General features: G+C 36.3%; 5 protein-coding genes and 1 long non-coding RNA gene across 8 annotated transcripts; 1 reads left to right on the top strand and 5 right to left on the bottom strand.

Moving 5' to 3' along the window:
- Nucleotides 1-32785: 32785 nt before the first annotated feature.
- Nucleotides 32786-40539, bottom strand: LOC140167487 (extracellular matrix protein 3-like). Its single transcript, XM_072190794.1, has 8 exons — nucleotides 40536-40539; nucleotides 39600-39836; nucleotides 39282-39398; nucleotides 38442-38666; nucleotides 36431-36535; nucleotides 35805-36056; nucleotides 34634-34825; nucleotides 32786-33208 (listed from the first exon to the last, which is right to left on the bottom strand). The coding sequence occupies exons 1-8, from the start codon at nucleotides 40537-40539 to the stop codon at nucleotides 33189-33191; spliced, it is 1152 nt and encodes a 383-aa protein (XP_072046895.1). The 3' UTR covers nucleotides 32786-33188.
- Nucleotides 40540-55672: 15133 nt separating this feature from the next.
- LOC140167488 (uncharacterized) lies at nucleotides 55673-72845 on the bottom strand. The gene is made up of 7 exons (XM_072190795.1): nucleotides 72701-72845; nucleotides 68410-68742; nucleotides 67024-67155; nucleotides 57575-57717; nucleotides 56639-56767; nucleotides 55886-56068; nucleotides 55673-55708 (listed from the first exon to the last, which is right to left on the bottom strand). The coding sequence occupies exons 1-7, from the start codon at nucleotides 72753-72755 to the stop codon at nucleotides 55673-55675; spliced, it is 1011 nt and encodes a 336-aa protein (XP_072046896.1). The 5' UTR covers nucleotides 72756-72845.
- Nucleotides 72846-72965: 120 nt separating this feature from the next.
- LOC140167227 (lactadherin-like) lies at nucleotides 72966-85515 on the bottom strand. Its single transcript, XM_072190573.1, has 5 exons — nucleotides 85122-85515; nucleotides 77069-77208; nucleotides 76573-76596; nucleotides 75725-76047; nucleotides 72966-74900 (listed from the first exon to the last, which is right to left on the bottom strand). The coding sequence occupies exons 1-5, from the start codon at nucleotides 85361-85363 to the stop codon at nucleotides 74730-74732; spliced, it is 900 nt and encodes a 299-aa protein (XP_072046674.1). The 5' UTR covers nucleotides 85364-85515; the 3' UTR covers nucleotides 72966-74729.
- A 6065-nt stretch (nucleotides 85516-91580) lies between these two features.
- LOC140168117 (sodium-dependent dopamine transporter-like) lies at nucleotides 91581-189782 on the top strand. Of its 3 annotated transcripts, none has more exons than XM_072191423.1 (15): nucleotides 91581-91737; nucleotides 126441-126546; nucleotides 149322-149498; nucleotides 152537-152671; nucleotides 172398-172692; nucleotides 174569-174707; nucleotides 175557-175691; nucleotides 178869-178972; nucleotides 179530-179654; nucleotides 180504-180616; nucleotides 181977-182108; nucleotides 182925-183024; nucleotides 184084-184199; nucleotides 186503-186670; nucleotides 189350-189782. In XM_072191423.1, the coding sequence occupies exons 1-15, from the start codon at nucleotides 91663-91665 to the stop codon at nucleotides 189623-189625; spliced, it is 2196 nt and encodes a 731-aa protein (XP_072047524.1). In that variant the 5' UTR covers nucleotides 91581-91662; the 3' UTR covers nucleotides 189626-189782. The 3 variants fall into 3 exon arrangements, with proteins under 3 accessions (XP_072047524.1, XP_072047523.1, XP_072047525.1); XM_072191422.1 differs by lacking the exon at nucleotides 91581-91737 and adding an exon at nucleotides 97170-97365; XM_072191424.1 differs by lacking the exon at nucleotides 91581-91737 and adding an exon at nucleotides 97171-97360.
- A 20066-nt stretch (nucleotides 189783-209848) lies between these two features.
- LOC140168118 (solute carrier family 15 member 4-like) lies at nucleotides 209849-235474 on the bottom strand. The gene is given in 8 exon segments (XM_072191425.1): nucleotides 209849-211553; nucleotides 211555-211696; nucleotides 218158-218488; nucleotides 220053-220211; nucleotides 222209-222371; nucleotides 225160-225461; nucleotides 226704-227559; nucleotides 235382-235474. Coding segments are annotated over 7 exon segments (2016 nt in total). The 5' UTR covers nucleotides 227394-227559; nucleotides 235382-235474; the 3' UTR covers nucleotides 209849-211324.
- Nucleotides 213652-216504, bottom strand: LOC140168119 (uncharacterized). The gene is made up of 2 exons (XR_011861150.1): nucleotides 216292-216504; nucleotides 213652-215210 (listed from the first exon to the last, which is right to left on the bottom strand). It is a non-coding gene; the product is annotated as an uncharacterized lncRNA (long non-coding RNA).
- Nucleotides 235475-266372: the final 30898 nt, after the last annotated feature.

Below are 266372 nucleotides of genomic sequence, written 5' to 3' on the forward strand. Positions count from 1 at the left end.
CACTTATTAATTCATAACGCTCACATCTTTCTTCATCCAATGGACTTTGGAGAACTGCTGAGATAATAAGTGGATGTTACAATCTAATCGGCTACAATCGGCATAGTTGATGATATCTGATTCTGATAATTCACTAGTAGCAGCAAAATTACAGCGCTTTGTATCCTCTGGTGCGCTATATAAATCTTATATGGATTAATGTTATTTATTTATTTTATAAATATTTCTTTTAAACACAATCTAATGTGATGCTCACTACATGTAGAAGGCCTGGTCTGCAAACGTTCATTTCATAAATCTAGTAAAGATAAAGCTTCATGTTCAGTGTAATCAAATGAAATACCAAAGCTGGATATTATACAATCGTGATGCATTCCTTCTTGTTATGGACGACAAGTATTAACTTTGATATTATTATGGCAATATCCATTCCCTTCTCAATTGATTATGCTTTCTTTTCGAAAAATAAACCATGAGGCCTAGAGGCCATGATATAAACCTATATTCGGTATGCGGAAACCTTCCACGGTTAGGGCGGCGCTTGCACTCGCATATTCACTAAACTGCCGCCTCCTTCATTTGCCAACCTTTATCGAGGGGCGAGTTTGAGGTTTTATAGTCATACATGTAGGCCTACCATTTTTCACCCTTATGGCAGTCAACGTCAGCGCGTTGAAGCAGCTGTTTCGCTCGCGCATCTATGTGGCGTCGTGAGCGTGTGCATGTGTACACCAGCGCGCTGCAGCGCTTTGACCGAACGCTAGTAATTATTTGGCTGTGCCCAATTAAATGCTCACTGTACTGACATCACTACCACATCAGGATGAAAAATCGCATATCGCAAACCAGCCAAATTTGTCATAGGTTTGAATGCTAGTAGGAAAACCGTGAATATAGGGTCTCAAACTCTGAAACATCTGAGCAGAAACGTGTCCTTTTAACTGGTTTAAAGTGAGTCTGTAGCTGTCGCCATCTTTGGAATATAATACAACATTCTCTGGCCAAACATCGGGTTAAATGTAAGTAAATAGTTAAAATCGTCTAAATTCAATAATATCAAACAGCCACGGACATTAAGTCAAGGCTACATGAGAAGTTTGGTGTAGGTCACGCATTTCCTTGGTATATAAAACAGCCAAAAGGATGTCCAAAGTTCCCTCTTTTTATCACAACGCGATTTATTACGAAACAGCATTTTCATAGGGCCTACGCTGGTTCTGTCAATTCTAGTTTAAAATCTGTTCGTCACATGCAGTCTGATTTGGTATCTATGTTATCATCAAAGTCTTGGGAACTAATGTGGACAGTTGTTTTGTTTAAAAAACGGATACTGTTTAAAATATCAGTATTTACGCGAGCGACATTTTGAGTGTGTAAAATGCATTGAAAATTGTTGGCTAAAGAGTGCATAAATTAAAATCGCGAACAGTAAATAGCAACAATAACTATCTACATTCCAAGCGGAAACGCTTTTCATAAGCATACCCCACTTTTTTCAGCAATCGCTGAAACCTAAATATGCAATTCCAGGCGATTTGTAAAAAATAGCGTCAGCATATTTTACTATGAATTTGGGACACCGAAACAAATGCTTGCATTGGTGCCAGACCTATTATAATAATACGATAATTAGGCCCCCAATAATGGCTTTAATTTTAACCGTTATTTATTAAACTGAGATTTTTACTTTTTGAGAAATTAATGAATTTATCGAAAAACTTTACGGAGAACGCTACTTTAATGAACCCATGCCTTAAAAATGAGGTTGACCACCTTATCAATAAAAACACAACACTGCAAGAGCTAACACGAGCAATCCAACATGTATGGAACAACATGGACCAGCAACGGGTCCGGAATTTAATAAACAGCATGCGGCGGCGTTGCAATGCACTTGTCAACAGTGCAGGAGGACACATCCCCTACTAAACATCTAGACTTTAAGTTTCATTTCCATTACAAAAACATGGACAGGCCTAACACACTGTATTGTTTGACAATTGACTCCTATGGACTCAGGTGCAACTTTTAAAACTCCTCTTTTTTACATAATGAACCATTGTGACCAAACGCAATGATGTGGACACTGCAAATTGGCCCAGATTTGTAAAACAAATAAGGTTACTCATAACTTTTTACAATTTTACATTTCGTTAAATAATTTTCGATTTATTTCGAAAAGTATTAGGGGGAATTGTATATTGTTCAGTTGATAAATTTGAGAAAAATAAGGCCAATTCAAAGCTGTTGTGGAGACAACTAGACCCTTGGGTATCAGAAAAGTACTAAGGAATATAACGGTATTGTTTGAGATGCTGCTGCTTTAAATCTAGTTAATAAACTTCCTAAACAATCTACTTTTGCTTATACGAATTCGGATTCGATATATAGGAGAAACTTGGGATGATGATTAATTGGATATGGTGGCCTGATGTGCTGTATAGTTTTTTGTCGTATTATTTACATATTTTGTGTCCTGCTCCCACAAAATGAGGTAAAGAGTATGATCACCTCATGTGTTGTACAGTTTATGTCATGCTATTTGCATTTATGGCTATTAATGACTTTTAATTGAAATTAATCATTGCATATTATTTGTATTTACAAACCTTTGTTATTTAATATTTACACACCTTTGTTGTGCCACCTTAATTACGAACTGCGTAATTCTAGTTTAAATTTAAACAACAATAAAGGACATGGTAATGGTTTTAAAGAAGCACTAGGTAGTTTACTGTCAGCAGAAGAGACTCATTAAGAACGTGTAATACCGTAAAAATTCGCCTAATGGCGCACATGAGATCATTTGCTCTAGGGTAAATTTGACGTACAAATATAGAGCTCCTAGAGCTCCTTCCTCTGAAAATCGCAGCAAGGAATATATGGGTAAGTGTCCTTATATGCTGGTGCGGTATTTAGAAGGCACTTTGGTTTGTGACCAAAAAAAGTCCAATGATGTCAAGAGGATTCATATATGCGCCATTAGGCGAGTCTGTTACAACTGTGACAATAGTCAATATCTTCATGCAACCCACGTGAAAAATAGAAAATCACCAAAGTGCCCCAAGTCACTTGCTATCATTTTGATTTGCCAACAGTTTCTCTCCTGCCCTTCCCCTTGCTTGAACTCACTCCCTCTCCTTTAATATGCATGACTGACCTTGCTCATTCAATCAAAACGAGTTCATCAAAATTACTTTCTATATCAGTTTTGTTTTATGCACGAAAAGAAGTGAAAGTGACATCAATCTGCAATATTCTGTAGGACTGCTTTTGATCACGAACCCATTTATATAGCAATGAGGAAGTGAATATGAAACAACTGTAATATCAGGTGACTTCCCAGAAATAATCTTAAATGCATTATCAATGTGATATGTAATTGGTACACTTTGAGTGTGCTACCGTTTGTTTGTTGAGTAAGTCTCCATCAGGTAGGCCTACTGGTCGATTCATTTCAATAATTGAACACTTTCTATTTGCTATGCCTTTATTCGTTTGTTGGTTGTCTTCATCACCACCTATCTGCTGGTTGCTTCATTTGAAAGAGGTTATTTCGAGAAACACTATAGTCATGACCTATAAGAACAAACAGTGAACATGGTGAAGAAATTTGCATCTTAAAACATTCAGCGCTCATCAGTGGCGTACGCAATATGTGGCGTGCACCATGGGGCCACGCCCCCACTTTTGTCAGTCAGTCAGAGCGAAGCGAGCCAAACAAATTTGAGCAGTCAGGGAAATCGGAATCGAGACCTATGGCCCCTCCATTTTTGCAGACGTCACTATCTACTGGTTGCTTCATTTGAAAGAAGTTATATCGATAAACACTAGTCAAGACATACAAGAACATACAGTGAACATGGTGAAGAAAATTGCATGTTAAAACATTCAATTCAGTGCTCCTCACTTTTGTCCGAGAGCGGAGCGAGCCGAACAATCTTGAGCAGTCGGGGAAACGAGACCTATGGCCCATCCATTTTGACAACCTGCGGACGCCACTGGCGTTTATGCGGTTTGGACTTTATTTTTACCGATCATGCTGACAGTAAATTAATTCACCATGAAGTCCTCTCCGATCTTCATATTTGTGGTTTTTGCTTTCACTGTGGTAACATCATCCATTAAACTCATCTACCCAACATGCCCAAAGGGTTTGCCGTGTAAGGTATACAACAGCACTGAGTTAGACTGTAGCAATAGGAAACTAACAAGTATTCCACCTCTGGATGATCACAATGTCAAGAGTCATTATCAACTTGAAAATGTCAAAGGGAAGAGTTTCATTGATCTCGATTCACTTCATAGTTTAGATTTGAGTTATAATCAACTTAAAACTGTCAATAGGAAGAGTTTCATCCTTCTCTCTTCACTTCATAGTTTAGATGTGAGTTATAATCAACTTGAAACTGTCAATGGGAAGAGTTTCATCCATCTCACTTCACTTCAGAGTTTAGATTTGAGCCACAACAATATATCTAATATCAACAATGATACATTTACTGGATTAAATAAACTGGAAACACTAGATCTAAGCTGTCAAAACCATCTTAAACTGCATGGAAGTCCATTTCGCTCAACTGCATCATTGAAGAAGTTAGAATTTGCTTCAAGTGGTTTGACCAGTCTACCATCATCAGCATTTAGTGGATTACATGAGTTGCAAGAACTTGCCATATCCTCTAATGAAATACGGTCGTTGCCGGGTTCTATTTTCTATGGTTTGACTACTCTGACTCGCTTGGTTCTATCCGACAATGACATATCAGGTTTACCAGAGATACTATTTGTAGATCTCTTCAGTCTGGAATATTTAGATCTATCCTTAAATATCATATCAAGTTTACCAGAGACATTGTTTGTGAATGTTACTCATCTAAACTTTTTAGATTTGGCTTTTAACAGGTTGACCTCTACTCCATGTAAAACAATAGAAGGTCTCCAAATGTTATCAACACTACTAATTCAGACCAATGAATTTAACTATATAACTTGTTCTATTCGGAATGTGACTAGTCTCAAAGTGTATGAAGCATCATATGATTTGTATGGTCCAGATGATTATCCTGAATATTGGAATGAAACCAAATGGTCAGAACTAATCACAAAGTTACCTGTTTCACTATCTACTCTACGGCTATTTGTACCTTGTGGTGCCGTGTTTCAAGCAGCGATGGCAGAGTCATTGAAATCGTCTGTGTCATATTTGCTTATTGTAACAGCCCCGTCTTTATATCATCATCAAATGATAATTAAAGATGGTGCATTTGATATGTTTCCATACCTACAGCATTTGATTATAGGGACCCTAATTTTTCCTAATCCTGTTCTACTATCCAAATATACCTTTCGAGGCTTATCACACCTCAAGACATTGGACCTTAGTTATTCTGGTCAAACTGAATTTCCCTACGAAGTCCTGGGAGTGCTTGGCGACTCCATTGAACACTTGAATTTGAGCTATAATAACATGCTCACCATTGGCTTTAATAGGCGCTATACTGGTTTCAGATTGCAATCCCTGGATATCTCAGGTAATCCCATTTCTGGTATAAACCTTGGATCATTTGGCAATCTGACTCATGTGTATATGAATGATTTAAGATCAACATCGGATTATATATCATTTCACATTAATACCGCCATTGTGTCCTTCAGATACATCAGTATTTCAGCAGCTGAAAGAATCACTGAAATAAACACATTAGGTATTCCATTGTGTAGTTCATTTCCTGCACTTGAAAACATTACCTTCAGTAAACTTAGATTCAATGCTGATAAAAGTTCATTTATATGGGGTAACTGTGCACATCTCATATCACTTGTCATATCTGACTCAAGAGGAAACATATTTGATGTTGAAAAAGGAATTGGCAGTTTTCCTCACCTTGAAACGCTGACAGTAACCAACTGCAAATTGTCATCAATTGACCAATTTCTTCTTGAGAGTAGCAGTCTACAAAAGTTAGATATGAGTAGCAACAACATTGACGATATTGGTGGAAATTACTTTTCTTCACTGGTAAACCTCGAATACCTGGATCTCAGCCATAATGGAATAGTAAGCTTGCCAGATAATCAATATCATCACATGACAAATCTCACTTACCTTAATTTGGCTGGAAACAAACTTGCCAATTTGAATTCTTTGAAAAGTCTCTATGGTCTGCAAACACTCATTGTATCTGGTAATGCATTAACTACACTACCTGCCTTTCTGATGAAAAACCCATACTACTTGAAGCATGTTGAATTTGGAGACATCCCATTTGCTTGTACTTGTGATATCATACCCCTGCAACATTGGATACTGACAGATACAAAAACATACATAGATCCACACCCTCCATACCAGTGTAAGTCTCCTGCAATCAGACAGAACCGTGGTATCACCGAATTTAGTTTAGACTGTCGTCTGCATCTTGAAAACTACATTATCCCAAGCTTGTCATGTTTAATTGTTGTTAGTGTAATAGTTATTGTAACTTGTAAATGTCGATGGCGCCTACATTACAAGTGCTGGACTTTGTGTTGTCAGCGAAGATATCAGCGATATATAGATAATGATGATGATGCTGATATTAACAGCGATGATGAGGAGGATGTTGATGCCCCATATGAAGCACCAATCATGCGACGTCGATATCATGCTTATGTTGCCTACCACAAAGATAACGAAGCATGGATAAATGATCAACTTATTGAAAACATTGAAGATGGACCAGAACGGTTCCGGCTTTGTCTTAAAGAAAGAGGTGACATTCCAGCAGGACGTTATATTCTTGATGCCATATGTCATGGTATTAAGCAAAGCCGCAAAACTATCGCAGTTTTATCAGAGAATTTCATGGATGATGGATGGTGTCATTATCAGCTTCATTTTGCACGTATGCGAATGGTAATAGATAATGCTGATGTACTCATTCTTGTTCAGGTTGGGAAAATTCCGGATCATAAAAAGACATTGTTGCTTCGTCAGTTATTATGTTACAAGGAAGTGTTGAAGTGGCCTGAAGATCCGGATGGACAACGGTTGTTCTGGAATCAGTTGAAGATGAAATTACGTGAGCCAACTCGGGTCGATCGTAGATTTGACGCGGTTTGATACAGAATTAATAACAAGCATTTCATGTCCTGTGCATTGTGCATTGGATTCATCAACCTCATAATATTTTGATATTTATATTATGTTGCTATAAAGACTTGAAGAACTATATTATTCACATTAATATTTTTGTAAACAATGTAACATATCTAAATACCTATTTTGAATACTTGAAAAGTGTAGACATAAGAAATCGGAAGCTTGTTGACTGTAACGGTGACCGTCACACACATGACTATCATGACCTTGTATTGTATATATTTCTCCCTCTCCCTCCCTCGCCAAACCATAATAGTGAGGACATAGGACGTTCTGGGGACCAAATTTGTGCGAATTTGGTTCCAGCTACACACTAACCATAGGACTTGATTTTTACATTTACAATTTGAAGCAACATTACCAGTTAACACGACCAGTTAATTCAATAGTTAGTTAGTTGAATTGGACCTCTATGGGTACATAGCCTGGGCGATACATGGACATACGACGAGTAACTATTTTGTTTGCATGGCATCTGAAAAGACTGCATTAAAGTCGCTGAAATTGATCAAGTTATATAGCCAAAAAAGTACTTTTAAGGTTTGATGCTTCAAAATGGCATATTTTTTCTCATTATATGACATTTTGGTTGTAATAATTCCAAAATTCATACGCACGGCTTCGGTTTTTAGTAAATATTCGCCCCACCATATTGTAACTTTCAGCTTCGAGGGCGCACTGCCATTTTAAGGTGGTTAAGGTTCAGTGCGTTAAAACAAGAAAAGTCTCAGGTTAACCTATGCTGAGATTTTGATCATTTGGCATCTAAATCATATAGTTTCACCTGATATTAGTGGCATTTAACTGTGAGAGTTCTGAATATGAAAAAAATTCCACCCGAAATTAGCCATTTTCCCATTGAATACATTTAATACATAATTAGTGGCATTTAACCCTATGGTGAGCATTAATCATGACCGAGCTGTGATTATTCTGATTATTGTATATGGCAGCTATAAGCCATTGCACTTAAGACGTTATTTAGCATTCACAAAGCAACATTACCAGTTGAATTGGACCTCTATGATGAACATTAACCATGTCTAAGCTGTGATTATTGTATATATTTAACACATGGCAGCTGTATGCCATTGCACTTAAGACTAGATTTAGCATTCACAAAGCAACATTACCAGTTGAATTGGACCTCTATGATGAACATTAACCAAGTCTAAGCTGTGATTATTGTATATATTTAACACATGACAGCTATATGCCATTGTACTTAAGACTAGATTTAGCATTCACAAAGCAACATTACCAGTTGAATTGGACCTCTATGATGAACATTAACCAAGTCTAAGCTGTGATTATTGTATATATTTAACACATGGCAGCTATATGCCATTGTACTTAAGACTTGATTTAGCATTCACAAAGCAACATTACCAGTTGAATTGGACCTCTATGATGAACATTAACCAAGTCTAAGCTGTGATTATTGTATATATTTAACACATGACAGCTATATGCCATTGTACTTAAGACTAGATTTAGCATTCACAAAGAAACATTACCAGTTGAATTGGACCTCTATGATGAACATTAACCAAGTCTAAGCTGTGATTATTGTATATATTTAACACATGGCAGCTATATGCCATTGTACTTAAGACTAGATTTAGCATTCACAAAGCAACATTACCAGTTGAATTGGACCTCTATGATGAACATTAACCAAGTCTAAGCTGTGATTATTGTATATATTTAACACATGACAGCTATATGCCATTGTACTTAAGAGTTGATTTAGCATTCACAAATCAACATTACCAGTTGAATTGGACCTCTATGATGAACATTAACCAAGTCTAAGCTGTGATTATTGTATATATTTAACACATGACAGCTATATGCCATTGTACTTAAGACTAGATTTAGCATTCACAAAGCAACATTACCAGTTGAATTGGACCTCTATGATGAACATTAACCAAGTCTAAGCTGTGATTATTGTATATATTTAACACATGGCAGCTATATGTCATTGTACTTTAGACTAGATTTAGCATTCACAAAGCAACATTACCAGTTGAATTGGACCTCTATAATGAACATTAACCATGTCTAAGCTGTGATTATTGTATGTATTTAACACATGACAGCTATATGCCATTGTACTTAAGACTTGATTTAGCATTCACAAAGCAACATTACCAGTTGAATTGGACCTCTATGATGAACATTAACCAAGTCTAAGCTGTGATTATTGTATATATTTAACACATGGCAGCTATATGCCATTGTACTTAAGACTTGATTTAGCATTCACAAATCAACATTACCAGTTGAATTGGACCTCTATGATGAACATTAACCAAGTCTAAGCTGTGATTATTGTATATATTTAACACATGGCAGCTATATGCCATTGTACTTAAGACTTGATTTAGCATTCACAAATCAACATTACCAGTTGAATTGGACCTCTATGATGAACATTAACCAAGTCTAAGCTGTGATTATTGTATATATTTAACACATGACAGCTGTATGCCATTGCACTTAAGACTAGATTTAGCATTCACAAAGCAACATTACCAGTTGAATTGGACCTCTATGATGAACATTAACCAAGTCTAAGCTGTGATTATTGTATATATTTAACACATGGCAGCTATATGCCATTGTACTTAAGACTTGATTTAGCATTCACAAATCAACATTACCAGTTGAATTGGACCTCTATGATGAACATTAACCAAGTCTAAGCTGTGATTATTGTATATATTTAACACATGGCAGCTATATGCCATTGTACTTAAGACTAGATTTAGCATTCACAAAGCAACATTACCAGTTGAATTGGACCTCTATAATGAACATTAACCATGTCTAAGCTGTGATTATTGTATGTATTTAACACATGACAGCTGTATGCCATTGCACTTAAGACTTGATTTAGCATTCACAAAGCAACATTACCAGTTGAATTGGACCTCTATGATGAACATTAACCAAGTCTAAGCTGTGATTATTGTATGTATTTAACACATGGCAGCTATATGCCATTGTACTTAAGACTTGATTTAGCATTCACAAAGCAACATTACCAGTTGAATTGGACCTCTATAATGAACATTAACCATGTCTAAGCTGTGATTATTGTATGTATTTAACACATGGCAGCTATATGCCATTGTACTTAAGACTTGATTTAGCATTCACAAAGCAACGTTACCAGTTGAATTGGACCTCTATGATGAACATTAACCATGTCTAAGCTGTGATTATTGTATGTATTTAACACATGGCAGCTATATGCCATTGTACTTAAGACTTGATTTAGCATTCACAAAGCAACATTACCAGTTGAATTGGACCTCTATAATGAACATTAACCAAGTCTAAGCTGTGATTATTGTATATATTTAACACATGACAGCTTTAAGCCATGGTACTTAAGACTTGATTTAGCATTCACAAAGCAACATTACCAGTTGAATTGGACCTTTATGATGAACATTAACCAAGTCTAAGCTGTGATTATTGTATATATTTAACACATGACAGCTATATGCCATTGTACTTAAGACTAGATTTAGCATTCACAAAGCAACATTACCAGTTGAATTGGACCTCTATGATGAACATTAACCATGTCTAAACTGTGATTATTGTATATATTTAACACATGACAGCTATATGCCATTGTACTTAAGACTTGATTTAGCATTCACAAAGCAACATTACCAGTTGAATTGGACCTCTATAATGAACATTAACCATGTCTAAGCTGTGATTATTGTATATATTTAACACATGACAGCTGTATGCCATTGCACTTAAGACTTGATTTAGCATTCACAAAGCAACATTACCAGTTGAATTGGACCTCTATGATGAACATTAACCAAGTCTAAGCTGTGATTATTGTATATATTTAACACATGGCAGCTATATGCCATTGTACTTAAGACTTGATTTAGCATTCACAAATCAACATTACCAGTTGAATTGGACCTCTATAATGAACATTAACTATGTCTAAGCTGTGATTATTGTATGTATTTAACACACGGCAGCTATATGCCATTGTACTTAAGACTTGATTTAGCATTCACAAAGCAACATTACCAGTTGAATTGGACCTCTATGATGAACATTAACCATGTCTAAGCTGTGATTATTGTATATATTTAACACATGACAGCTGTATGCCATTGCACTTAAGACTTGATTTAGCATTCACAAAGCAACATTACCAGTTGAATTGGACCTCTATGATGAACATTAACCAAGTCTAAGCTGTGATTATTGTATATATTTAACACATGGCAGCTATATGCCATTGCACTTAAGACTTGATTTAGCATTCACAAAGCAACATTACCAGTTGAATTGGACCTCTATGATGAACATTAACCAAGTCTAAGCTGTGATTATTGTATATATTTAACACATGGCAGCTATATGCCATTGTACTTAAGACTTGATTTAGCATTCACAAAGCAACATTACCAGTTGAATTGGACCTCTATGATGAACATTAACCATGTCTAAGCTGTAATTATTGTATAAATATATTGAACACATGGCAGCTTTAAGCCATTGTACTTAAGACTTGATTTAGCATTCACAAAGCAACATTACCAGTTGAATTGGACCTCTATGATGAACATTAACCAAGTCTAAGCTGTGATTATTTTATATATTTAACACATGACAGCTATATGCCATTGTACTTAAGACATGATTTAGCATTCACAAAGCAACATTACCAGTTGAATTGGACCTCTATGATGAACATTAACCAAGTCTAAGCTGTGATTATTGTATATATTTAACACATGACAGCTATATGCCATTGTACTTAAGACTTGATTTAGCATTCACAAAGCAACATTACCAGTTGAATTGGACCTCTATGATGAACATTAACCAAGTCTAAGCTATGATTATTGTATGTATTTAACACATGGCAGCTATATGCCATTGTACTTTAGACTTGATTTAGCATTCACAAAGCAACATTACCAGTTGAATTGGACCTCTATAATGAACATTAACCATGTCTAAGCTGTGATTATTGTATATATTTAACACATGGCAGCTATATGCCATTGTACTTAAGACTTGATTTAGCATTCACAAAGCAACATTACCAGTTGAATTGGATCTCTATGATGAACATTAACCAAGTCTAAGCTGTGATTATTGTATATATTTAACACATGGCAGCTATATGTCATTGTACTTTAGACTTGATTTAGCATTCACAAAGCAACATTACCAGTTGAATTGGACCTCTATAATGAACATTAACCATGTCTAAGCTGTGATTATTGTATATATTTAACACATGACAGCTATATGCCATTGTACTTAAGACTTGATTTAGCATTCACAAAGCAACATTACCAGTTGAATTGGATCTCTATGATGAACATTAACCAAGTCTAAGCTGTGATTATTGTATATATTTAACACATGACAGCTATATGCCATTGTACTTAAGACTTGATTTAGCATTCACAAAGCAACATTACCAGTTGAATTGGACCTCTATGATGAACATTAACCAAGTCTAAGCTGTGATTATTGTATATATTTAACACATGACAGCTATATGCCATTGTACTTAAGACTTGATTTAGCATTCACAAAGCAACATTACCAGTTGAATTGGACCTCTATAATGAACATTAACCATGTCTAAGCTGTGATTATTGTATGTATTTAACACATGGCAGCTATATGCCATTGTACTTAATACATTATTTAGCATTCACAAAACAACATTACCAGTTGAATTGGACCTCTATAATGAACATTAACCAAGTCTAAGCTGTGATTATTGTATGTATTTAACACATGACAGCTATATGCCATTGTACTTAAGACTAGATTTAGCATTTACAAAGCAACATTACCAGTTGAATTGGACCTCTATAATGAACATTAACCAAGTCTAAGCTGTGATTATTGTATGTATTTAACAAATGGCAGCTATATGCCATTGTACTTAAGACTTGATTTAGCATTCACAAAGCAACATTACCAGTTGAATTGGACCTCTATAATGAACATTAACCAAGTCTAAGCTGTGATTATTGTATATATTTAACACATGACAGCTATATGCCATTGTACTTAAGACTTGATTTAGCATTCACAAAGCAACATTACCAGTTGAATTGGACCTCTATAATGAACATTAATTAACCATGTCTAAGCTGTGATTATTGTATGTATTTAACACATGACAGCTATATGCCATTGTACTTAAGACTTGATTTAGCATTCACAAAGCAACATTACCAGTTGAATTGGACCTCTATAATGAACATTAACCAAGTCTAAGCTGTGATTATTGTATATATTTAACACATGACAGCTATATGCCATTGTACTTAAGACTTGATTTAGCATTCACAAAGCAACATTACCAGTTGAATTGGACCTCTATGATGAACATTAACCATGTCTAAGCTGTGATTATTGTATGTATTTAACACACGGCAGCTATATGCCATTGTACTTAAGACTAGATTTAGCATTCACAAAGCAACATTACCAGTTGAATTGGACCTCTATGATGAACATTAACCATGTCTAAGCTGTGATTATTGTATATATTTAACACATGACAGCTATATGCCATTGTACTTAAGACTTGATTTAGCATTCACAAAGCAACATTACCAGTTGAATTGGACCTCTATAATGAACATTAACCAAGTCTAAGCTGTGATTATTGTATGTATTTAACACATGACAGCTATATGCCATTGTACTTAAGACTTGATTTAGCATTCACAAAGCAACATTACCAGTTGAATTGGACCTCTATGATGAACATTAACTATGTCTAAGCTGTGATTATTGTATGTATTTAACACATGGCAGCTATATGCCATTGTACTTAAGACTTGATTTAGTATTCACAAAGCAACATTACCAGTTGAATAAGACCTCTATGATGAACATTAACCAAGTCTAAGCTGTGATTATTGTATGTATTTAACACATGGCAGCTATATGCCATTGTACTTAAGACTTGATTTAGCATTCACAAAGCAACATTACCAGTTGAATTGGACCTCTATAATGAACATTAACCAAGTCTAAGCTGTGATTATTGTATGTATTTAACACATGACAGCTATATGCCATTGTACTTAAGACTAGATTTAGCATTTACAAAGCAACATTACCAGTTGAATTGGACCTCTATAATGAACATTAACCAAGTCTAAGCTGTGATTATTGTATGTATTTAACACATGACAGCTATATGCCATTGTACTTAAGACTTGATTTAGCATTCACAAAGCAACATTACCAGTTGAATTGGACCTCTATAATGAACATTAACCAAGTCTAAGCTGTGATTATTGTATATATTTAACACATGACAGCTATATGTCATTGCACTTAAGACGTTATTTAGCATTCACAAAGCAACATTACCAGTTGAATTGGACCTCTATAATGAACATTAACCATGTCTAAGCTGTGATTATTGTATGTATTTAACACATGGCAGCTATATGCCATTGTACTTAAGACTTGATTTAGCATTCACAAAGCAACATTACCAGTTGAATTGGACCTCTATAATGAACATTAACCAAGTCTAAGCTGTGATTATTGTATATATTTAACACATGACAGCTATATGCCATTGTACTTAAGACTTGATTTAGCATTCACAAAGCAACATTACCAGTTGAATTGGACCTCTATAATGAACATTAACCATGTCTAAGCTGTGATTATTGTATGTATTTAACACACGGCAGCTATATGCCATTGTACTTTAGACTTGATTTAGCATTCACAAAGCAACATTACCAGTTGAATTGGACCTCTATAATGAACATTAACCATGTCTAAGCTGTGATTATTGTATGTATTTAACACATGGCAGCTATATGCCATTGTACTTAAGACTTGATTTAGCATTCACAAAGCAACATTACCAGTTGAATTGGACCTCTATAATGAACATTAACCATGTCTAAGCTGTGATTATTGTATGTATTTAACACACGGCAGCTATATGCCATTGTACTTTAGACTTGATTTAGCATTCACAAAGCAACATTACCAGTTGAATTGGACCTCTATAATGAACATTAACCATGTCTAAGCTGTGATTATTGTATGTATTTAACACATGGCAGCTATATGCCATTGTACTTAAGACTTGATTTAGCATTCACAAAGCAACATTACCAGTTGAATTGGACCTCTATGATGAACATTAACCATGTCTAAGCTGTGATTATTGTATGTATTTAACACATGGCAGCTATATGCCATTGTACTTAAGACTTGATTTAGCATTCACAAAGCAACATTACCAGTTGAATTGGACCTCTATAATGAACATTAACCATGTCTAAGCTGTGATTATTGTATGTATTTAACACATGGCAGCTATATGCCATTGTACTTAAGACTTGATTTAGCATTCACAAAGCAACATTACCAGTTGAATTGGACCTCTATGATGAACATTAACCATGTCTAAGCTGTGATTATTGTATGTATTTAACACATGACAGCTATATGCCATTGTACTTAAGACTTGATTTAGCATTCACAAAGCAACATTACCAGTTGAATTGGACCTCTATGATGAACATTAACCATGTCTAAGCTGTGATTATTGTATGTATTTAACACATGGCAGCTATATGCCATTGTACTTAAGACTTGATTTAGCATTCACAAAGCAACATTACCAGTTGAATTGGACCTCTATGATGAACATTAACCATGTCTAAGCTGTGATTATTGTATGTATTTAACACATGACAGCTATATGCCATTGTACTTAAGACTTGATTTAGCATTCACAAAGCAACATTACCAGTTGAATTGGACCTCTATGATGAACATTAACCAAGTCTAAGCTGTGATTATTGTATGTATTTAACACCTGGCAGCTATATGCCATTGTACTTAAGACTAGATTTAGCATTCACAAAGCAACATTACCAGTTGAATTGGACCTCTATAATGAACATTAACCATGTCTAAGCTGTGATTATTGTATGTATTTAACACATGACAGCTATATGCCATTGTACTTAACGCGGCTGTGTACTCTAGCCATTGTTTCTTTCTCAAAATTGAGTTTTATGATATGTTTGTACCTTGTTATGTTTTTTATAAATACAAGGAATGAAAATCCAGATTTGTAAACTCCAACTGCAATATTTTAAGGATTTTATTTCACTATTCCACTCGTGTTTGAAATTGAAAAGGAAAGAAAATCTTTGTTGTACCAGCAAGGTACACGCGCGCAACAACTCATCGCGTTGCGTATCGCGCAATTTGTGAACGCACAAATACGCGACGCATACGCGACGCTTATCTGCATGCGCGGCGCATCTTATGGAAACACCACGGAAGCACTGATTTCACAAAAACCTAGTGGTCAAATGGCTCCGTTTTAGCTGATAAAATGTGGGTTTTTCAAGTTCTTTCCCCGATTTAAATATCAAGTTATGAATGGATTTCGCTCAAACTTCTCAAGGGGCTGTGGATTTACCCGATGTTCACGTAATATAAGTTACAAAAACGAAAACTGTCGCATTCCCCTGTGAGATTCGATGAAAGTGCAAAATGTGACCACTTTAAACTTCAACGGCCATTATTTCAATGTTCATTTTCTCGGTAAAATGACGATTTAGGTACACGATAACTCAATAAATACAGCATCTATAGGTAAGCAAATATGATCATCGTAAAAAGCATGATCGACTCAAGAAACGGTTTTCTCATTTTTTTATATTTTGGTCTATTTCCGATTTTAGGCATCATTTTGTGCAAATAGGCGTTTTTGAATTTTAAAAAGTTCATTTTGATGCCTTATATGGTCAATATCTCAAAAAATAAGGCCAATATCAAAAAAATAAAAAAATTGTTTTTGGAATGGAGCCTCAAGATTGAGCTAAAAACAAAATAAAATATTTTGGAAAGAGTGTTTTTTTGTTATGATGTACCTAACAAATATTGCCAAAAACTCACTTTTTTGTGATTTTCTTCAAAATTGTTGTTTTTACCCCAAATCTGTATTTATATTAAGATTTATTGATGTCTTGCCTTCATAAAAATGTATACTTTTATATGTTTTGCGCGAATAATTACAAAGTTATTGCACTTTTACTACATGCATGTCTGAGAGTACACAGCCACCTTAAGACTTGATTTAGCATTCACAAAGCAACATTACCAGTTGAATTGGACCTCTATAATGAACATTAACCAAGTCTAAGCTGTGATTATTGTATGTATTTAACACATGGCAGCTATATGCCATTGTACTTAAGACTTGATTTAGCATTCACAAAGCAACATTACCAGTTGAATTGGACCTCTATAATGAACATTAACCATGTCTAAGCTGTGATTATTGTATATATTTAACACATGACAGCTATATGCCATTGTACTTAAGACTTGATTTAGCATTCACAAAGCAACATTACCAGTTGAATTGGACCTCTATGATGAACATTAACCAAGTCTAACCTGTGATTATCGTATGTATTTAACACATGACAGCTATATGCCATTGTACTTAAGACTTGATTTAGCATTCACAAAGCAACATTACCAGTTGAATTGGACCTCTATAATGAACATTAACCAAGTCTAAGCTGTGATTATTGTATGTATTTAACACATGACAGCTATATGCCATTGTACTTAAGACTTGATTTAGCATTCACAAAGCAACATTAACAGTTGAATTGGACCTCTATGATGAACATTAACCAAGTCTAAGCTGTGATTATTGTATATATTTAACACATGACAGCTATATGCCATTGTACTTAAGACTTGATTTAGCATTCACAAAGCAACAGTACCAGTTGAATTGGACCTCTCTAATGAACATTAACTATGTCTAAGCTGTGATTATTGTATGTATTTAACACACGGCAGCTATATGCCATTGTACTTAAGACTTGATTTAGCATTCACAAAGCAACATTACCAGTTGAATTGGACCTCTATGATGAACATTAACCAAGTCTAAGCTGTGATTATTGTATATATTTAACACATGACAGCTATATGCCATTGTACTTAAGACTTGATTTAGCATTCACAAAGCAACAGTACCAGTTGAATTGGACCTCTATGATGAACATTAACCAAGTCTAAGCTGTGATTATTGTATATATTTAACACATGACAGCTATATGCCATTGTACTTAAGACTTGATTTAGCATTCACAAAGCAACATTACCGGTTGAATTGGACCTCTATAATGAACATTAACCATGTCTAAGCTGTGATTATTGTATGTATTTAACACATGGTAGCTATATGCCATTGTACTTAAGACTTGATTTAGCATTCACAAAGCAACATTACCAGTTGAATTGGACCTCTATGATGAACATTAACCAAGTCTAAGCTGTGATTATTGTATATATTTAACACATGACAGCTATATGCCATTGTACTTAAGACTAGATTTAGCATTTACAAAGCAACATTACCAGTTGAATTGGACCTCTCTAATGAACATTAACTATGTCTAAGCTGTGATTATTGTATGTATTTAACACACGGCAGCTATATGCCATTGTACTTAAGACTTGATTTAGCATTCACAAAGCAACATTACCAGTTGAATTGGACCTCTATAATGAACATTAACCAAGTCTAAGCTGTGATTATTGTATGTATTTAACACATGACAGCTATATGCCATTGTACTTAAGACTTGATTTAGCATTCACAAAGCAACATTACCAGTTGAATTGGACCTCTATAATGAACATTAATTAACCATGTCTAAGCTGTGATTATTGTATATATTTAACACATGGCAGCTATATGCCATTGTACTTAAGACTTGATTTAGCATTCACAAAGCAACATTACCAGTTGAATTGGACCTCTATAATGAACATTAACCAAGTCTAAGCTGTGATTATTGTATATATTTAACACATGGCAGCTATATGCCATTGTACTTAAGACTTGATTTAGCATTCACAAAGCAACATTACCAGTTGAATTGGACCTCTATGATGAACATTAACCAAGTCTAAGCTGTGATTATTGTATGTATTTAACACATGACAGCTATATGCCATTGTACTTAAGACTTGATTTAGCATTCACAAAGCAACATTACCAGTTGAATTGGACCTCTATGATGAACATTAACCATGTCTAAGCTGTGATTATCGTATGTATTTAACACATGACAGCTATATGCCATTGTACTTAAGACTAGATTTAGCATTCACAAAGCAACATTACCAGTTGAATTGGACCTCTATGATGAACATTAACCATGTCTAAGCTGTGATTATTGTATATATTTAACACATGGTAGCTATATGCCATTGTACTTAAGACTAGATTTAGCATTCACAAAGCAACATTACCAGTTGAATTGGACCTCTATAATGAACATTAACCATGTCTAAGCTGTGATTATTGTATATATTTAACACATGACAGCTATATGCCATTGTACTTAAGACTTGATTTAGCATTCACAAAGCAACATTACCAGTTGAATAAGACCTCTATGATGAACATTAACCAAGTCTAAGCTGTGATTATTGTATGTATTTAACACATGACAGCTATATGCCATTGTACTTAAGACATGATTTAGCATTCACAAAGCAACATTACCAGTTGAATTGGACCTCTGTGATGAACATTAACCAAGTCTAGGCTGTGATTATTGTATGTATTTAACACCTGGCAGCTATATGCCATTGTACTTAAGACTTGATTTAGCATTCACAAAGCAACATTAACAGTTGAATTGGACCTCTATAATGAACATTAACCAAGTCTAAGCTGTGATTATTGTATATATTTAACACATGGCAGCTATATGCCATTGTACTTAAGACTTGATTTAGCATTCACAAAGCAACATTACCAGTTGAATTGGACCTCTATGATGAACATTAACCAAGTCTAAGCTGTGATTATTTTATATATTTAACACATGACAGCTATATGCCATTGTACTTAAGACTTGATTTAGCATTCACAAAGCAACATTACCAGTTGAATTGGACCTCTATAATGAACATTAACCAAGTCTAAGCTGTGATTATTGTATATATTTAACACATGGCAGCTATATGCCATTGTACTTAAGACTTGATTTAGCATTCACAAAGCAACATTACCAGTTGAATTGGACCTCTATGATGAACATTAACCAAGTCTAAGCTGTGATTATTGTATGTATTTAACACATGACAGCTATATGCCATTGTACTTAAGACTTGATTTAGCATTCACAAAGCAACATTACCAGTTGAATTGGACCTCTCTAATGAACATTAACCATGTCTAAGCTGTGATTATTGTATGTATTTAACACACGGCAGCTATATGCCATTGTACTTAAGACTTGATTTAGCATTCACAAAGCAACATTACCAGTTGAATTGGACCTCTATAATGAACATTAACCAAGTCTAAGCTGTGATTATTGTATGTATTTAACACATGACAGCTATATGCCATTGTACTTAAGACTTGATTTAGCATTCACAAAGCAACATTACCAGTTGAATTGGACCTCTATAATGAACATTAACTATGTCTAAGCTGTGATTATTGTATGTATTTAACACACGGCAGCTATATGCCATTGTACTTAAGACTTGATTTAGCATTCACAAAGCAACATTACCAGTTGAATTGGACCTCTATAATGAACATTAACCATGTCTAAGCTGTGATTATTGTATATATTTAACACATGGCAGCTATATGCCATTGTACTTAAGACTTGATTTAGCATTCACAAAGCAACATTACCAGTTGAATTGGACCTCTATAATGAACATTAACCAAGTCTAAGCTGTGATTATTGTATGTATTTAACACATGACAGCTATATGCCATTGTACTTAAGACTTGATTTAGCATTCACAAAGCAACATTACCAGTTGAATTGGACCTCTATAATGAACATTAACCATGTCTAAGCTGTGATTATTGTATATATTTAACACATGGCAGCTATATGCCATTGTACTTAAGACTTGATTTAGCATTCACAAAGCAACATTACCAGTTGAATTGGACCTCTATAGGTTAAAGACCACTAATAGGCCTGGGCGATACATTGAAATACGCCGAGGAACTATTTGATTTCATGGCATTCGAAAAGACGGCATTAAAATCGCTGAAATTGATCAAGTTATATAGCCAAAAAAGTACTTTTTAGAGTTTGATGCTTCAAAATGGTACATTTTCTCTCATTATATGACATTTTTGATGTAATAGTACCAAAATTCATACGCACGGCTTCGGTTTTTAGTAAATAGTCGCCTTATCATATTGTAACTTTCAGCTTCGAGGGCGCACTGTCATTTTAAGGTGTTTACGGTTCAGTGCGTTAAAACAAGAAAAGTCTCAGGTCAACCTATGTTGAATTTTTGATCATTTGGCATCTAAATCATATAGTTTCACCTGATATTGGTGGCATTGAACTGTGAGAGTTCTGAATATGAGAAAATTCCACCCGAAATTAGGCATTTTCCCATTGAAACACGTGTAATACATAATTAGTGGTATTTAACCTATAGAAACACTGAATTCTATGGATCTGATATTCGTCATGGAGACTTTTCTAGCTATTTTTGCTTACATTTCTCAATATTTAACTGTATTTGCCCTGGCAAGAAAACGTGCATCTTCTTCGACTACTAAGGTATGTTTTTAGAACCCGTTGAGGTAGTAACGGGTTGAGGGGGGACTTGTGGCATTAGTATTGGGTTTACGGCTGGTTTCTGTGATTTCAGGGCTTCTAAATTCAACAACCTTCGCTTGCCTGCGTATACATATAGAAAGCTTAATGATGATGAAAAATCAATGTTGATGATCATATAGACATGCCACTTTGTTAATTAGACCCACGTGCACATTTTGTTGGTGATTTCCTTGCCCTAAATAACGTACATAGGCCTATACGTGTAAATACAGTATAGGCCTAGGCTAGGCATTTTATTTAAGCTTTAAGGCGCATGTAAGGCCTATAGTCACGTGTAAAATAAAACCCAGTCTTTGTGTACACGTTGTCTATGGGCCTGTACAGCATCCTGTGTGGCCTCACTCTATCCTAACTCAAGCCGAAACCCTAACTTGATCTATAACTCTATTTTAAACCCATATCTAATCCTCGGACCTAGCCGTATCTCTATCCCTATCCATGAGCCTAGGCCTAAAAAACCCTATTCCTAATGCGAACCTGACCCTAATCAACAATTCTAACACTAAACAGCAAGCCTATATCGGAACACTAACCCTAAATCAATCTTAATCTGATCTGATCGTGCTAGGACAGGCTACAGATACGAATCTCCAGATATGGTCTTAGGTTGAAGCAAAAACAGCGAAACAGTCATCATACAGGGTGTCCGAAAATCATTGATATTTTACTCGTCATGCTGTTTTCCAGACATTTTCTTGTTAAAACATGTATTGCAAATGTTAATGTTTACATTCATGGCATTTTACCCGAGATTGGAGCACCTTTGTGCTTATATAGGTTAAAGACCACTAATAGGCCTGGGCGATACATTGAAATACGCCGAGGAACTATTTGATTTCATGGCATTCGAAAAGACGGCATTAAAATCGCTGAAATTGATCAAGTTATATAGCCAAAAAAAGTACTTTTTAGAGTTTGATGCTTCAAAATGGTACATTTTCTCTCATTATATGACATTTTTGATGTAATAGTACCAAAATTCATATGCTTTGCTTCCGTGTTTACTATATATTCGCCTTATCATATTGTAACTTTCAGCTTCGAGGGCGCACTGTCATTTTAAGGTGTTTACGGTTCAGTGCGTTAAAACAAGAAAAGTCTCAGGTCAACCTATGTTGAATTTTTGATCATTTGGCATCTAAATCATATAGTTTCACCTGATATTGGTGGCATTGAACTGTGAGAGTTCTGAATATGAGAAAATTCCACCCGAAATTAGGCATTTTCCCATTGAAACACGTGTAATACATAATTAGTGGTATTTAACCTATAATGAACATTAACCAAGTCTAAGCTGTGATTATTGTATGTATTTAACACATGACAGCTATATGCCATTGTACTTAAGACTTGATTTAGCATTCACAAAGCAACATTACCAGTTGAATTGGACCTCTATGATGAACATTAACCATGTCTAAGCTGTGATTATTGTATATATTTAACACATGGCAGCTATATGCCATTGTACTTAAGACTTGATTTAGCATTCACAAAGCAACATTACCAGTTGAATTGGACCTCTATAATGAACATTAACCAAGTCTAAGCTGTGATTATTGTATATATTTAACACATGGCAGCTATATGCCATTGTACTTAAGACTTGATTTAGCATTCACAAAGCAACATTACCAGTTGAATTGGACCTCTATGATGAACATTAACCATGTCTAAGCTGTGATTATTGTATATATTTAACACATGGCAGCTATATGTCATTGTACTTAAGACTTGATTTAGAATTCACAAAGCAACATTACCAGTTGAATTGGACCTCTATGATGAACATTAACCAAGTCTAAGCTGTGATTATTGTATATATTTAACACATGACAGCTATATGCCATTGTACTTAAGACTTGATTTAGCATTCACAAAGCAACATTACCAGTTGAATTGGACCTCTATGATGAACATTAACCAAGTCTAGGCTGTGATTATTGTATGTATTTAACACATGACAGCTATATGCCATTGTACTTAAGACTTGATTTAGCATTCACAAAGCAACATTACCAGTTGAATTGGACCTCTATAATGAACATTAACCATGTCTAAGCTGTGATTATTGTGTGTATTTAACACATGGCAGCTATATGCCATTGTACTTAAGACTTGATTTAGCATTCACAAAGCAACATTACCAGTTGAATTGGACCTCTATGATGAACATTAACCAAGTCTAAGCTGTGATTATTGTATGTATTTAACACATGACAGCTATATGCCATTGTACTTAAGACTTGATTTAGCATTCACAAAGCAACATTACCAGTTGAATTGGACCTCTATGATGAACATTAACCAAGTCTAAGCTGTGATTATTGTATATATTTAACACATGACAGCTATATGCCATTGTACTTAAGACTTGATTTAGCATTCACAAAGCAACATTACCAGTTGAATTGGACCTCTATGATGAACATTAACCAAGTCTAGGCTGTGATTATTGTATGTATTTAACACATGACAGCTATATGCCATTGTACTTAAGACTTGATTTAGCATTCACAAAGCAACATTACCAGTTGAATTGGACCTCTATGATGAACATTAACCATGTGTAAGCTGTGATTATTGTATATATTTAACACATGACAGCTATATGCCATTGTACTTAAGACTTGATTTAGCATTCACAAAGCAACATTACCAGTTGAATTGGACCTCTATAATGAACATTAACCAAGTCTAAGCTGTGATTATTGTATATATTTAACACATGGCAGCTATATGCCATTGTACTTAAGACTTGATTTAGCATTCACAAAGCAACATTACCAGTTGAATTGGACCTCTATGATGAACATTAACCATGTGTAAGCTGTGATTATTGTATATATTTAACACATGACAGCTATATGCCATTGTACTTAAGACTTGATTTAGCATTCACAAAGCAACATTACCAGTTGAATTGGACCTCTATAATGAACATTAACCAAGTCTAAACTGTGATTATTGTATGTATTTAACACATGGCAGCTATATGCCATTGTACTTAAGACTTGATTTAGTATTCACAAAGCAACGTTACCAGTTGAATTGGACCTTTATGATGAACATTAACCATGTCTAAACTGTGATTATTGTATGTATTTAACACATGGCAGCTATATGCCATTGTACTTAAGACTAGATGTAGCATTCACAAAGCAACATTACCAGTTGAATTGGACCTCTATGATGAACATTAACCATGTCTAAGCTGTGATTATTGTATGTATTTAACACATGGCAGCTATATGCCATTGTACTTAAGACTTGATTTAGCATTCACAAAGCAACATTACCAGTTGAATTAGACCTCTATGATGAACATTAACCATGTCTAAACTGTGATTATTGTATGTATTTAACACATGGCAGCTATATGCCATTGTACTTAAGACTTGATTTAGCATTCACAAAGCAACATTACCAGTTGAATTGGACCTCTATGATGAACATTAACCATGTCTAAACCGTGATTATTGTATGTATTTAACACATGGCAGCTATATGCCATTGTACTTAAGACTTGATTTAGTATTCACAAAGCAACGTTACCAGTTGAATTGGACCTTTATGATGAACATTAACCATGTATAAGCTGTGATTATTGTATGTATTTACAACATGGCAGCTATATGCCATTGTACTTAAGACTTGATTTAGTATTCACAAAGCAACGTTACCAGTTGAATTGGACCTTTATGATGAACATTAACCATGTCTAAACTGTGATTATTGTATGTATTTAATACATGGCAGCTATATGCCATTGTACTTAAGACTAGATTTAGCATTCACAAAGCAACATTACCAGTTGAATTAGACGTCTATGATGAACATTAACCATGTCTAAGCTGTGATTATTGTATGTATTTAACACATGGCAGCTATATGCCATTGTACTTAAGACTTGATTTAGCATTCACAAAGCAACATTACCAGTTGAATTGGACCTCTGTGATGAACATTAACCATGTCTAAGCTGTGATTATTGTATGTATTTAACACATGGCAGCTATATGCCATTGTACTTAAGACTTGATTTAGCATTCACAAAGCAACATTACCAGTTGAATTGGACCTCTATGATGAACATTAACCATGTCTAAACTGTGATTATTGTATGTATTTAACACATGGCAGCTATATGCCATTGTACTTAAGACTTTATTTAGCATTTACAAAGCAACATTACCAGTTGAATTGGACCTCTGTGATGAACATTAACCATGTCTAAGCTGTGATTATTGTATATATTTAACACATGGCAGCTATATGCCATTGTACTTAAGACTTTATTTAGCATTTACAAAGCAACATTACCAGTTGAATTGGACCTTTGTGATGAACATTAACCCTGTCTAAGCTGTGATTATTGTATGTATTTAACACATGGCAGCTATATGCCATTGTACTTAAGACTTGATTTAGCATTCACAAAGCAACATTACCAGTTGCATTGGACCTCTATGATGAACATTAAGAGTAGACGCGGTATTGTTGGTTGAAGCAGCCAAAATATCGATTCATTATTGAACCATTACACGTTGAAGCTTTGCAAAAGTTCATTCTACAAATCATATATTTTGAAAACTTGCTTGATTTATTATTGTTGTTAATGAGTTACAAAAGTGGTGTTGTTTCAGCCCTCTTTACAATATAACTCAAGAACCACATGACCTACAATAGTATACTTGTGATATTTGAATCCTTCTACACACTCGCTATGAAATGATCAATGCAATTTTTGCGAAAGCTCATTACCATTCGCAAGATGCTGTGAACTACCAAATCGCAACAGTTTAAAATAGTTGCTAACCTCAACCATGTCTGCACTGTGATTATTGTATATTCTTATTCAATGGGTGCGTCTTGTAAAGAATTCACGTAATTTGATTGGATTTCTGATGTATATCTCACAATAGTTGATAGTGATATTAGTCAGGGCGCGCGCCGCCACGCAACGGCGGCACGCTTGTTGCGCCTCAATGATCGCGCGATAATGCGTTCGCGTAATACACGTGCGAGAACTAAGAACGCGTTTCGGCGGCTTAGATGTTCGTGATGGTTTCGTTCATTTAAAACAACGGGGATGGCCTCACAAAAGTAACTTTATTTTTTTCTGAAAAAAGGCAGTTTTTCTCGCACAAATTACATTAAAACTGAATAAGAATGAGAATAAACAATGCGCCGGCATCCACTACTCAAAATATTGGCCAGCCCATCCATTATGACACGATATTGGATAGGCAAAAGACAAAATCCTATCATTTATTCTCTACTTCTTATTCAATGGGTGCGTCTTGTAAAGAATTCACGTAATTTGATTGGTTTTCTGGTGTATAATATCTCCCAATATCTCCCAATGTTCGTGATGGTTTCGTTCATTTAAAACAACGGGGATGTCCTCACAAAAGTAACTTTATTTTTTCTGAAAAAAAGCAGTTTTTCTCGCAAAAATTACCGTAGTGGATACCGGCTGCACCGGCATCCACTACTCAAAATATTGGCCAGTCCATCCATTATGACACGATATTGGATAGGCAAAAGACAAAATCCTATCATTTATTCTCTAAATATTTAACACATGGCAGCTATATGTCATTGTACTTAAGACTAGATTTAGCATTCACAAAGCAACATTACCAGTTGAATTGGACCTCTATGATGAACATTAACCATGTCTAAACTGTGATTATTGTATATATTTAACAAATGGCAGCTATATGCCATTGTACTTAAGACTTTATTTAGCATTCACAAAGCAACATTACCAGTTGAATTGGACCTCTATGATGAACATTAACCATGTCTAAGCTGTGATTATTGTATATATTTAACACATGGCAGCTATATGCCATTGTACGTAAGACTTGATTTAGCATTCACAAAGCAACATTACCAGTTGAATTAGACCTCTATGATGAACATTAACCATGTCTAAGCTGTGATTATTGTATATATTTAACACATGGCAGCTATATGCCATTGTACTTAAGACTAGATTTAGCATTCACAAAGCAACATTACCAGTTGAATTGGACCTCTATGATGAACATTAACCATGTCTAAACTGTGATTATTGTATATATTTAACAAATGGCAGCTATATGCCATTGTACTTAAGACTTGATTTAGCATTCACAAAGCAACATTACCAGTTGAATTAGACGTCTATGATGAACATTAACCATGTCTAAGCTGTGATTATTGTATATATTTAACACATGGCAGCTATATGCCATTGTACGTAAGACTTGATTTAGCATTCACAAAGCAACATTACCAGTTGAATTAGACCTCTATGATGAACATTAACCATGTCTAAACTGTGATTATTGTATGTATTTAACACATGGCAGCTATATGCCATTGTACTTAAGACTTGATTTAGCATTCACAAAGCAACATTACCAGTTGAATTGGATCTCTATGATGAACATTAACCATGTCTAAGCTGTGATTATTGTGTGTATTTAACACATGGCAGCTATATGCCATTGTACTTAAGACTTGATTTAGCATTCACAAAGCAACATTACCAGTTGAATTGGACCTCTATGATGAACATTAACCAAGTCTAAGCTGTGATTATTGTATATATTTAACACATGGCAGCTATATGCCATTGTACTTAAGACTTGATTTAGCATTCACAAAGCAACATTACCAGTTGAATTAGACCTCTATGATGAACATTAACCATGTCTAAGCTGTGATTATTGTATATATTTAACACATGGCAGCTATATGCCATTGTACTTAAGACTAGATTTAGCATTCACAAAGCAACATTACCAGTTGAATTAGACGTCTATGATGAACATTAACCATGTCTAAGCTGTGATTATTGTATATATTTAACACATGGCAGCTATATGCCATTGTACTTAAGACTTGATTTAGCATTCACAAAGCAACATTCCCAGTTGAATTGGACCTCTATAATGAACATTAACCATGTCTAAGCTGTGATTATTGTATGTATTTAACACACGACAGCTATATGTCATTGCACTTAAGACGTTATTTAGCATTCACAAAGCAACATTACCAGTTAAACTGGACCTCTAGCATGTCTAGGATGAGCACTAACAATGTCTAAGCTGTGATTATTGTATAAATATATTGAACCCATGGCAGCATTAAGCCATTGTACTTAAGACTTGATTTAGAATTTACAAAGCAACATTACCAGTTGAATTGGACCTCTATGATGAACATTAACCAAGTCTAAGCTGTGATTATTGTATGTATTTAACACATGACAGCTTTAAGCCATGGTACTTAAGACTTGATTTAGCATTCACAAAGCAACATTACCAGTTGAATTGGACCTCTATGATGAACATTAACCAAGTCTAAGCTGTGATTATTGTATGTATTTAACACATGACAGCTTTAAGCCATGGTACTTAAGACTTGATTTAGCATTCACAAAGCAACATTACCAGTTGAATTGGACCTCTATGATGAACATTAACCAAGTCTAAGCTGTGATTATTGTATGTATTTAACACATGACAGCTTTAAGCCATGGTACTTAAGACTTGATTTAGCATTCACAAAGCAACATTACCAGTTGAATTGGACCTCTATGATGAACATTAACCAAGTCTAAGCTGTGATTATTGTATATATTTAACACATGGCAGCTATATGCCATTGTACTTAAGACTTGATTTAGCATTCACAAAGCAACATTACCAGTTGAATTAGACCTCTATGATGAACATTAACCATGTCTAAGCTGTGATTATTGTATATATTTAACACATGGCAGCTATATGCCATTGTACTTAAGACTTGATTTAGCATTCACAAAGCAACGTTACCAGTTGAATTGGACCTCTATGATGAACATTAACCAAGTCTAAGCTGTGATTATTGTATATATTTAACACATGGCAGCTATATGCCATTGTACTTAAGACTAGATTTAGCATTCACAAAGCAACATTACCAGTTGAATTGGACCTTTATGATGAACATTAACCATGTCTAAGCTGTGATTATTGTATGTATTTAACACATGACAGCTATATGCCATTGTACTTAAGACTAGATTTAGCATTCACAAAGCAACATTACCAGTTGAATTGGACCTCTATGATGAACATTAACCAAGTCTAAGCTGTGATTATTGTATATATTTAACACATGGCAGCTATATGCCATTGTACTTAAGACTTGATTTAGCATTCACAAAGCAACATTACCAGTTGAATTAGACCTCTATGATGAACATTAACCATGTCTAAGCTGTGATTATTGTATATATTTAACACATGGCAGCTATATGCCATTGTACTTAAGACTTGATTTAGCATTCACAAAGCAACATTACCAGTTGAATTGGACCTCTATAATGAACATTAACCAAGTCTAAGCTGTGATTATTGTATATATTTAACACATGGCAGCTATATGCCATTGTACTTAAGACTAGATTTAGCATTCACAAAGCAACATTACCAGTTGAATTGGACCTCTATGATGAACATTAACCAAGTCTAAGCTGTGATTATTGTATATATTTAACACATGGCAGCTATATGCCATTGTACTTAAGACTTGATTTAGCATTCACAAAGCAACATTACCAGTTGAATTAGACCTCTATGATGAACATTAACCAAGTCTAAGCTGTGATTATTGTATGTATTTAACACATGACAGCTATATGCCATTGTACTTAAGACTTGATTTAGCATTCACAAAGCAACATTACCAGTTGAATTGGACCTCTATGATGAACATTAACCATGTCTAAGCTGTGATTATTGTATATATTTAACACATGGCAGCTATATGCCATTGTACTTAAGACTTGATTTAGCATTCACAAAGCAACATTACCAGTTGAATTGGACCTCTATGATGAACATTAACCATGTCTAAGCTGTGATTATTGTATATATTTAACACATGGCAGCTATATGCCATTGTACTTAAGACTTGATTTAGCATTCACAAAGCAACATTACCAGTTGAATTGGACCTCTATAATGAACATTAACCAAGTCTAAGCTGTGATTATTGTATATATTTAACACATGGCAGCTATATGCCATTGTACTTAAGACTAGATTTAGCATTCACAAAGCAACATTACCAGTTGAATTGGACCTTTATGATGAACATTAACCATGTCTAAGCTGTGATTATTGTATATATTTAACACATGGCAGCTATATGCCATTGTACTTAAGACTTGATTTAGCATTCACAAAGCAACGTTACCAGTTGAATTGGACCTCTATGATGAACATTAACCATGTCTAAGCTGTGATTATTGTATGTATTTAACACATGGCAGCTATATGCCATTGTACTTAAGACTTGATTTAGCATTCACAAAGCAACATTACCAGTTGAATTGGACCTCTATGATGAACATTAACCATGTCTAAGCTGTGATTATTGTATGTATTTAACACATGACAGCTATATGTCATTGCACTTAAGACGTTATTTAGCATTCACAAAGCAACATTACCAGTTGAATTGGACCTCTAGCATAGCATGTCTAGGATGAGCACTAACAATGTCTAAGCTGTGATTATTGTATAAATATATTGAACCCATGGCAGCATTAAGCCATTGTACTTAAGACTTGATTTAGAATTTACAAAGCAACATTACCAGTTGAATTGGATCTCTATGATGAACATTAACCAAGTCTAAGCTGTGATTATTGTATGTATTTAACACATGACAGCTATATGCCATTGTACTTAAGACTTGATTTAGCATTCACAAAGCAACATTACCAGTTGAATTGGATCTCTATGATGAACATTAACCAAGTCTAAGCTGTGATTATTGTATGTATTTAACACATGACAGCTATATGCCATTGTACTTAAGACTTGATTTAGAATTTACAAAGCAACATTGCTAGTTGAATTGTACCTCTGATGGGCATTAACAATGTCTGAGCTATGATTATAATAGAATCATTAAAAGTTGAAACTAAAAGCGGAACTGAAATATTTCTACATTTTTCCTTTGAACTTCTCAAATGCAATCCTGTATGCTACAGTGCATGTATGAAGGGATCATTGCAGGAGGGCGTAAATTAAATTTTTGTTATTTTGCAGGAGAAGCATTTTGCCAATTTTCTAAATACTATATTTTAATTTTAACTGTATTAAAAATATACACCAGTACTAGTTCCCTTATAAACAAGACATTCTACAACAGTATATATCGTTATTAGTTTGGCAGACGGCCAAATCCCGATTCCTCTTTTTGTTAAATTCATATTACTCATGAATTATTTTGCATTAGAGAACATGGGAACCAGTGCTTTAACTCCAGAGGGCAGCATATCAATGTGTTACCGATAATCAGCACTGCACCGTTAGCTAACTCTGTATACCGCCCTCTTTCGCTCACTTATCACGCTGAACACCGTTAAAATTTGATATGCTGCCCTCTAACCTCTAAAGCGCTGATCCCTTGTTTTCTTATTCAAAATAATTCCCATGCGTAAACATGAATTTTACCAAAAGACGAATACGGATTCGGCTCTCTACCAAACTCAAAACGATATGTAGGAGACATTAGTACACTGGATTCAAGTGAACTTAGAGAACATTTTGGGGCTATTTTGTCACTACAAACTGCAACCCTATTGTATAATATTGTTCACCTTTTTGCCGTTTTTTTTGCAACCTTGGGCTGCTTACACTCTTACACAGACCAGAGACAGAATAATTTTAGACATGTTCTGTAAATGTCAGAAAGAACCATTTAGAACACTAACTGTCATTATGTATGTAGAACCTCTAGAACCCGTTTTTCTAAGAGTTACATGGGACTATTACCATATTGATTTCAATAATTCATGCACACTCCTGTGTCTATGCATTGGTTTGCTTCAAGTTCGGTAGTGACGCGATGCTTTTAAGCGATTGCGCCGCAATCGTGCCGACAAACCCAGACAAACATCCCTCGAATACGAGTACGCTCTGCGCGATAAACTTTATGCGCACGACTCGATATTGCGACCAGCAAAATACTCACGTATGTGTCGCTACCGCACTTGAGCTGAACCAAAGATAGGTCCCGGGTCTATATCTAAATCCAGTTCTTTGCAATCCAGTTTGAGATACACGCCTTCACTTTAAACATATTTGCTACTTATTTTAATTCTAAACACTGGAATTAGATCCTTAGAATTAGATCTATTTAAAATTCCAAGTCCTGGATAATAATTGTTTTTAAATCTATATAATACAGCTGCTGAGTCTTCGGCATTGGAATGCTGTCTGGATTTATTCCACAGCTTCGACAGAGTGATGTTAGTGATACACATTATAGCCTGCAGACAAGAAAGAGACCAATATACACTGTGTTAACATTTAAAATGTTTACCAGTGCCCAACCTGAGTTCAAACACTTAATAAATTTTTGAGTATCAGTGCAAAGCGTATATTTTTCTCATTAATCTTGAGAAATATAATGGGCTGAAAGGTGCTTTGGTCGGATTTTTAAAGTCGGTCAAAACGTGTCTGAAGTGGGTAATTTCCACGTAAGGGACGGCTTCAAAACTCAACCGTCGGTTGCCTGCCGGTTCTACACGGTTCTATCCGGTTGAAGTCTTTGAGTTGTAAAAATGGGACGCAGTTCAACCGCCGATCGAGTTTTGAAGCCGCCCTTAAATGCGCTTCAAATGCACATTTGACTCCCATATCAAGGAATGGGTTTAATGTCATTTAATTCAAGTGGAAACAGTATATGTAATGAAATCGGACCATTCTCCTTTAATAGTATGCTACAGATGCACATAGGCCTGCATCAGTACTTTGTATAGGCCCTATATAAGGACTATTAAGTAAAATATTATACAAATATTGACTGCTATGAGGGGCATGGTTAAAAATATAGGCCCAAGGTGATCTCAAAACCAAGTCATGGTTTTGAGATCACCGCGGGCCTATAATGTTAACCATGCCCCGAATAAAAAGCAGTCAATATTTGTTTTATATACCAAATCTTAAGATTCTTGTCATCTGTTTGGTTAAGCATCGATTTTGGGAAGAGAAATTAATAGTTTCAAAGCGAACGGCACACAGATTACAATCTGCGATTTATGCGTAATTATAGCGCGTGAAAACATTAACGCGTGCGTAATATCATTTTACGCTGGGAAAAACGCGCAGTTTGATCGTGACGCACGTGACCGGTCCATAGTTCATCTCCATGGACCGGTCCATAGTTCATTTTGCGGGCATAGTTAATTCAATGACTGCACTTTCAACCAATCAGATGACAGGAATCTATATAGGCCTATAAGGTATTTAATATACAAATATTGACTGCTATGAGGGGCATGGTTAAGATCATAGGCCCGCGGTGATCTCAAAACCATGCTATGACCCAAGGCGCACCGAATAAAGCAGTCAATATTTGTTTTATATACCGAATAGATACGTGGATGTTGCGATTGCGCAGTTTGATCGGGACGCACGTGACCGGTCCATAGTTCATTTCCAAGGACCGGTCCATAGTTCATTTTGCGGGCATGGTTAATTCAATGACTGCATATTCAACCAATCAGATAACAGGAATCTATATATGAGGTATATAAACAAGTTTATAAGATCATATTGCAGAGGATTAGAGTTTCAGCATTAAACATAAAATGAAAAATAAAAATAAAAATAAAAAAACTTTTTTTTGCTTCAAACAAACTTTAAAATTTGGTTTATTCATATATTTTGTAAAGTACAATTATATCAATTACCTCTAGGGCCACGGTAGCCCCTATAAGTAGCTCGAGGTGCACGTCTTTCCACCACCGGGAATGTTGCTTTGGATCTACCGACAGCCCGTGTGCAAATCCAACAAGCCGTTGCAATAGACGCAAGAACGGCTATAGCTGCTATAAACCCTGCTACGATGGCGACAATACTTAATGTTGTAAATGATGAATCATCTGAAAAGGGAGAGAGAGCGAGTTAACTATAATTTATGATTGCTAAGTTTGTAGCAAGATAATTAAAGAGCACAAAATAAAGGCAACATCCTAGTATTTACATGCTTATTTATTTTATTCCGATTTAATCTGGGTAAACCCTTCAATGTACTTCAATGGATTTTTCTAAGGTTCAAAGGATTAACCAAGAATTTTTTTTAAAACTTTAAACGGAAACTGAAGGCAAATGATAAATATTCACCTGCTAATATTTTCGGTGACTAACTGTTACCATCTTCAGGCAGTAATGACTGGCTGACTGCTGTCTTCTTCGCACTTGGACTATTCAGGCATTTCTAGAAGACAGTCATAAATTCTCAGAAGATCCCGGTCACGTCTCTGTTTAGCTTGACTTGTTTCTCCTGTCTGATGGCTATAGACTCTTTATCCAAGAATTTAGGACTGTTCTAAAATCAACGACTTTAATGTTGGCACACTTTGGCATAATAACTATAAATCGCTGCCCCTCTCCCCCAATTCAATGTTGATGAAAGTAATTTTGACATTGGGCTCTCAGTCCCCCAACATTGGTTGAGGGGGAATGGGGAAGGGAAAAGGGGAAGGTTTGTAGTTCTCATCAAACATAGTTATACTAATTTCATTGAACTCAGCGGCAGCAATGAAGAGCACCAACATATTGTCAAAGTGTGCCAACTAAATATTTCTTCGATTATAGAAACACCTTGATCATCCAAGTGCAAAAGAGACAGCAGTCAGCATGTCATTATTGCCTGAAGATGGTTACCGAAAATATTAGCAGGTAAATATTCATTATTTGCCTTCAGTTTCCGTTTAAAAGGTTTAAAATTGTCTTGTTATTTTAATTACCAGTCGATCTAAGGACATGAAGGAATATTGGGTATTAGGTGCATAGATACGTTGACTCTACATTAAATCTGTACATGGTCATTTAATCCTATAAATAATTTTGCACATATACCTCCACCTCCTGAACCATCACTAGAATCATCATCAATTATCAGTACATCAGCAGAATACGGATCACCAAGGACTCCATTCACAGGATTGAATAGCTTCACCATGAATACCTCGTCTTCTTCTGCGATCTCGTCATTTCTGATTTGAACATCAACACGAATGTTCTCTTGTCCTGCTGAAAAGGAGAGGGTTCTTGACACTGAGACAAAGTCGTCTGGACTTGATGAATTGGTAACGTACGATGTGACAAAATCTGAAATTGACCAATTATTTGTGAATATTATGGGTAAATGCAATATGCAAATGATTATTCAAATCAATTAAAACAATTAGGAGAGTTTCTTTCTGTATTAAGTTTAATCACTAAATTGAACAGAGTATGTGTGTTGATAAGCTTATAATAATGCAAAAACTGGTTAATTTTGCATGTACCTCCAGGTGCTGGTAAGACAACTCTACTACCAAAATTGTCTTTGAATACAATTATTTCACAATAACAAGATTAATGGGATTAGTTTTATAGTTACATAGCATAGATATATTTTTAACAATCATGATAGTATGATATTACAACCTGATATGATTACATCACACCATAATGTAAAATGAAACATGAAAGCATCTTACCAACGCTGGCAGTCCCATCGATGGAGCCTGTTCGTAATACCTGTAACATGAGAATCTCATCCTCTTCACTTACATCATAGGAATCGGCATCAAACAGAATTGTACCTAAAAGATACACATAGACAATTGCTGGTTATAATATTAATCTACTGAAACAACACAACTGCATTAAACGTGTAAAAGGATCATGTAAAAGAATGAAGACTGACTTTTTGGAGCATTTTGAAGATCTATTGCATTGAAGAATAAAACATTCAGCAACAATATACAGTCTATTACCTACTGAAACCACGCCAACAACACAGATACCTATTTGTAATCAGTAGCTTATCCCTCTCTACTGTCTATACGCTACATCACGAAAACTGTTATCAAGAAACGAGAACATTGATGTAGTTTTAATTATTCTCGGCGGTACCCTTAATTGATGCAACACTTTTGTTCACACAAACCGCATAGGTTTAATACCTTTTAAATACCAAGACACCACCACGCACACCCCGATAGCCCTACACACATATGCACGCCACCCCATCCCAACCTACACCCCGGACCAGCACCACATAGGCACCCTACATGCATATTTTCATTCACCCCACCCCCCACACACACCCCTACCATACCAATATACAGTTAGCACAATACAGAAGGTAGAATATACAAATATATACTGCCATGAGAGGTTCTGGTTAAAACTATGGGTTCGAGGTGAGATCAATAGGAAAATAGTACTATTGATCTCAGCGAGGGACCATAGTTTTAACAGAACCTCGAATGAAGGCAGTATATATTTGTTTTATATCCTTCATTCATAGATTTTTTGTTCATTGATTGGTTAAAAGATTATATGAAAACTCCACCATGCTTCAAGATAGGCCTAGGTAGGGCCTATGCAAGGCAGGCCGGTTTAGGCGGTTCAAAAACTCGCACTGTCATGTTCATGTGTTAGGTTTTTAAGCTTACTCACTGTCAGTGTTTATTTGTTCAAGTTTAGCCTACATGACATGTGTAAACTCGAAGGTCATCGTGCAATCGGGATAGACCTCCATACGCACGGTACTAGGCCAGCTACCTTCATGCATGCATGGCCTAGGCGGTCCGAGACTGGTCTCGCACTGTCAGTGTTTGTTTTTAAGCTTACCGTGTCAGTGTCGCTCTGAATCTGACTGTGTTGGTCTGTGGTATGAATTCAGTAAATATTCCTGCGCTAGAACTGGTAACAATTCAAATTAAACAGCTGAAGTTGTGATCTTCTTCAGCAGTAGCAGCCCACTCCAGCTTGATTTATATTTCGCCATTTTTGTGTTGTCGTTTCTAGGCAGTGACAAAATACTCTTATAGTCAATGTCGACGTTCAATGTTATTGTTATGCTTTATGGACTGCGACGTGGGTATGCTGCTATCCGTAAATAGTAAATATCCAAAATTACTATTTACGGCTTGAAGGTACTATTTACGGACGTAAATAGTACTTTTTCGCACTTCCTCACAGAATAGTGTGTTTATTTTTGATCACGTGACACACTTTTAACCAATCAATGAACAAGAATCTATGAATGAAGGATATAACAGTTCATAATTCATGACCTTATAGCCAAACTGAGGGTTGATTTTGAAAATCAAGGCGAGCATAATCACGGCAATGTTTTCTTTAATTTGAGATATCAGAGACAGCAAAAAATACAGAAATAACCAAGTTATGAAACTCAAACCGATAGAAGGTACAGATTCAAAAGTTGAACTCCTATTGGTCTGTGCACATTACAATAACTTTATTCAACATGGTCAATCATGGTGAGTACCGCGGGCAGCGGGGCTTGCTACGGAAACGTTGACCATGTTGATGGACAGTGAAAACTCATGACATGCATGTCTGTACAAACCAATAAGGTTGCAACTTTTGAATTTGTTCCTTCTATCGGTTTTAGTTTCATATCTTCGCGTTGGCTATAAGGCAATGTGTCATGAACTGCTAGCTTATCATGGCTGTATATGCTATTAGTTTTCTTACTATCATCATCATAGATGTTCACTATAGCTTCATCACCATCTACAAAAGAACCTGTAGATGGCTGCGATAGTTGGACCCGAAACCGTTCCAAAGGCTCTTGCACAGAATCATCTATGATTGGTATGTTTAATGTATAAGACGATACACCAGGCGCAAACTGAATAGTCCGTGAAGAGACTGATGTGTAATCTGAACCGGTGGCTTCTATTCCTTCTGTAGTAACAACTGATTAGTTCAAAAAAAAAGCATGGTTACACTCTGAGAAAAGAGGTTTAATTTAACATCATATGCTCATATCGCATTGTTTATGTTTTTTCTACCTTCTTGTTTAAGGGTGTTGTCAGATAAAATTTTTGTAACGAATTATCCAACAAACACACATCTTCTTTGAAGAAAACAATCGCATGCCCGAAAGGTTATAGAAAAGGTTGTCAGAATTTACATAAAGGGCATAGAAAGAGAATAAAATGCAAAAGCTTCTAACATAACAGTGTTGATAACAAATTTTGCAAACTATAAAAAAAAAAAAAAAATGACAATAATATGTTGGCAACATTTTGAAAACAATTTTGTAGTGTTTTTCAAACAAAATATTTTAAAATGTTTTCATGACCTTTAAACATAATCCGACATTTAAATGTTATTCAAACTTATTTAACAATACCAAAATTTGTGTTTGTTGGGAGGGTTCTTTGATCCATAAGAACCAATAACGTTCTTCCAGAGTTGATGAGCTTTGCTTGTTTTTTGAACAGATGAAGAGGCGTTGTAAATATGACAGAACAGAATTTTTCTTGTTTCAAAACACTTTTCTGTGAATGATGACAAAACAGAACTTACCCACAGACGTTGCTCGTAGCAAGTAATTATTCCGAATGATCTCAACGTCAACGTGTCCCATCGATTCTAAAACGTCTATGCTAGTCTTAGCAAAACTGTAATACGTGTTGGGAAACTCTGGAAACAAACACACCATAGCGCACATTTGAAATATTTTGGAAATATATTTCTCCTTCTTTGATAAGTGCTATTATCAAAAGACTAAATGTTAGCAAGTTCCATAATAATAATATAAGGTCTTTTCAAGGTCTTTTCAAAATGAGGGTTTATAGGAAAGGGGTCACATAGTAACGAGCATTGTCATCTGGAATTCTTTACCTGTTTCATCGTTATCATCATCTATAATAAATATATTAGCACTAGCAGGCCCACCAATCGAACCTCCAATAGGTTGGTATAATTCTACCATAAAAGATTCAATATTTTCCGACAGCCCGTCGTCCGATATGCCAACATCAATATAGCGGACATTTTGATTATGGTCAAATGCAACGTGTTGATCAAGATAGTTGAAGTCTTCATTTTCTTTAGCTGCTCCTTCTCTGGTCCGAATGTCTGTATTGGAATCGGGTTTATATAGTTTGGTTATAACATCATTGCAAAACGTGATCAACAATATTAGTGCTTTTAGTCTTAAGGTGGTACTACACCCCTTGATAAATTTACCGCTAGAATGTACCTCATTTCGTAACATTATATAATGAACCACTTGTCTTGAATCACTGAAATTTCAGTGAAGTAATTGGATTCCTTGCCCCTATAATATACATGACTGTTGTTACCGGTCTGTAGTTATTTTTTGAGAAAAATGCAAAATTAGTCACAGAATTTATCAGGGGGTGTAGTACCACCTTAAATAGGTAAATGGAATTCGCTCCAAGAGAATCTTTAAAAACATGTTTGACCAACACCACTGAAGTATTTACACCTGAGAAATGTTATCATTTCAAAACGTAATTACACGTCACTTCACCGTACTCAATTATAATTTTTAGATTTGTGCTCCATTATGTTTGGGCGAGGCTCAAATTATATATGGCATTATTGAGGCAGGCTCAAAGGAGGCCTTTATAAAATATAAATTCCTTTAAAAAAGGAATGGGGCGCACAATGTGAGCCTGGAGAATGTCGTGAAAGTTAACCCAAAAGATATAGGAAATTATTCTATCATTATGCTCTCTCTATGCGAATGTACTGAACAGATGGTATCTGCAAATGGATCATACAATGAACAATTCTTAATTCAAATCTTACTCATCAAGAAACTTACAGAGGGACCCAAGTGAGGTGGCATCACCATATCTAATGATAGGAATGCGAACTGTGCGTTGGTTTTCATTAACATCATAACGTGAAGCTCCAAAAACAAAAATGGCTGAGGAAAAATGAAAAGTCACAGACACAAAATCAAACAATATTATAATGTTAACATGTACCGATGCTATTCATTTCAATATGAAGAACAATTCTGGTATAAATATCGACCCTTCTGACAATTAAAGGAAAAGAGACGATCAGAGACAAAAAATGTCTTTCAGCAGTTCCGTTAATATTATTTTTATTTCATGTCTGTTTTACATTGTCATTGTTTGAAGCATTTGAGGTTCTATTGAACCCAACATTCCTTTTTCATGATAGGTATACTTTGAGTTTGAAATAAATACATGACTGGCTGCTTTCTCTACTGTATGTTAGATCAATAGTTACAACAATACAAACCCCATTTATATGCATTTTCAGCATATAACAAAACTCAAAGGTCAGACCTTTATTTTGTTTCCAAAAGGCACTAAATCCAATAGCTGCCTTGCGTCACATTTTTCTGATATATTTTAACATTTTAAAGTTTAAATGACATTTAACGATTGGATATGTTTGTAACTCTAGCTTATTTTCTAACTATTTTCAACATCATTTTGTCCCCTAAAAATGCAAAGTTTTAAAATGACTGCCATTGGATTTAGCTCCTTTTGGAACCAAAAATTAATTTTCTTTTGTATTTATTATTTTCTTCTTCCCACGTGAGCTTAAAGAGATTTGGAACTATTTTTATAAAGTTAACCAAAAAAGTTATAACTATTCTTCTGGTGCGCTGTTATTAGATTGGCACGGTTGCTGCTACTCTTAGGAATATCTTCAAATGAATTTTACACAATGCAGCCGTTGGAGTTAGCGCATTTTGGAACCAAACTCTTTATATACCTTTACTTACTTTGCTCTAAGTCATTGTCATATATCATTGCATTTGCACTCGATAAATCCTCATCCAGACTGCATCCAACTGGTTCACTGAGGACGATGTCAAAACTTTCCGGTACCTCTGGGATAGCATCATCACGCAGATCGATATCTATATCCGATCTTGTCACACCACTCGTAAGTTTGACGTTCATCTGTATAGGGATGTAATCACTTGTGGTACTTGCAATATTCCCGCCTCCTATTGGTGGTTGCGTGCTGAGGTCTATATAGGAGGGAAATTTAAATCAGTAAAGTAATTTCATGGTGATTTTGCATTCTTGTCGAATTTTGATCTTCACTATCTATGAGTTCTGCTACTTCTAGTTCGTTCTTAAGATTATGATACTTTTTGTTTTAGCACATCGGTTTTTTGCCAATATTATTGATTACAACCTTAGCTTATCTTCCTTACATTGCCACAAAATATTAACAATTTAACAGAGTCGGGTAAGGTTTTTTTAGAAGTAGTGTTTGCTGCTAATATTCAAACCACTGTGAAGATGTCATGTAACTCAAACATATCAAAGCTTGGAATCCGATTGTTTTGGTGGTTTCCAGGTTTCCGTGTAAGGTAAGGAAAAACCCAAGTGAAAATAATCGGCCATCAAACTTTAATGAACAAAGTCTGTAAGGTAATGTATGTTAATTGTGAACTTACTAACAGAGCAAGCCAAGTCACGTGGCCCATTTTTCAGTATAGTAATGGTCCCTTTGAGGTCTCCTTCAAATATCGGGTATGAGGCTGAATCGAGTTGGACAGTTCCTGTAAACGTAATCGAGTCATGTATTCTAAGTCAAGTCTAAGTTAAGACATATATTTTTTTATAAGTCATTTGCGATCAAATAATTATATTCCAAGACTTAATACACTTGAAGGATGAGAGTAAGACTACAGGAAGTGCAATGGCAAGATCGATGCATTACTGAAGACGTCTTTTACAGAGGACAAACGCCTGAATAAGTAAGTAAAATCAATGGCATCGTACACAATATCACAAATTAAGCGTACGAGCATCAAGAAAGATACATGTATAAATAGTTAAGTATTTAAATAGCAAACTTGGTGGACAATGTCTTTATGATTGGTAAATTGTGTGAGGCTCCCCAAGTGCATTATTTACATCTTTTGGATCTACATACATCATCAAATCAAATTGCTTCCGACATCTCATCCCTAGACCCCCACATCATTTTGCTCAAATCAAATCAAAACTTGTCATGTGCGACATCATCATCATTATTTCAATTCTAGCCATGTTGGCTCTCCTATTTCATTATCAATATCTTCTGAATGTAGATAAAGCAACACATCAAAAATCCTCCCCAAATATCCCTTTTGGGCACACTCATCAAATCAAAACTTACCATGTCCAACATCATCATCATATATTTCGATTCTAGCCATGTGAGGTTCTCCTAATCTATTATTTATATCTTCTGGGTGTAGATAAAGCATCACATCAAACTGCTCAAGCAGCTCCATAGCAACATCATCCTGGATTGGAACTTGAATTATTTTAGAAGCCTGGCCTGGTAGAAATGTGACTTGTGTATTGATGGATAGATAGTCACTGATTGGTTGGGCTTCCCAACGAAGTCTGCTCAGACTAGTTTTTATGTCTGTAAAACAGCAAAGCGGGAGTACAAGTATAAGTCTATAGTTTTTATTCAAACTGATGACTTTTAATAGCATGTCTCAGTATAATAGTTTTGTACTTTCTCAATGTCAATTCAGTTGTGAGGTGTGACAACCTCTCTAACTCTTTTGCGGTTTGGAACAGGATTCCATTTCTTCAAGGTAAATTTTAGACAACTACCGCATGTCAAAATTGTGTCACAGTCTCATTTTAATGTCTCGTGACCACTCCTTTGAGCTTACGACCTAAAATGGGGTCAGGGCTCGGGGGTCAGGACCTCACGGTGGGAACCTCTTTTCTTAGTGGCATAATAATCCCACCTCTGCCACCTTTTTTTCACGGACTGACCAGCCGATGTTAGTTTGACACCCAGCCACCATCCGTAGAATAGTGAAATAACTTGCGTCTTACGTGGTCAAGCTTCGCTATTATCTTCACCTTGTCCTGCCGAAACTCGAACCCACGATTTCATGGTTAAAAGGCAGGCACGCTATAGTACATAGGTCAAAAGAGGACTTAACTTCCTCGTCTGGATATGACACTAACGCACAATATAACTCAATGGCAATATAATATTATATGAATTATGTTGACATGCCAGATAATTAATTCTGTTTGATCTTAACAAATCTTATTTAAAATTGCACATACGTGTATCACCTACCTGCAACAATAGAACCATTTTATTTGATGTCATATATCTAGCATACTTACACACAGTCGCTTGTATACCAATATTTCCTGATCTCATAATTTCCACAAGGGCATTTCCAGCATCCTCTTCAACAGAGAACAGAGAAGATGTGAAGAAAAACAGACCTGAAAAGTACCCAAATAAAAATTTTAATGTAATGATTTTACTTTTAATTTTACAAAGTGACAAAGACTGCAAAAGCTTCAGACAATCATCAAAATGACAAACTTCAAGCATAGACCGTGAAGACATGGACGGTCATCTGCGGCATATCCTTTGAAGCTATGATCGTCTCGCCTAAACACAAAGGCAAGATAGTCTTCAAACCTGCCATCGAATCGATTTACCGTACAAAAGGTCAATAACACAACTCTCGTCCACTCAATTGCATTATCAGTCGCAAACCAATGGAATTTTGTGCTCGGAGCATCCGTGTAAGTGTGACGTTGAGACCAAGGCTTATATAACGCAAATTAAAACTCATTCAATGCCAGAGTAACAGGTAGCGTTAGATAAATCGAAACGGTGAATATATGTATTTATTTAATTAACTTGAAACTGCAGCAAATAAGGGTTTTTTTACCGTTTCATTTCTTGTAACTATAATTGTTTTGCTACAACAGAGTTTACTTTGCAGTCGTAACTGTGTCAGAGACAACATGTGTACTTCGATTGAATGCCGCTTCTTTCAAACACGCTAATCCAACAGGTGCGAGCGAGACGATCATGGTCTCAACATAATGTGAAATTTCTATAGACTTACGATCCAGACGACCGTCCATCTCTTCACGGTCTATGATTCAAGACACTTTGTATCTTTCAGTTCTTGACACCGTTTCGAGTCAACATTTGTGGGATCCAGACCCCTTAAGGCACCACATCTTATTGGTCCTATAGCACTATCAGTGCCCGATTAGGTTCTGATGACTCTTTCTATCATACCCTGAACATTTGCATAGTACTTTCATGACACTATACAAATGTTAACTAGGGCTTTATACTTATCTATTACATCAACAAGGTATGATAAGAGTCATCGATACGTAACCGGGCACCGATAGTGCTATAGGACCAAATAAGATGTGATGCCTAAACAATATGTCATATTTTACCAAAGCTTTGCTAAAATGGGGTGTTATTCATTTAGCCATACTCTGGCCAAATTTTGTTTCAGTACCATTCCAGTTACCAACTATCAACATTTTAATGCGAAGGTCACATTCTGAAAAGCTGGACCAAGCAAGGTCATAATGATGTACTTAACATCTGAGTCTGCCTCTGACTGTATATTGTAGGAGCCATTGTGGATCCTATTGCCATTTTATTAGTATACTAATAGTAGGTATGTCACAGTGGCTGCACAATAATTCTGCTACACTGTGCATGCAAGCATAACAGTGAATTGAAAAGGGCGCGCTTCAAATTTGGCCAATTTTAGAAAACATCCATGTCGATAAATGAATTTCTTCATATGCTTCATTTATCCAAATTGTTTAAATTTTTAATATATGGTGTGTGAAGCCTTTCCGAGGCTAACATCGAGGTCCTTAAATAAAAAAATAGTTTTGTTTAAGAGCTACTGCCTGTTTTTATGGATTTTTGAAGATCGCTCATAAATCAGTAAATATAGGCCTATTGAAGTAAAGGAACTACCACCATTTAGCTGAAATACTAATCTTTCTTAGCATGTAAATTAATTCCGTCGACAACGAATGAAACACTTCCCTAAAACTAGTTGAAGCAAAACATTAATCAATGATATTTTTAGGGAGTAATTTTCCAAACCACAATAGCTCTAAGCCATTGTGTGTGTCCAAGGCCATACTATTTTTGTATACGCGGTACAGTAAAATGGCTTTTGCTTTTACCAATTATCCTCCCATGTTAATCCAGATGACAAAATGTTAATTTAAAGTCTCATTGCAACTGAATTTTAATTTTTACTTTTCGGACTTGGCTTTGAGTAATGGTGACACATACCATGTTTACAGTAAAAATGAAAATTATATTCCAGACACCGTCAAAATGTCAAACTTTTTATTTTTTTGTATTGTTTTTAAATAATTAACTGCAGTTCATTTATTCAACCTCATAACAGGATCATACTTTAAAAATTTATGATGAACAGACGTTCATTAAATATTGAAAAAAAACCTAAAATTACTCATGCCTAATTTGCATAATAATATCATAAATACATAATTAGCTGTAATTACCTAATTTGCATAATTAATTACTTTTTGTGTATTTTTTGTTATCAATTGAAAGAACTTTGTATACATATGTGTGCAAAAAACCCGCACCTTTATATCATTAACGGTTTTCTATTGGCATCAATTTTGCATATTAATTAGCTGAACTTAGTCATTTTTTGAGATTTAATTTGTCTGCAGATTGGCCGAAATTGCTAAAATAGTATATTTGGTTAATTTATTATAATTATTCAATGATAGATTTTTTAATTTTGTTTTCTGTAACGAAGTCAGGAAAGATATGCATTTAACATGTGATATTTAAATTAACGCTGCTTTTTCAAGCAAGCGTCCAAATATACCTTCAAAATCTTAAAATGTGCCAATTTTGTCATTACAGCCATTTGTGGCAGGATTTCATTCCATCTACGAGCATCTTTAAATTGACACTACGTCACAATGCATTGACCGATTTCAATTCTGTTTTTGATTTTTGATGCTTTAATAAAGCTCAATAATGTAGGAACATTAAATAACATGTTTCTGCTGCGATTATTTTTGAGGTGATATGCCTACTAATAGGAAAGTTATATATCAAAATAAAAATTAGAATGTGAACTTTCACATTAACATACCTGGCATTTTTTTCTCTTCCATCTTGCATTTTTCAACACAAATATTTCAAGTCAAGATGTAAAAAACAAACAAATAAATAAAAAAATAAAAAATACCAGCCATGTCAGTGTGAAAAGTCACATTCTAAAATTTATTTTGATATATACGTTTCTTAAAACTAATAAAATGGCAAAAGGGTACTTAAGTATATTTTGGTGACACGTTGCCTTTAACTAGTACAACAAGGATTGCCCTTCACTAGTATGGCAAACTGTTGAACTGATCATGTTGGGAACAGATGAAGAATTCATTTGAGAAATAGAGCGGTCAAGAGAAGTGGATGAAAGTGAAAGGGCAATGTAACGTAATGAGCGTATCGGTATTACAAATCCAAAGGCATTGTGGGATGGTTGCTGCAGCTGAACTCTGACCTATCAGGAAAAGTGTTAAAGAGTTAAAAAAATATTGTTTCTATACGTTATTGTTGTTGTGCATGTGACGATCTTCTGTTTATTACTGATGCTGGTTGCTCAGCAAATTTCTTTTTCCAAGCAACCAGCATCAGTAAACAGAAGATCGTCACAACAACAATAGTGCGTCCGGTAGACTCAGAAACGGCCATACTGTTTCTTGGACTAGAAATAAGAACATGTATGTCTTCAATATGAAAGGTCAAATTTTTCCATTGATGGACGGCCCCCCCCAGCTTTATAAACTTTACTTAGGATTGCTAAATGTCAAAGATATCAATTTTTAATAATTTGGCATAAAATTGTTATGATATCGCAAATTTCAAAAAATCAAAATTATTTGAAATCAGAAGGACATTCCTCTTATGCAGAATGCAATTTGATGTATCTGATGTGCTTTCATGTCCCATTAAAAATACTGTGCAAACGTAGCTATCCGATCCCTTAAGTATTTATAGAATCTTACAGTCATCGTCAGTGATAGTAATAAGTGCAATACTGTATCCTGCTGGGTCCACAGTTCCTCGTGTTGGTGCAACAAGCTCAATAGTAAACGTTTCTTCTACTGGAGTCTCTACGATGTTATCGTTGATGAGGCGAACTTCATCCACTGCAAATGTTTCGCCAGGTGGGAAGTCGAAGATTACCACTTGACTTTGGAAGTCGTGGTACTCGAGTGCCGAACCATTGCGTACCCTCATTCCTAAACACAGTGAATTAAAAATAATTATATCAGTGTTTTGAGTTCACTTAGGCTTACTGCTATGTTTGACATAATGTTGAAATATATTCACACCAACTCCCCGATGCATCCCAGACACATACATTTATACGGACAGACTTTTAGACTCCCCAAATACCCTCCCCCATCCTATACACTACACACCCCTCCCAACCCACCCCCACACACCGCCAACACCTAGACACGTCCTTTTTATAAATACAAATGTGCTATACGAGGTGAAACCACTTCCAACGTTAAGTACAAGTATATGATACTAATAAAGTTAACTTACCGGTTGCAAGGGGTGCAAATGAAATATTCACTTTTGTTTAAATTAATTTAAGTAAAATATATTGAACACAGGGATCACAAGGCAAATGAATGCGGGCGCCCTCAACAACATTATAATTTGAACTTTCAGCAAATCAGTTACCGCTACAGGCGGCTGTACAAACATGTATTATTGTTAGACTAAACTACTGTATTGGCATACACTGTAAAAACAACGGATAACACTTAATAAACACTAAAACGCGTTTATATTTATATTTTACACGTAAAAGTATAGGAGGCATTGCATACGATTAACACTATAACACGTTTATAGAAGGATTTATAGATGGATTGTTTATATCAGTGATATAAACGTGTTGGAGTGTTTATATTTATAATTACCACTATAAACGTACGTGTTATGGTGTTGATCGTATGCAACGCCTCCTATACTTTAACGCGTAAAATATAAAAATGAATGTGTTTTAGGGTTTATTTTAACACTTAAAAGTGTTATCAGTTGTTTCTACAGTTTATAGGTTGCTTGATAGGACATGTTAACATGTCTTAATCAAGCTTGTTAAGGACATCCAACTTACGAATTTGCCCGGTCTGCCTCAAGTCACCATCACGAAATACTGTAACGTAGAGTGGTCCGGATTCCATCACATTGTACCTGTTATGTTGAATACTATATATACCTGAAACGGGTGAAATATTTTAACAAGTAAGGTATCCAACTTATATTCTTGCCTGTGAGCGCACAATGCAAAACGTTTAACACGAAAACGTATATAGGAGGCGTTACGAACTTATGATTAACACTATACCGGGCACTATACATGTATTTACTGCCATCATCCAGTATAGTGACAATGGACTCCTCTATATTCCCTACACTGCCTCCTATTGGGTCGTACAGTGTTATACTTACTGTCATCATCCAGTACAGTGACAATGGACTCCTCTATGTTCCCTACAGTGCCTCCTATTGGGTCGTACAGTGTTATACTTACTGTCATCATCCAGTACAGTGACAATGGACTCCTCTATGTTCCCTACAGTGCCTCCTATTGGGTCGTACAGTGTTATACTTACTGTCATCGTCCAGTACAGTGATGGACTCCTCTATGTTCCCTACACTACCTCATATTGGGTCGTACAGTGTTATACTTACTGTCATCATCCATTACAGTGACAATGGACTCCTCTATGTTCCCTACACTGCCTCCTATTGGGTCGTACTGTGTTATACTTACTGTCATCGTACAGTACAGTGACAATGGACTCCTCTATGTTCCCTACACTGCCTCCTATTGGGTCGTACTGTGTTATACTTACTGTCATCATCCAGTACAGTGACAATGGACTCCTCTATGTTCCCTACACTACCTCCTATTGGGTCGTACAGTGTTATACTTACTGTCATCGTCCAGTACAGTGATGGACTCCTCTATGTTCCCTACACTACCTCATATTGGGTCGTACAGTGTTATACTTACTGTCATCATCCATTACAGTGACAATGGACTCCTCTATGTTCCCTACAGTGCCTCCTATTGGGTCGTACTGTGTTATACTTACTGTCATCGTACAGTACAGTGACAATGGACTCCTCTATGTTCCCTACACTGCCTCATATTGGGTCGTACTGTGTTATACTTACTGTCATCATCCAGTACAGTGACAATGGACTCCTCTATGTTCCTTACACTACCTCCTATTGGGTCATACTGTTATATACTTACTGTCATCATCCAGTACAGTGACAATGGACTCCTCTATGTTCCCTACACTACCTCCTATTGGGTCGTACAGTGTTATACTTACTGTCATCATCCAGTACAGTGACAATGGACTCCTCTATGTTCCCTACACTACCTCCTATTGGGTCGTACAGTGTTATACTTACTGTCATCATCCAGTACAGTGACAATGGACTCCTCTATGTTCCCTTCAGTACCTCCTATTGTGTCGTACAGTGTTATATTTACTGTCATCATCTAGTACAGTGACAATGGACTCCTCTATGTTCCCTACACTACCTCGTACTGTGTTGTACAGTGTTATAATAACTGTCATCATCCAGTTCAGTGACAATTGACTCCTCTATGTTCCCTACAGTACCCCCTATTTGGTCGTACTGTGTTATACTTACTGTCATCATCCAGTACAGTGACAATGGACTCCTCTATGTTCCTTACACTACCTCCTATTGGGTTGTACAGTGTTATACTTAATGTCATCATCCAGTACAGTGACAATGGACTCCTCTATGTTCCATACAGTGCCTCCTATTGGGTTGTAAATTGTTATACTTACTGTCATCATCCAGTACAGTGACAATGGACTCCTCTATGTTCCCTACACTACCTCCTATTGGGTCGTACAGTGTTATACTTACTGTCATCATCCAGTACAGTGACAATGGACTCCTCTATGTTCCCTACAGTGCCTCCTATTGGGTCGTACTGTGTTATACTTACTGTCATCATCCAGTACAGTGACAATGGACTCCTCTATGTTCCCTACAGTGCCTCCTATTGGGTCGTACAGTGTTATACTTACTGTCATCATCCAGTACAGTGACAATGGACTCCTCTATGTTCCCTACACTACCTCCTATTGGGTCGTACAGTGTTATACTTACTGTCATCATCCAGTACAGTGACAATGGACTCATCTATGTTCCCTACACTACCTCCTATTGGGTCGTACAGTGTTATACTTACTGTCATCATCCAGTACAGTGACAATGGACTCCTCTATGTTCCCTACACTACCTCCTATTGGGTCGTACAGTGTTGCTACGAAAATGTCGTCATTTTCAGTTATCATATTATTCAAGATTTGAAAATCGTACACGAACTGAGTTTGACCGATTTCAAAATACACTCTAGATTCATAGACGATTCCAATAACATCTCCTGAAGCGTTTTGATGTGTTATTCGGAAACCTGTAGATAAAGAACGTAAGAGCGTGTTATCAGAACTTCAGCTGGAAAAGTATAATAGTTCAACATCATTGCATAAAGGTACTTATATTCCGTTCAAACATGTTGACGTTTTATACCTTTGAAAATTAGCTCTAAGAAAACACTTAGGGAGGAAATCAAAACTCGGCCGGCGGTTGGCCGGTAAAAAAATGCTATAAGGAAAAACGCTATATATTTTTTTATTTACAGTTGGCCAGTAAATCTACCTTCCTATAAAATAATGAAGTATCTTAAACCACCAATTCCTTCAAACTCACAGATGCATCTTCAAATTACTACAGCCGTTATCCTTATCCCAACCACAATAGTGACCCACACTATACCTCTTCAAACACAATATTTCATTAAATCTAGTAATACAAATTGGTGATTTTTGTATTTTTTACTACATCCATCCCATTATTTCTGTTAACTTTCTCATTGCAAAAAGAGATTCACCATAAAACAGTATGAGGAGTAAGAGCTGGAAACCTAAAATTGCAGAAGAAATCAAAACACGATCGCCGGTTGACCAGCGGTTGAACCGCGTTCAAATGTTAAGAACAATAAAACCCGGCTCCAACCGGACGGAACCGCACGGAACCTGCGGTCTACCGCCAGTCGAGTTTTGATTTCATCCCTTATAATACTCACCTACAGATCCTGTAGGTTCAGGTATGTCCACAGAGAAGACTTGTCTCAGTATCCTTATGTAGACCACATCAGTACTCTCATTGATCACTATGGATGACTGCTCTAGAGAGAATACATTTGCACCTGTGCATGGGGAAAACAAAATTTGGGGATTGTTTTATTAATGGGCCTACTATTATAATAGGCCTGCTGGATGTGTGGTTGGTAAGTAAGAACGATATTGTTGATTATAGAAGTAACAATCTTTGGGTTCATTTCCTTTTAGTATTCTGGAGACAAGAAAAATGTTTATCAGTTCTTTTCGTCAGTTATCATGCTTAGGGTAGTCCCATATCAAGACAATGAAGTTTGGTTGTACGAAAAAATGGCGGAACAGAAACTCGTTTTTAAGTATTCACCATTTTGGTAAATCCCATAAGCCTTTGCGAGTACACCTGAGATGTCGTCATTTGACGTCACACCGATCAGAGATCCTGCGCCGATGCGATCATCGTTTAGCAAACACCATTAATATTGCGCATTGCAATTTGTCTTGACCAGTGGCGTAGTTAGGGGTTTTGTCGCCCAGTACTAAGGATACATAATGGCGCCCCTCCCCAATTCTTGAAACAAGTGCGCGCGAAAATTTGCACAAATAGGGCCTATCACTCATTAATTTTGGTTATAATGAAGTTGAATATCGGTCTTAAATTGATCTTTCAAATGAATTGGTACTGAAATGCGCGGGAAGCTAGAAGGGCTAGGGGCCGCAGAATCGATGCTGAGTTGTCAATTCGGCGCCCCATAAGGGTGGCGCCCAGGGCACGTGCCCCCTCTGCCACCGTCGCTACGCTACTGGGCTTGACGTCAAATGACGACATCTCAACCTGGTATCTCAAGTGTACTCGGAAAGACTTATGGGATTGGCAGAAAAAGACAATTATCGTGCATGCGCTTAATTACAATTTCAGTACTTGCCTTCTTCATCTTTAATATAGATATACGCTGACGAAGGCTCAATAGTCTGTCCATATCCCATCGGATCAATGGATAAATACAGGAATTCTAATGGTTCACCATACTCATCATTAATAAGCGATACGTTCACCTTGGCAACAGACTTCCCAGCCTCAAATACTGCTGTGATAGATGCTGTCTGGTAGTCCGTTCCAATGGTTGCAGTCGAGCTTTCTGGAACTATCTGTATTACTGCGAGGAGGAGAAAATGATCAAAACATGAAGCACATGAAGAACAGGAAGCGTTGGTACAATGCAAATGACCAATTTCGGCCGCGACTTGTGGTCCAAAAGCATAATGGTAAAAACATAAATGTCGCAAGTCCAGCAGGGCTGAGGCCGCTGACTTCAATGGTAAAGACTTGACTATTAATGGAGTTCCAATAGCATTTTGATCCTGTACCACGTATCATTGTGGTCCTGAAAACACGAGTTGGGGACGGAATCAGATTTGTGTGCGGTACAATACATGCAATAATTTAGCGAAGGAAAAGTAAGAGAACAGGAAGAGGTATCGGAAGAGGAAAATAAGGAAGAGATGAAGATGCAAGATGAAAGTGCAGGTATAGTGATGACACTGACGACGACAATATTCAATGATCACGATAATGATGGATGACGATGATGATGTGGTGGTGATGGTGATGGTGACGATGATGCCGATGATGAGAACGACGATGACGATGACGATAACGACGATGATGACGATGACGATGATGATGATGACGACGATGATGGTGATGACGACGACTATGATGATGATGCCGATGCCGATGACGATGACGATGATGACGTAGACAGTGCTCACCTAAGCTATCAGATGATGCTGTGCATCGTCCTTCTCGAGTCACAGTAATTTCCACCAATTCTTCATACTCCCACATGGTGTAGTTAGCAGGGCTAAATGTGTAGTTTGACCCTGAAAAAATGCAAAATTAAATTGCAATCAAAACATATTACAAAAAAAAAACACATTACCGGTATTTGAAGTTGCTGGTAGTTGATTAACAACCAGTGAGATTTAGCATCAAACTATACATTTTTTTCTAACACTAAATGTGTGTCAAAGTACAGATCCTGGGGTCCAAATAGTAAAGCAACACAGGGTCGTAGTTAGTTTTCGGGGCAAAGACGAAAATGTTGGTATTATCGGTGGAATATAATACATGTGATGCGATCAAGCAAAATCAGTCGGAACTCGGCAATATTGATTTTGAGATATAGCCATACAAAGGAAATATTTTCCTTTGTTTCCTGTTGTTTTGGAAACTCTTTAATTGCTCATATCTTTGGAATTGGTCGTTCAATTTCAAAGGTGTTCTCTGCAAAATCCAGATTATTAAATGCTTTTTACTATCCTATTAAAAACTGAAAATTTAATATTTCCGAGTTCCGACTGATTTTGCTTGATCGCATAACATATACCGTTTTTAGAGATACATGTAAAGTCTTCGAGCTTGCAAAAAAAAGGCACTGGGTATTTTGGTATTTTTCACAATTTTGGTCCATGACCGGGGTGAATTTTGGTGGAAAAGAGGGTCCCTTGCCCCTTTTCTTTTCTGTGTCATTTTTGTGTCAGACGGGCACATTACACTTTCAGGTTTATTTTTGCTCATATCTGCAGTCTATTCAGTAAATTCAGTTTAATCTCCACGTCATAAAAGTACAAACCTTGTGGAATGCCTGCTTCAATCGTCGGTTGGTCAATCCTAAATACATGGCGTCCATTTATGCGTACATTACTTCTATCTTGTAAATTGATGATATCGTCACCATTATCAAACTCGGGTAGGTAAAATGAGTTGAAATTATCACCCTTGTTGAAGCCCACCTAAAGCAAAATAGATCAATAGACATTTAGGTAAAGCAATGTGTGTAATTTTCCTTGCAAATGGAAGATATTTATACCTTTTTAGGTTGTTTGAATTGCAGAATGCTATTTTCAGTTTCTCTTTTCCAGAGCCAGTTAGGCCTATATATTGCATTAATGTCACGATTTCATATTTTATGCCTTGAGCAAATGTATGCTTCTTGAATGCATTTTGTAGAAAAGTGCGCTTTCAAACTCTCCACATGTGCACACTGGAAAAAGTCCGCCCTGGAGCTCAAAACGCTGCTTTAATGCTTATGTAGCGCTAGTGCTAACGGTAGCACACTCCAAACTCCAAGGGGGCTTCCCGAAACAGGTACACATTGATTGTTGAATATGCATTATTCGAACGTTGGCAATGTATATTTTATCCTTTAAGACAGTGTTTCTAGTAGAGAATCATAATATTATGGAAAGTTCACGACCCTCGTCCCGGCTGCGAACTTTTTTTCCGTAGTTAACATTTGAATAGGGGGCAATTTTGAAGTCCCAAACTCCGGAGCACAGTCATTTATAGTGAGAAATATGTAAACCTTAGTATATACTGCTTTAACATGGATAAAATTGTATAGAAGACTCCCTATTCAAATGTTAACTACGGAAAAAAATATTGCGTCCCGGCTATGTTGGGAAACTTCTGACACAGATCCTTTTAGCGTCATTGGCAAGATCATTTGAGGATAATAATTATGATACTTACATGTGCAGGAGTGCCTTCAAGACCAGTACTAAGATCTCCACCACCTTGAACACCACTTGACCAAGATAATCCATCGTAATTGAAAATGGCAAAGGTTACTTCCGCATCACGGGCAATAACCAACTGAAACGTGTTCACCTATGACAAAGAAAAGTATTCCATATTGGTACGAAGTGTTGATCAAGGTCCCATAGAAGGATAGTACCTGGACTGGGCAGATAACATGTCCTATATTTTCATTCAAATATCACTGAATGACCTTGTTGTTGTTCTTTGTTTTTTGTTTGTTTTTTGTCAAAGCGACTGTTGTTGTCATTGTTGATAGGTCTTTTCTTATTTGTTTTATTTTGTTATACCATACCATCTAATGATCTCCCCTTTTCTTTCTTGTTTTAAATGGACAGACAGAAAGGGAGAGATTAAACGAGAGAGGGAGAAGTGGAGAGACGGGAGGAGGGGAGAAAGAGGGAGAGAAGGGAGGGAGGGAAGCTCTCGCCCAGATAATTGTAGGGGAGAGAGCGGGAGAGAGGGGGAGAGAGAGAGATAAAGAGAGACCATATTACCAGTTCACAGTATGCCGTAGACTCCTCAAAAGCAACATTTCTCCATGTAGCAATAAACAACCAATCTGCGGTAAAGCCTAATTCGGAATCCGTTTTGCATGCCATTTCATCAATGTCATCAAATATCTCTAGGTTATCAGACCGTGTGTTTGGCGTGCCAATTCCTATACTGCGATATGTTACCTAAGAAAGAAACAACAATTATGATTTAGTAACTTAAGTAACAACGATAGCAATTTCCCCTTAAGAAAGGTCGGTAGATGATACCTGCACGTAACTGCAAATAATACCGTAAAGGTTCGCCTAATGGCGCTATTAACTCCCTTGATATAAGTGGAATTCTAGGCACAACCTAAAAGTCCACTCCCGTAAAATTCCCACCAGCAAATAATGGCATGGATCGTATGGATTGTTGGGATTTCAGAAATTTACTTCAAGGCAAAGGAACCCAAGTACGCCATCTTTACGGTAATAGTTGACTGCTCTTTCCTACCAAATCGTCAGCTGACCTAGAGTCCTAACTAACAAGCAGGTGTTTTCGAGGTAATAGAGAGATTGCGAAGAAGCGTCTGAAGAGGCTTCTGTCCCACTTTTCCCAATTCAAATTAAGATATCGTAGAAATTACCACTTGTTAGGCCAAGTATGCCCAGTTTTAGGCACATTTTCAGATTTTCTACCTTTAAATCTTTTCAGGACTGGAGTTATAGGGACGCTCCCCATGTAATGTCACATCATTTGTTGCGGGATCTTACCTGACCAGATTTAGTTGTGTCAATATCGCTCCAAAATGGCGCTATTATCGGAACAGCAAAGATTGGGAATTCTTCTGCCACATAGGTAGAGACCCCGATTCCTACAGTAACCACTCCATTCTCACTTATCTATGGGATAAAATGAAAATCTGATGTCAAATAAGATCCAGACCATCAGCAGTGAACGGAAATATTTGTTGGTGATATCATTTCGTAACGGATATGTTTGGACTAGAAAACAAACTCAATGACCTTCCCACGGCTTGTTTAATTAACACGTATAATAGGCCAAACTATGATATTCTTTTAATAATTCTGATGTCGTAATAATCATGATAATAATATGTAGGATGTTTCATTACCTATGTACACGTCAAACATTTCAAGTTCAATGGGGTTTCTATGGTGATTGACCTATTTTGATGCGAAATCTAAGTTACAAAACATCAAACATATTGGTAACTAGCATTGTTTAAGATCATTTATCAAAACGAAGATTTTGACACAATTTTCATCAAAATCGGAGCAAGTCTATAATTTTGACCCTTTTGAGGTCAGCGCGTGACATTTGATATTTTTTGAAATTACTCAAGAACGGTAGATCCTAGATAGGTAAAACTATACATTTTTTGAATCCTTATGACCAGAGAAATACATTAGTAATGTTTTCGACCAATTTTATGAAATTTGAAATTTGAAACCATGTAAAGTTTAATGACGTCCTCCTCCCCCATGGGACAATATACGACACGATCTGATTCAAAGTTGGGAATTTCTCATGTATTTCACAGTTTATATAATTATATAATGGGAATTTTAGTGCATAATTTTCATGTATTTTACTGTTTTTGCTCCATATTTTTTTCAATTGCCGACTTTGGACTGTTTGGTGGATCAGATCACGTGATATAAGCAGTTGATCGAGAGAATACTTACGTGAAGTGCCTCTGATGGTCCATTATAAGATACGCCATAGTATTTAAATGGCTCCGGTAATGGAATGGAAACAGTTATATCATCTTCCCTCGGAAGAGTCACATCATCTACTGCATTGCCAAAGGGAAACAGTGGTTCTGGCGCTGAAAACAATATACGTGATTTGAATAGGTTAGTGTTAAGGTTTACCTTTGGACATTATGTGATGTGTCTAGTCAAAAAGAAACACAGAGGAAAACAAACTACAATCAATCAAGAGGTTCATGATGTAAACTATGAAATATATTATTGTGATACAATTGGGATACAAATGTTTATTATGTTCAAAATCAGTTACGGAATTAAAGACGGAGAGGGTGATCGACTACATTGTATTCATATCATTCCATTTTGTGTAGGCCTACCCATGTTTACAAATAGGATTCCCACATTTACATGACTAGTGACATGAACAAACACTTCTCAATAGCTTCCATGAATTGTCGAGGTTTAGCCAATGTAAAAAAACGTAGAGATGTACTTCACTTTTTAAGGAAGAAAAACCATTCTTTATATTGTCTACAGGACACTCATTTTGTAAAAGATGTTGAAAATATAATTCGTTCTGAATGGGGATTTGATTGCTATTTTAGTTCATATAAAAGCAACGCAAGGGGCGTGGCAATATTATTCAATAATAATTTTGAATATAAAGTTAATCAGTTTAAGTGCGATACAAAAGGAAATATGCTTGTAATTGATATTGTAATAAATAATTGCAATATAACATTGATTAATATATATGGTCCCAATAACGATGAACCAGAGTTCTATGATAATTTATACAATGTAATTAATGAGTTTGATAACGAACATATAATTATATGCGGCGATTGGAATTTGGTAATGAATGATACTTACAATTATGTTAGAGCTAACAATCCAAATGCAAAAAAGAGAGTGGTAGAACTTTGCAATTAATTGAATTTGACGGATGTATGGCGCATAAATAATCCAGATTTACGCAAATATACATGGCGGCAACATGATACTTTGAAACAAGCCCGTCTTGATTTCTTTTTAATATCGTCAGAATTAAATTCCAAACTATCTAAATGTGATATCAAACCAGGTTATCGTACGGACCATTCATTAGTCGATATACATCTAGATTTCAATGACATTGAGCGTGGCAAAGGCTACTGGAAGTTTAATAACTCTCTTTTAAAGGATACAGAATATGTTAATTTGGTGAAGAAAACTATAAAAGAAGTGGTAGAGAAGTATGCGGCACCTCCATATATTTTGTCAAATTTAAACACAATCCATCCCAGAGATATCCAGTTTATAATCAATGATCAACTGTTTTTTGAAATGATTTTATTAGAAATTCGTGCTAAAACTATTTCTTACTCAGCTTTCAAAAAGAAAGATTTGGGAAGATTGAGAGAGAACTTGAATCTGAGATAACAGAATTATTTACAAAGGTCGCCTCAGGTGACCACACTTTAAATGTACAATTGAATATGAAGCAAAACGATCTTGAGAATCTGCGTAAAGATAAAATGAAGGGGTCTTGATAAGATCTAAAACTCGCTGGTTTGAGCTTGGTGAAAAACCGTCTAAATATTTTAAAAAAATAAAAAAACGTAATTTAGTTAACAAAACAATAAATAGAATAGTTCGTACAGATGGTTCTGTTTTAACCAACTCAAAGGATATTCTTTCTGAGGCAAGAAATTTTTATAAAGATTTATATTCGGAATCTGAAACTGATGATAATGCTGATGTTGACTCTGTTTTTGCAAATATAAATACTCCAATCTTGTCAAACGCCCAGCGCGATAGTCTTGAGGGTCCTATAACATATAAGGAACTTTTAAATGCTCTTAAAACAGCAAGAATGATAAATCACCTGGATCTGATGGATTTAGTTCGGAATTTTATAAAGTATTTTTCAATGATCTTGTATGGTATTTGCTTCGTTCGTTAAATTATGCGTATGAAAATGGACAACTTTCTGTAACTCAAAAATATGGTATAATCACTTTATTACCCAAAGGAGATAAACCACGTCAATTTTTGAAGAACTGGCTGCCTATATCCCTCCTAAATGTATCTTATAAACTCGCCTCGTCGTGCATCGCAACCAGATTAAAATCCTGCTTGTCCGATATTATACACGAACACCAAAAAGGTTTTGTCACGGGTCGATATATTGGAGAAAACATACGTTTAATGTACGACCTGATGAGTTTGGCAGAGAATAAAAATATTCCTGGCCTTTTTCTCATGATTGATTTCGAAAAGGCCTTCGATTCGGTATCACATACATTTATAATGAAAATATTAGATAAATTCAATTTTGGCAATTCGATTAAAAATGGATTCGTGTTTTTATAATCAAGCTTCATCATCAGTACTAGTTAATGGATTTCTTTCGGAATCTTTTAAGGTGGGTAGAGGATGCAGACAAGGCGACGGACTAAGTCCCTATTTATTCATCCTTTGTGCGGAAGTCCTAGGTATGATGGTTCGAAAAATCAGAATATTAAAGGTATTAGAATAGGGGATGCAGAATATCGCATATCTCAATATGCTGATGATACTGTTCTTTTTCTTGATGGCACAGGGAAGTCAATGAATGAAGCTTTTAAAATCCTCGATTCGTTTGAAAACATGTGTGGTTTACGGGTAAATATAGACAAAACTAATGTTGTGTGGATTGGGTCAAAAAGTGGTAGCAATGAAACAATTTGTGATCATTTGAACGTTAAATGGATTCATAATAATAACTGTTTTAGAGCACTAGGTATTGACTTCACTGTGTCACTTGAAAGAATGGTGCAGATTAATTATGTAAAAACAATGGAGTCAATTCATGAATTAATTCACCAATGGTCAAGACGTAATCTTACAGTTCTGGGCCGTGTAACAATAGTTAAATCACTTATTTTATCTAAGCTTACCTTTCTGATTTTAACTTTGCCTAATCCACAATACGAGTTAATAAAAGATTTAAACCAAATAATATATAAATTTATATGGAAAGGTATTGATAAGGTTACAAGAAATCAAATGATCCAAGATTATGGTCAAGGAGGTGTGAGAATGGTTGATGTCCAGTCATATATACATGCACTAAAAATAACCTGGATTCGTAGAATCATTAAAAATGCGGAGACAGAGTGGGTAAAGCTTTGTCTTCAGACAACAGGTATAAACCGTATCCAGGACATTGAGGGTGGATCTACTAATATTATGAATTTCATGAATAATAACAATGATAAACCGAATCAATTTTGGAAAGATGTTTTTTGGGCATGGTTTAGTTTTTCTAACTGTCATCAACCAACTACCAGACAGGAGGTACTGAAAAGTTCACTTTGGTACAATGAAAACATTAAAGTGGGTAAACAAAGTTTGTATTACCAGCATTGGGTTCGTAATGGTGTTGATCTTGTAAATGATCTATTAAATGAGAGAGGGGAATTCCTCTTGCTGGAGGATTTTATGCGTATACCGTAAACGTTCGCCTAATGGCGCTTTTGGATTCTTAGAAATGTGAGAGCGCCATCCTTGTAAAATCTCAACAGCATTAAGGATACGTGTATGTTAAATTGAGCAACCTGGACATAATGCCGCAGAAAAAATATCGTGACATGACCCAATACTTTAGGTCACTAGGTTAGTTGCTAGAGCAGCAAATGTTTTGGGGTTTCTTCAGGTATTCTTTCTCAAAGTGCCATTGGACTTAATTTATAAATCGATTCATACGTTATACCTAACTCATTTTGGTAAATCTTTTTATAACATTGTAATTTCTTCATATTTTTTTAATATTCTTCAGTTCAAAATTACACCCTTCTATTGTCTGACCCGTTAGCTCAGTCGGTAGAGGGTGCGCCTTGAATGGCGAATGGTACTTGTTCGAATCTTGATTTCTGCCCCCACTTTTATGTGAAGAAGGGTCAAGAAATGTTTTTGGATTTTGTCCCCATTTTACGATCGAATATTGTGATTTTTTTTTAATTTTTTTTAATTTTCTTATTTTTTTGGAGATAAATAGGCACTGCGAACAAACGGCAACAAAAACCTCTAACAAAATTTGCTCCACCTGCTACCTATCAATGCGTGATATATTCCACTACATTTAACATTTAATGACCTTTGAAAAATAGAACGGCCTCAATGTTTCAAATTGTGTAACTACATTACTTTATTCATTTATGCATTATAAATGATCAGCTATTTTTCTTTTCTTAAAAGGATCGAACCCAAGTAGATCAGACCATTGATCATATAACTATCAGACCACGAAGTAGTTACGTAACTCCGTGATGGTATCGGAACCAAGCACTGTTTGTATGGCGATCATTACGATCACGCTATTTTTGGTGTGCCTTTTTGTGTACTGATTGTTTCGATCGTGGTTCATTACTTAAGCGCGTGATCCCGTTGACATAGTAACATTACGTAACTTCGATACTGGGCTTCGATAGTGAATAGTTGTTGAGTGCACATAATATGGAGAGCCATTGGGGTATTGTGTGCCTTCCAAAGCGCCTTATAACATGTTCTCATTGTGTTGTGGAATCCTAGCCAGTATTCAATGATAGCTATAGAGGCCTTGCGTTTATCGATTGGCTCCAAACAAAGGATTTGAACCGGTTTCTTCCCCGTAATCATGGCGCAGTGCAGTCCATTCAATCAAATGTTGTCATCAACCTATTTGATCGTAGTGCATTTTGTTATGTGTGTGAGACGAACTGTCGCGGTAGATGCAATCATGCTTTTGTTGAATGCATTTGAGTAGTCCGCCATATTTACGGGATGATACGTCATATGCACAGCTATTCAGTTGGTCGTTGTATGATTTTGTTTATTCACTCATTCAAATTTTATTTATATCATTTGAAGACTGAGCCTATTATGATACATCCTCCGTGGAACAGTTTCAAACAAATATAGCTAGGGATTATTGGGGCAGAGGTTATCTTTTGAATCCTCTTAGAGGGCTATCATTTTTTTTCGGAAGGGGGTCCCAAATTTACAAAAAGTATGCGTCAATAAAATTGCGCACCCCTATTTCGGCAACAAAAATTTTATGATCCCAAACCCCAAAATTGTATTGAAATCAATCTTTTTGAATAAAATAACACACTTTCTGTGGTCATCGTGTGACTCCCTACATTTTGGTCATAAAACATTGTATGACCGCCTCACACCGTCATCATCCCTATATCTTCGTGTTAAAATTGCCGTGATAGTACGATGAATCCTCACGTTTTCAACAACTACGCATGGTGATTTTATTCGAGATAGGCCGTGCAACTCAGGCTAAGCATACAATTTGAGATTTTGAGCGCCTGCCACACTGTTTCTATTCTATGTTTTACGATTTTCGCATGATCAATATATGGCTGGCCGTAACCGCCACAACGTGGAGCTGCTACGCGTAGCTTACTTTTCGCTTCGCGGAGCTAAATTGACCAGTCATGTTAGATCTTTTCATTACGCGGAGCCAGTGGATGCATCCTCGTTCCAGAGAGAAAACTCTTGCCAAAATTAATGTTTACTATGGGGATTTTAAATGAATCGATTGTAAATAAACCACGACCAGTTGTACAGGATCAATACCATTGTTTGATTAGTGTATAGTCAATGTTACCTTGCATGCATGTGTCATGTGTGTGGCGTGTTTGTTTGTTTGTTTGTCTACTGTGTCAGGCCAGGATCACTGACACCCACGGTACTGATACTCTCATACTATCACGGTGATCATATTGTTGAATGTTGTTGACTTAAAAATAATCATGATGCAGTCATGTCTACAGTAGAACTCACCACGACCTTTGAAGGACTTAAACCCTATTAAAAGCTATTAAACCAAGAGATAACACTCAATGAAAACGGCTCAACTATGTTACATCAGATCTTCTCTGGTTAAATACACACTGCACGTGTGTCTGTTTTACCTGTGCAATGAGCAATGAGCTGGTATTATAGTTTCAGTTGGGTGAACGATTATAAAGCGAACACAAGGTAACAATACTGTGGGCTTTTGTTTACGAAATGAGACAATAGTCTGCTTATTGTTAACCAGCGTTCTTGAAAATGAGAAGCTTAATGACTTAACACGGTTTAGAAATAATTTCTTCATATTTTTTTTTACTTTTGTACCAATATTTCCAAACACCTAAATTAGCTAAAATTTAGGACATTACAAAACTATATTTTCTAGAATTTCAGAGAATACTTTAAATATTGGCCGGTTATTTTTTACACAGTAGTGACGTCAACTAGGCAATGGCCTATACTTCTAACATACACTATTTGTAGAGGTCCCGCGTCAATGGTGAGCGCACTGAGTATTGTGTATAGGAAAACGGACAGTAACTACAGTATGTATGGCCTACTACTAGTATATAAAGTAAATCCGAACTGGTTTGCAGTTTGCTGAAGGTCGAATTCCGCAGGGACACCGCACAAGTTATACAAATTAGCTCCCGGCGATACACTGCAGATCGCAGAACTGTGTGCATAGTTTACCACCACTCTGCCTAGCTATATAGTTATGTACAATACTGTATGAGTTTCTTATGAGTGCATGTCCATCTTAATAATAAGTCAGTTCGTACTTTTCATAAACTACTTTTTGAATCATAACTTTCGTGACCGAGGATATCTTGCAACTACGTGACGCTCGTCTGGCAAATTCTTAATGAATAAATTCGCTTCACGTAATGAGTAAGTCGTACTTAATTAGTCAGTTTTACCTCCGAGTGATGAAAAACTCTAACATGATCATGATTGGTCAATTTGGCTCCACGGAGCAAAAAGTCAGCTACGCGTAGCAGCTCCACGTTGTGGCGGTTGCGGCCTACAATATCAGTATCCCATATGATATTTCTATTGCAAGAAAATTTTATTTGTTGTCAGGTTTTATCTTAAATACACTAACTCGTAATTAAATACACTAATTAGTGAGGACCGGTATTTTGCTGTGGATATGTTTAACTGCAATTTGCGGGTAAAAATTTGAAATCCTGAGTAAAAATTTTGATCATATTCAACTCTTTGAGAAAAAATTTATATAAAAGAATGCATGTAAAATCCAGCTGCAATACAATGTACATTATTGACACACTATCACTCTCTTTATCTACGGCAATAATAGAATATCGATTTCAATCGAATTGAATACGATGCTCAGTTTTGAGTTTGTAGTTGACTACTAACCGACCTAAGCGATCGATTGCTAGCCAATCAGATAGAACTCCTTTTCTTGCGTTCGGTGAAATACCAGTCGCCCGTCGCTCACCAACGGAGTATTAAATTTATATTTATCGAATAGGAAGTCGACACTGTGCGCCTCCTATTATTCTTTCCAAGACTTTATGACCCCCGTATATTTGGGACCCCCCCTTTCGAATAAAATGATATACCTCTTATGACCACTGATGCATAGGCAAGGACACTCGCGCGAATTGAAAGACTTGTCGCACGCGACAGTTCGTCTCACACACATAACAAATGCCTATACAATCAAATAGGTTCATTACAACATTTGATTGAATGGATTGAGTTACTCTAAAATGAAACGATAAAAACAAAGAATCATAAAAAAGACGCATACAAGATAAAATAATAATAAAATTATATAAACAATGTTAAAGATAAAATCAAGGTATAGAGAATAAAATTTCCTCCAATCAGAAAAAAAAACATTGACAGACATCATAATCTGTCAGAAATTACTGCATGAGATTCGAACAATCAAACTTCTCCACAAGTTCTCTTTATCCTCGCACTATATAGTCTAATGCTCTGCTCACTGGGCCACAACGTATCAGGTGAATGATTACCGCATTATCATGAACAAGTTTGTTCGATCTTGTTCATAATTGTATGTGTCGATAGGTTTCACCCTTTAACTACACGTACCCTTAATGATCAGTGATAATAGTCGGCTTTTACAGGGATGGCGCTCTCTCATTTCCATGAGCTCCATAGCGCCATTAGGCGAACGTTTACGGTATTTCATGTTCGCACAAATTTTGTTGAATACGGTGGTGTAATATTGGCGATCAAAAAGTCATTTCCAAAATTCTTTGACAAACCTGGTGATACCCTTGTTTATCCCACTATTCCATTTCACTTTGATGTTCTCTTTAAAGATAAAAAGGGTTCCAGAAGAATATACAATATTCTTGTTTCGAAAAAAACAATTGTTCGTAAATATGTACAAAAATGGGAAGAAAAGCTTGAAGCTACATTTGATCCTTCAAGATGGAATGTTATTTTAATACACCCTTCAAATGTACAATAAGTACTAAACTCAGGTGGTTTCAATTCAGAATAATTCACAGAATCCTTGGTACAAACGCATTTATTTAAAATTGGGATAAAAGATTCCAGTATGTGTACCTTCTGTCTGGAGGAGAGTGAAACTTTGATTCATATGTTTTGTGATTGTCATGTGGTTAGGAAATTTTGGGATGATGTGAAAAGGTGGATCGAAAACAAAGTTAATATAAATCTCTCTTGGAAAAAAGATAATCTGCTTTTTGGCGTTGGTCCTAGCTATACTGTTTTGGATTTGATTCTAGTTTTATGTAGATTTCATATATATAAAATGAAAATGAAAGAAAATAACCCTTCGATCCACATTTTCAAGAAAGAATTGCAAAATCATTATAAATTAGAAAAATATATTTACATATGTAACAATAATATTGGTTTATTTTATAAAAGATGGGGTATTTTCAATTCACTCTGTAGAGAATAAGATTTAGACCCTCATACACGCGGAGAGGTTTTGCATGGCTATGTGTAGTGGCAGAACCTCGTAATGTGAGGTTCTGTACTTGCATAGCGTTGTGTGAGAGCTTCTCTGTGTGTATGAAATTATATTTCATCATGTGTATCATGTAATATCATTGTGTATCATGTGTATGCTTAATGTTTACCTCTGTTTAAAGTTAAACTTGAATAAATGTTTTTTTTCCTCTGAAAAAAAGGAAAAAAAAAAAAAAAAGATGCACTTGTGGGCAGAATCGTAAATGGAGAAATAGCCAAAAATCTGCCCAGGGCCTGGTGATTTTTTTTCCACAATTTGGGTTTCTTGCAAATTTGTGATGTTATTAATGTTAAAAGTTTCAGACCGTTATATAACTGGCATTTTTTGAGACATTTTTCAAGGTAATCCTACTCTCAACATTAATAATATTTTTAAAGGCCGATATCTCAATTCCCAATTTTATAATACCATAACTTACAAACTCAATATCTTCGCTTGGGAATGTCCGATTTCATTGGGGTAAACGGCGTTGTGGAGTAAAATATATCTTTATTTAACATATGTAAAAACCTCAACATTGATAACCTGCCCAAAAGTGTCCCCTTCTTAATTTAGTTGTTTAGGATCAATCCACTCAATGAATGAAAGTTCTCTCTGATTATCTTACCATGAAGACCATCTTGATACAATGGATACTCGCAAACAACGTGAGGAGCTGCATCAGATACACAGTCAGATTTGTGGAGTTCTCCATTTTCCAAAGTCAAACATTCACGGTCAATAATTTGTTGCCCATCACCTATAAAACAAGAACGTATAGTTAGCGTGAGCTGCAAAAACTGTAGAATTTGATGACGCGTCCCAGAACACACGCAGAACCCATTTTAGGTGTTCAAAATGTAGTATAATTCATTTAGAACACGTTCTACTTTTGCTATTAAATTTTGTTTCTGTGGTAGCCTTACTGACGAAATAGAAAACTTAGTGGGAACTCAAGTTGTGAAGTGAAAGTGCATACTTTTTAAGGCATAGATAACGTACTATACTTCGCCAATAAAGTATCCTTACACTTGGAAAAATAATCACAATTTCAAACTGAACAATATTGGAGTAAATTTGGTTTTTAATAGATGCGCTATCTAATCCTGCACATTATGACACCACATTGAATCCAATGTGACCTCAAGAAGTAAAGTTACAAGCATTTGAAGGTCCAGTTTCAAACGTGACAAACTGTCCTATTCAAAACTACACATGCCACAAATCTGGTTTGAGAGTGGTGAATGGCTAATTTATGCGTTTGGCTTTAATTTAAAACAAAAGGAACAAAGGAAAAGTGAAACAAAAGAAGTGACAAATAAAATGAAAGTTATGAAAAGTTCAGAGAAGTAAAAGCTGAAATAAAACTGCTTTAGATAACGCTTTATTGAAGAAACTGTGTTGTCCCTTTGTTGCGCTTGTTGGAATCTTTTTGTGCCTTGTATAGGCCAGTTTGTCACTTTTAAAACCGGACCTTCGTCTATTCAATTGCTTGTAACTTTACTTTTTGAGGTCACATTGGATTCAATGTGGTGTCATAATGTGCAAGACTAGATAGTGCATCTATTACAAAAACAAATTGATCCCAATATTGTTCAGTTTTGAAATTGTGATTATTTTTCCAAGTGTAAGGATACTTTATTGGCGCAGTATATATAGGTAAAATACAGGATCTAATTCTCAAGTTGTGAAGTGAAAGTGCATACTTTGTTAAGGCATAGGTAACGTACTATTAACTTTCTCCACTAGAATGTCGACTGCAGACGACAAGTTTCAATTTTTCTTTCTTTTTTTAATAAAAAATTCTAATCACCATATTTAGAATCATCATGAAAAATGCAGTACACTGAGTACAAACAAGCCTAGTATTGGTTCAGTGGTCGATAGCTCTTGATATTTTGAGAAAATATCTCAAAACTTTGTACTTTTTGTTGTTGAAGCATTATGACTAGCACGCTGAGCATTGATTAGGCTTAGATTTATTCAAGAACATTTTTAAAACAAAACTACACACCCCATGGCCAGTATCCAGTTGCTTCACTGTGTTCACAATAACCATCATTGTTGGCATCACAGCAAAATTGTTCAAAAAGTGGAGGATCATTTCTGCATCCTAGCCATATTTGTGTTATAGGATTCAGCAGTGTCGATGTGATCCATTCCAGCTCACTGGGGCACTCCGTAATGGATATGTATGCCTGGCTAGGTACACCATGGGCGAGTAAACCTTCACAAGCTGCAGAGGCATCGTCAGCGGATTGGTACGGATCAACAAGCAGCTTGTAGCAGTGGTCTTCGTAGGTATACCATCCTGTTGATGAGTCACAGGTCAGAGCCTCGTGTACGGCTGTTAAGGAAAAAGCAAGATTAAGATTGATATCCAGATTTACTAAATGGCAACGACATAAAACATAGTAAATATAAGCAGATGTACACGTTGGAGTTGTTGTCATAATAATCACATCTTTACTGACTATACCGTAGATAACTAAACTGTTTGAAACTTTATTATGATAACTTAACTGTTTGAAACTTTATTATGCTATATCTTGGTATAACAAGAGGTCCCATGTCCCAGGTTCAAATCCTGAATGCAGTCAGTTTTTTAATGATTATCGGTTATATATGCGGCGACCTGTGTTTAAAATTTCTCATAAGCAATTGACGCTGTTATCTACTGCTGGTATTAGTATTGATGAAGTAGTTATCTACTGCTTATATTGGTATTGATGAAGTAGCTATCTACTGCTGATATTGGTATTGATGAAGTAGCTATCTACTGCTGATGATGTGGCTATCTACTGCTGATATCGGTGTTTTTGAAGTAGCTATGTACGGCTGATATTAGTATTGATGAAGTAGCTATCTATCTGATATTGGTATTGACGAAGTAGCTATCTACTGTTGATTTTGGTATTGATGAAGTAGCTATCTACTAATGATATTGGTATTGATGAAGTAGCTATCTACTGTTGATATTGGTATTGATGAAGTAGCTGTCTACTGCTGATATTGGTCTTGATGAAATAGCTATCTAATGCTGATATTGGTATTGATGAAGTAGCTGTCTACTGCTAATACTGGTATTGATGATGTAGCTATCTATTACTGATATCGGTATTTTTGAAGTAGCTATATACTGCTGATATTAGTATTGATGAAGTAGCTATCTATGCTGATATTGGTATTGATGAAGTAGCTATCTACTTCTGATATTGGTATTGATGAAGTAGCTATCTACTTCTGATGAAGTAGCTATCTTTTGCTGATATTGGTATTGATGAAGCAGCTATCTACTGCTGATATCGGTATTGATGAAGTAGCTATCTACTGCCAAGAACCTTTGCATCTAAATTGAGTGTATCATGTGCCTTCTTGCTATGTAAGATGGAAAAGCATAATGTGAATAATCTACTTTGATTTGAATTGAATAGAATTGATATACTGCTGATATTGGTATTGATGAAGTACCTATTTATGCTGATATTGGTATTGATGAAGTAGCTATCTACTGTTGATATTGGTATTGATGAAGTAGCTATCTACTGCTGATATCGGTATTGATGAGCTATACTGCCGATATTAGTATTGATGAGGTATATAGCTATATCTATGCTGATATTGGTATTGATGAAGTAGCTATCCATGCAGTGTTGATATTGGTATTGATGAAATATTTATCTACTGCTGAAATTGGTATTGATGAAGTAGCTATCTACTGCTGATATTGGTATTGATGAGGTACCCATCTTTTGCTGATATTGGTATTGACGAAGTAGCTATCTACTGCTGATAATGGTATTGATGAAGTAGCTATCTAATTTTGATGTTGGCGTTGATGAAGTATCTATCTACTGCTGATATCGGTATTGATGAAGCAGCTATCTACTGCTGATATTGGTATTAATGAAGTATCAATCTACTGCTGATATCGGTATTGATGAAGTAGCAATCTACTGCTGATATCGGTATTGATGAAGTAGCAATCTACTGCTGATATCGGTATTGGTGAAGCAGCTATCTACTGTTGATAATGGTATTGATGAACTAATCTAACGTATCATCTACTGTTAATAGGTGTTGACAATGAAGCTATCTACTGCTGTAGATAGAATTAACTATTGCTGATATCAGGATTGATGAAGTAGTTGTCTATTATTAGTAGGCATAATATAATTTGATAAGATAAGATTATCTGCAGCAGCGTAGACGATACACGACTGGTGCTCCCCATTTGCCTAAAACTACATTACGACGAAAACCGTACAGTTTTAACTTTAAAATGATTGTTGATATAACAGTAAAATATATACTGTAAATTTAGTGGTATGTAATTTAGTACATGATCGCATACTAGGTTATAGATCTCCGAAGTGATTGAATGTTCAGAATATTTAAGGCATGGTACGTGCTACATCCCCTGATATAGTTTTTGTGACTAATTTTGCATTTTTCTCAAAAAATAACTACACACTGGTAACAAAAGTTATGTATATTATAGGGGCAAGGAATTAATTTACTTCACTGAAATTTCAGTGATTCAAGACAAGTGGTTCATTATGTATGTTAAGAAATGAGGTACGTTGTATGGGTACTTCTTTCCTTATCATAACTTACCGCTTGTCTTGAGTCACTAATTCAGTTTAGTAACTGGATTCCTTGCCCTATATATACATAACTTTGTTACCAGTGTGTTATTATTTTTGAGAAAAATGCATATATCATGGTCACACATTTATCAAGGGTGTAATACCACCTTAATCTTAATACAATCTCGTCAATAAAAGCGTAATAGAGTTAAAATATACAACAGAATGGTTTACTTTATTTCACAGTATTTTACTGTAAATTCTACATGTATTTTTTACGGCTTGTACTCATAAAAACTGTATAAGTGAACCAGTTAAGGTTAGCAGTTGCTAACCTTTAATTTGTTCAAACAGTTATTATGAGTACACTACTATTATTTTACTACTAAATTATTATTAATAGTACACTACTATTATTTTAAACTGTTGCGATTTGGTAGTTCACAGCATCTTGCGAATGGTAGTGAGCTTTGGCAAACATTGCATTGATCATTTCATAGCGAGCGTATAGAAGAATTAAAATATATCACAGATACACTTTTGTAGGTCCTGTGATACTTGAGGTTTGTTGTAAAGAGGGCTGAAACAACAACACTTTTGTAAAACGTACATAACTCATTAACAACAATAAATCAAGCAAGTGTTCAAAGTATATGATTTGTAGAATGAACTTTTGCAAAACATGAAAGTGTTATTTTTCAATAGTATATTGATTTAGATAATGAAAATCGATTTTTTTTGTTGGGTTGCTTCGACCAACAATACCTATTATACCCTTAAAGAAAGGAATTCTCTCAGCTCCATACTGCGTGTCACAGGAACAATGATTTCTCATTATTTCAATGTACCATTCTTGAACTTAGTGACTGTGCACGGGGCCTGTCTTAATATCTTCCACTTGAATAATTATAAATGTAAGTTCTGCATGATGGGCCTATTGTTTGGTTCACTAATGAGCAGATCTGTAGATAACAATAACTAATTAAATAGACCTCATACAGCAGGTGTCTAATGATGCGCACAACAATTAGCAATATAACCAATTAAGTAAACATTTTGACATGACGTTACCTGTAGTGAAAACACAAGAGGTTTTTGGTGTATAGGCCTATCTGTCTAAGACTTAATATATTTGCCTAAAAAACACATTTTAAAACAATGATTTTACATATTATGATCAAAAGAGGGTTTTTACATTTTGACCAATAACTAAAAGAACAGAACATGTATCAAAATAGCAATGTTGAAATAATCGAAGCGAATTATAGTCCAGCTGGAAAAATCCCTAGAACCATTTATTCCATGATTTCATTATTAAATAATTACAAAGTTTGTAATTACTGGACGAAATTATTCCCTACATACACCCCAGCAAACACAAAGCGTTTACAGAAAACGTTTAAATGTCAGGTTATATAAAAGGCAAACAAGTTTTAATAACATTCAGAAAACATATTTGTTGAAATTTGCATACACAAATTTTTTTAACATAATATTAATTTGCAAAAATATTTGCCGAAAATATCTCGCAATAACATTTCGACAACTATTAAAAAGAAGTTATGTTTTTCCACATAAAACGTTTAAAAATGTTCATGACCTATATAACCCGACATTTAAATGTTATGAAAACGTTTTGACCAAAACCATAACACGTTTACAATGTTGTAAAAACATTTTTGTGTTTGCTGGGTAGTTTGATACAATCGGACTTACCATTTACCGCCAAACCGTTCAGGAGAAGCATCAGGAACACATTTGCGAGTTCCATGTTTCCAAATTATTCCGAATACGTTTGATGCACTTCCAACTTGGTGTCTCATCAGCACACACTGACTGGATTTTGACGCAGCGGTGAGGTTTTTTTCTCAGTATGGGAACATACTTCCATAACAAATCATATACAATTACTAATGCATAAATCTTTATTTGTATTATTTACAAATAATCATAAGAAATTGTCTTCTCGTCAATGATTTGATATGTACCTTAATACAAAAGTAAGCACCAACTGCTAAGCAGCATGATTAATACGACCTTTCGGAGGTGTTTTCATTACTCCCATTTAGTAAAACGTCACGTGACACTCCACTAACCAATGGGGTCCTTTGATTCTGAATCATTTTCAATATACCACTGGTGGTGTGTTTTTGGTTCGAGGTGGTGTGATTTGCTGTACCCAGCAAATCAAGACATTTTCAGGGTTGACAAAAAACGTGTAAATGTCGGGTTATATAGGCCTATTGGGTATATAAAGGGTATAAAACGTTTTCATTACATTCAAAAACATTGTCAAAAAATCTTGCTGCCAAATATTCTACCATAATGTTATTTAAATGTTGACAAGATGTTTTACAAAATATTTTGCAAAAATGTTTGCAAAAACATTTTACAATAACATTTTGACAACGTAAAAAATGTTTTGTAGTGTTTTTTTCACACAAAACATTTTCATGACTTTTATATAACCCGATATTTTAATGTTATTAAAACGTTTTCAACAAAACCAAACCCAAAATATATCCCGTTTAAAACGTCTTAAATACTTTTGAGTTGATGATTAAGCTTCCACAAGTCTGCCACAAGTCTGGCAGGGGACAAATGTTTTTGAAGTGTTTTTTCATACAAAACGTTTTAAAACGTTTTCATGACCTTTATAGAACACGACATTTCAATGTTATTAAAACGTTTTCACCAAAACCAAACCAAAAATATAACTCATTTAAAACGTTTTAAATACTTTCGTGTTTGCTGGGTAAGCTACCTCCTCAATATTTCTGCCTATACGGGTCTGCCAGAGGACAAACCTCAACAAGGACAATATTTCAGTTGATTAGGATCCATTTTACCACATCCGCCAGTATGCCTATAAAATGCCCAGTGGTTTCTATATACATGTTCAAGAGAATTATCCAAAACATTTTGCAGGCATTTTCGTTAAACCAAACCAAACAATATGCACGATCAAACAACATGAGTCGTTTGTGGACAAAAATAAAAGAAATTAAGTTCTCTTTGATTTATTGTTTTAAACCGTCACTAATCTCAAGAATGGAATTATCTTCTTTCTTTCTCGCTTGCTTTTGATTTCTGTCTTTGTCTTTTTTTCTGTGTTCATGTCTCTCATTCTTATGTCCCTAGTATTATGGAGGTTCAAAGAAACATACCGAATGTTTAGTTCATAAGTTATTCACTGCAAATAATTCCAGATAATACTTTTTAAACACTTCAACGCGTTTATTTCCATACTTTTCACGAAATAGTGTTGGATACGTTGCTTACGATTAACACTATAACGCGTTAACAAGGGTATCTCAATTATTAACACTCAAACATGCTTACATCAGCAATATAAACATTTTGGTGTGTTGATAGTTTGTATATGAAAAATACCTTCTTAACGCGTCATAGCGTTTATTTTAAGTATACTTTTACGCGTAAAGTACGAAAATAAACGCGTTGAAGTGTTTAAAAAGTGTCATCAGGAATGTTTACAATGTTACGTCATGTACATTGCTACATACAAGTCATTGTCTTCTAAGACCTGTCGACTTTTTGTGTTGAGAAATTGAATTGAAATGAATTGATAACAACTCGTCATCTCAAAGTTTTACAGAAAAATGGAACTTTCTATAAGACAACTAAATGTTAACTCAGAATACTGTATCACTGCGCGATTCAAAAGTCTGTAACATCTCAACGTCGATATTCTTCTTCAAGTTTGATACGTCAAGATGTCTACAATTCACATTTTGCACCCGAGAACCTCAAATCGCATACCAGGCGACTGCATACCACCGGCTGCAAAATATGGATACAAGGGGAAAATCCTCAGATATCGTGTTTCAATTGTCTCTGGAAATAGTACCACGGCTTGGTCATTGGGATCATCTGCGTCAATGTTAGCAAGGAAAGTCTATATAAAGAAAGATAACAATAATCATAAATGTACTAGAGATAACGATATTGATATAGATATATAGATATAAGATGAAGACGAATGAATGACAAATTGAAGATGAAGATGAAGATGAAGATGAAGATGAAGATGAAGAATTGAAGATGAAGATGAAGATGAAGATGAAGATAAAGATGAAGATGAAGAATTGAAGATGATGATGAAGAACTGAAGATGGAGATGAAGATGAAGATAAAGATGATGATAAAAATGAAGAATTGAAGATGAAGATGAAGATGAATGTGAAGATGAAGATGAAAATGAAGGTGAAGAGGAAGATGAAGATAAAGGTGAAGAATTGAAGATGAAGATGAAGGTGAATGTGAAGATGAAGGATGAAAATGAAGATGAAGATGAAGATTTGAAGATGAAGATGAAGATGAAGATGAAGATGAAGATGAAGATGAAGATGAAAATGAAAATGAAAATGAAGATGAAGATGAAGATGAAGATGAAGAATTGAAGATGCAGATGAAGATGAAGATGAAGATGAAGATGAAAATGAAGGTGAAGATGAAGAATTGAAGATGAAGATGAAGATGAAGATGAAGAAGTGAAGATGAAGATGAAGATGGTGATATTGATGATGTTTTATTTGATGATGATGGAGATAGAGATGAAGATGAAGATGATGATGAAGATGAAGATGATGATGATGATGATGATGATGAAGGTGATGATGATGATGATGATGATGATGATGATGATGATGATGAAGATGATGACGAAGATGACGATGTCAAAAACGAAGACGAAGACTAAGATAAAGATGGTGATCTTACCTTTGGAGACTCATTTTCTAAGATATAAGTTAAGCCGATAACGCTATCGCCGGTTTGAATGTGTACATAGTATACCCATCCTCCAAATAAACAGGGATCCAAAACACACCCTCCTTGCGTGATGATGCCCGTAACGTTAACAGATGATAGAAAGTCTACTTGGATCCACGGATTAGGATCATCTACGTTTGTGAGCCATAAATAGCCATTGGGATTATTTAATCTCCCAAACCGCGGCGCCCAATTCGGGTTAAATTGAAGATAATCGGAGGCGGTGATTTGACTATCACTGATGGATTCGTCTTCCATTCCTAAGGCTGAAGCTAATGGAAAAGGAGGAAAGAATGGAAAAATACATTCAATAAGCTTTTACTTTTAAAATGACACCTTGAAATTGGTAGCATGGATCGGACCCAAACTACCTGTAAAGTGTGCTGAGGCTTGTGGATCAACGTCTAGCCGTTGTGCCTGTGCGTAGCGCACTATCACTGCGCTTTTTTTTCACATTATGCTTTTAATTTATTATTATTATTATTATTATCGTCATTATTATCGTTATCGCCTTCACCATCTTCATCCTCCTCCTCCTCCTACTCCCCCTCCTCCCCCTCGTCATCATCATCATCATCATCATCATCATTATCATTATCATTATCATTATCATCATGATCATCATCATCATCATCATCATCATCTTCATCATCTTCATCATCATCATCATCATCATCGTTATCATTCATCATCATCATCATCATCATCTTCATCATCTTCATCATCATCATCTTCATCATCATCCTTATCATCATCATCATCATCATCTTCATCTTCATCTTCGTCATCATACTTACCTGCCACACATTGATCACACAGCACTGTAATGAAAGAAATACGAAAAATATACAAGGTCGGTTAAAAGTACACTCAGCTGTAAGAACATACATAATTTTACATTTTAAGCATCAATTAGTTACTTCAGGTTCCACAGACAAATCGGGTAGATAGTAAATAAATCGTGTCCAAACTGACAATGCGCACAGGGTTTCTAAGGGAACAAACCAAAAGATCGATGACGTCCTATAAACGAAACTAGTTTCGTTTCGGGGGAGGGGGTAAAAATACTCGATTACGTTTGTACAAAAACATCGGTCTGAAGAATGTGTCATTATTATTATTATGTCAACATTTTCAACATTTCATTATTACGTTTCTGACAGGGAGGGAGGGGTCGGCTGAGAAACGAAACTAGTTACGTTTCGGGCCTATAGGACGTCATCGATCTTTTGGTTTGTTCCCTAATTTGTCTTACCCATTTTAATATAGTCCGTCGCGTTAGTTTCTACTCACGTGTGTCATCAATGTCACAAACGTTGCATACTTCACCACTCCAATCTTCAGCACAAGTGCATTGGAAGACTAACTCAAATGATCCACCGGAGACTTCTCTCGTATTACTACACTCGCCAAAATTTTGACAAGGACTGGAACTGAAATGTAAAAACAAAATTATAGGGTTTATTCCCACTTGGTCCAATCCCATTTGGTCCAATCCCACTTAATCCAATCCCATATGGTCCATTCCCACTTGGTCCATTCCCACTTGGTCCCATCCCATTTGGTCCAATCCCATTAGGGCCATGTCCCACTTGGTCCATGTCCCACTAGGGCCATGTCCCACTTGGTCCATGTCCCACTAGGGCCATGTCCTACTGGGGCCATGTCCCACTAGGTCCATGTCCCAATAGGTCCATGTCCCACTAGGGCCATGTCCCACTAGGTCCATGTCCCACTAGGGCCATGTCCCACTAAGTCCATGTCCCACTAGGGCCATGTCCCAGTAGGTCCATGTCCCTCTAGGGCCATGTCCCAGTAGGTCCATGTCCTATAGGTCCATGTCCCACTAGGGCAATGTCCCACTTAGGCCATGTTCGGACCAATACATAAGCCTACTTGTACATAAAAAGGTGACACGATTTAGAAGAACAGAAAGGTAAAAGGAGATAAGGAAGAAAGAAGGAGGAGGATAAGGCTGGTGAAGAGGAAGAAGAATAGACAGAAAGGAAAAGAGAAAGAGGCAGTAGGACAAAGTAAGGAGATAGAAATTGAAGGAGGTACTCTTTGCCTCGTAAATCACTTTTATAGTTTTAGCCAGTTTTGCTGGCAAAAACTGTTTTTGCCAAGCGGTTTTTGTCAGGGGAATCTATGCCTCAGATAAAAAGTTACACTTTCGGAGTACAATTATCCAAAGAGGTCTAAATAAAAAAACAAATTTCTATAGGGACACTCTACTTTAGAGAGGGACTTTAGAAGTGACAAGTATGTGCCTTGGCAAAATTGTGAAATTTTCTTTCCGATGACGTGATAATGTTTTTTTCTTTCCAATGACCCCTTTTTCAAATTGTTATACCAAATGACCACCTTTAGATTTTTTTATAACAATCCCACTTTGGTATCACGATATATTTAGATATTATGTGTTTGCAAGTGTTGCAACGTGATCCATGACACGGTGATGTTCGGCCTTCTTGTTGTCTGTCTGTAGGCCTGGTGAAAGAATAGTTGTCTGTGACTAAAAACGGAACAGCAACACCTATCTTGCGATAAATGTTTTATCGCGAGAAGTACGTCGAGTATGAATCTATTTTTATCGCGCGATAAGACCATGGCGAATTCTTCGCCACGAAAAAAACATAACAAAGTGGACCGTGAACCGGGCTTATTGCAATGAGGACATGGCCCTAGTGGGCAATGGCCTAAGTGGGAGTGGGACATGGCCCTAGTGGGACATGGACCTAGTGGGACATGGCCCTAGTGGGACATGGCCCTAGTGGGACATGGACCTAGTGGGAGGCCCTAGTGGGACATGGCCTACGCCAGTTGATTCATAGTTGTGTGCCCTTAAGGTGCACTGAGCCTGGATGGGCTCTCTCTCTCTGTCTCTGCACTCGTGGAAGCTACATGTGCCTGGTTGTGATTATCACATTAGATTAATCCCTAATCCTTTTATTGGCGTGGTGACAGCTTGGATTCGAAACCAGTCATCTCTGAAGTCTCTCAGCTGACCTTCCTGACGAAATTGGTGGTCATCTTGAACCCTAAATGTGTGATCTTTCACAAGACTGTGAGCGACCAGTAAGCTTAAAACAGTAAGCTTAAGCCTGCAAGGCTGCATATTAGCTTTATTCTGGTTCACATACACGAGTGTAAAAACAATCAGCAATGGCCACAACACATCGTGCGCCGAAGCAATGGCCTCTAACAAAGAACGAAACAATAAACTCATTTGAAAGCTGGAAACATAACCTCCAGTATACACTGTCATTAGACCCAAGCTTTTCTCCCTACTTGGTTGAAGGAGCGGTATGGGGCAAAAGTCAAAAACTTCCCCTCTTCGAGGTCTCACTAACGACGGTGAGGACATACAGGAAGCCCAAAGGAAAACAGCAGTCCAGAAAAATGCTGCATTGGAGCTTATGCTTGGACAAATAGCCAACTATTGTCCAATTATCTCTGAAATACAATACTCAAAAACTGCACCAGCCTGAAAAAGATATGGCAAGCCATCCGTCTCCATTTTGGCTTCCAAACAACAGGTGGCCACTTCCTAGAGTTCAACAATATTACCCTTGGCCCTGATGAACGGCCAGAGGACTTGTACCAGCGTCTAGTAGCATTCACCGAAGACAACCTCATGCGTGAAGGAGGCGGCATCAGTCACCATGACCAAGTCATCGATGAAGATGAGGAGATTACGCCTACACTCGAAAACTTTGTAGTGTTAACGTGGTTGCGTCTTATAAACCCTGATCTGCCCCGATTAGTAAAGCAGCGGTACGGTACAGAGCTAAGATCCCGCACCTTGGCTTCTATCAAAGCCGAAATTTCTCAAGCTCTGGATTCGCTCCTGGATGAGCTGAGCTCAAACGATGCTGCTCGCAGCATGCGCACTAGTAGTCAGCGTAGACCGATGCCTAAATTGAAAGCTAAGAAATCATTTGGTAAATCCTGCCCTCTGTGTGAGCAAGCTGGTCGGCATGACCATGCGCATTTCTTAAGCGAGTGCTCGTACCTCCCTGAAAAGGACAGAAAATACCTGGCCCGCGCTCGTCAGCTTAACATCCTTGATGATTGTGACAGCGACTCAGATTTAGCATGCGCCTTTGTTGACCAATCTGACCTTAGTGCGCAGCCCAATGTTCAGACAGCGCTGCGAATTCATGTTGATCAGTCTCCTTATGTAGATGCATTCCACAAGCACCATGCGGTCCGCATCACCATTGACAGTGGATCCACTGGTAATCTCATTCGCGAAAACACTGTCCAACGATTAGGATGCCCCATTCATCAGAGTTCGCAGTCTGCCCGTCAAGCTGATGGGTCATCCCCTCTTAAGGTAGTTGGGGAAACAACCCTCACCTTTACTCGTGACAGACACTCCTTTGTCTTTAAAGGTCTAGTTGTTAGAGACCTTGACGAAGAAATCCTTGCAGGTATTCCCTTCATGAAATGCAATGATGTCGCAATTCGCCCTGCTAAGAACCAAATCATCTTGACAGATGGTACAATTATCACTTATGGCGCCAACAAGAGCCCCAAATCCCAGCACACTGTTCGTCGTGCCCATATACTTCGTGGACCTTCTCAAAACACTACCATATGGCCAGGCTCATACGTTGAGGTAAATCTCCCTGCAGACATCGTTGAATCAGATGCTACTTTTGCCATTGAGCCCCGTGTTGATACCCCGCTCGGTAGGTTCCTACCGCCCAAACAAGCCTGGCCCAAGCCTGATGTAATCACAAGTATTGCAGGCAGGGTTCGCATTCCCAACAATACTGGTGTGCCACTTGTCATCAGAAAGCATGAACATCTTGGCCAGATACACACTGTTTTTTCACCATCACTAACTTCTAAGCCACCACACACTGCTGCAACAGCATCAGTCAATGTCCAAAAGCCCAGTTCACCGGTTAACTACTCAGCTGCTGTTGCCCTTGACCCAGATGGTATACTTGGCGCTTGTGAGCAATCCAACTTCCGCAGTCTTCTCTATGAGTACGATGAGGTTTTTGACCCTAGTTTCCCAGGTTACAATGGTGCTGTCGGCCCTTTCAAATCTGTGGTTAATATGGGACCGGTCCAACCCCCCCCCAACGCAAAGGTCGTCTCCCATTGTATGCACAGGATAAACTCCAAGAGTTGCAATCAAAGTTTGATCAGCTTGAAAAAGCAGGCGTCTTTGCTAGACCTGAAGATGTCGGTGTGTGTGTCGAATACCTTAACCCGTCCTTTCTTGTCAAGAAGCCTAATGGAGGCTTTCGTCTGGTTACTGCATTTGCTGATGTCGGTAGATATAGCAAGCCACAACCCTCTCTAATGCCCAATGTGGACTCAACATTGCGTTCAATTGCCAAATGGAAGTATTTGATTGCCACTGACTTGACTAGTGCTTTCTACCAAATCCCTTTATCCCATGAGTCCATGAAATACTGTGGTGTTGCAACTCCCTTTCGTGGGGTGCGTGTGTATACACGGTGTGCCATGGGTATGCCAGGTTCTGAAACAGCCCTTGAGGAACTGATGTGTCGTGTCCTTGGTGACCTCTTAGAGAAAGGTGTCGTAGCAAAACTCGCTGATGACTTGTACTGTGGTGGTAATACTGTGGATGAACTTGTTGAGAATTGGCGTCAAGTTTTGCAAGCTTTGTCTAAGTCTGGGTTACGTCTTTCTGCTTCCAAAACAGTCATTTGCCCCCAAAAGACAGTAATTCTGGGTTGGATTTGGTCAAATGGAACCCTTTGTGCTAGCCCCCATAGCATCGCCACACTTTCCAGCTGCTCGCCTCCAAGCAAAGTTGGTGGCATGCGGTCCTTCATCGGTGCATACAAGGTTCTGGCCCGTGTCATTCAGAATTGTGCCAGTCTGGTAGCCCCACTAGATGATGCTATTGCAGGGCACCAATCAACTGAAGAGCTTACATGGTCTGATAGTCTGCATACTGCTTTTCACAAGGCTCAAGCAGCACTGTCTTCCGCTAGGGCAGTCACACTTCCCCATCCCAATGATCAGCTTTGGATCATTACTGATGGATCCGTGAAGAAACATAGCATTGGGTCGACATTGTATATTTCCCGCAATGACAAACTCTTCCTCGCCGGGTTCTTCAGTGCTAAATTGCGTGATCGACAGCCAACATGGTTACCCTGCGAAATTGAGGCGCTGTCTATTTCTGCCTCCACCAAGCACTTCAGTCCCTATGTTATTCAGTCCAAACACAAGACATGTATCCTCACTGACAGCAAACCTTGTGTTCAGGCATATGAAAAGCTCTGCCGGGGTGAGTTTTCAGCCAGTCCTCGCGTGTCCACATTCCTCTCCACTGTCAGTCGTTTCCAAGCATCTGTTCGTCATCTTGCAGGATCAGCTAACACACCCTCAGACTTTGCTAGTCGTAAGGCCCCTGACTGCACTGAGCCCACTTGTCAAATATGCTCCTTTATCAAACGTGAAGAGGAAGCAACTGTCCTTCGTGTTTCCGCACATGACATTCTGTCCGGGAAAGCTAAGCTCCCTTTGCCAGCAAAGCAGCCTGGCATGCTATTCAGCAGGAATGCCCGGATCTGCGACGAACACATGCTCATCTAGTTCAGGGCACTCGCCCTTCAAAGAAAGCTACTTCTGTCAAAGATGTGAAGCGCTATTTGCAGGTTGCATCTATCGCTAGAGATGGCCTACTTGTTGTTCGTCGTGATCAACCATTGTCCCCAACTCGCGATTGTATTGTTGTTCCCAGACAGGTCTTAAATGGTCTTCTCACTGCCCTGCACATCCAACTTGACCATCCTCCAAACATCAGCTCAGTTTGGTGACCCAGCGTTACTTTTATGCTCTTGATATGGACAAGGCTATTGATCAAGTGACATCAACTTGTCACCAGTGTGCTTCTCTGTCCAATGCCCCTAAGACATTGATCGAGCAGTCCTCAAGTGACCCTCCCGATGCAGTTGGCATTTCTTTTGCAGCTGATATCCTGAAGCGTAGCCGCCAGCTAGTCCTTGTGCTGCGCGAAACCTCAACGTCCTACACAGCTTCTTGCATTGTCGAGAATGAACAACATGGCACGTTGCGTGATGCCCTGATTCAATTGTGCATTGAACTTCGTCCACTTGATGGCCCCCCTGCAGTCATTCGTACTGACCCAGCACCAGGGTTTGTTCGACTCGCCAATGACAAACTTCTCACACGTTACCATCTAACGATTGAGATCGGTCGTATTAAAAATAATAACAAGAATCCTGTTGCTGAGAAAGCCATTCGTGAGCTTGAAGATGAGTTGCTCAGACAAGATTCTACAGGTGGTCCGGCTACAGCATTATCACTTGCCATTGCTACTGCAGCCCTTAATACTCGCATCAGATCCCGAGGTCTTTCAGCCCGTGAGATGTGGTTTCAGCGAGACCAGTTTACCAATGAGCAGGTTCCTTTCACTGATTGTCAAATGATTCAGGCCCAGCATGCCTTGCGAAAAGCCAACCACCCACACAGTGCTCATTCAAAGGCCCCATTAGCCTCTGCCTCCCCAGCAGCAGAGTTGGAGGTTGGTGATCTTGTCTACCTCTACTCAGATCGCAAGAAATCTCATGCTAGAGATCGCTACTTAGTCACTACTATCGAAGGCCCATGGTGCAACATCCGCAAATTTGTGGGTTCTCAGCTTCGGAATACTTCTTATCGTATCAAGAAATCTGAGTGCTTTAAGGTCCAGTATTATCCTGACCTGGATTCTCGTCCCTTTCCCAAGTCGTCTCCACCCACCGAGGATTCCGAGTTTGTTGAAGTGGTCCCTGAATGTACTCCTCCAGAGCCTCCTTTCATACCTGGCGAGTTGTCCACACCTGCTACTTGTGAACCCCTGCCCAGGAATGCTAATCACTCGCACCCCAGTTCTGAGTCAGATCCTCGCGATCCCTTGCGCGATAGCGGTCATAGCTCCAGCAATACCTCCGGTTTGGTTGCACAGTCTAATCCATGTACCGGTAACAGCAGTGAGGTTAGTGAAAGTATCCCCCAAGCTAGTATGGTTGGCCCTGAGATCATGCCACCATTGCTCACACAAAGGCGTTCCGCGCGCCCTCACAAACTTCCTGAGCACCTGAAAGACTATGTGTTAAACTAAATGGACAGGTCACTGTGTACTATGACATTAATCCATCATCGGTGTCCTCCTATATGGTCACTTCATTGAACTTTGAACTGATTTACGTATGTCATTTGGAATTCTAAAAGAAAACTCTGGAACTGACGTTTACTTCTTTGAACTTTGAACCATTTTACATTCATGTTGAATGTCAGTTTGTCATTGCAGACAAAAAGACTCTTGAACTGTTGATGTTATTGACTGTTGGCACATTGCCTATTTTGAGTGTTCTAAACCAACAGTGTCTTCATTCACATAAGCTGTTAGATTGGTTTCTGCAAGTCAGTTGTTAGTAGTAGTTGTTTAGTAGTGTTATCCTCACTTCCTTGTGAGGAAAGTGATCTTTTTTTTCTTAAAAAAACAAAAGAGAGAAAGAGGTAGTTACGCCAGTTGATTCATAGTTGTGTGCCCTTAAGGTGCACTGAGCCTGGATGGGCTCTCTCTCTCTGTCTCTGCACTCGTGGAAGCTACATGTGCCTGGTTGTGATTATCACATTAGATTAATCCCTAATCCTTTTATTGGCGCTAAGTGGGACATGGCCCTAGTGGGAATGACCTAAGTGGGAAATGGCCTAAGTGGGACATGGACTAAGTGGGACATGGCCTACCTGGGACTGGACCAAGTGGGATTTGGACCAAATGGGAATGGCCTAAGTGGGATTGGAACAAATGGGATTGGACGAAGTGGGAATTGTCCAATTATAGTTATACAAAAAATATCAGAAAATAAAAATAAAATACTGAAGGGATATATGAAAATATCGTTATGAATTCGGCAGACGGCCGAATCCAGATTCGGCTTTTGGTAACTTCCTGTTACGCATGCTTTTTGAAATTTTACAAAATTTTTCCAAGCGCATTTAGGTTTATATATCAATATCCTTCAATGTCCTAACGGTCCTAACGTAAACAGCCAAAAAGGAAGAGTCATATACAAGATTTGAGGTATTTGAACTACATGTTCTTTGTTTCTTCAACATGTACACACAAAATTGTTTATTGTTGACCCCAATTTTTTTTTTGCCAAAGACCGTCGTCTACCGACGGCCTAAGATGACCCGACGGCACTGATGAGCGGCACCGACCGGCCCCCGGCCACCCACTGGCTACGCCACTGCTTTGGACCCCCCCAACAAAAACCTCACACGCTTACACAGCCTACTTCAAAGAGCATCTACAATTCTACATACACATTTTATTTACCTGCACGGGCATGTCTTTCTTGATGGAATTGGTGCCGGTGTAAAGCTATTAGGAAATAGTGCCGATCGCCTCTCACGTCGACGAAATATACGCGGACGGTATGTTCCATGGTTGACGGTGCCACTCCATGGAATGGCAGCAAGATATTCAGTGTATAACAGGATTACATTTACAGTCAACATAATCTGATATAAAAGATGGCCGTGATGACAACACACTAGTAAATGCAATATTGGTGCCATAATCGTTATATATTTTGAAATAGCTAAACTCGCTCTGTCGTTGTCACAAAAGTACGATACTGGAAAGTGTGATCATGGTGATATTTGAGTGAGGCACACAAAAACAGGTTTCAACTAAGGCTTCGACTTCGATCTACAATAGGGCGATTTCACAAAAGGTCATTAGTTCAAATCTGCCTCCAGAAGGCATGATGCGTGCATAAACCACAAAAGAAATCCCCCGGGGAAATCCCCAGTTGAAGTGATATTGACTATATGCTTTGTACTTGTTTCATCATGTCTTCTGCAGGCAGATTTGAACTAATGATCTTTCATGAAATCGCCCTATACGCCATTTAATATTCCTTGAATTCGCCAGAGTCGTATAGAGTGAATACATTGATACCTTTTTATAGAGGTTGTGAATATGACGTATCGTACCGTAAATATGGCGAACTTCTCAAATGCATTTAACAAAAGCATGATTGCAATCTACCGCGACAGTTCGTCTCACACATGTAACAAATGCACTACGATCAAAAGGTTGATGACAACATTTGATTGAATGGACTGCACTGCGCCATGATTACGGTGAATGACACCGGTTCAAATCCTTTGTTTGGAGCCAATCGATAAAAACATACAGGGCCTCTATAGGGCGATTTCACAAAAGGTCATTAATTCAAATCTGCCTCCAGACGACATGATGCGTACATAAAGCACAAAAGAAATGCCGGGGAATTCACTCATTTGCGTTGTATATACTCGTTTCATGCTAGGCCTGCAGATGCGTGAAAAAAAAATGTACATTTTTCCGGAAAAGCACCAAATTTGGCTCAGTTGTAGCTTTTGATGTGCTAAACAAATCTGGAGTAAGGGCCAAAATTATTTCTTTCCAAGATGACCGCCAAATTCAAATGGCTGCCATGGTGAAATTGCAACTTTTTAAATATTCTTGGTATTCGATTGTGCTACTTTCTCACCTTTTCATATCTGTTTACCGTAATAAGGCACTATTTGATAATTTGACCTACTTTTTTCCAAAATCGCCGCCAATTGTCAGTTTACAGAAGTCATATTTTCAAATTCGACCTAATTGTTCTGCAGCTAGAGCACTATATAATGCCAGTAGAAATTTTTTCTGATTGTTCTAATATAGTAATATACAATGTAGCAATACTAAACAATTTCGGTTTATTTTTTCAAGATGGCCGTCATTTTCAAATGGCCGCTGCCTTAGCTGAAAACAACAACAAATACATGCACATAAATAATACAGGATATTTTGTCAACTATATACTTTTCAAAAATGTTTTTAGAACGTTATTAAAACGTTTTATACCCTTTATACCCCGACAATAAAACGTTTTCTGCAAAAAGTTTTGAAGGCTCTAACACAACTTGAAAAAATTGACCTTTCCTAGTTGAAAATCGGCGGCCATCTTGAATCTGACAGTCACAAATAGGTCAAATCATTATTACGTGTAGTTGTACTGTTCAACATTGTACTCTGCATGATCAGAGCTTTAATTAGAGTCTATTATAAAGGTTATACGACGAATTTGAAAATTTGACCTCGATCTGATAATTGGCGGCCATTTTGGATTTGAATGTTAAAAGTAGGTCAAATCATCAAATTGTGCCTTACTACGGTAAACAGCTATGAAAAGGTGAAAAGTAAGCACAATTGAATACCAAGAAGATGCAAAAAGTTGTTATTTTACGCATTGGCGGACATTTGGAATTTGACGGCCATCTTGGAAATAATTTTGGCCCTTACTCCACATGTATTCACAACATCAAAAGTTACAACTGAACCAAATTTGGTGCTTTTCCGAAAAAATGCACAGTATTTTTTCACGCATCTGCAGGACTAGCATGGAACTAGTACAAAGCAAATGAGTCAATCAATATCAATTCAACTTTCCCCGGGGCTTTCTTTTGTGTTTTATGCACGCATCGTGTCTTCTGGAGGCATATTTTGAACTAATGACTTTTTTATTTGTTTTACTTAAAATAATGATGTTGCCCGTGTTATATGAGACGCATAGATACACTCCAGCGGCTAAAAACAATACCTTTATTCTCTAAGTATTTACTGCTTGTATTTGTATTGATTGACACCATTTCTACTGATGAGTGTATGCCTATTTGTTATCTACTGCTGATACTAGTTTTGATGAATTTACTGCTTGTATTTGTATTGATTGACAGCATTCTATAGTGGAGGCTTAGTTGCTATCTACTGCTGATACTAGTGTTGATGAAGCATTTACTGCTTGTATTTATATTGATTGATAGTATTCTATTGATTATATAGTGTAGGCATATTTGCTGTCTACTGCTGATACTGGTGTTGACGAAGTAGTATTTGCTGCTTGTATTATTTATATTGATAGACAGCATTCTGTTGATATAATGTAGGCTTAAATGCTATCTACTGCTGATACTGGTGTTGATGGAGTAGCTTATACGTACTGCTTGTATTCATATTGATTGACAGCATTCTGTTCATTATAGTGTATGCCTATTTGTTATCTACTGCTGATACTGGTGCTGATGAAGTAGTATTAATTTTACTGACAGCATTCTATTGATTGTACAGGCCTAGTTGCTATCTAAGTTTAAAGTATTTTGTAAAGTACTTGCGACCGTCGTCCCCTTCTCACTGTAATGTCTGCGCATAACTAATCACGCCATCACTTGTTTTTCGTCGTACCTAACGACGTTGTTGTTGGGAAAGACACGTTGGTGGTGTGCTCTAATAAACACGCAATCACAACTAAGCTCACCTCACCACAATACTTTCACTAGGATCCACAGCATGCTCATCTATCAGGGGAACAGTTCTTAAACCCCAATACAATTGTACATTCATTGAATGACCTTTGAAGATTTGGGTACAAAAACTCATATTCTGCAACTTGAGGTCAAATGTTGCACTATGATTATGTAATTGAGGTTATTGGACTATGTCATTGGGATGAGGCTCTTGTGGGCCATAGTGTTTGTCCATGTTGATGGATGTGGAATATTAAAGTCCCAATGAGTGATCCCAGCAAAAGTATAAAACAATTGAAATTGTGAATAGATCTCTTAAAAGTGAAAGATAAGTCATTAAATTTGTCATTAGGTATTTTCAAAACGAAAAATTTGGGCAAAAAACAAGGAAACTGCATTAGGCCCTATTGACAAAGTTGAACATGTTGAAGCTACATGTAGCTATACTGTCAGTATATAAATTACAGATGCATGTAAGATGTCTTATGTTGCCTTTAATACGCGGCTCTCGGCTGAACTACTAGCAGGTAATGTTAGCACGTCTATGACAATGACAAAGGTACCAAAATCTGAATGGGCCTTTAAAAGTCATGTCTTCCATAGCTGGAATAGCCTACTGATAATTGAAAATCACTTTTTCATGCTTTTGAAGCCATGAAAATAAAATACATTTTGATGTTAATTGGCCCAAAAGGAAGACGCGGATAATATAATTTTGGTAGCGTAGGGCCTATCATTAGGCCCTTACGCAGGGGGTGGGGGGAGGGGGTAGCACCGCACCTCCCCAAATTTGCAAAAAGTATACAAAAGTCCCAAAATTTAAGAATTTGCGAGCGTAGCGAAAAAAAAAAAATCAGGCTTTTTATATGTTTTTTGGTCAAAAAGGCCCAAATTTGGGTAGAAAAGTCCACTTTTCCCCAAATCGCCCCCCTTTGGAAAAAAGTTCACTTTTTCAAAATCAGCACCCCCAAAAGAATCCTACGTACGGGTCTGCCTATTTGCCAGGTAGGGTACCTGCAGGTAATATGGGACCATTAAGGACGTTTAGCTTATTTGCATAAAAACTAAAGAAGATATGCCCACAAGAGATTGTTATGATGAACAACCTGTCCTTTAAGATTAATAAAACAGGCAATGTTACCTTGTTTTTATGTTTGTTTGGACGCTATGACGTCAAAATGACGTCATCGTCAAGTGTCCCATATTACCTGCATGTGCAGGTAATATGGGACACTGTGTTATCTCTATGGTGAAAATCAAAAAGTTCAGAAAATCACTCTAGACTTTTGTTCTAAAAACATTTTTGTTACATGATTTTGAATGTTAAATGCAAATTTCTACAAGAAAATTCAATTTTCTAAATAGTTTTGCTTTTCGCATTGACAATGCACACAATTTCCTATGTGTCCCATATTACCTGCACCCATTCAGTTGAAAATCAGAGAAAATAATCATTTATAAAGGAAAGTGCCACTTGTCAGTGGAATTTTACCTGCTGATAAGCTTAACCCATCACCTAAAGATAATAAAAAATGACAAATGCCCCCTCAGTACCAGAGTTTTTGGATACACAATCATAAAATGTGACGTCATTGATTTTATATCAGGCCAAAAAAAACGACATAATTTTTTGGGCAATTTCACTCTTTTTGGCATTGATTTCCAAGAGTTTGATACACAGACTCCAAAACTGCATTTCTAGAAGCACAATTGATGTCTCTAAACACTTAACAAATCAACTTAAAGTGTTTACCTTCTCAAAGCTACTTTTTGTTAAAATGAAAACAGGTGTCCCATATTACCTGCTGTCCCATATTACCTGCAGCTACCCTAAATAACATCTTGCAAATTGTTGCCCATTAAAAGTTTTGTTTTGAAGTAGAAACACTGACACATGAACGAACGAACAAACGAATAATGAGTATCCATTAGATATATGAAAATTTGAAATACACCGAAATGGTCCTTCTGAAGTCAATTTGCTATTGGTTAACTTAACAAAATACCATGCATTCTATACTTTCAAACTTTTTACAATATCAAAAACTTACTGTATAGTAACTCCCGGCGAATGTCTGTGTCAATCAAAAATAATATGTTTTTCAGGTTATTTATACATTTGATGTTGCCTGAAAACATTGAAGTATAAAAAGGAAATTCCATAGAAAAATCATATTCTCAAGAGAGTAAACTTAATCTTTAGACTTACTTTTAAAAGTGAATCCTCGATTTGAGGCGATCAGTGACCTAAAATTTCAAATTTGGTGTTTTATTTCCCCATGAGAAATTATACCAGACCACCACTGAGAGTAGTTTTTCTGACATTTGTATCAAGATCCGATTTTGATATCGTCGCGTCAGTTCGTCATAAGGGGCTGTACAAGAATAAAATTTTATCTGTTCCACCAGGTAGGACAAAAATGAGGAGTCAAGTATTTTTTGGCTGCACTGCAAAAACAAGTGTTTATATTTAAACACCATATTGTGTTTATCAGAGCAACACTTAATAAACACATAATTCATGTTAATGGTCTAACACTAATGTTAATTTTTCTAACACTAATGTTAATTTTTCTAACACTAATGTTCATAAATTAACACTTGGTGTTATATTACAAACATTAGTGTTTGTAATATAACACCAAGTGTTAATTTATGAACATTAGTGTTAGACCATTAACATGAATTATGTGTTTATTAAGTGTTGCTCTGATAAACACAATATGGTGTTTAAATATAAACACTTGTTTTTGCAGTGTGGGCAAAGGGTACAGGTATGCAATTTTTGGTAGGTCGAAAGATGGAGCAAGATATTTTTGGCATGTCAAAAGGGGAAAGAGATTTTCGCTCACATTCATGGGTACATTTTAAATAAGACGCTCTAAAAATGCTTTATAGGAAAACAATACAGAAACGTATACTGGCATCTATGCCCCCCCCTCTATATTATACGCCCAAAATGATACAAAAGTTCCTACTTGCTGCGGTCGCATTTAATAAAACCATTTAAGGTTTCTAAAATAGGTTCCAAAAATTGGCATGTGTATGAGGATGGGAGGGGAGATTTTATTTGTGGAATGCCGAGGGAGGGGGTGGCATTTTAAGCAAGCCATTTTGAAATTTGCCAACCCCGGGGGAAAGATAATGATTGCACAGCCCCTAACCATGCTAACGAAAAGGCGGAACGAAAGTATGCTCTATTGCTACTCTGATTGGTACCTCAAGTCATTAAATACACATGACATGAATGTACGTAAAAGTTACATTTGAAATTTGTGGAAAATGTATCTATTTTTATAAGTTTGTCGGTTAGATTCAGTGAGCAGTTACCACCCCCGCGGATCGCGGGTTAAGCTAAGCCGCAGGTATAACGTGCACATTAAATCCTAGAAAACGATCATGTAAAGTTTGCAAGCTGTAACATATGAGTATGTTCTCACCGAAATGTTGTGTTGTTTATGTGCAGAAAGGATAGCTGATGCCAACAGTGTCCTAAAAACATTTAAAAGCGGTGCTTGAATTTTACTATTTGTACAAAGATGGCGATTTCTGAAGAAGTTAAGGAAGATGAAAGAAGTGGCGTTGTTTCTAAAGCCGACACTGGTGACAATTCGGTATGTTGTGTTTTAATTTGTAATTTGTAATTTTTTTTTATTAATTAAATAAACTAATATCATTTTAATGTTAAGCAAATTTGCAATACAGATGTAACAGGTGACGAAATTATTGCCGTCACGTGTTTTGTTTTGATTCGCAGATTTTAAAGCAATAATTATTAAACCACAGAGTACTATTTGTTGCATCCGGGCCATGTGTGTGTGTGTTTTAGAGCGCGTGTTTATGCGTATGGAGTGCAAAGCGTGCATGAAATAACAAACTTTCCTGGGGCAAACTTTAAACTGACATTTCTGTGATGTCTGTGATCACACTATGCCATGCCCCCCCAAAAAAAGCGCAGTGATTTATAGTGCGCTACGCACAGGCACACCGCCTAGACGTTGATCCACAAGCCTCAGCACACTTTACAGGTTGTCGCTGACCACTACGGCCCCACATCATTCCATAAACCATTAAACAACAATTCAGGGACTTTGCAGCTTCAAGAGCGCACACCCTAGACATTCCACAAATAACCTTCGCTACCAGGATCAGCTCCCCGAGTTTCGTACGGGTTACAACGAGACAAATTAGCAGTAAGTTCCTTGTCCAGGGGAATTTCAAGCTAACTCATTTTTTTTTCACGAGAGCGTACTAGGCACCACCAGGGTTTGAACCCGCAACCTCTCGCACCATAGTCGAACGCCTTATCGATTGAGCTATAACTCGACTCCCAACAACCATGGCAAAACTTGTCTTTTTTTGTTTCAGCTCTTCCGGAGCAACTTCTCTTCCAGCTTCTGGAATGTTCGCCCATGATTTGAAACTTTTTAATGAGAAGTTTGACGCAAAAAAAAGAGGTTGATTAGGTTGATATCCAATTATATTGATCATTCAGTGAGACTTGTCAAATTTAAGGCAAACAATGCCGATTGCCGGCAAAATCATATTTACAGTATGAACCTTCTCACGGCAATGTAGACAACTTAAAACTGCTTCCCTGGTACTTTTTGTTGTTTTATAGTAAACTACTCTAAAAAAAAAGACGCTTTTATTTTGTAATTAAAACATTTTTTGGCCTATACCCTTTGTGACGGAAACATGGGCATGTCCATTGCTTTTTTAAAATTCCTAACTTAGAATGGAAGTTTGAAATTTAATATTAAATCAAATTTATAACAAAGAAAAGTAACGTTCTTTAATATAATTTTGTTTTGTCTACAGGGCCCATTTTTATCTATTTTTTTCAAAAATATTTTATACACGCATACCGTATGTCAAAGCAACAGAGTTCGCCATACCATAGAGTATATACAGTTAAAAGTGTGATCAAAAAGATGTTTACAAAAAAAATGATAAAAAGTGGGTCCCTCGTCTCTGTTCATGACATTGGGTGCTCGTTTTCTGATCCAAATGGATTCTCGAATTCTTCTTAGTCATGTGTATGAGCCTCTCCCGATAATACACCCTTCTTCAGTCGGGATACGTCCAACCGAAAGTAAGGATCGATCAACAACCATCATTCTGACGATGCCTACCGACCACAATAGGCGAAACCGTCAAAAGTGAGTCAAATTTTTGGTTTTGTTCAAATGAAATCATATAATGTTTACCAACAAACCAGATGAATCTATTTGCTGAACCAATTCCATTGTTTGTGTAGGCCTAATATCGATGGCTTCTTCACAATTGAACTTTGCGCCTGTGCCATGTAGTAATAAATGTAGTATTTAGAATGAGCACCTTCTACTTCAGGCATGCAGTTCCAAAAATGGACTACTTTGTTCAAGTGTGTGTAGATTTGGAGATATAGCATTGATCAAATCTACACACACTTGAACAAAGTAATCCAATAATGTAGATTTGGATAGCGTTGATCAAATCCAAAAAATATATTTCTTTTTTTCAGCATGATATAACCTTTCTAACAGCTGTGCCAATTTTAAATCACATAAATGGATTTCTCACAAAAATCTCGGTAAACATCTTTTTGACTCGGGGTGTATATAATTATATTAAATGTGGCATATTAGCATAACAAAGTGGCGAACTCCGTGAACCTTTTTTTGCACGCGCTGATGAAAATTTATCAACAAATCCTTAAAATGTTCTGACAACTTGCAACTCCAGCTAACTCCCCGCCAAGAAAAACTATTTTTAACATTGCACGTGACATATATTTTCACATCATCGTTGGGCAGGAAAAGCCTCATAATTATGTGTCATTGGACCCTGAACATGTTTAAAGCAAAACCTCCTATGTAACCGCTTGGCAATTTTGTTTTAAACATGTACAAGGGCCACAAGTACATTTCCTGCCCATCGACGACATGCACTTTTTACAGGTATAGGCCTAAATGAAGACCTGTGCACAAGAAGACCGTAAGTCCACTTGGCCACTCAACATTTAAAGTTACGTATAGTTTCAAGTTAGGGTTTTATACTGTTTAATACATGTTCCAGGGTGAAAACATCATGAAAGGTTGTGAAAGATTTATTTTGGCACCTGAACATGTATAAAACATTACCAAACTATACGAAACTATACGCAACTTAAGTGTATACATGTTGAGGGGCCATGTGGACTTACGGAAGCGCACATAACTCTGGAAGTTTTACTCCCCTGCCGATAGTACCGTAATGTTGATGTGCTTTCTTGCCTAAAAACAAAGAAATTAAGAAATATTAAAAAACAGCACTGAAAGTTTCATCTTATTTTTTCCTGTAGGCCTATGTATATCAATTCAAATTACATTTTACAGTCTAACAAAGCAAAAAAAAAATCAGGTTTTTACGCTTTTTGGTCAAAAAGGTCCACATTTGGGAAAGAAAGTCCACTTTTCACAAAATCGCACCCCTTGGAAAAAAGTCCACTTTTTCAAAATCAGTACCCCCCCAAAAAAAAAAATCATGCGTACGGGCCTGCATAGAGTGTCATTAGTCCTAATGATTAAATATGATCGTTCACGATTTTGCATTAGCATATAATTATAGTGCATTATATAGCTATCTGATGTTTAGCCTGTAAACAGTAAACAAAATGGCGTCCAGTTGTCATGGTAACCCCTGGTTATAGGAAAGTTACACCTGTTTGAAGAGACGGTAGGAGCTCATTTAGTTTGTATAAGAATTAAACTGTGATACTTTCTCTGACCTTCTCTATGATTCGCGACGGTAAATCTGGGTCGTCATGTTTAATATACTCGTACTCAGAAAAAGTATTAAATGAAGACAAAGGAACAAAGGAGAAATTGAACAAAATTTGATAAAATATAAAATTGGGCCTGAATGAGTGACTCCATTTGAAATCTACACCCCTTTTGTGGAAAATTCCCATGCAGCAAACACAATACGTTTTCGACATCATTCACAAAAGATTATAAAAGTTTGTCCGAAAACGTTTACAAGTCGGGTTATATAAAGGGTATATTAAGGGTATGAAACATTTTCATAACATTAAAAAACATTTTTTGATAATCTACTGCCCAGCAAACACAAAATGTTTTACAGAAAACGTTTAAATGTCGGGTTATATAAAGGGTATAATAACGTTAAATAACATTCCAAAAACATTTTTGAAAACTTGATACAAAACATTCTAAACAGAATGTTATTTTGGGAGTTGAAAAATATTTTGCGAAAAATGTTTGCCCAAAATATTTGCAATAACGTTTTAAAAACGTTTTCATGACCTTTATATAACCTGACATTTAAATGTAAAAAAAAAACGTTTTTGAAAAAACATTTTAAGAACATTTCTGTGTTTGCTGGGTGCAAATATTTTAACATAATGTTATTTAAGTGTTGACAAAATATTTGGCAAAAAATGTTTGCAAAAATAGTTTACAATACAATTTTGAACACATTTTAAAATATTGTTGAGTGTGTTTTCATACAAAATGTTTTAAAACGTTTTCATGACCTTTATATAATCCGACATACATTTTAATGTTATGAAAACGCTTTTACCTAAACCAAAAGCCAAAATATAACTTATTTAAAACGTTTTTAAAACGTTGTGTTTGCCGGGTTACCGGTATTTAATTAGTTTTTTTTTACATAGGGTACACTGTAAATCCAAGTGTTTAAGGTTATTATTTTTAAACACTGCTTGGCGTTTTTCTATTATTTACACAGTAAAAGTATAGGTCAGCTAAACACCTAAACACCAAAGTAAGCACATACAGGCTGAGTCAAAAAGAAGTAAACTCATGTTTGAGGGGCTGTAACTCAAGATCTGCACGGAATCTGCTAAAAATAAAAATACCACTGGAAAGAGCAAATTCTACACGTCTAAATAAAAAAAAGAATTGTTGCAATTGCTCACAGCAAACTAAAGTTATACCCATTTGAATACAACAACCCATTTTTGTAGCTGCACACGGCTCATTGATTTTCATCCATTTCAATTTCGACAAAGTGCTAACAGGATTTATTTTTGAAAAGTCAACTTTTGCCGGCTGTCAGTTCCTTAGTTTCCCATGCACATTGAGCTTGTTCACATTCTTATATATCGCTCCCTTACATGAAACCCGGTTAGCTGTAGGAAATTGGAGACGAAAAAGACGCTGAACTTCAGTGGGACTCTTAGTTTCATGATACTTCGTCGGCAGAAACGCGCGCCCCGTACATTAAATTGTGGTGCCATGTTGTTATTTGGCCCGTTGTATTATAATGTAGTGTAATGAGGTAAAATTCATATTGAAAAAAGCCCTTTATCATGTAGGAATTATTGATCGAAACCACACCTGCCACAGAACTTTATTTGCATTTGAATATCGCGCCTTACCAATCAATATAATTGGTAGGCCCCTACTTGGGAAGTGAGACCGTGTGCAGCTACAAAAATGGGTGGTTGTATTCAAATGAGTATAACTTGAGTTTGCTGTGAGCAATTGCAACAATTCTTGTTTTCATTTGGACGTGTAGAATTTGCTCTTTCCAGTGGTATTTTCAATTTTAGCAGATTTTTTACAGAGCTCGAGTTACAGTCCCTCAAACACGAGTTTACTTCTTTTTGACTCAGCCTGTACACATAGTATGAATTTTAACCAGAAATAGCCATTTAGACACAATCGAAACTTTAAAATTCTAAAAAGACACTCATATAGCCTATTTTGATAATTCTACGGTGCTTAGAAAGTTAGATTCTTATTAAACTGTAGAATTGAATGACGCTCTTTAACCATACACTAATTTTTAGCGCTTGATCGTGGTAACAACAATATAAAATACCCCGGGAATTTTGGCATGATTGAGTGCCATACATGAAAGATGCTATTTTGTAAATGAATAATCATTACTAATGTGAACAATAACAATATGTGTCAAACAAAATTCAATTTTCATTTCATGTCAATATATGCATTTGACGTTGACGTTGATCTTGAGGGACGCGCGGGCGACCACCTCATTTTTCTTTGGAAAGGACATCCCGTCGTGCTGGAAATTAAAATGATTCAATAAACACTTGATACGGTTGATGTTGGTATAAAAATGATTCGATGAGATCTCCTTTTCCACAACTTGAAGTAACAGTATTAAAGAAAAGGTCAAGAAACTTGACGATCCTAATTTGTGGAGTAACTTTACTACAAAGGTTTCTCACGATGACGCGAGATTGGATAGGAACTGTAACCTGTAAGGTAAGCTTACGTTAGAAATATTTCTTACTTACAAAAAAAAGTTTTGATATATTCCAACGGGTCGCACCCACGCAACGTCACTGAGAAGAGAACCATGACATAAGCCGGCAAACACGAAAGACGTTTTATAGAAAACTTATAAATGTCGGGTTGCATGAAGGTATTGAACGTTTTATAATAACATTCAAAAACATTTCTGAAAACCTGCTGCAAAGCATTCTAACATAATATAATAGTTAAGTGTTGATCAAAAAATTATAATTGACTTATCCTTAATTTTTATTTACTCTTCTTCATTGCTATCATCGTTATTAATATACCGTAAAATTCCGTCTACAAGCATATGCCTCTAAACGAGGTTTTTTTGACACAAGAGACAAGAGGCAGACACTCTCAACAAAAACATTATTTGGAGTTTGAACAACTATATTACTGATAAAGGCGGCTGTACAAACATGTATTTGTAAGACCAATCTATTGCAATGTTTTTGAGAAGGGTATTGGCCTTTCATATCTTTCGTTAAAAAAAACCCTCGTTTAGAGAGGCAAATATGCTTCTAGACGGAATTCTACGGTAGTGTTTTTTAGACAGAGTTATGTGCGCTTTATAAGTTTACATTACATTACATTACATTACATTACATTACATTACATTACATTACATTAGTACATCATAACATTAGATTACGGTACATTATATTAGATTACATTATTTTCATTACAATAAATTGCATTACTTTTTACTTTACTTTACTTTACTTTACTTTACTTTACTTTTACTTTACATTACATTACATTACATTACATTACATTGCATTGCATTGCATTGCATTGCATTGCATTACGTAACATTACATTAAATTGCATTGCATTACATTACTTTATTTTACTTTACTTTTCTTTACTTTTCTTTACTTTACTTTACTTTACTTTACTTTACTTTACTTTACTTTACTTTACTTTACTTTATTTTACTTTATTTTATTTTACATTATACATTACATTACATTACGTTACGTTACGTTACGTTACGTTACACTACATTAAATTGCATTACATTGCTTTATTCTACTTTACTTTACTTTCCTTTACTTTACTTTACTTTACTTTACTTTACTTTACTTTACTTTACTTTACTTTACTTTACTTTACTCTACTTTTAGTTATGTTAAAAAATACAAAAATCGTCCTAAAAATATAACACTTTTTTTTCGATTAAAAATATTATCCTGTTTTGCCAAATGAAACACATCCCAATTCTGTGAAGGAGGAGCAGCCTGCAATTTTGCAATTTTTTTTATATAAAAGCAGTCATAAAATTCCAAGACTTAGCACAAGTCTAAGTTTAAGCATTGAGAATCTTGACTTTAGGCTAAAATGTACTAATCGTATTATTTCAAGTTCATTTTTACCATATATTTGGCCCGTATTTTCAAAAATTTGCATGATTAAATTTGACTTTTATTACCAGTTAGGTCCAATTAAAGGATTTGTATTGAGCTTTGGCTTTTTTGATAAAACATGATAATATTTTCGAACAACCCCCAAAAAAAAAAAAAATAGTAATGTATTTTTCTGGAATTGGGAACAATATATATTAGTTAGAAATGTTACGCTCGATTCGTACTTTTGCGTACTTATTCGTTATTCAATTATTAATTTCCATTCATTTTCCTTTTCATTTTAACTTAACGAATATTTGATGACGTAAAATCGATAATATATTTCCACCAGATATTCAACGTCACGTCAGATATAATTGATTTTTATCAACAAAATTCGTAAGAAGATAAAACTGAATTTAAACAGATTGGATAACGAGTACTAATATTGCGTCAAATTTTCGACGTCGAATATGGAGTACGAATCGGGCTTTATTTCCAAGAAACCCATCTTAAACGGTTTATAATTATGTTGCTTGTTTTAATAACAACAATACCGATTAATTACTCGGTTTTTTGTTACGCCACACTCTAAATCAATGAAATCTAATATGCATGGCATCATCATAATGTTAAAGGCCTATTCAGTGATTTGCTCATCCGGAGGATCGTGTAAAAATCATCAAAGTTCAGATTTTGGCACCTTTGTTGGCGTCATAGATGTGCTAACAGCATACTAGTGGTTTGCCTGAAAGATGTGTATGGAAGACAAGATAATATATTTAACACGAATCTGTAAGTGCTCTACTTAAAAATAGAGTAGGCCTAATTAGCTACATGTATTTATACTAAATGGGTTATCAACTTTGTCAATACTGCTTTTTTTTTTCGATTTTTGTCAAACTTTTTTCATTTCAAAAATACCCAATGACAGTTTCAATGATTTATCATTTCACTTTAATTTGCGACGTCGAATATGGATTACGAATCGGGCTTTATTTCCAAGAAACCCATCTTAAACGGTTTATAATTATGTTGCTTGTTTTAATAACAAATACCGATTAATTACTCGGTTTTATGTTACGCCACATGCATGGCCTCATCATAATGTTAAAGGCCTATTCAGTGATTTGCTCATCCGGAGGATCGTGTAAAAATCATCAAAATTCAGATTTTGGCACCTTTGTTGGCGTCATAGATGTGCTAACATAGCCATAGGGTTGGCTGAAAGCTGTGTATGAAAGACAAGATGATACATTAACACGAATCGGTAAGTTCTCTACTTAAAAATTGAGTAATTAGCTACATGTATTTATACTAAATGGGTTTTCAACTTTGTCAATACTGCTTTTTTTTTCGATTTTTGTCAAACTTTTTTCATTTCAAAAATACCCAATGACAGTTTCAATGACTTATCATTTCACTTAAAGTAATTTTTGTACACAATATATTTTTTACACTTTCACTGGGGATCACTGAATGGGATAAAGGTGGTATACACCCCTTGATAAATTTGTGACTATTTGTGCATTTTTCTCAAAAAATAATAAGTGGAAACACACTGATAACAAAAGTTATGTATATTATAGGGGTAAGGAATCCAGTTACTACACTGGAATCAAGACAAGCGGTACGTTATTTATGACAAGAAAAGAGGTATGAACCTCTTGTCTTGAATCACTGAAAATTCATTGGATTCCTTGCCCCTATAATATACATAACTTTTGTTACAAGTGTGAAGTTGCTTTTTGAGAAAATGCAAAATTAGTCACAGGAGGTGTGGTACCACCTTAAAGTGCATGATGCAGTCATGTCTACAGTAGAATTCACCACGAACTTTGCAGGACTTTTAAGTCCTGCAAAGTTCGTGGTGAATTCTAATAGCTTTTAATGGGGTTTTTAAAAGCTATTAAACCAAGATAACACTCATTGAAAACAGCTCAACTGATTAAATCAGATCTTCTCTGGTTGTGCACATGTGTCTGTTTTATATGTGCGGTATCGCAATGAGCTGGTATTATAGCTTCAGTTGGGTAACCGATTATAAAGGAAACGCAAGGAAACAATGGTATGTGGACCTTTGTTCACGAAATGAGACAATGGTCTGCTTTTTGTTAACCAGCATTCTTGAAAATGAGCAACATAATGATTGTTGACTTAACACGGTTTGGAAATAATTTCTTCATATTTTTTGGTGTTATCTGTCGTTTACATATCCTTCCTAAAACACCAAAGTGCGCATATTTCCAAACATCTAAATTAGCTAAAAATTTAGGACATGTTACAAAACTATATTTTCTAGAATTTTAGAAGAGTACTTTTAATATTGGCCGGTTATTTTTCACACAGCGACGTTAACTAAGCAATGTACTATATACCTATAACATACACTAAAACACCAAAGTACGAATATTTCCAAACATCTAAATTAGCTAAAATTTAGGACATGTTACAAAACTATATTTTCTAGAATTTTAGAAGAGTACTTTTAATATTTTTCACACAGCGACGTTAACTAGGCAAATCCCCATACTTCTAACGTCAGTACGCTATTTGTAGAGGTCACGCGTCAATGGTAAGAGCACTGTGTATTGTGTATAGGAAAACGGACAGTAACTGTAGTATGGGTGTTTTTTTTTGTACCCAAACACATTCAAATGTCATTTTTCAAGTGCATGGGGTTAAAGAACTTTGTACTGACGGGTGAGTCTGTTTTGTGCATGAAAATGAGATAACGATTAGATGATTGACATGATCTGATGATCTATTCATTATCTTTGCAGCAAAGAGCAGAATGGATTTTTAATTTTGATTGATTGATTGACGGATATAAGTACACCTCTTGCTCAATATCATCAATTAAGGCTCCTTTGTGAAATAAATACACTATTAACTATTGATTGCAAAGACCTTTTTTAAAGACCTTTTCTTTCACGTTAATTTTTCCTCTCATTAAATTATATAAAAAAATAGTATGGTTAGAGGGATAGGGCAAACTATATTTACCGGATACCAGCCTTTCGGATTAAAGGGGTGATAGGCTCGTAGCTAGTACCGGTGATTGTTGTTGTTGTTGTTGTTGTTGATATGTTTCCTCGATATATTAAACCATGATTTGCTATGTTGCACTGTATTTTGATTATGGGGATGCCGGTTGTAGGGAAATCGTCTGTGATTGACCAATGCATAAAATAAATCTTGATAAAATAAAATATTATAGGAATTAAATATATGCATATGTAGATTTATTTTTAAAAATATGTTGTATTTTTCTGATATCGGAAGTAGTGATTGACAATGTCATGCTGTAATTCACGAGTTAGTTTTGTGAGGTTACGCAAAGTGTGGAAAGTCGTTCTTATTCTGATGTACATGTGACATACTTATCGCGGGCACATGTGCGGGCATGCAATCTCTTTTGTAACGTTTGTTATCCACTAAAATATCGCGAATATATACTTGTCGATTAAAACGGTACTTATTATCATGAACTAGTTCGAACATTCAAGAGATAGACATTTCTCTGTAACGCATGATATAGACATTATAATGATTAATTTATTTTTATGCTGAAACTTTACCAGACACTTTTATCATGGTTATTATTTATTTGAATTTTCAACACAAACCATCGGACACTGAACTGAATTGAAAAGGTGATGTCCGATTGAAACTGTCCAGTTTTCGTTGAGCAGATTCTTCCCAGGGTCGAGGCATCGGGTTGAGTTTCAGCGCAGATATAGGTCCGGTTGCATGCAGTGGTCAATAAATGACCAATAAAGTACGTTTGAGAAATACAGCAAGTCTTTTATAATGGTGGAATGATATGGTTTTGGAAACAGATGCTGCTAAGTTATAGCCACTGTGTATCTTAATCATGGGCGTCAATCGAGGGGCGAGGGGCGTGTCCTCCCACCTTTCAGCAAAATGATCATTTTTGTTCTTTTCAGCCACTTTTTGACAATTCAGGTCGATTGCCCCCCTCCCCTCCCCCTCCCACATTTAAAGACGGGTTGGCGCTAATGATCATAATGTATATTAATAAGTCTAATTGGTAGAAATTAATTTGGGTTTGTAAAGTTTGCAAGGATATAAATCAAACTTGACTGAAATGACTTGGTCGGGAGTAGTGGCGGAACCAGGATTTTTTTTGGGGGTGGGGGGTGGGGCATGGGAGGGTAAAGTGAATTTCAGGGGGGGGGATCAACAGACATTTGCGTAAAATTGCCGCACTAGTTGACATTTTCGTAACTTTGAGTTTTTAAGGCTGACAAGGCCTTAGAAGTGTGAGGGGGGGCGGGGGAGCAAGACAACTAGTTGGGCTCCCATAGTGCCACCACTGGTTTGGAGTAGTCTCTTACGCACCCAGGATGAGTATCTTTGTGCCTTCTTAAATGCAGCTCAGGAACAAAAAAAAAAAAGGGGGGGAGATATAGGGCCTAGATTAAAATAGACAGGGGAAAAAAATAAGGAAAAGAATAAGAATTTGTAAAGTTTTTTCACTTACAAATATTAAAATATAAATGCCTTGATCAATTTTAGCAAATGAGGTGTCATTTTAAAGCTTGCAAAATGCTTTCAAAGCATACTGAACTCAAAATTGACTTCACCCACCCCCCTTGGTGCGTCACATTAATGAGAAACAGCAAATTGCAATTAAAAAAATAAATAATGATTGCATGTTGTGACAAAACATCCAAACAAAATCACGTAGCCAAAGCGAAATCGACAAGAATCATTTTGAAATTTTTATAAGCCTGGAGCAACAAGTGCATGAATGTTGACACACGAAACCAATTGGATGAATTCCTAACTAAAATCAATGGTGAACTAGGCCTGTGTCTTAGATTAGCTCATTGATCTTCTACCAGACACTCATTTATTTCAATCTGATGAAATTTTCCAAGAAATCATATACATTGACAATGACCTAGCACTGGCTTCTGTACTGTACTCTGATACATGTATGATGATTTTCCAAACGCTCGGTGCTCTCTCCGCTCGCTATTCGAGAGGCGTCGCGGTACTCCCTATTCCATAAAAATAGAGAACTTATTTTTTGGGATTAATCCTTTAGTTATAAAGTCCTAGTTTAATACACTACTTTTCTGCACTGGCCACACATTAGAGAATGAATTTGGAGAAAACCTTCTGATAATTACAAACACTCGACGCTGAGCAGCAAGACCTTCCCTCTAAGCTTTTAATCCGATAAGCTGATTATCTATTTGTTTTCATGAATTGGAAGACATTCTTTGATGTATTACTGAGCTCAATCATCTTAAATTACTGGAGCGTGAACCACCCAGGCTGGTGGCTCAGCATAGTATTTTATTAACAGAAGGTTTTCTCCAAATTCATTTCCTAATGAATTCAAGCCATGTTAAAATTCCTTTTGTTTGCAACACATTATTGATATGTGATTTTACATTAACATCATAATTTGCCGCTAGGAACCAAAAATAATGAGGAGATAAAAGGAGGATAAAATCATTTTATATCCTTACCATAATATCAGGAATACAGCTGCATGAAGAATTTTATTTTTCTGGAAAAAAATACATGGCGAAATGTCATTCATAAACTAAAATAATCCTTTTGCATTCATATGTTAAGTATTGCTTCAAATCTTGCTTCGGCAGAATGATATTTAGTTGACACTATAGACGAATCTCATTTCACGCATTCCTACACCTCAATGGCAGCCATAGCTGGGTCCCCGTAGTGTATATCCCACCTAAAATATAGAATGATGCGTCCTTGGCGGGGATTTTAAACTGTATTTCATCACCCGTGTTATACACGTAGACAATAGAATGATGAAAGTTTACAACACAATACAACATAATATCGATTTTTAAGCAGCTTTAATCCACCCAATTGGGCAGCTACAACACCAGTTTGGTGCGCCGGGGACCCAGTCATGGCCGACTAAATTCTCACTATCACTTGGCTCGTGAGATTCGTCTATATGAATTATATTCCTGGGCCCACGGGCTATTGTTCAATTTCTGCACATGGCTATGCATGTTGTTTTTTCTCGGCATTTCTAACCTGTTTTTGGACATTATTAAGGGCTGGGGTATGAACGTTTAGACAGTATTTATTTTGGGACATTAGAGCACATCAGACATATCGAATTGCATTCTGAATACGAAGAATGTCATTCTGATATCAAATAATTTTGGTTTTTGAAATTCGCAATTTAATACACATTTTATGGCAAATCATTAAAATTGATATTTTTGATATTTAACAGTACTCGAAGTAAACTTTATAAATCTGATGATTTATACTTAACGTGTATGTAGGTGGGATGAAAAGCCGACGATCAATTGAAAATTTTGACCTTTCGTATTGAAGATATGGATTTTTTTTCCCAAAACACCAAAAAAAAATTAGGTCTTTTTGGGAAAAAATCTATATCTTCAATATGAAAGGTCAAAATTTTCAATTGAGCGTCGGCTTTTCCTCCCTGATACATACACTTTAAGAATATATCATTAGATTTATATAATTTACTTCGAGGACTGTTATATATCAAAAATTTGAAAAATATAAAATTTTTATAATTTGTCATAAAATTTGTATTATATTGTGATTTTCAAAAAATGAAAATTATTTGATATCAGAAAGACATGCTTCGTATTCAGAATGCAATTCGATAGGTCTGAGGTGCTCTCATGTCCCACAAAAAATACTGTCGAAACGCAATAAACGCTCATTTTAGATCCCTTAATGTAGTATTAAAATTGTTTGGGAAGGCCTTATTTAAACACATTGAATCCGTATAATAGAGCCCTAAGGTTTTCGTGATTGCATAAAAATAAAAATAATTTTAAAATTGTGAATTTGGTATGCGGTGTTTTTGGTGCAATCCAGACCTGTACCTGGAGGACAGGATATATCCTCCAGTGCATAAGGAGAATCGTTTCAATAAAAAATAACAAACGGTACTATTGAATTTGCTTACAAAAATGAAATTAATACAAACATACTTAGTCTTGGTCCAGTGGTTCTTGCAATGACTCCCTAAAAATCGATACACATCTTAAAATCGAACCCCCGTTGGCCAATCCCGAGGCCTCACGCCTACGCAGCACAAAACCTACATCACAAATTACAATGTCTAATATGTTATAGTCATCGATTGTAACCCATTCAGCTCAACAAGTTCATGTTGCATCAGCAATTTTAACCTACAATGTTTGTTAGATTTAAAGGACAAATGCCTTTAGTTATAATCTGCTAAACTGTAACAGGGAAAAGATACATGCTTCATATTTTTTTGCTATCGGCCGCTAGCTTTTGAACCCTGGAGTCTAGTCAGCCAATAGATACACGAGAATCGTAGACCGTTGTTTGTCTTCCCAGAATGCCGTGCGAAGTTGTGCAATAGATACCTCTGCATCACAACTTCACTGGCAGTAGCCTTTTTAGAGCGTTTGGGCGCCCTCGGCTGACCAAAAATTGCTTCCCCCTTCGGCTGGCCAAAAATCCCCCCCCCCAATTTTACCCTCCCACCAGGGCTCATAATTATTGCACAGCCCCTTAGGCGGACACACGCGTGGGTCCTGATGGAATCAGGCTCCAACAAAAGGCCAGTCCCAATAAACCATAATATGCTCAGGAACCGGGGGGCTTGGATGGCTCAGCCCTCTCAATAATTTTGGTGCGGGGCTCGAATACCCTTCATCCTTCTCCCGGGATCCCCCTCCCAAGAATTCCAGGTGAAGTGAAAAAAAATGTCATTAAATACCAGGAAAATGCGGGGTGTTTTTGACGTATTTTTTGCAGATTTGTCTGACTCCCTAAAATGGGTTATCAACAAAATGCTCATTTGGTCAGCCCCCATGTTGAAAATCTTCTTAAACCTACTGCAATTCGTACCTGCAAATCATTCAAGTGAACAAGCCCTTGGTTCGAGAAATAAGAAAATGGGTATACGGCGTTTATCTGATAAAATATCGACACTATGATACCACAGAGTGACTTTGAAATGGTCTCATTTCTCGCAATTTTATTCATTTATACATCTGTGAAAATATCACATGTTCTTATGGGATATCTCCAATTCTTCCTTCAACTTATAGCATCTGATAACGGGAACTTGTTGAACTGAGCTTGTTTTTACGCTTCTGGGGGATATCGATAAAACGGCGCCAAACACGCCACCGTCGCAAAACACTGTGTAAGTAGTGAAAAAAAGTGCGCAACATTTTTTTCTCAGAATATAAATTAAATTATTTATAGGTTTAATTGCGAAATGATTTGGAAAAAATATTATGAAAAATGATCCGTGTGAGGTGAGGCAAAATTGTACTAGTTACACTCTTATTTCGCCCATTAAAAAAGTCTTAAACAATCTTAATCAATCTTAAACTCGTGTTAGTTACGTGGTCCTCTCGTCGAAATATTGGTTAAGGGCCCTTAATTTTCTTGTTGTTTAAGGCTCAAATCAATAGTTGGTTAAAACTTTTAACCAATAAATGCATATAGCATTTTAACCAGCTTCAAGTTTAAGTGCTTAACCAACTAGGTTGTTTAAGGTCTTTTAATCAATATTTGCTTAATAACTCTAAACAGATAATGATTTATATGTTCTATTTTATCTAAGGATTGTTTAAGAAATACAACTGCTTAATCAATGGTTGTATTGGATTTAATTATGATTGGGACTTTCTTTCTTTTCTTTTTTTAAATTTTATACTGAAACATAATTCATGATAGATTTGAAGTCATCAGATCTTGGTCAACTGTGAGATTCGTTCAAAAATACAATTTCATGCATAAAGTTTTTTTTTTATCAGTTCAACCCGCTATGTATCCGGGCAATGTATCCGAGTAAAAAATTAAAATCTATAGTAAGCCTTTCTCTCTCGCATGCATTACGATACAATGCTAAAATACAATACATCAACGCTAATAAATTCACACACTCGATATCCAGCATACCGATACGGTATCCAGCATACCGATACTTCAATGCATCTCGTCTACATTGTAAACTATTGTAAACTATTGTGCGTATGCCCAAAACTGAACATCGCGGTACACACATTGGTGATATACATGTACGCTGCACGTAGAACAGTACAGTACAGTATCGCTAGAATGTCAATCCCAATGACGTTGTTAAATCTAGCAAATGAACGCATCAATATCCATCCTTTATGTCTCAATGATGTCTATGCATAACTTATCAAACGAATCTCGAGTTTGGTGCAACCTGATTGACTCAAACCTACCTATTTGAACGAAGTTTCAGGATACCATAAGCAGCACGACCAGCATTCACTCGTGGCCGCCATTTGCTTTTGTCATTTTAAACAATAATTGGTTAAAATTCCGTGGCGCGAGATGTATCGTTAAACAGGTAAAGTACAATTCCACTAAACATTACACAGTTTAACGCCTTTTAACGTAACAAAAAATAACCACCTTTATACGCTCGAGTTTAACAGTCTTTTAACATACGTTAAACTTTGCAGATTAAGCGCAAAATCACGCCTTTGAACATTAATTGTTTAAAAATCTTAAACTTTTCTTCTTATACTTGGCGACTGTTAACTGCCGGAACAAGAGTGTATGTAAATTAATTTTAGTTAATAAGTAGTAGTTTTTTTTCCTTTTAGTGTTATCATGTACACATAACAATTTGGTGACCCATATTTCATTCATACCAAGGATGAGAAAAAATGATGTGCCCAATTTCAATTCCATTGAAGTGGTTCATTATGATTTTGCATGTGTGATCCGTCACACGAAACTGGGGACGACTTACTTTCGAGATAAAAGGCTTAAAAGATACTCCCACATTTTTTTTTAATTTCTGAAATTTAGCTTTTAGTGTTTTTAGATGTAATAATTCACGTTAGGGGGCCTATACTTACCAAATCGGATTCCAAATGAAACCATCTACAATCTGACCAACACCACTCCACTGGTTGCCAGAGTCAAGATTCATCAACTCAAATTTCTCGGCCATATACTGCGTCTTGAAGATGACGAGCATGTGATAGAAAATGCCCTTTATATTCTACCACATGGGAAGAGGAAACCGGAACGGCCGCGCACACTGTACTTACAGTATGCCCAGCACCTCCTGGGAAATACTGAAGGGATGCTGCAGCCAAACAAAATTGTTTCGCTTGCCCAAGATCGCAATAGTTGGAGAAAGCTTGTAGTCGCCTGCTCCGCAGCCGACTGATGATGATGACTTACCAACAACAAACTCAAGTAGGCCAATATTAAGAAAAGCATGATTATATTGTCACATTTTCTGATCACTTTTGTTAATTCAGATTCAGTGCTTATGGGTCCATCGGAAGGAAAAACAACAGTTGGCAAATGTATTGGTAACACTGACAAAACATGCAATTTAACAATCTTGTCATTTTGAAAAGGGATACAAGTGTTTTATGTCCCATGCAAAATCAAAATTACCGTCAAATGTGATATATTGTTTGTTCCTAATATGCCAAGTAAAATCAGTAAAATGGGCATAGGAGATTTTTCTTGATCACGGATGTAAAATTACTGTAGGCCTATATAGTTTACATGGACAATAAAATTATTATATCTAAAAGGAAGTCATGAAAAATTGTGGCAATATCTATTTGGTAAAAATGTAATTTTGAAGCTCGTTAATCTTACAGCTATATAAAACGATGTTCCAGGTTTTGAGGGAATTGGGTCACATGCCGTATACGTTACATTCAGGTTCCCATTGCTTATTGCTGCACATCCCAACAAGTATTATAGGTAAAATCAATGTTATGGCAAGCCTTGTGTAGTGTATATTACATGCAATATTGATATTAATATTTTAAACCATTTTGACTTTGAACTTATCAGCTTTGCCCTGATTTCTTTTATCATATACTATAAACCACAATGGTACTCTTTTTAAACGGTTTGCACCATGCATGTAGGCGCGTAGCAAAAGTAAACTTTCCTGCCGTTCGGGGATTTGACATAGAAGCTCTTGTTCCGGGTCTTGTTCACCAGGTCCTAAATTAAACTTTCGTCTTGTGCGAGTGGTTTGAACGAGAGACTCTTGTTCACCCGGTGCAAAATTAAACTTTCATCCCATTCGGGATTTGAACGAGAGATTCTTGTTCAAACGGTGCAAAATTAAACTTCCGTCCCGTTCGGGGGTTTGAACCAGAGACTCTTGTTCACCCGACGCAAGTCCCGTTTGGGGGTTTGAACATGTATGTTCTCTCCAGCCTCTTGTCTAACCAGAAAGAAACTTTCGTCCAGTTCATGTTCAATTGTACTTGAATATTTGCTGAAAATTAGGAATAATTATTTTGCCGCTAGGAACTAAAATTAACGAAGAGACAAAAATGACAATAGCCATGACCAAGAGTGCAGCTGCACTGCTGCATCCATACTTTTTATTTCTGGAAAACAAATGAAAGGTCATACACAACCCGTAAATCTTTTTTGCACTCATACTTATAATGTATTCTTCAAATATTGCATTTTGATTCGACAGAATGATATTTTGTATAAAATAGTATAAAACAATTGAATATGCACTTTCAAACACCCCCCATCACCACCCACAGAACCACCACTGCAATCTCTAATTTGCTCTACAAATTTGTCAAGACGTCTTTTCTTGATTTGGTTTGCTAGCTTATTTAATTTTCCTCGTTACCGTATTTCAAACAATTAGCTGGAAAATTGGCTATTCTGATTTAAATTTATACACCCCCTATGGGAGACACGACCTTAATCCCCTAAACAAGGGGCGCTGATTTCAAATCCATTCAGGTAACCCAATTTGAAATTCATACTCCCTGTGTAGAAGATTAAGGTAATGTCTTCCATAGGGGGTATCGATTTTAACTGGAATAACAAAAGGTGATCCACTTCTTAGAAAGAAATTTGTGAATCCTACTACTAATTAGAATGGTGAAATATAAACAAGAAGTATAAAAGAGCCAAATAAGTAAAAGGAATAGTGCTGTATGTATAGCTGAGGGGCCTATATCCAACCACAACATCGACGGATACAATTAGTAGAGTATTTATCTGAAATAAAATAGCCAGTTAAGTATATATCGTGCAACAAATGCTCCGCCTTAAATTGACTAGCTGTCCAATGTTACAACAAACAAACCGCTTCACAAGCAGAAAAGATCACCGACTTTGATCATCCTTCCCCAAGTGATTTATTTCAAGAATGATCAAACCAAGACTAGAAATATTAGTACTAAATCTTATAAAGTTTCGTGTAGATATGGAATACCATTTCTCGAAAATGTGAAATTTTGATTTCATTTTCTTTCAACAAGTTGTAACATTAATTGTTGTACTTTTGACTTCACACGACATGTGAGCAGGGAATGGGTTACAAGCTGTTCATTGGTCAACTACATTTCGCATTTTTCACCTGATATTGTATTACAAAATAGATAAAAATTTCTGGTTCAAATGTTGTTCCTGACCGATATTATCTTCACCGGTCATGCAGGTATGTTGCTCTGTTGTAACATGATTTCCTATTTCTCTTAGACATGAAATAACACAGATTTGTTCTCTATGTTTTCTAAGCGAAACTGATAACCTTAGGCTTAGCTTTCGGGACAGCCACATAGGATATCCACAGTATTGACGAAAAGTAGCTCTAGGCAACAGCTGTGACGAGTTGCCATAAATGAATGTATACATTTCCTTCTACTATCCCGACCATCCAGACCATACGATGTAATGTATAGAAACAGATATCTACCAATAAATTGTATGCAAATAGAAAAAGACTGGCCAGAAAATTGTCTCAAAGTGATTAATATTTATGAAGAAATCAAGGGTTCTGATGGACCTTGACATCGGCGGTGTCATTTTACTGGTGTCCGAATTATGCAATGCTGTAATACTGTGTCATTGTTTTTTCTTCAAGCTTTAGTATTTTGATAAACGCACAAATCAAATTAGACCAGGTCTAAAGTCAGACCTGGTTTAACTTGTTTTGTGCATACAGACCTTTCGCCTAATTTTGCCAATTCTACCACTAAATCTCGTCTATGAATACATTTTGGAGAGCTAAATGTTTTCAAAGTCTGAAAAAGAGATCATTGTGTCCAAAAAAATAAGAAAAAAAGAAAAAAGTAAATAAATACAAAATATAAAACTAAGGTTCCTAACAATAATGAACAATTATATTGCAGAATATAAACACCCCCTTTTTTATACAAGAGCAAAACACCAACACTCCCCCCCCTCCCACCCAAATATGTTTACCCGTATTAAGGGTAGACGAGGTATTGTTGGTCGAAGCAACCTAAAATCGATTTTCATTATCCAGATCAATACCGTAGAAACCCGTCTATAAGGAATAGAAGCGACTGTGATGATAGCATATTTCACGCTAGCGCCCTCCACAATATTATATCATTATGGAATTTGAGCAAATCATTTACCGACACAAGCAGGTATACAATGTATTATTTTATCTTTATTTCGCATCTCACGAGCATAGCTCACTTGGCAAGGCATAAGACTTTGGTTCTTTAGATCGGAAGATGGTGAGTTCGAGCCTCATCACGGTCACACAAACTTTTATAAACAAAATATTGTTCAAACTTTTCATTCATATTTTCTTGCATTTTCTAAAGACTCCTTTCGTGATCATTTTTTTTTTCATATTTAGTTTAATTTATTCTATTGTTTTTCTTTTATTGTTTCTTTTCTTTGTCTTTTTTTCTTGTTTAATTTTATTTTTTCTTTATTTTTCTTTGATTCATATAATATTGGCAGGATAAGGAGAGGAGGGAACTAAAGACCCATTCAGTGATTTGCTCATCCGGACGATCGTAAAAATCATCAAAATTCACCTTTGTCATTGTCATAGATGTGGTAACATAGCCTGCTAGTGGTTCAGCAGAAAACCGTGTGACACATAATATACATTTGGCTACATTTTATTATACGATAAATACGAATTTATTAAACATGGTAACAAATATTCTCTAGCAGATCGGTTATACGATGGAACTGGTAGGCATAGGCCTATTATAAATTCGGGATATTAAATATCTTCCTGACGAGACAGATCTGCGCATGTGGTCAAAGACGATTCCTTACTAGCCACAGACCGTCCGCTGGAATTAGTTGAATCGCTATGGCTGTTGGTCGGACCTCTCATCTCTCCACATCGATTGTGACCTATCCCCGACATTGCCCTTATGAACTCACATCCTCCTGTTTTATTCCAATACGCTGGCGAAGTTACGTAATAATCGGATTAACTACCATAGCAATAGGTGAAAACAATTTTTGAATATACCGCGTTATACAGTGAGCGTGTTTATAGTGAGCCAGATTATCCGGTATTTAGCGTCTAAGTACATCTTATACGGTATTGGTCGCCACTATAAACAGACCAATAGCGCTATTTGCCGCACATATTAAACGGAACTGATATCCTTTGAAATCGATGGATATTGCAGTATATTCATTCCGTATACGGCCACTATAAACAGACACGGATTAACGATACCGTTATTCAAGGAAGTGGAGTAGGGTCATATAACTCTCCGAGCTCAAATTTGTCACTGTAATAACACATCAGCTACAATATGGTACGGTACTGTAGCAATAATGTTAAAAAGTAGGCCAGTATCGTTTTGACGGCACACTATTTGAAACTGGCACCATATTTGTGTCTCCCACATTGCATTGCGGTGACCTCGAACACGCTGAGTTCAACCACCTCGGATTCAGAATAGCGCTATTGGTCGCCACTATAAACAGCCGAGATAACGGATATGTCACATTCCAGCCTAATCCCATATGCGTATAAAGATACCGTATAAATACCGTACACCACTATAAACACGCTCACTGATACGTTCAGGCGGTACCTCTTCATTGAACCATATCATGCTGCACCTGTAAGATCTTTGAAAAGACCAGTATTGTATTCAATCTATGATTGCAGACATACACAGTACAGGTGATGAGTGTAACCTGCTTGTAGCGCAGCGCGATATGTTCAAAATTGTTTTCACCTATTGCTATGGTAATTAATCCGATTAATTACGCAACTTCACCAGCGTATAATGGCCGAATAAATTCTGACCATCACTTGGCTTGTTGGATTCGTCTATACTACAATTCGCTGTCGAAGTGACGTAATAATCGCAATAACTACCATCAAGCAGATTGCACTAATCACCCGCGTATGTCACCAAACATAGATTGAATACCACTCTTTTCATAAATACTAATCTTACATGGCGAGTGATTAGCATTTCTTTGACAACTATGGTTTAATCATGGAGGTATATAAATAAATGGAGAATGATCGCCAGAATTCTAATCTCTTAAGTGGAGATTATCCGATTACCTCTATTCAATGAGTCACCAAACTTGAATGACTAGCCACTTCAGCCAAGCTATTGATCTCCACGATGGTTATGAGACTCTACCATGGTTCATTGATCGTCACTCCCAAAATTTCCTAATAGGAATTGACCCTACATTGACCCGTACCGGAAGGCTTGTAAAAGAGACTGTATAATGACGTCAGCTAGTCAATTAGCTGTTCAAAGTCGCCAGTTTTGATAGCTTATAGTTTCAATGTATGATTGTGCGAAAACCCGATGAAATTTGGATGTTCTGTTCTCAAGTTATGAAACTGTTTTCAACACTAGTTGTGCCGTAACTTGACAAATATACTTAGTTTTCATGTTCATATATTAAGCTTTTAAGGGGTCTGAGGGAGTTCAAATATAGTGCAAATGAAAGCAAAACGTTTTTACCTTCCGATTGTGAAAAATTATGTTGGGCCAATTTGGGCCAATTGAGTTAAGAGCGAGTAAAATTTACCGGAAGTACTTCGGAATTCAGCTAAAATCTTTTCATCATCATTAAACTTCTCATTTTATAATAAATAATTATCAGTATTTAGGCCTAAATGATTATTAATATAACTAATTAGGGGCCATCATTTTCTTTGGAGGGGGGTTCCAAATAGGCCTATCATAACTTTTTGGAAAGAAAAATAGGGGGTCATAGCCTAATTTAATTTTTCAAGAATCATGACCAAAATGTAGGGGGTCACAATATGACCACAGATATAGGCCTACAGATAGGGTGTTTATTTTATTCAAAAAGACTGATTTCAATGCAATTTTTTGGCGAAAATGACATTTTGATATTAAATTTTCTGAAACATGAGCACTTTCCAATAAACATTATAAGTAACTGCATTTAGCACCCCAATGAAATAAATGACCAGTGAAACAGACTTAACAATGTAATCAGCTTAACATAATCAATATCCCTGAAATTGCCTATTCAACAATAATTGGTCATAACCAACGTAGTACAAAAGATGCTTGGCTAGATCATTCTCCATTTATTTATATACCTCCATGGTTTAATGCATAGGTGCCACGTGAACGATGAAGTGCAGGGCTATATATTCGAAATTGTATTCATCAATTGCTATGGTAGTTAATCCGATTAATTACGTCACATCGACAGCGAATAGCCTATAGTATGGGTTCAAGTGGAACAAAAAATAGTGTATGTCCATTGCTAGCTATGGTAATTAATCATGTTAGTATTTACATCACTACTTCGGTGAAGACAAGAGAAGTGTGCCTTCTCTACCAACGCCTGTGATATAACAGGTGCAAGCGAAACAAAATTGAATGACCAGAATAGTTTCCTTTGTCAGATGAATTGATTGAAGTTTTTGAAGACACTCTATTCTTGATGGGACAATAGATTCAAATATGGAATAATTATTATTCCTCATCTATTTTTTTTTATTGAAAAAACTGCAATTGTGGCAACAGAACAATATTTATTTTGATTTCATTTCAAGTAGAAACAAAATCGTGCTTAAGCAAAAAACGCACCCTACCTCAAGAATTGGGATGGCACAAAGGTGCAACATAGGTTTTTATTGCAAAGACGAGGACAGACAAGTAGTTACAACACATCTGTCTAACCGTGGGTTTCGCTATTATTTAGAATAAATGCTTTTACTAGTTTCTATAAAACCACAAAATTACTAAAAAAACTATAAAAAAACTATAAAAAAAAAAAAAAACGCACCTAAAATTAAAAGTAGAAAGGTAGATTTGAAGAAAGATAAAAAGAACATGTCAAAAAGTTAAAATTAAACGAGAATGAAAAACGGAACCGGTGCCCGAACCATGCTCTCTTCAGCATGTCTTCAGTTCCAAAGTCTGACGCTCTATCAATTGAGCTATACGATCCTGATATACGAAACAGTCGTTATTATGTCAATACAATTGATTGGTGTTACAACATACTTAGATGGAATGCATAGCCACCCAGTGCCAGTATATATTTGTTCAAACTCCAAATACAACAAGCAACCAATTTTATTGAGGGCGTTTCTTAGGTATATCCTTGTAGACGGGGTTTTACGGTATATTATTGAAAATTAACACCTTGATGTTTTGCAAAAGTTCATTATACAAATCGTATATTTTGCAAACTTGCTTAATTTATTGTTGTTAATGAGTGATGTACGTTTTACAAAAGTGTTGTTGTTTCAGCCCTCTTTACAACGTAACTCAAGAACCGCAGCACCTATAAAAATATATCTGTGATATTTTAATTCTTTTACACGCTCGCTATGAATTGAGCAGTGCAGCTTTTGCCAAAGCTCACTACCATTCGTAAGATGCTGTGAACTACCAAATCACAACAGTTTAAAATAATAACCTTAAAACAATTAGCTGGAAAATGTGACCCATTTCGCAGAATAAAACTGAGAACATTAACAAAACGTAGAAAAGAGAGAGGTAAAAGGAATAGTGCTATAGCCGAGGGGCCTATATCCAATCACATCATCGACGTATACAATCTGTAGAGTATTTATCTGAAATAGAACAGCCAGTTATGTATATATCGTGCAACAAATGCTCCGCCTTAAATTGACTAACTGTCCAAAGTTACAACAAACAAACCGCTTCACAAGCAGAATAGATCACCGCGGACTTTGATCATCCTTCCCCAAGTCATTTATTTTAAGAATGACCAAACCAAGACTAGAAATATTAGTACTAAATCTTATAAACTTTCGTGTAGATATGGAATACCAATTTTCGCAAATGTGAAATTTTGATTTCATTTTCTTTCAACAAGTTGTAACATTAATTGTTGTACTTTTGACTTCACACGACATGTGAGCAGGGAATGGGTTACAAGCTGTTCATTGGTCAACTACATTTCGCATTTTTCACCTGATATTGTATTACAAAATAGATAAAAATTTCTGGTTCAAATGTTGTTCCTGACCGATATTATCTTCACCGGTCATGCAGGTATGTTGCTCTGTTGTAACATGATTTCCTATTTCTCTTAGACAAGAAATAACACAGATTTGTTCTAAATATTTTCTAAGCGAAACTGATAACCTTAGGCTTAGCTTTCGGGACAGCCATACACGATATCCACAGTATTGACGAAAAGTAGCTCTAGGCAACAGCTGTGACGAGTTGCCATAAATGAATGTATACATTTCCTTCTACCATCCTGACCATCCAGACCATACGATATAATGTATAGAAACATATATCTACCAATAAACAGTATGCAAATAGAAAAAGACTGGCCAGAAAATTGTCTCAAGGTGATTAATATTTATGAAGAAATCAAGGGTTGCGATGGATCTTGCCATCGGCGGTGTCATTTTACTGGTGTCCGTATAATGCAATGCTGTAATACTGTGTCATTGTATTTTTCTTTTAGTATTTTGATCTGTAAGAGTTCCTCGAAATTTTCGAAAATTCTTATACGGCTTATCTTGCAAAGGCAAACACAACTAAATCACGTATATGAATGCATTTTTGGAGAGTTAAATATTTCAGATATGAAAAAGATTACATTACAGGGCTAGATATAGATAGAATAACCTTTTCGTACATTCATTCTCTATTGTCTTTTTTTACATTTTTTTTACTGTATATATGCCTAGATAGCATAAAAGTCAATTTGGTTTGATTTTACTTATTTTATTTCAGCATATCAACATATAAACAGAATTAACATTATAGTCAAATAAAAATTGCATATTACAATAACAATGTGACAAATAATATGTAAAAAGCAAAACCATAAAAGGCGGATACTAAAACTAAAAAGATATGCTAAGGATGATCATACACTCTTTGAAAAAAAAAAACCGTTTAAAATGGAACCATTTTAAAAGCTTACCGAGAAATTAACGCTGATATCAGGACATGCTCCTTTTAGAATTTATGTCTGATGGTCGACTATTGTGGACACTGAATGCAGATTGGCTCGGCATAAATGTCGTATTCCTCTCTGTGGGTCTTTTAATGATAATTTACTTTGAATTCATTGTAACAACGTCAAAAATTACCCTTGAACAAAGGGTTCGTGGCTGCGTTCGGAAATCTGTATCTTCAGTGCGCGTACTGCCGTACCAATATCTCAAAAAAGGGCACGACTGTCGACTATGTTTTATATTTCCCGCATGGAAGCTCGCGTCTACGCCTAGCTTGCTTTAGTAAAAGCAGACCATTTATAGGGGAACTTAAATCCCTTGCCGTTGAAGTTATTACAGAACTTCATTTCGCAAAGTGAACATATGGCGAGTATTTTCCCCAAACCAAATTGGATTTCAAGTCACTGGTCCTAAATATTTCTACATAGAAAGAAGGGTGATTTATTTACGCGCATTTTGATACCCCATTTGTCAAATCGTCAGCCTGCTACGCTAATTGTCTAAGTCATTTTTACATGTTTCTCATTTGCAATTTTGATTTTCTGAATAATAAACCCATAATTAATAAAAACTTCCAGCCGGATTTTTCATTAACTTGTGGAATACATCTCTTTTGACATGTTTGATGTATTCGACAAGTTAATGAAGAATGCAGCTGGAAATTAGATTAATTATGGCTTTATTACTCAGAAAATCAAAATTGCAAATGAGAAACATGTAAAAATGACTTAGGCAATTAGCGTAGCAGGCTGACGAAATGTCGTTCAATATTAACAACACAGTATTGTGCTTTTACAGAAAAATACCCGAATTAAAAGTTGCAGTTTACAGCGATCAATGGTTATTACGCAAGCATTGTGGCACGTAAAAGCCCCCATTTATCTCGCGTTGACTTCAAATCAATACAAATTGTGTTGTTAATATTGAACGAAATTGGACAAATGGGGTATCAAAATGCGCGTAAATAAATCATCCCTCTTTCTATGTTAAAATATTGTGAACACAGTTATCAGTTCTGAAGCTATAGGCGTATTTATAACAGTTGCGTTACTTTTTGTGCAGTCTTTAGCAATTAGATGAATACATAAGAGGTAATTTTGTAGTCTATTTAGAAATGTGAAAATCATTGTTCTTAAATTGGAATATTTTCGTTTAGAATTTATACTCCTCACTACAGATTTTCGCGTTCACTTTGACTTCTAGAGGCTTTAATGGCAGTGGTTTTGAATAGAATCCTCTAGACGTTTAGGTTTGTGCTTTAGAGCCGCATTTCGCAAACTCTCTAATATAGAGCTGCGTTCCTGAATGATGTCAATGGTTTTTGTGGTGTGTCTTGGGCCATTTATATAATGGTCAGCGAAATCCCAGGGGGGGGCACTCAACACAAATGACCATACGGGTATGCTCCCCCGGAAAGACCCCCCTTTTGGGGTTTCGCAGCTCCGAAAGACCCCCTATATATATTTGACCAAAATAAAGCTCCGAAAGACCCTTGATTTTGATAATTTCAACTCTAAAAGACCCAAAAATTGCTCATTCCTCATATTTCTTGTTTTTTCAGGCAATTTTCAACCAAAAAGCCAAGAAAGACCCTTGATTTTGACTTTTGGCAGCTCCAAAAGACCCCATTTTACTTGTTCACAGCCCGGTTCGCAGCTCCGAAAGACCCCTTTTACCGGTACGCCATCAGCTCCCAAAGACCCACCACCTCAAAATTCCGGGGGAGCATACCCACCAAAAATTGTTGATGTGCCCCCCAGGAGCGACATCCGGTAAAAGTGTGTTGAGGTTTATCAGATGTGCGTAGGTCACTCTAAACCACTGCGCTTTTTTGATATATTTTAAATATTATACGATTGATTACCGCTTACAACTTCTAACTAGTTATCAGATTGTCAAACATGTCAATTAAAAGAAAACAATTTACACGTCCAGTAAATGTCTGATTTAAATTGTAACGCATACGGTTGTGAGATAATATTATCTGCTGAGTGGTCAAAATGTATATTCTCACTTTTTTCAATTTCAAAGTTTAAGGTTAGCAACTTTTTTAAACTGTTGCGATTTGGTAGTTTACAGCATCTTACGAATGGTAATGAGCTTTGGCAAACATTGCATTGATCATTTCATAGTGAGTGTGCATGTACATGGTGTAGAAGAATTCAAATATCACAGATAACTTTTGTAGATCCTGTGGTTCTTGAGTTATGTTGTAAAGAGGGTTGAAACAATAACACTTTTGTGAAACGTACATAACTCCTTAACAACAATGAGCAAGTTTTCAAAGTATATGATTTTTAGAATGAACTTCTGCAAAACATCAAAGTGTTATTTTTGAATAATATATTGATTTAGATAATGAAAATCGATTTCTTGGCTGCTTCGACCAACAATACCTAGTCTACCCTTAACTGCACAAAATCAGCGAGATTCTGCAATCCCATTTTAATTCAACATAATGCAACGATTCGATCTTGTCGCCAGACGGATCACGAAGGTGACGAAGAATCCACAAAAATGCTTCAGTGTCAGGTTCTCGACTAAATACAATGTGCAACCATTCATCATGCTCGGGGTGTGAACCAAATATGTTTAACACGGATTTCCATACGCATTTAAATCATACTACACTATGTTATACTCCCGATCAATAACCGCACGATGTTTAACACTCTCACCAAAATCGAAATAATGCGAATATATTCAAATCTGACAAAAATATATTTTCCCTTTTCTTTTTCAAGTCTAAACAACGGGTGAACTAAACATAAGGGAGAACACGTAATTTGAAATATGTAAGATAAAAATAATGTTCTCCAAATGTTTAATCAATTTTAATTGGCAAACAAGATACTTCTCAATATTGACCTAGCAAACCTTACTGACTTGATTGTATAAACTTACTTTGCTTTGCCTACCAAGATCATGAAGATATAGGGAAAAAGTGGCACATGAATTAACATAGGACTCAATAAAAGGAAACTTTAGGAGATTTAAAGTAAATCTTTGCTATTTAAAATAAGTTACGTAATCAGAAAGCAAATGTTATTTGCTTTTTAGCTTTATATTTCGTTAAATAAATTATATTAATATCTCATCTCATACACAAAAAAATAGATAGGGCTGTTTCCAATTAGTTGCGCATTTTTGATTAAAAGCCCGCTTCTTCCACACTGTAAATCCAAGTGTTTAGGGTTTCTGTAACACTTTTTAAACACTGCAAGGTGTTTAATTTTTCATTTACACGGTAAAGGTATAGGACACCTAAACACCTAAATACCAACGTAAACATATAAACACAAAGAGTAAACACATGAGAATATTTAGATTCTAAACATTCAACATGTTTACCTTCATATTGTTCGGAAAGTAAATGCACATGTGTTTATTCTGTAAACATTTGGCGTGTTTACTTTCTAAACAATTTTGAAACTAAACATGTTGAATGTTTAGAATCTAAATACTCTCATATGCTTACTCTTTGTGTTTATGTGTTTACTTTGGTGTTTAGGTGTCCTATAGCTTTACTTTGTAAATGAAAAATTAAACACCTTGCAGTGTTTAAAAAGTTTACAGGAACCCTAAACACTTGGATTTACAGTGCATTGCAACATTGGACCCTCTTGAAATGCCCATATTTTACACTTTTATGATCTATCATAACATTTATATATTATAATGTATAAACCTTGAGTTTAATTTAGTGTTGTTAAACATGGTAGATATCGTGAAAGAACATACGTATTATTGGCGATTCCAGTTAAATTCATACACCCCCTATGGAAGACGTGACCTTAATCTCCCACACAAGGGGTGCAGATTTCAAATGGAGTCACCCATCAGGTAAACCCATTTGCCATTCACACCCCCTGTGCACAGACAAGGTCATGTCTTCCATAGGCGGTGTATTCATCTGGAATAGCCCTTTTGTCTCACAAAGCAACTGTTATCATAGTGTGCGTTTTCCGTATCCCGGATTGCTCTTCACAAGACGCGTGATGAAATCGGTGCTATAGCTGATGGACTAAATGGGGCAAATTACTCCAACCCAATTCAATAAGATACTCACATTATTATAGATTTATCATATTATATAGGCCTAAACCGTCTGTATAATGTCACAGTATTTAAGAGTGCAAGCCATAATGAATAGCATAAAATTTTAAAAAGTCTTTCGTTAGCGTGTTGCTTTTACACAAAGAGCTCTTACTTATCGTTTTGTTAATATCAGGGCAAACGATACAGAGAGCTTTAACCTCTGTGAAATTGACATGATGTAGGCGTACATTATTGTTATACATAATGAAACACGTGTTTGAATGTTTGATGATGGCTAGTATATCTTTGTCCACATTGTTTTATTACCCCCCCGGACACTACTGCAGTCTAACAGCATTTCTGATTGGTTGATAACTTGAAATGTTCATTTCAATTGCCAATTATGACTAGGCTTTAAACTATGGTCAAACTTGCATTTGTAGATGATCTCCTTGATTGGTTCAAAATTGGACACAATATTCATTTTGGCCAATCGGCAGGTAGTTCTCATGGGGTTAAAGTAACGTTTTCTTTTCTTACAAACCAAATGTTACATTAGAATGCTTTTACTTCTACAATGTTCAATACTCTTCTCTTCTCTTCTCTCCTCTCCTCTCCTCTCCTCTCCTCCTCTCCTCTCCTCTCCTCTCCTCTCCTCCTCTCCTCTCCTCTCCTCTCCTCTCCTCTCCTCTCCCCTCCTCTCTTCTCTTCTCTTCTCTTCTCTTCCCTTCTCTTCTCTCCTCTTCTCTTCTCTTCTCTTCTCTTCTCTTCTCTTCTCTTCTCTTCTCTTCTCTTCTCTTCTCTTCTCTTCTCTTCTCTTCATTCTCTTCTCTTTCCCTTTCCTTTCCTTTCATTTAATTTAATTTCCTTACCTTAGCTTTCATTTCCTTATACTTTACCTTTCCTTTCCATTCCATTCCTTTCCTTTTCTTTCCATTCCATTCCTTTCCTTTCCTTTCCATTCCTTGGCCTTTCTTTTCCTTTCCTTTCCTTTCTTTTCCTTTCCTTTCTTTTCCTTTCCTTTCCTTTCCTTTCTTTTCCTTTCCTTTCCATTCCTTTCCTTTCTTTTCCTTTCCTTTTTCCTTTCCTTTCCTTTCCTTTCCTTTCCTTCCCATCCATCCCTTCCCTTCCCTTCTCTTCTCCTTTCCTTCTATTCTCTTTTCCTTTCTTTTTATTTGTTTTTTTCTTTTTACATTTCTTTTCCTTATTTCCCATTTCCCCCTTTTTCACGCTTTCTTTTCTTTTTTTTCTTCTTTTTTTGTTTCTCTCAATCTTCTTAAATAGGGAACCTATATTCGTCTTCTGCGGTTAACGACCCAGTAACTAATTCCAAATGGCGTTTTAAATTTTCCCGGTGGTTTATGAATCTTCAGGCTACCTTATTTTTCCCTATTTACTCACGTCTAGCTTCTTAGACGATTACTTCTTCACACCACAAATACAACCATTTTCCTTTTTGTAGTATTTTTCAACTTGTTTCGATCTTTGAGGCTTGCTCACTCTCGCTTCGCCGTCTTCTTCTCGTACGCTCGTTTGGATCATGTTTCGAGGCAATGGTTTCTGTGGTGCCTTATGTGTCCACCTGACATCCTCAGGGCACCTTGATCGGTAGCGGGGCTCCCTAAGTTTCTCAGAATTATCAATAATATCTTCTCCCAAGCCTGCTCCATCCCCTTTTAGCTAGACAAGCTCCAAAGGCAGATGTAAGCATATTTCAAAGAAACCCCATAACGTAGTGATGACTGGGCAATAGAAATATTGGCTATGTGGTTTTCTGATTATTAACCTTTATCCGTCTCCCTCTGATCAGCATGAGGTTTATTAAACTTAAAGTGATTAGGCAACGTAGCCAATGATATAGGCCATATTCCAGACCCATAGCACTAGATACATCTCTCCTCTTAGCGATCGATGTTCAATTTTCCTTGTTGGCTTACAACGGAAATGTCCTATTTGCATACCGTGGACTGAGATTTAATTAAAAAATCCCACTGTATGACAAAATCTACGTAAACTAGCTACTGTATCTATTACAAGACCTGGATATCACAGATGTTGATAGTCGGGTTGCTTCTATCTAGAGCGGTCAAATATCAGTCGTGTTACTTCAGATTTCTCAAAAACAAAAGTTTAAGGTGGGCGACCCGATTCCCCGGCCCGATTTATAGCCGCATCCCTCATTTATCCTATCAAAAGCGAAATGTCGGTTTTTGGGGAAAGCTCCGGAAAATTGTTTGCATCTCCCAATGTTTTATAACCAGGTTATAAACGGGTTAAAAACATTTCAATGCCCGGTTATCAACCCAGCAAGCACAAAACGTTTTCGACATCATTCGCAAAAGGTTAGAAAAGGTTGCCAGAAATCGTTTAAATGTCGGGTTAAGGGATCTGGAATGAGCGTTTCGACAGTATTTTTTTGTGGGACATGAGAGCACATCAGACATATCGAATTGCATTCTGAATACGAAGAATGTCTTTCTGATTTCAAATAATTTTCATTTTTTGAAATTCACGATATAATACAAATTTTATGACAAATTATTAGAATTTGGTATTTTTTACATTTGTGATATATAACAGTTCTCGAATTAAATTTTATAAATCTAATGATATATTCTTAAAGTGTATGTAGCTAGGAGCAAAAGCCGACGATCAATTGAAAATTTTGACCTTTCATATTGAAGATATGGAATTTTTTTTTTTTCCCAAAAAGGCCTAATTTTTTTTGGTGTATTTGAAAAAAAAAATCCATATCTTCAATACGAAAGGTCAAAATTTCCAATTGATCGTCGGCTTTTCATCCCACTTACATACACTTTAAGTATAAATCATCAGATTGATAAAGTTTACTTCGAGTACTGTTAAATATCAAAATATCAATTTTAATCATTTGCCATAAAATGTGTATTACATTGCGAATTTCAAAAATCAAAATTATTTGATATCAGAAGGACATTCTTCGTATTCAGAATGTAATTCGATATGTCTGATGTGCTCTAATGTCCCACAATAAATACTGTCCAAACGTTCATACCCCATCCCTTAAGGTATTATAAAGAGTATACGTTTTCATAACATTCAAAAACATTGTTTCATAACTTCTTGCAAATATTCTAACATAATGTTATTTAAGTGTTGATCAAATATTTGGCAAAAAAATGTTTACAAATAATATTTTACAATAGCATTTTGAAAACATTTTAAAAATATGTTTGCAATGTGTTTTCAAACATAACGTTTTAAAACGTTTTCATGATCTTTATATAACCCGACATTTAATGTTATTAAAACGTTTTGACCAAACCAAACACCCAAAATATAACCTGTTTAAAACGTTTTGTGTGTGCTGGTAAGGTCACAAAAAACGTTTTAAAACGTTTTATATCAAAAAAACAGAACAAAACAACATTTTATAAATGTCAAAATATTATTGTAAAATAAGGACACAAAAGGATGAGATTTGAAGAGAAGAGGCAGCAACACGATCCACGCCTTCCGATTCAGTCGAATTTCACTTACAAAGTTCCAGTAAACAGAAAATTTCGAGATGAAAATCCATTGTTGTACACCTGTCATAAATTATTTTATACACACCGCGTTTTTTGTAGTTTGTCTGATACCTCCTATGTACATACCCCACCTTACGTCAGTTTCTAAGCCACCGTTGAAAAGAATGAAATTAATCATCAACTTAAATGAAGAAGTCATTACAAGTGCGTATCAATAAACACATATGATCAATTCACTTGAGCTAATAATAAATATTCAAAGTTCCAAATATACTCTAATCACGGTAAGCCAAAAATAATTCAATTTTCCAGTACGTAGCGACTGAACAAGGCAAACAAGAAATTAATTAATTCAGGCCGTTGCGCTAGCTAACTAAAGCTAGGCAGTCCATAATAGTCGTATGGTAAAACCTGTTGCATCGTTTCATGAGAGTGAGAGAGTGCGAGTTTTCCCTCCACAATTATTACGATGATGATTGTGAACCAATACAGAGTCTCACCAGCCACTTAGCGGCACGCGCTACTTTCTCGCGAGGCAGTGCAGCAATTTGATCAATTGTCGTCGCTTTTTTTCTTATGAAGAAAGTAAACAAAGTAATCTGACCAATACTTTTCTACAACTCGATATGAACCTGGAACATACTCGGGATTTACAAATCGAGACTAGAAGAAGCTTTTTATTGTTGGCTGGATTTTTGGACCCGCTACATGTATTGGAACAGCATTACATCCCAAACAAATATTGAACTTTGACGACACTTTTGCACCAACCGTGGCTAGAGTTCGTCAATTGTCAACGATTTCTTAAGTTTAAGACGGCTGACTTTCCCTCAGCACTTATTTTAAGTGGGAGGAGAATTATACTGTAACTCTATTTTTGAACTGATTTTCTACTAGGTTTTGAAAGGAGCCAGTAGTGGCCGAATTGAAGTGATGAACCACACACCGAACGCCAACGCAAGTCAGAATGCATATGGATATGGGGTGAACTCGACGGAGACGGGTAAGTAATTGTATCAAGTATCACAGCCTCCTTAAAGGAGGTGTGCCCCTTTTAAGGATCATTTGCTATGTAATCACCGCATAACATTTCCAATAGATTTAAATTGAGCAAGTAAGTGGGTGATCTCATCGGAGGCCCGCTTAAAGAGTTCATACTTGTATAAAGTGTCTGAAATTCCCGGCTTAATTTAAGGAAGGTAGTTCATGAGTTATCTTTCCTTGTAAGAGATTGTAAATAATTTTGTAGTTTAAAAAGTGACTTTGACGTTCTGAGGGTCTCATCTGCTGCCACATTTCCTTGCTCGTTTTATTTGTTCCTCGAAAAAAAACCCAATAACACAATAATATCCAGGTCAAAATGAGAGTAGATGTCTTCAGGTGATTGGGCCGCTCAAAAAACAAGATCTTTTTTTTAGATAATCAGGTCTGATAATGGCTTGAATTTAGCATATTCCTTTCTTTTACGTTCACAAAACAACCCTTGTTTTAGTGTTAGTAAAAAAAATATTATGATACCAATGTTATGATCAAGGACATTTCCGTTCTGCTTCTCTGCAATCATAGTAATTCCGAAAGGAAGGTAAACCATTGATTCAATTTTTGGTGTCAGTCTTTTGGTTCTGGATGTATAGCAGACTCCAATATTAGTACACTTAATAGGCCCTATACTTGGTAACTGTTTTCGTTTAGGGAAAGAGGTACCTTTGAATGTTTCGATTGATACCAATTATGCTCATGATGATAGCTGATGATCAAGATCATTCTCGTTAGCGGCGATTCTGAAAGACAGGACAGAGCTTCGAATCAATTGGGAGTGGGACATCTTTTCTATTACTTTGATTTGAAGCTTCTTGATCCGATTTATGGACCCTTCCCCAGCCGTCGGGACTCGTCATCTTTCCTATATGGTTCAAAATAATGTTAGCAGAAGATTGTATAATCCTACAAACTCATGACAGTCTGCATGCGAAAAAGTTATACGTCCGCCATTTCTGTCAATTGAGACTCGACGTATACTACTGGAATCAAGAGATGTTGAATTAATGTGGAAGTAGAATATTGCAATGTACGAAAATAAGTTGAAAGTCCTATAAAACACCTGTATTAGGCTAAGTAAAAAATAAAACATGTTTCACGTCCGGGTTTTCGAAAAAAAGGAGGAAGAGGGGGCTTTTTATTTTCTATTTTTTATCGCAAAATTGGTGTAAATACCCATACTTAGAGCTGTTTTAGCGTACAATCCGTACATACAATAATGCCTGGAAAAGGAGGAGGCCCTTTTTATTTGTTGTTCTGAGAGTTACACCCCTCTAATGATCACAAAACCTTCCTAAAATGTTTCTTGTATCTTAACAAGGCTATAGAAAGCATCCCAACTTCCTAGACATATTTTTTGAAAAGTTATAACTGAATTTCAAAAAATAAAAATTTATTTGAGAAAACCTCAAAAAAGGAAGCGGGAGGGGACGTGAAACATGTTTAATTTTTTATTTGGCCTTAAATAAGTTGAAATATTCGAACTTCCAAGAAAGTTCATTTCAATTATAGAAGTAAAATTGAGTACTTTTATATATCGGTGATACATCTGGTATTTACATAGGTTGAATTCCATTTATATACAACCAATAAACCATTTACCCATAGGCGACCCGATATAGTACAGCAATTTATCTTTAAGTTGTTCGACTGTTGTGTTTGTTTCAACTTTAAATGAATTCAAAAGGGTCAGAAAGTCGAGATAAAACCCAGTGAGCGTTCGTGCAATAGCAATTGATACAACACCTGCGTTATTAACTAAATGTTTACGTTATGCTAAAACAACGAGACGTGAATGAATGTGGCGAATGCCTGAGTGTCGAGTGAAGTGGATCATAGAAATATAGGTCAATGTCAAATGTTTGTTTACTTATTTATTTGTTTGTGGTTTGATCCCTGGACCCTGCGGAAACACTCTTTGGTTGTCACCAGGATTTAGCAATGGAATCAATACATGATCAAGCCAGTGGAAAGGTCATAATGTCAATAATTTTGTACGTGTTTTTTTAGCCTGGCCGGGGGCACTTATCTTTTTAAAGTGACGGGCATGTGCCTGTCAATATGCCCCTTTTTCTGAATTCGAATATACCCGATGACCCCCTTTTTAAAAGTCATACAGATGAGCCCCTTTTTTAGGTTCTCCTACCCAATGACCCTCTTTTTTCTTGAATTTTATCAGCAAAATGTCATAAAATAGGCCAAATGTCATGTATAAGCAGCAAATGTTATCTTAGCAAAATAGTAGGCGTATAGATTGTAATTTGCTTCATTTTTTCGAAAGTTTTTACTCGAAGATGCACAATGCTTACCGTACTTTCTCTTCTGTTCAAGGATAAAGTGATTAATTCTGTGTTATAAATTTTCTTTATTTCAACAAGAAGGCCACTAATTTATGCACACAATGTGCATGTGTTTAATCTTGGACATATTTATATGCTCTTTTTTGATCAAATGACGTCAATTTGTATAAACGAGGTACCTCTTTTGTTGTGTTACAACTTGTGTAAATGGAAGAAGAGCCAAAGAACCGTGGCTGCCTCGTGCCATTTTATGTCAAAATATTGCTTTCATGTATAAAAAGTAAAATATATCGAATCATATAATTTATATTATGCTTGTTTGAAAATCCCAACAATTTTGTATTGTAGTTTGAACCATATCTCTAAAATTGTCTAAAGAAATTGGTGGCTGCTACATGAGCAGCACAAGAACATTTTTAAACCTTCACATGCAGAGGGTCGATGTAAGGGGAACGCACTTTGCTGAAATACCTTTGAAGTACGAGAGAATACTCCCGAGAATACTGCATTTAGTAATTTTGCGAGTTTTCCATTTTCAAACATTTACCAATTTTAGTGAACGAGGCTTAGTGTCAAAACCACTTTATGTACAAAGTCAATGGGGTTTGTTAATGATAAAAATAGCATAAGACAAAAACGCTTTTTTTTTTGGCCCAATTTAAAATTTCACAGGCAAGTTTTTCTCACCAACTGCACACTGATTCCTGTATCATTTTAAACCAAATCTGTGCATGACAACGTAGCCGATGTTTCTACCTTTTCTTAATTCATAAATTTGGCCAAATAGTGAAATTGAACTTTTATTGTCACTTAGAACTAACTGCAATGATAAGAATTTAGCTATATTTCATTTGGCAAAAGAGGATAATATTTTTTATCCCACAAAATTAGTGCTGTATTTTTCTGGAATATGGTGTAGGTTATGAATATCCAAATGGCACTGTGGCGGATTGGTACAGCCAGGGGTTTCAGCCCTACTCTTTTCGAAACTGACTGACTGTGATACATAAAATAGATATGACTCCCACACACGGGACCCATGGCTTGCAGTCCCGTTCCCCTCCATGAGTGGCGGCGGAAGCATTCAATTAAGGGGGGGGGGGCATATGTTTGTCTCGGTTTTAATGGGATATTTGTACTCGCAAAAATATATTAATTTGAGATTATTTTAGGCCCACATGAAGGCGAATTTTTTGTTATTTGATAGCCTAAAACTCGGTGTTTTTCGGGCTAAAAAGGAAGATACAGAGGATAATTTAATATTGCTTTATTTTTCTACTATTATGGACTTTAGGTGGGACGGCCCCGTGAACAAATTGAGAGGAATCTGTCCCGTCTATGCTATTCGCGTCCGAAGTACGGAATACTCTCATGATTCGCACCCAATTCTAAATGAACCATTGAAAATGGTGAAAATGGTCAAAATAACAACAAATAAAGCGGGTATTTATTTGAGCGTTCTTTCAGAAAGGTTAAGTAGACTTTTTGTTTACATCGTGGTAAAAATAGGAGCATCAAAAACAGTGGTTAAGGTTAGCAACTATTTTAAACTGTTGCGATTTGGTCGTTCACAAGTTCATCTTGCGAATGGTTGTGAGCTTTGGCAAAAATTGCATTGATTATTCCATAGCGAGTGTGTAGAAGAATTCAAATATCACAGATATTACTTTTGTAGGTCCTGTGGTTGTTGAGTTGTGTTGTAAAGAGGGCTGAAACAACAACACTTTTGTAAAAAGTACATAACTTATTAACAACAATAAATCAAGCAAGTTTTCAAAGTAGCCTATATGATTTGTAGAATGAACATTTGCAAAACTTCAAAGTGTTTTTTTTTCAATAATATTTTTATTTATAAAATGAAAATCAATTTTTTGGCTGCTTCGACCATTAATACCTCGTCTACCCTTAAGGGTGGTCTTAACCCTGGAATTACGGAAATTTTCGGGCCCCATAAGTATTATAAAAGTATACATATTTAAATGGTAAAGACTTGATAAATTCATCTGTGAGGTCAAATTTGGGCCACAATGCTCATTTTTAGAGAAAAAGGGAAAAAAATTCAAGCTTTTTTTTCATAATTTTGTGACTTTTTTGGTGCAAATTTCTCAAAGTTGGTCAAAATAAAAACAAAACCAAAAACCAAAAAAACAACCCCCAAAAAAAAAAAAAAACGCTTCCAAGATATTTTTATCTAGTTTTTAAAAATTAGCCTAATAAAAAAAATTGGCCCAAGAATTTTTTTATTACGTTGACCGAAAAAAAATGACCTCAAATTTGACCTCACAGATGAATTCATCAACTCTATTCCATTCTAAAAATGTATACTTTTATATTTTTAGACCAACAATTTAGCAGTTATGACACCCAATAGTTTCCATAATTTCAGGGTTAAGACCACCCTTAAGGGAAGGGGTATGAACGTTTGGACAGTATTTATTTTGGGACATTAGAGCACATCAGACATATCGAATTGCATTCTGAATACGAAGAATGTCCTTCTGATATCAAATAATTTTGATTTTTGAAATTCGCAATTTAATACACATTTTATGGCAAATCATTAAAATTGATATTTTGATATTTAACAGTACTTGAAGTAAACTTTGACGATCTATACTTAAAGTGTATGTAGGTGGGATGAAAAGCCGACGATCAATTGAAAATTTTGACCTTTCGTATTGAATATATGGATTTTTTTCCAAAAACACAAAAAAAATTAGGTCTTTTTGGAAAAAAAATCCATATCTTCAATATAAAAAGTCAAAATTTTCCATTGACCGTCGGCTTTTCCTCCCAGCTACATACACTTTAAGAATATATCATTAGATTTATATAATTTACTTCGAGGACTGTTATATATCAAAATGTGAAAAAATATCAAATTTTTATAATTTGTCATAAAATTTGTATTATGTTGTGATTTTCAAAAATGAAAATTATTTGATATCAGAAAGACATGCTTCGTATTCAGAATGCAATTCGATAGGTCTGAGGTGCTCTCATGTCCCACAAAAAAATACTGTCGAAACGCAATAAACGCTCATTCTAGATCCCTTAATATGATAATCTGAACAAAAAACGGTGTGCAGTGAATAGCTCCAATATGGACACAACCCAATGTTAAACAAATTCTACACAGTGATCTATTAGGATTAACATACTTTAATAAAAACAACATTGCTTTTCAAATCTTGAGTAAACTAAAGTTATAACTTGGTCTTGATAGCGCATATTTTAACTTACCCCTTGCATTTCGTTATCGCTATTATGTAGGCTATAGCCTACAGTGTATTTAAGAATAATTTTGGTGTGACTACAACACGTATTCTACCTTGATACTGTTTGGCAAACTGAAACTGTTTTACTGAACGTCGATATGACCACGAACAAAATGATCGTAATCAGCCTAGTGGCGCATAGACATCACTTTTTCAGAGGGGTGGCAAGCAAACCTTTAAAGGGCAAACTTTGGCGAAAATGTCAAAAGTAGGCTAAAAAGTACAAAAAAGCATCCCATCCTTGTAAAAGATATTGATTGTCGAGATCATGGCCATTAAAACAAGTGTATCCACACTTTTTCTTGTTGTATAAAGTTAAGCACGTACAATTCCTTGTTTTCATGCACCGCTCGTGACCTATTTTACTTTGTAACATTGATTAATCACGGCATTTGTATAGGAATAAAATCACTGTGACAGTAAAACGAGATTTTAAGGTTTCATTTTGATCATACGTTTCGATAATATCAAATATTTGAAATTGAATAAATAGAACACTAAATTTATAAAGGCCTGCTACATTCTAACACAGATCTAACTAAGCGGTTTGATTATGAGGCTTTAGCATACAAATTGCAAGTATGAGTTTGCAAGGGCATGTTTCTCAGTCACTTAATTGAGTCACACCCTGATAAATTTTGTGAATATTTTTGCATTTTTCTCAAAATTACACACTGGTAACAAAAGATGTGTATATTATAGGGGCAAGGAATCCAATTACTTCACTGAAATTTCAGTGATTCAAGACAAGTAGTTCATTAAAATTTATATCTGTTAAGAAATGAGGTACATTCTAGCGGTACCGCTTTTCTCATCATAAATAACGTACCGCTTGTCTCGAGTCGATGAAATTCCAGTGTAGTAACTGGATTCCTTGCCCCTATAATATACATAACTTTCGTTACCAGTGTGTTATTATTTTTTGAGAAAATGCAGAATTAGTCACAGATTTATCAAGGGGTGTAGTAGTGCCACCTTAAAAATTTATCAAGGGGTGTAGTACCACCTTAAATAAATAAGCTTTACTTACATTCCTTTAAGACGGATTTTTCACTGTAGTTCATTTTTAAATACAAAGGCTTACAGTGTCTGTAACATTTAAATCCAGTAGGTTAAGGTAACAGTGTGCTAAGTATACAGTGGTGATAGGTTCGTGATTTTCATGTTATATTATGGAATGTATTGTACAAATAATTCATTGATGCCATGCAAATTTGTGTTTTTCCTTAACAAATATGTGATGTGATCAATCAAAATCAGTCGGAAGTCGGAAATAATGACTTTGAGATATAGATAAACAAAGGAAATATTTCCTTTTATTTCCTTTTGTTTTAGAAACTCTGTAATTGCTCATATCTTTTGAAGTGGTTGTCCAATTTCAATGGGGTTTACTGCAAAATGTAGCTTTGCAAATGCTTGTTACAATCCAATCAGAAACTGAAAATTGAATATGACCGACTTCAGACTGATTTTGCTTGACCACACCACATATGTTAAAAACTACATAGTAGTTATTTGTAGCATGAGAATAAGACTTATTGCTAGAAAATGAACGGACATAATTTGTTACCCTTGTCACAATCAACCATTTATCAGCGTGGCTCTTTACTTAAATTTAAAATTTCCATTAACTCCAATTTCGTATTAAAACTAGAGCGGTTACAGCACCATAGCTGAACCATAGGGCTTTGGCAGGTTATTGTGGTATACCACTAACACCCAATTCAGATTGTGACACCATCTGGGGTCACACTTTTATTTTGTTTCCAAGATATTCGATGTAAAAAAGACACAAAATATGAGACGGGTCTTTTAAAGGCACATTTTCCAGGTGGGGGAAATTTTTTTCTATTGTATTCTTTACCTTTTTCTCTTTTATTTGACACCACGCGGGGGTCATACATCCGTGGCATTTCAAAATACAAAAAGGACCCTAAATATGGATAATGACCCAAATCGTATGATAAGTGTCAAACCTGGGTGGGAAAATATGTTTATTATAGTACAGTCTCCGATAAAGTGGTCAAGTTGGGTCTCAGAAATGACAAAACACCAACCACGAAGAACTCATGAAAAATCAATCAGAATCGTGAACTTTTATAGTTTCAGAACACGCAACAATGCATGGGTGATTTTTTTTTAACAATACTTGATCTTTGAGTAATATAACTTGTACGTATTGGGGGTAACGTATCTTTCGTAACGTATCTGTTCGGCATTTTCCCGCCTTTTTCTGAACTGTTTTCGCTTTCGTTTGACATCACTCGGGGGTCATATAGCATTTCAAGATATGAAAAGGACTCATAAGAATATTGATGCGGGTCGTATGATGAGTGTCACCCCGGCTGTGGAAATATTTTTTATTATATTTTTTCCTTTTTTTTCTCTTTCATTTGACACCACGCGGGTGGCCATACTTTCTCGGCATTTGGAGGTATGTCCATTTAAGGCCAAAAGATTGCTGAGTAAGAAAGTAAGTTGGACTAATATACCGTTGGCTGATACCATTTACCTCACTTGCATCACACCACCCAGGTATGATGTGGAGCTGTTCAAAGTGCACCCTTGTTTTTGATGCGAAATGATTCTGATACAGTGTCATGGTGGCAGCGGAAAAGAAGTTGGTGAAGTGTGCTGGTACATTACCAAGATGCATGAGATGCACGTTAAATCGCAAACATTTTTTTATTTCCGTGGAAAGACTGTGTGATGTGGATTGTGCCCTGAGTAGTTTAATTTGATTATTAAACTTTGTTTACAATTTAAAGCTACTTCATAAAATCTGGGATTCCCCTTTTCTACGTAATCACAGTAAACAAAGTCAGGACTATTTATGGATGGGGATTCCAAAAGTGGATATGGCATCATTGGGAAAACCCACAGGAAGTGTTGTAATATGATAGATTATTGGTTATAATTCATCTTGGGAATTCCCAAATTACATCATATGTTATGAAAGTAGAATGGTCTATTAATAGATTGTGGGTTTTTGTGAGTATAAAAGGTGAAAGCTATTTAGTTTGCTCTTGGCAGAATATGAAGAGAGTTAGTAGGCTATCTATATGTTGGTCGTTGTGTGCTTCAAAAAGAGGTACATTTGAACCAGTTTGTATGGCCAATAATGTGCAATTTCAATACAGCAACAAATGAGATATTGAGTACATGAAGGTGCTCCTCCTCCACAAGGGATTAAAATCTTCTGTCGACTTGCTGGAGTCTGGTTTATAAAACAACACATCTGTTAATAAAGTGGTCAGTGCAGAAAGAAGTCTGTTTCCTGGAGAACGAGTGTGATTGATGAAAGAAGCATCATTTTTGGGTATCGTCATCTGTGCAAGGAATTGAGTATTTGGAGAAAGCAGCGCCATTTATGTGCGAGGATTTTATATGCAAAGGATATATAAATGCAAGTGTACAATGGACTTCGCTGAACAGTGATTTTCACAGGATAAGCAAACATAATATACATCACCCAGCCAGAATATTGTAATCAACAAGAAGAAGGCTGCTGGTTAAGTACTGATTAGTTAAAATTGTGACTGTGTGATTATATTGTATCAGTGCATTTATCAGTAGAAATGCGCACGTGACCAGATGGCCAGCGCCATATTTGCATTATTTATTTATTTTTTTATTTTTTTATTTATTTATTTATTTATTTATTTATTTATTTATTTATTTATTTATTTATTTATTTATTTATTTATTTATTTATTTATTTATTTTAAATATGTACAAACTTATTATTTTATAAATATATCTTGTTCTCCCTTTCTGCTAGGCAAAACCCACCCTCCCCCTTTACACTCATAAATTAATGGGTTTTTTGCTAAGTCCCCCCTTCCGTATAAAGTAAAACTTTATAAGTCGTTTGAACCAAACTGACGTACAATTACAATATATAATACCACGACAATAATGTGTATGACGATCTAACTTGCCATACTGGCCGAATAAACCATGCATCACATACGTGGAATTGTACGTCAAATTGTCATATAACGTATGAGCGTGACATCTTCCTCAACATCATCCAGTCGGGATGTCGAGCACTACGGGGGGGGTATTTCTCTTGACTCCCAAATAAATAAATTCATGACCCATTCCGAAGAAGAAAATTACATCCCCCCAAGTTCCCTAGTATTATCACGTACAAAAATGATCAAATAACATCATCGGCAGCTACGCAGCTCTGACCTTAATGCCCTTAAGAATCCCATTTCGTCATCAATATGGCCAATTGCCACGCCCATTTAGCACGGAAATAATGAAATATAAGTTTTTAATTCAGCTATATCTAGCTTTTCCGTCGTTAAATTTTTTCCGTAATGGAAAACCCAAATAAAGAGTTTATGTTTTGGGTCAAATTATTTTGCCCGTTGCAATAAATGCCACTATTTTGCAAGAACAATTTACTTTGCAACCTGTCATTTTCGCCTATACTTTTGCGTGTGGAATTTGTGTACATCCGGGTACCTTACATCGTTAAACACGGTATGGCGACCTGTAGATGTCACGTGCGCATTTATAAAAGCGTATTTATATAATACCCGAAGCCACTGTTTATTGTTCATGTATCAATCATATTTTACTTTTAATTAAAGATTTAGATTTTGTTAACTTAATCAAACAGTGTATTATTGTTGTACATTCGTGTGATTTAGGTAAAGGGTGATTTTGGCCTTGAGTCATTACGGCTCGTTTGGAATACTCATTTCACAACGAGATAGATTGTTTACAGTGCAGTAATCGCATGCTGAATCACCGCTGAATAGATTTGCATTTTAGAAGATAAAGAATTAATTTATTAAGATTGCATGCGGACGGTTTATTAGTGCTACATTATTTATATTATGCATAAAGTAATTGTCACTTGGTGATAATCAATGCACGACGATTCAATTCTCAGTCAGCAGATAGGTGATTGGGCTATTCCATTTAAGATCCACACTACCCCTGTGGAAGATTTAGATAAAGACTTCCACAGAGGCAGTATGAGTTTTGAATACATTAGACAATCGGGTAACTTCCATTTGAAATACTCACTCCAGTTGTGGAAGAAATAGATAAAGCTATAATACAGAGGGAATATGGGATCCCTCTATTAGCTTCTATTGAAAATATTTCCAAAATCTTCCACAGGGGTAGTGTGGATTTCAAATGGAATAGCCCATTACAAAATCGTAATTATCTGAAGAACCACAAGACTTATCATGCTTATATGTGAGCTTTCGGCTTACGGTTGCTGAGCCTTCTAAAAACTTCTTTTGATCTTCATGAGTGTCATGACGAGAGGTTGTCAACACCGTCATGTGACAAGACATATGTTATATTTTTCACTATTATTTGTCATATTTGCATTTATAGCCAAGCTTTACTGTTCGAAACTTGATTCTTAAATTGAATAATTATATGAATACAAAACCCCCCGAGTCTATACTTTGGCCAAATTGAGTTAAGGGGGTACTACACCCCTGCCCAATTGTGTGTCTATTTTTGCATATTTCTCAAAAATTATAGTGCATTGGGGACAAGTAAGATATGTATATTATAGGGGCAAGGACTACAACTACTGCACTGGAAATTTTATTTCAGCATAGACAACAGTTGTGGAGTTACAGTCAAAAATGAGGGAAAACCAATATTTGATCAATAAATCAATAACTACTTGCTTTGAGTTGCTGAACTTTCAGTACAGTAGTTGTAGTCCTTGCCCCCATAATATACATACCCTTGTCACCAATGTGCTATAATTTTTGAGAAAAATGCAAAAATAGGCACAAAATTGGCCAGGGGTGTAGTACCCCCTTAAGCATGGGAAATTGTTGCTATACATAGGGCTGTCATATGGATGAAAGAACAACTCAAATTCATCCTCTGTGTCTATTGAGCATGTGAAAAATAGCATGTATCAAAGAACCACCCAATTCCATGATTTGAGTCTTGTTACACATTGATTGAAATCCAATATGTATAAAAGTTCACTTGTAACACATTCATTGCTGGAGAGTGACTTTTAAAAACAAAATGGGTTTTATAAAGGAAAGTGTGTGGTTTATATTACATGGCAGAATGCTTATCAATATTATACATACCTGTGTGCTTTATTTTGTATTATCTTACTAGTGGTAATCTCATTCCAACATTGTTGTCTTTGTATATGATTCAAAAAACCACCCAAGTCCAGCATTTAAAATGAACCCCACGAAGTCCCTGACATGCTAATCGTCATACCTAATACAGTTTAATCCACTCATTTGCACGTAAAACTTACCCTATTGACCAGGTAAATCTAACTGAAGGAATTAAAATGATACACGGGTTTTTCTCTCAAAATCACTTCCCATGGACTTGGGTGGGTTTTGTATTCATGTATTCAATTGTTAAAACGTGTTTTTTTCGCCTTGGCATATATTGTTCACGGTCCGATCCATCAACAAAGTTTTTTTCAATCAAGAATTGATACCAGAGCTTTAGCCCAAAGGGCTCAATGCTCAATATGCCTTCAATTGAATTATTTGAACATGATAGGCTTATAGAATAGGTCTACATGGCCTATTTTAGGTACCCATCAACATTCAACAGGTTACATCGTTAAAGTACAAAGAGTCAATTGAAAGCAGGACGCATGTTCATCTTAGTGTCTCTCTGCCGAGAGAAATAATGTCGGCTCTGTTGATCTCGAAATTTATACTTTTAGAGTGGTTCAGAAAGTTCAGTTTAAGAACATGGCAACATGCTTTCACGTATATAGGTTGTCTATTTACATGATCATGTTGATTTGGCCTATTTGTTTCTCAAACTAGCCAATCAAAGTACGGTAGATGTTTTGAAATTGGAATCCACTGTAAATCGTTCCCATGCACAAACGGTTCTATTCACAACCATCTCATACATGCCCATCATCAGTAAACAGTTCTTTGACCACCAATAGGCTCCTATGCATAGAATGACCTTTGATGTGTAACTGTGTTGGAAAGGGTTCCCATGAAGTAAGTCCCATATGACATTTTGATATAATCCAATATCCATTCGATCATTTCTCTTGTTCCAAAGTTTGGAAAACAGGCTGACATGATATTTTGTTAAGGTTATGCATCAAGTGAGCGAGTTTTTGTTGCTACCTGTTATCATCTTCATCGAGAATGCAGTATATCACAGATATACTTTTGTCGGTCCTGTGGTTCTTGAGTATATTGGAAAGAGGACTGAAACAACAACACTTTTGTAAAACGTATATAGCTCATTAACAACAATAAATCAAGCAAGTTTTTAAAGTATACGATTTGTAGAATGAACATTTTGCAAAACATCTAAGTGTTATTTTTCAATAATATATTGATTTAAAGGTTGAACATTGGACCAAACTTTGAATTTAAGAACATATTTAGGTCAATATGTTGATACATACAAAAATTGAAATATGTCGCGCAATTTATTATGTGCTAAACAAAGGGTTATAAAGCATGGTTATTTTAACATGTGAACTTGCGAAACCTCTGGGTGAAAGGTGTGATTATTTTATTTTGGGCTGATGAACTCTAAAAACTTCCTGCAAAACTGAGAATTAACATTTTTTATCTTCACCCTGAAGCGTCTTTTATATGGTGAGTAACACTCGGATAAAAAAACATGGGGGGGGGGGGTAGGCAAATAGAAAACGTACAGAATGGAATTATAACATACATAAAACTAAATAGTCAACACATTTCGAATTTTTTATTCCGAACAGAATTCCTTGCAACCGGGATCAGTTACGGTGAAATAATTTGTTCCCACCTCACACTTTTCTGTATATTTCCATAACCATATCTATTCATAATAGATTGAAAGAAAACTTCACAATTTTTATTTTAAAAAAATATGTAGAACATTGTGTCGTCTGCATAAAAAATAATGTAGTAAATAGCAGCAGACGAATTTGAATCTAGCACAGCTGTTGCCTAGGTAAACGGGGCATAATCGATTGTTACGATTCATGATGCTTGTTTTATTTTGTTTCTGTTGGATTAGTTTACACTAATAGCAGCACCCTTAAGGGGTGGGTCGGTACTAGGAATACTATAATTATTAACACGCCCACCAGGTTTAGTTCCCTACAAGGTACCATCCCTTAAGATAAGAACATGTTATTATGCTTGCTACATCGAAATTATCGACTAAAGTATGAGATAACATATCTTATTACAAGAAATACTTAAGGGATTGGTCACATTTTAATGTTATTTTCTGGCAATATTCTCTATCGGCTTGTTTTTAGGGCAAGGTCAGAATTACTAATATTTCACATTCATCTCATATTTTAGTATAAAGATTAATTAGATCAACGAATGGTCAGAAATTCTTTTTGGGTGCTTTTGTTTTTGTTTGTCTGTTTGGTCCTTATGTTTTCCAGTAACATCAGCGACACAAGTCTGACTTTCAATGTATTGAACTTATCTACACTCATATTCATTGAATTGGAATGAATAATAGCCACAGACGGAGTTAACAGTTAAAACCTAATTTAGTCCAAAACTTGTGGTCAGGAGCACAATCCTATTTTGGTCCAGAGCCACAATGCTATATTGGAACTCCACTTGCAAGTTTTAATATGGAAGTCAGCGGCCGCAGCTCTGCCGGGCTCATTGCAGCCTTGATGTTTTTAGCATTGTGGTCCTAGACCACAAGTTGCGGAAGAAATGATATATTTGAGAGTTAACGTAGTTACGCGATACCTTCATTCATGCAAGGCTCCTATGATAATCCGAAGGCTGTTCACGGGATTGGACCTTAGATCGATGTTTGGTCAGAAAAGGTGCTTCTTCGCGCGAATCATAGCTTGTTAGGTATTCAATATCGCCGTTCATATACAGGGTGTCCCAGAAAAAATTACCGAGTGAATAAAATTGAACGTAAGTCGAGAACTAGACATCAGAATCAAAAGATTGAAAATGTAGCGCATAGCCTATTTTACTGTGCCTCAAATACGAGAATTTTATTTGATTCGCTTGAGTGGTTGCGAAGAAATTAACAATTACATAATGCGCGCATCAATGCAGTTCATTCCAAGTTTGATCAAAAGGCGTTTTTCTCATACTCGCTCACCGCTTCCTAAAGTGTGTGTAAATTTAGTCTACATTATCTATTTTATAGTCCGACGGTGTTATGTTATTCATGCTTTCACTGAAGATTAATAACATTTTGTCCGAGAAAACTTTGATTTCTGCAATTAGAAGGTTTCCAACTTTAATTTTTAAGGCTGTGCAAATATGTTATATTTTAACTTTCCAACGAACATTTGAGCCAAGAATGACAATGAACAAGTGCTTACAGCTTTACGTGTGGTTTTTGATACCATGCAACATTAATGTTAAGGTTTTAAAAGATTTAAACTTTGCATTACAATTCCTTAGAAATATTTCAAAAGCCAGATGGAATTCTTTATGCAATAATTCTTTATGCAACATTTATATCAACATTAACGAAAAAGTACCGAGCATCATCTTACATGCAAGCTTTCATTTTCAATATCGTGTACATTTTCAAATTTAAACAAACCCTAATTAAATGTTTTGCAAGAAACAGATTATTTTAAAAGAACGAAAAGGATTTCACGGTACAAAATATGAAGCCCATTGACAGTAAACCACTATTGCGCATTGTGTTGAATGATCTTTCTTTTAAACTTGGAATGAAGTGAATTGACGCATGCGTTATGTAATCGCTCATTTCTTCGTAATCAGTCAACCGATTCCAGTAAAATTAGCGTATAAGATGCAGAATAAAATGGGCTACACACTGATTTTTAGAGTTTTGGATTCTGATGTCTATTTCTCGACTTACGTCCAAATTTATTTGCCCGGTAATTTTTTCTGGGACACCCTGTATACTGAACAGTAATGCGCAATTTACGGCACCATTCATGCACTTTTATCACCATGATCATACACAGGACAGTTCTTTAATCCCATTGTGTTTCATATTCACAGAAAGACATATGAATGTATACTCCAGACTTGAGGTCAACTTATGAGCTTTACTTTCTGAATGGAGGTTTTTAAACTTTGCCATTTGAGATGAGGTTCATAAAAGAAAGTTCCAAACCATTTTGTCCTCTCAGGAAAATCCATAATGGTTCTTAGAAGAACCAAGGCACTCTGAAAATCTTTTACTAATGGTTCTACAAAAGTTCTTAGTTTTTCATGAACCTTTTTGAATTTTAAGCTTCTTAAAAATTTGGAGAATTAACATAAGAAACTTATTCTATGGAACACATAACACAGTTTTTCAGTTTTTTGCACAGTTTTTTTTGTTCAGTAGTCAAATAACCATTCACAATCAGCTATAGAATCATCACAAGGTTGCTCACCATGCAGCCTTTCCGTCCAAGGTCTTACCAGGGACTGTGTGTTATGCGAGTTGCTGGCTTTCAAGCTATCCTCCGTTGAGTAAGCACTTGCTTACTTGCTTAAGATGAGTGGTGTCCTCGAACTACAACAGCACGCCAAACCCTTCTGTCCTGCATGGCCGTTCCCAAATCCATAACATCCAGTCCAGTGTCCTGTTTCAATACATCCACGTATGTTAGAGGGGGTCTACCAGGTTTTCTGTTTCCATTTTTGGTCTCCAATGGATCAGCTTAGCTACAGGTTCATTTTTGCTTCTGTATGCGTGCCCAGCGAAACGTGTCCTCCTCTCTCTGATCTTCTGTGAAGGTTTCGGTAGGTCACCATATAACTCTTTGTTCGTGATGTGCTGCTTCCAATTGATGTTGTATACTGATCTAAGCATTCTTGTGTAGCAACCATCAAGTTCTTTACATAGTCTGGGAGACATAGTCCACGCTTCACATCCATAGGTTAGAACGGATTCGATGGTAGCAGCAAATAAACGGCTCTTGAGTAAGCACGCACGATACTTTATTCTTCACACACATCAGTCTGTTTATTCCCTGCGTTCTACGACAGGCGTCTCTTTGACTGTTTGCAATGAAGAAGTTTGAAATGAAAAAAGGTCTAAATGACGTTCAGAGAAACAAAAATGTTTCCACAGTGTGTCCTAAGCTGCCTCCTGCCATATTCTGTACGGTATAAACAGTGCTGTTAACGTGGGATGCTGAATTCCAGAGTACAGAATAACCAGCATCCTGTGTTTAATATCCTCCCATATTCTGTACGGTATAAACAGTGCTGTTAATGTGGGATGCTGAATTCCAGAGTACAGAATAACCAGCATCCCGTGTTTAATATCCTCCCATATTCTGTACGGTATAAACAGTGCTGTTAATATGGGGTGCTACATTTCAAATGCCAGAATAGCCAGTATCACGTACAATACTATATTGAGTAAATACATGTACTGCAGTAGTCTGATATTTGTACGTGACAAAGCAAGGTTACATTCACGTGGTGTTAAGGGGACTCGATCTTTTGTGCGTAATTATAGAGGGCCAGGGGATTCACTCTATCATTACAAAAAATATTTGAAGAAGTTAAAGAGCCCTAAGAGTAAAAACTGTAGTGTAATTCACACCAGACACAATTTCTTTATATGACAAAAATTTATTTTTGCAATCGATCAAAAACAAACGTTTTATATCAATTTTAAATTTAGCCTGAATCCGTAAATATGGTACCTCTCGCCCTTTTTTTAGGTCGAGGCTGTTTTTACCATTATGCAGCGAACCATTGTTGAAGCTATTTTACATACATGTGCAAAACATTCTAGAAAAAAGAATGAGGCCATATACTGCTGAAATATCTTTTGTTGATTTCAAATAATAATGTCATAAAGTCGTAAATTTTAAGGTCAAATTCCTAAAACCAAAACAAAACATTGCGACGCAGATATTTCCCGACTTACGCAATTTCATCATCAAATAAGTGTCTTTATTATTTGTTTGAAACCTTTCCCAAACGTTCGTGCTACTTGTATTTATGCATAAAACGGCTAATCTATCTTTACAAAACGCGTCTTTTTTTAGTAAACAAAAGGCTAAAGATGGCACTATGAGATTTATCTTTTATCACTACACTCTTCCGCTCAACTGCCACCGTGGCCGAGTGGTAAAGCACTAGACCCGTAATCAAAGGACGTTTCGAATCGCTGGTTCGAATCCCAACGAAGCCTGTGGAACAGAGCCTATCGGCAAAGAGACACTAAGATGAACATGAGTCCTGCTTTCAATGTGTTTTTGTTTATTTGTCTGAAATATAAACGATGCATGATGATGTAGATGATTTGATTATGAATTAGATTATTCCCGGAAAGCACAACCCATACCTCTTACCTATGTTCCCTCCGCCACCTATATATAATAATAATAATAATAATAATAATACACAGATTTAGAGAGCGCTTTTTAAATGAAGAAACAAAGCGCTATGGAAAAGGAAAAATGCAAGAGGGAGGAAACATTAGGTGAAAAGGTGAGTTTTTAGGTTCTTTTTGAAAGTTTGGACATTGGGAGAGTCACGAATGTGGGAAGGCAAGCCATTCCATAGAACAGGGGCAATGATGGAAAATGCTCTGTCACCAGCCAACTTGTGGGATCTAGGAATGGAAAGACAAGTGGCAGCAGTAGAGCGCAAAGAGTACCCAGAATGACGGGTGTGAAGGATGGAGGACAGGTATTCAGGTGTAGATGAAGCAAGAACCTTATAAACATGGACGAGAGTGCGGAACTGGACACGTTTAGCAACTGGAAGCCAGTGCAGACTATGAAGCAAAGGAGAAGTATGCGTATATTTTGGTTCTCTGAAAATGAGTCTGGCGCACTTGTTCTGGAGAAGCTGTAGGCGGGTGAGGTTTTTCTGGGAGATGCCATTAAGCAAGGAGGAGCAGTAATCAATCTTGGACAGGACAAGAGTCCTAACCGCATTGGTACACGCATCAAAACTTAGGAATCGCCTAATCCTCCAAATATTGCCAATCTGCCAGTTCAAAGTTTTGGACAAATGTGCAACATAACTGGACATCTTCATGTCATGGTCAAAAATGACCCCTAAATTCTTTATGGATGAAGATACAGAGATCTCCAACCCATCCAAATAAAGGGTGAGATGCTTGAGATTAATGTAGTGATAATCAGAAGAGGCAGTAAAAAACTCAGTCTTCGCCATATTGAGCTTGAGCTTGTTACTGCTGAGCCAAGTTTGTAGCTCATGGATGCAGTTGGAAAGTTTGAACAAGGCACAAGCTGTATCACCCGGGATGGCAGGATTAAAGGTGATAATCAGCTGAACATCATCAGCATAGAGGTGATATTGGAGGCCATGATTACGAATAATGTTCCCGATGGCATGAGTGTAATAGGTGAACAATATCGGGCCAATGACCGATCCCTGGGGACACCATAAGGCAGATGAACCTTATCAGAATAGCATCCCTTCACAAAGACCTGACTACTGCGATTTTCAAGGTAGGACTGGAACACTCTATGGGCATCACCAATGATGCCAAATTCTTGGCTCAACCGCTGCAACAGAATACGGTGATCCATCGTATCAAATGCGGCAGTCAAGTCCAGTAACACCACAAAGACAGCCCTGTTGTCATCAATAGCTCTGAGGATGGTATTATGAACAGCCAAGAGTGCTGTCTCAGTGCTGTGAGCAGCCCGATACGCTGACTGCAAAGGCTCAGCCAGTTTATTGCACTCGACATACTCGGTGAGCTGAACACTGACAACCTTCTCAATCAGTTTACCAACAAAGGCCAGATTGGAGACAGGCCGGTAGTTTGAGAGCTGCTGTTTGTCAAGGGACACCTTTTTTAGCACAGGCGTGATGGTAGCCCTACGTAGTTCAGCAGGAAAGCAGCCAGAAAGGAGGGAGTTATTGACGATCTTAGTAAGAATAGGGAGAAAGATATGGATATGTTTCTTTAACAACCAGGTCGGGAGGGGGTCTAGGTCACATGACTTGGAGGTCCATGGCGTTATTATTTTAGATAACTCTTCTTCAGACACAACTTCAAATTTGTCAAACGAGCATTGCAATGTGCTAGATGTAGAACATTGAGAAGTGGTGTTTGAAGAGGTAGCATGGACAGCATCAACATCAGCACGAATTGTTTCGACTTTACCAATGAAATATTTACAGAAATCATTAGCTAATGTAGCTGGAGAGCTACTATCAGGAAGGTCACGTGAGGTCTTATTCAAAAGAGCATTTATAGTCTTATACATGTCCTTAGTGTTACAATTGAGTAACCTTTCATTATAAAAAGATGCTTTCTCTTTGCTAATGGTTGTTGCAGCTTCCTCTGGGAATCAATATAGGCTTGACGGTCAACTTCAGTCCTTGTTTTACGCCAGCGCCGTTCACTCCGCCTACGTAAGCGTCGCGCATCCTGAACAGTTTGATTAAACCATTCAGGTTTGATGCGAACGGTACATGGTTTTTCTTTGGCAGGTGCATGGGTCTCAAGTACTTGGCTACAGGTTTTGTTATAAAACTGGACAAGGTCTACATGTGCCTCATCCATGGAATCATCAGTGGTATTGAGCTTGAACACAAGGTCTTCCTCAAAAGCAACAGGATCAATATTGCGGAAATTATCCTCCTCCCTCCCCCCTCCCCACACTCGATATCGACTCTTCCCTATTATTCCACTCCACTCTTGAGCCCCCCTCTCCCCCCCCTTCCCTTCCCACTTCCAATGCTCTCCCCCCCCTGTTTCTCTTTCTCCCTTACCCTTACCCCCCCCCCACACACACACCCCTACCCTCTTTCCCTGGCGATCTCTTCTCTCTCTCTCTCTATTCTCCAATAAATAAATTGGATAAAAGTTAGTTTAAACCAGCTTTCTATGATATTGATCTTCCGTCATGCGACATGCACATAAATAGAGTTGTGTATAATAGTGTTTATATCACTGAAGTCATAATCTGTCAAGTGTCTATTGTAATGTTTGTGGAAATATTTCGATGGTCTATATATTTTCACAGTGAAATCAGCTTAGGCTAATTCGTAGTCTCAAGTCAATGCTTTCAAATGTAGACTGCTTTGTTCGACTTCTCTGCTCGTGAATATTGCACTGCGAAATTTAAGCATTTCTTTTGTATACTTAGATCAGGTAACTCGAAAATCCTGTAATTTTATTCGTCACACCACTTATAAGAAACTGAAACCAAAACCGAAACTACCTGTCACAAATGTTTAGTTTTAAACAAAAGGTAGAAACAATGAGTTCGATATCTTGTGATTCAAGTGGTTAGGCAGAACAATAGGAAACCACGTGACCAAAACCAAAACCAAAACTAAAACTCAATATTTGAAATGAGGCATTGGCGGCTATTTTGAAACAGTCATGGTTGCACATGTAGGTACTTCTTTTTGAAAATCCTAAACAAGGTTTAGCCGTCGTCGATAGGGTATGCACTTTTAGAACACGGATAAGCTCTATTGCAGGAAATCATTTCATAGTTGCATGACTACAGGTTCTGTAGCAACAAAAATCATTTACACCTTACTTAATAATAGATTATCATGTTCTGTAAATATTCATCCTCAATGTCTGGTATTTTCATGAATATTTGTAGCATTTTCCAGGCCAACACAGACACATCAAATGACATGAACCAATACAGTGTTAAGCAAATTCTGAAAGAAATCAACCCATTTTGTTGAGGTGCGCTAGTTTAACACAATGTTCATGAATTAACAAAGCAAAATCTATCGGCCATTTACGCGTAAAACATGCAGATGCAATGAATACGCACCTTTATAACTCTCTCCACGCGGGTGTTGACTGCAGACGACAAGTTTCATTTTTTTAAATTAAAAAAATTCAGAATTGTAAATTTTCATGACCATATTTAGAATCAGCATGAAAAATACATTAAAATGAGTACAAACAAACCTAGTATTGGTTCAGTGGTTCTTAAGATAGCTCTTGATATTTTGAGAAAATATCTCAAAACTTGGGACTTGTTATGTTGAAGCCTATGGCCAGCATGTAGAGCAATTTATAAAAATTCAAGAGATTATAGAAACCAGACTGTAATCTTTACAAATTTACAACCTGTTACACGAGATCTCTACGAGTATGGATTCGTCGTCGTTCAGGACGATCAAACCCTTTTCAAGTTGCCTCAAATTATCGATTTGTAATGTTGCCTTAGGGTAGCGCTGTCTATTTCACGCACTATACCTGGACCTGAATCAGCTCGATGCATGTGTGCAGCTAAGGTCGTGTTACCCTTATGATGAGAGACCTGGAAAACGTTAAGAGACTTGTAAAACCTTGTCTTTAGTTCTTTAATTATATTAATTTAGACAATAGAGAAGTCCACATCCGTCATAAAAAACACACGCGTTTACGCCCAAACGACCTGAGCTAATCGTAGATACATCTTTTGCGCTCATTTTGCTCATGTTTTGGTGATAAAATTTTCACCCCAGCACCTAACCGGGAGGACTGGCCATCAAAGATGACCATAGATGAGGCGGGGGGAGGGGGGGAGGGGGGTGAAGCCTTAATGATTTTCATTTCGCTCTTGTGAAATTATTTCTAGAGCTACTGACCTTTTATTTCTTAGTTAGATGAAATAGTCATTTCCTTTTATATTAGAAGAAATTTGGTGAAAATCGCATTTTTGTAGAATTTTAGCCGAAAATCAATTTTGTCTATACTTTTGTACATAGCCAGAATTTCCCAAATTTGCATTGGCGCCCTCGCATTATGACGTCATAGCGATATTGTGTGGGGAATGGTTGTACTTATTTTGATATCACTGGATAGAGGAGACCCATAGCTATACATTAGTACCAAATATAACAGTATGTGACGTTTATAATTGAAAATTAAGGGGGGTCGCAACAACACCCCTCTTCGTAGTTCGAGTTACAAAATATGGTTCAGTAGTTCTAGGGTTATTTTTCAATTTATAAGTTTAAGTTGGAAGCTAGTTTTAACTCAATCTTCTCAGAAAAGCAAAGTATCCAGCAAACACCAAATTTTTTCGACATTATTCGAAAGTTTTCATGATCTTTATATAACCCGATGTTATTTTAAAAACGTTTTTAACAATACCAAAACGTCAAATATAGCCCGTTTAAAACGTTTTGTGTTTGCTGAGTAATCGCCAAATCAAAATATTGCATCTTTACTGAAATGTACAAATGTTTTAATTAATGCACTCGTCATAACAAAATCTTTATGTTTATTATTTTCAGTTCCCGGCCAGGGGAATCTCTTGGAATTAACCGTGGAAGGAGGAGAATTAGCTCATCGTAAACCCCACAGAGAAACATGGGGAAAGAAGATGGATTTTTTGCTCTCGGTTATCGGCTTTTGTGTCGATCTTGCAAATGTGTGGAGATTCCCCTACATGTGCTACAAAAATGGAGGAGGTAAGGTATTCATCTTATCAGTGCAGTGGCGTAACCAGCATGTCGAAACCGGGGGGGGCACACAACATTGGAAATGTACTGACGGTCTAAAGATTTCAACGTCCTCCAAATTTTCCAAACCGTCCGCTGAACCACCCATGTATTACTTTACCTGGAAAAGTGCGCGAGTAGAGCTTGAATAATGCTAAAGAAAACCAATTGAAGTAAATTCGGTTTTAAACAGACCAGATAATTTAACGCGAACTAAAAATACGAAGCAAAAGCAATGCTCGTCGATGATATACGACTCACCTTTTTTTTTTTTTTTTTTTGGAGGAGAAATGAGCATTAACTTTACTTTTGCGACAAAGAGGTTTAAGGGCTCGGTTACCCACCTTTGCACAGTATTTTTGTGTGACCTAAGAGCACATCAGACACACCAAATGGCATTCTGAATACGAGGGACTTTAGGTCTTTTAGAAACTTCATGTATATCTTCAATACGAAAGGTCTAAATGTTCATAGGGTGGTCGGCTTTTCATCCCAGAAACATAGACTTTAAGATCATTAGATTTTATTTCGAGGACTATTCAAAAACGTCAATTTTTAGTAATTTGCCATAAAATGTTTGTTATATCGTTAATTGAAAATAATAATAAAACATTATTCAGAAGGACATTCCTCGTATTCGGAATGCAATTTTTCGTGTCTGATGTGTCCTCCGATCCTGCAAAAATACTGTGCAAAGGTGGGTGACAGAGCCCTTAAGAAAAATAATCAATTGAGTGGTAGGTATTTATACCTGATGTTTAATTTTGTTGTCAATATTGCATTTTGTACAAAACCATTTTGTAAACGCTTTTGAAATATTATCCTTCCACGATTTTCATGAAACATGAAAAATGATTTTACATGTTGGTAAGTCATGTTAGTAGTTCTCGTTATGGCAAAGAATGTGAATAATGCCAGTAATCATGTGCTACATAATGCGTTATCAAGCACAAGTCATAAGTCATCCCCTTCTAACAGATAAATAAACAATGAAGTAAACAGTAATATTACATTTCATATTACATCGACCTCCTGAGAACTACTTGACTTGATCATCTTCTTTAGGCAAAACGACGTCGTTATCATGTATGTATGGCACTGATCAGAGACACAGATATGAGGCTTACTATAATGATTTTCTCAATCCTTTTTGCAAAATACGCGTTAAGCGTTACCCTTAATTTGTTAAAGGGATTTGGCAAAACATTTTTATTAGTACCAAGTAGGCAGGATCTCTGAAGTAAAATGTTTCTATCTGCTATGTAAAGTAGAACCACCTTTTAGTGCAATATCTACCCCTTTTGTTTTTAAATTTCGTCAAAAAGGAAGGACTTACAACTTACGATGTATCTAAAACTATTCCCGGTCACAAACCGCGACGCCCCTCGTATAGCGCGAGCGTCAAAGAAATATCTTGGATCATAAAAGGTATCAAAAAGTGGGGAAAAGATCGTTATTCCGAAGGAAATGACTGTTATTGCAAAGGGTCGTTATTCCGAAGGTTTATTACTCCGAATAGTCATTTCTCCGAATTTACAACAAGGTTCGTTATTCAAAAGGGTCAATACTCCAAAGGCTCGTCATGCTCCGAAATTCGGAGTAATGACCCTTCGGAGTAAAGAATCTTGTTCTGAAGTCGGATGAGCTTTCGGATTAATGAACCTTCAGAGTAATGACCCTTTGGAATAACGAACATTCGGAATAACTACCCTTCGGAATAATGGTCCTTCGGAATAACAACACGTAAGCTACATGTAGCACACAACCTGGGGTAGATTTATCTCTATCGTTATCGTTCTAGAGAAATATCTGTATACAAGACTCAATTATTCCAGATTATGACATAATTCCGCACTGTAATTTCGAACAATGTTTGGTGCGTTGGTTATCGGGAACTGAGCCAGATCTATGAACGATATTTACCGTATATTGTTATATTTGACTGTAGGCAATTTATAGCTGGGATTGTTTACTTTGGGTGGGTCTTTCCCAAAGACAATCGTCTTCAGTCACGAACTAACAGAATTGTTACCAAATCCATTGCCTATTGTAATGGTATTCAGGGTCCTGGGACCAAAGGAAACGCCACCTAAAATGTTTCTAGCCCAAAAAAACTTTAAACCAATCAGGTACAACCAGAAATCACTTCATTGCCCTGATTATTGACTTTTATTGATTCTCAACATGATGTTCAATAGTAAACCTATTATTTAGTGCATTTTATTCTTGTAGTTGACTTTTAATTTTGTTTAATATGTCGTTCGCATCTTGTTCAGCGCATTGAATTTGTTTTCACGGTTGTTTGATGTGATCATTTATTAATTAAATTCTAGACCTGGACAATACTAACAGCTATCATACTGATCATGCTAATATACATATATATTTTTTGGCTATTTTTAACATAGATTTTCCTTTCTTTGTTAAATTTTTTTCATAATTTTCTGCCTTTTTGTGGTAATTTTTATTTTGTAAATTGTATATTTGTGTGTAAATTGAGGGCGCTATTTACATACATTTTAAGTTTAATTTAGCCCAATAATGAGTTATTCCTTTCATTTCATGATAAAAGTTTTTTTCGAAAATTTCCTTGCTATTTGTTACTACTCTGATGATTTAATGTCATTATACAAGTGTCTACTCTTGTATAGACGGAAACAAGATTTAAGATAAATAGCGCCATCAGTGTTCAACTTTGCTTAAAACTGAATGCAGGCGTGCATTATAAGACGCTTTATATAGTTATTTATTATTATTATTATTATTTATTTATTTTTGTTGTTGTTGTTGTTGTTGTTGTTGTTGTTGTTATTATTATTATTGTGTAAGTACGCCTAGCTTTTGTAGGCATCAGACCATTTAAATTTGTCTTGCACTTGTATTAGCCAATTTATATTCTAATATATTCTTTATAACAATTACTAGTATTTTATTAGTATAATAACTGTTAATGTAATCTTTAATTTTTTGATAACATTAAATGTCGGGTTTTTTTTTCTATGTTACAGGCGCATTCCTGGTACCCTACGTAATTATGTTAATTCTTGTCGGCATACCACTTTTCTATCTTGAGTTGTCACTTGGGCAATACCATCAGACAGGGGCAATCACAGTATGGAACAAAGTGTGTCCGCTGTTTAAGGGTAAGTATTACTGATCTCTATGAATGTCACTTTCATTATGATGGGCGTAGATCCCGGGGGGATAAATCCCCCCAACATTTTGCCAGGAGGTTGGTCCATACAATCATCCCCCAAATGTTGACGCCTGGATGTGGGTTTCTGACCAAATTAATCTCATATTTAGCAAGTTTAGCCCCCAAAATGCCAATTTTTGCGCGCTTCCGCAATTATTCCACTTTTGCACCATTTTTTCACCAGTTTAGTTTCAAGATGACAAATTTTTCGCGCGCTTCGCGCGCATTTGTACCATAAATATTTTCTGTCGCCAAAAGGTGCTGGATTCACTATACTTCAAGATTTTTTTTCAATCCTCATCCCCCCAATGTCAAAAAGAAATCTACGCCACTGGTCACTTCTAGTCTAGACCAGTCTTGCTGCTCTTGTAGAAAACCGGGGTGGAAAAAGGACAACCACAGTAAGCCATTATAAGGACAAAATTGTGCACTCTCAAGTAAAATTAAATAAAATCCCTATATTAATCGTTGATAGAAACATGGGGAACAAACTTTGTCCACTGAATCTGTAGCTTCAGTAAATGAAATAAAGCAAATGCCTATGGAACTCACTGTCATGCCGTGGAACTGCTAAATCCGCAGTCTTCCCAGCTCTTGCAATGCAATTATAAAAAAGGACAACAACAGTAAGGAAAAAGGCTGCCCGACATCTAAAATGGGGAAGGAGAAGCGGAAAATGAGGACAAGAAGAAGGGGAGAAAAGAGAGAAAGAAGGGGAAGGAGAGGGAAATAGGGACGATACTGACGTTTGTTCCCCCGGACTAACAATGCTGGCTACGCGCGCCTGAATAAACTCCTCAACAAAAGTTTGGACAGTTTTTCAACCATCTACATGATCTATGTCTCAGATTATGTGATATGTTCATCGTGTTGCATATCAATGAACAGCTAATTTATTCCACTTTACAATGACATCCCATTTGAAACAATCGCCTTTTTCACGGCTGAGTACACGTCTTGTGAATGTAGTGGGGTCTCAAACAGAACTGTTATAATTGGTAGTTGGCCTACATGTAGTCTTCGGCAGTACTTTTAGGTATTAAAAACCTAACAACTTGTTCACTTTTTAACGTTTAATGGATTATTAGAACAATCCCCAGGTCAACCTGGTAGAGCGAAGTTTGTCACTTTTTGAAACACATTTGGACAGGAATCAAGATTTGTCAATATCAAACATTATAAGTATGAAGTATTAGAAAAAGAAGTTGGACAATACAATCAAGGATAGGTACAAGTAGTTCACTGTTCTGCAGAGTTAATCCTGGAAGAATGCGGTTAATGTGCAATTTACTGAAAGCGATGTCCTCAATTTTTCTCGAATTTCTCTTTTTTGCACGATTGTAATGTCAAATACATGATGTGAAATACTAGGCCTGAAGTAAGAGTTTTTATAAGCCCCTGGATCCCGGGGTTTATTTGGCAGGCTCGGAGTACGAGATTTAATTCATACGCGTATGATCAAAACTTGTCGAACTAAGTCGAACTTGATTGATAGCTGAAAAGTTCTGTTGCTCGCGTGAATCGTTAACGTATAGCATAAACTATATGCGTATATTACTACGCATCTTTATATCTTTATTGTGTTCATGAACGTCATATTTATACGACCCTGCTTGAAGCTACGGGATCCGGATGTTCAGCCGATCGACCTCATTACGATCAACGGACTGAGACACACATTGGGTTATTCCATTTAAAATCCACACTACCCATGTGGAAGATTTTGGAAATATCTTTCACAGGGGGAGTAATCCGCCGGAGTATGAATTTCCAATGGAATTAACGCATTAGCAGCTCTATTTGTAACTCATCCTCCCTCAGTGGAAGATTCAGATTGAATCTTTCTCAGAGGGTGTATGAAATTCAAATGGAGCTGCCAGAGCAACCAGTTGGACAACCGTATCTTAAAACATTAATAATTATGGAGATTATCCAAAGCTACAATATGATATAAGCTTTCGGCTTCAGTTTTTAACCGACGTACCAAATTTGTATTCGCCTTTTCACATAGCCCACCCCTCCTATTTTAACAACCAAAAATTCAATTTTCATCAAATAACTTTTATTTTGTAGCCTAGATGTAAGAGTACAATCATGGAAAGATTCGAGCCAGGAATACCAACTTGGTGTGGGGAACAAAGACAAAGACAAGATAAAACTAATGCAGTATGTAAACCAGAATGGTGTACACTGTACAAAGTTAACAAGTTGGTATACCTGGCTCGAATCTTTTTGTTTTTATATATTCTAGGTATCTTCTTGTATCATCCTTTGATCCTTGGTTTTTTTGTACCTTGTCCGTTGGAGGCACCATTACCTACTTAGTATAATCATGGGTAATTTCAATATCATGGCACGTAAGATAACAGAGATGTGATGATGGAGGTAGAACTTTTTGAATGACCCTCGTAGTATGCCTTTCCTTTAAAATCAGCGAAAGCTATCGTGATGGGCTTTGATATTGGGGCAGTAAGCAGATTACAGATCAAAATCCCTTTGATACGGTTTTCTTTCGATTTCTTCTCCAGAAAGTGTCTCAATGAGCTATTCCAGTTGAACTCCACACACCCCCTACGGAAGACATGACTTATATCTCCCATACAGGGGGTGTAGATTTCAAATGGAGTCACCCATTCAGGTAACCTCATTTTAAATTCACACTGCTTGTGTGGAAGATTAAGGTCATTTCTTCCATAGGAGATATTTTATATGGATTTAAACGGGAAAGCCCAATAAACAGATAAGACCTACATTATCATGACACGCATATTCATATATATATGTGTCAAAAAAGCCACAAAAAAAAAGAAAAAAAGATTAGCTTTAAAGTCTAACCTTGAGATATTTGAACGATTCTTGACAACATAAATCTCTGAAAAAGCTGATTAAATCTAACATTATCCTCTAGTAAACGCCAACTAAAACCCCAGAATTTAACAAAAGATAATCTAAATTGCAGGAACCAATTATTTTATTCAGCGTTTTGACAGTCAACCCAGAACTTCAATACTGTCAAATTTAGTCACGTAAAGGTGCTATGTAGGTTTCTATCCCCTAATCAATAGGCTCCAGCTATAAGACCGACTTTTTTTTCAACAAAAAAAGAAGAAAGTAAATACATGACAAAATACAAATAATGTCAGCAGTTTGATATGTATAAAAAAGTTTTAAAAGCGAACTGTTGTAAACTGCTTATCCAGAACAAAAGCCTGTGTAGTAAAATTCAAAGGTTTTAGTGGCCTGAGCTTTTGATCCTAACAGAGTATTTGCCTTTGATATAGATTGTACTAGAATAGAAAGTTTAGGAGACTAAACAAAGGGCACACACAAATTGTTTCTGAGGCATCAAAAAACAAAACGTCGCTAAAGTTTGGGAATTCTTTCTTTCAGTCTGGTCTTTCTGTTCTTGTAAACTCTAAATTATGGATTTTTAAATAACATTTAAAAATGCTATTTGTTGTTAAAATAGGTTTTTGCTTTCAAACAGTTTACCGATTATGGTTCGTTTGATTATCAACCAAGTCTGTGGAGTTTTCAAAATCATTTTACAAATTAACTGAACGTTTTTCAGTGGACAAATGAAATTATATTGCTTTTTTTTTTTTTGTGTGGGGTTATTGTTCATGCCTAAGTAGAGCAGTAAAGCTTCACCTGCAGTAACTAGTTAAACTATGCTGGAAGGTGACATTTCACTTGAAACTTGTTTGCCTGTGTGCAAATAAACTACACTATAAGAGTTTTTACGTGGCATATTTCCACAGTCAGATTCAGTTTCCTATAAACTGTGCTAGGGAAACTGCTGTGATGAAGGTGTATTTAGGACGCCAACTGTGTGGACGCAATACTATGAGCGTTATTATTTGAAATTAATTTATTCGAGCACTTTAATAACGTTTCTGCAGAACAATCAGTTATCGCATGTTGCTTTTTGACTATAAAATGTCCAGCGAAACCAAACAGAATGCAATTACCATAATTACATACTTTTGTCCGACTCGTATCTTAACTTGCGGCAGCGCTTTTGAACTTTAGAGAAGCATTTAGATCTAAACACCAAGCATTATTAATCACAGTTTTCTCATCAAATGATAGTCATTAACTGTGTCTAACATTTAAAATGTTTGTACCAATTGGCAATTTCCCGTTCACAGACGAAGTTAATAATGCCCTGTATTGTGATAATAGTTAAGTCAATATACAAATTAATATACGTACATATTACGACTGATTAATAACGTTGCACGAGCACACCAGTAGACTTTCGTGCGATTTTTTTATTAACAACATTTTTTTATCATCAACAATTTTTATCATCAACATTTTTTATCATCAACATTTTTCATCATCATAATGTCGGCATTTTCATTATACAAACTGTGTTCATCCCCTTAAGATATTTTATTTAAAAAAATGCAATTTCTGGAATTTGGCCCAGCAAACACAAAACTTTTTTGACATCATTCGCAAAAGGTTATAAAAGGTTGCCAGAAAACGTTTAAAATGTCGGGTTATATAAAGGGCATATAAAGGGTATAAAACGTTTTCATAACATTAAAGAACATTTTTGTGATAACCTACTGCAACTACTTTAACATAGTGTTATTTAAGTGTTGACAAAATATTTGGAAAAAATGTTTGCAATTAATATTTTACAATAACATTTTGAAAACATTTTAAAAATATTGTTATAGTGTGTTTTCATACAAAACATTTTAAAACGTTTTCATAACCTTTATATAACCCGACATTTAATGTTATCAAAATGTTTTTACCTAAACCAAAACCCAAAATATGACTTGTTAAAAACGTTTTTGTGTTTGCTGGGGGTTAGGATTTATTATTATAAAAGAAAGCTATTAACACTTTGTTAAATATATACCAAAACGAAAGTTTCTCGTATACTTTTGAACCATTCAGAAAATAGAATATAAAACTATGTCAAAAGCAACGAGGGATTAGAATAAATAAATCGGAATAAATAAATTTGAACAACATTCTATGAAAGTAAAAAACAAACATTGTCTTCCAGATAAAGCAATAACTTATGCATACCTGACATTCAGATTGCTAATTCTTCACTTCATTTGAAATGGGCTATTCCAGTTGAAATACAACCCTTATGGAAGACATTACCTTAATCTCCATCACATATTTCAAACGGAGTCGCCCATTCATGCAACCCTATCTGAAATTCACACTCCCTGTGTGGGAGATTGAGGTCATGTCTTCCATAGAGGGTGTATGGATTTCAACTGGAATAGCCCACTAATTAACATTAACCCACTTCACATAATATTGCGATGTCATTGATATTTAAAATGTGAAACGATATTTTCATGATTAATATTTTAGTTAATTAAAGAGTAACAACCGCAAATGAACTTGAAGCATATTATATAAAAAAAGAGAAAGAAAGAAACAATAATACGGAAGTAAACCTCGTATTTTGCACAACTGTGACAATTATTTCAGCGTTTAAATATTTTAAAAGTATGTTCTGGCTCACGGGATATACACATAATTATCACAACAAATGGGGTTACTTACTTTAGAAAGCAAAATGCTGCTAAAATCTGCATGCAATTATTGTGTTCCTGAACCCAACGTCTGTTGCACTAGGAATAGCCACTGATATCTAGAGATTTTTTTCCATATAACTCAGGCTTTGTCCAGACTCAGAGGTTTTATGCCTAGGAATGTACAGACATCCAAAACAAAAGTAAAGTTGTCCTGGTTTTGCCAGACTTGTCCAGAACGTGGATTAGCCTTCTTGTCATATCACACCACATGTTAACGGAACAATCTAATGTATTGTGTGTGTGGACAAATCAAGTAAATGGCTTGAAAATAAGTCAATCATTGGATGGCCACAAAGCTACTGATTCAAAACCTCTTTTTTGATTGTACGTACACATTGACTGCTCAGTTCCAGAAGAGGGTAAGTGTAATAGCTGCCCTGTGAACTTTTGACAATGCACACACAATATAATGTGCTCATATACACACGGCAGCTATTGTACTTTCCCACTTCTGGCACTGAGCAGTTGATATTATTGGGCTAGCGGTTCATGCATGTCGACTGCTCAGTGCCAGAAGTGGGTAAGTGCAATACCTGGCCTTGTAAAAATTGAGCAATTTAGCACACAGTGACTATTGTACTCATTTACACATGGCATGACAGCTATTGCACTTACCCACTTCTGGCGCTGAGCAGTCGATGTATGAGATGTTAATCCTGTCATAATAGCTTCTAATGCTTCCAATTACCTGATCTCCAGGCCATGCATTTCTTTATCCCCTACTACAATAGCTTTAATGCTTGTTTGCCATGGCATTTCAATGTAACAATCCTACATCCATGTTTTGGACATGTGTGGGCAACCCTGGGTCCAGTGGGCCCTGGGCGCTACAGGGGGCAAATTCCCCCTTTTGCCCCCTCCCCCGGCCCCGAAAGAAATTCTGGCGCGGCCACTGCCTGCGTCAGATCTGGACAATTATGCTTTGATTTTGGATGCTTGTACATTCCTGGGCACAAAACCCTTAAGGTAATCCCCTGTCTGCGCAAAGCCTGGGCAGACATGGATACAAACTCCTTCGCACTGGACATTGGCTGCTCTTAGTGTTGGAGTAATGTATTTTGGTCGATACAATACCGCAAATGGGATGAGAAACAAACCCGAAATAAATCATCAGATTTCCTGCTCAGGGAAGTAACTGAAAGGGGAGGGGGGGGGGCAAAGGGAAACTGGCTCCTCGGAAAATAAATTGCAATTAAAATTTGCCCAGAAAGGATGAAAGAGTATGTTAAAAGCAGTACTTTCTGTTACCTGTTTCTAAACGACTAGGTCAGCAGATCCCTGCCCTTCAGAATGGAAATGATAGATAATGTTACTCTCAACATTGAAGTATACTACAAATCGTAATCCTACACTTTAATCATAATCCTATTGAAGGTTGAAGCCACCAGGGAACTACTCTAATTCTAAAGTCTTAAATGTTGATTTCACAGATTAATATATAAATAAACAGATTGGAATTTCCCATGCCTGCGTCCTCTAAGTGTACTCGAATTCATTTGACGCCGCGCCGGTACAGCGTTCAGACCTGGCGACATCGCACGACGGGTTTTTTTTTTTGTGTGTGTGTGTGTGGGGGGGGTGTACGCACGCGCCATTTGCGCTATTTTTGAGTTTGCTCACGCGGTACCTGACGATCCCAATGGGCAACATGCCATGTTCTAAGGTATGGTTCAATCTGATACTGTTGGTTATCCTTTTTAGTCTATGTATTTTCACGTACAATCACTAGACTGCCATGCTAATAGCATTGTTACGATATTGTCGCAACAAAAACCTGACCACCATTAAATATTTCAATTGAAAGTGTTATACTTACTTTTAAAAGGGAAATCCATTTTAAGACTCTTGTAGAGCCTTAAAATAAACAACTTTCCATTTAAAAAGAATATACGGTCATTAGTTTCTGAATGATTTCGTACCAGCTTCCATTTAAAAAGAATATGCGGTCATTAGTTTCTGAATGATTTCGGTACCAGCTACCATGACTACATTCAAAATTAGTTTCTGAATGATTTCGGTACCAGCTACCATGACTACATTCAAAATTAGTTTCTGAATGATTTCGGTACCAGCTACCATGACTACATTCAAAATTGGCGCCTAACGTTGGGCTTAATTTTTCATTAAGCCTTTCTACCTCTTTTCAAAGACTTTTAAAAGGAAAGTTCATTTAAGACTCTTGTAGAGCCTTAAAATAAACAAATTTCCTTTTAAGCCTTAAAATAAACAACTTTCCATTTAAAAAGAATATACGGTCATTAGTTTCTGAATGATTTCGGTACCAGCTACCATGACTACATTCAAAATTGGCGCCCAGCGTGGGGCTTAATTTATCATAAAGCTTTTCTAGCTCTTTTCAAAGGCAGTTCATGAAAATAAAAATGACATGCTTTCTTAAATTTGTTCACATGAAATCCGTGCTACTTTTCACATAAAATGATCTGCAGAACCGTGTTTTGGAATGACGCGACGCAAGCTTAACATGCTTGTGTTTTGAAAATCCTTACGGAGATGGATATAGATGGCACTGCTGTACCCAATTCAATAAACTCTTCCCATAAGCTGAGAGAAATAAAGGCAATGGGTAGTATTACACTGCGCCAGACTGATGTAGCTACAGCTGGTATACGAGGCTGCATTGGCAAACATATCCATGCCCAATGCCTGCTCAGCTAGCCCAGCTCAATCTTTTTAATTAAGTATTTCTTGACTTGTTGATAGTAAACCTGTAGCACAGGTCTGTGATAGATTTTGTTTGCATTAGATAATTGTCCTTGAAATAGAACAAAAACTTTAATTGATCTTCTGATTTTGGTATGGTATGCTCTATTGTGTGTAGAAGGCTGTATTATCAAAATGAAGTGATTTTCCTTTGAAATATTCTTAGCTAAATAAGATAACGAGATTTTCCGCAAGGCGTTATAAGGCGTTATTTTGATCACGTCGTACAATTAGAGGTCTTTCAAAGTCTTCGAATGTTGACAGCGCTGAATCACTTGTCAACTGCGATATTTGTGAAAATATAATGATTTGATCAATCTGCCATCAATTCATCTTGTCAAATCCTTCTTTCTTACTAATGTTCTTTTTATTCTTTCTCTTCTTCTTCCTTTTGTTCCTCATCTTCGTCATTTGTCTTTCTCTTCTTTTTCTCTCCCTGTGCAGTAACAAAAATAACATGTATATCGTCCCCACCCTCACCGATTTTTGGAGATTTTCAAATATTTTTGTTATTTTTCTTATTTGCACCCTTACTTAATTTCTAAAATTGTTGTGATGAAAAGACATGTTCAGAAGTTCTTGGTTGTCATTTATAAACACATTGCAAACACTTTCTTCAATCTAGGGGTAGGGCTTTGGAGAAATAACAAAAATATCTGGGGCCTCCCCGATTTGATGATGTGTTGACAAACGCTTTGCAATTGCAATATTACACAGAAATGAATGATAAAAATATAACACAATAACAAATAATAAGGACCTCCCTTACCGATTTTTGAAAAAGTCTGGACGATATACATGTTATTTTTGTTACTTGGCCTAAAAGGGTATCACAGGGCATAGAAAATGCATCTTCTATTGATTACAAAACAAAGTGTGTATGGATAATGTTTTGTGTTGCATCATGCTCTAATGTCTTTCCCCCCTTACAATTCATGTTTCACCCTTATTTCATCATATCCTTTGTCACATTCTATATTTCATTTACTTTCTGTCCTTCTTATTTTGCGTATTATTTTTTATTCTAGTTCTTCATTTTCTTCGCTCTATCTCTTCCTCTTCGTCCTTTTCTCATTCCTCTACCTCTTCATACTAAGCGGTATCGCAAGACACGGAACATGTACTTTGTATCGGTTACAATATGTGGTGTGCAAAATCAGTCTGAAGTCGGACATATTCAATTTTCAGTTTATTATAAGATTGTAAACAGCATTTGCAAAGCTACATTTTGCAAACAAAAAAACCCAACTAGTTCAAATAGATCGGTCTAGAGATGGTACTCAGGTAATAAACCAAACCAAAGAAAATTAATCAATGTAGTTCCAGTTTATTCTCTTTATTAGTGTTCATATTAAGTGAGAAAATTGACATTACACATTACGTCATTTAGGGGTCCGTTTTAGTGTCTTACGCCATTTAGGGGGTAAATTTTTTAATATCTTAAGAGGTGAAATTTGCTACCCCGAATACACCATTTAGGGTCGAATTTTGAGATGCTGTGACAAGCATGGGTATACCACTTTAGTATGCGAGTGAACCCACGGGCTAATGCTATTTGCTCTGTTTCGTTTCTTCTTTGTATTTGTCATATTTTTCTCTTGTTCCTTCTGTTCATCTCCCTCCTCCTATTCTAACTCTTCTTCTTCTTCTTCTTCTTCTTCTTCTTTTTCTTCTTCTTCTTCTTCTTCTTCTTCTTGTCCTTCTTCTTCCTCTTACGTCTGCTTCCGTCTCATTTACTCGTGTTTTTTATTCTTCCTCTTTGTTTCCCTTTTTCAATCTCACCTTTCCTCGTACATATTCAACTGCGCATAACATCGACGCCATTACGAAATTATTTCCCCGCCATGTTACAATAATATCTCATATACTGCGGCATTGATGCAAAATTCTGACCCAAAAATTGTCAGTAGCCCCTGAAGTTCCGTATCTACGCAGTTGTGACATACAAATAAGTTGTTTATCACCAGGCGATACAGTTAACCGCACAATCACCACCGTGGCTATATTTTTTACCTCGCTATCCTCCGAAAATAGCCCTAACCCGTATGAGTTGATGAGAGAACTTCCGCGCTATAGGTATAACACTATCATAGATAAAGTCAATAATCTTTTAGGGCAACGAAGGAAACGACTACCATTTTATTACAAAGTTACCTTGGGTTAAAACTCATCGATCACAACCAACCTGGTAGCATGGAAGGATCTTCAAATACAAAAGTAGTATCACTTACACGACAAGATTTGCTTGATCCAACCGACGGGCAACAACAAGGTTCCATATTAGATTTGTGTCTTATTTGACAGGATTGTTAAATTACTTCTTCAACTCTACGATGTATGACATTTACTCAAGACCTAGCGAACGATTAAGGAGTATAACTTACCATCAAGAGCACACTTATTGTTAAATAAACTTTGCTCTTTAATCGTCGGACAAGACTATAGCAGGCTTAAAGAAAGTAGTTCAAAATAGTTCTGTACATAATTTGACTTTTCTGATCGAGCTTTTCTTTTTACAACATGCAGCTTATAACCAAAACCTCTTATTGTTATATCATGTGTCACAGACTGTGTTACTTATGTTATTGCGAATGACAAAGTGCTTTTTATGTTCTCATCTAAGTGTATAATTACTATTATCTCACTGTTAATGTATTCTTGACAACAATCAATTTTGAATGACTAATACGCTGTTGATCATAATTTTATAGACTTGGTTGCTTTGCTGAAGTCATGTTGGGTATTTTAAAAGCTATTTCGTGAAGCTAAAATCACCTCGATAATTTTTGGAAAATTTGACTTTTTCTTTTCTCACGTGTATTACTAAAGTGCTGGTTTATTGGTCACATCTCGTCGGAGCAGGCGCGAACGAATCAAAACCTATTATGTGCATGTATTAATTAATCGATTTTAAATTCTGTACCACAACTATCATGACTATCAGTTAACATTTAATAAAATTGGGGTGATGATGATCATTGACCGTTATGACCATGAATTAGAAATCGTATTTCTTGAGCCTTACTCGCCAAATTGTGGTTTTGTTAAGTTAACTCCACATTACCAATCTACGTGTACCCAAGTCATTACCCAAGTTATTACCCAATCAGGGACTAAGTTTATTAACAGTACTCATTGGTGCCATTGAAATTGTCAGGCAAATTCAGACCCGGGTACCTAGCGGCTATCCGAGAACCCGTCCGAATATCCCAACCTTAGTTTCCTTGACGAGTCGGTACATAGCGTTATGAATTTGGCAGAGTAAACGGCGTTTGAACATTTTGGCACCATTCCATCGGGCCTACAAAAAATTGGGAGCATTTATGACCAATCATTTGAAATGTAAAGCAAATGAGCAGCATTTATTTGTCCCATTGCCTACCAATTGCCTTTGACGCCTTCAAGCAAACTGGCTAGTTACGTAACCGTAACACATGTTACGTCAAATTTACGTCATGTCGAAGGTCTTGCAATAACGCATACCAAGGTCATTAGATTGCACATTAAACATCGTCCAAGTAATGCATACTAAATCAATACATTTAAACGAACCAATTTCCTGATCAGATATTAAACATAGTAACAGCCGATTACTACTACTAACTAGTATTAGCTGTAAAAGTGAAACAGTATTCAGTGTTTAGGCAAGGGGCCCCGTGTTAGACCAGCTTCGGCTGAATCGGGCTACTTTGGGTAAAAATAAATAAATAAATATATACTCTTGGTTGCCCATTATTATGCTTAGCCTACTTCAAAATAATTCAATTCATATTCTTAATTAATTAATTAATTATCAACATGATAACCAAATACTTTGGTAACCACTCTTCATTAACATAAATAAAATTATCATTGAGCACACTTAAATCTGGAAGCAATGCCGAGCAAACACAAAACATTTTGACAGAAAACGTTTATAAAACGTTTTCATAACAATCAAAAACGTTTTTTGATAACTTACTGCAAATATTCTAAAATAATGTTATTTAATTGTTGACAAAATATTTGGCAAAAAATGTTTGCCAAAAATATTTTACAATAACATTTTGAAAACATTTTAAAATATTTTTGTAATGTATTTCATAGAAAACGTTTATATAACCGGACATTTAGTGTTATTAAAAAGTTTCAATCAAAACAAAAAATACAAAATAATACCTGTTAAAAACGTTTTGAAAAGTTTTGTGTTTGCCGGTAGATATAATGTGGATAACCCTGATAGAACTGCGAAGGCAGTGTGTTGTTCCAAATCACCCAAGGTTTCCATTCGACATAAAAAAAAGCGCATACGCCCAAACGACTTGAGTTAATCGTAGTTCCACTCTTTGCGCTCATTTTAGTGCGCCATATTCCGTCGGGGGTAAGGCCAACCGTCAAAAATTACCATGGAGTTGGTAATTAAGGCCCACCATAAGAATCTACAGTAAAATCCATGATTTTCATTTTGCTCAAGTTATTGCAGCCATATCAACTTTTTAACTTGTCATTTCCTTTCATATTTAGGTGAAAATTCGGTGAAAATCGTAGAATTTTTAGTCGAAAATCAATTTTACCTATACTTGTAAACGTCCAGAATTTTCTAATTTTGCGAGGGTGCATGCACTCACATGATGTCATAGCCTGATTTTATTTTGGTGTCACTGGATAGAGGAGACCCAAAGCTATACATTGATATATTATAAAGTAATCTGTAATAATGTTAAAACAAAACAAATCACAGGACGTACAAAATGTATGATTTGAATCTTGTAATCTTTATTTTATGCTGTCCCAATATACAAATCACTTATTATTGATAGATGATTTGCTTACAAGCACGAACCCAGCAAACACAAAAACGTTTTAAAAACGTTTTAAATAAGTTATACTTTGGCTTTTGGTTTAGGTAAAAACGTTTTAATAACATTAAAATGTCGGGTTATATAAAGGTCATGATAACGTTTTAAAACGTTTTGTATGAAAACACACTGCAACAATATTTTTAAATGTTTTCAAAAATGTTATTGTAAACTATTTTTACAAACATTTTGCCAAATATTGTGTCAATACTTAAATAACATTATGTTAAAATATTTGAACCCAGCAAACACAGAAATGTTCTTAAAATGTTTTGTTTTTTCAAAACCTTTTAATAACATTTAAATGTCGGGTTATATAAAGGTCATTAAAACGTTTTTAAAACTTTATTGAAAATATTTTGGGCAAACATTTGTCGCAAAATATTTTTTCAACCCCAAAATAACATTTTGTTTAGAATGTTTGGTATCAAGTTTTCAAGAATGTTTTTGGAATGTTATTAAAACATTTTTATACCCATTATATAACCCGACATTTAAACGTTTTCTGACGACCTTTTATAACCTTTTGCGAATGATGTCGAAAACCTTTTGTGTTTGCTGGGAATAACCTTAATCGGTAATTGTATCTGTCGACTACAAATCACGGTCTTCTTTAATGATTTGAGCCGGGGTTTTGAATGGGAAAATGGAACAATAAAAAAGTAACAATATTTTTTTGGACAAATTTCAGGCATGACTATTTACTACTGTGCATGAATTGTGTTTTGAGCTCCGGAGATTTGAGAAAAAAACTTTTAAATTAATGGGACCAAATAAAGTGTCATTAAAAATGCTCTCTATTTAAATTGCTTAAGTAAAACAGTTCAGATGGTGTTGAGGGTACCCCATATAAAGAAATTCCAATAGTATGGCATTTTCCCACAAGATGCGTGTTACAGAAAATGCTTTAAAGAGTGATGACTCGGCCCTATCTTCATCGTCATACTGATAAAATGGTCGCGACCGTAACGGAGGTTATTTATTACCAGAACGCAACAATAGCCCGAAGAGATATAGAATATATTGATATGTTGCCATCCAAAATTAAAGTAGAATCTGGTTGGGAACACAATCATGTTTTGATTATTAACAAGCCTTAGATAATGTTTCGCATACAATGTATTGAAAAATGGCCAAGATATGTTTCGTATCATGTTAGTTTAGATTTGTTACATTGGGTTATGCCAGTTGAAATCCACACTACCCCTGTGGAAGATTTTGGAAATATGTTCCACAGTGGGAATATGTTTTTCAAATGTAATTGGTCAGGGTTGGTCATTTTGAAACCCATACTCCCCCTGTATTATGGCTTTACCTATATCTTCCACAACTGGAGTGAGTATTTCAAATGGAAGTTACCCAATTGTCTATTCTATTCAAAACTCATACACCCTCTGTGGAAGACTTTAGCTAAATCATCCGCAGGGGTAGTGTGTATATTAAATGGAATATAGAGAACCGCCGATATCTCATCATAAACCATCTCATCTTATCTTGTCTTAAGTTGTCTTATCTGAGCTTACCTTATCTCATATTACTTATAAATATCAAAGGTATATTTTAAAACTGGTCAACAACACTCACTTTTTTGAACCGAATATTTCAGAGAAACCATTCTGAGTCATCAAAGGACAAAAAAGACATTGTCAACACCACCATGACCACTGGTTAATCATCAGTCAATGTCCTTTTTGTCCTTTGATGACGGAGAAAGGTTTCTCTGAAATATTCGGTGACATTACATCAGCTTATCTCCTTGTCTTGGCTCATCCTACCCGATCTCGTTTCATCTAATCTGATCTTATCTAATCTTCACCTTTCCCATCTTATCATCACTTGCCTTACCTGATCTAATAATGACCTAATCAGCTGAGTTAATTTGTGTTAGTAAAATAATTATTGAAGTTCAATTTCGATCCAAACAAAATGAGTGTATAATTCTCTTCCTTTGTTTCCATTTGCTGTAACTTGTAACTTTTACTTTTTGGTATCATGTTTAAGTGCATTTGTTAATTTAAGTAATCCGTGCAACTTGTTGGACATAATTTATTATGAAACAGACATTCTTTTGGTATCCCTCTGGTATCTCCTTTCTGAATGGCTTTAGGGTGATAATGCTGGCTGTTGGTCGGCCGGTCGACTGAGTCGTTTGCCAGCTTCTACTGCAGCTGAATGACCTCATGAGAGCCGTGTCTGAAGGCGCAATTCAATCGATACGACAATCTCATACTCGCTTGGTCACGTTCTGCGATACATGGGCTTATTTGCATGCCAAATTTTGTTTTGTTTTTCTGAATATTGTTCATTTGTTACTGATGCACAGTCAAAAAGATTTTTAAATGATAGAATAAAACGTGCTTTGAAAATGATTATAAGCAGTGGCGTAGCCAGTGAGGGGGCCTCGTCATGGCCGTTGGTTCATGTAAGGCCGTTGGTAGACGGAAGGCGTAGTTGAAAAAAAATGGGTTAACAATAGACTATTTTTTACCCAGGGAGACAGAAAAAAGGGGAGAATTGTATAAAAACAAATGATGAAAACTTGATGAAATTGAATTTTACATAAAAATTTTGTGTTTTTATGTTGGTACCGTTATATATCCTTTTTTTTTGCTCTTCACTTTTTCAAACCATGCAAAAAATTTTGGGTCAACAAATCACAACTTCCGTCGGCAAAAATATTTCCGTCGGTACATTTACAAGTTGTGCTCCTCGGTTCCAAAATCCTGGCTACGCTACTGATTATGAGCTATACTTAATATCTTTTTCAAACCATCCCAAAAAATATTGGGTCAATATTTTCGGGTTGTTGATGAAGGGGCGGTAAAATTCACCTTTTCTCCAGCACCCGGGTATGAGCAGCCTGGGGACGCCACTGTAAAACGGCAAATTGTTGTTTCAATGTTTGAAAAGTTTGTCCGAGATACGTTTTCGGTGCTCACGTGCAGTAATAGTCAAATGCATAATAAAAGTTTGAACTAATTTGATTAGTACAAGTCGGGAAATACTGGTTTGATGGAACGGACTCCTAATACTATTACTAATCAAGGATTCTGGTCGGCAAGTACACCTTCTATTGACCCACATTAGATTACGTTATGTCGATAACACAAATGTGGTTCAAGTTTCTATCTTGGCAATCAACGCCAAGGCATTTGATTTCTTTATCGCTTAAAACCACTGTCCTCTTTCTTTAGGAGCTAAATAAATCAACAGTGATTACCAAGAGGGAATATAACAAACATGAGTTTAAATTCTAGTTTGTTTTTCTCAGTGAGATTTAAAATCAAAAGTTTATAACAACTTATTACCTGAGACTTTAGTAGACTACGTATATGACTGGACTTGGAACTCAACGAGACTTACATATTCTTTATTTACGGTCTATTTCTGTCAATGTTTTTTTACATTTTAATAGGCCAAATAAAAAATAAACATGTTTCACGTCCCCTCAGTTCAGTTGTAACTTTTCAAAAATATGTCTAGTCTAGGACTAGAATATTAAAGAGATCATGTCTCAAATGTCAGTTTGCCATGACCAACACTGAGCCTCTTGTCCACTACGCAAAGAATCACCAACTGAGATTCCTGGGCCATATCTTTCATGTCTTTGGTCTACAGAAGAGGAACCTGCTAGAAGGTTCCAACTCATGGTAAAAGAAGACCAGGATGCTCATGTTCCTCTTATGCAACTTACATTCAATGTGTACTACTAGGGTATGATGGAGGCAGATTAGATAGCCCTTGTCAAAGAGCACTGTGCATGGAGAAATCTTATGATCGCCTGCTCCGCAGCCTAAGGATGATGATGATGATAATGATGATGATGAATTAGAAATTGGAAATGACTCCAAATGCCTTACCTCCACATAACTGGAGGTAAATGTTAACATTTTAGGATCACCATTAATGCTGGTTTCATACTACCCTGCCGCTTGCCGCTGAGCGGCGTGGCGCACGCGTATTGCAGACAAACAGACACAATCAAGGCTTGTCATTGGTTGAAACGCCCTGCCGCTTGACGCAGCGGTAAGCGGCAGGAAAGTATGCTGGAGGCTTAAGTTTGTTAATATAGAAAACCTGAAAACAGAAACCAAAAGCATTGTTATGCAGTACAAACAAATTGAAACAACCCATTGTATTGCTTGAGTTTCTACTATAAAACGCTTTTCACATACGGAAGTCTATAGTGCAGTTCTGTGTGTCAAAGCAAATAGAAGACCCATAAACTACCAAATGTCACATGTGACGCAACAATGTAATGATTTTTAACTTCTTCGTAACAAAAAGTGCTATATTTTTAGAAGCACAGTGACCAGCATCGAATCGCTATTTTCGGCCGATAAAAAATTTTCATCATCTTAATAAGAAATATTATTTAAATAATATTTAGAAATATATTGACTCCGCTATCGAATTGCTTTTCTCGCTGACCACCGTCAATTAAGAGGCAGCGAAAGGCTCAGGTTAAACAGATACTGGGGCATTATTTATTGATTTTTGAAAGAGTAACTAGTACCCTTCACCGACTACTGGTGGACTCCAAACTCAAAATCGCTTCAAGTCAAATTGTAAATTGAAAACAACATGTGAGACCTTCCCCCTTCAAATTTAGCAAAAAGTAAGATTACGTTCATTAATGGGTAATATAAAGTAATTTATTTAATTCTGAATAAAGTAATTTATTTAAATCTGAATATTCTGAATATCTGAAAAATTATAACCTATTATCAACACAGATACTTGAGATGGATACATGTGTCACTCACTGAATGGTACTAAATCTTTTCAAAATGTCACCAGCAATCAAAGGGTTTAGTTTTTATGAAGTAACAAATCTATTTTTCCTCTCTTTCAATTTTGTTCCCAGCAGCACAATTATGCTGCCTGTCGCTGATTCATTGCAAGCTGTTTCATTGCGATTTGAGAATACCAATGATTTTTAATTACTATATATCGTTAACCCATATTAAAAACAACTCATTGCCACGTTTTGTCCAGCACTCGATTTGCAATGTAGCCACCGCACGGTTGTTTGATAAGATCATTTATTAGTTTTTCTAACAAAACATTATATAATGTTCAATTCTAGACCTGAAAATACCAACAGCTATCACACTAATAAACTGTATATGCACATATATTTTGTAGCAATTTTTATTATAGAGTTTCGTTTCTATATCAAATTATTCATCTTTTCTGCATTTTTGTTGGTAATTTTTATTCTATAAACTGTACATTTGTGTGCAAATTGAGGGCGCTATTTACATATATTTTAAATTTAGATTAGCCAAATAATATGAGTTATATCTTATATTTCATCATCAACAGTTTTTTTTAAAATTTCTTTTTAATGTCTACCTCTTCTAAGAATGCAAACAAGATTTAAGATAAATAATGCCATCATTGTTCAAATTTTCTTAAAAATGACTCAGTTTTACATGCCATCAAACAACCGTGACCGGGGTATGTACTGCAATAAAATCGACGGAGAGCAGTACATTGCAACACATGCTTGGAATGTTTGGCACTGAGCGAAGATTGTGAATCATGCATATCGTTATGATTTTGGCAGAATGTTGAATAGCGATTCGTCTGTTTGTTATAATCATACTACGCATCAATTCTCTTGAATTTAAGAACTGAGATCAGACGGTGCGGTACATACGCCGTCCATCAGATCCATGTTCGTTCAAGAGAATCCATGCGTATAATATGATTTTACAAACAGACGAATTGCAATGGGATATTCCATTTGAAATCCACACTACCCCTGTGGAAGATTTTGGAAATATCTTCTACAGGGGAGTATGAATTTTAAATGGAATTATCACACTAACCAACTCCTTTTGCCTAATGTTCTAATAAATTCCATTTGAAATTCATACTCCCCCTGTGGTAGATATTTCTAAAATCTTCCACAGGGGTAGTGTGGATTTTAAATGGAATAGCCCAATTCGGTATTCTGCCAAGATCATAATACAATCCGATTAAGGAGCCACGGACACTACTGTGTGCTGAAGGAAAAAAGGAATAGTTTTTGTTTAGAACATGTGGAGAAAAATAAGGTTATTTGTATTTGCTTTTGTTCCGAAGAAAAACTGTCTTTCGGACATTGGGTACACAGCAGAGAAGGTATCTTACCCTTCCCAGAATCCTTTACAACATGACGCATAACTTCATTACGGCAAATGACACCCATATTACTTTGTACAGGTTCCCATTTTTTATGTTGAGCATATACTGATTATTAGTGATTAAGCATGTGAGTCGATAGTCAAGAAATAAACATATTTTGCAAGTCTGGATGTGCTCTGCTCATTGAGGTACCTTTTATCACTATCGACCAAAATGTTACTCCTAGTAGGTAGCAAATCAATACAGAAAATTGAAATTGAAATGTATTGTAGGAAGTATAAAATATCTTCTCTGCCCAAATAAAAACAACAACAAAATTAATCCACATTTTTTCTGATTTTATTTTGTTCAATGAAAATTAAATTTCTAATTCTCTTTTTCTCTCCATTTCCTTCCGCAGGTGTCGGTTGTGCCGCCGTTGCTATCGCTTTCTATGTTGACTTTTACTATAATGTGATCATTTCGTACGCTCTCTATTATTTCTTCGCGTCTTTCACGCCTGTGTTACCCTGGAGTACATGTACGAATAAATGGAACACTGAATTTTGCTTTGAACCGACAACGGGACCACGTGTAGTAAACGTAACCTACAATACGTCGATTTATGTCTTTGAAAACGGACAAAATATTACCACAAATGTTACGATCATAGACACCATCAATAAAACGGTATCGGCAGCAACAGAATATTATGAGTAAGTCACAATCACCCAGCAAACACAAAACGTGATTAAAACATTATAAAAAAATCCAAAAAGTTATAATCATAACGTTTTATATGGTATGAATGTCGAGTCTAAGAAAGACTAGGAAACATTTTAAAATAACTGTTATCAAATAATGTTAAAACATTGTTTTCTAAATGTTATTGTTGACATTTTCTGCCCAGCAATAAAACATGTTTTGTCAACTTTATAGGTTGACTAATTTCGCCTAAAAATAACTACACACTGGTAACAAAAGTTATGTATATATTATAAGGGCCATGAATCCAATTACTTCACTGAAATTTCAGTGATTCAAGACAAGTGGTTCATTGTATAATGTTAAAAACGAGGTACATTCTAGCGGCACATCTTTTCTTATCATAAATAACCTACCGCTTGTCTTGAATCACTGAAATTCCAGTGTAGTAACTGGACTCCTTGCCCCTATAATATACATAACTTTTGTTACCAGTGTGTTATTATTTTTGTGAGAAAAATGCAAATATAGTAATAAATGTATCAAGGGGTGTAGCGTCCAACGTCATTTGTTGTGAAAACGTTTGAGAGCCTTTATTAGAATCGACAAACGTTTTCTGGTCACTTTTGTGAGCCCGTTTAAAACCGAAACGAAGAAAACTAAAAACGTGTTTGTGTTTGCTGGGCAGATATTTTTTCTTTAAATAGTGCGTAACGTCTTATTCTGGCAAGTGCTGTAGTCAAGCCTCTTATACCAATTTGTGCTTATGTCCATGACCCAAGCTACTTAAGGTTAAGAATAGTGCTTGCCACCTCAATCATAATCCCAATACTTACCTTAAACCCTTAATACTAATCATAATTCTCGCCCTAATCCTGACCTAAATCGTAATCCAAACATTATTCCTAACATAAACTTATTATCCTCTCCCTATATAATCTCTTGGTGGTGGAAGTTGTATACCCGTCACGCCCTTTACTCTTCCAACTTCTAAGTTTATGCACTTTTTGCTGGGACCTCTTTACCTTACTACTTGTTTTATTTTAACATAGTTGTTAACTTGACATTTCTGTCACACATTCTCACAAAAAGGGGTTTGCACACTCCGTTTTTTTTGTCAATGCACTGTTAAAACACTGTTTAAAAGTTCATGCAACACTGTTAAACAGGTAGGTGAGCTGAACAAGTGGTTGAATAACATGATTAACAGATTGTTTGTTTAATTATTTTGAAACAACTGCTGTTCCGTACGTATTTTGTTGTTTAAACTTCTGAACAGCGTTTCAACGGTGAACATATGGCCCCTTGTTAAATTTGTAACTATTTTTGCATTTTTCTCAAAAAATAATAACACACTGGTAACTAAAGTTATGTCATGATATTATAGGGGCAAGGAATCCGGTTACTACACTGAAATTTCAGTGACTCAAGACAAGTATTACGTTATTTATGATACGAAAAGAGGTACCGCTAGAATGTACCTCATTTCTTAACATTATAATGAACCACTTGTTTTAAATCACTGAAATTTCAGTGAAGTAGATGAATTCCTTGCCCCTATTATACATAATTTTTGTTACCAGTGTGTAGTTATTTTTTGAGAAAAATGAAAAATTAGTCACAAACCTTATCAGGGGGTGTAGTACCACCTTCAAGAATTAATGTTTATGGTATTAGGGACGCACCATTAGACTTCAAGGGAGTTAGAAAGTTTTGAAAAAAAAAAACTTCCACCACTATATGAGCAAAAAAAAACTTTCCCCACCAACCATTAAAAAAAAGCTTTCCCCACCTAACTGTGTATAAATGCATGAAATTAAAAAAAAACTTTGCCATTTTAAAAATTTCCAATATTGATTCTCACGTAAATACTCGATCCTTTTTCAGACGTGCAGTTTTACAGAAACACATGTCCAATGGCGTTGAGGATTTAGGTGGTATTGTTTGGGAGCTGACGTTATGTTTACTGGCCGTCTATCTTATCTGTTACTTCAGTATGTGGAAAGGAATTAAAGGATCTGGAAAGGTATTGTTCTTTATCTCCGGTCTTTATCATAGTGATTATGCTTTTACACTCTAAGAAATAAAGGTTCTAAAGTTGTCCTCTTAGAAGAACCCTTGGAGTGTCTCTAAAGAACCAAAAATGGTTCCAAAACCATCGAAAATGGTCCCCAAAATGTGATACAGAACCGTTTTGGTTCTTTAGAGAACATTTAAGGGTTCTCCAAAATTAAAGAACCTTTTAGAGGTGCAACAGGGGCTTCTCCTTAGAGGACAAAAAGGTTTTTATCTAGAACCTTTATTTCTTAGAGTGTAGTTTACGTTCGTTAGTCATGAGATTTTGGAGATGTCACATATGGATATTAATTATGCACCTTTTTGCCTTAAATTAGTAAACACTTTTGTAGGTCATGTGGTTCTTGAGTTATGATGTAAAGAGTGTCGAACCGAAAAATCGTAACAAAACGGAACATATCTCAAGAACCACAATACAATTAAGCAGTTTTTAAAGGTAGGCCTACATGATTTGCATTCAATACCCACTAAAATCTTCAAGGTGTAACTTTTCATTAATCTCCTAATCTAGACATTTAAAATTGACTTTTTGGAGTTGAACAACTATAACTACTCCGACACGCAGGTGGCGACTGCAGACGACAAGTTTCAATATATAATTAAAAAAAAAATTTCAGGATTTTCATGACAATATTTGTAATCAGCATGAAAAATGGATAAATATGAGTACAAACAAGCCTAGTATGTGTTGAGTGATTGTTGTGATAGCTCTTCATATTTGGTGAAAATATCTTAAAATTTTGACTTTTTATGTTAAATCCTCTGGCTAGCATGCAATGTTGATTTCTTTTTTCTGCAGGTAGTGTGGTTCACTGCAATCTTCCCCTATGTGGTTCTCTTCTGCTTGCTAATACGAGGAGTAACATTGCCAGGAGCAGGTGTTGGTATCAGATATTACATAACACCAAAGTTCCATAAACTACTTAGTCCTACGGTAATGTAAACTTCCTACTCAGTTGGTGTTGTCTTGTCACAAATACATCATGCAATTTGATTGGTTTTCAGCTAAACATTATGACATGATAGCGGATATTCATATAAGACAGCGTGCGCTGCCACACAACGGCGGCACAATTGATCCGTGAGTTCCCTTTTGAGCTATGTGTGCCGTTGACCCATATTCTTAATGCTTCTTTTCACGAAGGATCAGTACCGGACCAGTGGAAGCGTGCAATTGTGGTGTCCATACCTAAGAGTAGCCCACCTATATGGAATCAACTCAGACCTGTTTCATTAACAGATCATTTTGCTAAAGTGGCCGAATCTTTCATCACAGACTGGTTAATGAATGAAATTGAACAACAAATTGATGATGGACAATTTGGGAACCGTTAAAGGAAGATCCACAACTCATTATTAAGTCAAACCTATTAATAACATAATACAGCATACTGAAAAAAAAAAAGCATGTCTCGTATTATCATTACTGATTTCAGTAAAGCGTTTGATCACGTGGATCATAATATTGCCATCCCCAAATTATTGCTAAAATGGGTGCTTTACCCGCTGCCGTACCATGGATATGCAAATTTTTGTCTAACAGAATACAATGTATTAGATATCATAATACATTGTCAGAGTGGGGCGCAATCTGTTTTTATTTATTGATTTTTATTCTCTAAATCAGTACCATATAATTTCATTCCATATCATCTTATTCAACTCTACATAATAGCTGGGATCTTCTTTGGGAGTATTTTTTAAAAGCATTGAAATTAAGATTTAAAGATTGTAATATGTTAATACTTTTTGATACTAATGGTAGTTTCTTCAGATTAGTGATATGCCAAACACGTTCTTAGTGAAAATGAGGGTGCGGGGGTGTGCGGCAGATTCGGGTTTAATAATTAGCCATTTAGCTTAGATTATGGTTGTATTTTCAGCCATTTTGTTAACTTTATTAATGGCCCTAAATTTCACGAGAATTTAATTTAAGAATATTTTTTGCCAATTTTCTCAAATGTAAATTTTTCATAGTTTTGCAGTAAATTTTGCAATTTTTTTCTCCAAAATTGATAGGCCTGTATACTTTCGGATCACTTTTTGTCAAATTTTAGTTTAAAGTCGGGTAATTTGTCGGCGTTCTAGCCGCATATCCCCACAAACCAAAATTGAGATCCAGGGCATGGTACAACCTTATCAAAGACATCTTTTAAGTTCAATGTTGATTTTGTTTACAGCGTAGATAGCAAAGATGGACCTCTGCATTGTAAGAGAAAAGATAAATTACAACTATATTGATAAAAAGAAAATACAATGGAAACTCTCCTACCATTCATTTACCAGAAAATAAATTAAAAAACAGAATACAAAAATAGAAAAATAAGAAAGGGAAAGGAAATATAAAGAAAGAAAGTAAATGAAATAATTTAACTCCTTTTAAAAGGTATCACTTGTTTTTCCACACACTATCTGTCAAATGGTTTCAATTACCAGCGGCTCATTATAATTATAGGGTCACTGCAAAATGATATCATGGTTTCTCATTTCAGCAGCATACACAGTGAGCAGCATATCACTTTCACTATATCGTTTTCAAATATCATGTTCAAAATATCATTCTCGGAATATTATTTATAGTTTTTATTTTTGAATTTCAACAAATTAAAATTTGGTTTGCTTACTATTTCTTTTAATGTAGCAACGGAAAAGCCCGCCCTTTTTTATTTTGCTTGATACATTTTTGTTCAAATAAACTTTAGTGTTGATAAGGGCAAGTAAAAATAAAAATATGTTTCTCGTCCAGGTTTTTAAAATGTATGAGGATGAGGGGCTTATTATTTTCTATTTTTTATTGGAAAACGACGCTAAATACCTGTATTTGGCACCATATTTTGGGTATTCGACATACAGATTGATATCTGAGAAAAAGGAGGATGGAGACCCTTTTTTTAAAATTGTTTTGAGAGGTAGGCCATGCACTCTGGTGACCACAAAACTCTTCTTAAATGAAGTATTATGCATTTACAAAGCCGTAAAATAAGTTTCCACTTCTGAAACATCTTTTTCAACAAGTTATAACTGAAAGTTTACAAAATAAAAAGAAATTTGAAAAATCTTTAAAAAAGGAGGAGGGCGCGGACGAGAAACATGTATCTTTTTTTACTCGGCCTAAAATTATTCTTTTGTATAAAGGTACTCTCATAATCTTCAGTAAAGAAGGGTCCTCTAATATTACTTGTATTCTGATAAAGTATTAACTGGGATATTAGCACTATTGAGATTGAAATCTTGTTTTTCATTGCTATATAGATGAGTCAATTTTTAAATACTTAAAAGTATAATAATGGATGCATCAAGACAAATTTTGGAACACCAATGTTTTTTTCCTGCTACTGTCTATGAATCTAGTGAACAAATATCCAAAAAGGGAATCGGGGAATCATGCTAATTTGCATAATTCAATAATGGTCGCCTAATTAATGCAGGGCACAAATTTCAAAATTGGGCGAATATGGATTTAAAAAAAACATCTGTTTGTATTCCTGTCATTACTAGAATTCAGAAAAAGTATATTTCGACATATCTTCAATGTACAGTTCTTGAGTTATAGGCATGAAGGTCAAATGTCAAATTTTGGTCCCCACCATGATTGTCCTCAGGGGTAAAAAATGTTAAAAATCAAACGTTAATTGACTCGTCTAGCAAGTTTGCTGTAGCTTTAATGAAAAAGATTTATAATGCTTAAACATTTATCAGAGGATGATTTAAGCACTACCCATTACGCCACTATGTTGACTTGCGGTTAGCACAGCTGTGTGAGTGAACATGACACCACTGCTTGCACGTCCACTGCATAGACGTGCATGGTTAAATTTGAATTTGGACTGATATATTTACAATAAAAACACATTCAAAATGCTGGTCGATTTCACATTTTATGTTATCTACAGGCGGTGTGAATTATCCTTTATGCATACATCACTTTTGTTCTGAAATCGACCAAGTAATAATGACACACACACAACATCTTTTACACAGAATTCAATGGGACTTGAAAAGTAAAGTGGCAGTTGAAACTCTAGTGATAACACTTTTGCAGTGCATGATGGGGCTTCCTTAAATCTTCCTCTGAACATTTATTGACAATGATTTTATTTTGTTATAACAGGTATGGGTAGATGCAGCAACACAAATATGTTTTTCTCTTGGACCCGGTTTTGGAGTCTTATTAGCCTATGCCAGTTACAACAAAAAGAATAACAACATATACAGGTAGGTAATGGTGTAAATGGTATATGGTGTGTGGAGGGTACTCAGTACTATGACTTTATAATAAATGGAAGCGCCCCATTTTCAACTTTCAGCTTTTGCATCAATGACCCATTTAAGGCCAATTTTGGTAATATGGATGAGTCCTTTTTCAAACTTGTTCATTTTTTCCCCTGAAACAGCCCAATTTTATCTAACTGTAGCCAAAATGGGCGGAGTATACAAAAGATATGGGAGTTGTATTTAAAAATACAGTGGACTCTTTTAGTGATGGTTGAACCCATGACCTCCGATTGCCGTTAAGAGAAGGGATAGTTTATGAAATTTGGTCAAATTTTATAATCCCCTTATTGTCTTTACAACATGGTTTAAACATGCACCCAACAAGTGTGATAACATTGCACCTGTTACCTGTAAAATATTCATTGGTTTTGAATGTTTGTTTAAAAATTACCCTTTATATAACATAAAATTTAATAATTTTAATGATTTTCTGTAAAACGTTTGTGCTATGAAAAAGCCAATTCAAATGTCTGATTAATATTCTTTCATCTTTCCAGAGACGCACTGCTGACAAGTTGTATCAACTGTGGCACAAGTTTTGTAGCTGGCTTTGTAGTGTTTTCAGTCCTGGGTTATATGGCTGTAAGGAATAATGTCGATATCAAAGATGTGGCAACAGAAGGTAAGAACAGGTTGGACTACAATGGCCCCATCCCAATAGCATAGTTCAATAAACCACAATTGAACACTCTTAGTGCAAAATTTGACCTCAAGTTGCAGAGTACGAGTTTTTGTACCCAAATTTTCTAAGGTCGTTCAATGAATGTACAAATGTATTGGGGTTAAAGAACTGTGCCCTGATAGATGAACATGTTGTGGATTCTAGTGTAAGATTAAATGAAGATGGAGACATTTAGCAGGCCTAAATGGAAGCAAAAAGTAACTAAATTGAGACCAAAACTTATGTGTGTCATTTGCATCGGAAAAAAATAAAATAAAGTTTCACAAATTACTGTATTTGAAAGTATATACATGTAGTTTTATCCTTATTATCCTTCATTATACTCATTGCTAATCTTAATCAAATTTATCTTAATTTTAATGCATTTTACCAGGGGCACTACTTTGAGAAATGAGTTATTAGCACTTTGTGGCTCTATTATAAAAAGACTATTTGAAGTGGCTTATGATGTGGCAACTCATAAACCAATATTGTTTCGTATCATCCTATATTGTGCATATACCGTAAAAACTCGTTAGTTAGCATATGTGCTTACTATCGAGCACTTTTGTAACATGCAAACATGAAGAGCCCCATCCACAAAAGTGTAAAGGGTTTTGAGCAAATCATCGATACACATAGTTATATACGAACAAGCAAACCTACAAATTTGTGTCTCAACCTCATTAACTCAGTTGGTAAAGCGCCAGACTGTGGTACAATTTCATGTTTTCAAAAGCGCTTGATAGTAAGCACATATGCTAAGTATCGAGTTTTTACGGTAGCTCATCATATGCTTCTTATATGCAGGTCCTGGACTGGTGTTCGTAACATACCCAGAAGCTCTTGCGACAATGCCAGGATCAACATTCTGGTCAATACTGTTCTTTCTTATGCTCATTACTTTGGGTCTTGACAGTTCGGTAAGTTGCTTTGATCAAAGCATGATTTTAAGATTGGCAGCCTTGTGACTATTAGTCATGATATTGCCCTTACCGATTTTGAATGCCTTCCTCTTGAATGTCTTCCTGTTGTACCTCTGCTCTGTTGTATTCTTCCTGCTGTATTCTTAAACAGTCCGGTCCGACTGCCTGATGAGGAAATACTGCCGAATCAGGCAGCATGTTGCCGAGTCAGGCAGCATGGTATCAATGCAATGCTCTATGCATCTTTTAATATACCATATTTCTTGGTTTAGAGTAAAGAAGTAGGTAAAATATATAAAATTATCAATGGATGTACAATAAGTAGTATTTTTTCATCAATTTTAGTTAAAATAAAGTTAATTTGCATATTTAAATCAAATTTTTAAAAAGCGTTAGAAATTGTTTTGTTATTTAAATTATTTTCCTCCCGGTGGAATTTTTTTGGTCCGGTGAAAAATTGTCAACTTACATGTAGCTCATGTGTGTCAAAGTAAAATTTCCACCGATCTTTTATAAAATCACCATGAACAATTTAGTCCTTAGTCTGTCAAATTCGGAAGGGTTACCAAAGCCTGTGTTGCCTGACTCGGCAACATGATGCCTGATTCAGCAGTACTTCCTGATCAGGCAGTCGGACCGGACTGTTAAACATATTCAGTATTCTTATTTTTTTTTGTTATGTTCATGATATATTCATTTTAGTGGTTTGACTACTACCCACCACATATTTATTGGGCAATAAGCCATATTTAGAATACTGATCTGTAAATGAGAAGATGAATAGTAGTATTCAAACCACTAAACATATCCTTTATACTATATTAGAATACTAATATGCAAATAACTTCACTTGAGACAATTATTAGTGGTTGGAATACTAGAATTAGTATACCAACCACTTGACTAGTATTGTGATAATGTAAATAATAATGCTAGTGTTTTGATTTTTGAATACTAATTATGTATATGAGAATGCCAGTGCAATTACCTTCCGAATACTATGAGAAGACTATAGGGCTATTAATTGCCTCTACTGTTTCTGTGTCTACAATTAACAGTATTTTTAGATTGATAATATGTGCTGAAGGCCTGTTCATGTTGCTCTGCTGCTGCTGCTGCTGCTGCTGATGATGATGATAATGAACAGCATGGTGATGACGTTAATAATAGTTACTATAATAGTGATGATATCATGATGATATCATGATGATGGTGACAATGACCATAATGTGTATGATGTTGATGATGATGTATGCAATGAAGCTGAAGAACCTGATGGATATCTTTGTTTTTTGTAGATAAAATGTGTTTTAACTCCATTTATTAACCTCATTTATAATGTCTGTTTCTTTTCAAGTTCGGTGGTTCGGAGTCCATTTTGACAGGTTTGTCAGATTTGTTTCCAAACCTCATCAAAGAACACAGGGAGATTTTTGTGGGTTGTCTTTTCACTCTCTACTTTCTCATTGGTCTTGCATTCACATCACAGGTAAGTTATTTCTTCAGCATTTACTATGGACCACAATGGCCTCATCCCAATGGCATAATTCAATAACCTCAATTAAACAATCAGAGCGCAAAATTTGACCTCAAGTTGCAGAGTATGAGGTTTTGTACTCAAAATTTCAAAGGTCATTCAATGAATGTACAAATGTATTGGGGTTAAAAAACTGTGCCCCTGATAGATGAGCATATTGTGGATTCTAGTGATTTACATGTTGCAGAATTTAATAAATAAAATAAATGTAGATATTTATAAAGCGCTTTATATTTATTCAGCCGTCATTAGAATATGTTGGAACCATATTTGCTGCCTACAAATGGCGCAGGGTTCATAAGTACAATGACTGTGGCTACCCCTAACAGCTTCCCATTGCACCTGTGTGGGGTGAGGCAAGTCAGGCTAAATGCCTTCCCCAAGGGCGCAACATGGTGGTGGGACTGGGACTCGAACCAACGCACATCGCACAAGCTCTCAGATTATGAGTCCAAGGCCATTACCACTGAGCCACCAATATGTGTGTGTGCATAAGGGTGTGTGGGCAGAAATGTAGCTTTGCAAATGCTGTTTCCAATATTATAACTATATAAGAAACTGAAAATTGAATATGTCCGACTTCAGACTGAATTTGCTTGATCACATCACATTTGTGCAAATTATTTGTTTCAACACTTAAATAACATTATGTTAGAATGTTTTGCACAAAGTTTTCAAAAATGCTTTTGAATATTATTAAAATGTTTATACCCTTCTAGGGAACTACAGTGTCCTTTGACCATTTGTTAATATTTCTTTTGTTTTCAGGGTGGCATATACATGGTGACATTATTTGACAACTTTGCTGCCTACTATTCCATACTGTTCTGTGTATTATTTGAGGCACTTGGTGTAGCTTGGTTTTATGGTAAGTAATGGTTATCTCACTGCAAAAACAAGTGTTAATAGATTAACACTATTCGAGTAACACTTTTTAAACATGTTAAACAGTTAACATATATAATGTTAAAATATTAACAATTGTGTGTTAAAATATAAACACAATTGTTAATATTTGAACCACATTAACGGTTTAAAAAGTGTTACTGAAATATTATTAATCTATTAACACTTGTTTTTGGAGTGTTGTTAACGCATTAAAGCATTTAAAAATCAACATCGTCATTTAATCATAGTGTTAATAAAAGTATGAAAGTGTTAATATTTTAACAATGTTAATATTTTAACACATTAACATGTTTAAAAGTGTTACTCAAATAGTGTTAATCTATTAACACTTGTTTTTGCAGTGCAGCTGAATAAGTGGTAGCATTGAAATTAATATCATCAGATTTCCAAGTTAATCAAAAGCGGTTGTCAGATTCAGCAGTTTGCTCATTCGGAAAATTGTAGAATCAGTTTCTTGCACCTTTGTTAGTAGCAAAGCTGAATGTCATGTATTAAAGACAAAATTAGACATTTTACATGAAATTGTAATATTCAGTAGCTAAATTAGCTACATTGTAAATATTGCTGTTTTCCTTGTTTTTTGAAGAAAAAAATGCAAGAAATGCCTATAAATGATAATTTAAATGACTTATCCTTAACTTTTAAGCAATTTATACACAATTATAATTTTGTACACTTTCGCTGGGATCACTGAATGAGCCTTTTAAGTTTATAAAAAAAAGTTGTTACATTACGATTACTTATTACGAAGAAACTAATTTTTAAAGGCTACCAACAAATGAAATAGGTAGTCATCCTATTGGGCGAGGGGGCACTGACCATGATGGGGGGGACTGGGCCTGTTGGGGTGGGGCACAAGTCATTTTTCGACAATTTTCCTATGAAATTTCTAACTTTTGAAATCGATTGGGGGGCCCTGGTCTCCCTATGATACTATGCCACTGAAAACTTACTTTCAATAACAATTGCATACTATATTTTTCAAACATAAGAAACTGTCTTTTTTAATTTCCTGCAGGTCTTGAGTGGCCACCAACAGCTAGGATAACACGGGACATCAAGGACATGTTAGGGTTCTACCCAGGGACTTTCTGGCGTATCTGCTGGTCTGTCATTAGTCCTCTTTTCATTCTAGTAAGTAAATGTCACTTTGGCAAATTTTGTCCAGATTAGGCTAATCCATTTAAAGTCTACACTCCCCCTGTTGACAATTTGCAAATGGAATTACAGCTGTAGCACATTAACCAACTCTATTTGAAATTCACTCTCCCTTAATTAGTTGAATCTTTTGCAGAGTGTGTTTGAAATTCACACGAAGCTGATCATTTTGTGTTCATTCCATTTAAAATTCATACTCCCCCCATGGAATATAATTATTTCCAACATTTTCCACAGGGGGAGTGTGGATTTCAAAATCAATAGCCCATTACATTGCCTCTGCCTTACACAATGTTTTCATTTTCACGTCACAATTTGAGTTCCACCTTTTTATCCGTCATTGAGGTGACCACATAAACAGGTGGTCATATGACCAGATGGAATTAATATAAATGACCCAATGATCTAGATCCTATAGATGAGTTGACTTCATTGCCTGGCAGTATGCTCGCAATCGCACATCATCACAATTTCCATTGTGTTTTGCCTGGCAGTACGCGCGCATCATATTTTGTTCACAGCCAGTGCTGTTAAAACTCCCACCGCATCACAATAAGGTTATTGAACAGTATAGTGGTTGTATGCAGTTCGCTCAAGCATATCGATATTACCAGTCCCTTGCATTTGTTGATGAACATTGAGGTCAACTCATCTATAAAGAAACCTTTGCCAAATGTTCACAGCCTCACTACATGGGTTATACTACTACTGTCTGTTCAATTAGCTTAGATTCTTGAATTTGTAAGATATTTGAAAAAATAAAAAATTGTTGCCAAAGTCATCAAAGAAAAGTGTTATCACAGCCTTAGACCTAACGTGATTTATACTTTTCAAATTTAATTTAAAACCCCATTTCTTTTCAATTTTGCCTCATTTTAGGCAGTTACTTGGGTCCACCGAAAGGGTTCGCGACCTTTTTACAAATCGAGTGGGACGGTCCATTCTCAACTTAGGGCATAGACCCTATCCAATTTAGCAAAACAATATGTCCACCAATCTGTCCTGCCATTTCAATTGTTATACTGTTCCGGTTATTGGATAGGTTCTATAGGTGATGATGGTCCACCGGTTTTGTTACACGAAATTATATGGCGCGATTACGTTTTATGCATAACATTATTCTGAGCATTATTTTTTCTTAAACAATGACATTAAAATTATGGATTTCGTTCTTATTTCAACTGGTTTACAATGTAAATTGAGTTTTGTTTAATACCACCATTCCTTCCCAAGAATATCAGCATTCGCTTGACATTTTCAGATACAGTGACTTTACAAGAATTGTTTTCTGTAACCTGATTGTTTTAAATAATATTTTCTTGTACAAAAGTTCTTTTGTTTCACAGTTTTGTCAGTTTGTTTCAACAAACAAAAGCGAAATAACAAATTGAAAATAAATGTGTAGTTTTATAATAGGCCTATAGGCCTACACCTTCTCAGACCCATTCACAGACCCATTCGCACAATAAATAAATAAATAAATAAATAAATAAATAAATAAATAAATAAATAAATAAATAAATAAATAAATAAATAAATAAATAAATAAATAAATAAATAAATAAATAAATATGCAAGGAATGTATTTATATAAGCTGAACCTATTTGAGAAAATCTTAGTTCATAAATAATAACGTAATGTTTCAACAGTAGGGTTTCAACACAAGTTAGGCATACTGGCCAATACTTTGCTGGACAATACTTCCTGATGCGGATGGTCGAATAAATACTATCTATGCGCATTGTGGCATTCGTCCCCATTGCTCTAAATGGATTGATTCATAAAAGTTTATGGTACCTGACGTTCTACGGCTTTTTATAAAAATATCGCGGGAAAAGACCAAAATTAAATAGAAATTGGGTTTTAAATTGAACTTTAGAATTTTAAAAGTATAAATCACGTTAGGTCTAAGACTGTGCTAACACTTTTCTTTGATGACTTTGACCACAATTTTTTATTTTTTCAAATATCTTAAAAATTCAAGAATCTAAGCTAATTGAACAGACAGTAATGACTACAGGCACTATTTAGCATGTTTAGCTGAGTTACTGCTTTGATTTGGCTGAAAGAAGCATTATATTTTGTCCATGTTGAGCATACATGTATAACAAAGGTAAAAAAAAACAAAAAATCATATGCAAATGCAGAAAACTTAACAATGCAAACATTATAATTGTTTTTTTTCTTGTACTATAAATACCCTTTCTAAAAATGAAAATTATTTGATTGAGAATAAATTGATTAAAATTAACTTTTACTATTTTTGTTTTATTCTCAGGTTATTGTTAGTAATGGCCTTGCTAATTTCAATGGTCTAGAAATGGATGGTTATGTGTACCCACCATGGGCCATCGCAATTGGTTGGATGATCGCCTGCTCATCATTTATGCTAATACCGCTAGTTGCTATTGGTCAATTACTCATGGCAGAAGGCGGACTAAGAGAGGTAAGAATGGATACACTTATTGGCCCTTTGCAATCATGTGGTCTCTATTCTTACTCAGTGGGTGTGGCTTAGCTTACATAGGCATAGATCCCAGGTGGATGGGGGGATGGTCCATACAATCATCACCCCAATGTTGATACCTATGGTTTCTGACCAAATTAACCTCATATTTGGCCATTTTAGCCCCCAAAGTGCCAATTTTTGCGTGCTTCATGCGTATTTGTACTATAAACTTGTTCTGTTTCCAAAAGGTACTGGATTCCCTATACTTCAAGAATTTTTTTCCAACCCCGTCCCCCCAATGTCAAAAAGAAATCTATGCCACTGTTAGCTTGTAAGCACTGAATGTCATTGGTTCCTAGATGTTGTCTATCATATCGTTATGAATTCGGCAGACGGCCGAATCCGGATTCAGCTTTTTGTAAATTAATTTTTGGCATGCATTACTTTTGAATTAGGGAACAAGGGATCAATGCTTTACCTATAGAGGGCGGCATATCGATTTTTTAACGGTTATCGTCTTTGACCGTACTGTGAGTCACCGTTAGCTAACCCTGTATGCCGCCCTCTTTTGAATACTTTATATCATCTGATCTCCGTTAAAAAATTGACATGCTGCCCTCTATCATGTATAGCATTGATCCCTTATTCTCAAATTCAAAAGTAATGAATGCGTAAAATGAATTTACCAAAAGCGAATCCGGATTCGCCGTCTGCCAATTCATAACGATATGGTAGATGGCAGCAGCCTCGTCACTGCGGAACATGCTTGTTGAAGTTTGCACTAGCTGCAGTATGAAGTGTGCTGTAAGCATAATGCATACAGGATGTCAGTATACTCATATACAGCGTGTTTATACTGAGCGTACGGCTTTTTGAGCCGCTATTTTCCGGGCACAAAATACCGATCATAATCCGGCCACCGTTACCCAGCTTGTTTCTACTGAGACCAGAAAGCCGGGTCTCGCACGATGCAACGACGGCATTTTTTTTTTCCTGTAAACCGAAGTACGGAAAACAGATTTCAACGAGCGCAAGGCATGACGGTTGTATCCTAAATTTAAATGTCTACGAATGGTAGCTCATGGCATAGGACCTAATCACAATTTAGTGTTTTCGTTAATCCAAATTGCATTAATTTACCAGTGGATCTAGTAATTGGCTATTATGATAATTAATTTACAGCCAAAATATAACCAACTCATTAACTATAAAGAACTAGGCCTAGACATCAAGTTCATGCTAGTCACACATGTGGCCAGTGTATATAATATCAGAAAGAAGGAACCTACTACATTATAGGCCTATAATGCCCCTACTATAATACAAATAGAATATAAATCGCGTTATTTTTGCAACACACATGACCTCGACCCGCAACCGATCACACGGCTCGTTTCTACTGAGCGGATTACACGCTTTGACCGGCATGATCCACCTCAAGAGGTGGATCACTAAAGGCGAGCACATGACCCGGCATGACACGGCAACCGATTACCCAGATCGTTTCTACTGGGCTTGTTACCCGCCATGACCCGGCACGGCACGGCATGGCATGGCTTGGAATTTGGCCCTCAGTAGAAACACTCGGATAGTTTTGTTCCTTTTAGAATAAGGGGAGTTTTCATGACAGTAACTTAATTTTTCCTAAGTGAGAATGAATGATATGAATTTTTGTTTTGACAATCTTCTACCATGTGATAGACAATAGGCAAGTCCAGCTGTGTTGGCACCCACTACTCAAAATATTGGACCTACCTATCATCTAACACACAGTAGAGAGTGGATAGTCGAAAAGTATATATAAATTACTGTGTACTTGACCCTTCCACTTGCAATTTGCATGTTATGTTCCTTCCCGGGGGGGTACTCAAGTTTGGTTTTGGTAGGGACGTGCCGCTGAGATTTTGGAAGTGGACCCATAAATATACCAAAGTTTCAAGAAATTTGGACCCATTGATATACCAAAAGTCAAAATTTTCAGCCGAATTTAACCAAAATTGTCTTAGTTTTTACAAATTTTCCCAAAAATTTTGGCTAGATTAAGGAAAAATTGGGCTGTTTTCCGAAAAAATTGAGAGAATTTTGAAAAAAGGACCCATTCATATACCAAAATAGGCTTCAAAAAGGGGTCATTGATATACCAGAAGGCCGAAAATGCTACCCATGTTTGCGGCACATCCCTGTATGGTCATTTGTACTGAGTACCCCTCCCCCAGGTGTTCCTTACACATACGCATGTTTTAATTACAGCTTAACTTTGTAAAAGCATTCTGGAATGTTGCATTGATGCGCACAAAAAAGATGTTATAAAAAGAAAATGCACTTTTGCCCATGCATGTGCAGAGATAACCTTGTTTTTATTACAAGATAATCAATCTGTATAAAGGGTCAAGAATTCTGAAACATCAAGAATTTGTTTCAGTGCAAAAAAAGTTGAAGAATAAAAAATAACATGTAAAAAAGAAAATAGTCAGGCTCAAAATCACTGAATTCTGGGAGGAGTGAAGGGTGGGGGATCTGAAATTGTTTCTAAAATTGTGCATTTTTAAACCCCAAAGTGGATATGTCCCCAATTTATTTATGTTTTAACTGAGAGGTTCCCCCATTTCCCCCTGGTGCCATCAATGACACAATCTAATTTAACATACAACATTATAATTCTCTCATTTTTTCCAGCGATTTTTATATTGCATCACGCCTCGGAAACGTATCCAAGAGAACCACCGCCACCATATTATGAAGGGCAAGCAACAGCGCCACCCTATTACGAAGGCCAAGCAAATGGAGGGATCATGGACAATAAACCCATCGCTCATGTGTAAAGAAAGGACAATTCATGTTCATATAAGTGTGCCATTTATACAACATGTTCACTATACCTCACCTCACCTATATATGATAAGATGTGTATTTTGTTATCTGGCGAACGTGGTGAAAGTTGTGTCTGTATAATTGAGGGCTGTTTTTGAATTCCAGTGGTGTAGCTAGGGGTTTCCTGAGTGGGTGTTTTGACCATATTATGAAAAGGAGGGTAGGAGGATGAAAAAATGCAAGAAGAATGGGAAAAGAAAAGAAAATGAGGGAAATAGAGGAGAAAAAAGGAGGAAGAGGAAGACATAATAGACAATAGAGAAAAGAAGGAGGAAGTGTAAAGCACAGGTGGAAAGAGGAGAGAATCAGCAAAAACAACTAACTTTGAGGAAATTGCTCTCTTGTACCGATTTGACCAATGTATCCCGTTAATACGCGATGAAGGTGGGGCTTTGTGTTCCTTTCAGTTTAATGAGTGAAGCTTTGATGCGTAATTGTCCAATTGGATTACCTGTCCGTTGTTACAATTATGGGATGATTGACTAGCCAATTGGGATTCTGCTTCCGTGTTTATACTGTGTACGCCCCTAAAAAGGTAAACAAGTACTGTTCTTCTCAGCAAGCAAGTGTAGCCCTTTCCCCTGAAGCAATAATGATGACTACTCCACTGGTAAATTCAAATGCTAGCTGGATTGTTATGCACTTATATGTGGGGGGCAACAAAAGATGGAGAAAAACATTTGAAAATCTACCGGTATCTTTTGTCCTTATGAAATTGAGAGTAAATGATAAAGGTTACATTTTGACATTGCTATTTGCAAATTAAAAGAAACCTTTTTTTGAAAGTTTTATGTATAACATCACTGTTCGGAAATAGTGAAGTTAATTATGCTCAACTCAAATTCAACACAAAGTTTAAATTAATATAATTATTCTAACTACAACAATCAAGTAATATGGGTATTCTTTCAGTAATTTGTATAACTACCATATTTACAAAACAGCATTCAATGATTCAACTTTCAATTTCTGTAGATGAATCACGTAACTTTACCCTCCACTGATTGGTCAATCATAGCAAGGTCATGCCCTCTGACCTCTTGTATGACCTTGTCCTCCCCTGTTGATTATCCTAAGTCATAGAATAAGAACATTCCCTTGTGTACAATTTTATACAATACAAATTATATGTGATCATAAGAATTTTGTAATGACTAAAACTATATACTCCCCTCTGATATTTGTATACATGTAATTGGGGATTTTGAAAAAAAAAGTTAAAATTTTTTGAAAAGTGTTGCATTATGAGCAGATTAGTCTTGTGTTTTTTTCAATGAAAGCAGTACATACAAGAATGCTCTTGCAACTGGTGAAAAAAGAGTTTGATTTGACTTGCTTGGTTTTTGTATATCAACTGTGTAATTTTTATGTCCAATATATATTTTGTAATTTCCATTTGTATACTCTCCATAAATATGGTGGGACTCAGTACGACTCCAGGGGCATATCTAGGCCTGGAGCCTGGACACGAAGCTGGCCTGGATACGGTGCTGGCCCATCAGCCCAGAGTACAGGGGGCTGCCTAATAGGCCCCCTGGTGGGAACTAAGCTTTGGTGGGGTGCAGGTGCAGGAGGCCAGCCCCCAGAAAATCCTGGGTTTAAGATATTTTGAATACTGTATTTTGCCCCATTTTGTTGTTGTTGGTTGCTATACCCCTGGGGTGTGCACATCTCTCGAAACACCCTGGATATGCCCATGGACTAAACTTCCAGGCATGGCAGTGCTTAATGTAAGCCAAGATCTTCAGGGCCATTTGGGGCTTGGATTGAAATCTATGGGCCTTTTTTAATTTTTATGGGCCCAAACTCAAAATTGTAAAATTTAAATGTTATAATGGTCCACAATTTGTGACACTTTGTAAGATTTCAGACTCGTAAAATAATAACATGGACATAGGCCTAGGCACCCCCTCCTATTTTTTGACATCTTTATGTTGGTTTCTGACCAAATTAACCTTATATTTGGCCATTTTAGCCCCAAATGTACCATAAACCTATTATGTCGCCAAATGGTGTTGGATTCACAATTCTTTAAGAATTTTTTCATAACCCCATCCCCCAATGTCGAAAAGAAATTTACGCCACTGAACATGGATTACTGTTGAAGGTGTTATTGAATGATCTATGTTGATCTGTGACATCTTAACTCTCACCACACGGGTGTCGTCTGCAGATGACAAGTCTTTAAAAAAAATTAAATGCAAACATTTCACAATAATTGTACATTTTCATGACCATATTTGAAATCAGCAGGAAAAATGCATTAAAATGAATACAAACAAGCCTAGTATTGGTTCAGTGGTTCTTGAGATAGCTCTTGATATTTTGAGAAAATATCTCAAAACTTGGTCTTTATGTTGAAGCCTATGGCTATCAGGCAGAGCATTACGATTATTGCATTGATATCATATATCAGTTTGATAAGAAATTATTCTTTTAAAACACTTGAGAATGTTCTTGCAATCTTATTGGTTCTTACCCGTGTGATATGACATGATATCACACACCTTAGCGTGTGTGTGTCGACGCGATACTCGTACGCGCTATTTGAACCAATCGGAATGTGCATAGCAACAACAGGACTGGTCGATTCTAAGCCCTAGGTAATTCCTTGTAAAATGTAGGATTTAATTTGATTAAAATTTGGTATACTTATAATTAATATATTTATTTTCATTGAAATGTTTAAGAATGAGAATAAAGGTATTGTTTTTTTAGCGCTATCGTAGCATCTATCGTCTCATATAACATGGGCGACATCATTATTTTTGGCGTAAAACAACTCGGCTTCACCTCGTTGTTTTACTTAAAATAATGATGTTGCCCGTGTTATATGAGACGATAGACGCACGACAGCAGCTAAAAAGAATACCTTTATTCTCTTATTTTTAATTCAAGTGTGTCTAATCACTCGGTCTTTGAAATACTAATACGCTGGAAAGGATAACATTATTCTTACTCTAAAATAAACATTTATCATATTTATTAATGATTTTGTGAAATTTGAAGTGCTTTTTTCTGTTTATTTATTATAAATTGTTCATGTGGGTTGTGTTTATATCAATTTATTCAATTTTTTAAAGCGTTTTGTCAAAAATATATAGGCCTCTGATTGTGTCTAAAAAACCAAAGCCTGTTATAAAAGATGTAATTGGGGAGGTAAAGGGGCCATTGGTATTTTCAATTTATATAATGTGAAGTTTATAAAATGTGTCATTAGTATTCTCATAATAGTTAGTCTGTAGTCTATTCGCTGGTGTAGTGCATGTTAGAATATGACCGTTGCTAGGTCAACTGGCTCACACTTTCTTTGTTATGAACCACTGATGATCACAACACAAAGCCTATGGTAAATCAGAATTCGGAACAAGCGTATGAGCCTAGGCTTGAAACAGTAACTAATGGTTACTAACATGCACTACGACAGCGAATATGCCTCCCTCTAGGCCAGACAAAATATTGTGCACTTCCCATAATGCATTTCTCCCATTTCAATTTTCTGTTCTGCAACATAGTTCAAATGTACCGCACTGAAAAGAACACATGTAGATCTGGCAAAAACAAAATATGTATATTTCTTGACTATTGACCTATGTTTTGCCAGTTTGTTCCCCAAATGAAAACAAACAGGACATGTACAAAGTAATTATGCCATCACTGGTTCCAGAAAGAATAAGAAGCCTACATTAATTACTAGTCCATTGTTCTTAAATTGTTTATAAAGGTTGTCCCTGTGTATTGAAGGTGGTCCTTATTGTAATAAATTAAAGATGTATCAAATTTTGTTGACATTGTTACATTTTATATCAAATAATATAGAATTATCTATTGTCATATTGTATCAAATATTTTATGAAACCAATATAAATTTGTTGGTCGCAACACATAGTGGTGTAGAGTGATTTTTCAAAATTTTCTGTTTCACATAGTGGCGTAAAGATAAGGTTTAGAGCTAGCTATATCATATAATAGTTATTCCTATTAAACTATTGGGCTATTCCAGAAAATAGGTGCACACCCCCTATAGAGGAGTAACTTTTAAATCATAGAAATGTCTGGATTTCCAAGTCTGCTTTCTGAAAGCGACCGGAAGTCCAGTTGCCAATGTCACTTGAAAAAGCTTGGAAATCCAATTAAATGATGGAAAAATCACGGAAATGTTTAAAATGAGCTCTCAAATTGAGGATTTCTGATTTTGAACTATTTTCTGCGGATCTTTTGCCTTTGGACACTTTAAAAGTCTGGATTTCCAACAATCACGACTGGACAAAAAGTCCGGAAATCCGAACTCCTCTATAGGGGGTGTGCATCTATTTTCTGGAATAGCCCAATTTAATTAAAGATAAAATTAAATAGTTTAAACCTTCAAACTGCAATAATTTCAAATAGAATTAGGCTACTGAGAGATAACAGTGGAGGAGTATCGACTCCGTTATTCAGTGGCGTAGCGTCATAGGGCCACTGGGGGCATTGGCCCCCCAATCAATTGCAAAATTTAGCAAATCCCATATGAAAATTGCTGAAAAATGGCTTGTGCCCCCCCCCCCTTCAGACCCGGTGCTCCCAATCATGATCGGTGACCCCCAATATGAGGGCCCACGCTACACCACTGCCGTTATTAGTAACATATCCTTCAAACACGTTTTTCTCAGAAACATATTTTGTCTGTGACGTATGCCACTATGTGTTGTGACCGACGATAAATGGATATTAATAGGTATATGTACAAAGACCCCATTTACCTGACTAAACATATACTAGTTAAATTCCATAATTAAGGATAATCAGGATATAGTTTGAGCTGGGGAGCATGTGTATGTGTGTGATGTGGGTATGTGTGTATTTGTAAAGACCTGTAAATGAGTATACACATCTGAAAATAAGAGTAACTGAGGACACCCAGCAATCAAGGACTTCCAAGGTTTCCCTCTACCTACAAGCATTTTGAAAACAACGTAAAAATGCATTTCAGACCATGTCCCATTGCCAGTGTTCAAGTATGGTAATAGTTGGATAGAAAAAAGTCAATTGGGTCTACGGTTTGGAGCCTAGCATCAGGTGTGCAATGTCCTTAGGAAAAAGTTGGAGATCTTCATTTGTAGGTTTTCTTAAGTAGGTAATGATTGGATAGTAAAAGTCGATTGGGTCAACGGTTTGGAGCCTAGCTTCAGGGTGTGCAATGTCCTCGGTTAGATAGGAAGAAGTTGTAGGTCCTCATGAATTGTAGATCTGTACAACTATGTATGTGACTGACAAGAGTGTGTATTTACTTTAGCCTGTGAATGTTTCTAGAGAAAGAGTTTGTATAGTATGTTTATGTGTATGTTTTCTGGGTGTACATGGTATATGCAGTCTGTGGGGGTGGGGCGTGGGTGCAGGTGACAGACGTGGGAGTGTGAATTATTTTATTTGCATAATAATGTGTAAGTGTGGGGGGTGAGTTTGTGTAAGATCAGGAGAGGTGTTTTTAAACCATGTATTGTAATGTAAGTGTGACAAATGGTGTGTGTGTGTGATGTGTGGGTGTACTTTTGTAAACAACATCAACAGTGGACATACATGAGAAAATTGACAGCTTGAACTGTTGGCACACAGGGACTATACTATTATCCACATATTTGGAAACTAGATCAAAAATAACATAAAACTGCATTATAAACCTCCACAAGCTTCCACAGTTAAGGTGTATGTAGGACCAAACTTGGGGATATAAACTCAAACAGTCCACAGTAAGCTGATAAAAACTCATAAATGTAGTATCACTGACTCTGTTTTCCAGTGGTTTCAAGTATTGTGCAGGGGGCAGTGTGTGTGGTGTGCTGGGAGGGGGCAGTGGCGGCGCCAGGAATTTTTCCGGGGGGGGGCATTGAGGGGGCAAAGTGAATTTCAGGGGGACAAAATCAGCAAATTTTGGGCAAAATTGCTGTAAAAGTGAAAATTTTTGTAATTTTTGTTTTTTATTGGGGGAAAGGGGAAGAGTTCTGACTGGGGGGCATTTGCCCCCCATGGTGCGGCCAATGGGATGGGGTAGTAGCATGCGTGTCTGGTTGTCTAAATGAAGGTGTGTATGAGGTATGATTATGTAGTGGCTTTTGCATTTGGATGAGAAAAGATAGAAAGAGATTCAAAATGTGGAAGTAACAACTAACCTACACTATTGAAATGTTTGAGTGCAATGAAATGACATACGGTCTGTGTGAAGGTACGGTATGCATGTGACAGGGTGCGTGTGGGGTGAGTCAGGGCTGTCAACTCTCACGCATTGGCCGTGAGTCTCACGCATTGGGTCACTTTCTCACGGTCTCACGCCAAGGTAGTATAATCTCACGCCTAGTAGTAAATCTCATGCAAAAAGCTGGAAAATTAGTAGAATCTCACGCATCGTCATGAATAATTTGTTCTTCCTACCCCCCCCCCACCACTTTTCACATTCTCAAGCGCCGTGGCTCAAATAATCATGGTTCAAAATGAACATTGGAGTCGGCAAATCCCGGTACGCCTCTGCCTCACGCCAAGCAATTCCAAAAAGTTGACAGCCCTGGTGAGTGTAATTGGGTGGTGCGGTGTGGGGTGTGTGGGGGTGTGTCGACACATTTGTACGAATGCATATATACAATGTAGGTACAGTACTGATCGGGTTTTCCATCTATGTTTGCATAGAATATGCGGACAATTGTCTTGTGTCAATTGTACATGCAAAGTTACCTTCATGTCAGGTGCTTCACATAATGCACACAATTGTGTGTATTAACTAGGAAGATATGAGAATAAACATGTAAGATGGTATGGGGTGGGACAACAAGGCAAGTGTGCATCACAGGGCCCGCATGTTTTGGATATTGGCATGGCAAGAAAAAGCCTCTGTACCGATAGGCTTGAATGTCATGCTACACGAAAAGTCGAAGACCTTTGATCAGTATCTATTACCAGTGAGTAAGAGTATGTGACAGTGCGTGTAAGAACAGAGTTAACTTATAGCAATCAACTAGTCCTTTTTAACAAATACCATAATCATCCATGTATCAAAATTGTTGTCACTGGATTACAATAGGTCAAGTTTGAAATCTAACCTCTCTATTACAAATAATCCCATGGCAAATTTAGTTTTTTGATCCATAAACCTGGAAGTTCAAAATCATAAGTGTACACTAGGCATGCAATTTCAGCAAGAATATGTTTGAACATGTACTCTAATTCCCATGTTCTTCTTCATAAAGTACTTAAAGTATGCATAAATGTTGTCTTAATGTTCATCTTATACATATCCCCTCCCCTTTCCGCACTAAGCAATGTTGAGAGAAGATATTGTGAAGATGAGTATATTGGGCATACCAACATTGTACATGGTAAAGGGGGAACCATTTCCAACTAGGCCTTTAACCCCATGAGAACTACCTGCCGATTGGCCAAAATGAATATTGTGTCCAATTTTGAACCAATCAAGGAGGGTATAAGATAAGGTAATAAAAGTTAAGGTAATAAGACCATCTGCAAATGCACGTTTGACATAAATATTTTAAAGCCTAGTCATAATTGTCATTTGAAATGAGCATTTCAAGTTTTCAACCAGTCAGAAATGCTGTTAGATGAACATATCTGTGTGATTTGCAGCATACTGACAAATCAAAGATATTTATAAACCGTTCCTTTTGTAATGGACGTTAACAACTTTTTTGCCATGCAACACTACATTTGCCTTGTCACTGCCGGAGCTTGGCAAATCATGCAGTGTTACTTCACAGGTTATATAGGAATGGTTTATTGTTATTTAGTATTCATCAATATGCAGACATCAGCTTATCGATATTCGGCGTTTTGCCAAACTCCAGACCGCAAAATTAATTAAGGTACTAGTTAATTTTTACCCCTGTATTCTGTCGGTCCAACATCCGGGCTACTTCTAGTCTTGGGGCCCAAGCTTCATGTGGGTCACGGTTTGTTATGAATGACAGAAACAGGCTGTAAATATCGATGTTGATCACTTCAAATTCAATTTTGGAAAAACCATAATTGTCAGTCTGTCACTATATAAATCTTTTTTTTGATTTTGTTACTTCCTTAGGATTTAGATCACCTTTTCTTTTATTCTCAACCAATTTCAACAAAATGAGGTCTTAAATCTGAGCTAAAGGGTACAGGCACTCTTGTTTTATTTGTTTAATTTTGACATATCTGTCTTTGTTTAGGATATACAGGGGTGAACATAACTGGTACCTTATTTCTTTTGCAGTCTGTATGACCAGAGTATATTGGGCTATTCCATTTAAAATCCACACTACCCCTGTGAAAGATTTTGGAAATATCTTCCCCAGGGGGAGTATGAATTTCAAATGGAATTAGCACATTAGGCAGCTCTATTTGTATTTCATACACCCTCTGAGAAAGATTCAAACTGAATCTTCCAGAGGGAGGATGAGTTTCAAAAGGAGTTGGTTAATGTGATAATTCCATTTAAAATTCATACTCCCCTGTGGAAGATATTTCCAAAATCTTTCACAGGGGTAGTGTGGATTCTAAATGGAATAGCCCATTGACAGAAACTCAGGCATGGTGGTTGCTTATGCATCTATTTTTTCTCACACATTATAACTCAAACTTCAGTGACACTACTAGTTTCATCTCAATTTGATCAAGTAAATGCCATGTTGGATTTCGTAGTGGCAAATTTGAATGGAGCACGCTAACCTACTCCTGCCAGGCATAAACACACGAGTAGAAGGGAGATTTGTCCGTACACTGCCACTGCGAAATCCAACATGGCTTTACTCTCAACTTGAGAAGGGACACACTATATGCATGGATGATTACGGTAGAAATTCAATATAAGAAAATACAAACGATTGTTGTAAAAAGTTGTAAATACATTTGTTTGACATGGTCCTGTTGTTTCTTGTAAATTGCATTATGTACAATGTATTGTGCTACATTTATAATATATGTAAGTTTTACACAGTTTTTATTTTATTTTGAAAAAAAAAAATTGTATTAAGTCTGTGATATATGCATATAATAATACCATTGTAGACACTATGTTAAATAACGATTTACCGTAATGTGAAAAGTACAAGTATAACCACCCACTGATTTGTTTAAGATTATATAAAACAACAAAGCTCTATGTGTATATAGTGTATGTAGTCATGTTGTATATTGATATAAAATGTTTATTTATGTACCTATTGTATTGTAGTACATATAGGTATACTGTTGAATTTGTTCAATTCCACACATGGGACCAGCTTTACAGACCTTTTTTTTTCAGAATCGTCATTAAAATTGGGTCCAAGAGACATCCTGTATGAAAACACGGCTTTCGCAGTGACCCGCATGCAAATGCAAAGTCATCACGAAAGATCTGTCGGCATGATGAGCTGTGGCCTGAGCATGGGACCACCGTGTGATACGCTTTGCGTTAGTAATGCCACGATGTTTTACAAATGAACAAGTGCCGAAAATGAATTGTCAAAGAAATCAAAACATTTTCCTTTATTTTCCATTTTATGCTCAAAACCAGTTTTAAAGATGCAGATCACATTAGAACTATTTTGTGAACATTGGGGTGAAAATAAACAAAAAATTATAACAAACTAAGCTAGCGATGAGGTCTGTTTATCACATTTTGTGTACTGATTGTTTACATCTAGACCCAATAGAGGTTATACGTGTTCTATAAGCTGCATATCCTATCAGCAACTGCTATACCTATGCATGTGCAACCATGACTGTTTCAAAATAGCCCGCCAAAGTCATGCAGGCAACTCCGAGGTTGTGCATTGAATTGCTTTGAATGAGGAATACTACGGGAACCAGCCCCTTTTTTTATAAGTCACACATGAGTAACGTGGATAACCTCTATATACTTCAGGTTGTCTCTTGGACCCAATTTGATTAAGCGTGACATCATGGAAAAAAGTCTACAACAATGTGAGTTGAGGAGCAAATTCTGACTACCTGAGGCCCAACCTAACCCTAATTATAAACCTTGACACTAATATCTCAGTATTAAAATCTCTTCATATTAACCAGTATCCTCCAATCAGCCCTAAAACCTAACTCTAATCCTTATGGTCAGTAGCCCTACTTTAGGGCCTTTTTACCATGGCAGTCCCCAGAACCCAGTGACTGCTCCTCCACAGTTCTCGGAGTTAAGCGTGTCTTGGAGTATAGCGTGTCTCGGAGTATAATTGTGTGTCTCGTAATATAGCATATTTAAAAAGGCCCAATGGTAGGGCTAATAGTCATCAGTGGCAGGGCCATTAGGGTATTTCCTCCTCCTTCCCTAAAGTTTGGCTTTTCCCCCCATCAGAACAAAAAATCACAGAAAATCACACTATTTTGGGCAAAACATTGCCAAATTCTAGGCATATGTCACCCCTTATCCCGTCCACCCCCATCTTGAAACAAATTCCTGATGCTGCCTGGCTTACGGCTTATTCCTTATTCAGAAGTCATGCATCTAATTGAGGACAGCAAAGGTGCTATACATATACATGTAGCTAGACCTTTTCCAACCCCCTATTGGCACATTAAGGGTTAACAGTATAAGGTCAAACCCATCAAAACTTTTCCATAGCTAGCTAATTTGTCTATGTTACAGTTGTGATGGGTTAGACTTATGGTAATAATTACGTTAAAAGACTTACAATGCATCGCAATTATTTTCACATAAATAGGCATTTTGCTGCAAAACGCACACTATATATATTGCACCATGTTATATGGCCACATAAATTAATATTTTGGTTCTTATCCAGAGAATTTTCACAAATTGCTAATGGGGGGTGGTGTCTTTCCTTCAATGTAAAGTTAGCATTGTTATTAATTTTTGGTTTTTTCCAACAGTGCTCTAGGAAAATGAGGCCATATTTTTTTTTCAAACGTGAGATTCACAGGGTTATATAAACCTCCAGGGACTGTCTTTTGGAATCTGTAGGAGAGCATTTAATAGCTCTTCTGAAGTCTTCAAGGAGAGCTGTTTAAAGGATTTACAATAGAATGTAAGGAGAGAATGGTCAGCTAAGGAGAGCTAAAAATCACTCTCCTATATTTAGATTTAAGGAGAGCAGTAGACAGCACAAAAGGCAGTCCCTGAACCTCTATCATATTTTTCACCCCGATGTGGCAGTGACATCAACACGTTGGGGCAGCTATTTATCACGAGCATCTATGCAGCATCTTTAAGCACGTGCGTGTGTACGCCAGCACTTTGAGCGTCCACTTGCTACTTGAATCTGTGCTGATGAAATGCGCACTGACATCACTGCCAATCATGGTGAAAGATGGTATAGATACCGCATCAAGAGTTCAAAGCGACCCTTGTTCTCTAATAAACTTATTTATCTGTGTAGAGTCCCAAAAGCATTCCAAAGTCTTAAATTATTTTCAACTTAAAAAATCTGACTAATCCAAGAAATTGAGGTGGGAGGAGACAAGAACCAAGATATTTATTTTATATGGCCTAATGGGCTATAAAACTATATAATTCAAATTTTATCTAAACTGACTCTGTCTATAAATAGAGAATAATTCCTTAATTTGTCTTGTTTTTACAAGTTTCCTCATTGTATATATTGTGAAAATGGTACGGTTGTATACTCCTGTTGAAGCAATAAAATCCTGTGATGTTGGTAGTTCTTGTTAAAACTTTTGTCTTTATTGCCTTAGAGATGTCTGCAGTACACATTAGACCAGCAAACACAAAACAAGTTCATAACATCAGGCTATTCGAGATGAAATCCATACACCCTCTCTGGAAGACATTGTTTGACCAGGTTGGTCCGTGAGGGACACATGCTAATCCATGGGAAATCCATGGACGGTTCCAAGCTCATACAATAAAAATGCACAAGCCTGGATAGCCAGTGTAGGCTAATAAAGATGCATGCTGGCCCAGATAGCTTTGATAAAGAAAGCAAGAAATGGAAGAAAATAGCAAGGAAAAGGAGAAAGGAGAGAAGGCCACTCCCAAACACAATTGTACAATTTAACTCTTAGCCCTTATTTTGTGAGAAAGGAAACTGGAATTCCAATCTCAAGCCCACATGCAAAGGCATGGTATGACCTTAAAGCCTTAATGTACAACTTTTTTAAATTTTTAGATTTTTCTTTTTTTCTTCTAAAATGATAATATGCAATCATTATGAAAGTTCCCAATACATTTGGACGCGAAAAACATTGGGAATTTGCAAAGAAACAACATCATAAACTTCACCTCTATCACTCGAAACATCTCGCACTATTTGGATTAGGACAGCGAATGCGGCCTCAGAGTTAGTCTCCTCACGGCCAGTTTGAGTTACGCTCCTCCACATGTGGAGGGAGCGTAACCAAGCTAGTTTTGTACGAGACTACAGTTTGCGATCGTGGCCGACATAAAGTCATAATCTAAAAAATTATGACTTTATGTCGGACCAACAGAAAATCGTTCCGTTTTACTACAAATAGGACAAATTTGACAGTTTGCTCAAAGATTTAAGTTAGAACATGTGTAAATATTACAAATATGCCAAAAAATTGGTTTTGAAAAAAATAAAGGTAAATTCTGAAAAAAGATCGTACATTATGACTTTAATCTCCCAGGAACTGTGAATTTCAAATGGGGTTACCTTAATGTGTGACTCCATTTTAAATCTACACCCCCTGTGTGGGGGTCATGTCTTCCATAGCGGATGTATAGATTTCAACTGAAATAGCCCAATTACAGCTCATTCCTGTTGTTAAGTAAACATCAAAATGATTTAACACTTCCTGCTCACAGCCCATAAATAGGAATATCCCTGCACATCCAAGAAGGCCACCATAGCATGAGTGGATGCGCAGTAAAGATAAATTTAAACACTGTTTATGAGAAAAAAGGGATGTGTATGAAGAAATTGTAGTATATGTTTTCCCTCACTTGCACCATGGGCTTGTACATTCGTTGTAATTTTTCTGTTAGTGTATTTATGCCAAGTGAGCAAAAGGAAGTGTTAAAGGATGTATAATCTCTAACAAGAAACTTTAATTTGATATGTCAGTGATTCACTGGGTAAAGAAATACATGATTACAAAATAACCCATTAAAGAAATGTGCTTTTTCAACAACTTTTCCAATGGCTACAACCATGCCTAAAAAAGAAATATGGAATACAGCAAGCTCCTTCCCAGGAAATTTTGGCATTTGGAGGGAAATTTTCCTTCCCCAATAAAGAAATAATAAAAAAATAAAAGCTAAGTTTCTATTTTTGTGAAACATAAGGCCTATATTCCTGGCAAATGCACATTTTTTTTCTGGGCCTTACAACCCGTTCAATGTGGTGAATGAAGGGATTTGTTTGTGTTGAAAATAGACATCATGAGTAGATTTAAAACTGGCTAACAACACTCAAATTTTTAACCAAATATTCAGCAAAACCATTCTTCATCATCAGCAGTGTATTGTTGTATATACACCAGGCACAAAAAAGAAACTCGTCAGTTATATTCATCCTTGCTGTTCAATAACTTGATAATTTTGGATTATTCTGAAATATACATTTTGTTAATTGGACCTTTCTTTCTCATTTGACACCCTGTTCGTGAACATTGAGCAAGAATTGACCAAGATATGCGCCTCAAACTCTCAAACCCCAAAATGAAAAGTTGCAATTTTAACGATTCAATTGTGCCTGTTACACTGTGTGCGTTATTGATTGGCCCGTGGTGCTTGTGTGCAATACAACGATGCGTTCCCATTGAAAATTGTTGAAAATGCAACTTTTCTTTTTGGGGTTTGAGGCTTTGGAGGAGCATATCTTGGTCAATTCTTGTTCGTTTTTCACGAACAGGATGTCAAATGAGAAAGCAAAGTCCAATTAACAAAATGTATATTTCAGAATAATCCAAAATTATCAGGTTGTTGAACAGCAAGGATGAATATAACTGACAAGTTTCTTTTTGTGCCTGGTGTAGGTTGACTGACGGATGATCATAATTATAGTGTTTTCTAGACATTGACATTGTTTCTGGTAGAGAATCATATATTCTGGAAAGTTCTCAGCCACAGTCCCTATTTAGGGTTCATACCACTAAACATCTTTCCATACATTTTTTTTCCAAATTTGAAGAGATCACATTCACAAGTTCTAAGAAAACACAATATTTTAAACAGTAAAATTGCTAACATTGAACTCATTTTGTACAATTTCTATGTAAAGTTGGCACTATCATGTTTTCTGGCTCCCACTTTTCAATCTACTTAAGTCCACTCCCTATTCATTTCAAAATTAACCATTTGTATCTTAAAAGTGCTTGTCCAGATTGACATCTCGTAACTCCACATTTTAGGACTGTTATTTGCCAGTGCGAATAAAAACATGGTTACCACCCAGGAAGTCATGAACTGTTCTATGGGCCACTGTGATACACATTCTTGTTTCTATATAATCCAAACCGCTGGACCAATTGAACTCAAACCGTGGAATACTGTTTGGATGAGGGGCCTTTAAGTAGAAGCACAATCAAAATTGGGGCACAATCTGGTCACTAGGCATGTTCACGATAATGTTATTATTATCTATCGCGATGAATTTTCATTATCGCGATCGCGATAATAGTTTGACAGGCCACAATATTTTGATGGTAAAAATGTGTCTTCAATTTAAAACAGAAAAGCAGGCAGATGACACAGAATATACCGAGAGTGACCAACCCGACAATGGTACCAATGACAATACCGCTAGCAATAGCGCCACCCAACAATGGCATCAATGATAATACCACTAGCAATATCGCCACCAGATACAGACTAACAATATTTAAATTATTTTCATGTTTTTTCGAAACAGAAACTTGGTCAAATAAAATGTTTTTAAACTTCCCTCATTATCGCCATTATCGATTATTGCGATATATTTTGCTGGCGATATCACGATATTGATAAAGTGGCAATGAACATGCCTACTGGTCACACACTTTTAATTGCCATCACACATTTACTTCCATGCATTTATTACTGCATCCAATATAAAGTTCTTTCACAAACATATTCATTACAAAACAATATGCGTAGAATTTATGGGTTAAAACTGTACAGATAATAGATACACATGTATTCCAAAGTGTTTAGGTCAGACTCAGAACAGTTTTCATTCTGAAAGGTCATTTGTCCAAACACACTTTTCTAATGATATCGATAAACCCAAAATTTTGTTACAATTAATAGTCATTGTTAGAAAGGGTTTTTATTCCCAATTCAAACAAAAGTGTGTTTGGACAATTAATGACACATCTGTGGCACATCTTTCTTGAATAGCTTTTCCTAACATGTGACTAAAATAAATAAATGACATCTTATCCTACAAAGCCGACATTTGCCACATTTAGAACACCACATAATATTTAGTACATCAGCATCACCAAATATGAAAATATTGTATCAAAACAGGTTTTGTGATTGATAATTCAGAAAATATACATTCCAATTTCAGGAATCTACTATACATTTGATATATAATAATATTGCAAGTTATCTGAAAATCGCCATCTGCCAAGGTCAAAAGATTGGCATCTCAAATAGTTAGCATAATTAGGAATTTTGCAAGTATTTATGTTTTGATAGTAGTACTTTTTGTTATATCTGTGTCTATTTCTTATGTACAATAATTACAATAAATTTAAACATAATATTTGCAAATAAATGCCAACCCTGTGTAGGCAATGATGCATAATGAAACACATAATTAACAAGTACTACTACATTGGAACAGTCAAAAATCAGTCACATAATTCTTATACAAGTTGTATAGAAGCTATCCAAGCAAATTAGAAAGATAAAATAAAGATTGATTGATTGAATTAAAACAACAGGGTTTGAACAAAATTGTCAGTGATTTGCAAATTTGATAAGACAAGATTCTCACATATTTGTAATAGGCCTATTAGTGTAGGTGTACTATCATACCCTGCATAAGACTGGCAGTGGCAGCCCATTTAAAAGTTTGTCCATATGAACATTCACAACAACACTGGGTATCTCTACCAGAACTCAGTTTGACCAAAATTCCCCTGTCAGTGCATATCCTGGAATAACCCACAGCATATGTCACATGGGAACACATACTGTATGTTTTGCTGATCATGGGGTGCTAACGGATGAGCCATTAGCCAGCATATTATTGTGGGAAGCAATTTTGGTCAAACTGACTTCCTCTCTGCAACATGTGAGATAACATTATATGAAGTAAAATATGCTACATAATTAGATTTTAATGCATTATTCAAGTACTCCCTGGAAATGTGGGCAATGGAGGGGTTTCACCTTTTCGGTAAATCCCATAAGCCTTTAGACTTAACATGTTGTCATTTGACGTCACGCCGATGTGCACATCGTTTAGCGAACATCATTACTGGGCATTTGAAAGCAGTGAAGTGCTCAGTAACGATGTGTGCATCAGTTTGACAACATCACAGGTCTACCAGCAAAGGCTTAGGAGTCAGGATTTACCAAAAAAGTGAATTGTAAACTGATACTACACAGAACAGGTTGGTGCGCTCCAAAGGTACGGCATGAATCGTTTTGTAACATCTACCGACTCTGTAACCCAAGGAATTGGATGGTAGAAACTAAAAGATATAGTGTGTCTCGCCTCAAGTTGAGAGTAACGCCATGTTGGATTTTGAAGTGGCAGATTCAAATCAGTGCGTTTGGGCAGTTGCATCGCCAGTGTACGGACAAACCGCGATTCTATGCATGTGTATACACTGTGCGCTGTTAGATTAGCGTGCGCGATTAGAACCTGCCACTGCAAATACCAATGTGGCGTTACTCTCAACTTGAGACGAGACACACTATAGTAGGGCCATGTAATGCCTACAGGGATCGCTAGGGGTTGAGAAAGTACTTAAATGTAATTATAGTCCGTAAATTACAAGCGCATCATTTTCCCACATTGGGCTATTCCAGCTGAAATCCACACTACCCCTGTGGAAGATTTTGGAAATATCTTCCACAGAGGAGTAGGTTTTTCAAATGTAATTGGTCAGGGTTAATCATTTTGAAATGCATACTCCCCCTGTATTATGGCTTTACATATATCTTCCACAGCTGGAGTGAGTATTTCAAATGGAAGTCACTCAACTGTCTATTCTATTTGAATCTCATACTCCTCTGTGGAAGACTTTAGTTAAATCATCCACAGGGGTTGTGTGGATTTCAACTAGAATAGCCCATTCCCTGGATGGGGGTACTTGAATAGTGCATTACATGATATTTGCTTACAAATAGGTCTATAGAATAGTAAATTGAATAAACTCAACCTATGACTAACTGGGCTAGTCCATTTAAATGCATGCTATACTCCTCTGGAAGATGTTAGAGATATCTTCCATGAACACCTGTGTATGTGCAAAAGTGGAAGTAAATCCAAGTATATTGTCCACTTATGATTGCTTTGTTAGTATTGAAGATGTTAGAAATATCTTTCGCAGAGGGAGTATGCATATCAAATGGAATGAACACATTAGGCAGCTCCATTTTAATTTCATACACCCACCCTTAAAATTCAAGATGGAGGACTGGAGGGTGAGTTCAAATAGTACCCACTTTGACAAAATTATTGTCCATTCCCTCATTCACTCCCTCCCAATGCATTCTTTATAACTTACACCTGTTAAGACCCTCCTTCAGTATACTTTTAGCATAGATGTAAGATTGGGTTAAAATGTTAACACAATGGCTGTAAAGATTTTTTCTACAGTTCATATTTCTAAATTGAACAAAATAAAAATATCATACATGGAAAATGCATGGGCATTGCGACTTTCATAACAGTAACTTATAAACACCCACTTGAAAAGACTAATGTTGAGTGGTCAAACCAGTTATTACATTGGTTTTTGAAAGATTCCCACATGGTTTTTTTACAAATATTTGGTATAATCTGGGTACAAAACACACATTGCACATTAAAAACATCAATTTTTCCCAGAAATTAAACAGGGTATAAATTTTTGTTAACATAGTTACACTGCTAATGCAAATCCCTTCAACCAGCAGTATTTAAAACAAATCTTTCCTTTGTATTTTAATTGCATTTTTAGTATTTAATTATAACAAAGCAACTAAATAATTATGAGCTTTTTCTAACAAAATATACAGTATTTCAGTACAAAACAATGTACAAAACTAAAAAGTAAATAAATATCAGTCTCAGAAGCTACCTTTATCCTGTTCTTAAAAGACATACATGTACATTAATGTATGATCATTTTTTTTATGAATTTGGTCAATTTTCTTTTTCAAACCAGATTTTTTGGCATGTTTATAATTAACAAAATACATTATTCTGTTTTTATCAGACTAGATAAAAGTCAATTCTAATTCTTTTACTTTGACCAATATTTGATTTCAATGGACCGTCAGTAGTCGTCTTGTTAGTTTTCAAGGTAAATGTATGACAATTGGTTTGATTTAAAGCCATGATAATTGACGTCAAATTTTATTTTGTTCTTCTTTCACAAAAATGGGAGACTTTTTATCTCAATAATTGCAATATAAACTGGTTCTATTTTGGAGAACTCACATTTTTAGCAGCAAGTTTGCGTTGAAGTTGGCAACCAGCTTATTTTTGTTAATTTGGAAATGCTGTATACTTGAATCTGTTGTCTGCCAAGCAATATTTTGAGACCATGACCCTCAAAAAGACTCCCAAAAAACCCCATAGGCTCGTATAGGGGGTAAAAATTAATTTTATTCCAATAACACTTTCAAATATGTCAAATTATGCGCCTGGATCCACAGATCCCAGAAATGTAATTTTTGTGCGTGACCTATCGTTAAAAAGTTATGGGGCACAAAAGGTCACAGGTCGATTTGCTTGTTGTGTATGGGTCAAAGTCAAAGTTGCTCCAATTTTCGTAAAAGTTGAGGAAAATTGTTTGCCTAGCTTAGAGGTTTCAGAAAAAGAATAGTTTGCACTATCTGCCATGTCTATTAGCATGTTACACAGCAAAGAGTCCAAAGATATGTAGGATTCTGTAAGATTCAATGGAATTTGTCTTTAATTATCATCTATCTTCTGAACTTGACATCGCAGATAGTATATAAACTATTCTTTTCCTGAATCCCTTGAACTTGAAGAACAGTTTGCATCCACTTTTACAAAAATCAGAGTAACTTTTATTGTCACCCCTACATAACATGCAAATTGACCTTGGACCTGTTGAGCCTCATAACTTGGTAACGATATGTCCTACATGCAAATATGTTACATTTTTGTGATCCTTAGACCCAGACAAATATTTTCACATGTTTTTCAGTGAATTTGGAGCATGTTTAATGTTTGCCCCCTGTATGATCATGTAGGGAGTTTGGTTTCTTTTTTTTAGGGATAGCCTGGCAGACAAAATTTTTGAATACAGCATACCTGAATTAACCAAAATAATTTGGTTGCCAGCTTTTACGTGAACTTGTCGCTTAATGCTTAAATAATCACATATTTCCCAAATAGAACCAGTTTTTTGTAGTAATACAAAATTATTACTTTCCTGCAAACACATTGAATTTGGCAGGTTCCAATTTGATGTTCATCTGTAAATGTTACAAATGTAAAAAAAAAAATTCAGGTTTGATAAAAATTAACGTAATTCATTAAAAAAATTGTATATTATAGCTATGAAGGACACCAGTCATTTCCTTGACGAGATTCTGTGCGTGACTGTATGCACATTGATACTCGCTCTCATGATCAATGTTGAAAATCGTCGCTGGGCGGGAAAAACCTAATATGCACATGTATTTTTGGCCCTTGAACATGGATAAAGCCTTTTAGGTGTATACTTTATATTGAAGAGGTTGCTTCATCCATGTTCAAGGGCCAAATGTACATGCAGGAAACATCTCATATTTACTTATGGCCCTTGAAAATGGATAAAGCCTTGTAGGTGTAGACTTTATATTAAATGGTTTGCTTCATCCATGTTCAAGGGCAAAAAGTACATACCGTATTTCGTCAAATAAACGCCCCCGGGGGCGTTACATTTTCCCAAAGGGGGCGTTTATTAGAGGTCATTTTTAGCGCGACACTTCCCAATAAAACCATTAGGTAAGCTTAAAAGTCACGCTAAAATGACGAACTATGACCTTTTGACACTGACTTTTGGTTCACTTCCGGGTTATTTTTGCAATTATTGACGCTATTATCAACCATGTGTGCAACTTGGTAAGCTTACTACACAAGATAGCACATGGAATGCAATGGCATTTTTGAAACATCTTGGTTGAAAAAAGTGGTGGGGGTGTTTATTTGAGGGGGGGCGACTATTTGTGAAATACGGTATGAGGTTTTTCCAGTTGAAATCCACACTCCCCCTGTGGAAGATTTTGGAAATATGTTCAATAAAGGGAGTATGAATGTCAAATAGAATTAGCACACAAGGCAACTCCACTTGAAACTCACCCTCCCTCTGTGGAAGCATCAGGTTGAATCTTTCTCAGAGGGTGTATGAAATTCAAATGGAGCTGCCTAATATGCTAATTCAATTTAAAATTCATACTCCCCCTGTGGAAGATATTTCCAAAACCTTCCACAGGGGTAGTGTGGAGTTCAAATGGAATAGCCCATTTTACCATAATTGTGATGTAATCTGTGAAAATCCTTCACATGTGATCAGTCATGTCACATTATCCTATTTGGTTTTATAAAGATAATTATTATTAAAGGCTAAAATGCTTAAAGAGGAAACCTGCCAGAGCAGTTCTTCTGGGGTCAACCAAATCTGCCTGGTTATTAAATTAATCAGTGACAAGGATATTTCTGAATTTGATAGGTCCTAATTGTTGCAATAACATTAAAATATCAATTAGCACCTGTCAAATTCAGAGATAACTCTCTGTCACAGATTCATTTGATAACCATGCAGGTTTAGTTCACCCTAAAGAACTGCTCTATAATTAGTTCACCTCAAGTTCGGTAGAGACGTATGTGCATATTTTTCTTACCGCAGTATTGAATCGTGCGCGTAAAGTTACACGCGCTGAGTGTACACGCACGCGTACAGAGACGATTTGTTGGCACGCTTGCGGCGCAGCCGCGAAAAAGCAATGGCATCACTACCAAACTTGAGGTGAACCAAATTATAGTGGGGGCTTCCTCTTTAACTATTCCTTTTTTTCTTCCTTCTTTGCTCATAACTTTTGATGTTGAGGTTACTAGTACAAAATAAAAATGGTTCTAAAATCAAATAGTAAAAATGTCACCATGTGAGGGGTTTTCACAGATCATATCACATGTACAGCATGTTTTTAATGAGAGATCACATATACAGCATGTTTCTAATGACAGACATCACATATACTGCATGTTTCTGAGAGACATCACATATACAGCATGTTTCTAATGAGAGAGTTTGTTTGATCATTGAGTCTGTAACAATCCTACCCTTCCTAGTAGAAACACACAGTATACTTCCGATTCCAGTAATTTATTAGGATCAAAAAAATATTATCCTGCTTTGCCAAATAAAATACTATTAGCTACCCCCTGTTTGTTCACAAAATATGAGAAAATATCTACGGTCTGGTGCCGTATTCCATGAAGCCGAAGGCAAAATTGCATGTTTTCGACCCATTTTGCCTTAAATGCAAAAACAATAAATTTTGACTTTTATTGGAAGTTAGTACTACCTAAAGAATTAGGATTTACATGTAGCTACATTTCATTTGGCAAAACAGGATAGTATTTTTTTTAATTCTGAAAATTTAGTACTGCATTTTTTCTGGAATCCGGATTTGATCAACACTTATACGAAGCATACCAACAATTCTCACCCATCTATTGAGCTCCCTCTTGACACTTGACCTCTCTGCACATGCAAGCGCTGCGACTCGCGTGTCGGAGATATCGGAGCCACGCTAGAGCTACTCACACGTTGATTTTTCTCGTACATAAATATCGCTATTGTAAATATAATCAGCGAGAACCTGGATACCCGCATAAACAGGAAAAACACATAACTGAAATGTCCGAAGTTAATGTTGCCAAGATCCTCGTGCCGACAACCATGATATACCAGGTACAGCAAGCAGGGTGAGAATTCCACTGCTTAGGAATGATCCAAGTCCCATTGCCATGTAGAACAAGCCCATGATAAGACCTTGCATGGATCGAGGAGCTTGGGAGTATGCAAATTCCAAACCTGAAATGCAAGAATTGAAGAAAGGAGAATTGTTAGATGGCAAGCTGGGGTCAGAGGTCATATCCAATTAATTTAATGGGCTATTCCAGTTGAAATTCATACACCCCCTACAGAAGACATAGCCTTAATCTTCCACACAGGGAGTGTGAATTTTAAAAATGCGGTTGCCTGAATGGGTGACTCCATTTGAAATCTGTGATCCCTGTGTAAAAGATTAAGGTCATGTCTTGCATAGGGGGTGTATGCAGTGGCGGCACCAGGAATTTTTTCGGGGGGGGGGGGGGGGGCATGGGGGGCATGGGAGGCAATGTGAAATTGCTGCAAAAAGTGTAAATTTGTGTGATTTGGGGTTTTAGCCTCTAAAGTGGGGGGGGCAAACTGAGGGCAAGAAAAATATTTGGGAAAATACCCCCCCATAGTGCCGCCACTGGGTGTATGGATTTTAACTGGAAGCGCAATGTAATTTTGGTTCTTAGGTACATGTTGGTCTTCAATGAAAGCTTACAAGCTTGTGAGTTCTACTATATACCATATTTGTTACATTTTAATCACATTCAAAATTTACTTATTCAGAATTATACAAACTAAAAACACACCATATTTTTTGTACGAGCTGGGTCAGTTATAGTAGGAATTCCAATTGAATGAACGCAGCTTTCAACAGCTGCACTCGATCCAAGCGTGACCATATATCGCGTATTTCAAACTACAACTCGAACGCACGACCTTGGATACAATGCTACATTAAGTTCTAGCAACCTCTACTTTACAAACTTCAGCAGTTGACAGTTTGACCTTGGCTTGTCAGCCAGTTTTGCCAAAGGGCATGCACGATGCATGAAATCTTACACCACTGACACACCCACTTTCAAGCTCTGTGATAAATATACAAGCCCACCTGGCGTCACCAATTAAGATTGGACATTGCGGAACTACTTATTGTGTCGTGTTTGTTAAACACGATACTTGTTCAGACGGACACTAACGCTAAGCTACCTCACAGACCGGGCTCCAGCGTAACACGCACAATGCAACGCTGTAATTAGTATTTTCTGGGTTTTGCATCCAACTCAGTAATTTTGCTTTCGATATTATAAAAAATAATAATGTTATTATGAATTTCACAAAACTGACCGGTTCTCGGGATGTAAAGACCCCGGGGGTAAAGACACTTTACGTCAAAAGTTTAGCTAGCTTTCAGAATGATTGTCCCAAGATTTCGGCACTGTACCAAATTTTCAAAGCTTGACAGTTCTAACCCTTGGTAGCAATCTCTTTCAAATAGTTTTGAAACTCAAGAAATGTTCATAGCTAAGTCCACGTTTATTTTACATTATACATGTAGATACCTAACTACCTACTCTCAGACTCAGTCATTCACCTTTACAGAAATAGGACTCGTCTCGAGGCCCTGACCTTTGCAAACTAAAGCTCATTGTATCATCGCTGATGCTTGGCGACGAGAGATAGGTTTTAGACTATAAACATAAAGATATGAGCTTGCTCTTCAATATACGGCTCCAACAATTCATTGGTCGAATACAATCGCCGATCGCTCAACGATGGAGTGTGTCAATCAGTTTAAAGCATGCCGAGCCAATGTTGATGTCACATGTAGAACTAGTGTTGCACTATTTATAGAACTGGAGCTATTTCAAAAACATCTTTGATTTAAACATGGAAGTACTTTCTTGATTTAAAACAACACGAACTACACTTGAGAATTTAACAAAATTATTGTTTTCATGCATCGGAACTGTGATTAAAATCCGTGACTAATAATTATGTGTCCCGATAGAAATCGTGTCATGAGTCTTTTTTACTAAGTATTAAATCGTTTCTGGACTTTCTGTTCCTCTGACATTTTTTCATCTCCTTGCCGCAATTTCTTCCAAATACTAGTAGATTGTCCTGGACAAGAACAGAATACACAATGGTACCGATACACAAGCAGCACATTATTTCTGGCTGATTATTTTATTATTTAACTTTTATTTTTCTGGATGATATTTTAAAAATCAAAATCAAAATATTAAAAACAGAAGATTAGGCAAAAAAAAAAGGTTTGTTTGTCCATAGAGGCTTATGAAACAGTCGGATTTTTTAAACAAACATGTTGTAGTCTCATACAAATTAATCCTCGTTCTTTTCAAATCATAAGACTTATTTTTATGATTATCTTTATGGAATGCTAGGTATGAACAATTACAATTAGGCCACATAAAATTAATTAATATTTTGGATCTCGTCTGGAGGATTTTCATGAATTGATGAAGGAGGGAATTTTTCCCTCCATCTTCTTCAAATCTAAAATTAGCATGGCATTAATATTGTTTGTTAGTGTTTGTTCTAGCTTATTTTTTGAAAAAAAAATCTTAATAATTCCAGAAATTGAGGCGAGATGGGACGAGAATCAAAAAGTTAATTTTATACGGCCTATAAATAGAAGAATAAAAGTTTTTTGTTTATACCTTCTGCTCAATCTCGGGCATAAATAATATAACACTACTCGAAAATCACGATACCAATAAGTAATATACACATACGAATCATGTTATTTCAATGCATCTATCATATTTATAGCCAGATGACTGCTCTTTGCCCAATGACCATCATACATTGACCATTTGATTTATGCTGTGTTTGCTCGAGCAAAATTGCAGAATTTTATTTTGTGTTTTTATTTATTTTGCATTTTAACAAAATTTGGCTGAAAAAATTTCAAAATCGGCTATAAAAACTGCATTTTAATTTTAAACTCCCATGGGACATGAGACAAATCTTTTTTTTTTTTGCCTAATTAAATAATAATAAAAAAAAAACCTGTTGTACTTTTGCTTAAGTGTTAATTTGAAAAAGTCAGAAAATTTTCAAACTGATATGTCAATAAATAATTTCAGATTTTTCAAGCTTTTGGTTCTTTTTTGTTTGGTCATTTAGCCACTTCCAAAAAGAAAAACAAACAAACAACTGTGACATGGCAAGTCTGTCCATCCATAGCCAGGTTTTTTTGTCACCATAGTTTTATAGTACCCCACCGGTAATCAAAATTTACTTGTTCCTCAGTTCTGATAGTGTCCTTTAAAAATTGTTCATCCGTCCATTTCAAAAGTGTTCATCAAGTTTGGTTTGCGTGTGAATCCTCGATACGACATCGAACTCTCGGTATAAAATCCTCAAAATGGTACATTGTATTTATCTATCCAGTGCATCATGGGAAAATGTCGTGTGTAAATGGTAAGTCGCCAACCATTGTTGAAATTGCTTCACAATATTCACAGGTTTCAAGAAATTATTATCTAATATTGTAATGAATATGTTCCAAGTGCAAATACATGATTCACTGACATACAGTGATTTTGATCATTTCTGATCATTTCCAAATCAAGATTCCATTGTCACTCCACAATTTATTTTGCAATTTGCAAGTCAGCCAAAAATTCATTCAAAATCCACAAACAATCCATTTTCTATGACATGGTGTCAATGGTAATGCCATGCTGGAAATGTGGTCCTGTGAGAAATGGAAAAATGAAAACAAAAGAAGTGTTAAAAGAAAGCTTGTTACAAGTTACAATAATTCCAAAAGAATTTAAAAAAACTTAATGATCAGATACTGGAAAATTGCTGTCAGTTTTTAAAACCTAAATCTAGCCAAATTTCCTGACACTGAGGGGCGAACTTTCCCCCCACCTATAAAGAAAAATATTTTTGAAAGGGGGGGGGGCAGGGCAAGGCCTTTTATAATATTCGCTTGGCCAATAGGCAACGTTGTTCAGTAGGCCCTATGCCCGGGGCCCTATGAAGTGTCAGTATCCTCATCCCGGATCCGACATGCATATGGTATCATAATTAATATCTTGTCAACCAGTCATATACGAAAGTTGGAACAATATTTTTAAAAGCATCGTCAAACTCAATTCTCCTTCAGAATGAAAATCAAAGCATTGCATGTAATATTCACTTCAAAAAACTTTAATTGACCTGATATAAGGCCAATTACAATTGATCCTTAGTTTCCTGTTTCCCTCGCGCGTCCAAAATCAAGAATGGAAAAATATTTAATTATTTTATTTTATTTTAGGTATTTTCATCTTTTAATTGACTTTTTAATTACTTTTATTTACTAATCTGTTTTTGATCATCTCAACTTTGATTATGAATATAAAATAAGAACATTATAGGGTCCCCTACTAATGTTAATGTAAAAAATCAATTATATTAAAGGTAAAATAATTAAATCCGTAGTCTTAGTCAAAATGACCAAATGGACTGTTGATAATAGTCACGACCACATTTTCAAAATAAAGAAAGTAATAGATAATTAATAATTAATAGATAATTAATAATTAATAATTAAAAGTCGCCTCGTCCTTTATTTTCAAACTTGAAACAGGAAACTAAGAATTAATTGTGAAGGGCCTAAGCGACGACAATTATTCACGAGTGTAGGCCAGTATGCGGTTCATGTGTAATACTATAGACTCGTGATCATGAAAGTTGAAATATCTTGCGAAGTTCTGCGAACAAAATATCATCCACGACGTCTTTACCGTTACAATCAAAAATTTAAGTACATAAAGAATCATACTCACAGAGAAGTGTCATAATTTGAAGACAAGGTTGATTTTTCTCACATTTTCCGTCCGATTTCTGTAGCTCTGTCGCGAAGAATATTATCCGGGAATATGCTCCACACATGATTGTTGTCAGGTTGTTGTTTACAAATTACAAGTTTTCTGACGCGCATTGATATGACTTTTAACATCGCGCCGTGAATAGGCCCTATTAGTATTAATTGTGCGTTGTTGATCATGTTTCTTTTTACAAAAACAAAGAGGACAATGGCACATCAATAAAAGTATTGTAATATTTGAGATTTATATTTATTATTAATTTTGTTTACTGAGAACTATTTTTGTGCGTAGTTCTTCACTAGTATTGCAGCGATTATAGAGCATAGCGAGATGAGCGTCGACATAGCGGGGTGATCGACCGGTCATCGCGAGCTGTTGACCGATATATGTACAGAGTTACTCGACTAACAGGTGCTATTGCAATAAATTACAGAAAATAGGGGAAAGAGAGGGATGATTTATTACCGACGAATGAAACTGAAACGCCGGTCTTACAGTTTTAAGAAGTAGAGGACTGCAGAACATAATGAACCAATCACGAGTGCGTTGGCATGGTTGAATACACTTCCGCGTTACTCACACACAGTCGCACACGCGTAGTGTACGCCAAAAATTGTCACGCTATTGAAAGCTGCGTTCATTCAATTGGAATTCCCACTATAGTTGGACTTTTTGTTGTTGTTGCAAATGACTCTAAAAATCAGAAAATCTGTATATGACTTACGATGTTTTTTCCTCACTTTGCTCAGGTTTTGGGGAAAATACCCCCCCCCCCCCCATAGTGCCGCCACTGGGTGTATGGATTTTAACTGGAAGCGCAATGTAATTTTGGTTCTTAGGTACATGTTGGTCTTCAATGAAAGCTTACAAGCTTGTGAGTTCTACTATATACCATATTTGTTACATTTTAATCACATTCAAAATTTACTTATTCAGAATTATACAAACTAAAAACACACCATATTTTTTGTACGAGCTGGGTCAGTTATAGTAGGAATTCCAATTGAATGAACGCAGCTTTCAACAGCTGCACTCGATCCAAGCGTGACCGTATATCGCGTATTTACTTTCGAACGCACGACCTTGGATACAATGCTAACCAATCACGAGTGCGTTGGCATGGTTGAATACACTTCCGCGTTACTCACACACGCGTAGTGTACGCCAAAAATTGTCACGCTATTGAAAGCTGCATTCATTCAATTGGAATTCCCACTATAGTTGGACTTTTTGTTGTTGTTGCAAATGACTCTAAAAATCAGAAAATCTGTATATGACTTACGATGTTTTTTCCTCACTTTGCTCAGGTTTTTATTCAGTCAAAAAAAACCACTACTTTTTGTCCCAAACAGCTTATTTTATGTGCATAGAGCAATATCCATCAAGCTCAATTAACAAGGCGTTCGACTATGGTGCGACTGAGAGGTTACGGGGCGAACACCGGCGGTGGTTAGTACGCTCTCGTGTAAAAAAAATTGTGTTAGCTTGAAATTCCCCTAGACAAGGAACTTACTGCTAATTGTCTCGTTGTAATTCCCATCTGAAACTCAGGAGCTGATCCTGGTTGCGGGAATTGTGGAATGTCTAGGGTGTGTGTTTCTTAGCTGCAAGTCCCTGTATTGTTGTTTAATGGTTTATGGAATGATGTGGGGCCGTAATGGTCAGCGACAACCTGTAAAGTGCCTGTGCGTAGCGCACTATAAATCACTGCTCTTTTTTTTAATGTTTCTTGTCCCCTTGCATTCTGTCTGTTTTTTCTTATGTTTCCCCACCAAATTAGTCTACCTTGCTCCTTGTTCAATTTTTTCCTAATCACTGACTCACCTGCAACACTAGTGAACACCTCACTGATACCAATCAACGTGTACTGTGGAATCTGACAAAAAACCCATAGATCTGCTGCAAAATAATTAGTATTTCCCGCTCTCATGTGTATGCAGTACCCATCACTTAGTATCTTCTGACTTCGAAAGACTTCTAGAACACCCGCTGCAACCATAGCCATGGTACTGAAAATCATACCGATAGCAATGCGTCGTAAGTGGGTCAGGTTCCATCCGTATTTATCCATGCGGGGATAGATTATGCGGTCCATGACAGGTACCAGGATTAAGACGACTATGATATCAAAAAGGGTCAACCATGCTGGAGGTATCTGTAATAAATCAAACAATAATAATATTGTCATAAACCGCTCACAGAAGTATCATGCGCCTTCTTGAGCCACTTCCGGTCCTGCCGCACACCGACACTGCCTGGCTAATAATTATTTGGTGCAGCAGAGACACTAAAATGAATACACGGGATCGATACACGTGAATTGCTATGCACGATTTTGATATCAGACGAAAATCTTCGGATACCGGGTTAGAAAATGAATATCTCCCGTAAATGATTTCGTCTCAAGAAACCAGATGTGGTCTCATACACTTGAAAATATGTGTTGAACAGATATGATAGTCGCTAGAATGCGCTTTGAAAATTGGCCGTGCGTTTTGAACTCAAAATCTGACCAAAACAATAATTTTATATTGCGTTGGTCCTGTATGGACTACAGCGTGTAGTACAGCTGCACTCACTACTAGGCAGTATAAAAGTCGATGACCATTGACCTCAATGGGGTATACAAGCTTATTCACGCACAACCAAGATCAATTACCCGGCTATTGTGAGTAGCCTTATGTCCCTCGACTAATTATTCGTCTCAAAGAGCTTCAAAGGTCTGAACCAAATGGCCAATCGTGGCTGTGGATTCAACCTACCATGGCGATTTCTGCCATGAAGATATAGGGTCGATGACACTGTGTGCCGGGACTCAAATCCATGATCTAGAGCTTAAAAGGCGAGCGCGCTAGCGTATAGACCAAAAGAGTACTTCCCCGTCAGGTCTATAACACCAAAGCACTTATACATCTGTGACAATACTCCCCCTCACCGTAAGGTGCATCCCCTCGATCATGATCATGAATGCCTAACCCTTTCGAATGGGTGGATCTGCCTGATATTAAGAAACGCCAGGATCCCACCGCTGTCATCATTTCTGTCACAAACCGCTCACAGAAGTATCCTGCGCTATCTTCTTGAGCTACTTCCGGTCCTGCCGGGACTTGAACCCACAATCTCAGGGTTAAAAGGCGAGCGCGCTAGCGTATAGACCAAAAGAAGACATCCCGTCAGGTCTATAACACCAATGCACTTATACCTCTGTGACAATATAACACAAATTCATAAATATTGATCCCAATTTGACATCAGTTTTGATTTAATTGTTTCAGACATTGGCCTATTTTAGCATTAAACTTGCACACTGCAAAGGGGTCACGCCCCACTATTGCTGGTAAGTCGGGTAATGCACCTAGTCGGGGGATAATTTGGGATTTACCTATAACGGCAAGCGAAGTGAGCTGAAACTTTTTGAGCAGTTGGGGGAATCGAGACCTGTGCCCCCCCTCTTTTTAAAAACCTGTGGACACTACTGAAGCTACCCACTGTTTTATACTGTATAACTTGTTATTTTTGTTGGGTAAATTTTTCGCAATTTGAACTGTTCTGAACATTTTGTGATTTCTTTTATTCATGGTTACAAACAGCTGCATATTGAAGTCTATGGGTTACAAATATTTTCACTGGTTTAAAATTCACGGTTGCCTGTCTAATCACAAAAAGCGTGAAAATTTACTCCTGTGAAAATTTCTCTTTATACAGTATCTAATTCATACCTGGAAATTTTCATCTTTGGGTATATCTGGTATATCTGGAAATACATGTTGATGGGTGTCTGTACTGGATGCATTTGTACAGTCAGGGACAGTGTGGTTGATGGAAGACTTCATAGAGAACCTCATGTGTAATCCTTGGATCAGGAATGTAGTCTGCATCTGGAGGAAAAGAGAACAATGGGCTATTCCATTTAAAATCCATACTACCCCTGTGGAAGATTTTGGAAATATCTTCCACAGGGGGTATATGGGTTTCAAACAGAATAGACAGTTGGGTATCTTACATTTGAAATACTCACTCCAGGTGTGGAAGATATAGGTAAAGTCATAATACAGGAGGAGTATGGGTTTCAAAATGATTAACCCTGACTAATTACATTTGAAAAACATACTCCCTCTGTGGAAGATATTTCCAAAATCTTCCACAGGGGTAGTGTTGATTTTAAATGGAATAGCCCAATATAGATAAACTGAACAGTTTCATCTGAAAAATTGGTTTGGTTATCAGAAAATTATCAGGTATAGTCTATATCTCTACCTTCAGTCACCTGCACTAGCTTTGAAGTTCAGCGTGTGCTACGTTGGCTTAGCGTTGTTACTTGAGTGTACATATGAGCCACTTTGATTGTGTGCATAAAAGCATGTACACGAACTAAGTAACATAGATCATGCTGAACATCAAAGCTAGTGCCGGAGACTCGAGGTAGATATATAGACTATAGACAAATACAGAATATTACACACATCTTTAGCTTTCTCAATAGTGACTTAGTTCACTGCTTCTCCCAAGGGCCAAACGGCTGTCGCCTCATTGCCAGGGTGCGATGGTGGTACAAGCAGTGAATCACATATGTGATCTAGCGTGAAACTACCAACAACTAGTTTTCCGCGGGAGAAGCAGTGAACCAAGTCCGTTTTGAGAAAGCCTCATCCTAGATGGCGAAAGATGTAATATTCTGGATTTTTCTACCTTATAATTTGCTGATAATATAGATAAATATTCATACATGTAGAGGAAATGGCCCTGATATGGGTATTTATTGCACTGTTAAGCAAATCGTTGTCTTGCCATATCAATTCAATACTGGTCCGTGTTTACTTCAAGGCCATATGACACAATCATCAATTTTGGTACAGATGAACTTTGAAAATTCGGAAATTTTTTGTGCTCACAAAATATTATTCTTAAACCCTTGAGAATGTTCCTGCAATCTTATTGGTTCTTACCTGTGTTATATGACACAATATCACACACTATAGCGTGTGTGCATTGATGCGCGCAATACGCATACTCACTATTTGAACCAATTGAGGCGCATATAGCAACAGGACTGATCAATTTTAAGCCCTAGGTATAATTCCTTGTAAACTGTAGGATTTAAGTTGACTGTCGTGCATCTATCGTCTCATATAACTTGACGGGCGACATCATTATTCTTAGCGTAAAACAACTCGGCCGCCTCTTTGTTTTACTTAAAATAATGATGTCGCCCGTGTTATATTAGATGATAGATGCACTCCAGCGGCTAAAAACAATACCTTTATTCTCTAAATCAAAATGTTTTACTACAATTAAAACAATAGAAATATTGTCATATCACAATATTTTAGTGATAGCATCATTCATACAAAATAAATGAATAAATAATAATTTTAAAATACAATTTCCTTGATATAGGTCCCAGTTCAGTTGTACCAAACCAGTCCCAAAATGCATTGCAAATTGAATGACAAATATTTACCTTCTTGGTAAATCCCATAGTTCCTTGTGGTTATATAGACCCAAGATGTTGTCATTTGACATCACACCAATATTCAATGCACAGACAATTTTTGCTGAAATGATAATATTCACACACCCTAACACAACCACAGAGGGTGTGTGAATATTATCATTACCTGAATGGGTGACTCAAATCTGTACTCCCTGTTTAAAGATTAAAGTCTTCCATAGGGGTGTGATGTCAAATGATGACATCTCAGGTCAACTACAAAGAATTATGGGATTTACCAAAACGGTCAAGTGGCTTATTTGAAAATGCGAATCCTTATTCTCAAAGGAAAGGTTGAAGACTGTTGGAAAATTTGAGCCCTGCTTTCCGCTTTTTGAGAAAAACCCACTTCATATTTGGCGCACCTGAATTCTATACACTCACCTGGAAATACACAGCCCAGTATGGAATCAAAGCAATGAAAACTAATATGACTTTCCCCAGAGCTTTCACATCTTCTACCATAGATTCATGGAAGCTGCCTCCAAATCTAGTCTTGGCCATATCCAGAAAGCTTGGGTTAGGGTTGGATCTCAACACTTGATCACTGCAATAACAATCAGATTAATAACAATGTAAGCTACACGTACAGGAATAGCATAGACTAATGAAAGCTGCCTCTAAACCTAGTCTTGGCCATATCTAGAAAGCTTGGGTTAAGGTTGGATCTCAACACTTGATCACTGCAATAACAATCAGATTAAGAACAATGAAAGTTACATGTACAGGAATAGCATAAACAGAGACGAGGGGATCTACAATCTAAGACATGTGTACGATCCACTTTTGAAAACTGCTAGCAAGACTAACATCGTTACCGGAAGTGACATAACTTCCCGCCAGTCATCAACTGTTGGATCATCACAACAACACCAAACTTTGATAAAGTCAATGTGTCCATGTTAAATGTGATGTGATATGCAGCTAATGAGTCAGATGTCAATCAAAATCAAAATTTTAATTTCATTATTTACTGTTTTTACATGAGCCTTTCTCAGAGCTTATTTTGCTGAAAACCCAATTATAATTAGACTTACAGTTCCAAAGATAAGGCCCATTAAAGTGTTGCTCTGAATAATAAAATACAAAGCAAGTCGAATACTATTTATTATTATTTGCGCCGTCATTATAGGTAGCTCCTTCGGGCACAAAGCACTGCTATTCTACGGGGTCCTGTTATAGAGTATATAACTTAAAAATACCGGTTCACACAAAATAATATTTATAGTACATTAAAAATGGAATAATATTTCCAGTACATAATACTGTTATTGACTATATCTCAAAATCAATATTACCCACATCCGACCCATTTTGCTTCATCACGCCACGATTATCCCCCTGGGCTATTCCAGTTGAAATCCACACTACCCCTGTGGAAGATTTTGGAAATATCTTCCAAAGAGGAGAATGTTTTTCAAATGTAATCGGTCAGGGTTATCTATTTTGAAACCCATACTCCCCCTGTATTATGGCTTTACCTATATCTTTCACAACTGGAGTGAGTATTTCAAATGGAAGCTGCCCACCTGTCTGGTCTATTCGAAAATCTTACTCCCTCTGTGGAAAACTTCAGCTAAATGTTCCACAGGGGTAGTGTGGACTTTAAATGGAATAGCACAATATCTTGATCAGGAAATGATGAGCTAGTTTTATTTACAACCACATGACATATATACATATTATTGTATGTAACCAACATGACCAAGCTGTTTATGTTTGGTACTGATATGGAATCAGTTTCAGTGATTGTGAATATCCACAAAGGAACCAGGATGCTTTATTTCCACACAGCTGTTAAATGTGGGTAACCTGACAACAATCTCATCCCCCACTTTACCTCATCAAAATGCTGACTTTGGTATCAGATGAAAGCTCGTATTTTTCTCATAAACATATTGAAATTTGGCGTTCCAAATCGGTATATTTCGAAGAAATCATCAAAAACTGCAATTAGTCTCATATGGTACATGTATACCACATTTGAGACTAATTAGGCAGTTTTTTGATGATCTTTCCGAAAAACACCGAGTTGGAACTTCTAATTTCAATATGTTTATGAGAAAAATAGGGCCTTTCACTTTAAATCAATATATTACATGATCATGATAATTATCATTAATAAAAACACTGTAGACTACCAATATCACGCTGTATAAATGTCAGTAATTCCATTAGGAATTAGTCACATTTTCAAAAAAACATTTACATGTTCTTTTTGCATGAGTGCTTGAAAGGAATGGCATTTTATGTTATACATAAGTTTTTAAGAATTTGATTTTCCAAATATATCAGGTCACCTTCCTTTAATATTGACTGTGACTTTTTTTAGAAGTGGGGTTAATTGACCCCAGGCCAAGATCTGCCCCATGCCAGTCTGACATGAACCTTCACCTGCATACGGGCCGGGGGTATAATGTTTTCAGGAGGGCTTCATTTTCAGATGTCTATCAATTTGTAAGCAAGGGCTTTTTTCTTCCATAAATTCCAAACATGCTTATTTTTTCCGTACCCAAGAAGTACATTTGTACCAAATCTTCCAAGTTTATATACACCTGCCTGCACTAGGATCTCAAACATGACAATCTCTAGGACACAGTTCTTAACCCCAATATGCTTTTACAATCAAAGAATGACCTTTACACACACTATACAAACATAACAATCTCTAGGACACAGTTCCTTAACCCCAATATACTTCTACACTTTACACTCTAGGATCTTAAACATGACAATCTCTAGGACACACTTCTTTAACCCTAGGGTTTAGGAACGACATATGGATGTCAACTTGAGGTCAAAATTTGCACTTTGTATGTTTAAGGGATCAGATAGTAACTTTTCCATAGTATTTTTTGAGGGACATGAGACCACATCATACACATGAAATTGCATTCTGAATACAAGGAATGTCCTGATGATATCAAATAATTCAGATTTTTTGGATTCGCAATTTAATACATTCAATAATTTCATAGCAAATAATTAAAAATTGATATTTTTGACATTTAATAGTCCTCAAAATAAACTTTATAAACCTTTATAAACTTTATGATATGTACTTTATGTAGCTGGAAGGAAAAGCCGCCTCTCATTTGAAAATTTTGCCTAGTTTACCTACCCTTTTCAAGTAACATCTGTGTGATTAAGATACCCTTTTTTCCTGTTTTATGCTGTTTATACTGTAAACAAGATACTTGCGTGATCGAGCCTGGGCATGAAAAAGATCCTTTTTACTTGTTCTTTTGTACGCAGGTGATACAACTAGAAATACAAGTGGCTCCCTCCCAGGTTGGGCTGGTGTCAAAGTACATGAGTTTATACACATTGCATACCTATCCTGTCGGACATACAGTCTCCGCCTCTGTTTCCGTCTCCGACACGCTTCACCAATGATCTTCCTCGTGTTTGTCAGCACACTACCCATAGGTTTTTTGCTAAGATAAAACATCCTGCCAAACACAAACACCAATGTGCTCATGACAAGTGCTATGCCTGTGATTAGGTAGCCGTAGAAAAAATTGAGGTTCTGTTGTATGCAGACGACAGCTCCTATAGCTATGAAAGATCCAACGTTGATGGCCCAGTAGAACCAGTTGAAAAACATACGCATGACTTCTGGTCCCTCATATTTCACCTAATGACAAAAAGCAAAATGCACAAATGACTAGCATAAAACAATCAACTGGTCAATCAATCAAATTCATTTATTTTTAAACAAGGCATTTCTCGAAATGATTTACCATATCAGTATTCTAAATACATGTATGTTACTCATGTTTATTGCCCTATCACGACCCAGTTGCTTTTTGGCGAGGGGGAAGGAAAGAAGGAAGGAAGAAAGAAGAAGAGAAAACTTCTCGGATGCGGTTTTGAACCCCTGACCCTTTGGGTGCCACACCCATGCATGGGCCTAGCTGGCCACGGGGGTCTAGCTTGGCAGGCCAACCTTTCTGTGGCCATATATGACTATTCGCATTATGATGATGCAATCGCATCACATAGGATACCCTTGTGCGCATTTACTTTGTGAATTTAGGTTTTTTGATGTTTGGTTCAGTTAGGGTCAAAAGATTTTGTAGATGCCAGCATTTGCCATCAATGATTCAACTTATGATGCAATTTTGAGAGGAATAGTTACCCAATTTATGACATTAAATGTTTGACAAAAGAAACAAATTTGTTCGATCTTTCGATCGACCATTGATGCTCATTATTTATAAAATTAATTGATCGGCTGTTGTTAATTGTGATAACATATGACTCTTTGTATGTATTGATATTGACCAATATAAATTTAGCATTAATTTTCATTAATTAGTTGTTAGTTCATAAATAACAAGCATGGAAGCAGCATCGACGGTCGATCCAAAGATCAAACAAATTTGGTTCGGATGCCTTACGTCATTGAGGGCCCATACCTAAATACCAGTATGTGCAGCTTTCCCCAGCTTGGGGGAATCCCTCATTCAATGGGAGCTTAAGCATTGTAGCTGTAGTAAGCTGCAGCTTGGCTGGGGAAGGCTGCGCACTGTGGTATAGGCCATAAGGGCAGTGAATTTTCTACCATCAGTTACATTATACACTTAGGGTCTGTTTAGAGGGCTAATCAATGAGCTTAACTCCCTGAGCACTACCTGCCGATCTAACATTACCTCTGATTGGTCAATTACGTGATATCTTCACTTTAATCACCAAACAGAATGGAGCTTTGCAAATAATTCACCCCAATTTTGTTTTGTATGGTGAAAATATTCTAATAATGTTGCTGATTGATCCAATTGATAATGAAAACTTCTTTTTGGCCAATTGGCAGATAGTTCTCATGGGGTTAAGTAGCACATTTTAATTTTGAGTAACCCTTCTGGACAGTACCTACCTGATCAGCCCCAAATGGAGACAGATTGGATCTGATTGCACCTGTTCCAACAGCTATTAAAAACAACGCAGGTAGGATAACTTTACCACAATAATGCTGCCTTGCACAGTCTGGAATATCTGGCTCAAGAGTAACCATTCCCATTGTAGTACCATTTGTACTAGTTGTAGCACCCAATGGACCTATCGGAGCTGCAGTGCTTAATGGACACTTCTGTTTGCCTCCACAGAGAGTCACAAGGAAAGTGTGGTTAAGCTTATCTTTAGAATATTCCCAAGATGCGCACCCAACAAGTATAAGCAGTACAGTCCCGCATATATATATTATAAAACTTATCAAAATTGTCTTAAAACGTCCTAGCATTGTATCAGCGATCCATCCGCCAAGCACAGAGCACATATAGGTAATACCAAGGAATATAAGTAATGTGTTGGCTGCTTCGTAAGACAACCATGTAAACGGATCGCCATTTAGGAACAAAACTAAATTGGCTGTTAGTCCGTAAAATGCGAGTCTTTCAAACATTTCTGTTGTGATGATAGCAGTGCATGCTGCTCTGCGCTTAGGACGTGATAATCCGTACAACGGATCTGTCAGAGTACGGTGGGAGTCAAGGTCGCCTGCTTCTAAGCGCGAGTGACCTCTGTAAGACAGTAGAGGTTTAACTTCATCATCTTTTCCCTGTGCCATTTTGAGGTCACTCCTGTTGTGTGTGCAATCCAAACGATTCTTCCAATGTGGAACTTATGAGCTGATAATATCTACACCCGGATCAACACCTCAAGATTCCAGGCTATTTACTAATTCTTCTCTTGTGCCTTCATAGTTTTAATAGTGGTGATGCTACAATTGCTTTCTGAAATGAGAAGAAAAAAACCAAGGATGGTTACTATTCATTGTGCATTTTTAATCAACACAACTATAATCATCATATTACTTTATAGCAGTCAAATTAAAATGTATACTATTTGGTTACTCTGTCGACTCATAATGATATGCCTTTCATTCAAATCATCAAATATTACAGTTATATTGCTAACTCTAGTACATTGTAAGAGCCTCTGCCACTTACAGGACATGTACATACCTAACCTACAAGCAGTCTGAGGAGTTGAAATTAGAGTCTGTGGTGTTCTATACAGCAAGAAGTGTATCAAAAGTGTATCAAAGTGTATTAAAACTGTATCAAACGGCAATTTGATACAGTTTTGATATACAAAGGGTGTATTGAAAATGTATCAACTGACAAAATAGGGTATCAAAACTGTATCAAATACCACCTAACTGTATCAAAAATGCATCAAAAGTGTATCGAATTTGAACTTAGTTAATTTTGGCCATTGTGGTGTATCAAAAGTGTATCAAATTGGACTTTGCAGTTTTTTAGTGTATGTAAAGTGTATCAAAATGAACTTAGTTCATTTTGGTGCTAGATGTATATCAAAAGTGTATCAAATTGGACTTAGTCAAATTCTGGCTGCATACAGTGTATCAAAAGTGTATCAAATTGGACTTTGCCGTTTTTTAGTGTATGTAAAGTGTATCAAAATGAACCTAGTTCATTTTTGGTGGCTAGAGGTATATCAAAAGTGTATCAAATTGGACTTAGTCAAATTCTGGCTGCCTACAATGTATCAAAAGCGTATTAAATTGGACTTAGTTTATTTTGGGTGGCTAGAGGTATATCAAAAGTGTATCAAATTGGACTTTCATAAACTGACCTTTTGTAGTGTATCAAAACTGTATCAATAACTGATCACATGTCTAGATAATGACTCATCATTTTCAAATTTGCCCATGTGGCATGCATGCAGTTAACACCAGGATTTGCATTTGGAAGTGTACTGTATTTTAAACCAAATTATGGTGTTTTATTTATCATGATGAAGATACAAACATGCTTATAGACTGCACATTAGGTTACAATGTAGTTGTAATCAGGGACTGTGATTAAAGAGGATATTTTATTGACTTTGTTCTGATAAGGTAAGCTTACTGTATATTATATATAGGGCCTCTATAGGGGAAAGTGCATTGAGCTGCTCTGTGATGGGGGAAAGTGCCAGAGGTCAGCATTGGCAGTAGAGGGAAGTGTTGAATTTGAGCTTGATTAGACTAATTTCAAAATTTGACCTTTGACCCCTTCACTTTAAGCTTTGGGGTCATTAATGTTTGCAAATTTATGTTTAGATCATGTAAGGATAATTCTTGTTGAATTTGAGCTTGATTGGACCAATTTTGAAATTTGAAAAACTGTATCAAAAGTGTATAAAAAACTGTATCAAAAGTGTATAAAAACTGTATCAAAAGTGTATAAAAACTGTATCAAAAGTGTATAAAAACTGTATCAAAAGTGTATCAAAAAAACTGTATCAAAAGTGTATTAAAAAACTGTATCAAAAGTGTATAAAAAAACTGTATCAAAAGTGTATCAGAAAACTATATCAAAAGTGTATCAAACGTCATGTATCAAAAATAGGGCGGTCCCGCTGGCCAGCATTAGAATTGGAACGCTGATTTGACATAATAATAATAATAATAATAATAGCGACAAGGCACATATGGTCGCATGTCATGAACTGGTCATCTTTTGTGTAACATTTTGTAAAATGAGAAAAAAATCACCAATTTTGATTCACTTAAACACAACTTTTAATGAAAACATTTTAGTCCATTAAAAGTATATATTTCTGGAAAGCTTATATTACAAGGATGCCGAATCAACAAAGTATAACATCATAATACAGGGTGGGTAAGAAATATACAGGGTGAAACAACAACAAAATTAGCATCTTTCTTGTCATGATGAACCCCATATTTTTCTTTTCTGAAAGCTATGTAGCTCAAAATAAATATGGATTCAGAAAGACATTGCATGGGCCCTTCAAGCAAATTAGGAAGAAAGAGTTTGCTATCCTTATGTTAAACATACAGGGTGGTCAAAAAATTGTAAAATAATTTTACAATTTTAATGACATTATCAATCAAAACTTTTAACTCCATTTCTGGCACTAAAACTAATAGCATAATTGAATTCCTCATCAAATTTCCTTAAAAATATGTGTACTTTTGAATAAGCAGGGTGACTCTGGCAAGAGATAAGCCACTTGGAAATGTCGGAGCCTTACATGCACACTTTGTACAGTAACATATAGGGAAAACTGTCTTAATTAGCATTTAATTAGGCAATTTATTAGTTACATCTTTTGTTACATTTGATCTACTATGAGGTAGATCTACAATCCAGGATGATATATGTGCAATTTGTGGTCCATGCTACTTGTACTTTTTAAGATACAAAGGTTTAAAGTTGGCCATATTTTCACAATTTTGTGTACAATCCTATGGGTCGCCCGCCCCGGCCCCCGCCCCGGATCCTCCATTGACACATCTTACATATTGAAGTATAAATCTCAAAGTATATGTCCAATTGACTTTGGGTTTTTTGTATTTGACAAAGAACATAATTATCTACAAAATGACACCAAACTTTCTACAATAGGTATTATACTTTTGGAATAAACCAAACTTGAGGTGTGAAGAAAGCGTTTTCATGTTACGGATCCTCCATTTTTGGGTGACCTATTTGTGACATGCGACCATATCCACTCAAGGCACTAAAACAAAATCAAAAAGTAACAATAGACAAAGAAAACTGGAAGTAAATTAAGAAATATAACTTAAGAATTACAGAATGTCTCTGACATAAGATGAGTTTTTAACAACTTTTTAAACACAGAACTTTAGCAGTTCTAATATAAATAGGCAGTTCATTCCATAGACGTGGAGCTGTGATTGCAAATGATCTGTCACCCCATGTGCGGTTGGATTTTCTTTCACTTTTGTATATTTGATACACTTTTGATATAATTATGTATAAAATGTGTATGAAATGAAAGGATAAGAATTTCAACGCTAATTTGATACAGTTTAAATTGGAACGCTGATTTGATACAGTGGCATATATTTGATACACTTTTGATATAATTATATATCAAATATGTATGAAATGAAAGGATAAGAATTTCAACGCTAATTTGATACAGTTTAAATTGGAACCCTGATTTGATACATATTCCATACACTTTTGATATAATTATGTATGAAATGTGTATGAAATGAAAGGATAAAATTTCAATGCTAATTTGATACAGTTTAAATTGGAACCCTGATTTGATACAGTTACATATATTTCATACACTTTTGATATAATTATGTATGAAATATGTATGAAATGAAAGGATAAAAATTTCAATGCTAATTTGATACAGTTTAAATTGGAACACTGATTTGATACAGTAACATATTCGATACACTTTTGATATAAATTATTTATGAAATGTGTATGAAATGAAAGGATAAAAATTTCAATGCTAATTTGATACAGTTTAAATTGGAACCCTGATTTGATACAGTTACATATTTGATACACTTTTGATATAATTATGTATCAAATATGTATGAAATGAAATGATACATTTCATTTGATACTTTTTTGATACATTATCTTGGCATTTGATACACTTTTGATATGTATAAAATGTGTACCGTATGCAATGTTAATTTGATACAGTTTTGATACATAAAAGTGTATGAAATGAGGGTTCCAATTCAAATACTTTTTATTTCATACATTTTTCATACGTATCAAAAGTATATCAAATTTCAGCCAGGGCTTTGTGCCTTGCTGTCGGCGCTATGCTGTCTCTGCTCAAGCTTCAGACCGGGCTTCGTGATTCGCTGTTCGGGCATCACAATCCCAGGAATTGCCAACATGTTTACATCTGATTGGTCAATGATTGCGGCACTGTGATCAGAGCCCACATGGAAGGAATCACTCATCAACCAACCAACCGCTCAAGATATCATCTCATACATGTATCATATCGTTATGACTTGCAGATGGCGAATCCGGATTCGCTTTTGGTAAATTCATGTTACGCATGCATTATTTTTAATTAGAGAACAAGGATCAATGCTATACCTATAGAGGGCAGCATATTGATTTTTTAACGGTGACCGGCGTTGACCGTACTGCGATGCACCGTCAGCTAACCCTGTATGCCGCCCTCATTTGATTACTTATTATGCTGTTATTATCTGATCTCCATTAAAAAATGATATGCTGCCCTCTATTAGGTACAGCATTGATCCCTTGTTCTCTGATTCAAATGTAATGAATGCGTAAAATGAATTTACCAAAAGCCGAATCCGGATTCGGCCGTCTACCGAATTCATAACGATATTATACCAGGGTACTCAAGGCATATATGTGACATGATCAAGAGCGTGAGTCACATGTCGAGGCAACCCTGGTCGAAAATAAGTTTTATATGTTTTTAATATGTTTCTATTCTAAAGAGGACATATTTAGAGCTTTTAGAAACTTGAAAATCCCATGTTGGTACAACTTTCTTTGCAGGTGCCACGCTTTTTGCAATAGTACGGAAGTCATGGCCCTATGGTGAGGAAGGAACAATTAGGGCCATGATGTATCGGGCTACTGGCACTGCTGAAAACCTTTAACAAGAGTGTACTTCCTTTACTTGATTGCTTGTAATAAGATATGTTACATAAATACACTCGTTTCCGATCGTTGATGCAATCTGCTGTTGCCGAGTCACTGAACTAGATGCGTAAGGTCGTGTGTCATGAATTGGGGCATAGGAAAAGGTGGCGGTGTTACATTTTTTTCATTTTTTTCTGGATGTTCTTTACAGATCTCAAGAATGGAGAAGGGGAACTAGTTTTGGTCTCATTTTGTTGCCAATTTATCTAGCTAACATTTTGAAAAGTAACAACTTCACACTACATTTCCTTCTTGAGATATTGCAACTCAAACGACGTAATGTCAGGGGTGGTGGTGAATACGGTAGAGGTGAATACGGTTGAGGCATGTGTTAAGGGGGTACTACACCCCTGCCCAATTTTGTGCCTATTTTTGCATTTTTCTCAAAAATTATAGCATATTGGTGACAAGTAAGATATGTATATTATAGGGGCACGGACTACAACTACTGCACTGGAAATTTTATTTCAGCAAAGACAACAGTTGTGGAGTTACAGTCAAAAATGAGGGAAAACCAATATTTGATCATGGAAGTTTTGATCAACAAATCAATAACTACTTGCCTTGAGTTGCTGAATTTTCAGTACAATAGTTGTAGTCTATGCCCCTATAATATAGTACATATCTTACCTGTTACCAATGCGCTATAATTTTGAGAAAAATGCAAAAAATAGGCACAAAATTGGCCAGGGGTGTAGTACCCCCTATAGGAATATTGATTTTTAGTGATTCACAAATTTATTTTTTACTGTAAAAAAAAAGTGTAACTTCGTAACCAAGCAAGCAGGGTTGGCGCGATTTAAATCACGACATAAATCAAATGATTTTTATAAAAAAAATCACTGATTTAAATCAACTTTTTCAGTTTGTACCAATTTAAGTTAATTTCTATTTTCAATTGACTGTTTTACTTCATTTGTAATGCTTCTACACCTTTTGGATACAATTAAATACCTCTATGATGTCATTTTATCTATTGCTAAAAATATATAGCACAAACATCATCACACTCGTACCTAGGTGTTGAGATATCTGAAGACCTTAATTGGAATAATCATATCAACAAGATTACCACTTTTAAAGTCTAGTAGGGTTCTCGGTTTCATCAAAAGGAACCTGAGATCTTGTCCAAGCAATTTAAGATCCAAAGCTTTCCAGACACTGGTCCGTCCTCATTTAGAATACTGCTCAACAGTGTGGTATCCTTATACCAAAGAGTTGATTGATAAAATTGAAACCATCCAGAGAAGAGGAGCAAGATTCGTATTCAGTGATTACAGATGTACCAGCAGCGTTACAACCATGCTGGAGAAACTAGACTGGAAACCACTCCACCTACGGAGGAAAGTCGCATGTGTCTCTATGTTCCACAAGATAGTCAACAATCAGGTCCAAACGCGCAAATCCTCACGCCTTAGCCACAATCAATCGTACAGCAGACTAACAGGAAGAACTGATCAATACATGAACTCCTACTTCCCACTTTCAACCAAGAGTTGGAACAACCTGCCGCAACAACTAGTGGACATTAAGCTAACAACACAATTCAAGACAGCAGTGGCTGAGAACATCTACAGCCAGGAAGAAAGCACCCAACGAGAATAAGAAACCAAAGCACCCTCATCATCCTCTCGCCTGACCCCGAAGGGGGTGTTGAGTACCTATCAGATTCAGATTCAGATATGTGTATTTTTTTTTTCTCTGCCCCCATCCTCGGTCTACGCCAAGCTGGCCCAACTAGTTGGTATGCCAGGTGAATTTAAATTTGCCATCAAACTGCATCATTTTACATGTATATCAAATTAAAGCCCTTGAGTAAAGAAAGCCAAAACTGAAAACCTTTTTGTCATAGCACTTTCCGTGGCAAAGTTACATCTTTTCAAAGATCGACTTTCATCAAAAAGATTCTGCTAGCAAAATTCCCCAAAACAGCATAACGGGGGTGTTTCTAGATCTTAGTCTCATGATGATACATGTAGCAACTGCTATCAAAATCCCTCTAAAATTCCATGTGTGAGTGTCTCATCACCATAAAAAATCATATATTTGGGTCAAGTGAAGTATAGAAAACATATATTTATGTAGGTTTCCTTGACCGACCTGTTCTTGAAAAAAATTGAAATTTCTATATAGATGTAAATTTTAGACTCGCTTGCCAGTCCTATATACGCCGTACCTATGTATATTGAGGACTGGCTTACACCATGATTTTGGATGTCAATGGGAAATACACTTAACGATTTTGCGCCGGTTAGAAACTTGAAAAAAATCTTTAAAATTTCATCAATGTATATAAAAGTGGTACCAACCGTATTGTGCTTGCTAATTTAAGACTCGGTTGAAACAAAATTAAGGATCGAAAGCATTTTAGTGTCCAAAAAGGCAAAATTATCGTCAAAGTTCTGTCGAAATCGGCACCCTTGCGAAGGGTTCAGAACTCGAATCGCGAACGAAAATATCCGATCTTTGCGATCAAAAACACAAAATTACAACTTTAAACATACTATTGGCAAAAGACATTATTACCAAACAATATAGAATAGAAAATTTGACATCATTTTCTCAAAATATTAAAAAAATTTGCTCACTAGACATCGAAAAAAGTACGCAATCCAATTCCCGTTCAAACGCGTGGGAAACTGAAAGTGCATAATCGTGACTAGTAAATTTTGTGTTTGGTCCCTGGTCTAGGTGAATTTCGCTGACTAGCAAATGTGTTAACTAAGGTTTGTCTGGCATACCTACATTGTTCAATTTTTTATTGTATGTAACGCATTTGGCCCCCAATTCATGGCGCACGACCGTAAGTGTTATTTGTTCAACCTTGTAAACTACACGGATGTACGCTCTCGACAAAAGTTGTTACAGCAATTTTACAGTTGTGAAGTTTTTTAAGCTTACTTCATATTGTACTACATATCATTGAACTCGACAACAATGCATATTGAATGCACGACTGCATAATTCTGCATTGACTTATTTTTCAATCCATGAATCTGTAACACTAACAGTATGGACAAATCATACCATGCACTTAATACGCCAACGTTTAATATAAATCGTTGGGCAGGTGTATACCCGGGTGTATACAAATTCAATTTCTACTTACCAACTTAAATCATCAGCATTTTTAAGAGCAAAACTTTGTACCATTTCACAATCACAGAATCCGGAAATGTTCTGCGTGTAGGCGAGTCATATGATCACTATTGTTTATGTCCATAAGGGCGCACACCACTAAAATAAGAAACTCCCTTGAAAACGGAATGCGTGAAATAAGCTGAAATACATGAAAGGGAGTTATGGTTAATCTGATTATACATCACTTCGACGGCGAATACTTTGCCTTGTCTGCTATTTGGAGAATAAAGGTATTATTTTTAGCCGCTGGTGTGTATCTATCGTCTCATATAACACGGGCGACATCATTATTCTAAGTAAAACAATTTTCATTCTTACTTCAATTCAAATAAAAATATCATAAGTAGGCCTATTACAATTTTTAATCAAATTAAATCCTACATTTTGCAAAGAAATAGGCCTACCGCCACACCACTCTTCGCCATACATACATTCTCCCAGCCACATTTCCCTAACATAATATGAAATTTAAAAAAAGAAGGAAATTTAATTAGGCAGAGGCAGGGCTCGAACCCACGCTACACTGCGCCGCTATCACATAGGCCTATACCATATGACCAGCGCCTTAGACCGCTCGACCACAAAGGACTTGATAGTGTCATCGTGAAAATTTAAACATATAATATTAATAAATCGCAACTTCATTACTAGGCCTACATCATATTTTGGAATTTTATCTGCTTAAAACATTAATGTGTATTATAATAAAGCTACCATTATTTATATTGTTGAATTCTCAAGCGCATAGAGACAATTAATACGAGGGTCCTATGAATAGGCCTACATACACAATACATAAAATCGATTTTAATATCGGCCACGTGCTCTGCTGTGCATGTGGTTTCCCGCAGTGGCGGAAGTTGTATTACGAAGTGCATCCGAACTCCATTTTGAAGCAAATGCTTTTGACAAGGCATTGGATTGTTCCAGTTTGCATCCTAAATCCACATTAGACCCCTAATTTTATTTACGAAATAAAAAGATTAGATTATCATAACAACAAAGCGGTAATCTTTTGTCGGGTCTAATGTGAAAATTACATTAAAAAATTTAAAAAATAGTTTTTTACAGAATATAATTTTCACTTAATTCCAAAAAAAATGGCGTATATAAGATTGAAATAAATTCTCTACCTTCTATACTAGATCAATTGTGACGCAAGTTGTTATCAAAAATTGTTGTGATAGATGTACAGTTAATATTCATATATTCCATTACCTATCTGATGGTACAGTTTTTACACAGAAAATATTTATTTGAAAAACCTGCCACTCGGCTTTTTCCGGAAAGGTCGCAGGGTCGCCGTGACCTGTGCAATAATTACAATTAAAATTTTTCTTATTCTAACAGCAAGCGTTTCTAAAATGCAGTATGGCGAAATGTGGTGTAGCCTACCGCGTTGATGTATTACACGCGCTGACCCGTGTCATATCGTGTCATATCACACGGGTAAGAACCAATAAGATTGCAGGGACGTTCTCAAGTGCTTAAGAATATCTAATGTAATTTAATATAATTTGTAACCCTCGCGCTCAAACCGCTAACACCCGGCATACAAAAACTCATTTAAGTGATAATAAAAAATTGATAATAAAGTGATAATATTAATCCAATGAGCGATCGAATTGTCCGCTACGGTCGACTAATCCAATCGATAATGACGCTATTGACATGTACGAAAGGAGCTCCACTGACCGAGTTTTTCACTGGTTTGCAGCTGTTTGCTGTCATTTACTCATCAAGGCGGACCACCGTTATTATAAGGACTATGCCAATTATTTAAAGATTGACACGGCACTATTGCGCGGCACTACAAGCAGGTTACGTTACACTCATCACCTGTTTATGTCTGCAATCATTGAATACAATACTGGTCTTTTCAAAGATACTAATCTTACAGGTGCAAGTAATCAGCATGACATGGTTCAATGAAGAGGTACCGCGTGAACGTATCAGTGCAGCGCGGTATATTCAAAAATTGTTTTCACCTACACAGCAAAACACTGTTTAAAATGTCGCTGTTTAAAACTATGTTGTTCAAACTTTGAACAACATTGTTTAAAAGACAGTCCTTGAATTTTAAACAGTGTGTGTTTAATTCATGAATAATACCAAAAAAGGAACTTTTAAACAACGTTGTTTAAAAAAGATCGAATTTTGCAAAATAGGGGTTTCCTTCCTTGAAATCAGGGTCAGATTCATCATCATGGCGGATGACTATGTGATTGACTTGCTCCAAAAGTGGGAAATGCCAGACCTAATTGATACATTCAGGGTAAGTGTTTGGTGTAAATATTGTTTGATGTGATAGAGTATTATATGAACACACAGTTGTATGTTGTACTACACTACATGCTAAATGATGCAAGCTGTGCAGTAGTATGCAGCCATGACAAGTGTCAAACAATATTTAAACCAAACACTCACCTCTGAATGTATCACATTCACACTGCTCATGCACAGATGCATGGGGATGATGTGCATGTTTTACAGTCAGTTCTTCTTGCCCATTCTCCCAATTAAATTGATTTCAACAAATAAAAATGTTTAAAACTTTTAAACAACAAGTTTAAACAACTATGTATGTTTTAAACAATTGTTTTAAACAACAGCTTTAAACAACTGTTTGTTTTGAACAGTTGTTGTTTAAAATACTTTAAACAACTGTGTACATTTAAACAACTAAAGTTAAACAACCCAGATGTTTAAAAACTGTTGTTTAAAAGATTGTTTAAAATTTTAAACAATTGGATGTTTAAAGTTTAAACAACCCAATGTTGTTTAAACTTTAAACAGAAGTTGTTAGAGTGACCGGCGTAAACAGTGGTGTTTAAAAATTTTAAACAGTTGTTTAAAATATTTTTTACTGTGTATTGCTATGGTAGTTAATCCGATTATTACGTAACTTTGCCAGTGTATAACATAGGGTCTGCACTTTGTCTCGACATTTGAAAGGGGCGTGAATTCATTTTTTGGATACGCCCCTATCAGTGGCGTACCGTGGCCGCCCCAACCCCGGGGGCTGAAGAAGAAACAATTTTGCCGCCCCTTCTTTAACAGCCCGAAAAGGTTGACCCAATTTTTTTCACGGTCGTTTGAAAAAGTGAAGAGCAAAAAAACAAAAAAAAAAAAAAAAAAAAAAAAAAAAAAAGGAATTTAGGCGCTAGCACCCCTAAAAGCAACCTTTTTTCAAAATTGTTTATACTTTTTCAATTTTTTGCGCCCTTTTTTATTTGCTGATTCATTTTACCGCCCCATTCGTTTTTGCCGCCCCTGTTTTTGCCGCCCCTTCTTCTTCCGCCGCCCCTTCGTTTTTGCCGCCCCCTACTTTGACCCCGGGGGGCTGGCGCCCCAAAGCCCCCCGCAAAATACGCGCATGCCTATTATATTATATATAATTAAGCAATCATCCCGGGCAATAATTGGGCAATAATAGAGGATGTGCGTGAAATTATTGATTGGCTCTATACAAAGGATTTGAACCGGTGTCCTTCACCATAATCATGGCGCAATGCGGTGCATTCAATCAAACGTTGTCGTCAACCTATTTGATCGTATAGTGCATTTGTTATGTGTGTGAGACGAGCTGTCGCGGTAGATTGCAATAGCTTGTAATCATGCTTTTGTTGAATGAATTTGAGTACTCCGCCATATTTACGGTATGCTACGTCATAATCTAGGTGATTATTTGCATTGGATGTCTTGAATACGCTGGCGAAGTTGTGTAATAATCGGATTAATGCTATAACAGTAGGTGAATACAAGTTTTGAATATATCGCGTTGCAAAGCCCCATTCAGTGATACGTCATAATCTAGGTGATTATTTGCATTGGATGTCTTGAATACGCTGGCGAAGTTGTGTAATAATCGGACTAATGCTATAACAGTAGGTGAATACAAATTTTGAATATATCGCGTTGCAAAGCCCCATTCAGTGATAAAAAAAAAAAAAAAAAAAAAATCAAATTGTTACTTTTATAAAAATTTAATGAAAAAATTGGCAAAAACCCAAGAAAACGGCAGTATCGACGAAGTTGAAGCCCCATTCAAATAGGCCTACATGTAGCTAATTTATATATAAATTACAGATTCACGTAAATGCATTATTTTTGTCTTAAATAGGCCTACACGGCTTTCGGCTGAACCACTAGCAGAATACACCAAATTGATGTTGTATGACCTTTGACATTCTTTTGTGGCGAGTGACATGGTCAGTTCAATTCACGCCGAGTGTCCTTGACAGGTTTGACTCTGCTTCAGTGGTCATGAAAGAATTCAAAAGATAACCTCTGCCCCAATAATCCCAAGCAATTGTCTGAAACTGCTCTTCGGATGATGTATCATAAGAACTCAGTCGTCAAATGATGATAGTCATATAATGACCAAAAGATTATTACTGACTATATCATTGAAGACTGAGTTCCGCAGTCTAGTACAAAATCTGAATGTTGATGATTTTTACGATCGTCCGGATGAACTGATCTGAATGGGCCGTTAGTTCCCACCTCTCCTTACCCTGGCAATATGAATCAAAGGAAAATAAAGAAAAAAATAAATAAAACCAGAAAAAAAAGACAAAGAAAAGAAACAATAAAAGAAAAACAAATATGAAAAGTTCGAACAATATTTGGTTTATAAAATTAATGTGACCGTGATGAGGCTCGAACTCACCACCCTACGATTTAAAGTTCGAAGCGCTCGTGTACCAAATTCTGATGCCTTACCAAGTGAGCTGTGCTCCTGAGATACGAAATAATACACTGTATACCTGCTTGTGTCGGTAATTGATTTGCTCAAATTCCATAATGGTACAGTGCAACAGAGCAAAAGTGCCCAAAATTTAAAAGCTATATAATTTATGAACAATATATACACTACACATAAAAATACTAATACAAGGGAATTTCAACATAAGAATCCAAACAATTAAGTACCAACATGCACAGCTGTGTCCTTATATCACATTTGGGTTGTTAACAAAATGTTATCAAACCTCTACTGTGATTGGCAGCTGCACAAGGCATCTCTTTGATAGCTGATAATGGCCATCCATTCAGCAAGTGGCTACTAACTGACCTTGACAGGCTTGAATGAGCACTGTCATCTGCTACAAAACCATCACATTCACATAATGCTACAGGGAGCACAGTACTTTGACAATGGAGTGAAAGACTATTATTATTGATTAGGCGCGGATTCTAAAAGTACAGCTCCTATGCAGTCAGCTACCTGCACAACCGATTCTTTTGTTCTGCAAGGCTCACTCAGTCATTTAATGAGGCAATACAAACGATCGAAATTGGTGTTGAAATGAGCAAAATTTTGAGTTACACCTTTTCAGTGTAAAAATTTTTTTCTCAGCCAAATGAAAAGCAATAATTTTCATTTTTTCAGTAAATGGCTGGAAAAACTATAATGCTTGATACTGATTTTTTTTAAAAATCCTGGTGTTAAACTTAGGCCTGAAATTCAGTCATTTAGTGTAAGATATTCGATTTTTATAGGCTTCAGCTCGGCCCGCGAGCTTTTTCTTGGATCAACCTTTTAGCTTTTCAAAGTAATATAGTTCGCTAATGAAGGATTTTCCCCAACTTTCTAAAGCACATCACCGTGAGCTATATATCATAGTTTTGTCAGAATTTCCGTTTTGATTTCACCATCTTTCACTGTCGGCTGAAAAAATTTCTAAATCAACACGTGAAATCTAAAGGCTAGTACTAGCATTGTGGATCGATATCCCTGGGTTTAATAGGAATACCGGCATGGCTATAGTGTTGCCAGAACTTCAATATAGCAAAGAAATTCCCAGACCTATAGCGCTCCTACTGATCATGTTTAACCAGAACACCCAATTGGGGATTTAATCGCTGGTCGGGCAATTTGCTTTCAATGAAAAATTGACCTGGATAACAACAAAGGAAATATCGACTATTTCAGCTGGTTGCTCTCGAGATAAAAGTACTCACCATTGCCTACTTTTACTTAGTTTGACATTTTCGGACCATGAATGGAAAAGGGTAAAACAAAACGGAAATTCTGACAAAACTATAACATATAGACCCACACGATGTGCTTTACAGAGGTGGGAAATATCTTTCTTTAGCAAACTATGTTTTTTGGAATTCAAGGCCTATAAAAATCAAAAATATCACACAAAAAGACACAATTTGATGCTTAATTTTAACACCAGAAAAAAAAAAAAAATGTATATTCAAGCACCAAGTTTTTAACTGACATTACTGAAGAAGAAAAAAATATTGCTTTATATTTGACCGAGAAAATTAATTTCATAGCAAAAAGGTGTATCTCTGAATTGTGCTGATTTTTACATGTATCGATCGACTTTTAGCGCGACTAAGCATTTCTAAAGAATTGGTTGTCCAGGCGGCAGACTGTATGCGTGTATACACCAATCCGAGAAGCGTTTACTGTATTTGGCCCTCTATTGACGGCAACACAGATGTACCAGAGCGGGAGATTTAATTCGTAATTCAATACTCATGATTGTGTATTGAATATCACTGTTGTGTACAATTCCCGGGTACAATACTATATAGCACAAAATAAATAATGGATGGAACCCCCGACCTCGGGACACCGCAGTTTTACATCGGGGACACCGCAGTAATGGCGAAGTCGGATAGGTGTATAGCAAAAAATTGGAATTGAATGTTTGGAATCATGTAACTAAAATACTGAATGCATTCTGCAAAAGGTGCTCTGACCAATTTATAAAGCATTTCATTAGCTTTAATTTGACATATTGTTTGACATGTTTGGAATTATGGTAAATCATTGAATATAATATTTATTAATTAATCAATTTGTCAATTAATTAAAAATTTAATGCAAATATGCATATTTTCTCTGACAGAATTGTAGGATTTGACAAGAGCCATCTTTCTTGTAAGTTTGATTCTTATAACATACCGGTATCGTATTGCGTCCCGTTATAGTTGCAGAAAAAACTTACGCGTGCAGGACACACATACGCACCCCCCCCCCACACACACCCAGAGGATCGTACCGCTTTACAATCGTATAACATTCATTGGCGCTAGTAGTAGTAAATTCCAATTTTCTTTGCTTTACCTCACTTGTTCTGCTCAAAATTAAAAGGGGACATATCTGACAGTAAACGCTTACATTTTATGGAAATTGTGTTTAAATTTGCTTAAACAGCACAAAACAGATAAAGCAGACTAATTTACTATACATAGGCCTATACATGTATGGTATGCCAGGGACTGTTTAAGAATATATCATTAGATTTATGATATTTACTTCGAGGACTGTTATCTATCAAAAATGTGAAAAATATCAAATTTTAATAATTTGTCATAAAATTTGTATTATATCGTGAATTTCAAACAATGAAATTTATTTGATATCAGAAAGACATTCTTCGTATTCAGAATGCAATTCGATATGTCTGATGTGCTCTCATGTCCCACAAAAAATACTATCGAAACGCTCAAAACGCTCATTCCAGATCCCTTAATTTGGTTAATTTTCTTTGTCTTTTTTTTTCTTTTCTTGTTTTATTTAGTTTTTTCTTTATTTTTCTTTGATTTATATTGCCAGGGTTAGGAGTGTTGTTTACTATAGGCCCATTCAGTGATTTTTTGATTTTTTTTTTCCATCCCGACGATCGTAAAAGTCATCAAAATTCAGATTTTGGATACTAGATTGCGGAACTCAGTCTTCAATGATAGTCAGTAATTTTATATTTTGGACATTATTATGACTATCATTTGAGGACTGAGTTCTTATGATCCGAGGAGCAGTTTCAGACAATTGCTTGGGATTATTGGGGCAGAGGTTATCTTTTGAATTCTTTCATGACCACTGAAGCATAGTCAAACCTGTCAAGGACACTCGGCGTGAATTGAAAGACCATGTCACTCGCCACAAAAGAATGTCAAAGGTCATAAAAGGCCTATGGCTGATTTTGTACCTTTCGTCATTGTCATAGATGTGCTAACATAGCTTGCTAGTATAGTGGTTCAGCCGAAAGCCGTGAAAAAAAAAAAAAAAAAATAATGCATTTACGTGAGTCTGTAATTTATATACCGGTACTGACAGTATATAAATTAGCTAGGCCTAAGGCCTACATATATTTGAATGGGGCTTCAACTTCGTCAATACTGTCGTTTTCCTGTTTTGTTTTTTTGCCATTTGTTTTTCATTAAAAAATTTATAAACGTAACAATTTGATTTTTTTTTCACTTTCGCTGGGATCACTGAATGGGACTTTGTAGCGCGGATTATTCAAAACTTGTTTTTACCTACTGCTATATAGTATTAATCCGATCATTACATAACTTTGCCAGCGTATTCAAGACATAGGTTATGTAAGGGATAAACTGTACATGGGTATAGAGGCCCTGCATGCTTTTATCGATTGGCTCCAAACAAAGGATTTGAACCGGTGTCCTTCACCGTAATCACGGCGCAGTAGCCTACAATCCATTCAATCAAATGTTGTCAGTGTGCGAGACGAACGATGTACATAAATCTGGAGGTCACATCATCACTTTAATCATGCTTATTGTAAAAAGTTTGTCCAATGCATATACTGTGTGTATTGTTCCCGGTATTGTCAATGCAGTCAAGCAAACAGGTATTATATTTAGAAAAGGCCGCTATATATAGGCCTAGTATATTCACAGGGGTGTCTTGAATGACCAATCATATGGGACATAATCAAATTGCAGTGACTGCTTCATTTGTTACCACATGTCAGTCATCTTGTGATTATTGGACCATGTAAACCTGCAAAAAACGAGACAAAGTGAAGGCCCTATGAGCCATACTTGATTGACAGAAAGTACTAGATTTGTATCTATGACGGTTTTATGACACCAATATTCCAAATACGACCAAGCCATGGCTGCCCGGTGAAGCAAAATGTGCATTGGAATAACACGGCGAGTTTGGATAGATGGTAGGATTTCTTTTCTTTTTTCAAATGTATGTTTCCCCGTTATTAAGGTTAAATACAACTGATTTTCAAGGCTTGATTCCAGAGGGGCGTAAGTTAATAATGGAAACAGCCATGCAGAAAAGAATGAACTCACGCGTACAATAGTGTATCAATCTTAACTTGGGCCACGGACAAACCGCGGCTCGTGAGTCATCCTATATGTTGCAGGGATAGGGAAGGGCGGGGGAAGGGGCGACCATGATAGGACCATATGGGCGGAGGGAGGGGGGGATTGTGGGCAGCCGTTTTCGGCAATTTTACTTTGGATTTTCAAAATTTTCAATTTTTGAAATTATCCTGGATGATATCTGTCGTGAAATAAATCAATGCTTCTATAGGCTATAATAGGCCTAGTATACCTATTTATACCCTGATTATGCAATATATAGGCCTACAACAATAACTACAACAACAGTAACAAAACCAACAACCAATATTTTGTTAATCTAATGTGTAAAAATATATTCATAGGCCGCGCCAATTAGATTAGTATAGCCTAAAAATTCCTGAATTATATAATGAAAAAAACGGGCAAAAACAATCAATCGCTGCAGTCAGAAAGAAAGAAACGAACAAGAAAAAAGAAAAAAGTGAGAGAAAAATAAAATAAAATAGATGGAATGTACCACATAGGGACTCGAACACGTATCAACGTTTTCCAGCTCAAAACTATAGTATTATATAATCGAACGTGAGTCCGGCCGCGCGCTAACCGATTGAGCTACTGAGTGACCTGTGAAATCGATTGATCTCAAACTGACTATTATGGAATAGTGCATACCAGGCTCTTATGGTAAACAATCTCATCACCGCTGTAAATGTCGGAGGTATCGATGGCGAAAAACCTCGATTTTGTAAAAGTAGCTTAAATTTGGAATGAAATTCAAATGGTAAAGGAATCGACATACTTTTGAGAAATAATGTAGGCAGTTAGAAATCAAAATTAACGTTCCACAATCCAGATATCGATAATGTAACATAACAGTGTTTTGTGGTACAAGATTCTCGAAAATTGTTCCCAAAAACGGGCTAATAAAATTTAATCGGTACTGTATTTGGTTCTTCCCCATGGCAACATTATTTCTTTGGTCGATTTGTAGTACAATACAAAAAATGAGAAAACAGTCACTTGGCGTGGTTTTATACGGAGCGAATATTTAAAAAAAACTGCATGGAACGTGTTTTTGATCTTGTGAACATGGTGCGTAAAAATGATTTAAACGAAGGATTTTCAAACGGATTCTAACAATTTGTATAAACACACAAAAATAATGTTAAGATACATCCATGCACCAACATTTGACTCACTGCGATATTTGATTGCTGAGAAAACGCGGTTTTAGAGAACAACTTTATACGTCTTTTATACGTTTCTTCGTGTAACCTTAAAGCTTGTACCGGGTTGAAGATTCAGATATTTGGAAAAGAATAAGTAACTGAAACATAGAGCAAGTACTAAAATCAGAGCTTTTATGCTTTTTGATATATGATGCTAACTAGTTCATCCCCTATAGCTACAACACAGCGCTACAAGTCATTTGTGAGTGCCCCTATGTTGTGTGCATACACGTAGTTAACAATAACTGCATGATGGCATTTAGTAGGCAACAATAACTGCATCATGCCCTAAGCTAGGATGTCGAAAATGTGTCAAACTAACCCTAAACGAGGATTTTACTCAAATTAAAACACCCTAAGGGAGGAATTAGTTTGAACTTTGCCCCTAACCAAGGATAGACATTTTAACATTGTCCCATCGGAATTTCATCCAAAAATATTTTCATATAAAAGAAAAATGTTTTTCCTTCCATTTTTGCAAAAAGTCAATTTTGATATTTCCACCCCTACCATGCCTACACAGATTATTTGACCCATATCTCAAAACTATGATTGCAGAGTTGCGACTGATTTTCCTTGATCGCATCACAAATGTAAAAATTGTACAGAAATTTTTCTGTTTGAGTGTAGGCCAAAATTAAAATGGGTCATTGGGTGTAAAAAAAGGGGTCATTGGGTGGCGGATTTGTTGAAAAAAAGAGAGTCTATTACAACACTGAATTCCCGTTTTTTCTTTACAACGCAAGCACATTACGAATTTTGGTGGTTTGCGAGTGGTGGCATGCTCTATTGTTATGCGTACTGGTCGTGCTGATAAAAGCAAGGATCATCGATCAACGTGAAACCAGAGAACTTATTACATTCACGCAGGACATCACATGAAGTAGCAACCTGTCAAGCTCTGTCACATTAAAGTTCGCAGTATTCATCAGATACTTAGCCTATCATGGGTAAGTCTAATCATACTAGTGCATGCCATACGGTTGGAGAATCTTGTCCCAAATATTATTTTGTGATAGACCGACTCTGCCTAGTTCACCACGTAAACTTACGGCTCAAAATTCGGACCGCTCGCCAATAAGTGTACTGCTTTCTGTGTTTTGAAATTTGTTGACGTTTTAACGATCCCTGATTCCCGGTCGCTTATTTTCGCTGTGTCACGTCACATGCATGACGCTGGTGGGTACCAACCAAACTTCAGAAAAAAAAACCTCGATCGCCGATAACGATGTGATATGGGACTTACATAGGATTACACAGAGAGATATTTTGCCAAAATTTGACAATTTCCATTTAGCTTGGCCCTACTTTGTCTGCGCTATATGAAAAAGGACAGTCTTAAGTAAGTAAATGTACAATGATTTTGATGTTTTGATGTTTTGGGAGACTGGGAGGGATCAGAACCAAAAGATGATGGAGCCTATTCTTGACTGTGTAATATTCCTTCACCACATTATCGTACGGTAAGAGGCTTATACGATGGACAGATAGTATCAGTTTGTGAATGAGGACATCGTATAAGTTCCTTGTACTAGACTCTGCCTGAAAATCTGACTCCTGCTTTATCATGTTTATATTAAACATTAAGGGAAAGGAAAGCAACGTTTTGCACAGTCCCGTGCACAGTATTGTTTGTAGTACTTAAAAAAAATTAGGAAAGAAAATAATGTATTATCTTTAATACGAAAGATCAAAATTTATCATTATATTTTTAAAATTTACTTGGAGGACTGTTAAATATCAAAAATATCAAAAATATTGATTTTTAATAATTTGCCATAAAATTTGTATGATATCGCGAATTTTAACAAAAAATATCAAATTTATTTGATATCAGAATGACATTCCTCGTATTCAGAATATAATTTGGGGTGTCTGTTGTTACTCTCACGTCCCATAAAAATAATACTGTGCAATAAAGGAGTATTTCGTAATTCTACTACAATTCTAGCATCCTCTAAAGTCGATTGTAGTAGCTACAAAGGATTAAGGACTTGTTCTCACCTTGTAGAACGTTCGGTACGGTGTCTCTAGGATTAATTTTTTCGCAGTAAATATTGATATTGTTGGGTTTCTTCAACTGCATAAAAACTTTATGAGAGAGACTCTTGAAGACAGTAAGTTGCTATCAATGCTTGCATTTATTAAGTCATATCATGCAATTATGCCATATACATATCATGTTTTCATTATATTGTTACGAGTCGTACTTGACTCAAGGCCAAAATCACCTTTCACCCGAACTCACACGAATGCACAACACAAATACACTGTTTGTTTAAGCTAACAAAATCTAAGTCTTTAATTGAAAGCAAGTTTTGTTTGGTACAATATATGACAACAAATGCACATATACAATAATCAAATATAATACTCTTTAACTATTTAGTACTTAGCCAGCATTCTTCTTCTTTGTGATCATAAAGAGTTCTTGTAATGTTCTGGACGACTGATGTAATATATCCCTATTGACTTATCCTGCGAAAATCAGCGAAGTCCTTTGTACACTTGCATTGATAAATCCTTGCGTATAAAATCCTTATACGAAAATGGTGTTCTCCAAACACGTTTATAACTCCTTGCGCAGTTCTCCTATACTAAACTCCTTTGCGCCGTTCTCCTATGCTAAACTCCTTGCGCAGTTCTCCAAATTTAACTCCTTGCGCTGCTTTCTCCAAACTTGGTGCTATTTCCACCTTTCACACAATATCTTCAGGAAGCAGGACTGCGATGCAGTTGTCCCCACTTATTTTGACAGTTGCGTTGAATCAAAATACCAGACTTCAGCAAGTCGACAGAAGAATATATTTCCTTTCTTGGAAGAAGTACGTTCTTTGACGCATTCTAAACCTTCTCCGACAACACTGGCAAATAGTAGTACTTTGACTACATAAAATATTTCTGGCTTGCAATTTCCTTTCTTTGAAGGAATTGGACTGTAAGCATAGCCCAGATCAACACTATCAACTGTGACCATAATTGTGTTTACATTTTCTTATATCCCAAGCATTGGAAAAACCCCATTCTATTATGGGCCATTTACTACCTTCACATTATGTTCAATCTGGGGAATTCCAAAGTCTTAATTATAACATTAACCTTTCTCATTACATCACTTCCTTAGGGGAATTCCATTACATCACTTTCATTTTACAACCTCAGGGGGTTTCCAAATATTCCAAATTAGATATGATTACACAGCCGAGAGCTGTGTTTTGTTTCTTACGAGATCGTCTACCTTTCTTCTGTCAACCTTTAGATTTGCTCTAGCACTAACATGCTTGTACCGATTTTGACCTAACTTGGTCACAACCATCATTGACCATGCCCCTACATGTCACATGAAAATTGTGGGGTCAAAGGTCACGCAGGGGTCATAGGGGTCAAAAAGTGATTTCAGCTAAAAATGCATCTTCTCCCACAAATTACGTAGGACAGTGACGCCACTTGCACACATGCATTGGTATTACCCAGTGTCTATGGGGTGTACACAGATTTTCAAAGGTCATTAAGGGGTCACTTCCGGTATAAATCGAAATATCTTCAAAAATTTTTATTAGCTAAGAAAAACATAGGAGAGTGATGGTATGTTGACACATGAATTGTGTTTACCCAAATGTATATGTGGTATTTTTTTATTTGGGGTCAAAGGTTATTAAGGGGTCACTTCCTGTATAAAACAAAATATCTTCAAAAATTTTTATCGGCCAAGAAAAACATAGCACACTGACGGTATATTCACACATGAATTGATGTCACCTAGTGTACACGTGGTATTTTTTTCGGCGGGGTCAAAGGTCATTAAGGGGTCACTTTCGATGTCTGACCGAATACTTTCAAAATGCTTCTTTTCTCAAATTACACGGCGCAGGGATATGTGCCTGGTGCATATATATTGGCTATAGCCAGTGTCTATGTGGTGTAAAAATAATTGGGATCAAAGGTCATTTAGAGGTCATTTTAATCAAAAGACTTATATCCTTCAAATTCGACATGTATGCACGGCATAGCAGCCGACAATCCTACACGTGGTAGCGCGCAATGGTCGAGGGCTTTTATTACACAGCCGAGAGCTGTGTTTTGTTTCTTACGAGATCGTCTACCTTTCTTCTGTCAACCTTTAGATTTGCTCTAGCACTGACATGCTTGTACCGATTTTGACCTAACTTGGTCACAACCATCATTGACCATGCCCCTACATGTCACATGAAAATTGTGGGGTCAAAGGTCACGCAGGGGTCATAGGGGTCAAAAAGTGATTTCAGCTAAAATGCATCTTCTCCCACAAATTACGTAGGACAGTGACGCCACTTACACACATGCATTGGTATTACCCAGTGTCTATGGGGTGTACACAGATTTGGGGTCAAAGGTCATTAAGGGGTCACTTCCGTATAAATCGAAATGTCTTCAAAAATTTTATTAGCTAAGAAAAACATAGGAGAGTGATGGTATGTTGACACATGAATTGTGTTTACCCAATGTATATGTGGTATTTTTTTATTTGGGGTCAAAGGTTATTAAGGGTCACTTCCTGTATAAAACAAAATATCTTCAAAAATTTTATCGGCCAAGAAAAACATAGCACACTGACGGTATATTCACACATGAATTGATGTCACCTAGTGTACACGTGGTATTTTTTCGGCGGGGTCAAAGGTCATTAAGGGGTCACTTTCGATGTCTGACCGAATACTTTCAAAATACTTCTTCAAAGGTTCTTTCGATAGTATTGATCAATTTTCTATAATAGATAATTGTCCTTTCCTTTTGGTGCTAAAACGCTCGTTTATGTTGCATCAAGTAAATAATTAACTCAGATCCGTATAAATTGTAACAATTTAGCTCAGTGTCTTCTTTTAAAAAAGAACTATGTTACGGGTTACACATTTTGGACTCGGAAGGTTACGGTGATTAACTACTTTCTCGGGACTCCTTTATCGCTGCCTCTTCACTGGGCTCTTCATCGTAAAGGGTACATGCCACAAAATAGCTTTCCATAGACTTTACGTGCAAAATAGGGGTCATGTTTTAGGCTATAAGTCGAGTTACGTCTTACTTTGAAATATATATTTGATATCATCTTAATCAGAACAAAATTCTGCATAACATATCTGAAAATGACACCAAATTTTAGGTCTAATTTTTGAGAAAAATAGCGCTATATAAAAGGCCCGATTTTCCCGTGTTTACGTCCGACTGCTAACCGCGTTTTGACCTCGTGTGTTCATGCGCTCATCATCGTAAACATCACTCAAATTTTCGCGTTTTCTGTTCAAATTAGTAGAGATCACATTCACAAGTTCTATCAAAACACGATTTACAACACTAAAAGTGTTAATATTGTACCGATTTTGCACAATTTTTATGCAAAGTTGGGACTATAGGCGTGATAAACTTTTGTCGGAAACCGCTTCACAGGCGGATTTAGTAGTATGAACCCTAAAACATCTTCATACCATTAATTAAAGAGGGCCATCCTCAAGCGTTTACCACTGAAGCAAAATGTAAAAGGTCATTTTGAGGCGATGTCCAATTCACACCGTGCATTACAATTATTTGAAGATTCTAATTACTTTTGCTGTGATGAGTATTGTATAATAATAATATTAAACACGTACTAAATGCAGAGCGATACGAATTCTATTTTCGGTATGGGGAGCTTGCCCAAGTACAAAGAATACAAAGCATACGATCAGATACATGGTCAAAATAAGCAAAAATACGACTATTAGTAGGCCTATATTCTGGATTCACCAAAATATACCCTGTTTTTTGATATCGAGCACACCATCGTCAAAAACAGCCCTATTTTTTAAACATCACGAACATAAAATGTTTGCAAACATAGTTTACAAATAACCCATTTTTTTGGAAATTGGGAACAATCATGCGTTGTGTTAACCCAATGTATATGTGGTATTTTTATTTGGGTCAAAGGTCATTAAGGGGTCACTACCGGTATAAAACGAAATACCAAGAAATTTTATCAGCCAAGAAAAACAGGTAAAAGAAAAAGGTGATTAAGGGGTCACAACACGGCTGTGTTTGTGGTCTTAGACCACAGCTAATTCTTCTTATTTCTGGCAATAAATTTCAAAATGTTTCTCCTTCTACACGTTACACCCTACAATTACGTAACTTGCACATATGTATCGGCTATATCCAGTGTACATAGGGTCTAAACAGAATTGGGGTCAATGGTCATTAAGGGGGCATTTCCGGTATTTAACCAAATACCTTCAAAATGCTTCTTCTGCCACATATTATATAGTACAATGCCCGCCCGATATATCAAATCCTTTTATTGAAAATGTCAACTTAAGGGAAGTAGAATGGGCTAGGTCCAAGACCCCTCCAATAATTTTTCCAAAAAAATTTTTTGCCTTATTTTGTTTAAGTGGATCATAAACTATCAGGTCAGCCAGATAAAATTATAAATTTCCTTTTTGAAATGCGAATTTGAGGGGAATTTCATCTCTTTCAATTAAAAACGAAATTTATGGCAGCATTGGCTTTCTATACATAGTCTCTTCTGCAACCAGTTTGGTTACGCTCCCTCATGCTCCCTCTGCTTGTCGCTGATGTAGAGACTATAAGCAAAAATTCAGCTGTGCTGTGGCTGTACGTACTGATACCCGTAAAGCATCATCGGCTATTCTGTCTAAATTCTAGTGAAATTCATCCACCAATATTACTTTTCGATCACGGAGAAAGAAAGAGGCGTCTTTAGCAGCTAGGCCTATATCCTTTTGAAGTAAGTACTTCTACAAATATCAAAGTGTGACGTGTTTTCAGTTAAGCTTATACTATAAGTTATAGTAGGTATCCCAGGCAAACCTTAGTTAACACATTGCTAGTCAGCCAAATTCGCCGAAAATGTCAATGCAAATTTACATAGAAATTTAAAAGGGAAACCTACATAAATATGTTTTCTATACTTATGGTGATAAGACAATCGCACATGGAATTTTAGAGGGATTTTGATAGCAGTTCCATTAAAAAAAGCTGCTATAAATGAGACTAAAGCCTCCAGCATACTTTCCTGCCGCTTGCCGCAGGACGTTTCAACCAATGACAAGCCTTTATTGTGTCCGTTTGTCTGCAATGCGCGTGCATACGCCGCTCAATGCAAGCGGCAGGGTAGTATGAAACCAGCATAAGATTCCATGACTAAGATCTAGAAACACCCCGAAATGCCGTTTTGGGAATTTTGCTAGCTGAATCTTTTTGATGAAAGTCAATCTTTGACAAGATGTAATTTTGCTCTGGAAAGTGCTATGAAAAAAGGGTTTCAGTTTTGGCTTTGTTTACTCAAGTCAAGCCTCGAGGGCTTTAATTTGATATATAAAATGATGCAGTTTGATGGCAAATTTGAATTCACCTAGCATACCTATAACTTATAGTACGGTACATGTATTTATAGCATCATAGCATGCTAATTATACATGTATGATGTAGTAGGTATGAAAGGTGAATTAAAATTTGCCATCAAACTGCATTATTTTATATATCAAATTAAAGCCATTGAGTAAAGAAAGCCAAAACTGAAACCTTTTTGTCATAGCACCGAAAGCAAAGTTACATATTGTCAAAGATTGACTTTCATCAAAAAAGATTCAGCCGGGATTCAGCTAACAAAACAGCATTTCTGTGGTGTTTCTAGATCTTAGTCTCATGATGATAGCAGCTTTTCTATGTGGAACTGCTATCAAAATCCCTCTAAAATTACATGTGTGAGTGTCTCATCACCATAAAAAATCATTTGGGTCAAGTGAAGTATAGACAACATATTTATGTAGGTTTCCTTGACCTAGCTGTTCTTTTACATTTCTAAGTAAATATCTATTGTGTTTGGGCCCTGGTCTAGGCCAATTTGGCTGACAAGCAAATGTGTTAACTAAGGTTTGCCTCTCATACCTACTTATAGGGAGCGATCGTTATTTACGACAGGGGGGATGGTCATTTTGAGGATCGAGGTACCCAAAATTTTTTTGGGATCTTGAGGGGGAACACAAATTTTTTTTGTTGAACCAGGAGAGGGAAATGTTGTTAAAGACCCATTCAGTGATCCGAGCGTTTACAAAAAATGAAAATGATTTATAAATTGCTTAAAAGTCAAGGATAAGTCATTCAAATTAGGCGACTGGCATTTTCTTCGGAACGGGCTCCGCACACTTTCTCTGTGTCATAGTTCCAGCGACAAATAATTTTTCTTGAGTCTGTGTAGTTGGAAGGTGGGGGTCATAAAAAATTTTGACCCGCGATAGGGGGTCATAAAAAAATTTGCCCGCGATAGGGGGGGGTCATAAAAAAATTGACTCTGGTCACCGACATATTTGGGCCCCCCCCCCCCCTTCCGAAGAAAATGCCAGCCCCCTTATCATGTGGTATTTTTGAAATGACAAATTTGGCAAAAAATGAAGAAAACGGCATTGCTGGAAGGCTGTGGAAGCCCCATTCAAATACATGTCGCTATAATTAAGAATTACAGATCCGTGTAAAATGTATATTGTCTTAAAATACATGGCTTTCGGCTGAACCACTCGCAGGCTATGTTTACATTTTTATCCATGACAATTAACAAAGGTACCAAAATCTGAATTAAGATTTTTTTACGATCGTCCGGATGAGCAAATCACTGAATGGAGAAATTCGGGAAAACAAGGGGAAAATCTGGTTTAATTCCCATTCATGTAAGCTGAAAGACTAAGGTCATCGTCCCCTTCGTGTCCGAGGGGTGAGATGGAACAGCTAAATATCGCCAAATTAAGCAACCAATGGGAAGAATGGATCTAAGTGAGAAATATCCTACCGTCAGGCCTTGATCCGGGCCTTTATCATATGGGTGTCTATCGTGCTACAGTGGGAATTTATTGTGTAAATTTTACAATAAGCCCAATCAGCATTGGAAGTTTGCAATGCATTGTGGGACAGTTTTGCATTGTTATGACACTTTGTCCGATGCTCTTCCGCTACGTGATTCATGACTGCTTATAGTCCAACTAGTGATTTAGTGAAGACTAGTAGAGTATCGGTATTCTATAAAAAAAATGTCAGTATGATAATACAGTCTGTGCTGACGAAACTAAGTTGGACATGGATAACTATGTTGTACCCAATGGGGGAATCACAAAACATGTCACAAAATAACTACATGTAGTACCTCTTGGTAAAACAATTCAAACAGTTTGATTTCTAATATCAGGGGAATAAATTCCTAATATTTACAATTTGAGCAAATTGGAGCTTTTTACATGGAGAAAATTGAACTGAAAGGCCCTGTACAAACCAATAGGGATTTCACAAGGTGTCCGTTTTGACAGACTGAGAAATGGGGTAGAGCACTGGATGGAACAACATCGACTGAGAGAATAACATTTTCATGAATTGATGGGGGGGAATGTAAAATTAGCATTGTTAGTAGTTTTCGGTCTTTTCCAACAGTGCTTGAGGAAAGGAGGGACCCTCTGAGGGATGAACCTTTACAGAATTAGAACCTTGGGGATGGAACAGCCAAATGAAAAAAAAAAAAAAATTACCATTGTGATAATAGCGATCCATTGCAAGTTACTCAAGGCAATCAAATGATGAAGCATGACACAGTGTAACGCAATGGATGTTCAGAAGTAAACACAGCTGATCACGACAGGCGATCACATAAAAAATGTTGTTAAAATTGCACTTCAACTATTTCAAACTAGGCAATTTGCTCTACAATATACAATTCATCCAAATCAAATCACTATTAAATCAAAATCAACAAAGTTTGCACAAAATTACCACAAAAAGTGGAAAATGTTTGGAATATTGGAGTTAAAAGTGGAGGAGGGGCAAGAAAAATATATTTTGGGAAAGTGCCCTATGTCCCCCCTAGTGCCACCACTGTTTAGAAGGTGATTTTATTCACACATTTGATCAATTTAGTTGTACGGTTGTCATTCAAAAGTTTCTTTAGGTGTGGTTATTAGGGGAGGGGAACTAAATATGGTGAATACAGTGGGCTACTTGTATGACCTTGGCAGCTAAATAAATTTGAGGAACATTTTAAACTTCCATTCAATCTTTTAGGGGCCTGTCATTTTCTTTGGAAATGGGGCCCCACATTTACAAAAAAGTCGGCATCAATACAATTGCACCCCTCTATCTCGGCAACAAAATTTTATGACCACCACTACCAATACACCTTACCCCCTAAAAAGGCTAAAATTTTTGACCCCGTGATATTTGAGTCCCCCTTCCAAGAAAATGACAGCCCACAATTTTGGCAGTAAGAGTTAGAATTATACAGAATTGTTTTACTGTTTTACTACTTCCAGATGGCAGAGCTTACTCCAGGCATATGGCAGTGGTCAATGTGTTTCCAAGTATACTGGATATGGAGAAGACATAAATAGTTTGCAAAACTATGTAGAATGGATGATTTTTACAGTGGGGCAGAACAGGTTTAGATAAACAAGACCATGAATGGCACACACCACTGACACTACTAGAAAGCCATTGTAGGTAAGAACAGTTATTCCAGTATATATTTCTTTTTATGTTGCATGTCCAGTGGCGTAGCTACATGTATGGGGTTAAAGCCCAGGGCAAGGATACAAACTTTTCACAGCTTGTACCTCAATAGATACACTACAAAAAGAAACATTAATAACAGGTACCGGTATTTCATTTGGTTTATGTAATTTGAGAAAGTTTATATTTTCATCAACACCTTTTTTTAATCTATCATCATTTCAAAACCTGGCGCCCAGGGCATGTGTCACCCCTGCCCCTTGCTATGCCACTGCATGTCTCTGATTGCCATGGTTGCTTATCAAAACTGAGATAAATTTTGGCCCTTACTGGGATATGGCTTTTTTCTCTTGTGTGCAAAATATTACATCCCAAGTTCACGATGAGTGCAAGCATGGTGTACATACGGACAGGGTAAACGTGGAATTATATAGGTAAATACCATAATTAACACTTGGTAATTTTGTGGATTGCAGTTAATACAAATAACTAGAAGCAAAATCAGTTTTCCGGAACCAGTGAAAGGTGGGGCTGGGGTGCCTCCCCCAATTAAAGCGCCACAGTATCTTAACTCCATTTGTGGTGAAAATGAGATTTTGATAATGATATGAAAATTAAGCTGTCAGTGCCTACTTTTAATGGACACAAAATCATATGTACATCATGGTTTGTATTTACACAGTACACTCAAACTAGTTATTTCATACCTGCCAACTGTCCCTATTTAATAGGGACTGTCCCTATTTTACAGAAACAAATAGCATAAAAGAGAGCAATTTTACCATGTGTCCCTATTTTTGCAAAAATATGACTGCAGTAAGGTATAGAAAATTCAGGAATGTCCCTATTTTCAGATTTTTTTTTCACATTTGTCCCTATTTGTGAGGTCTTAGGGTTGGCAGGTATGCTATTTTGAGTTAAGATGTTGTGTTGCTGAGCCCTTGATTTCTTGTTGACAATTTACACATTGATTTGGAAATAGTGTTTTAGGAATTTCACAGAGGTATATGTCAATAATAATTGTATTTTTGTTCTGTCCACAGCACGCACACTTCACACTTGCTTCAAAACTGGATGTGGATACTGTTACAAAAGCCGGCATCTTAAAAATAAGGAATACATTTACAGGGGTTGCTATCCCACAAAACTTGGAGCTACTTTCCTAAAGCCACACCAAGCTTCACCACTTTCTTCTTCTTCTTCTTGGATACCGCTTTACAATGATTAAGTTTGATTTGTCAAATGAGCTACTAGGAGCAGCTTGAACTATTAAAAGCATTCATATGATCAAGGTTAAACTTGGCTTTTGCTTTCATCAGGCATCATTGTGAACTGATGGTGGTGACAAATTGAAAGCATGAATAGTGAGACAATGGAAAACCTTTTTGATGCATGTTTTATAAAGTGAAAGTTGACTTTACATTTGTGAGCAAAAGGTGAAAGTAAGCTGAGGTGAAGCTTGACCTCCAATAATGACAATATAAGTGGTTGAGGTGAACAAGGTTGAATGCTTCAGGTTGGCTTAAACATGCTGAATGACCTTTACATTAAAGGCGACTGTTTTGTGAATTTATGGGCTGTCATTTTCTTCAGAAAGGTTCATGAATATACTTGGGGTCATAAAATTGTATACCAAAGAATAGTGAGGGTCAAATTTTTTTACAACAAAAATAGGGAGATACCAAAAATAGGAAGGTTATAAAATTACTACAGTTTCTGTGAAAGAAGAACAGCATTTTTTACATTTTGAGAGTGTGCACGGTGTAAACACAGAAGTAGGGTTCTGATTAGCTGATTCAATCATCTGACAATCATAACAACAGATGCGGTAATCTGATTGGCCAATTACACATCAAAACGTTGGTTGGCACAAACAAAGCTCTGCATTATGTCCCTCATTAACGGGTGCTCGCATCAATCTGAGCAAGCTGCCATACTTCTCTGAAACCGAGTGTAAGGGCATGTGACTATTAAACATTTTGGGTGCCGGACTGCCCTACATGCATATTTACACTCTCCACCACACATTTTGCACCATCTTTAGTTACAACGACAAATGTTTCCGTACTTTGGTCACCTTTCCATCAAGCACACATTTCTTGACTTTTTTGGGAAAATTTGTTTCTGGTATGCGTGCAGAAGTGTGGTCATAAAAATATTCTGCCTAAAATTGGGGAGGGGGGTGCCACAAAATGTTCAGCCCACGATGGAGGGGGTTCATAAAAATTGACTCTGGTCACCAACATAATCATGACCCCTCCCTGCCCGAAGAAAATAACAGCCCCTTAGCAGCCACATATATCTGGCTACACACCTGGTCAACTTAACAACCAAAAGTTAATGGTAAACTTATTTTGTTATACCTTGTATATATCCCTTTTGTAGGCATTCTGTATTATCATTAGTAGTTATATCAATGCTATTGTTGATAGTCAAGTAATTGCCATATTAATGAGTGTATTTTTGTATTGCACAGAGCATACTCAGCACAGTGCATGCTCCTCTGTGCGTGTAGCATGCTGACAAGGGCATTTTGTGTGTATTGCGTGGTTTGAATTAACCATTTTATTTTAGGAGCTTCAACAAACATGTATTTATAATAGAAGTCAGAAATTAATCAACTATTTGGCATGTGACGATCATTAAACTCACCACAGCCTTTGATAAGGTTTAAAAACAGACCAAAGTGAGGTTGATTCATCTGCTGCCTGGAGAAATGGAATTACAGACACTTCACCCAAGCAAAAGAAGTTTCTAGTTACTAATGCACAAATCAATTGTAGTCCTGGCCCTCCAGGGCCTGGCAATAGCGAGGTCCGAGCCGGGACTTGGCCGGGATGTAACAGCTCAATGTGTCCCGCAGTGCGAGGACATAGTGGGGAGTGTACGGGGATGTAATGCCTCTGAAACAGGCCGGGATCTACACCGGAGTGTACCGGGACGTAATAGAAGAGTACTCACAACCGTGCGGGTCGTATCGGGGAAACACTCGTGGGGACTTGAACATGGTGCCCGGGGCTAGGGCGGGACTTGGCCAGGGATGTACCCCAGGATGTATACAGAAATAGTGCCCGCCCTGCGGGACTAAGCAGGACTGTAACATGTTTGTAACAGTTTCCAAAATTACATCCCGGGTAGGTCCCGCTATCCCGCCCCGGGACTACAATTGATTTGTGCATAAAACCTAACTTTGAAGATGAACTTATATGTGTGAAAGTGAAACACTAAACTATATGATGACAAATCATAAACTGTTTCTGAGTTTGATTGACAGTAAGTTTAATTCCAACTTTGCTGTTTTGTAATGTTGGCATATTTTATCAATGATGATCAGTAAAGCTATCTACTATAAAAATGAGTATATCCCTTGTTTGTTCCTGTATGCAGTATGAAACAATATAGCAATGCTCACAGGTGTATGGTATTGGGTATGTATCACATTCACAGCCTTTGGTCTCTGCAAATCCAATTTAAACCAAATGTTGATAGTTTTTCATATTTACATGAACAAGCAAGTGATAACTGATAATTGAGATAATGTGTCTGTAATCAGTTTAAAGGCCCTCTTTTTCTTCATTCAGATTGGAGATTTTGGTACTAGTATCAGTGAGAAGCCCATACATGTATTTTACAGTATTTTAGGTGACCTCAAGGATGAACAGATGATTTATTGTGGTATTTAACTGATTACATGTAATTGTGTCCCAGTTTAAAGAAGAAATAATACAAACAAACAGTTTTAGCTCTTATATTAATTCACAGGGAGCAACTGCAGTTTCAAAATATACACAAGTGCCCAGAAAGATGCGAATTTTAATGATCTCGCTATTCACAAAGCGAGTTTCCATGGCATGTTTTGCATAAGGAACATAACCCTAACATAAATATTAGAAAATTATAAACAAAAACATGTACTAGGGTTTATTTTATCATAAACCTGTAAGGGTGATATCTTTACTGAACAAATACTCCTAAGGGTATCTTTCAGGTACAATCTCACTGGTTTAGGGGGAAAATTTGTTGCACAACCGAGTTAAATTCCTGTTAAGGGGTGTATTTTGCTCAAAAGGAAAAATCCTGTTTTTAAAGGGTATGTTTTGAAAATCTTTGGTAATGGATGTGTACACTGTGGAACTTGAGTGGCCCCCTGGGTATTAATCAGAGAGAGTTTCTATTGGGGTTATTAACATTAGGCTGTCAGTTAGAAAAGGTTTGGGTGGGACTGCAGTGGTTCTTGACAAGACTCCTTATTGAATATGAGTCTTGTTCACCAAGGGATGTTCAGTTTCCATAGACCATCCACTTTTAAGATCAAACTTTTATGTTTTGTAGCCATCAAATATCCCTTTTGAAGTAGAGTAAATTACCTACATGTGATGTAAGTTAAGGCTTAAAAGAAGTATGTCTCAAAGCTGCCACACACTCAAAGCTGCCACATTCATCTTGCAGTGCGCATTTCTTTTCACAAAAACGTAGGTCAAAATGTTTGAAGCATTTGTTGGAAAATATGTTGTGAACTTCTAAAATGACACTTTCAATTATCGAAAAGATTTTGCGCAGTATAAGAATTCATGTAACTTATTCTGATTAGTTTGAGTTGGGGGGATAGCACTCTTCACTTGATTTCTAGATCTGTGCAAGCTTTGAGACATAAAATGATATTTTCCCCCGATATATAAGGAAACAGTCTCTTCAAAATGGTGTCAAGCGAAGTGATGTGTAATCCGATTATCACTATGCCAACTGGATCACACTTTTGAGTTCTGCACCACGATCGAAATTATCAAAACACAAAGTCTATGGCATGTACTACCAATTCCAAAAGGTGTGTGATCCAGTTACCAAAAATGTAACCACTTTGCTGGCAAATTGGATTTTGTTTTGGTATCCATGCTAGTCCCGTGATGACTCCTAAGGGTTATCAGAATCAAACTGTCTTATAATCTTGAATAGGTTTCTGGAAAGGGCATGTGTACCAAGCATTATCTGAGAACCCCTACTCATGGGATATGTACATTAGGGACACACCATTAGATTCTCAGGGTGGGGGTAGGAAGTTTTTCTTCCCCCGACTCCAACTTCCTACCCCCCCCCCCCACTGAGTATCAAATGGTGTGTCCCTTTACAAACATGTAACCATTTAGGGATGAAAAAAACCTCATGTTTTACTGGTGGATGGACTTCTCAAGTATGAAAGGTTTGGTCAGGATTTTTATTTTTGTTAATTCATTAATTAGGCCTATATTTTTTTTAAGCTTTATTTATTTCATACAACATTCAGTGTCTAGCACTGCTTTTCCAAGAGGCTAAAATGACCCAAATATCACCAAAAGCTTGGAACATTTGGCAAGAATTAATTTGTTCTATTTCTTTGGCAAACATATTTTGAAAATGTTCTGAATACTTTCAAAAATTGTCAGTGAAAATCAATAAATTTTGGCGCCCAAATAAAAAAATATCCTCCCAAAATGGAAAATCTTGGTCGTTCGGGCCCATAATTTTTTTTGGGCCTTACAGGAATCTATTTCCAATTGTAATTCACATGTTAAAGGGGGACAATTTATATTATGATGAACTGTCATTTGGCACTCTGCCATGTTCATAAGGATATGATATGTACAGAAATAATGTCAGTAATCTTACTATAATTTGCCTTATGTTGTGTGTATGTATGTGGGTAAAAGGCTCCGTCAGTTTTGATCCGAGCCTCGCCAAATTCGCACGGGGGATGCAGAAAAATACGGGGAGTGTCGTAAGTTACCTTCGGTCGAAATGAGAGGTCGAAGGTCATAGGTCAAATTTTAAACTTGGTCCGATTGGGCTGTAATTCATGCAGGAGATCAAGGAAAATACGGGGAGTGTCGTAAGTTACCTTCGGTCGAAATCGGAGCTCGAAGGTCATAGGTCAAATTTTAAACTTGGTCCGATTGGGCTGTAATTCATGCAGGAGATCAAGGAAAATACGGGGAGTGTCCTAAGCTACCTTCGGTCAAAATCGGAGGTCGAAGGTCAAAGGTCAAATTTTAAACTTGGTCCGATTGGGCTGTAATTCATATGGGAGATCAAGGAAAATATGGGGAGTGTCCTACACTACCTTCGGTCGAAATCGAAGGTCAAAGGTATACTGTCGAAACGCCATAAACGCTCATTCTAGATCCCTTAAACGAATTAATTTGCAAGAAATATTTTGTACATAAACATTATGTAGCCAGAGGTTTCCAGTGATATAAAAATCTCAACTTTTTTGAGAAAAGTGGGGGATGAGGCTGTGGATCACGAAATGCCCTTTTAATGACTTACCCAACAAGCAAATACAAAACATCTTCAAAATGTTACAACGGAGGTCGAAGGTCAAAGGTCAAATTTTAAACTTGGTCCGATTGGGCTGTAATTCATACAGGAGATCAAGGAAAATACAGGGAGTGACCTAAGCTAACTTCGGTCGAAATCGGAGGTCGAAGGTCAAAGGTCAAATTTTAAACTTGGTCCGATTGGGCTGTAATTCATACGGGAGATCAAGGAAAATATGGGGCGTGTCCTACCCTACCTTCGGTCGAAATCGGAGGTCGAAGGTCAAAGGTCAAATTTTAAACTTGGTCCGATTGGGCTGTAATTCATACGGGAGATCAAGGAAAATATGGGGAGTGTCCTACACTACCTTCGGTCGAAATCGGAGGTCGAAGGTCAACGCTCAAATTGTAAACCTGGTCCGAGTGGGCTGTAATTTATACGAGAGATCAAGGAAAATATGGGGAGTGTCCTAAGCTACTTTCGGTCGAATGCGGGATCACATTTGGTTGCGATCGGTAAAGGATTGGGCTCAAAATCCGAAAATGTGCATTTTCAAAAGTCAGTGACCATGGTATAAACAATTGCACTTGCTGCCTGTGTTCTATAAATAGCTCTGATGCATTCTGATTCATGTACTTGAACTTTGTAAAATCTATATTAAGCCAATGTCTTCCACTGTGGGTTTTGAAGGGTAAAAGGCTCCGTAGCATACGGCCATACGGGTATACCTCTAGTTTTAATAATATCAGTAATCATGTTCAACAAATGTATATTTATTACAAATGGTGATGAATTTTATTAAAAGATTATGATAAGTTCAAGGTTGTGATCAAGTGTCTTCATTGTGTTATTCCCAGTTTATGCTATGTACCCAAATGACCAAGAGGTTAGCGGCATTATACACAGGCCTGGAAAAAAATTATTTCCCTCCAAAATATCAGGATTTCCCACCATTATATATGTATTTTTTATCCAAAAAAAGCACAGTTTCCCTCTAGATTACCAAATTCCTTAGGAATGCGATTCCTGAATTCCCCATTGTTTCCAGGCCTGATTATAGTACAAATACAATCTATTAGTTGCTCATGATAGAAATATTATTGTACAGACTATTGCCCCAAGGTGGTCTGGAGAGTTTGGGCCTAGGTAGATTTCCCACAACTGATGTCCAAGGGAAAATTGTATGCCTGTATTCTACAGTGAAACTTGGGGGTAATGGAATTCACTGTTTCCTAATATAGATCAATCAATATTTATTGTATAACCAGTAACTATTCTGTTCCATATGGTCCATTGTAACAATTCCAGTGCTCCTCCCCTAATCATGGACCATCAGTACGTACATCACAGATCGTCGGTACACGAGTGACTCGAGTGTCCAAGTCAAAATTATTTTAAGTAAAAAAAAAAATCACAATTTTGTGTGTACCTAGTGTGGTGATGGACTATTGATATATAAATGTTACATCAAATCAAGGGCTTACATGTATGAACTATGCAGCCAGCCATGTAGGAAGACTGTGTTTAAATTTGAAAATACACACCCAGTTTTTGCCCACGCGTGGTCTATACTTTGTACACAAATCTTAAATTTACACACCCAGATTTTTGAATTTTACACACCCAAACTTTACCTAAGACCTAGTGTTAAATGCATGTTGCTAGTGGCATGTTTGTAACTCATATCCTGGTTAGAAAGGTAAATTTCCTGGGGAAAATTTGGTATCCCTCCCATAGCCGGTTGCATTGCAAAGGCTGTGCCCCCACTGTTCCGATAACCTACAGCTACACGTCTGATAACAATGATGTTAATTCATTGACGTGATAAAATGAACTCAAACAATACATTTAAGGAGGGTCAGAGTGGTGTTTGCACTCACAATTTGCACTCAAATATTGAGACAAATAGAGCAGTATGGGTTAAAAGGCAATCCCAATGATTGATAATATAAAGGAGCATCATTTCTGCAGCATGTGCATGTGTTTTCTTAGGAGTGGTTATAAAATACCCTGTTGGTGTTCTATAGCTGGGCTATGAAAAGGAGATAGCACATACAGCAATACCAGCTGCAGCAATACAATAATTTCAGACATTTTTGTTTAGGTCATGTTTAACTTTTAATCCCACTCTTACTAAGCAAACAAAACTCATGCTCAAACATTTCAAATTACAAAATTATATTTGCAGATAGCAGCTGCAGACCTTTAAAAATCTGCATGTGAACATTCATGAGATTATTATTGGGCACTTGGAATTAACTCTCTTACTTGAAAATAAAACTATGGAGGTGTTAGAGTATCTGAATACATATGTATGTGATTATGCCCAATACTGTGTGCCCAATATTTGAGTGTCTAAAAGCAATAAGCAGTGCCTTATAGATAAGAATTTTCTACAGGGACCATTCGCCCTTTGTAATCTTACATCTAGTAAAAAGGCATTCGAATAAAGTTGTGAATGATTGATGAAGCCTTTGTCAAAGTGTTAAAAGTTTAGAGAAATACACACCACCAATTTTTTACAGGTGCGCCAGGAATGGTATCCCATGCCCGATCCCATGTCTACTTGTACATAGCACATTTGTGAAGAGGTTTCCTTGTTGGAGCAAAAGTACTATGATAGGATTTGTTTCATTCTGGCTTGGCTAGTGGTACTGGTATCCCATGGGCTATTCAAGCATTGGCTTCAGTGTCTTGTAATAATCAGCTTTGAGAGACGACAAAACTTGCAATTTATGAGACATATCAGAGTCAAAGATGACACCCAGATCCCAGCACCCATGCAGATTGCGTGCATCACAAGAAGGTGGAATTTGTGAATCACCGATGATATTATTATTAATGATGGAAATTTAGATTTCTGATGCTTTGAGCTGATAATGAGAAATGTTATTTTGGTGCCATTAAGTTTAAGAAAGTTTTCACACATCCACAGTCTGATTTCCTCAATGCCAGCTTAAAAATTGAGAAATACTTTTAGAAGAATCACATGGTTTGTAGGCAAAATAAATCTTGAGTGTTATCTGCGTAAAGATAAAATTGCAGATAGTGCCTTCTGACTATGTCAGCAAATGGATGAGCAAAGATCATAAACCACTGTAAATTTTATTTCTGCACAGACAACAGTTGTGGAGTTACAGTCAAAAATGAGGGAAACCAATATTTGATCAATAAATCAATAACTACTTGTCTTGAGTTCCTGAATTTTCAGTGCAGTAGTTGTAGTCCTTGCCCCTATAATATACATCTTACTTCTCACCAATGCGCTATTATTTTTGAGAAAAATGCAAAAATAGGCACAAAATTGGCCAGGGTGTAGTACCCCTTAAACCAATATACCCTGCAAAAATCAAGACTCTAGGTGCTGTGTAGTTTTGTCAAAATCCAAGATTTTGAATAAAACGATGGAACCGGCGTTTTTTATTATTACGATGGAATTATTAGTCGAACGCATACGATGGTCATTACACATAGTATGCGTACACGGTGTTCGGGATGGTGATCTACACAAAGGGTCGTACCATAACATGACCGAACGAGTGGAACGTATTGGTGACATATGCGCTGGAAGTAAATTTAAATTTTCTTTGCTTTGTCGTGAGTTGTTCGGATCAAAAATAAAAGGGGATATATGCCCATCCACCACAAACTGGTCGTAAAGTCAGCATTTTCCATTTTGAGATACAATCAAAAACAGTATATATGGATTTCTATGTAAAATATTGTAGGGAATTTGACCTTTGATGAACCATAACATCACTTCCAGATGTCAGATGAAGCTGGTTGAGGTGTCATTTTAAAGCTGAAAGTGAATTCTTTCAAAATCTG

Source organism: Amphiura filiformis, chromosome 13 (assembly GCF_039555335.1).
Source record: "Amphiura filiformis chromosome 13, Afil_fr2py, whole genome shotgun sequence".
In the NCBI taxonomy this organism is placed as follows: domain Eukaryota; kingdom Metazoa; phylum Echinodermata; class Ophiuroidea; order Amphilepidida; family Amphiuridae; genus Amphiura; species Amphiura filiformis.

What these genes read in the sequence shown, in the direction of transcription:
- LOC140167487 (XM_072190794.1), bottom strand. An exon ending in CGATGGGACTGCCAGCGTTG is followed by an intron (nt 36,057 to 36,430) that starts GTAAGATGCTTT and finishes GGTCAATTTCAG; the next exon opens with ATTTTGTCACATCGTACGTT. An exon ending in TGATGGTTCAGGAGGTGGAG is followed by an intron (nt 34,826 to 35,804) that starts GTATATGTGCAA and finishes CTCCCTTTTCAG; the next exon opens with ATGATTCATCATTTACAACA.
- LOC140167488 (XM_072190795.1), bottom strand. Translation starts at nt 72,755, where the DNA reads ATGGAACTCGCAAATGTGTTCCTGATGCTTCTCCTGAACGGTTTGGCG. An exon ending in AACTGGATACTGGCCATGGG is followed by an intron (nt 67,156 to 68,409) that starts GTGTGTAGTTTT and finishes CTTGTTTTATAG; the next exon opens with GTGATGGGCAACAAATTATT. An exon ending in GTATCAAGATGGTCTTCATG is followed by an intron (nt 57,718 to 67,023) that starts GTAAGATAATCA and finishes TATTGTTTTCAG; the next exon opens with CGCCAGAACCACTGTTTCCC.
- LOC140167227 (XM_072190573.1), bottom strand. Translation starts at nt 85,363, where the DNA reads ATGGCACCAATATTGCATTTACTAGTGTGTTGTCATCACGGCCATCTT. An exon ending in AGAAAGACATGCCCGTGCAG is followed by an intron (nt 77,209 to 85,121) that starts GTAAATAAAATG and finishes TTTACATTTCAG; the next exon opens with TTCCAGTCCTTGTCAAAATT. An exon ending in GTGTGATCAATGTGTGGCAG is followed by an intron (nt 76,048 to 76,572) that starts GTAAGTATGATG and finishes CTTTTCCATTAG; the next exon opens with CTTCAGCCTTAGGAATGGAA.
- LOC140168117 (XM_072191422.1), top strand. Translation starts at nt 97,225, where the DNA reads ATGAGATCTCCTTTTCCACAACTTGAAGTAACAGTATTAAAGAAAAGG. An exon ending in CAAAGATGTGGCAACAGAAG is followed by an intron (nt 179,655 to 180,503) that starts GTAAGAACAGGT and finishes TCTTATATGCAG; the next exon opens with GTCCTGGACTGGTGTTCGTA. An exon ending in TGGTGTAGCTTGGTTTTATG is followed by an intron (nt 183,025 to 184,083) that starts GTAAGTAATGGT and finishes AATTTCCTGCAG; the next exon opens with GTCTTGAGTGGCCACCAACA.